The sequence below is a fragment of the Chionomys nivalis genome, chromosome X (assembly GCF_950005125.1).
Source record: "Chionomys nivalis chromosome X, mChiNiv1.1, whole genome shotgun sequence".
Lineage (NCBI taxonomy): Eukaryota > Metazoa > Chordata > Mammalia > Rodentia > Cricetidae > Chionomys > Chionomys nivalis.
Window position 1 is genome coordinate 16,538,994 of NC_080112.1, and position 288,358 is coordinate 16,827,351.

Sequence of the window (288,358 nt, forward strand, 5' to 3'; positions counted from 1 at the left end):
AACCCTTTGACAGAGTCCGATTAATACATTCAACAGTACAAATTCTTTCAGACAATGTCTCAGGGCCCTCTGTCATTGACTGGGTTTTATTTGTCAAATTGGCTGTACTCTTCTCTCCAGAGTGCTGAATTTCCCTTTTAGTTAATCATTATCAGTCTGTAAAGACTGTATCATTCCTTAAAGTACCTCATTTGACTGGGTTTTGTCTGTCATAATTGGTTGTATCCTTCTCCAGAGAGTTGAACTTTCCTTTTATTTGGTCATTATCAGTCTGTCAAGACTGTATCATTTCTAAAAGTGATTCTTGGTCCTATTATCAAACCACGTTTTTAAGGAGAAAATACAAAAGATAAAACTAATCCCCAGAATCAAATAGACAGATGTAGGAGGAAAATCATATAAACCTTGCATAACATTTTATATGGTATTGAACTCCTGGATGGTTAAATTGTCCATAATCTTGCCCTTTTAAATTATAAATTTATAATTTAGATTTTAAATTATAAATCTTACCTGTGGTTGAGTTTGAGCTAGAGTAGGTGCAATAACTGTTACCTGCCAGTAGGTGTTGTGGCGCACTTGTCGCCATGTGGCTGGCTTGAATCTGAATTTTAGTGTTAAATTCTGAAAGATATGCTCAGATTAAAAGCAATTATTTAATATAAATCACAGACTGTGTCCTCCACAGAGGTCCCAGATTGGTCAGCGGCTACAAGAGCGCAAATGCCAAACAGAGACAACCGGGGAAGCCCACATTTTGCATGAGTGTTTGTGAGCACCAGAAAAGTGGACCCAGAAGCCAGGCTAAGGCATTTAATGAGAAAATATCTACCAGCTACTCAGGGCCACTGCATGGGAATTCTATACCCAAATGAATGATGTGGAGCCTAACAGCAGGCTAGAGCTGCTGAAGACCCGAGCCCCACAGTGGGCGCTAACTGTAGAAGTTAACTTGATTTGGGAAATAACCAAGCTAGCTAAAAGATAAACAATTATATTATTATTTATTATAAGGTGAAAACACACAAAACCAGAATGAGAAGTCCAAGCTCAGCTGTGAGGCAAGGGTACGAGAGAGAGAGAGAGAGAGAGAGAGAGAGAGAGAGAGAGAGAGAGAGAGCACCTGGGCCGTGTGCCCATTTTTCTTCGAGTCCCAGAAGGCCACATTCTAACTTGGTCCCACCTCTTAAGGATAATTGGTTAACAAGGCTTCCCCATCACACTAACAGTGAGTTTCTCAGAGTGTTTTCCTGTAACCAAGAGGTTTATGTATTTGCTACACTTATTTTCTTTACTTCCTTGTGGAAGGACACCAGCACTTCCCCCCACATTAGTCCATTCCCATCTAAGCCCATGATGAATGGATATGATCACCACCCATTGTATACATGTATGAAAATTTTGAAGAATAAATGAAAATCATTTAAAATAAAATAATGGATATTAATGAAATACTCACTTTTTGTTGCATTTTTAAAATGTAGATTACAATTTTGTGAGCTACAAAAGAGTGAAGTATTTGATAGGGATGAGGTGGGAGAGAGACAGTTATTGACAAACTCTTTTTGGCCATTTGCTGTGCATCTCCCGAGACTGATTACATTGGCCAAGGTATCTTCATATATTGTGAGATGAGCTCTTTTAAGAATTATTACCCTTGAGGCTTGTAAGATGGCTCAGTCAATGGGTGAAGGGGCTTGTCATCAAGCCAGAAAAGCCAAGTTTGATCCCCAGGACCCAAAGGACAGATAAAGAGAACCTACCTTTTGCAAGTTGTCCTCTGACTTCCACATGAATGTTGTGGTAGACATGCGTGTGTCTGCACATAAATGAATGTAACAAAAATTGTGACATGACATAGTTTAAGTAAAGGCAAACAAGAATGTAATAAATTTTAAGAGTTGTTATTCATCATTTTGGTTTTAAATACTTCATTTCATGAAGTCCTCTCAATAACCATAGATTCCCAAAGATAAATATTTGTGCATGTTGTCTTCTGCCTTGCCTTGTCATCTCTGGGTCTGTGCTTTGAGATTCACTGAGCAAGCAGTCCGTCTGATGGTAGGGGTTGCCATGAGATGGAAAGACACAGCAGCTAAGAGTAAATAGAATCTGAATCTAAGTGCTCATGGAGAAGTGATGCTCTTTTAGTCTCAGCTTCCTGATTTCATGTACCAACACATAAGAAAGAAAGATGTCAAATCCTTCTTTTGTGTGGTTTTCAAGACAGGGTTTCTCTGCATAATAGCGCTGGCTCTTCCCATTTTGTAGACCAGGCTGGCCTCTAATTCTCAGAGATCCACCTGTCTCTGCCTCGAGAGTGCTGGGATTAAAGGCGTGTACCATAATGCTCACCTAATAGAACATTCTTTAGGTGAAAAATGCACCACTTCCATTTTTAAAATCAATCCCATTTTTTTTATCCCAGCACTCGGAGGCAGAGGTAAAGGTAGGCAAATCTCCATGAGTTCAAGGTCAGCCTTGTCTACAGAGAGAGATCTTGAGAAACCAACGAGAGAGAGAGAGAGAGAAAGAGAGAACAAGTTGCAAGTGCTTTTCTTCTCATTTTCTTCCCATACAGAAGATTCTCTGTTTTGAAGATGGGTGTGTAATAGAGAACAGCCCCTTCTTCTATACACATCTAATTTTGCCTTAGTTTTAGAAAGAATTATTATTATAAACTGACTAAAGTTTATTTATCCTAGATAATTTCAGAAATGTCTAAAAACAAAAGCAACTGGAGATGGGTCACCTTTGATAGAGTGCTTTGCCTAGTGTGTTTGAAGACCTGTTTGATGCTCAGCATCTCATAAACTGAGCATAATGGTGCACATCTGTAACACCAGCACTCAGGACTTTGTAGGAGGAGCAGAAGTTCAAGATCATCCTTGGCTATGGAGTAAGGTCAAGGCCAGTATCTTTTCTCTTTTTGTTGTTGTTGTTTGTTTTTTGAGACAGGGTCTTGCTATGTAGCCCAGGTCTTAAACTCATCCCTCAGTCCCACCATGGACCCCAATGTTAGGATTTCAGGTGTACACTCCCTCCCCCCAACTAAGCAAAAGTAAAATTTTGGTGGGCTTCTAACATGTACTTCAATCATTTGATGCTATACATGAAAAGAATTGACTAGCCAATTCCTCCAAAGTACTGCTATTCCCTCTGTCATAAACGGATAGGGAAAGCAAAAGTAATTCTGCAAAGTCTCTCAGATCCTATTAAGTAAGGACGTTTCCTGTGATAACAGATCCGTGGGAATCCACGGGTGCTTTGCAAAGCAGATACTACTGCATCCATGAAAGAGACCAAAGCAACATTTCCCACAGCTATATGACTTGAGATCTCACTACATAAATGGTTCATCAATTCTGTAAACAGTTTTCTATCACTGCCTGTGTAGGTTATTTCCGTTTTTCACTACTGCAAGCAAAACTGCTATAAACATCCTCGTGAAGACATCTGTTCAACATGATTTCCTTCACATAAATACTTAGAGCAGAATAACTAGATCAGCATGCACACTTTCATTTAAGGATCGTGATAATTATTTTCCATATGCCCTCCAGAAAGATTATTCCACCTACTTATTTATTTGTTTGTTTATTTATTTATTTTTCTCTTGACATGAAAGGGAATGTGTGTCTCACTCTTTAGCCCGTGCTGTCCTAGAATTCATTCTGTAAACCACGTTGGTTTTGAACTTATAATCCTATTGTCTCAACATCCCAAGTACTGTAATTACAAATGTGTGTTACCATGCCCAGCTAGGTTATATCAATTTTAACCCATCATTGACAGTAAACAAATGTGTTTATTGTCTCATGATTTCACTTGCAGTAGCTGTTAGATATATGTTTTTCTAGAGACTTAGCCAGAAGTGCTGAACAGAACTCAAATATGCTAGTCTTGGATAATATTTAGATCTGGCTAATTTTGAATTTGATTCTTGGAATAGTCTACTATAGAGAAGGACTGAACTCTTCTTAAATATTAAATAGTTTCTCTGAGGGGCTGAAGAGATGGCTCAGAGGTTAAGAGCATTGCCTGCTCTTCCAAAGGTTCTGAGTTCAATTCCCAGCAACCACATGGTGGCTCACAACCATCTGTAACGGGGACTGGTGCCCTCTTCTGTTCTGCAGGCATATACACAGACAGAATATTGCATACATAATAAATAAATAAATAAATAAATAAATAAATAAATATTAAAAAAAAGTTTCTCTGAGATTATAGTTTGATGAACTCAGTATGTGTCTTAGTTAGGGTTTCTATCATTGCGATGTAGTATCATAACCAGAAGCAACTTGGGGAAGAAGGGGTCGAGTTCAGCTTACAACTCTTAGGTCACACTCCACCACCCAGGGAAGTCAGGGTAGGAACTCAAGGCAGGAAGCTGGAGGCTGGAACTGGAGCAGGGGCTATGGGGGACCACTGGCGGCGACTAGCTCAGACTGCTTTCTTAGACTACCTAGGAAACCCACACTGAGGTGGCAGGAACTCCAGAGGGCTCTGCTCGTCTATAGCAGTCCTTCCCATAGGCTAATCTGGTGGAAGTATTTTCTCAGTGGCTGTTCCCTCTTCTCAAAGGACTCTAGCTTGCATCAAGTTGGCAAAAATCTAAGTAGGATATATGCACAAAGCAAAATATTTTATTTCTCTCAACATGTAAGTAGCTTAAAAAATAAGGCACTGTACATTGGGTGCATCTTATGAATTACAAATACTATTTCAATAAATTGTTAAATAGGTACATGTACTTGTCAAAATATATTTGAGGTTTCTAAGCTTAAAAGTATTTGAAATCAGATACAGTATATACATATTAGCCCATAGCCCATGTATGTGTATATGCTATCAACTCAGATTATCTGTATTTGCAGCCTGCTTCCTGCACTCACCAGCTGTATAGTTGGACAGGTCATTTAATCTCTATGTGGTTGTTTACTCATCTGAAAAATGGGGATAATAACAGTACTTCTTTTATAGTGCTGTGAAAATTAAATAGATTAATCCACACGCAATGCTCTCAAAATAAGCAGTGGCAGTGCTGGAGAGATGGGTTGTTCAGTAGTTAAGAGTGCTTGTTATGAAATCATGAGGTCTTAAGAACAATTAGAGAGCTATTGGTAACTTGCCAAGGTATGTGTGCAATTATTACATCCTTGTTATTGATTGTTGTGGTTCATAGGCATCATAGCTCAATAGGATTCTTTTGTTTTCTTTTTCAAGATATGGCGTCTTTTTTTTGAAACTTGTTGTTTTTATTGCATTATACATTTTTCTCCACTCACTTCCTCCCCTCTCCCCTTCTATCCTCTCCTGTGACCCCCACACTCCCAATTGACTCAGGAGATCTTGTCAAGACAGGGTTTTTGCGTTGTCCTAGAACTCACTCTGTAGACCAGGCTGGCCTCGAACTCACAGAGATCCGCCTGCCTCTGCCTCCCAAGTGCTGGGATTAAAGGTGTGCGCCATCACTGCCTGGTGGGGGTAGGATTCTTAATTGCTCCCCTCCTTTGGAAGCTTGTGTGCTGCCTTCTGGTACCATGAAAGCTGGTCCTCAGGGATGGGACATTCATGTAAATTCCATCTCAGAGGCCTCTGTGCCCTGTGTTTAAAGTACATAGTGTCAGCCGGGCGGTGGCGCACGCCTTTAATCCCAGCACTTGGGAGGCAGAGGCAGGAAGATCTCTGTGAGTTCGAGAACAGCCTGGTCTACAAGAGCTAGTTCCAGGACAGGCTCCAAAACCACAGAGAAACCCTGTCTCGAAAAACCAAAAAAAAAAAAATAATAATAATAATAATAATAATAAATAAAGTACACGGTGTCTTTGGCAAATAAAAATTTACCTTCTGCCTTTGGGAAGCAATGGTAATAGCAATAGCCCATAGCACAGATTCTCAATCTTCTTAATGCCGGGACTCTTTTATATGGTTCCTCACTTTGTGGTGACCCCCAACCATAAGATAATTTTTGTTGCTACTTCATAACTCTTAATTTTGCTACTGTTTTGAATCCTAAAGCAAATATCCATGTTTTCAGATGGTCTTAGGCAAAATCTGTGAAAGGGTTGTTTGACCCCAAAGGAGTCACAACCTACATGTTGAGAACCGCTGGCCTATAGTGTTTTCAGAGTCTCCTTGACAACCCTTATCAACAACTCTGAAGAGCCCTTTCTTAGGGTTGGGGTTGGGGTTTTGTTTTTTGTTTGTTAGATGATGGACTTTGGCTCTTGGAGGTAGCATTGTCATCAGATGGGAAGATTACATTTAAACTGTATATGAGTATTTATACATTGACTTACTTTTAATATAGGTATTTTTAGGTAGATAGTTAATAGTGTGATTCTTTGACTTCCTCAGATATCCTAGCATTTTACCCTCCCCCAACCTTCTATAGTTATCTTTCTCTCCCCTCCCTAAGCAGAGTACCCCCATTTATCCCATTTCCCCAATCAGATTACTTGTACCCTGCTGTTCTCCTGTCTATTGCCCCCCACCCCCCGCCGCCCTCCACCTAAGCAATGGGCCCTTTTTACTTTTCTTGCTTTTGCGCTGAATCCAGGATGTGTACTCATATCTGAAGCTTTGGAGCTAGGAGCCTCTGATGAGGGAGGACATGGGATGTTTGTCTTTCTGGCTCTGGATTACCTCACTCAATATGGTCTTTTCTGGTTCTAGCCATTTACCTTCAGATTCCTGATTTCATTTTTTTTTTTTTTTTTTTTTTTTTTTTGGTTTTTCGAGACAGGGTTTCTCTGTGGTTTTGGAGCCTGTCCTGGAACTAGCTCTTGTAGACCAGGCTGGTCTTGAACTCACAGAGATCTGCCTGCCTCTGCCTCCCGAGTGCTGGGATTAAAGGCGTGCGCCACCACCGCCCGGCTCCTGATTTCATTTTTCAAAAATTATTTATTTATTTATTTATTTATTACAAATACAGTTTTCTGCCTGTATGTATGCTTGGAGGCCAGAAGAAGGCACCAGATCTCATTATGAATGGTTGTGAGCTGCCACCATGTGGTTGCTGGGAATTGAACTAGGGAGCCAGTGCTCTTAACTGCTGAGCCATCTCTCTGGCCCCATGGTTTTCCTGTTTTTCCTCAGCATACTTTCACGTAGTCTCTCTGGGAAGAATTCTAACAGTGGGACTAGAACAGGGATTATCATTCCCATTGCAAGCTGAAGGGAATATACCCATCACAGTTGGAACACATACCATCTGCGCACATGAGAGGGCAACAATTTAAAACAAAAAGGGACCTGAGGCACTGCCCAGCAATTAAGAGCACTAGCTACTCTCCCAGAGGTCCTGGGTTCAATTGCCAGCACTCACATGGCAATTCACAACTGTCTGAAACTCCAGCTCCAAGGGAATCTGACATTCTTACACAGATATACATGCAGGCAAAACACCAATGCACATAAAATAAAAATAAATTAGTTAAAAAATAAAACAAACGAAGAAACAACAACAACAAAAACCCAACAACTTCTTTTGGATCTGAGAGTATGAGAGAAGGAAGAGACAGGGATAAAAGCGACTGAGTTGTTTAAACACAAAAGTATGATGAGTGTCTCTTTCCTTATTCCTCCACTTACAAAAGCTACAAAATACGTAGAATCCTTGATTGTTCAAGAATGAAGAGAAAACCACACCACAGGAGCCTGCAGTATTAGCTGAAGAAGAAAACAGGGTCCACTAGTTTCTTAAATACAGCTCATGTTCGCAAATGCATCCAAGTGTTTAGTCTCCTTATAGCTCTCCGTTTCTTATGGTACTCATTTTTTCTGTTCTCCAGGAGGCCATGGGGAGCAGAGAGAGGAAGACACAAAGGAAAAGGAGATAGTCTTTAATTAAACTGGTAAATCTTTTTCTGTTGAGAAAATATGGTGTCTTGATTTTGCAATTTCAATCTCAGCACAAGCGCCAGAGAGTCAGCCTGCATGCCATGAAAAGCCCTGCTTTCAAGGCTGAGGCAGCATATTAAGTACCTCACAGAGGGCACCTATTTTCCATATATCCTGTTCACAGAAATGCAATAAGGCAGCCACCATTTTGATATCTCTTTGCAGCAACAAAATGGTGGCATAAACGTAAAACTTGGAGGTCTAGCTCATTTCAACAGTCTGTCAGCACCTCTTGCTTCATCCCCACTTTCGTGTTGACATTGGATGTGTTGATACCTAAAATAAGTTTATGGGGATTTCTCCCTCAATTCAGTTCAGTAATATTCTAATGAGATCATGTGATGCTGTTTTATTCAAAACACATTTCATTTTCAGCCCATAGCTATAATTATATTTGTAGGAAGCAATGAAAAAGGCAAATCTTTTTGTTTTTCTTTTCTTTTTCTTTTTTTTTTTTTTTTGAGACAGGGTTTCTCTGTGTAACCTTGGCTACCCTAAAACTCACTCTGTAGACCAGGCTAACCTCGAGCTCACAGAGATCTGCCTGCCTTTGCCTTCCAAGTTTAAAGGTGTGAGCCACCACAGCCTGGAAGGCAAATTTTAAAATGACAAAAAAGAAGAAGAAAACCCCTTTGAAGATATTCTGCAGAGAGCCTTAGGACTAACTCCTTGGGGACTATCTCTATTTTCAGATATCTTCCCCATTTTAGTTACAGGGGCCATGCTTCAAATATAATCTCAAACGAATATTTTCTAATTTTAATTAATGGTCAATTTAAAGCCCAGAATGCAGTGGGGGGTGATACATGTACAGATTTCTGCTAGTTGACGACAAACTCCACGGGCATTGACTATCCCTTCCCAGTGACATTGTTGTATGAAGTGTTTTGCTGGGGAATAGAACATTACTGGTCACCAGAAGTTGCCTTTCTCTGGAGACATCTGAGCACATCCTAGTTAGTCTGGCTTCTAGTTAGCTATCCAGTCCTACAAGGCATTCAGGACTCTTACTTCTCTGGACCCACAAACTCAAATAAACTCTTTTTCTTATTCCTTCCTTTAAAAAAAAAAGAAAGTATCTCTTTCCCAGTGAATTGTGACTTTGTATCAGGCATAGAGACTGCCATTTAGATGGTCCTGCAGCTTTCTAATTTTCCTCATGTGCTTCTTTCTGGTGTGCTTAATCCATAACCTTCTGAGAATAAGGGGCAACCCTAGCTCACAGAGAGCATTTTCCCTCTCTCCTTCTCTCCCTTTCTCCCTCCCTCCTTCCCTCCCTTTTTCTCTCTTTTCTATTCATCAAACACTTAAACCGTTAGCTACAATGCCAAAAAGGAAACCAGTAACCTACAGCCTAGTTTATGTCACCACTGAAATAGTTCTGACCCTTTTCTAGGTAGCAGGTACATTTTCACAGAGTTGCAATCACTGAGCCCATGATTCTAGGTGTCTTGCTTTTCTCAGTTAGGGTTATTTCCTACAGACATTTCTACATACTGAAACAAACCACCTCCTTGATGAAATGCAGAATGGCTATGATTTTCTAGGCTGCCATTCTCCTTACTGTTGGGCATTTGTCTCATTTCCAAGTTTCCCCTATTGTCAACGACCTTGTGATACATAATCTTGCAAAATTACATTTTCTCTTCCGGATTATTTCTATGGATAGAATCCCATAAATGAAGTACCAGGTCTCAGTGTGAGCATGGGATTAGAGCTCTCACACAGACCTCTTACCGAAATCCGGACCATAAGGCTAGTAACAGTTCGGGTTATGTTAAATTGTTTTATATTTGGTTTTCCCCCATATTTCTCACTAAAACATTGTTGTGGCTTGAAAGAATTTCTTTTCACTATGACTATTTCCCCCTTTCTTATCTAGAATTAAAAATACTAATTAGTCAGTGTTAGGGAGATGACCAGATCTTTTGAGAAAAAACACATTAAATACTCATTTGAAAATGAAGGATTTCATTTGCACCCCGTGGCTAGCCAGTGTGAGTCAGCCAATAGCCTCTGGTCACCACACACGGGATAGAGCTCTGCCAGAGCCTCCTGTGGGCTTGTCTGGGACTGTCTGATTTCGTTCCCCTCTTTTGATGTTCAGAAATAAAGTTTCATTGTGTGAAGACTGATTTCTTTGTAAAATCATTCATTCCCTCTGCAAACATTTGTTGTCTAATCCCCATTTGCCCCTCGTTGGGTGCGCCATGTGCCAGGCACCAACAGAGTGGGCCCAGTTTCTCCATGTCGGAGTAAAGACTGCCGGGCCAAACAGTAGCTGTGCTGCACCTTTGGGCACAGCTGGCCAAGTGCAGGCAAGCATAGCCTTTACTCCGAACAGTGCGCCATTTATATCGAATTTTTAAATTGCAGACACAATTATTTACATGCTGAGTCCCATACCTTTGCAAGAGCTCAAGCTGTCAGCATAATATATCTCATTACAACTAACACTGGGCATGGAAAAGATTACTTTCCAAGGCTGTGAGTGCAAAACATCAATTAAGCATAGAAGAGAACAGTTAGCTGGCTTGTGTTTGAGCTTTTGCATCTTTGGGAGGGAGGGAAAATGCAGGCACTTAATCTTTTATAGCTGCATCAAATGAGGAAGGAGAAAACGGTGAGGCTAGCCAATTCCTTAGTCAGTCCAAGGATTCTGTGCCTGCCCTAAGTGCAGATGCACAGGGTGCTGACACCCGAGACAGACAAGCGGGGATCTCTTCAACATGCCTTCAATACCAGTAGAAAGCATAGCCACACTTGGTCAGGAGGCTGCAGAAATCAACAGCAGCCTTCTCCAGCTCTCCAGCTTCAAGGCTGAAGGCTGCATTGGAGAAACCACCACCTTTCCTCGCGTCACTTTTGATTTCTTTCGTCGAACCAGAGAAAGGCCAGATTCAACCAACATTGACCGAGTACCACTCTGTGTGTGGCCCGAGGATGTAGAATCAGAGGGTTGTTCTGTATAAAAATCTTTCCGAGCAGCTCGAATCTAACATTCCTGCTTGCTCCTATACAGGAATGATTAAATCGAGTATAGGAAATTTTTATCTTTTCCATTTCTTTTCTTTTTATTACTATTGGCGTATGTGAGAGATGGTGTGGGGTGGATGTCGTGATACATGTCTGGAGGCTACAGGATTGTGGAGTCAGTTCTCTTTCTCCATCTCTGCATGGCTTCCAGGATCAAATTCAGGCTGCCAGGCTTATATGGGAAATACCTTTACCCAGCAAGCCATCTCAACAGCCCCAGCATTTTGGGTTTTTGAAAAAAAAAAATCTGAGAAAATGTAAAGGTGTCCTGAATATTACATAACGAAAAAGGGTTAGTTCAACTAGCTAGAGTGATGACATTTTGGTCATGTAAAAATGTCTGCCTCTTACCAAGTTTGCCATCCAGCGTCTTCCACTAACGCTCTTCACCTTAGTTTTTGAACTAGGATCTCTTGGAGCCTGGAGCTGATGGAGTCAGGCAGAGTAGCTCACCAGGCAGGTCCTAGGAATCCTCACGTCTCTACTCCCCAGTCCTAGAATTACAGGAATTCATGTCCAGCTTTTAATATGGGTACTGAGGATTCGAACTCAGGTCTTCATGCTTGCACAACAAATACTTTCCTCACTGAGCCATTGCTCCAAGCCCTATCTATATCTTTTTAAGAAGTTTCTGAGCTACCGAGGATGAAATGAAATGACTCTAGTATTTACTATAATGTACCTCAAAGTAGTCTGGATAGACAAGGAGGTCCCCCAAAATTCTAACTGGCGTTCAACTGCAATGATGAGTCAATGAGTGAGGGGATCAAACATTTTCTATGTTTTGTATTTTTTGGAAAGTTTCCCATTGAAATGAGTTTTATGATGAGTACCTTAATTTGAATACAGGTATATTTGTTTATAGATTGATAGCAGTTTAAAGGTAGATCCCGTAGGATGAAGAGACTGTAAAATTAACAAGAGCATTATTTAACGCTATATAAAACTTCTTATTACCGTACATTTCAAGAAACCATTTCACCAGCTGAACACAGATCACTTAAGAAATGCAGCTCTATTATAGACATACAGGTGCAAAAATTGCATAAATCCAACATTGTTATTTCCAGCTTGGTAAGAGTGGAGAACAGGAAATACCAAGTTTCCTGACTGAAGGCTTTCCCCGAGATCAGGTACAGGGGGAAGCGTCTTTGTAGAAGATTGCCTGAGTGTAGTAAGTGCTAAATTACAAGGTCATTTGTCTGAAATCTGCGTTGCACACGTGTGCTTGGAACCAAAGCATGGCAATTTCTCAGGTTGACAAGAAATGGATTCAGGAGTGAGAATTAGTAGTTAGTTGGTAATGTTTAGCTAGGGGACATTTATGGGACCCCTTTGGCTAATTACTCAAAAAGATGTAACTTATTCATGGCATGGAGATTTAATTTGATAGCATACGAAGTTCAGTTGGGCTATTGTCTACCCCATTATACGGTAACTTCATTTAACCTTCTTTTCTCTCTCTCTCTCTGTACATATTTTAGGAAGCTTCTGCAGTAGCATTTCCATATAGCTTTTGCAGAAGGCCTTCAGTGGTACTTCTCCCTCCCCAAATTCCCTCCTTTACCCTCCCCTCCCCCACTTAATCCTCCTATTCTAGATTCACCTTTGTTCTTTGATAACACAATATTCCACTATATTCTATTTCCCCATCCTTGGAAGATTTGCCCTCTCCTCCATGCCAGGTCGCTTACTACCTACCCTACGTCTGTACTTATTCTGAATGAGACACACATGTCTAAAGCTTGAAAGGTAAGAGAGAGGAGAGAATAAGATCAAGACACATTGCATTTGCATGCCAAATTAAAAAAAAGGCTTTTTTAAAACGTGAAAACTTCTGACTCCTCCAAGTGAGGCAGAGAAGTCCTTTCCCAAACCAGATTCTCCTTGGATTTGTGACTGTGTTCTTTGTTATTGTTTGTGGTGTTTCTCTCCCATCCTGTAAGCGACAGTTAGGTTTGATTTCTTCGTTTGTTCAGCTGGGGCTCTCAGGAGACTACAGATGGGGTGTTAGGTGCATTTTTCTGCCACCTGAGTAACTAACTCTGGGTCTTGTGAAAATGTTTTTCTCTGCGATGATCCCTTCCACATCCCCCACCCAATCCAATTTCCCCACAACTGGGAGAGAGCTCCTTGCATAGGGGCTCACCTAACATCAACTGCCCCCACCCCCCAGGTCCCTTCCCTGTTGAAGGGGGAAGGTTGGGGAGATGGACAGTGGGAAGAAAGGAATTGGGGGGGGAGATTTCCATACTGACAGGTGTGTCTTGATTAATAGGCATTTATAAAATAGGCTTGCATACCTGCATATCTAGGAAAAACAGCATCAGCAGGCTAGGACTTGGGAATCAGGCTGTAAACTATTGTCCCAGCTGGTGGCTCTTAACTATCTGATATGGAAGGCTATTCAAATGAAGTCCTTTCATGGCGGAGGGGGAAAATGCAGATCCGTGGAACCATCTGTAATGTTAGGGTCATTGTGAAATCCCACACTGAGAAGCTCTTGAGTTTGATGCAGAATAGAGAATATTCTTCTTAGATGCTTTAAGGAAAGTTTGTATCTCCATTTAAATTTGAATGCAATCTTTGGGCTTTGCAAAAAATCATTGTCACTCTGCCAAGTAACAACAAAAAAAATGATTGATCTGGCATTGACTGTACTGAACAGACATGGCCCCTAGCGGCCTTTGGAGAACGGCCCAAACTGTTGGGACCCAGCCACCTCAGGCACAGATGTACTTGCCTTTCGAGGATGGATGTCTTCCAGAAACATTGGCTCCGATGTCAACATTTGTAAACTAAAGCATATTTCACGCATCAACCTCTGTTCTAAACTTAGAGCTGCTTTCATGACTCTATGGCTACTAAGAAGTGAAATAAATCACATTTCAAAATGTGATAAAACTGGATGTTTTTTGTTTGTTTGTTTTTGTTTTTTTGAAAATGTGACAAAGGTTTCCAAAGTCACATTCTAAGACAAATGCTACTTTCATGTTGAAGGATTAGAAAAACGTCTGATTACATCTGAAGAAAGAGGTGTGCCCTATGTATTTCCTCAGTCTTTAAATGTATTCTCCTGTTCACCTTTCTCTACATAAATATTTCCTTTGAAAACTCAAAGCAATTAGCTGTTCCTCTGTAAGAGGGCTTATCATAGAGGAGATCTCTCAATTGTTTATTTATTTAAGCATCCTGTTTAAGATAACCAGTGCTGGCAATGTTTGTTCAATGCTCTTTTCAGTTCAGACTTAAGAAGAGGCTGTCTTTCTGCTTTGCTGACACATGAGATGCTGACTGAAGGCTAATTCACTCCGTAAGTTGCTATTTCTATGGGTATATTCCACCTGACAAATTGTACTTATACATGGCATCCGCTTGTACTTGGGAAAGAAACATCAGTGACCATTCTGACAAAGTTTTTTTAGTTTTTAAAACACTATTTTAAATTTCTTTTAAGATACATAATAACCACATATATTTATGTGCTCCAGAATGATATTTCCATATGTACTGTGCAGCAATCAAAGGAAGATAGTATAGCATTGCTTCCAACATTGATCAGTTTTTTGTAGGGTGGATGTTCAAAAACTTCTTCTCTGGCTGTTTTGACAAATGTATTTTACCCACCCCTTCCAAGTCTCAGATAACCACCATTACACTTCCAATTTCTACGACATCACTTCTCTTGATTCTACATAGGAATGAGATTGGACAGCTCTCCCCAATCCTCCGTCCCTCTCCCTAACTTAGTCTCTTTCTCTTCCAGTAGCACATATTGCTCTTTCAGAAGTCCTCTGCTCTGCTCTGCCCCCTTTCTGTTCCCTGTCTAAGATTTTGCCCACCCTTTTCATGGTTCCCTTTTTTGGTTCTATAACTTGTAAACCCTATGTATATAATCTAGGAACCTGCATATGAGAACAACCATGCTTATTATGGTTATTTGTCTTCCAGAATCTGGATTAGTTCACTTCGTTTAATTTCTACTTCCATTCATTTTCTTGCAAATTTCATAATTTCATTTTTCTTTATAGTCAAATAAAATCCCATTGGGCACACATATCACCTTTTTCCTTTCCATTGGTTGTTGATGGCCATCTAAGCTGGTTCCACTTTTTTTTTGCTATTATAAATAGAGTGGCAATAAACATGAATGTGCAGGTATTTCTGTGGTCCAGTTTTAAACGCTCTGGGTACACATCCAGGAGCGCCACGTCTGGGTTGCAGCGTAGTTTTTTATTGAGTTTTTGACAACTCTCCATGCTGCTTTCCACAGCAGCTGCACCAGTTTGCACCCCCACCAGCAGCGAATAACGTGGTCCTCTTTCCCCACATCCATGCCAGCATTTGTTGTCATTTATTTTCTTGGTGACAGCTATTCTGGCTGGGGTGAGATGGAATCTCAAACTAGTTTTCATTTGCATTTCCCTGATGGTTCAGGATGTTGCACATCTTTAAAGTGCTTATTAGTCATTTGTATTTTTTCTTTTGTGAGCCGTCTGTTCAGTTCATTACCCTGCTTATTGATTAGAAAATTGAGAGAGATAATTTTTGCAGTTTTTAATACATATTCTAGGTAGTAGACCCATGTCTGAGCTTGGTGTTTTCTTTATTGTTTCTTTTCATTCTTTTCCCATTTTGGGGTTATAACATTAATACTAAGCACATTCATGTAGTTATTTTGGAATAATAAAGGATTTTTAAAGTTTTAGATATGTCTATAAATAATAATAAAAAAACAGTGTTTAAATTACAGCCTGTGAGGTCCCATGGGATGTCCTTCCAGGTTAATTCTCCCACCTGGAAGTTAAAAAGCTGCAGTTTCTCCCTGCTCATTGTATTAGCTTCCCTGATGCTCTGCTCAAAGCGCTTTCCTGTCAGTTTTCAGCGCAGCTGAGAATTGGTGGATAGATATATTATGCTTACATACAATAAATAATAAATATATACTTATCACTATCAATATTATTCATCAAAGTACAAACTGAAAATTACATTGATCATATAATGACAAACAGAAATCACAATAAAGAGTAATTCTTTTGTTTGTTTTGTTCTTTGAGACAAGTCTCACTTTGTATATCTAGCTGTCCTGGAACTGACTATATACATCAGGCTAGCCTCAAACTCACACAAAGATCAGCCTACATCTGCCTCCTGAGTGTTGAGATTAAAGGCATGTGCCTCCATGTTTGGCCTTAAAAATGATTCTTAAAGAAAAATCTTAACAATACAAATAAAAAACCTTTTTATTATTAAAAAAAGTGACATTTTTTTTAAGTCTCAATGTTTCAAAAGCCCGAGAAAAGTATTTATGTCTGTATAATGTTAAGTATTTGCATTAAAATGGAAAAATATATATTTCTTAGGTATGCAACAACCAATATTTACAAATATCCATAGCACTAACTAGTCTGCTCAGTTGAGGGCATGAAGCAAGTGCTAATGTTACATGCACAAATATGCCAAGTGTTCAATAGAACCTTGATTTAATTTCCTCCAAAATTAACATGATATTAATTTGACAGTGTACCTATTGCTGTTTCCAATGAAAACACATATACAAAAGACTCCTGGCTGCATTTTAAATGAAAACCTGCAGGACATTAGAATTAATCATATGTCTAATGTTGATAGATTCATTGTTTTTATTTTATTTCCAAAAATGTAGTTTACTTACAGAATGGTTTTTCCTTGTAAGTCTTCAGGCACATTGTTAACAAATGCTTATGCAGATATGATTATGCAAAGAACAAATGAATATTGATTAAGCTGAATAATGTATTATTTTCTAGGATAAGTCTATTAAATTAATTCTCAATGAACAAACAGCATGATTAAACTACCTACTTTTTTTTTGAAGTGATCAGTAGCTTATTTTGCACTGCTATGAACATTCAAAGCTGAAGTCTGAAACAGCACTTAAACTGAGATTTCTTTTCTTTTCATTAAGATTTTAAATGTTCAGTAAATGGGTTCCTTAAAGAAAAGTAGGAAGATGTGCATAAGAAGAAGAGGAAGGGAAGGAGGAGGTGGGAAGGAAGGAAGAAGAGTGGGAAGAGGGAGGGAGAGAAGAAAACCACTGTAGCCTCATTAATCAAATGCAACCATTTAGTATAGGTGCTTTCTACGTTTGTTGCTGACTGCACTGAGTGTCATCTATCAGTCTTTTTAAATGTTTGTCCATTTCCTACAATATGATAAAAATGTTAAAATTTGGTTTGCTGTTTTTCTATACCTGTTCACGCTTTCTTAGGTTACAGGTAGCTAATACAATACTGAACAAAACCACTTGCATTTAAATAAAAAAAGCCAATCATCTTTTTTTCTTAATTCCAATAATTAACCAAACTAGTGATTTTTGCACGGGTTTATGAGTGTGTGTCAGTGCTGCATGTGTGTGCATGTTTGTATATGTATGAGTGCAGGCACACATGTGAAACTCTGTGATGTGGATGTTAGAGGACAAACTTGGGTTTTGATCTCTTATCTTCGACTTTGTTTGAAATAGAATCTTATTTTGTTCACTGTTGCATATGCCAGGCAGCTGGCCTGTGAGCTTCTGGGGGATTCTACCTGTTTCTATCTCCAAGGAGGTATAAGGGATCTGGGCTAGCTAGTTTTATGTCGAATTAACATAAGCAGGAGTTATTCCAGAAGAGGGAACAACAATTGAGAGATGCCTCCTTTAGATCGGGTTGTAGGCAGATCTGTAAGGCATTTTCTTACTTAGTGATTGGTGTGGGAGGGCCCAGCTCATTGTGGGTGGTATCATTTCTGGGCTAGTGGTCCTGCGTTCTATAACAAAGCAGGTTGAGCAAGCCAATAAGCAGCTCCCCTTCATGGCTCTGCTTCAGTTCCTTCCCTGCTTGAGTTCCTAGCCCTCGTCAATTATGGAGAACTGTAAGCTGAAATAAATCCTCTCCTTCCCAGGCTACTTTGGGTTATGGTATTTATAGAACCTAAGACAGGGTTCAAATTCCAGTCCTCAAGATTGGACGATAAGTTCTTTAGACACTGACCAACTCTCCAAACCTGTTATTCTTGTTCCTTTTAGCTCATTCTCATCTTCCCCACACCCTCCTGTAGTGTGAATTCTAATAGGTCTTAATAATAAAAACCCAGAGTCAGATATTGGGGTAAATGCTGAAGGATCAGAGAAATAAAGGAGCCAGCCACTAGAAAACCTTTTAATCTCTACCGAATCCTTATACTGAAGGGGGCAAGATCCTGTCTCCATGAACCCTCAGACTGAATGGACTGAGCTCCTGTCTTTTCTTGCCTTATATTTCTCTCTCTGCCCAGCCGTATTTCTTCCTGTCTCCACCTCCCTAGTGCTGGGATTAAGGGCATGTGACTTCCAAATCCTGGGATTAAAGGTGCCCGGCTCTGTTTCTTTTTCAGACCGGATCTGTCTCATGTAGGCCAGGGTGGCTTTGAACTCACAGAGATCTGTCTGCCTCTGCTTCCCAAGTACTGTGATTAAAGGTGTGTGCCCCCACTGCCTTGACCTTTATGGCTACCTAGTGGCTAGCTCCACACTCTGATCTTCAGGTAAACTTTATTTATTACAACACAAAGAAAATATCACCATACCCTTCCAAGATTATCAACACACAATAAAATTCAAACCCTGTGCTGGAGTGCTTGCTTGCATTGCTGACTCTCTGAAGCACACCTGTTTCCATGCCCCCTTCACTTTTGTGCCATCTCCCCAGCTGAGTGCAGTCTTGCCTGGGTCATCAGCTTGTTTTCAGCTCAACTCTCTTCTCAAAAACCCTTAACCCTTTCCTTCTTCTTTCTTTTTCTTTTACTCTTTTTTTCTTTCATCACAGGGTTTCTCTGTATAGTCCCTGCTGTCCTGGAGCTCACTCTCTAGAACAGACTGGCCTCGAACTCAAGAGATCTGCCTGCTTTTGCCTGCCATGTACTGGGATTAAAGGCGTGCAACACCATCACTGTGGAGGACCAAAAATGTGAGCCTATTCCACCTTGTCTGAAGGCCAGAGAATTCAAGCATACTTTTACTTCTTCATTTGAAATAGGAGGTTTGACCTAGGGAGCAGTTGCCTTCAGGATACTAGGTCTAGGGTGGGTTCATTGCCTAAACAACAGAATGCTTTCTCAAGAAATAGTGACTTGATGTCTAAAGTACTGGGGCAAGCTAACTGTTCTGGTTGTCCTTTGTATTCTATTAAAGCAGTCTTTTGCCTTCCTCTCCCCTTTTGTATTGGGGTGTGAAAATGTATGGAAAAATAAATGTGGGTGAACTTGGAAGTCAGAACTCAGTATGCAAGAGATTGAGTTGCCCTCCTGTTACCATCCTATATCTTTGTGATTCTGCCTTATCCTTGCTCCTCCTACTTAACAGTTTTAATCCTCACACCCTTCTCTGGAACGTGCAAACCCACCGCGACTAGGATCATGGCAGAAGTCGCCCCAAAAAGGTGGCTCACGACTTATGGCAGCCCTATGTGGTGTTCCCTTGCACGTTTTGCTGTCTTTCTAGTATTTATTTTTATGGGAAATGAAGTTGAAGATGAATTGTTCCTCAGTTTAATGTCCTGGGGTATAAATCCCCAAAGGGCAGGAATCAAGGTGCTTTTCCTGCTTTCCACTGTTACTAACATATGGAATCTCCCTAAAAATGTTTTCTATTTTCCATAGATACTTGTTGACTAGATGAATTGATTTTGAACAAACTGTTTAAGATACTAGAAGGTGAATAATGTGGACTGTGACTTTGAGAGTGTCATTTAACCTCTCTAAATACCATTTTCTCCATCTGGAAAATGGGGGTTATTCATAATTGTTTTGCTTATCACCCTCTGAGCCCCAAAGCTCCTAATCAATCATTCATTGTTTTATCATCTTTGCTTAGTTAAAGATGCTTTAACTTGTAGAGTTATAGCTGAATTCCAATAACCACATGCTCACATCAACCTAACAGCTCCTCCTAACTGCCCATGGCATTTGTAGAACAGCTCATTCTGGGCCAGAATTATGTTGAAATGCCAAGTGACCTTGGACTTATTTTATTCTCATTAAAATGATTTTAAAATTCCAATATCCTGACAGATTTGTTCATGGGAAGAAAATAGCTTATACCTGATCCCTGGAAATCTCCCCTCTTCTCTAAAAAAATGGTATGTATGTCACAGCCCCTTCACAAGCCAGCAGTACTTTAAAAGCTTAGGCCCAGATCTCTTCCATTTATTCGCCACTGAATAAAATTTCTTGCCTACTCCATTCGGTTATTTGTGCATGGTACTGAGTGTGAAATGAGTGCAAATCCAGTGACATTTCCCTTAGAGGTGGAATGGGATTTAAAGCAGACATCAATCCTGATCCTATGCCACACTCACAGACAAGAACAGCAGAGAGGAACTGTCCCTAAACACTGACTCTTAGGAAATTCGTTCCAGAATAAGAGTAGAAGACAAACTGAAGGGCTTGCCCCCCACAAGGGCCCTGGAAAATGCCTCTGTCAATTGCCCTGCAAGCCTGGGCTCTGTTAATATAGTAGTATGTTATTTGTGTTTTAATAAATAAAGCTTGCCTGAAGATCAGAAGGCAAAGCAGCCATAGTAGTCAGCCATACAGGCCAAGGAGTGGTGGCACACACTTTAAGCCCAGGCAGGTGGATCTCTGTGAGTTCAAGGGCACTCTGGGCCACACAAGATTGAGTCTGTCTAAAAGAGAAACAGAGCTCACCCAAAGGTGATCCCGGCACTTAGGATCCCACGCCTTTGATCCCAGCACTAGAGATGGTGTGATATGGCTGGGCAGAGAGAGAAATATAAAGGGGAAGACATAAGAACTCAGTGGAGTGTGGAGTCTTCAGGATTAGTGGAGACAGGATCTCACCATTTTCAGTCTGAGGTAGAAGTAAGAGTCAGGCCGGGCGGTGGTGACGCACGCCTTTAATCCCAGCACTCGGGAGGCAGAGGCAGGCGGATCTCTGTGAGTTCGAGGCCAGCCTGGTCTACAAGAGCTAGTTCCAGGACAGGTTCCAAAGCTACAGAGAAACCCTGTCTCGAAAAACCAAAAAAAAAAAAAAAAAAAAAAAAAAGAAGTAAGAGCCAGTGGCTGGCTGCTTTTCTTTTCTGATCTTCAGGTTGAACCCCAATATCTGTCTCGGGGATTTTATCATTTGTGCTATACTTGCTGATACTTTTCCTGGGTGTCTTTGCTGTCACCTCTATCAGGAAAGGTTCACAAGCTCTCCTAGGCCCTTCCTGTCTGCACAGGGAAGAATGACAACAGGACTAATTAGGCTGGGACTTGCAGTTTGATTTCCAGTGATTGTGCTGTTAATGTCTTGTTTAATCATCCCAAGGACACTTCCCGGTAGGCTCATTCTCTTTTTACTGCAGGTGTTTAAAGAGATTGTCTCACATACACCCAAGGTCACATAGGTCAAAACTAGAAGATTCCATCTACCAGGTTGACCTGTGTGCTACACCCCTGGGTCCTTGGGGATGAAATTCCTGTCAGACTGATAACCCCCTCTCCGGAATTCTTTTGTAACTTGTGACGATAGGGCAGCAGGCAGCTGAGTTCAGGGTTTAGTCTCACAGCGGAACAGCTCTCTGTCACCAGCCACAGACAGTCTGAAGGCCTCAGGAAGTTCAGCTAAGAGCAGGTCCTGGACTGAGACCTGCGGCAACCCACAGCCAGCTCAAGGGAAAGTTCCCTTGGAGCTTTGAAAGCATATTTTGAGTCCAGCAGAGTTAAGTGTGTATTTCTAGTAGTAAATTTCCCCAAACCACCCATTTCATTTTGGTTTGGGCTTTTTGGCCGCCCACCAAAGCCCGAGGCCTAACCTGTAGTTGCCTCTGCAAAGTTGCAAGGGCCTGCACAAACCGTATCAATGGCGATAAGGAAGCTTGGCAAGCAGAGTGTGCATGTGTGTGTGTGTGAGTGTGTGCGCGCGAGCGTGCGTGCGTGCGTGCGTGCGTGTGTGTGTGTGTGTGTGTGTGTGTGTGAGTGCTGTCCACTTTAGAACGTCTTTGAACAATACCGTGAGCTATTTCCTTTGAACTTGCTGTGAGGACGGAATGTAGTGTGGCGATAAGGCAAGGGCACAGCACCCTTCTTTGATCCTTCCAGGGTACTTTTCTACCCTTTCAAGATTGTTACCTACCTGGCCTTTCAGCCCCTACTGTGTTTTTCAAGATTTGACCTCAGAAGCCTGCACGGCCTAGGGGCAACTCGGCCTCCACTTCTTGGTTGACACCCCTTGCCTCTGGGTTTCTTGGATCCAGGAACTCCCCTGGTCCCAGCTCTCACGCTCTTGATAAAGTCCACCTTTCTTTTTATCTGGCTGACTTAAGTGTACAGCTTCAAGGCCTAGTCTTCTAAAATGCCTTTGGAACCTTCTTTGCCCTGTCTAACTTTCATGTAGAATAGGTGACTTGGGGAGCCTGTGTCTCGCAGCAGGAATTGTCACTACTGAGCTGGCACTAGATCGCACCCTGGCCTAGAAAGGGTTGAGTGCTGCTATCTTTCACCTTCTCACTTTTGGTGCTCAAGGCAGATATGACTGTTATGGTTGTTCCCTGAGAGAAATGAGTGACTATTGGAACGCATGCTCATTGTGGAACCCTTGGAAAACAGAGAGTTTTGAGAAGAGCTGGTCATGAGGCATTGTGTTTGTATTTTTTTAGCACTTTCCCAAGCGTGTTTACTACACTAGTGCTACTAATAAAAGAATCTAAATTCTGTGGTAAGGAATTTTATTCACTGTGACATATGCTTGGTACATACCTATAATCTCAGCACCCTGGAAACAGAATTGGGAGTTCAAAGTCATCTGAGTTACAGTTTGAGATCCTGTTTCAGAGAAAAAAAAGCAACAATAGCGACAGCAACAACAATTAAAGAACCATATTTATCTCATTATGCATCATCTGGTGCTTCGTTAAATATTCATGGATAAAAAGAAAGGAAGGAAGGGGTTCTTTCAAGATCCTACTTAGTGAAGTCCCATGTTTCTTGGATTTTGTTCTGACTTTCAACAAAGACTGCCAACTGTACAGTTCTGAGAATCCTCCCTCAAGAGCAAACTTCCAGGAGAGATACTGTTAATTCTGAAAATTGCAAGAAAAAGACCAGTTACATTTTTGAGCCAAATTTGAAATGAGCTTTAATTAAATACTGTCAAGAATGATGGACTCTGTCCAGGACCATTCCTGGGTCCCCAGGAAATGACCATGAGTCATGTTTTGCAGGGGCTTAAAAAGGCAAAACCCACAATTCACTGCATTTCCCATCAGGCCCAATTAGGGGCAAGGATATATCCTGATGTATTTCTTGCCTATATATTTCACACCTACATCCAATCAGGGGCAAGCATACATCTTGACATATTTCCTGCCCGAGTACCTCCTACCCACATGTGGTCAAGCACATCCAATGCCCATGGGTCAAACAAACACACGACAAACAGGAACTTATTCTTAACTGTCTGAACTGCAAACAGACGCCTTAACCTGCGAAGTATGTGCTTCCGGTTTTGGTCTCCCATTAGTGTGCACCACGTATTGCTCTAGTTCCTGGTTTGGTCTCACGATACTTGGGGCAGAGTGGCCTTGTGGAGCTCTGTATGCTCACTGCCCGTGACTCACCCTCAGGGGGCAGGCATACCTTGAACACTGAACTCTGTAACTAAAATTCTTAGGGTTAGATAAATTTAATACTGGGCTTCAGATTTTAGCTGTTTTTCTTTCTATATATTTTGCCACTGAATTCAATCAATGTCTATAAAGTTTGTTAACTTTTCACTTATAAATTAGTTCTACAACCTCTGCTTTTTGTCTTGCCAATGGGTTGGTTCAACCTTAGCCCCTATGCTCAAATCAATAGAACCATGTCCCACAGACAGAGGAGAGGCCAACAGCATGTCTCAGAGAACAACTAAAAATAAGGAGAAAGTGGAAAGTAATCAGTCTGGTCTCAGAGACTTTTGTAGCGGATGAATTGGAGACTGGACTGTTCAAAGTAATAGTGGCACAGTTTAGAAGTCATACAGGCTGTGGTCCTTACTTTATTACTTACTGATGGACGCTAAGATTTGGGGCAAATAAATTACATGTCATGACTTCTTTAGATGAAAATTGCCAATGATGGTAGTACCTACTCCATAGGGTTGGGCTATTGGGAAGTTCAAATAATGCGTGCAAACACCTTGGCACACAATACATTTTAAGTGTTCCATTAAGGCAGCTGTTAGTTAGCTCTAATGAAAACCCATATGTTACAATGAGATACAGTGTCTCTAATGGGTGTCTGTGGGTAGAGAGGTTGACAAGATCTCTGAGAATAGTTTGAGTTTTTGATTGCTGTCTACTCCATAGTCCACTGAAAGGAGATTATGTCGAATATTGCAGAATATCAGAGAAGAAAGACTTGTAAAATCTTGTAGAAACATAGGGGCCAAATTTATATAACTGTCTATCCTTTTGTAAATAAATGGGGAGAAGTAAAAGCAGTTTCTGACATGAAAACCAACTAATAACTGTTTAAGAGATGACTGAATTGGAAAATCACCACTTGGCAACCATCATAGTAATAATTAATTCAGCCAAGAAACACCAATGGCTGCTAAAATTCGTGGGTAAAAGTTTGATGAAAAATGGAGGATTGACATAGTCTTGGGGTATCTCCACACAGAATACCTGCTAATTACAAAGAGAAGAACACTACAGCAGAGGGGCCACCTTAATGAAATGATCAAAGTGATCATTAGATGCATGGGACAAATTGAAATCTTGTGCCACCTGATAGAATGCAAAAGAAGGCAGAGCTGGAAAGTTATTGTGAGAAATCAGCAGACAAATGGAAACCAAGAGACATTCGATGGAGAAGTGGCATGTATTTTTTTAAAAAAAGCCTCAGGGCTGGCTCAGCAGTTACGAGCACGGACTGCTCTGAAAAGGACCCAGGTTCAAGTCCCAGCACCCACACGGCAGCTCACAACTGTCTGTAACTCCAATTCCACAGGACCCAAGACCCATGGTAAAACACGAAGGCACATAAGATAAAAAGAAAGTAAAATTATCTCTTTAAAAAGTGCCAGGCTCACAAAGGCAAGGGAAGACAGAAGAACTGCAAAACATTTAATGTCCCTTGTTCATCCTTGATTGGATTTTCTCACTAGTGTGGACCTTTTGGGAATTTTTGGAAAATCCAGGGTGATGTTTAAGGATTAGATGGTTGCAGCTTATCAATATTGCCATGACAGTTTTATGGCTGTATTGTGGTTATGTAGGAGAATATCTTTCAATACATGCTAAAGCCTTTGAGGCATCAGATTGGCAACTTACCATGCATAATTCACTAAGTAAATAAACAAACAAATATACTACACTGTTTTGGTTTTTGGGACAGGGTCTTATGTTTTCCAGACTGGTCTAGACAAGGATGACTGATTACAGGCCTATATAACCATGCATTGTTACGTGGTGCATGGTTACGTGGTGGTGGTGTGCCCTGTGCTTGTCAGACAAACACTCAACCCACCAAACAGCATGCCCAGCCCTGAGTACCATTCTTAAAACATTTCTGTGACTTTGACAAAAAAAAAAAAAAAAAAAGAAATGGTTTTGAAAGAGTACAGGTGGGAAGACTTTTATCATCAGTTCAGGATTAACAATCTTTAAATTGATAAAAATCAAGTCAATTGCCATGCTAGATGGAAATGAAAGAGTTTGAAGCTTCCCTAGCAGCAGCAGCATGCTAGCCTAGAGCCATTATGTTTTGGAAAAGCTTAAAGCTCTCTGGGGCTTTCCGGTGCCAGCACCTTGCTGCAGAGGAGAAGGAGCAGGCCTGAAACTTCAGATCTCCGGAGCAGCAGACCTTGGAGCCTGGAAGGAGCTGCGGGGATGAATTCCCCTCTACAACCCAGCGTTTTAGAAGCTGAGTCCTTCTGCCTGTGGTCACTAGTCAAGTCCTGGAGGCTGGCTTGAGCCAGTGCCCTGGCCAAGCTGAAGTTTCCAGGGGGACCATTTTCCATCTCCTGAGAACTCCCTGTTCTAGTAAGCTTCTCCAGGTGAACTGGCAGAAGCATCCTAGCTAGGGCCAGCCGGCAGCTAGAGTTGGCCTCCACCATCTTAGAGTCTTCCTCCTCCAAACAGTTCTGCGGCGAAAGTGTGAATTTGAAATTTTTGAATGTTTCTTTTTAATGTAATTTTTAAAGGTGGGCATGATAGTGCATGGCTGCACTTGGGAGGTAGAGGCAGAAGGATTGCCGTGAGTGTGGTTACTAAACTGGTTACATAGTAAGTTTTAGACTAGTCTGGAGTAAGTAATAAGACCATGGTCTGCCCCTCCCCCCGCTTTACTGGCATTTATTCATCGTGCCAGTGATGGGTTTCATAAGGATATTTTCATGCAGGGTATCATGTGCTTTCACAGCATCCATTCCCCACACTGCCATTTCTGCCTCCCATTAGTCCCCTTCCTTCCTTCAGTGACTTTTCTCATGGATGTGTGTAGGAGTTCATGTTCATGTATGTGTATAAAATCTAGGATCCACAATCAAGAGGAATCAAGCAGTATTTGTCTGAGTCTGGGTTGTTTCGCTTCATGTGATTCTCTACAATTTAATCCCTTGTACATTTGGCTTTTCTTTATACCTCAATAAAACTCGATTGTGTGCTTATCCATTTATTGATGGGTACCTAAGGAGAATCCATAATTTGGCAGTTATGAATAAGGCTGCAAGGAACATGGGTGTACAAATAACTGTGGTTTGTTTCTTTAGAGTCTGTTGAGTATACACTGAAGGGGTATAGCTGGGTTATATGGCCATTCTGGTTTTAGTTTTGACTCTTTGAACCTCCATGTTGATTCATACTGATTTCCATAGCGGGATGGACTGCTTTGCATTCCCATCAGCAGTGTCCAGAGATCTCCTTTCCCAGAATTCTTCCTAGTAGGTTTTGTTATATTGAAATGCTAAACAGCTTTTGCCATCAAACCATTCAAATTAAAAGTCCAATGTGACTAAAACAGCATTTAAAAATAAAAATATCAACTCATGAGGCCCAGCATGGATGGCTTGGGCACTAATCCAAGCTTCACAGTCCCTGAGTTTGAAACCTTCACCAAGGTCCTGAACTGCTCTGCAGCGCACCACGGCCGTCTGTGCTCTATGCGCTGCCATACAGTTTGTGAACCAGGCAAGGGGCTGGAGATTGAAACAAACAAAGACTCACAGACAGAGACACGAGTCATCCTTGAAACAGGAATGCCCCAAGAGTGCCCCCCTTATGGTGTACCATAGTCGCTTTTATAGGGATCCTTAACTGATAGCCACGCCCCAGCCAAACCCACCAGAAACCACTCTCCCGCCATCAGGAACTCCTGAGGGTCTCGTGCTCAGAGCAGCTGCAGGCTGTCTCAGAACAGAGGAAAACAAGTTGTTAACAAGAAATTCAGGATCTGGGGGTTCACAGCTCCCAACATTGCTCTGCCTCAGTTTCTTCATGCCTCAAATGAGTTATGAGCTAACGCTGTGGAAACTGCCTAGACAGTTACAGTATAGAATATGTACTATATAGTTATCTGGGAAATCAACACATAATGACAATGCTCAATACTAGAAGACAAAACTATCTAGCCATAGTTCCTTTCCAGAGGAAGACAAATGTTCGTCAGTTATTTGCATGGATTGAAGGAACCCTTGCTTTATTTGCATATGTGCTCCGAAAACGACCCAACCGAGTTGGGATGCTATGACTTCTACACGTAGATGAGTGTTGTGTTTGCCTCCTGAAGCTACTAGAGTTTTGTTTGCGGACTTCCTAAGTTGAGTCAGACAAGAGAGATCGCCCTTTGAAGTGCAGCAGGAGGGGTCAGGATGGATGGCTGCCTGGCAGCTTCTGCTAAGCTTTTTTAGAATACTTGTTTCCTGAAGAATTATGTGTCCAGCAACAGCACTAGAGGAATTAGGCAGACTCCAGAAGGCAAGCTTCAAAGGCAACGTGCCAGAATACACCACAAACAGGTAAGCTCCCTTGAAGCCCCTTGCAGATGTCACACAAATGCAAAACAAAAATCTTGGGAGAGTTTTCTCTTCAGGGTTTACAGCGCTTTCATTAGAATCAAGTGTTCTAGCTATAAAAGAGATAAAGCATCAGTTAATGCCAGCCCTTTGCTAAGACCAACAGCTGGGGACTCGCTGCTGGCAGAGGGGGGTGAATTGTATAATGAAGCAAAGCTTAGAGTCTCACGAGCCTGGCAATATGCAGCTCCACATGCATTTGCTTGTAAGGCCTTAGCTGTGCCGCTCTGGAATACTGACTCTGCTCCACCCGTCCTGAAATCCATTGCCCAGGAAGGCCTGTGGGCCTAGTCTTGTAGGTTATAGCGAAATCTGTCTAGCAATTCACTACCGTGCCAGCAGGAAAGTGCTGTGTTGCACTTCCACTGAATCAGGAAGGCCGAAAGAGAGTTGCGTCACTGCACCTGGATCCCTTAGCCTGTCGTAAGCCTGTCATAAGCCTGTCATAAGCCTGTCATAAGCCTGTCAAGCGTGTTAGTCAGCTTTCTGCCACTCTGACAGAACACCTGGGGTACTCACCCTAAAATGAGGAAAAGGAAAGACTCATCCTATGGCTTCAGAGACTGTGCATGGTTCATTGGCTCTGTTGCTTTGGGGCCTGTAGTGAAACAGCACAGCATGCTGGGAGTATATGGTAGAGCAAAGCTCATCAATTCCTGGAAGCCAGGAAACAAAAAGCAGGGAGAGCCTAGATCTGAAAAGTCCCCTTCTAGAACAAGCTGCAAATCTCTCAACTTCCTTTCATTAGGTTCCACCTCTTAAAGGTTCCACTACCCCCAGTAGTTGAGTCAGGGGACACTGGTGCTTTGGGGGACATACTTATCCAAACTACGCATGAGGTTTACAGTGGTAGCCAAGCATGAAAGGTTATGATTATTGTTCCTTAGCAGATTCTTAACAAGAAACAACCCAATGGGGATCCAAATCCCCAAATATGGAAGAAGTGTCACTTCAGGGGTTGGAGAGATGGCTCAGCAGTTAAGAGCACTAGATGCTCTTCTCAAGGATCCGGTTCAATTCCCAGCACCCACATGGCAGCTCACAACTGTGTGGAACTCCAGTTCCAGGAAGTCTGACTCCCTCAGATACACATGCAGGCAAAGCTGCAATGCACATAAAACGAAAGTCACTTCAAATAGTTCTGAGGCTACAATAAGTCTGTAGAATCTTTATAGCTTTAAATAACATTTAATTGATTTTTGGTCATCTGAAACACAACTTGGAGTAGTAAATATAGATTTCTGTTCTTCCCTTTGCTACCACCATTCTTAAAGTTACCAAGATTTCCTGCGTCCTGCGTACCATTCTGTATGCATACTCACTGTAATTTGTTTCTTGCCCTCATCATTATTTTTCTTTCCTTTTTTGTTTATTTTTTTTTTTCAAAACAGGGTTTCTTTGTGTAATCCTAACTGTTCTGGAACTTGCTCTGGAGACCAGGCTGGACTCAAACTCACAGAGATCGGCAGCCTCTGCCTCCTGAGTGCTGGGATTAAAGGTGTGCGCCACCACTGCCCAGAGTCCCTCAACCTTCTAATGTGGTAAAATGTGGCAGTTATCTACTGCTGTGTAACAAAGTACCCCAACACCAAGTGACTTGAGACAGTATACTCTACTATCTCCAAGTGTCTCCATGACAAGAAAGTAGGTGTGGCATTACTGGATTCTCTAGCTCAGAGGCTTCAGTGAATGTGAACTGGGGTGAATGAGTATTATTGACACAAACATAGCCCTGTCAGGAACCGCAATGCCCTCAGATCCTTGGAAATGCCAAGGCATTCCAGAAATGAGTTTCAGGGGAATGTCAAGGCCTTCGCCTGGCCTGAGTATAGATGTCAACTACGTATGTGGAAGTTGAGCACAGCCTGAGACTGCTCTCCTACAGTGACCCCCACCAATGGTAGCTAATCCGCCTCAGCTGCTAGCTCACAGCCATCCGAGCTCCCAGCTCTTCTGATCCCAGCTTGTCTGTTACACAGACCCTGCTGTTTCTTCATTCCGCATCGCCCCATCATGTCGATGCCAAAGAGGAAGTGCATTCTTTTTAAAACTGTGGACTGGGGTTCCTGTCCTCCTTAAGTTTGGTTGAGGAACTATGTTAATTACACATTTACATAAGACTATATAGACTTTTGTTTTTGTTTCATCAAAGTTGTTATCGGCAAATTATGACTGTTTTGTAATTTATTCCCAACATAGTGAATCAAAGCTGATCATTTTTACATGCAGGAAGCTAATTATCAATAAAACATCAAATTCTACCAAAAAAAAAAAAAGTTTGGTTGAGGAAGGATTTGTTTCCATGCTCAGCTGTGTGGCTGCTGGCAGCATTCAAGGTTTCCTAAGGGGCTGGATTAAAGGTTTCTTTTCTCCTGCTGCTCAGAGAAAGAAGTTGGATTCAGTTATCACCGCTATTGTTTGAGGTTTAAGAGAAGACTTGGATGACGCCTTAGAACTTGATTTCTGCTGTGTTCTCCTTGATTACGTCTAAATTTTGCTTAACAGATAAACAATACATGTGGTCTTCATATGACCTACTGATGTTCACATTATCCTGCTGCAAATACAAATAGATGTATGAGGTAAAACTTTTCATAGGCAAAAGATCTCAGTATTTAGTTCAATAGGCACCAGGTACCGACAGTGGGTAATATAAAAGTAAGATGTAATTCCTCTTTGGGAAGGCTCATTTGGTAAAAGGCAGGGAAGGGAAAATCACACGAGTCAAGATGGCAATAAGAATAATAATAGATGACTTTCTCTCCTCTGGTACCCTAACAGTGCAACTCTTGATTACAGGGCAAAGATTCATTTGCAGAAGTAGTACTGGCAGACAGGCGGTGGTGGCGCACGCCTTTAATCCCAGCACTGGGGAGACAGAGGCAGGTGGATCTCTGTGAGTTTGTGGCCAGCCTCGTCTATGAAGCTAGTCCCAGGACAGCCAAGGCTACACAGAGAAACCCTGTCTTGAAAAACAAGAGCAAAAACCAACACTTCTCTTTTATTTAGACCTACATTCGTTTTGCCTTTGGAGGGCTAGCTTGGGTTAAGGACTTCCATGTCCTATGCTGAATCATTTTAACTCGGGTAGTGACCTTCAGCCTCTCTTTTCCATATCATTTCCTCTCCTGTCAAACAGCACATGGTTTAACAGCATGACTCCGGAGCAGTTGCATTCCATCCCTGATTCCCATCAGCCAGCTGAGCAGACACAGTGAGTGTGAGCATTTCGGGACTAGGCTCTTTGTCTCCAGTGTCTCCTAAGAAGTTATATACAGAGTACACAGCTTCCTTCATAACTAGATCTCTGGGTTATAAAAAAAACTATACTCACTTAATCTGGCTTATTTTGTCCTAATATGATAATCTCCAGTTGCATCCATTTTCCCATCAATGGCATAGTTTCGTTTTTCTTTGTGGCCAGATAAAAGTCCATTGTGTATGCAGCTCATTTTCCTGATCCATTTATCTGTTGCGAGATTCCTAGACTAGTTTCATAGCTTGGCTTTTATGAGTAGTTCTGTTTGCAATAAACAAGTGTGTAAATATCATGTTTTCACTCCTGTGGATGCTAGATTTTTTTCTTACAGATACAGAAAACACATACATATGGTGTGATAGCAGAAGGGAGACTGGGGAGAGGAAAGACACTATTGACAGGAAATAGAGGGGAGGGAGAAGGGGAGGGAAAGAAGAAAGCATGGGGAATGAGTCGGGCCAAAGAACATGGTATATTTGAAAGAAATTATCTTTATGAAATCTAAAAACACTATGTGTAATGAATATACACCAGTAAAAAAATAATAAAAGAAAACCACACTATGCTCAAAACAGAAACACCCCCAAATGCCCTTTCTCCTACATAGTAATATTCACTTTTAAAACAATCACCAGAAAAATGTCAGTAACATCATAAAGGGTCCCAGTCAGCTGGTGTTTCTTTCAGTCTCCTGTCCTATCCTGAATCATTAGTACCTGAAGATTCTCTAGGAAGACCCGTTAGCAGGAAGCCAGCAGATGCAAATAATCAGCCATGAGCCTTTAAAAAACAATTACAAATTCCAGTAACTAATGTTTACCGGGTGCTGTTACATGTTGGGGACTGTGGGTCAGCTCCTTCTAACAGTGAGGGCTGGAGTGATGGCTCAGGGAGAAAAACACGGGACTTGAGTTCGAAACCCCAGAAACTCCATAAAGCCCGGCTCGGGTGTATGCATGTCCTCAGTGCCAGCGCTCCCACGGGGAGATGAGAGGCAGACAAGTGAGAACACATAAAAGCTCAAGTACTAGATAGCCTAAAGTATCTATCAGAATAAAAGCAACCGCCCTACCTTAAACAAGGTAGCGCCTGAGGGCCAACTGGCTTCCCCCTGACTTCCACACACAATGCCACAGGACCGACACACCTGTGTTCACACATACACATGAATGTACAGACAGAAACACACACACAAAGACAAACACCTCAGCCTATTTAAAGTGCCACTGTTACCCAAGGGTAATAGTCATAGGCTAACAAAATGCTCCCATTATAAGGCCACGAAAGCTTTAGTCATTCGGGGCTACAAGGATACTGAGTATGACCATAAAACAAAGCTCTATTCATAACTCTGCAGGAAGAAATGTCTCGACTCGGATCTAGTGAATAACTGAACAGCCAAGTTGAAGGTGCCCCCTACTCATATGCTTTCTGATAGCTGCTTTCCCCCTTCGAGTTCTTAGAGAGGAGACAAGCCCACACTGCTTGGATGAAGCTATCATCCTGTTCTCAGCTGACTGAGCTTGCCTAACTCAAGTTGGTCCAGTGATTCTGTTCCTGAGAAGATGGAAGCAAGGTCCCAAGAACCCACAACCACTAGGGGGAAAAAAACCCTTTGAAAATAGTCTTGATGCTTCTTGTGTAAGGGGTTGGGTAGACTGAGAATACAGCTCTGTAGTGAGACATGGGTAGATTAGTGATGTCATGGAGAGATACTGTGTGACCCTGTGGTGATTTGAATAAGGATGGCCCCCATGAGCTCATATGTTTGGATGCTCAGTCACCAGGAAGTGCCACTATTTGAGATGGATTAGAAGGATTAGGAAGGGTGGCCCTGTTGGAGTAGGTGTGACCTCGCTGGAGGAAGTGTGTCACTGGGGGTGGTTTGTGGGCTTTGAAGTTTCAAAAGCCCACATCGGGGCCCACCATCTCTTTCTGCCCATGAATCAGTACATAGTTCTAACTGACTGCCCCAGTGCCTACATGCATGTCACCATATGTTCTACCACGATGATAATGAACTCAGACTCTGAAACCGCAAGCAAACCCCAGTGAAATGCTTTCTCTCATAGGAGTTGCCTTGGCCATGCCTCTTCACAGCAATAGAACAGTGGCTGAGCAGACCCCATAGAGTGTCAGTTTATGATGGCTTTGCAGCCCCTGTGAGACCGGGTTTACTTTGCTCACTGCTCTTGTGTTGCAGGGCAATCTCTAGCATCATTTATTTCAGTAAACTCACTTTAATTGAGCTGTGTCGAGTGGATGTCTCTTTCTTACAACCAGAAATGCATGGTGATGAAAATGAATTAAACTTTGAGACTCCACCAGGCACCAAACACCTTAGTAACCCTGGAGTATTCTGATCCACTCTGATTGGCTCACTGAAAACTTGTCCACTCTAGAAGTCAATTGCCGACTGCATTCACTCACTCACCTCGTACTGGTTGACTGTTATGTGCACACGGTTCAGAAGACATCTAAAGGTCAGTTTATGATTCCTGCTCCAACAGTCTTATACATCTGTTAGGAAAATCTAAAGTTAAGGCTTCTCCTCCCCCAAATTCTTAGTGTAGCAAAATGGACATGAGAAGAGATTCAAAGGAGGGAGCATTGAGTTTTACTGTAAAGAATAGAGACTATAAAGCTGGAAAGGTAGCTCAGGTAAGGCACTTACTGCTCTTCCACCAGACCTGAATTTGGCTCCCGACACCTACACAGGGTAGCCCACATCCACCTGTAAATCCAGCACTAGCTCCAAAGCCCTGTCTGGACTCTGTGGGTACCTGTACTCACATGTATGCACACACAAGCACACACCACACACACGCAAAATTCAAAAGAAAAATAAACCTTCCAAAAGAGAAGGAGAGAGACTTCAGAAAGATCATGTGAGCTGAAGTTTGAAGCAGAAATGGAATATTCTGGCAAATTGAGAAAGCAGGAAACAAAAGCAAATCAGCCAGCCATTGTATTGCCATTATCATACTGTAAAATGCCTTTAAACAGCAATTGGTTTTTTCTTACTTATCAAACTACAAGTTGTTTAGGGAGCCCCTGGTCTAGCCTGAGTACTTCTGGGCTTGGTGCCAATTTTGCAAGGTATGTGGAGGAGCTGGATGTGGGAGGGAGGGAGAGAGACGGAGAGAACACACAAAAGTGTCAATTTTTCTCGCGCTTGTTATTTTGGCAGTTCTCTAGCACTGAGCTGTGCATCCAGCTCAATTTCCCATGCTCCGAGAAACCTCCAGGCATAAGAACCACTGCCCAAACAAAGCGCCACTCACAGATGTAACCGAAATGGAAGGGGGCAAGTTAAAGCCTGTGAGCCTGTCATCTGCTAATATGCCAAGGTCCAAAGGAAATCACAGAGCCGAGACCAAAGCTGAAGGCTGGATAAGTACATTCAGCCTCCTGTGGAAACACAAAGTCAACCTGGCCAAAGGTGCAGATACAGGGAAGGTGAGCAATTTGGAGCAATTTGCCACAGGAGTTTCAGACAGAGACATCAAACATATGATCAAAGGCATGGCCAGCGGCATGAAAATGTGTGACTGTTGGAAGGGAGGCGATAGAACAAAAATTACATGATATTTTCATTTAAATTTTCAAAAAAATGCATAAGTGCCTAACAAAATAGTGGAGAGCCTTGAATGGTTAGAGTCAGGATCATCTAGCTTTATTCTGCACGTTCCAGGGTGCAGTCAGACTTTTTTTCCTTTGGGCCTCTACCTTACAAAAAAAGCAACATGGAGTCTTGTTAATTATGAAAGCTAGGATTGTGGCTTAGGCTAGTTCTTATAACTTAAATTAATCTATTTTGATTTATCTGTGTGCTGACACGTGGCTCATTGTGGTTATATTTCGTCTGTGCTATAACAAATAAAGCTTGCCTGAGGATCAAAGTGCAGAGCTAACCACTAGTTACCCATAGAGGCCAGGCAGTGGTGGCACACACCTTTAATCACAGCACTCAGGAGCCAGAGGCAGTTCTAGGAGCTCAAGGCCACCCTGGGCTACGGGCTACGTGAGATTGATCCAGTCTAAAAGAGAAACAGAGCCAGGCAGTGGTGGCTCACACTTTTAATTCCAGTACTTGGAATTTACATGCCTTGAATCCCAACACTAGGAAGATGACTGCACAGAGAGAGGAATATAAGGCTGGAGGAGACAGGAGTTCAAGACATTCAGTCTGAGCACTTGTAGAGACAGGATATTCCATTCAGGTTCTTCAGATGACAGGAAGTCAGTGAGCTGGAAACAAATGCAAACCTGAGTTGAGCATCTAGAAGAATTGAGGGATAGGCCCAGACAGAAAGTATACTATTCTCAGCAGCCTTCCAACATGACAGGCCCAAGCCTTCTCTCTGGAGAAAATGGGGCAGGAAAAGAATTGCTTAATGAATTCAGTTAGGATCACAGAGAAGGAAGGGCACTTCCCCACCAAGGCCCCAAACCTCAACTCCAAAGGCTTCCTTCTTCACATAGGACTCTGACTCTGTCAGTGGGGGGTAGGGGACTCTATGCTTGAGGGCCAAAGACAGGCAGAAAAACAGACGGGGTTCATGGGCGCCATGATTACCCAGCACCAGGGCTGTATGACTTAGACACTGGAGTTTTTTTGGAGGTACAGATGCTGATTGCAATCTAGTTAAGATCAAAGTTGGGGACTCTGAGAAAGCAGAACTCAGAAAGACATACAGGAAAGAAAATGAAGTATCCCACAAAATATTCTGCCTAGCACAAGGAAGTATATTGGATGGAAAAGGAAAGCATCACTGTATGGAAAGGTCTAAAGGCAGAGACTGTCTAGCCTTAAACTCCTTCTAGAAATGCTAAGGTGGAAAAGGAGCTGTTCACTTTCCAAGTGATGCTTCTGAAGGCATGTGGGGTTTTGCATTGGAAAGACTGGAGAGTGCAAGTCTAGAAAATTCCTCTGTACAATAGAGAAGAAAACAGTCGGGAAAGAAGCCACAAAAGCAAATAGGAAAAGGAAACACAACCTCTATAAGGCTCTAAATTGAGTTGCCAGTTCCTATTTTACAACTGGAAAATAAAGCTTTATGCATCAAAATTTACCTTTAGATTATAAATGTACACATGTGTATATAATTGTACCTTGTATAAATGAGAAGTAATGAAAGCCATTGTTTTGTATGCTAGCTAAAAATACCTAAGAAAGGAAGAAAATAGAAAATGTTTTAATCTAAAAAATACCAAAAAACACAGGCACAGGCTCTGTTGTTTTCAGACTACTCATTATCTCCTGGAGTGGTAATACAGGGAAGGAGGGAAGTAATGACCTAGCGCTTTTAATTCATTTGGCTTGAAAAACATCTGTTACTCTTACTAAAGAAGGATGCATTAGAGAGGCAGATGTGGCTTAGCAAGACATCTACCAAGACCCTTCTAACCCCATGACAGCCTGGACATATTCTCAGCAATCCTGACAGCTAGAAGGTTATTGTTATCAAGGATTTTGTTTATTTGTTTGTAAGCACTAGTATTTAGGGTTTTGAAAAAAATTGCCGTGAATGTATAACCTGATGTAGTAGGGATGCAAAGAGCACAAAAATCCTTTGGTTTTGGTTTAAAGTTTAAATAAAACTAACACTGTTCAAGAAATCCTCATGAAAAGAATTGAGGACTCTAGGTAAGGACAAGAATATTTTTAGGGACAGAGGGAAGAGGAAAGATTTATATATAGCGATTAGAGCTTAGACTTTGAGTAGAGATCCTTGGTTTATTTTATCTTTTAGTTGGTTAGTTTGGGGTCTGTTTGTGGGAGTCCACAGCAATGGATCCGTTCCACCTTGACCAAAGGTCAGAGAATTCAAGCTTATTCCTGCTCCTTCAAGGATATGACAGGAAGTTTGACCCAGGGAGTGGCTGCCTACAGGATGCTAGGTCTAAGGTGTGGTCACTGCATGTCCTGCCTAAACAACAGAATGCTTAACTCAGGATATAGTTGCTTGATGCTTCAGGTATTGAAGCGGATAATTGCTCTGTTTGCTCTTTGTATCATGTTAAGACAGTCTTTTGCCTTCTCCCCCCACCCCCTTTTGGATGGGGTATATAAGCATATGGAAAACAAATGCAGGCAAATTCAGTATTCACTGGATTGCCCTTCCGGTTCTATCCTGTGTCTCTGTTCTTTTTCTTTTGTATCTCTATTTCTCCCATCTCATATTTCTAATCCTCACACCCCTACTCTGGAATGTGTGAACCCCGTCGAGGTTGGCTTCCTACAGATATGGCCCCAATGTGGAGTCAGACATCTGTTTAAGACAAGGTCTCACTATGGAGCCTTGGCTGGTCTGAAACTATAGAGAAAGCAGTACTAAGGTTGTGGTGATCCCCTTACTTCTGCCTCCTAAGTGTTAGGATTATAGGTATATACCAGTCATGATAGTTAGCTGGCTGTGGCGGCTGTGGTGGCTGTAATGACTGTGGTGTTGTGATGGCTGTGATGGCTGGGGTGGCTGTGGCAGTGGCTGTGGTGGCTGTGGCGGCTGTGGTGGCTGTAATGACTGTGGTGTTGTGATGGCTGTGATGGCTGGGGTGGCTGTGGCAGTGGCTGTGGTGGCTGTGGTGGCTGTGGCAGTGACTGTGATGGCTGTGGTGGCTGTGGTGACTATGATGGCTCTGGTGGGCGGGTGGCTGTGGTGGCTGTGATCGCTATGGTAGCTGTGGTGGCTATGATGGCTGTGGTGGGCGGGTGGCTGTGGTGGCTGTGGTTGCTGTGGCAGTGACTGTGATGGCTGTGGTGGCTGTGGTGGCTTTGGCAGTGGCTATGATGGCTGTGGTGGGTGGGTGGCTGTGGTGACTGCAATGGATGTACAGGTTAAGATGCTATCCTAGTTCCCTACAGCCTTCTGTCTGAAAGCTGAATTCCTTCTCACTACCAGACTGCTTGAAGTAGGTCACTGTTTGGTGTTGTCTTCTTGTTTTCTGGTACTGGTGATGGACATCAGCTCCTCAGGTGTGTTGGACACATGCTCTATGACTCAGCTGCATCTCTGATACCAGCATGCTCAAAGTAAAGGAGAAGTCAGTCCCTACTCACATCAAAACTTACATTATAGTCATTTCAAGGACTGGGAAGGCTATTCATCCATCCATTCATTCATCCACTCATTCAACTATTTATTTATTTATTCCTGCCTCATTTTTTTGTCCCTAGAAACTGGAAAGCAGACAAAGGCAAACATAGATGAATGAATATCCTAGTGCTGTGGAAGAGTAGGAAGCTGGAGCAAACTAAGAACAGGGTGGGAAGATGGGGCTCAGTGGCAGAGTTCTTGCTTAGCATAATAAATGTTCTGGGTTCCAAAGCCACTTCTGAAAATAAAAATATGCTCAGAGTATAATAGACAATGGAAAAGAGGAAAAAGAAAGAGACAACCCAAAGACACTTAAGCAGGGCAGGCTAATGTTTCTAGCTAGCAATGTCAGCTCTGCCCCTACCTGATCACAGGCTCAGAATATGGGCAGATTGTAATGGTCTGCTCTGTCCCTTTAAGAGACAAGCCACACTCCCTCCCTCCCCCATCCACCAATGCAAGCTGATCTTCAGCTTCCAGCCTGAGTCCCTTCTCTTTTGGGTCTCCCAAAGAGGCAGCTTCTGTCTCTCCCCACATCTTCCCTTCCCCCTTCTGTTTCTCTCTCTCTCTCTCTCTCTCTCTCTCTCTCTCTCTCCTCTTCTCCCTTCTTTCCTTACCCCCTCTCCCCTTTCCTTCTATAACTCACTAAATAAATATCCAACCTCACTCTGCTTGGCGTGCCTATCCGCCTTCTGAGACCTACAGAGTGGTCCTGCCAGGGGACCTGCAGCCTGGGGACCTGTGGCATGGTCTTAGGACCTGCTGCCTGCTGCAGCCACTCAAGGATATGCAATATTTTACTTAATCCATTACAGAGATGCCTAGAGTAATGATTTGGCCCAACCTTGTTGCTGTACAGAAGGAAAGGATACCATCCAGAAACAGCTTGCTCAAGGACACACAGGGAGGCATTTGCTAAGCTATTTTTTAAATTAAGACCTTAAATTTCTCAAGTTCTTTTTTTTAAAACCATACTACAGCAGGTGGCCCTCTTAAGAGAAGGGCCATTTCATTATGACTCTGTCTTCCAAAGTCAGTGTATTGTGGTGTGGCAGGGTTTGAGAGGTATTCATTCATTCAAGGGTAAGCACAAACTGGAATTAACACAGTGGCTAAAGGTGCTTGCTACTGAGCCTGAGGACCTGAGTTTGATCTCCAGAGTCTACATGGTGTAAGAAATAAACCAACCCTAGCAAATTGTCTTTTGACCTCTATACATGCACCATGTCATGAACATGCCCATGCCCACACACAGTAAATTAATGCATGCAGAATAAATTTTTTTAAAAAATAGTAAGCTCCTATTTTGTATCAAACACACGCTTAATTCTATAGACTCAAAGTCCAAGGAAACTTTGGTTTTTCTAAGTCTGGGTCTGTTCTAAGGTTAGGCACAGAATATATTATAGCAAATCTTTATCCACTGTCTAGTGCAGGGCTTCCTAGTAAAAATAGAATCTGAGTAACAAACCTGAATTGCCTGTGTAATTTTTATTTATTTTTTGGTAGCTCCAATTAAAAAAAAGGGAAGAGAATAATCTGAAATTAATTTTAATAATATTGTCTTAGTTAGGGTTTCTACTTCTGTGAAGAGACACCATGACCACAGCGACTCTTATAAAGGAAAATATGTAATTGGGGTGGCGGCTTACAGTTCAGAGGTTTAGTCCATTGTCATCGTGGCGGAGAACATAGTGGTGTGCAGGCAGACATGATGTTGGAAAAGTAGCTGGGAGTCCTACATCTTGCAGGCAACAGGAAATCGACTGAAATACTGGACAAAATCAAGAGCATAGGAAGCCTCAAAGGCCACCCCCACAATGACACACTTCCTCCGATAAAGCTTATACCTACTCCAACAAAGCCACACCTTCTAATAGTGCCACTCCCTATGAGATTATGAGGTCAATTACATTCATACTACCACAAATATATTGAATTAATTGAGTAGAACTAAAACATCGTTTCCACATGTAACCAATATAAAAATAGTTAATGAGATATTTAGAACTCTTTTTTGGTTAAAAGTGTTGAATGTAGCCGGGCGATGGTGGCGCACGCCTTTAATCCCAGCATTCGGGAGGCAGAGGCAGGCGGATCTCTGTGAGTTCAAGACCAGCCTGGTCTACAGAGCTAGTTCCAGGACAGGCTCCAAAGCCACAGAGAAACCCTGTCTCGAAAAACCAAAAAAAAAAAAAAAAAGTGTTGAATGTACAGCATACATTTTTCAATTACAGTATACCCCCGTTGGCATCAGCAAGCCACATTTTAAGTGTCTAATAGTCACATGTGGCCAACAATTTTATACCAAATACTATAGGTCCAAGGTAAATGACAATAATTGCCCACAAACATCTAACTTGGTCAAATGCTAGGCTAATCTCTCCACATTCTCCTTATCTATAATCTCACAGTTTACACGCATAATCCTGATATCTCAAGTCACTTTGTGCTGCTATGAGAAAATACCTGAGACTCAGTCATTTATAAAACTAAAATTGTATTCCCTCTCAGTTCTGGAGGCAAAGTCCAAGCAGTTGGAGCCAGGTGTCTCAGCTTCCGAGAAGAAACCTTGAATTCAGCCTACTCTGAAAAGAACCATCTAGGGGGCTTGGGAGTTGCAGCAGAAAAGGCTAGACTGACGCCTAAAAGGCTGTGCAGGGCAGCACCAATTCACTCCACTTCTCAGAAGTCCCCATGTCTCACAAATCATTGCAGTGGGAAGAAGTTTCGTTCATTTTAGATTGATTTATTTTTATTGTGTGTATGGCTGTTTGTCTGGGTGTATACTCAGTGCGTGTGTGGTATCGACTGAGGCCAGAAGGTGTCAGACCCCCTTGGAAATAGAGTTGCAGATGGCTGTGAGCGGGGGTGGGGGGTGGGAAGCAGACCCAGTGGCCAGTGCTCTTTACCACTTAGCCAGCTCTCCGGCCCCTTTCAAACAGTTGAGATACTTTTTCCTTGGTGTATGAAGATGGAGGCTTCCTTGTGACATTTCCATTCATACACATCATTGTGCTTTGTTATTATCCCCTCTCCAGTCTCCCCATCTTCTATTTTTACTGGTCTTCCTCACCTCAAATAGGCCCCCCTTCTGCTTTCATTTCGCAAATATTTCATTACCCTTCAACCATTTAGATTTCTTCCTCCCTTCTCATAGGCCCCTTTTTCTTTTTTTTAATTTAATGTTTTTTATTGTCTGGAATTGTCTAGGAACCACCAAAAATGTTTTTAGGGAGGTTTTTATACTTTATTATTTTTATTTATTGTTTTGTTGTTGTTGTTGTTGTTTTTGAGACAGGGTTTCTCTGTGTAGTCCTGGCTGTCCTGGAACTCATTCTATAGACCATTCTGTCTTCAACCTCACAGAGATCCTCCTGCCTCTACCACCCGAGTGCTGAGACTAAAGATGTACCCCACCACTGCCCATCTGCTCTATTATTTTTATTATGATTTTTCATTTATTTTACATACTGACTACAGTTTCCCCGCTCTCCTCCCACTCTGTCCCCCACCTTCCACCTACCCCCAATCCATTCCTCTTCCCTCTCCATTCAGAAAAGGACAGGCTTCCATTGGGAGTCAACAAAGCCTGGCACATCAGGTTGAGGCAGGACCAAGCTTCTCCCCCTTCATCAAGGCTGGGCAAGGCAACCCAACATAGAGAATAGGTTCCCCAAATTAGGCCCTTTTCTATGCCTTACACACACACACACACACACACACAGAGAGAGAGAGAGAGAGAGACAGAGAGAGAGAGACAGAGAGAGAGATACGCATACACGCATGCACAAATACACGCACGCACGCATGCATGCATGCAAGCAGCCCCCGCCTCCACCCGTCCTTATTTAAACCTTTGCAGCTGTGAAATGAGTTGAATAGGACAGAGATGGGTTGGTTCCAGAGTACAGGATATGTTTTGAAATCTTAAATTAATTGTTAGTGTTGCATGTGAGAGACAGGCATGTGGCTGTGTGCATTCCATGGCACCTGTGTAGAGACCAAGGGGCAACTCTGTGACGTCAGTTCTCCTTCCACCTTTACTTTGGTTCCACGGATTGAGCTCGGTTTGTCAGGCTTGTATCAGAGCTCAGACTTCATGTGCTGAGCCATCTTGCCAGCCCCAGAATCCAGGCTATCTGAAGTCTTCAGGGATGTCATGAGGAATTTCATTATTTGTAACATGTCCCAAGTCACTTGCTCAGTGAGGAAGTCCCGCATCCACAAGGCTTTGCCATTTTCAGGGCTAGATATTCTCTGTCATTAAAGAGGGGAATAACAGAGACAGTGGTGGCTCTGTTCTTCCCGGTAAAGACATCTAGATGGAAGGCAAAAAAGCCCAATTGAAGGATCTGCTTGAGGAGACCAAAGTAGTTGAAATTAGCTCATCAGAGGAAAACCAGGATTGTGATGTAGGTTGGAAATCACCCAGGAACACAAATGCATCAACAATGACAGAAACAGTGGCATTTGTGAATCTGAAGGTTCTCCAGGTCTTCAGTTCTAGCCTGGGAGATGCTGTAGGTATACTAACTTTAATGTTCTGGTCTGACCTCAGACCTTCAATCCCTTTCTGGTGTGAAGAGTGCCTTGGTAGCTGACTTTATTTCCCTCAACTGTTTCTACTTCCAACTTACTTGCTCCCAGTGTTCACTGTGAGAGGATCTTGGCTTCTGTCATTCTTCCCATGCCAGATCAACATCATTTGAAGAAAAGCTGTCAGAAGAGATAATGCAGAACATCACAAAGTGGCCTGCTACCTCCACCCCTTCTTGTATGATAATGATGTTCTTTAAGAACCTATCGTTTTGAGATTTGAAACGAGGAGAATACATTCTAACAATGGGCTCACATTTCATTCTGTTCTCAAAGTTAAAGATAATCTTAGCTCTGTTTTTCTTCCTTTGCCTACTTGCTGACGACAATGAAGAGCTTCTGATGGTGTGCACAGCGCGCCTTGCAGCACCCCCAGCTCTTTCCTGCTTTGAAAGGCTCCAAGTGTTTCGAGGTGTTATGAATAGACAGCAAACCTTAAGTCCTTGATTAAATCGAACATACTTTTGGGGATGGGGAAACTCCATGAGCATAAAACATAACGTGTCTCTACTTTCTTTTTTTATGTCCACTTATTGTCAGATAAATTATTCCATTCATCGGGTCGCATTGGGTCCCCATTCCAATGTGACTATGTCCACTATCCCAATCCTACCTACCCTTGTCACCTCCAAATCTGGAAATAGGGTTTGACAGTGACGAGTGTGCCCTCTGCTGACCGGATGTCTCCTCTGCATCCGCGTTCACAAAATCCACTCCAACTGGCTCTGTCACCTGAGAGACACATTAACCAGAGAGGAGACGTGGACACCAGCTCCTCAGAAATAAGCTACGAACTGCAGAGCAAAGCGTGATCTCTGAACCCCTGATCAGTCCTTATAATGAGAAAACGCCATTGTTTTCTTTCCAGAAGTTTCCAAGGGCTGAATTTCTACCAGTTTTGCCACAAAAGTACATTTCTAGTACTTAGCACTCTCCCACCCGACGCACCAAGTTATAATGTGTAAGCAGCACTTTCCGGGGTGCGCAATAACTCGGTACAATAACAAGCTCTTAAGACGGCTGAAAAAGAACCCCTTTTCTGAGATCATGAGAAGTAATTAGAAATACATTTTGAGTCCTTCCTAGATCCTCAGCTCTCCTGGGGCTTGCTTTAGGATGTGCCACTTTTCTCACGCGCTCCTCCTGCCCTCCCCCCACCAGAGCTGCCTTGGGAGCCTTCAGGCTCATTCTCAAGCCCTTTCAGCTGGAGGCCTCCTGCGCCTTCCCAGCATCTCTTTCTACCAGGGCCTCTCGTTTCTCACTCCTTTTCTTTCTGCCGTTCTTTCTTTACTGTAGCCTGAGAGGAAGAGAGGCACCTCCGAAGTTACATGCAACCCCACAGGAACAGACCTTGGCAGGGTTACTGGAGTATGTTTGCCACCTGTAGAGACATGCAGCCACCGCTGGGGAACAAACACCAACCCGTTTGGAAGCCTTCACTTCGGAGGCAGGCTTGGGTATGAGGTGAGGGGGAAGGGGCTGGGATGCCAGGGCTGTTTTCCCACGTTCTCAAACCATCTTGTGGGCGGGGACAGAACCACAGTTTACCTGGAGGTTCTGACTCTGTGGTAGCTGAACTCTCCCTCCAAACTCAGGCGTTGATGAGAGGTCAGGAAAGCCATCCTGGACAGTGTGGGGCTCAGGGGGTAGCAGAGGCCTCTGTTAAAGCCTCAGAATCAGGCAGGACAAGGACCAGAATAATCATTAGACATATCCAAGAAGAGGAAATAAATTCAGGAACCACATAGAAAGGTCAGTCCCAGAAGGCTCAACAGAACCTCAACACGCTTTGAACCCTAAGACAGGTAAAGCAGGGCTCCCTCTGTCACTGTACCAACTACCAGTTGGCAAGTGGCCACCTCTTTGAATTACTGGCTATGTGGTTTGCAGGTCACTGCTTCTAAACCTAAGAAAGGAGATCTTAGAACCTGGTTAGAAAAGATAATGCCAGAGGTCATGTCAGGAATTCTGAGCATGAACCCAGCTTGGGGACTGGTAGCGAAACGAGAAAATGTTGAATAAATTCTCGACTCCGTGCTAGAGGTCGATTCTGTTCTATGCTTAATTAGAAGGTAGGATAAGGTCTTCTAGAAAAAGGGTAGCATCATTTGCTCTGCTGAAGAAACCTTATGGTAGATTATAGAAAATGGCAGCAGGGAACAGGGAGGTGGGAGGAGTGTTGGTGGCCGGTGCTTAGTTACCAACTAGGACCTCCTTCCATCCTAGGGGCTTGGCAAGGACAGAGGAGAAACCCGACCCCTCTTGCAATTCCAAGGACGGCCTAATAAAGTTAGTGCAGTTGTTCCTTGGTTAGAGGTTTCATGGGTTTGGTGACCACAAGCTGGCAACCCGTGGGGGAGGGGAGGAAGGGGTAAGACGGGAGAGAAGGGCGGAGCGCCAATGTGTGCCACCTGGGGGTGTACACAACTAAGGCGTGGAGTTTATCTTCTTAGTCTGTGGCTCTAGGCATGAATTGTGGCCAAGTATTTTGTGTCGCCCCCATCAGTTTTTAACAGATGTGTCTGAAATGTCCCTGGGGGAATTTCAGGTCCACTTTCTTCACCACAATCCTTAAATGTTTAGAGCTGTGAGATCCGCAGCGCACCCCTCTTCCTTCCTGAGCATGCTTGCGTTTGAGACAGGTTTATTCTGCTGCCGGCTTCCCACCTGCGCCAGATCCGCTCCCTGCCTTTCCCACTCCATCCTGGCCTGGCAGAAGCCAGAGTGGCCCCAGACCTCAACTTGAACCAAAACCCCATCCCCCCCCCCCCCCGCTCCCTCACTACCTGTATTTTTGAGTCCCCAGAATCCTAGGCTGGCCGCTATGAATGTGTTGTGCTGATCACAATGTTGATTTAATACAATGGCACCGTGAACGCGGAAAAATAAATAGAAGGACCGGACATATGACTCTCGGTAGTGAAGCCTTTTCGAATAAATGAGAGGCTGAGTTTTCACTGTTGAATGTAAATTCCTTTGAAGTGGAACTAATCATTTCAAGATAGTTCACGTTGTCCTAACAACGCGGGTGAATGGCAAGGGCCCTTCTTTTTGTTAAAGATATGTTTTCTTTCTTTCAGTCAAAACTGATGATGATACCCCTTTCACGCTCTGTCCTCCAGGATCGTAAATCTCCACTCCCAGCTATCCAAACCGCACTTTCAGAAGCCAAGCCCCCGCGGGTGACCGCTTCTCAGGATCGGCTCGAGTGCCCCAGTTTCGCGTCCACTCGCCTCCCGCCAGCCCCCGTCGGGTCCGGGCACTTGAAGCCCACCACGGTCCACCTCCCGGCCGTAGGGGGCGCTGCGGCCAGGGGAGAGCGGACCAGCCAGACTCCGCTTGCTGCTGCCCGCTGGATGGGGCAAAGTTCTGGGACGCCCAGACTGCAATTTCATACTACTAGGATAGATAATGGTGACCCTCACACCTTCTGAGTCCCTTGCCAATCTTCCTCTTACCTCGGGAATGTGAAAACGTGCACAAAACTGCGTTCCCCAAACCCGCGCTTATCATAAAGCCCTCGGTGCCTACTTACTGGGGAAGAAAAGGTCACTCCAAAACAATCCGGTCCAGTCAAGCTGTTCAGATCTTAACTTTTCTTTCCCAACGGGGGCCTGCTTCAACAATCCCGAAAACCGTTGCGGCCCACACCCCTGGCCTCCCCGCCTCCAGGCCCTGCAGTCCACCCCCTCCTTCAATGTCCTGGGACCTCAAGACCATGGTTTGTTTGCTCCCCAAAGGAGGGGCGGGCTGAATTTCATAGACTAAGAAAGTGTACTTGTGACTAGGGTAGGAAGAAAGTTGCTTCTAGTTCACGAACTACTCAGAGGCGCGGAGATGGCGGGAGAGTGCTCCAGAGGGCCATGTATCCCTTCATGGGCCCGAGAGGTTTGGGGTGGGTGGCTGGCTTCCCCGTGGGTAGTCTTCATTCTTATTCCCTCCTCCCCCAACCCCCCCCAACAACAACAACCCCCTCCCCCCCAAAAAAAAACAAAAACGAGGAAAAGTGAGGTGGTTCAGAGTAACGAATGTAACTAACTGGCCCAGTGACAAGGATAGGCCTGCGCTGGACGGTTCCGGGAGCTTCTCCCAAAGAAAGAAACTGTCAGGGCACTTGGTTCCCAGCTTCAATCAGGGACAGGGTGGGATTCCTGGAGGCCTACCTAGCCCAAGCTGACTTCAGTCCCTTTCCGTCTCTAGCGCAGTGTCCTGTAAAAAATGTTGAAGGGGATTCCTAAGGGCGTATTTATTCCCTTTGCAGAGCGTCTTGCGTCTGAAAAGAACATGACCCTGGTCTGGGTCCTAACGTGTACCTTTTGTATTCGCTTGGGATTTAAACTCTTCTCTGCACCGGTGGGGGTGTGTGTGGGGGTCAGAGCCAATTTATTCGTGGCGGGCGATCTCTTAATATACGCAGTCGGTACAGCCTCCCTAAAGTGAGCAAGCCGGGATGGGAGGGCCATCCCTCGACACCCCCGCCCACTCGCGGTCTAGGTGGCGTCCCACTGCCGGGCCGAGTCAGCAACAACCGCTTTTGCCCGCTGTGCCTTGCCAACGCCGAGGATCCAATTTAGGTGGATCCTCAGGATGCCAGGAGAAGCAAGTTGGAAAGTTCACCAGCTGAGCAACTCCAGTGAACTCGCAGTGGGTCTTTAGCATAGCTTGGGTTTTGATTACTCAATGGAGCCCCTCTTTCTTGGAAACAAAACGAAACAAAGATTCAAAACTCGACCCGAAGACTTTACAAAGCTAACTTGGGGAAATGAGCTGGGCCCTGCAGCTGCTTCTACGCTGTCGTTTTTTGTCCCCTAGACAAAGTTATCCTGTAGACTGTTTGGAGGCTTTCAGGCAAATTAGCGAAGGTTTGTGCGGGCATAGTTTTTCCTCCAGCTTGGTCAATGAGTCAAGGTAGCTAAGGCGTCGCTGCCTGTCCGTCCTGCCTCAGTTTCCGCATCTGTTAGGGACTAAGCGTAACAACTTCCCACTTACTGCTTAGTGAAAGGAAATTCGTGTTTATGAAGTAAGGGTTTGCAGCACACAGTAGGTGTTCAAAAATTCCCCCCCCCCCAAATTCTTATTCTCTCTCTGCATCCTGTAGGCCCTGAGCGCTTAACACACACTTGGTTATTCAAAAAGTGTAAAAACAAAAACAAAACAAAACAAGACAAAACCCCGCGTGAGTGACGAAGGTAGCTTCATTGTCCAAATGCTTGAAAGCAGAATGAGTTAGGGCTCCACGTAGAATCCCTAGTTAGTGTGGTGCTAGTTTAGCTACCGCAGCCTAGGAGTCGGGACTCAAGGGACAGTCGTCAGGGGCCACTCCTCCCCGCTTAGCCTCCCAGCCTCTGGCGTTAAGAAGTGAGAATGGGCTTAGGGGAGTATCCCAGCAGAACAAGACCCTGGGGCAGCGGATTGTAACTCTGTAGGCAGGCAGCGGCGCACGGTCCCTCTCCAGCACACGGTCCCTCTCCGCAGGCCACTCGTTCTGGTCTACCAGGGGGCTGTGCGCTTCAGACGGAGGGGGCCCGGCAGGGAGGCTAGCAGCCCTCGGCTGGGTGGAGCTACCCTAGAGGCTCCTGCCCGCTACAGCTTCCGCTGCAGAGGTAACATCTGTGCCCACACCACACCCCCACACCCGCTTCCACCCTCCACACCACCTCTCTTTCCCCACCCCCCTTTTTTAAAAAAAGAAAGAAAATGAAAAACCAACCTTCCTTTCCCTCCACAATAGACACACCGGGGGGCCCTTTCACTTGGCCAATCTCAAGAGTTTCATATGAACTTCATTAAATCAATTACTCGGTGAACACATCACAATTTATTTGCAATTAGTATCAAAATGTCTTACTTTTCTTAATAGATCGGAGCAGATGTAGCTACAGAAGGGACAACGCGTTTTCGTGAAATCTATCTCTTGCAATATATTAAATCTTCTGGTCAGAAGAGAAGGAGAAATTCAAAGGCAGTTTAGAGGAAGAGTTAAAAACCACGCTGGAGACAAATGTGATCCGTGCAGGTGTTGGAGCCGCTTGCGTTATAATTGTATCTAGCGAAAAGGTTGTCTTTATTATCCGTAATGATCGAACAAAAGTCACCGTAATTAAACGTCTGGTTTTCTGCGATGACTGAGAGGTGCGTCTGAAAGGCGCCGGCTACAGCAAGGGACTTCAGAAATGGTTAACAAGACGCCTCCTTCTTTGAATAGTGGCTTTGTCTTAATGGTTGGGGGTGAGAAGAGAGAAAGAGAGACAGTTATCTAATTTTTATTGCCCCAAACCAGAGATTTATTGATTGCGACAATAGTTTTATTGTACTAGGGGAGGGGGTGGCTGTGGGCTTACAGAAACTGAGTTACTTCCCTTTGGATGTAAATTCATACGCAGCAGCCTCCCTTTGGAAGGTTGGACCTCAGCTCCTGTTAATACCATTAGTGACACAGGATCGAATTTCAAATGAAGCCTGGTGACAATTACAGACGGAAACAGATGCCCTTGGAAATTTAGGTCAAGTGTTCAAGATTCTGGTTTCATGGTCAAGGCTGTCTTGGGGGTAGCCTTGAGGAGACCTTCATAAATCTGTCCTCTCTGAACTGGGGATGAGCCTTGTAGGGGCTGGATGGGCGGGAGGGGGCAAGAAAATTTATTTAGAGGGGGTTCTCCAAAAAAAAAAAAAGGTCACTGAAAAAAAATGAAGACATGCCAAAGTGTTATAAAGTTGAGCAACTGTGGTGCCTGGACAGGGCTCCTGTACTGGCAGAGAGCGACAGCCCACTCCCGGGGGCTCCCTGGAAGAACTGCACTGGTCCCAGCGGGAGAGAACTGGACCCCAGCATCCTACTGAATCCTCAGGCACCGTGACTCCGCCTCAGAGCCTTTTCTTAACTCATCTTCGAAATAGGAATCAAATTCTGGCCTGCTCTTCTGGGAGAGTGGCTCCGGCTCCTAGGATTAGGGTGATAACGAATTCGAAAGTGGCTAGGCTTTCAAATGGACGGCATTATTGTGAAGTTGCAGCCCCTTCCTATGCTTTTTAGTTGCTTGCCCCTCTGCTAAATGAAAAGAACATCCTGCCTCTCGCCTTCTCCAGGCAGGAATCTTCCTTGAGAGTCCTCAGCGTCGGCGTTGGCAGCACCCATGCCTTCCTTCGGGTTATAAAACATCTTTTCACCCGGCTCTCGGTCCCAACCCGCGACTTTGAGCACGGCAATCTTTGGGGTTTACGTCCCTCTGGTGGGTGTTTTCTACTTGACAACTCTTTTAAAGACGCAGAACCATATTTTATTTACTGCCTACTATAAATTATTTACTAGCAGGCTGAGGTAATTCCATTAAAGCCGCACGGTTTGTTTATACTAAATAGTTATCTAGGGACTCCTTGCTCGGTTTGGAGCTGCAAGGCTCCGGGAAAAGTGGGGACGATCACGAGGGCAAGACACCCACGAAATGGAATGAATTCTTTGGAAACGAAAACGTCGTTATTTCTCTTTATGAATCATTAAAAATTAAATGTAATCCAAGCGTCGTTTTTGTTGTGAGTTGTCATTACCGGCCCGGCTTACTTATTTTCCTGCTAGCTCTCTCAGCCTCACCCCTGTTAGGGACAGTGAACCACTTACTAGCAGGATGGCTTCTTTTAAGGAACTAAGTCCACAGTGGCACCAAACAGATTTGGGGGAGAGCCCGGTATTTAGGTAGAAGAAAATGTGTGAGGCCCTACCCGGGATGAGGGGAGGGGGCGGGGAAGGGAGGACGGAGCTCCTAGTTCTGGCTGCTGAGCCAAGAATGCTCCGCAAACTTTGCCTCTGCTCCCTTCCCCCAACCTTGTAACCAGGCAGAAAAGAGGAGGAAAAAACAGCCTGTGGGAAGGCACTAGGCTTTATAGATTAGCCCCCCACACCTCTCTCTCTCTCTCTCTCTCTCTCTCTCTCTCTCTCTCTCTCTCCCACACACACACACACCCGCGTGCGGGGGGCGGCGTGGGGGGGGTTGACGTGTACAGGCACGTGCGTGGTTGTGTGCTTGTGAGCCACAATCTTCTGCCCCCGTCAAGATATTAGTGGTCGCCAGTTGAGATATTTCTATTTTTTCTGACTGTGTGCACGTTGTGTGTTATAAAGCAATTGATTTGTGTCTCTCCACGTTGGGACCTAAGTGGAAACATCAAACAAACCAAGAAACATACAGGCCTTTAGGGGAGTTAGAGGGTGTTGCACAATTGAACCTTAAATGAAATTTTCATCTGAACTCACTGCTTTGGGTTATTTTGGCCTTAGAGGAGGGGCGTGATTTGTGTAGAAGTTTATTTATTTATTTTTTTGAAAGGGCTCTGGAGGAATGTAGCAAAGGAGTGTGAGTTTCACACCTGGTTTTGCACAGGGAGATTTGGTTGGGTTAACTCCCCCCACCCCAACACAGGGAGATGTAACAAAGATCCTAAGACAAAAGGCCAGTTGTCTAAAATCAAATTTAAAAGGTGAGCGAATTTGAAAAGGCACCCATTTCTTAATTTGTTTTCTATTTTGTCTTTGAGTTGAAATAGGGGAGCAAGGCAGGCTAAAACAGTCCCGCGGGTCCCTGTGATGAAGTTCCTACCGTACTTTATTACCAAGTGGATGCGTGGGAGTTAAACAAAGCATTTAGGACATATCTTCTATTTACAGTAGTTAGGTTTCTCAACAACGAAAATCCCAATGACACTTTTACCATTTGGAGGTTCTAGTTTTTATAAAGAGTGTAATTGGCATAACATAAAATTAATCATTTAAAAATAAATAATATGGTGCTATTTAGTACACTCACCATATTCCACAACCTCCTAGTTACAAAACGTATTTATCCATCAAAAGTAGATCTTTCTACTTAGGTGGTTCCTTCTTTGCTTCTGCTTGAGGCAAGCCTTTGATTGGCACTTTTCTTTCTTAAAAACAAGTATTTCTCCGGCCAAATTTCTCTGTTAGTGTTTTCTTAAAACCTATTAGATCACATTCTATTTCATACTTGTTTAGCTACAGATACAAAGAGAAGGGACAAACGACATCATCTTCTGATTTGTATTTGTTCTGGAAGCCAATAGGTTTCTAGATTTGTATTTGCACCACGAGTCTTTTTAATGAGTGGTGGAACCCTGGGCAACACTTACAAATACTTTGCTAGTCATTGTGGGAGGGACGTGAGTTTGAGGCAACAGTTAATCTTGCTGTCATCAATAGAAAGTGGATTAGAGTGGCAATTTCTCTTTTCAAATGTAATTTATAAAGTTTAACAGAGCAATAGTTATATTTAACCTTTTGGAAAAATAAAAAGGGTGCAAAGATGAGTTGGAACAAACCACTTGTTTCTGGTCATACAAACTGTGTCCTGAATTCATAATAATGGGGAAACAGTGTGACTTGGTGTAGAAGAGCCAGGCTCATCTCCTTACTCTTGTCTGTGATAATGCATTCATCTGCTTCACACAGGCTCGCCACAAAGGCAAAAGGAAATATGATTGTGGCTTAAGAACTTTAATTAACACTGAAGCTGCTATTTATGTAATTGGGACCCCAATATCCACGGAATTTGGAGAAGCAATTTCTGTAAGAGAGCAGTGGGAGCTCAAGATTGGCCCAGGGTCACAAGTCCAGGCAGATTTTTGAACTCAATTTACCACTCTGCATTAATGTAGAATTAAGGGGGCAAAGAATAGATTAGTGGGCAAAATCACGGGCGGCCAGTCCTGTCGTTTAACGTTTTGCTTCATTCTGATTAGAGGATGATAATTTTCAGAAGAGCTACCTGACATTGACCCACACCGAACACTACAAAAGCTATACTTTGCCTTGAAGTTTTCGAATGGTCCACCATGAGAGGGAAACATAAAGCGACAGCTCAAGCCAGCCATTCCTTTTGGCACATTCTTTCAATAAAACATATTTCCTTTTGCCTTACACATTTTTTTTTCTGCATCAGAAGTTTTCAGACTTTTCACTAGTGACATTTAGGGCTCTTCTTTTTGTGTGTGAGAAAACTGCCCTATAAATTCCAGGCTATTTATGAACATCTTTTACTTCTTACAAGATAAGAGTGACATCAGGTCTTCAATTATTTGTGGCAAAATTAGACCCAGAAACTGTCAGATATTTTCTCAAAACAAAGAATGCTCCACATTGAGGAATGATTTTTACAGAACAGAGTTATATTTAATTTCGAGATAAAACATCTCTGTGTGGCGGAGCTGGGGGTTTCATACATGCTAGGTAAGCACTCTACCCTGGAGTCACTTTCCTGACCCCAAACTGTTCTCTTGTTGGATGAACTTGGCAAAATGTTAAGTCAGAAAAGCTCATAAAGTTTCATCAATTATCATATAAGGAGGTTGTTAAGATCCTAGACATGAATATAAACCCCACAAGCTCTGTGACTTCAGGCAAGTCATTGGGCCCCTCTGAACCACAGGTTCTCCTCCTGAGAAGAGACTATCCAAAGATCCATGAGAGTTGGGGCTGGAAGAGAAGTTTCATCATATAGCACTTGTTTAGTATGTAAGAGGCCGCTTGGGTTCCATGTCCAACAGTGCAAATGAAAACCAAAACAGAGTCCATGCGGTGATGCCATAAGATGACAGGCACTTGGGGCTTAGGATAGCACACGACACACAATAGGAAAGTAACACACACACCCTATGGCTGATTACTGAGTACCCGTTATATAACAAGTCGTTGCCTTCACTGAACTTCTCCACAGGTGTGACTTACAGTAGGTCTGGTTAGGGCCCAACCTTCCTTATCAAAACAGTCACCAGTGAGCCACGACATTTCTTTTCAGGAGCTCTGCAAGGCTATGGTTGTGTCCTTGATCCTCTGATGTGGGAGTGATTTCTTTCTAATCTGTTGCTTTCATTGGTTAATTAATATAGAAACTGCCTAGGCCCATTTGATAGGCCAACCCTTAGGTGGGTGGAGTAGACAGAACAGAATGCTGGGAGAAAAAAGTCGAGTCAGGCAGTCGCCATGATTCTCCCACTCCAGACAGTTGCAGGTTAAGATCTTTCCTGGTAAGCCAGCTCGTGGTGCTACACAAAGTAATAGAAATGGGTTAGATCAATATGTAAGTGCTAGCCAATAAGAGGCTGGAACTAATGGGCCAGGCAGTGTTCAAAAGAATACAGTTTGCGTGTAATTATTTTGGGTAAAGCTAGCCAGGTGGTGGGACACAGCACCGCCGCTCCACACTACAATCCTCTGAGTTTAATTGTTGTTACTGGGGGCCATCCGTTAGGTTCCCAATACCACACTCTTGTTCTTTTCTAGTTCCTGTGACACAGGGGCAGCTAATATATATATATATATATATATATATATATATATATATATATATATATATCCCTAGCCTTGCCCTTAGCACAACTGGGGAAACCTGACATTTCCTGAAGAGAACTTTAGTAATTGAAACAAAAAGGAGAGGAGAATAAGAATAGTGTTCTAAAATATAGACTTCTGACTCCTAGCCTAGTAAATGTCATAAAGAGCCTTTCAGGCTCCATGTCTCATTTTAACTGAAATCTAGTGTGGTAACTAGTTCCTAAGAAAACAAGTAGTTATTCAGTTTACAAATTGTGATGATTGTCATGAAGGTAATAAAATCAGGTGTTCTAATAAAGATGACTGGATGGGGTGAGGAAGTTCTTAGGTGCTTTTTTTTTTTTAAAAAAAAGATAGGGTTTCTCTGTGTAGCTCTGGCTGTCCTAGAACTCACTCTGTAGACCAGGATGGCCCCAAACTCAGAGATCTGCCTGCCTCTGCCTCCTGAGTGCTGGGATTAAAGGTATGCGTCATCACCACCTGGCTTCTTGGGTGCTTTTGTGATGATGGCAATTGTACTGCAGTTTTGAGACTGAGAAGGTGCTGCCTAATTATGATCTGATGTAAGAACATTCTAGACAAAAGGAGCAACAAATTTAAATCCTGGAAGCACGGCTTGACCAGCCTCACATTATAGTAAGTCTCCTCACTGTAGTCTTTCATCCAAAAACACATCCAGTTCTCTGTTAGGAAAGTTATCACCCACGAAATGGATACCATTTTTTAATTTTACAGATGTGGATTATTGAGGTACAAAACACCTAAGTCAGTTGTCTAATTTACCAAGTTGCTACATGGTTAAGACTAAGCAATCGGAGTACAGAATTCTGTAGGTAACAACCACACCATCCCGTTCATTGTGGCATGGCATAGGCAGGAAGTCTAGTTTTGGGAGAAAGCAGGAGTCACAGCCACTTCACCATCCGTGTGGGAAATGTGTTTGGGAGGAATTGGTCTTTGTCTGTTGAGTCAAGGAGAGACACAATCTGGTGTACACCCTCCACAACACCACTCTCTTTTCTTTCTGAGAACAGACTGTCGGGAACAAGAATGAAGAAGGCAAGAGCACTCAGTGGTGTCACTTTTATACAGATGGGGGATGAAGAGGACCCTGAGCAGGACAATCACAAAGGAGAGAAATGGAGGGATTTGGCAAATACTCTGGAGATAGAGCTGATTCGGCCTCCTGGTAAGGCAGATGAGGAGGAAGGGTAGGGGATGACTAATCATGGGTTTGAATTTGAGCAGCAAGGTAGGTAGATGGTGGTTCTAAACATCTTTCTTCTTTAAGCATGTAGACAGTAGAAGCCATCTTGCTCTCTTGACCTCTGGGGACTGCTCATCCACTGAATCTTTGCTCCTTTCCCAAGATAAATGCCAACACTATTTCTGCCATCTCCTAGAATACTCAGAATTCCTAAATTCCACCCACTCACTTCCAATGTTCAGTTTGAACAAACACCTATTTTAGAGCTAGTTTGCACAGCAAATATCAACAGTAAAAAACTCTGAGGTGGTGTTCAGTTCATGCTTAAAGCATCCTAGGAGACTTTAGACGATACCCCTTCCCATGTGTATGCATTAAGGCACAAAGAAAGAAAGGCCTTAGATTCTGAAATAAGGTACATTTAAATCTCCCACCCACCATTATTGTTTACACCACTTAAAGCAAAATCCCAAACCAAAATAATGGTGAAAACAACAAAGCCCTCACCTCTGAAAGCTTCACCTTTCTTACCTGCTGGATGGATCTAATTGTTTTCATTGTCAAATAAAAGGACACGTGTAGAGGACTCATTAAATGCCTAGTTCACCAAATCTGTGGAAGATGATCATCATTTTCACCTGTCGTTTACTTCTTGCTGTTAGTCAAAGCAGCATTTTGTATACTGAAAAGAGTCTTTGTTTTTAGATCTGGGATGCTCAGATCTGGGATTGCTCTTCATCTTTACCTTCTTAAGAATGTTTCCTTCCCCACTGTGCTGCTGACCCAGGGCATAAGGCTAGTGTCCATTGAGCATTTAAAAGAAGATTATTTGATTTATAAGCTGCTGCATAGACTTTTCTAACTCAGCAATTAGGCATGAAATGACTAACCTTAGAATGAGAAACTAGATTGTTCCAGATATCATGGGAGGATGTCCCAGGGAAAGTCACTAAAATTCTGATCCAGTTTCCTTGTGTGTAAAATGTGGTATCTGCTACCATTAACATTAACATTACCAAGAACATTGCCAAGTGTAAGTGACTACCAACACAGAAACACTCAGAGAAATGAGAAGATTGAAATATATCTTTCCGTCCTGAAAACTGGAAAATACAATTATGACACAGTGCAGTTAGTAATCGAATTTGCGCATGAATGATTGATGAAGTTTAAGTGACAAAAACTTCTAAAGAAAATTTAAAAACTCTAAAGTATGCCATTTAGTCTTATTAAAAAACTGGAAATTCATTGTGAGCAAAGGCAATGGCATTGCAGGGAACCAACTCAAATGTGAGGCTAGTTGCCAGGTTGCGTGTGCTGTGGTTTCAAATGTTTACTACCTAATCTGCACTTCATCTTTGACATGCAGAGTAGAAATGTCACATGCAAGTCAAGATTTGCAAATCTAAGTCCCCCCTATAAAACAGAAAAAAAAATAGAAAACCAAATGAGAAGTTTTTTCCTGGTTTCTGTGATAAATCACATATTTATTTTTAAAAATTGAAAATAAATATGAATCATGAATAAAATAGTACTATTTGTATGCTATACTTAGGAATATAATTTATTAATAAAGTTGCAGCAACAATAAAAAGTGTTGCTCTGTAAAAATTATTTACGCTATTTGCAAATGTTGAACTGCTGTTTCAATTACATTTTGCATCAATGGTCAGACCATTCAGATGTGCCAGATCTCATCAATTGCACTTTTTGCAGACTACTTGAAGTTATAAATTGGAGGAAGCGTACCAGTCTCTAATAAAGGCTCCTGAAGTCTCAGAAATGCATGATGCTTGACTTCCTCAGAAGTGAGAAAACACCCTTGCTGCCGTCTACTCCAAGCTTCAGCATGGTTCGTGTTGTTGGCGGAGGCCCAAGAGAACTGGTTTTCAGACGCTGAGGATCACATCCAGAGTCTGGCATATGCTTCGTGAGCACTATAGCACCGAGATCCACCATTTTAAATTATTTAATAACCGTGTAAAATCCGTGAGGCTAAGTATTAACAATGGATAAACCTAGATAAATGCTATTTATGTTTAAATTCTTCGTAGCTTTAAAAAAGCTAGAGAAATGTAAAATAATTATAAAGTTCAAAGGAGTTATAAAAATTTTAGTGCCTATTAAAACAATAAAATTTCATATATAAATAAATGTGAATTGGCAAAAATAAATTGGTAAATTCAATTTAGTTTAAAACATGGATTTATGATTGACCTAAAATAATATTCGGAAGAGTAGATTTTGGTTTTTATTAAACTACCTTTTTATTGCTTTTGAAAATACTTGATATTCTCCCATTTCTGTAGTCAGCCCTTCTACAGATATTTATTGAGCACGGCTACCATGGCTAGCAATTATTTAGATGCTGGGTGAGATACAAGGATCTATAAGACACGGCCTGTGCCCTCAAGGAATTTACAAGCGAGAAGCAGTATCATATTCTTCAAAAAGAATTCTTTGACTGTGTAAACAGAAACTATAAGCTTATAAAAGAAAGCCAGTAAATCTACTCCAGAAGGCCGTTTGCAATATCTCCACCTCTGATTCCGCATCGACCCCCTCTTTAAAGCAGAGACAAATAGCTGTCGAGCGCCCAATGCCACTGTCTGTCCTGTGGTTCTCTTCTGGTTTCCCCTTTCTCACTACTTCCTATCCTTCATTTTTTACTATGTCACATTTTCATTCACATGTTTATAATGCCTGACAGCATCTTTTGGTATTTATATCATTTATTGTTTTATGCCTTTTAATGGTAGAAAAGAGAGAACACTGGTTCTCAACCTTCCTAATGCTGTGACCCCGTAATACAGTTCCTCATATTGTGGTGACCCCCCCCAACCATAACATTAATTTGTTGCTATTTCATAACTGTAAATTTGCTACTCTTGTGAATCACGATGTAAATATTTGATATGCAGGATATCTGATATGTGACTCTTCTGAAAGGGTCATTTGACAGCCAAAGGGGTCACGACCCTCAGATGAAGAACCAATGAGACAGACGGATTAATTGGAGTTGTCATATGCACATTTTGAAAATGAAAATTTAAAATAATTAGCCTTTCTTATTATTATTTTATTTTTCTTATTATTCTTATTTTTCACATAAAGTGTCTCACTGTGGCTTGACTGACTAGGAACTCGCTATATAGACTAGGTGGGCCTCAAACTTACAGAGAGCAGCCTGCCTCTGCTTCCCGAGTGCGGTAATGAAAAACATGTGCCATCCTGTCCCAGTCTGATATTTTTCTTAAAATATATTATGTCTGGTAACTAGTACAGATTTTTACAGCTGTTGTCTAATTGTTGCCACTGTTTTTATGGTATTCATGTTTGCATCTTCTTCCATTCAACCTTTTAGTGTTGTTGAATTTAAAACGTATTTCTGTAAACAGAACATAATCATAACATATAATCTTCAGAACCAATTCGTAAACCCCTTATAATAGGAGCATATGATCAACCAACAATGTGTTGATTAGTATAATTAGTGGTAAGGTCAGGTTTCCATCTCCCATTTGCTATTAGCTTTCCGTACGTTTTGCATTTCTTGCTCTTTTATGATTTTTTATGTTATGTGCTTTCTTTTGCACAATTTTAATGCACATGCAAATTCCTTTATGGTATTTTTTTAAAGAACCTATTTTCTTAGTGGTTGCTCTGGAATTGAAATTAACACCTTGTTGTAATAATCTAGTTCATAGCAACAAAATTCCAATTGCACATTAAAACACTCTTAAATGCCTCCTTGCTGTCCCACCTCTGCAATGTTACTGTCATACAAATTACAACTTCATTCATTGTGTATCCATCAAAACACAGTCATAATTAATGCATTATGCAATTGTCTTTCAAACATGCAACCTTCTAAAGTGTACATGGAAGGTTCTGTAATATTGAACATTATTAGGTTAAATAATGTTAGGTAAACCAATTTCAGAATCAACAAATAAACTACTATTTGTCCATAAAATCATAAAGCATATTGTATGCCCACAGCGTGATAAAATTAAAAATAAGCTATTGGAAAATTCAAACACACATAGAAATTAAAGAATATACATCTTTAAAGATGTTGTCATACAAAGTAATGAGTTTCATTATATATCTTTGTGTGTGTGTTTAAAGAACACACTTCTAAATCAACAAATCCAAATAAAAGTTATAAAATGCTTGCATACAAAACAAAATAAAGCCTAATGTATCAAACTTTATTAGCTGTAGTAATAGCCATGCAAAGAGTGGGGACTTAGAGCCTTTACACATGTATTTGAAGAAAGAATCTTGAGGCTACAGAAGTACCTAACTTATAGAGTACCTATTAGCTTGCACAAAACTTTGAGGTCGATTCTTACCACCACAAAAATTTTAGGAAGCAAATATAAATAAGAACTTTAAAACAATAATTTAACCAGTAACCTAATCACTAAACAAGTGTAGAAGCGCTAACCAAAATGTCAACCTTACGAAACCAAAAAAGAAAACAAGGCAAAAGTGATATGAACAGAAGAAATAGAGAGTAGAACTATAGGAAAGAAAAAGGAGAATATTCAGAAAACTCAATGAAAGTAAAAACTGTTTCCTTGAAAAGAGAAAAATGAATAAACCTTGAGCCACGGGAACCAAGGTGGGGGGGTAGACTAAAAAGTTCCTAGAGCGAGGGGAACAGATACAGTAACTCCTTACAAAATAAATCTTGTAAAGGAACACTGTGATTGGCTTATATGGCAACACATTCGATAACTTACCATATGACCTAGAAATGTTAGGGTCATGTAAATACTCAAGAGAGCTGAACTACAAGAGGCTACATCACAAAATCCACCTAACTGCTGAGTAGAAAACGGATCATAATATCTACATTCAGTGAATTGGTATTTATTCACAGAATTGAAATGCTGGTATATTCCACAACACGAGTGAATCCTGAAAACACTACACTAGGAAAGACACCAGCTAAGAAAGGTCAGATAGTGCATGATTTCCTCTACATTAACTGTCCAGGAAGGGCAAATGGATAGCCAGAAAACAGATTACTCATCAATGCATTGGGCGGTAGGGCACAGTGCAGCGTGATAGCTGATAGAAATGGTGTTTCGTTCAGAGGGCATTAAATATTTTGAAACTAGTGGAGGCGCTGGTAAAAGTCTGTAAATATGCCCAAACTCACTGAATTATTATACATGGCAAATGTACAGAAGCTACAATCCATACATTATATTTGCCCGTCTGCCTGCCTAGAGAAATCTGCCTGCACAGAAAGATGCCTGCACACTCACATTTACTGAGGCGCTATTCACGAAAGCCAAGCTATAGTCAGTCTAGACGCCTATCAACACATGAATGCATAAATGAAATACCATGTGTGCGTGTGCACACACACACACACAATAGAGTTTTCTAGAGAAGAACCAAATGCAAATTATGTCACGTGCAGGGAATAGATGGAACTGCAGACTGTCATGTTAAACAAAGTAAGCCAGGCGCAGGCAGAAATGTATCACATGCTTTCTTTCATATGTAGAATCTAGACTTTGTTTAAAAAAAAAACATATGAAAGTAGAAACGGGCCTACGTGGAAAGAGGATGGAGACCGGGGGAGAAGCAGGGCAAGAGAAAGGAAGAATAGGTAAATATAATAAAGGGTATATTATATGTATGCAAAAGAAAATCTCATAATGAGACCCAATATTTTGTCCAATTAATATACACTGATTCAAAACATGGCAAAAGAGTTAGCACAATGGATCCAATAAATGAGTATAGTTGTTACATATTGAAATGAAAATTTTTAAAAAAATAATGAGAAAAAAATCATATACGTAATGACAAATAGAACTAACCTTCCTGGATTTAAATTTGCCTATTGATAGTGACAATCACATAGCTAGCTATTGTGGCATATTCAATAATGAGTTCCAATTCTTCATTATTTCAATACTTTAAGTATGTATCCACACCATTGTTGTTGCACTGTGGTGAATGGCTTATGTTTTCCTCCTTCTGGACTTCAGACATAGCTTGCCTTCTCTAATATAAGAGGTTATGATACCAATGTTCTTTAGAATACACTTAGACAGTTGGGTGTGCCCTCTTGCAATCCTGTCATTGTATGCTGTGTTATGAGACCACGACACTGATGCTGACATTGCTGGCTTTCCATCCTGTACTGTGTGATGGTGTGTGTGGGGGGAGGCTTAGTTCGGCTGTGGACCTGCCAACTCGAAAGCAAGAAATAAATGTTTGTTGCCACATGCCACTGAAATCTGGTGGCTGTTTGTAACCCTGCCAATAATGACAGATGCATGATCAAATAACCCAGGCATTTCTGTGGTTTATGGGACAAAAGTTTAGTGCTCAATCGTGCTGTGCATCTTCTCTGGGTTGACTTCAGCTCATTTTATCAATATGCATTCTAGGATCTTATCTGAAGAAACATTCCCTTCTCTAACACTGTTGGCCTTGTAGATGAAGGAGAAAAGAACATAGTGAAACCTCAGACAGTTATTTGGACTTTTATTCAGAGCATTTTCTTTCTGTTCATATGTCACAGGACAACATCAACCACAAGGCTAAGGGGGATACACACGTGGAAGAAAAAGATAAGGCATCACCAGTCACAAAGCCAAGGCTAATGTCAGCACAACAGGAATACATCATCTTCCCACGGGAAGGAACGATAGCATTTAAAAAATGATACTTTATTCATCCGTTCCCACCCAACTTTGAGTTTTCTTTTTTCCTCATTGAATCTACTTTGTATTGCCCAACTCGTATTAAAAGTGGGGGCTTCCCTGGATTGTGGTTGACCTATCAGGGGGCAGGAGCATCGGAAGGAAGTGGACTCTCCCTCTTCTAGCAGCTATCAAATGGCAAAAGCAGCTCAGTTAGTGGTGGGGTTTCCTGCCCACTTTTCCTCTTCTATGTACGAATTTTGGCTGGCTGGAGCTTGCAGAGGTCTTAGGCACATTCGCCGTGACTTCATATGTTCAACTCCCCTGGACATATGCTTTTAAAAGCCATAACATGATACATTTCAGGGAACTTGGTGTTATCTGAGCTCTCTGTGCCTCGCTTTTCTCATCTCTAAGACAGGAATGACAATAGAACCTGTCTCATAAAGTTATTATGAGAAATAAAAGAGATGATAGCTGGCATATTTAAAATAGTGCCTTGCCCATAATGACTGCTACACGCGCATTTGCGAATATGAATAAATGTGCACCCGGCACACGAGTGTTTCCTTTTGCCACGGGAGAAAAAAAAAGATACCTTATTTACAGGCATCAAAACAAAACAATTCTGTTTTTTAAAGTCTGTGTGATTTAAAAAATCAAACCTTCAAAGATTGGGTGATTGCTTAAACCCCTTCAAAGCCACCGTATCGTGGGCTTTGCAGTCTGGTCATTTCTCTGTGGAAAAGGGAAGAAGTTTCTGTGTGGTCGGAACAGGACAGCAGGTGGTGGTAGTATAAAACAGAAGAGAAGCTTCAAGGCTGGGAAAGGACGGCCGCCGAGGGCTGGGAAAAGCGGCTCATAGCGGTGATGCAATCAGGAACCCAGGTGTGGGAGCTGGTGTTGGAGCTGCCGCCACTGCCACACAAACACCGTGTTAGCTGTACTGTGCCTCTTTCTCTACCCTGATTTAGTCTAACTGCGTGGTTGTGTATTTTGAAAAATACTCTCCTCACTCAGCAGGTTTGTTAACGCCTCGGGCAGCATTCAGCATCCACTTGGGATTTATACAAGTGCCGAAAGTCTCCCCTCACCTCACTCAGTTGCTTCGCTTTTTGAGTTTAAAGGGGCAACAACTGATTCACACTTGAAAACAAATAAAAAAAATTGTATTATACACAAACCCAGCTGGCTCATCACCTCTTCTGGTCCCTTCCAAGGTCATTACTGTGTGAAGATGGAGAAGAAAGACGTCTGATTGTTTTCTTATAAGCCCTGCCTTTTACAAAATCAGTTTAACCAGTACCTGCGATATTGCTCTTGCCATTAGTTGTATCTTGACGATGCACACCTTAAGATCTTTAATGTGCCTCCCAGCTCTGGAGATTCTGTACTGGATGTAAACATTTTATAATGTCTCATTGTGGGAATGGGTTGTTAGATGTCTTTAAGCATCTGTGTGTATGCACAGTCTTGCATTACAAAGAACAGAGCCATTTTATAAATGGCTTAATGTATTTCCAAAAATGTCTGCAGATCTGCTTTACCTGCTGTGGAGGCTACTGATTTTGCCAGTTTTCAAAGTTGACAGCAAGGCTTTAATAACTACTATGGATGGCATTCACTTTTGTCATATGCTAAGCACACATACTATTTCACCTAACTTTATGATTAGAGTTATCTATGCATCACCTTCATTTTGCAAATGAAGATATGGCTGGGTGGTAGAGGGCTCGCCTACCATCAACAGGGTCGTTAGATTCATAGCATCATACACACACACACACACACACACACACACACTACATAAATGAAAGAAAGACATGGAATCCTTGAAAGATAACATAAAAGTTTCAAGGGTTATTAAGTGGATTTGGAAATAAGACTTCGTGTTTTTAACTTGGACTTCATTGAACTTTAATGGAAATAGTGCTAAGGCAATTGGAAATCCATGGACAAAAAAGGAACCTTTACTTATCTCACTCTAAGTCCAAACAGCATCGTGAAGTAGACTATAGGCTTAAATGTAAAATACAAAACTATGGGTCAAGCATAGTGGCACATGCCTTGATACCAGCACTTGGGAGGCAGAGGCAGGTGGACCTCTGTGAAATCAAGGTCCTCCTGGTCTACATATCTTGTTCCAAGACAGTCAAGGCTACCTAGGAGACCTTGTCTAAAAACAAAACAAAACAAAACTGGTTTAGTTAAGGTTACTATTGCTGTGATGAAACACTATGATCCAAAGCAACTTGAAAAGGAAAGGGCTTATTTGGCTTACACTTCCGAATCACTGTTCATCACTGAAGGAAGTCAGGACAGGAGCTCAGACAGGACAGGAACCTGAGGCAGGAGTTGATGCAGAATCCATGGAGGAGTGCAATTTATAGGCTTGTTTCTCATAGCTTGCTCAACCTACTCTTTTACAGAATCGCAGACCACCAGTTTGGGGATGACACTATCCACAAAGGACTGGGCCCTCCCCCATCAATTACTAATTAAGAAAGCGTCCTACAGTCTGGTGCCAGATCTTATGGAGGCATTTTCTCAACTGGTATTTCCTCCTCAGATGACTACAGTTTGTGTCAAGTTAACATAAAACTAGTTAGCACAAACAAGACACAGAACTATAACATTTATCTTAAAAATAGGAGAACATAATTAGGTCCTAGAGCTAGGTGAGCAATTTTGTGCTTGATATGAAAATTATGAAGCTGGGAAGTAATGGCTCATGCCTTTAATCCCAATGCTCAGGAGGCAAAGGGAGGCAGCTCTCTGAGTTCTAGGACAGCAAGGGCTACACAGGGAAACTGTGTCTCAAAAGAAAAAAAGAAAATTATGATATGAAAACAGGAAAATGCAAATTAAAACAGTTTAATATTTCATTCATACTGGCTATGATCAAGAAAATAGCTGACAATGAATGTTGGCAAAGATTTGGGAAAAGGGCAACTCTATCACCATGGGTGGATTGCAGATTTGTACAGCACTCTGGAAATCTGCATGAGAAGTCTTCAATGCTAAAATTAAATCTACCACATGACCCAGCTACCCACTTTTGGGCATATATCCAAAGGTCCCAACATCCTACTCCACAGATACTTGCTCATTCAATTTCATTCTGTTTAAAATAAGTAGGAAATGGAAAAAACTTAAATATCCTTCATCTGATGAATGACTCATGGAACGTTATTCAGATGTAAGGAAAAATGAAATCATACAATTTGCAGGGAGATGGACAGAACTAGAAAATATTATACTGAGTGAGGTAACCCAGACCCAAAAAGGCAGACACTAACTGTCCTCGCATTTGTGGTTACTAGCTCCAAATTCTCAAATGCCAGTCTGTAATCCGGAGTACACAAAGCTAGAAAAGTAAAAAGGGACCATTGGGCACGGTGGGTGTGGGGAGGACAATACAGAGGGAGAAGAAGGCATAAAATATACTAAGAATGTTTGGGAAAGCTACAGGGAAATATTGCTTTATGATTACTTGAAAATGCACAAATACAGTTTGAATAAAATTGTACCCCAAGAACTACAGACTATCTAACAGATGAGACTTCCCTTTGAGTTTGTTGGTCAGGGGTGTAAAAACACCCCTCAAATAATATAGACTATTGCTGTTGCCCCCCAGAACTTAAAGATAAGACCCTATTGCTGAAGATACAGGACCATTTAGACCAGTGGTTTTTAACATGTGGGTCATGAGTATCCTATACTGATGAATATCTTGCATATCACCTTAGAACCTTCATCTGGCGATGGATCGAGGTAGAGACAGAGTCTCAATTTGGAGCAATGGTCTGAGCTCTTAAGGTCCAAATGAGGAGCAGAAGGAGGGAGAACATGAGCAAGGAAATCAGGACCACGAGGCGTGCACCCACCCACAGTGACAGTGGAACTGATCTATTGGGAGCTCTCCAAGGCCAGCTGGACTGAGACTGAATAAGCAAGGGTTGAAACCGGACTCTCTGAACATGGCGGACAATGAAGGCTGATGAGAAGCCAAGGACAATGGCACTAGGTTTTGACCCTAATACATGAACTGGCTTTGTGGGAGCTTAGCCTGTTTAGACGCTCACCTTCCTGGACGTAGATAGAAGACCTTGGTCTTCCCGCAGGGCAGGGAATTTGGACTGCTCTTCAGTATCGAGAGGGAGGGGGAATGGACTGGGGGGAGGAGAAGAGGAGTGGGGATAGGGGGAGGGGACAATATTTGGGAGGAGGGGAGGGAAATGGGAAACGGGGAACAGGTGGAAATTTTAATTAAAAAAGAATAAAAAAAACAAAACAAAACAAAACAAAACAAAAAAACATGTGGGTCATGAACTCTTTGGGGAACAAACAATCCTTTCACAGGGTCGCCTAAGATCTTCGCAAAACGCTGACATTTACAATTCATAACAGTAGCAAAGTTACAGTTCTAAAGTAGTAAGGAAAAGAATTTTACGGCTGGGGTTCAGCACAATGAGGAACTGTATTAAAGGTTGTCCCTCCACTGCCACAACTTCCACTCTGACATTAAGACCTTTTTGACATTTCCGGCTTCTGCATTTGCTCCAGGATGCATACTCAGTCTGAAGATGTGGAGGGGGAGCCTCTGATGAGAGAGAACATGGGCTATTTGTCTTTCCAGGGCTAGGTTACCTCACTCAATCTGATCTTTTCTGGTTCCATCCATTTCCACCCAGATTTTCTGACTCCTTTTTTTTTTTTTGTAGCTGAATAATATTCCACATTGTATATGTACACATTTCCTCTCTTTGTCAGCTAAAGGACATTCAGGGTGCCTCCATTTCCTTGCCACTGTATACAGAGCATAATGAACATGGCTGAGCTAGTATCTGTGAGTAGGACGTTGAGTTCTTTGGGAATACGGGACATGTGGTAGATGCATTTTTAGCTTTTTGACCTTTCTTCCCAATGCTTTCCTGGGTCAGTGTGATGACTGGATCAGTGTGCAACCCTATCAACATTGGATGGACCTCATCCCTGCTAGCATTTGTTGTCCATTGGTTATTTTACTTGTCTTTGCTCTTCTGACTGGGGTCCCATGAAATTTCAAAGTTATTTTGATGTGCATTTTCCTAATTGCTAGAGACATTGAACATTTTTTTTTTTTAGATATTTCTTAGCTATTTTTTTCTTCTTTTGGGACTTCTCTGTTCAGGCAGGTCTCCAGCCCATTTTTGGATGAGCATTTTTTTTTTGTTTGTTCTTTTGATACTTTGTTTTTTGGGGTTCTTTATATATTATGGATATTAATCCCCTGTCATATACATAGCTGGCAAAGATTCACTCTCAGTTTCTGGAGTTCCTCTATACCTGATTTTTAAAGTCTGTATAGAATCATTTTAATTTTATGAAATCTAGCTTTGTTTATAATAACACAAAACCATACCTGATAAAATTACACAGCAGCAGAATAAATAGTTAAATGAAATATGTCATGGGAAATAAAGAGACAGATCACTGAAGGAACACTACACTTCAATGAGATCTATTGGAATGTGAAGCCTCCCACCCAATAGTAGAATACATATTAAGGTCATGTGGGGCACTGTCCAAGGTACAGCATGAGTTAGGCTGCATAAGAAGCCTCAAGTCATTTGAAGAGACTGAAGCCATACAAAGCATCCTTCCCAGCCACAGCAGAAGGAGACAGTAAACCAATAACAGAGGGAATCTAGAGCCTCCATCAGTATGCTGAACAAAAGAGCATCCTCTTCACAAGCAAATGGGCAAAGAAGGAATCACAAAAGATCAGAAAGAGCTGAGTGACAAAAGAAACCCTATGGGAGTAAGTGACATCAGTGCTCAGAGGAGCTCTAGGAACAAATAGCACCATGTGCAACACAGGATGTCAGGTAAGTCACCTGATTTCATACCTTAAAAAAGAAGTCCACATAAAACACAAAAATAGCAGAAGGGAAGGGATAATTAATACCACCCTTGAGGTAATACAAATTTGGTGGAGAAAAGGAAGGTGGTTCTATGGAAAGCTTAACATACTTGACAAACTGTCAGATATGACAAAGACAAAAAAGATATAGCATACTAAAAATTGGAAACAAAAGAGGGGGCCAGGGCTTGTGGCTCATACCTCTAATCCCAGCTACTGAGGAGACTGAAGCAGGAGGATCACAAAGTGAAGATCTGCCTGACTTACAGAGCGAATTCAAAGTCATTTGATTGAACTCTATGTGAGTCTGTCTCAGAATAAAAGATAAAAAAGGCTAAGTATGTGTGTGACTCAGTGTTAGTATACTTGCCTAGCATGCATGAGGTCCTGGGTTCAATTCCCAGCAGTGCATAAAGGGAAGGGAGGGAAACGCATTGAGGCAGGAGTGGACTCTGATAAGCTGTAGACCATCATGGGATACATAGTGAGTTCCAAACAAGCTTGGGCTACACAATGAGGTCTTGTTTTAAATCCTCCAACAAACCAAAAAATTAAGAAAAGAAAGAGACCCTGTTAAGGATTAGGGACATTGGAACCCTTGTGCATTGCTGGTGGGAGTGAAATAGAGTCATTACGGAAACTGGCTTGTTAGTTTCTCAAAAATCTAAACATAGAGTACCACACGACTTGGTAATTCCAATTCTTGATAGAAACCCAAACTGAGAACAGGACTCAAGGAGGTATTGATTTGTGCATATCCACCAGAGTACTTTTCGTGCTAGTCAATAGGAACAGCAAAAGCGCCCATTGACATATGAAAGGAAGAAACAATGTTATATACATAGAGCAGAATATTCTTCAGCCCAAATAACAGGAAGCAAAGTTGTGGCACAACACAGATGAGCCTCAAACTCTTACTTATGTGATATAAACCAACCAGAAGAAGATAAATTATTCTAGAATGCTCCATATGTAGCAGTAAGTAAACTTATAAAGATGGCAAATAGCTTGAAAATGGTAAGAGGTTTGGGAAGGGTACTGGGAGCCATAACTCGAGGCTTACAGAGTCTCTGTCAGAAGTGATGGGATATCAGCATTTTCTGATTTTTAAATTATGAGTGACAACATGCAGTGTTTAAGAGCCTGCATCTTGGCCATCTGAACATTGCAGCTCTACAGAACTAATTGTATTTTTAATGTTGCACAATGTTGATATAGTAGAAATAGAGAGAAAATAGGGGTCACCAGAGGCCGCCAGTGGTATGGGACAGGTAGTATAGAGAAAGGATGACAAAAACATAGAGAGGAGAATCAAGGTTTCATGTTCTGCGCCACAGTAGAGAGATGGCAAAGATTTATTGTATAGAATTAAAATTTTTCCCAACAAAAGGAGATGACAAGTGGTTCAAGCAATATATATTGTAATAAACCTGATTCTGTCAATAGCACATTGTACGCATGTGTCAAAATAGCGCACTGTTCCCCACAGGGATTGTATAATCGTTACATGCCAATTAGAATTTTTAGAATGGTTAAAATGCAAATTATTAATAACATTATATCAAAATTTAAAACCGTGAAGAATGAAAGTATTATGCACCAGTGAAGAGAAACAAATCACATTTCTCTTTATCAAAATGACATAACAAAAGATGGATAGGCAAGCAAATGGCAAAAGAATGTGCATATTATCGGTTCATTTCCTTGAATTTTAAACTCAGGCAAATGTCATTCACATTAAGGATGTAGGTATCGGTTCAAAACTCTAAAAGAAAGCGAGGCCGTGGTTAGTGCAGAAACTAGGGGAGTGGCTAGCTGCAAGACTGTGCTGCTGGGGGGTCTTCGCACCTCCTCTTGATGTGGATGGCAGTATGTGCCTGATGTACACTTGTTTTAATCCTTACCGCTAGAGGTGTTGACACCACTCGGAAGCCTGTTAGATGGGCAGTGTCAAGCTTCATCAAAACCTTGAGTTCCAAGGATCCTCAGGTGATTCCTGTGCATATAGTTTATTGTTGTGATAAGAGCGGCAGGGCTGCGTCCCCGGCACCCGGCCGCCCACATGGCTTATGCCCCAAAATAATTACACAGAAACTGTATTCTTTTAATCACTGCCTGGCCCATTAGTTCCGGCCTCTTATTGGCTAGCTCTTACATATTGATCTAACCCATTTCTAATATTCTGTGTAGTACCACGAGCTGGCTTACCAGGAAAGATCTTAACCTGCGTCTGTCTGGAGTGGGAGAATCATGGCGACTCCTCACTCGGCTTCTTTCTCCCAGCATTCTGTTCTGTTTACTCCACCCACCTAAGGGCTGGCCTATAAATGGGCCAAGGCAGTTTCTTTATTAAATGAAAGTAACTCGTCCATCATTTCCCCTTTTTTTGTTTAAACAAAAAAGGAAGGCTTTCACTTTAACATAGTAAGATTACATATAGCAAAACAGTTATCAAGCAAGAATTACAGTTATAATATTTATATCTATTTTATCTTTTATCATAACTAAGGAAAACTATAACTATAACTAACCATTCTTCAACTCCATCAAAGACTCCAGAAGGATATAATATTACCTAAGCAAACAAGAGATCCAAAACTCTAGAAATGACAGAGACATCTCACTGCCTGGACAGTCACCCAAAGTTCTTTTGTACTGTTGGGGCATCCATCTTCAGCCTTCAGGCCCATATTATCCAGCAGACATTTTCATCAAGCAGGAAATTCCAAAGACAGTTCAGTCACTTTTTGCTGTGTCCTGCAGAATGTCTCGCAGACTCTTTTATGAGTCAGGAACCCCGAAAAACCATCTCACCTTTAGGCAAGTTCAGTAGTCCTCTCTCTGCGGGTTCTCTGTGTCATTTATGCATCAGTCCAGGCAAGAGCAGTTTCTTGCCCAAATGTCTATCAAACTCCATAAGGAGCCTCTTCGATGCCCATCTTCCTCTTGAAGTAGATTGGTGCTGTCAGGAGCAGATGTGTCTCATTTTCATAAAAAGTCCTAAGTTATTAAAACACTTAAATGCCATATTCTGCAGTCTTTGAAAGATATGAAGAATGCCTATCTACCTGAAATATATCTCTATATATCTAGAAAATCTAACTAACATGACTACAAGCTTGACTATTATTGATGATTGTCCATTAACAACCTATATACATTACATTTTTAAATGAACTATACAATCACAATACCTTAATCAAGATTAGAAATATGCATATACATATAACAAAATTGACCTTCAAATCCACACCAATACAAATTATTCATATCTATATCATATCCCCCTTTAAATGTAAAAGAACATTTATAAACCATATTTGGGAACATGGGCGCAGTTTTTTCTCTCCAAACTGCTTCCTGCTGTATGGGGGCGCTGTTATTCAGGTCTTTTATGGGATAACCTGTGTGCCAGGGTCATCTCAGTCGGCAGTTGAGTGAAGTAATTTTTTGAGGGTGTTCACAGTAACCTTTCAGGAGGGCGTGGTCTATCATACCATATTGGGATAGAAGAAATCCACAGGGTCGCATCCTCTGTGAAAACAAAAGAAGACCCTCTCCAAAGCATCATATCCTTAGACCCATATTCTGAAATCATAATACCCTTATATCCATTCTGGTTTAGCTTGGCAGCCCATATAATGAAATGTCTCTCTGCACTTAGCTCCTTTACAGTCAAAAATTTTAAAGAAAACACAATAATACAAAGAATCCAGGCTCTCTGTGAATTTTCCATTTTTACGTGGCTTATTTTTCTTTATTTCTTTTAATCTATAACTATCTGTACTCTGTCTCTTTAAAGACTTTATCCTTTTTTTTAAGACATTAACTTTATTCTTTATATATATATTTTTCTCTCTCTCAAGCCTACGTACATTCATCCAACAGTGTCTGAATCCGTTCTATTGTGAATCTGTAATTTTTTTACTATCCAGGAGCATTTCTTAAAATGTTAAGCACTTCTCAAAAACTTAAGTTGCACCATGTAGGGGTAATATGGTACCGCCTGTGTCCTGCCCAGTCGAAACCTTAACCCTAAGTGCGTTGTTATTACAGTAATTACGGTAGTTCATGCGCCTGAGACCAGCACAGTTTAGCATGGCGGAGTTGAGCCACTCCTGCCTCAGAGCCATTTGGTGCCCCTGAGCCACACACAGTTTCAGGCACACAGCAGGCCACATTGCCATCAAGCAAGCCGTAGCACTTTACTCCAAATGCTCCATTCAAAAGCTCTGTCTCCTGCAGGAGCCAGAGATCGCAATGGCGGCACAGCCCAGAAAGCCGGCATTTTAAAACAGCCAGTTTTTTCCTGTTGCTGAGTCAGGACAATTTCTTTGCCGCACGCAACCCACAAACAGCAAAAATCTGTCTTAAATTCTCTCTGTATCCTTTTTAAGCCCTCTCAGGTTTTACATGGAGTTCATTAGCACGTTGGGTGCCACTCTGTTGTAATATGAGCGGCAGGGCTGCGTCCCCGGCACCCGGCCGCCCACATGGCTTATGCCCCAAAATAATTACACGGAAACTGTATTCTTTTAATCACTGCCTGGCCCATTAGTTCCGGCCTCTTATTGGCTAGCTCTTACATATTGATCTAACCCATTTCTAATATTCTGTGTAGTACCACGAGCTGGCTTACCAGGAAAGATCTTAACCTGCGTCTGTCTGGAGTGGGAGAATCATGGCGACTCCTCACTCGGCTTCTTTCTCCCAGCATTCTGTTCTGTTTACTCCACCCACCTAAGGGCTGGCCTATAAATGGGCCAAGGCAGTTTCTTTATTAAATGAAAGTAACTCGTCCATCATTTCCCCTTTTTTTGTTTAAACAAAAAAGGAAGGCTTTCACTTTAACATAGTAAGATTACATATAGCAAAACAGTTATCAAGCAAGAATTACAGTTATAATATTTATATCTATTTTATCTTTTATCATAACTAAGGAAAACTATAACTATAACTAACCATTCTTCAACTCCATCAAAGACTCCAGAAGGATATAATATTACCTAAGCAAACAAGAGATCCAAAACTCTAGAAATGACAGAGACATCTCACTGCCTGGACAGTCACCCAAAGTTCTTTTGTACTGTTGGGGCATCCATCTTCAGCCTTCAGGCCCATATTATCCAGCAGACATTTTCATCAAGCAGGAAATTCCAAAGACAGTTCAGTCACTTTTTGCTGTGTCCTGCAGAATGTCTCGCAGACTCTTTTATGAGTCAGGAACCCCGAAAAACCATCTCACCTTTAGGCAAGTTCAGTAGTCCTCTCTCTGCGGGTTCTCTGTGTCATTTATGCATCAGTCCAGGCAAGAGCAGTTTCTTGCCCAAATGTCTATCAAACTCCATAAGGAGCCTCTTCGATGCCCATCTTCCTCTTGAAGTAGATTGGTGCTGTCAGGAGCAGATGTGTCTCATTTTCATAAAAAGTCCTAAGTTATTAAAACACTTAAATGCCATATTCTGCAGTCTTTGAAAGATATGAAGAATGCCTATCTACCTGAAATATATCTCTATATATCTAGAAAATCTAACTAACATGACTACAAGCTTGACTATTATTGATGATTGTCCATTAACAACCTATATACATTACATTTTTAAATGAACTATACAATCACAATACCTTAATCAAGATTAGAAATATGCATATACATATAACAAAATTGACCTTCAAATCCACACCAATACAAATTATTCATATCTATATCATATCCCCCTTTAAATGTAAAAGAACATTTATAAACCATATTTGGGAACATGGGCGCAGTTTTTTCTCTCCAAACTGCTTCCTGCTGTATGGGGGCGCTGTTATTCAGGTCTTTTATGGGATAACCTGTGTGCCAGGGTCATCTCAGTCGGCAGTTGAGTGAAGTAATTTTTTGAGGGTGTTCACAGTAACCTTTCAGGAGGGCGTGGTCTATCATACCATATTGGGATAGAAGAAATCCACAGGGTCGCATCCTCTGTGAAAACAAAAGAAGACCCTCTCCAAAGCATCATATCCTTAGACCCATATTCTGAAATCATAATACCCTTATATCCATTCTGGTTTAGCTTGGCAGCCCATATAATGAAATGTCTCTCTGCACTTAGCTCCTTTACAGTCAAAAATTTTAAAGAAAACACAATAATACAAAGAATCCAGGCTCTCTGTGAATTTTCCATTTTTACGTGGCTTATTTTTCTTTATTTCTTTTAATCTATAACTATCTGTACTCTGTCTCTTTAAAGACTTTATCCTTTTTTTTAAGACATTAACTTTATTCTTTATATATATATTTTTCTCTCTCTCAAGCCTACGTACATTCATCCAACAGTGTCTGAATCCGTTCTATTGTGAATCTGTAATTTTTTTACTATCCAGGAGCATTTCTTAAAATGTTAAGCACTTCTCAAAAACTTAAGTTGCACCATGTAGGGGTAATATGGTACCGCCTGTGTCCTGCCCAGTCGAAACCTTAACCCTAAGTGCGTTGTTATTACAGTAATTACGGTAGTTCATGCGCCTGAGACCAGCACAGTTTAGCATGGCGGAGTTGAGCCACTCCTGCCTCAGAGCCATTTGGTGCCCCTGAGCCACACACAGTTTCAGGCACACAGCAGGCCACATTGCCATCAAGCAAGCCGTAGCACTTTACTCCAAATGCTCCATTCAAAAGCTCTGTCTCCTGCAGGAGCCAGAGATCGCAATGGCGGCACAGCCCAGAAAGCCGGCATTTTAAAACAGCCAGTTTTTTCCTGTTGCTGAGTCAGGACAATTTCTTTGCCGCACGCAACCCACAAACAGCAAAAATCTGTCTTAAATTCTCTCTGTATCCTTTTTAAGCCCTCTCAGGTTTTACATGGAGTTCATTAGCACGTTGGGTGCCACTCTGTTGTAATATGAGCGGCAGGGCTGCGTCCCCGGCACCCGGCCGCCCACATGGCTTATGCCCCAAAATAATTACACGGAAACTGTATTCTTTTAATCACTGCCTGGCCCATTAGTTCCGGCCTCTTATTGGCTAGCTCTTACATATTGATCTAACCCATTTCTAATATTCTGTGTAGTACCACGAGCTGGCTTACCAGGAAAGATCTTAACCTGCGTCTGTCTGGAGTGGGAGAATCATGGCGACTCCTCACTCGGCTTCTTTCTCCCAGCATTCTGTTCTGTTTACTCCACCCACCTAAGGGCTGGCCTATAAATGGGCCAAGGCAGTTTCTTTATTAAATGAAAGTAACTCGTCCATCAGTTTATAGTTTGTAAACCTATGACACGTATATTACACATTTTTTTCTGAAGGCTACATATGCATTGGAGTCAAAGTTATGTTAAATTTGCTTTAGTTTCTATTGGGATATCAGTTTCCCATGCGTTCCAGGTACAGCAATAAATACGCAGGCTAATGATAGTTCTAGGTGCCGGAGGTGATGTTTCAGCAACCCCCAAAGCAACAACCAGTATTGTCACTATATCACGACCAAAGCAATGGAGATGCTGAACAAGATCAACTGACATATCCGGAATGTACCACACTTCTATTAAACTACAAAACCCTCACGCGGAATCTTCGAATGAGGATGAGGGAGGCATGGAGTTACTGGAGCAGGAAGTGGGGCTGTGGGCAGCTGTGCTTGTCACAGGGGCCGTGAGTGTCACGCCACGATGGCGCCGTTGAACCTGCCACTCAAGTGTGTCTTCTAGGCCACACCATCATCCTTACCACTTTGCAGGCCCAGTCCACGGCCCTCTTTGGGCTGCAAGGCTTGGGAGTGGCTCTTGCTATTCCTGATTTACTGAGGACTTGGCCTGTCACTCCATCCTGCCCTTCCAAAGCAGTCGGGACATAGAGCCAGACAAAGAGGTAAAAGCTCTAGTGTTGTTGCCTCAAGTTCCTAGCCTTGTCCACAGGCCTGCCCAGGGAACAATCTGCTGGAGGGCCCTTGCTTTTCAAAGGGACAATGAAGGAGCTGGTGACAGGCATGAGCCTCTGCAGGGCAGCTGGGCACAGGCCGAGAGCCCCTTGGGGGGTTCCACTCATCACAGAGCCCAGGCTCATCGCTTCCAGTGCCTCCGCTTCGCTGTTATCTCGTTTGGGGAACTTCCTGGGCTCCATTACTCCTTAATTGACAGCGAATTTTGTGCTTAATTTTCCCTCACCGCCCGTAAATAGCTGTGATTTTCTGATATTCCCTTCCCCCAACATCGTTCGGTGCAAATTCAATGTGAGTCACGGTGCCGGTAAATAAATGTCTTTGGCTTTTAATGACGTCTTGAATCTCACCTAGGGCTTTCACTTAATGCCCTTGGTTAACTGACAATATATAGCTGGATTTTTAAAATGTAAACTTAATCGGTGGTGAGAGGGTAATGAGAAAATATTGTTCTTGAGGAAAAGCCTGAAGTGCAAAATGCACTTGAAAAATCAATACTGTACATGGTAACTTACTACAGGAAGCGGTATTATTTTTTTTTAGTGATTCATTATTCATTACAGCTACAATGAAAGATGCATGATATTAGGACTTTAAGCTTTATAAATCCAGCTGTTTGTTTTCCATATTTGTATATACTTATTAGTTTTAATTACACTAATAATTTCCCTGGGTTCTTAAATTTACATTAGCTCTTAAAGTATAGAGAAAACATTCCTCATATAATTTAATCATTTGTGCAAATGGCAGACAGGAAGTTATTGGTTCATATTGTAATTATTGCAGTCCATGTTTTGAGCTCATTTGTGCAATTGCTAAATTAATAATTATCATTTACGTAAGCAGATTAGGTCATCTGCACTCATTTACAATTATAATTCAGAAATGATTGGGTGTTCTTCAAATTTTCCAATTTCTTTAATACCCTTATTAAAATGGTACATTAAAGAATTTTCCAATTAAGTCTATTATCATAAGTAAATTTGGCTTACTACATATAATTACTCCCATGCTATTGCATATAAATTTTCAATTAATCTATCTCTTTTCTAAAATGCATGGCAAAACAAGTTGATTGTCATAATGTTGTTTGCAGCACTTGCTTAGAAGCCAGCCTTGTTAAAATTCCCATTGCCAAGCCATTATGAGTAGTATCAAGCAGTATATGAAAATATTCTATAAAATAGGCAACACACTGGGAATAACTCATTGCTTTGTATTCTTTACTGTGATATATACTATGTAATAAACAGACTTTTGACTTAACTGCAAAACGTTTTCAATTTTACATAATGCCAAAGATTACTTAAAATATTTAAAACTCACATATAGCTTTAAAATGTCAAAATTTTTAATGCTAAATATAGCAGAGCACATACCTGTGAGATGGCTTTTGGCAAATACATACGTGTAAGAGGAAGGAAAAGAGATCATACCTAATTTCACCAAGTAGAGCTAATCTGTTTGTCTCTATCCATCATCAATCATGTGTGCCTTCAATACGCAGTCACAAAATGGAGGTTGTGTTGTAGTTAAGACCTCAGTGGAAAAAATCTGCTGCTGTTTTCCAGCCTGCCTTTGCCGCATCACTTACAATATTTCTTATAAAAGTGCCATACTTGGAAGAAATTCTCTGTAGGTGATGACATTTCATTTTCAACCTTTCACACTTGCCCACTGGGTGTTCTTGGACAAGATACTTAATCACTCTGGGCTTCAGCCTTCTCACTAAGAAAATAGGGATATTGATGCTCTGAGTACTTAATAGAGTTACTGAGAGGACTAAGTGGACCAACTTCACAGGAAGCTCACAGAACAGCTGTGCAGTAAGTACTGTCTCTTCTCTATTATTTTGCTAACTTTCTGTGGATTAGAAAATTAATTCGCTCCCAAGTCTCAGAGGTTTTATGTTATGGGGGACCATTTAAGCAGTATAGAAAGAGAAAGGATTAAAGGGTACATTTTTATTTCAACAGATATTAACAATGGGATGTTCAGGGTGCTAGACTGATTTTTGGTGGTTTTTTTTTCTTTGAGACAGGATTTCTCTGTGTAACATTCCTGGCTGTCCTGGAACATGCTTTGTAGACCAGGCTGTACTTGAACTCACTGAGATTTGCCTGCCTCTGCCTCCCAAGTGCTGGGCTTAAAGATGTGTGTCCCCACCGCTGAGCTAATCACAAAGAAAGAGTAGATACTTAAGCTTTTGTTTTGGCAAATGTTTTAAAATTATTTTTAGTGTCAAATTGATGGACATAGACAACAGAAAGATTTTACTGGTTAGTTTAAAAAAAGCTAAAAAATGAAATGGAAAAAATAACTTCAAGGTGGTATAATTTGCACACAATACACAAATTGAATTTCAAGATACAATTTTGAGTTTTAATAGTTATTCACTAGTGTAACCACCATCAAAACTAAACTTTTTCTCACTTGTTTAGTTTGCATCCTCTATAATAGAATTCTACAGAGATGATCCTCAATTTACCATGACATTTACAGACGATGGCATTGTACGTTGAAGATGCCATAAACCAACAATGCATTTGATATACTTTACTAAACATCCTAACTCCACAATCCAGTTTACTAGAGCATATTAGTTTCTTTTCCTGGCACTGTAATATGACTGACTGGGAGGTGTCAATATCTGCCACTGTCTGGTATTAAAAGAAAGAATCATATCATACCACATGGTAATATTTTTGGACAACATAAATATCTAAATTTCCAAATGTGATTTCTAGCGAATGCATATCATTTTTGTGAGATACACACACACACACACACACATATATATATAACACACATATATAATATACACACACACACACACATATATATATATTATGTGTGTGTGTTTGTATCTGTGTGTGGTATGTGCATGCTAACACAAGTGTTCACTGAGGCCAGAAGAAGCAGTAAGATTCCCTGGAGCTGGCCAATGTGGGCGCTGGGAATCGACCCTCTACAAGAGCAGTACCACCCTTAACTGTTAAGCTGTCTCTACAACTCCATGAGGCCATCTTTTAGTTTTAAGCATTTTAGTGGCAGTGTAGTAGTAGCTTGGTGTAGTTTTAATTTGCCTTGCTGTGATGAACAAGATGATACTTTTACATGTGCTTATTGGCAATCCCCATGTGATATGGAATGTCTTTCTGTACACTGTGAAGATATGTTGCACTCATTGGTTGATAAATAAATCTGCTTTGGCCTGTGGCAAGGCAGGATAGAGCAAGGTAGGAAACCCAGGCAGAGATACATGGAGAAAGAAGGAAAGGTTGAGAGAGACACCAGCAACCGCTGGAGGAGTGGATGCCAGAGCATGACAGGTAATGGCACAAAGCCATGTGACGATGCACAGATTATTAGAAATGGGTTAATTTATATGTAAGAACTAGCTAGTAATAAGCCTGAGCCATTAGCCAATAATTAACATTAAGCCTCTGGATTGTTATTTTGTAAGTGACTATGGGGCCCAGTGTGCGTGAGAGAAACTGGTCCAGCTGGACTGGGCAGCACAGAGAAAACTATCCGGCTACAAATGGGGTACCAAGGTGAGACTCTCAAATTTCCATAGGGCCTGAGAAACCTTAAAAAGGGTTATAGAACACATAAATAGAGCCCGAACCAGCTTCATAGCTCATGTCTTTCATTGTAGTCCTCAATATAGAACCACGTCCCCTGGCCACAGCATGGCGGACTCCCATGGTCTCTCATGGCCACAGTACAAAGACTCACAAAGACAAAATAGATTATAGAGTATTTTCTTTAATTTTTCCAAATACAAGTAGACTAAATATTGTGACTGTAATTCTTGCTTGATACTATTTTGTTATATGTAATTTTACAGTGTTAAAGTTAAAGCCTTCATTTAACTACACAGAAAAGTGGAAATGACGTGGGATTTCCTACTGTATGCTGCAAATATGTGTTGCCTTTATTGGTTGATGAATAAAGCTGTTTTGGCCTATGAAAGAATATAGTTAGGTGGAAAATCCAAACAGAGATACAGAAAGAAAAAAAGGCAGGGTTGAAAACAGCTATGGGAGGAGTAAGATGTCTGAGAATTGCAGGTAACACCATGAATCCACATGGTGATACACAGATTATTAAAAATGAGTTAATTTTTTTTTTTTTTTGGTTTTTTCGAGACAGGGTTTCTCTGTGGTTTTGGAGCCTGTCCTGGAACTAGCTCTTGTAGACCAGGCTGGTCTCGAACTCACAGAGATCCGCCTGCCTCTGCCTCCCAAGTGCTGGGATTAAAGGCGTGCGCCACCACCGCCCGGCAAAAATGAGTTAATTTATATGTCAGAACTAATCAGTAATAAGTCTGTGACATTGACTAAGCAACTATAATTGATATTAAGCCTCTGAATGATTATGATTATTTTATAAGCAGCTGTGGGCACCAGCAGGCAGGAGAGAAACTGGTCCAGTGGGACTGGATGGCACAGAGAAAAGTATCTGGGTACACCCATGCTAATTTCAACATTGAGCTTCTATTCATGCTTTTGACCATTTGGTGGTGGAAGAGTATTTGTTTTCTTCTTACTGAATGGTGAGTCTTCTTTATACATTCCTTTCTTTTTTTTTATTAATTAATTTATTATACATTCCTTTCGATTTAAAATTTGTACTTGTTACTCCTGGATGAGGGAGGCATATGCACATCATGGCACATGTGTGGAGGGCAGAGGACAACTTTTCAGAGCCCATTCTCTGTTTTTACCTTTCTGTAGCTTTGTGGAGATTAAACTGAGGTGACCAGACTTGTACAGCAAATGCTTTATCTGATGAACTATCTCAGGCTCTTCTTCACATGTTCTTGATCTGTATTTCATATCATACTTCTAGTATATTTCTAGTATTTTCCTCTAGCCAGTGGCTGGACTTTGTTTTAATTATGAGTATATGAATCTGGGTATGTGCAGTTTGAGTGGCAAGTGAATGTTAGTAAATTGGTGGGGTCACCAGGAGCCCAGTTTTGTCCTAAGGAAGAGTACCAAGTACTCCTAACTGCTGAGTCATCTCTGTAGTTTTCTTTTCATTTTTAAATGATTGTTATAAAGTCTGCATTCTACCAAATTTTCTTTTTTTATTTAAAGTAGATTTTTTCATACAATATATTCTGATTATAATTTCTCTTCCCTCACCTTCTCCCATAACCACCTCCCCCCAAATTTTATTTTATATTTACTTATTTTGTTTAAGTCAAAGGGGCAAGTTTTCACATTGTAGCCAAGGCTAGCCTGTAACTCACTATGTAGCTTAGTCTGGCCTCAAACTCATGGTCATCTTCTTGCCTCAGCCTTGTAAATGCTGGGATTAATACACAGCTCAAGGTCATATATTTTGATGTTTTCTTCTGGAGTTTTTAATCATTTTGGATATTATGTTTAGAGATGTGATCTGTTATATATTATTTGAGATATGCATTGATGTCAATTCTTTCTACTTATAGATATCTACCAGTTCTAAAATTATTGCTTTCTTTTAGACACATCAGGGAAGAAACATACATGAAGTCTAAACATGGCTGCCTAAACAAGAACCAAAGAAGGATAATACCAATGGACATGCTAACATAGCAGGGGAAATCCCATGGGGCCTCAATTCTAGATAAAAGACATAGGCAACTAAGAAATGCTGAGAGCAAGAGAAATAGTTTCCTTCAAGGAAGTCTTCCCCAAACTGGTTGTTCAATACTCTCTTAGGGTTTCTATTACTGTGAAGAGACAGCACGATCCTGTCAACTCTTATAAAGGAAAACATTTAATCATATATATATATATATATATATATATATATATATATATGTAACATTATATAAATTCAACAGATTGTATTTATTAGTAGTTATTCAACAACAATTAAAGATAAAGAGGCTAGAGACCATGGTTTTGAGAGAGAGCAAAGGGGAGGTCTATGGGAAAGGTGAAATGATGTCATTATATTCTAATTTAATTTTTTTAAATTATCATCTTTACCTTTCCTAAATTTCTAAGACAGTTTTGTTGGAAACCAGTTAACTTTGTGTATGTGGGTTTATTTCTTGACTCTACTACTGCATTCACCTATATGGCTAGTTTTTCTTAAAGCCTAGAGCTTTGCACATTCTAATCAGGTATTCTGCCTCTGAACTAAATCTCTATTTGCCAACCACTGACTTAAGTGTCCTTACAGTAAGTTTTGAAATGAGATAATTTAAATCTTTTAACTCCATTCTGTTTTGCTTGCCATCATATTTCCAGGTCCAATGACTCTAAACTTTGACTGTTTCAATCACTATTCCATATCGGTATTCAAATTCTAAATACTCTCCAAACCCTGTTTCATCTCTTACGGGCAAAAAGAAAATCTATTTAGCTATATTGCCACTATTCTGACTCAAACTATTTTTGTCTCTTCTAATCCACCCAGTGATTATTGCCAGTCACTGCTATTATTTTTCCTGACAACATCTCATCATGTCTCTACTAAAAAATAATTTGTTTTTAAAAATTATTATTATTGTGTGTGACATGGTACTCATGTGGAGGTCAGAAGATAAGCTTCTTTAGCAGTTGGTTCTCTTCTTCCACTTTGAGTTCTGTGGGTCAAAATCAGCTCCTCAGGCTTGAACAAAAATATTTAGCTGCTGAGCCATTTTGCTGGCTCTAATCTCCTCTTCTTTTTAGAAGGGACTTGTTACTTTATTTGTGTGCAGTTGTGTCTATGTGTGCATGAGCTCTATGTTTGAGTGCAGTGCTAGCGAGACTGGAGCAAGCGTTCCAGGCAGCTGGGTGCTGGGAATACAATGGGGGTCCTGTGCAAGAGCAATGGGTGTTCTTAAGTGCTGAGCTTTCCAGTCCCTAATCTGTTTTTCTTAATTCAGAATTTGATTTACATTTTTTGGGGGGGAGTATATTTAAATCATACACTGGCTAATGTCGCTATCCAGGTCACAAAATAGTTCAGCTCATTAATAATGACTTCCTGTTGTTCTCAGACTAAAAAACAGACTCTTCCCATGGTCATCCAAGACCTAAAAGGTATGAACATCCTCTTGATGTGTCCTTATTCTGAGCCACTCTTCCCATTGCTTTTTACTCAGCAGACACATAACCAGATGATTCTTAGAATGTTCCCGAGCTCTTTCCCACTTGCAGACCCTTGTGTCTGCTTTCAACCCCACCTCCAAGTCTTTGTCTGCCTACTCTTCTTCCAGGTATCAGCTCACACCCCACTGAAGCAGAAAGGCTCTGTGGTCTCCAGCTCAGTTACCCACTAGAGTTAGTCTTTTCCACAGAATCCTCCTCTTTCCATTCAAGCACTTAGCAGGGTTTATGGCTATGCCTTTCTTGTGACATGAAAAATGTCTATGTTACTCAATGGACCATAAGATTAGGAAAGCAGAGACTATACGTCTCTTCCATATCAGAGTCCTTAATGGCACAGATATGGTCACCTTGTAGGCACTTGAAACAAAAATTTACTGAAGGGGAGATTTTGAGCTGTAACAGGAAGTTTCTTATTTGCTATCCCCTTAATGAAAATGGAATTCTACTTAGCTTAAGCCTTGAGATCCCCAAGCTCTCTGTGTGCTAGAGACTAATCTTATTAAGTTGTTTTGACTGCAGGACTAACTGACACCTGCCCCTGGCTTTATTAGGTGAGATTATAAGCAGTTCCTTGTATTAATTTCCTATAGTGTTCTTGAGAATTTCTACTGGAAATAGCTTTATGCTTTCTGCTAATGTACTTACTGGCTTATCCTCACTGTGTTCCATTCTCTGAGCTCTACCTCCCACAACCCTGACGATGTCATCTCCACAACTAGGTGGATACTTACTGTAGTCAAGGAAAACCATGGATATCACATGGGAAGCCTTCTGGAAGGCACTGAATGTTTTAGAGCCGACCATTAAAGTCCACTTATATAGTATGGGCCTCTCTGCCAAAGAAGGTTCTGATGTACGCTGTAGGCATCTGAAATGAGACCTGTGGGAAGGAGATTATCTCTACAAAAATCTTCTAAGTCCCCATATCAAGGGAGCTATGACTGTGGGCCTTGCGCCTATTCACAACAGAGTTCAGAGAAGGCAATTCTCCGGCTTTATTATGATTGCTGAGTTCAGGACCAAGCCCTTCCTCACTTGCCTTGACCAAGTAAGTTTGCACCTCTTTACCCAGTCATTTGAGGATGCAGATTCCCCAAGTAGCTAAGACCCTGGACTCCAAAGCCAAACTGACAGGACTTGAACCCTTCAGCAGCTATTAGCTATGTGACCTTGGGTAAGCTACTTAACCTGACTCTGTACCGGTTTCCTCATACATTAAATTAGCATAATGCTATTACCTCCCTTACAGTTAGAACAGAAAACATGGAGCTTCTGTTTGCACTGCTTGCAGCAAGGCTGGGCAATGAAAAGTATGCTACTAATTTATATTTGTTTATTTTCATTTTAAACGAAAGCCTTTAATTTAAAAGTGGAGCATGCAAAACAATTTGTTTTACCTTTTTTACACTGAGTTTTTTTTGTTTTTTTTTTTGTTCTTTTTTTATTAAAAATTTCCGCCTCCTCCCGCCTCCCTTTTCCCTCCCTCTCCAGTCTGAAGAGCAGTCAGGGTTCCCTGCCCTGCGGGCAGTACAAGGTCCTCCCCACTCCATCCAGGTCTGGGAAGGTGAGCATCCAAACAGGCTAGACTCCCACAAAACCAGTACATGCAGTAGGATCAAAACCCAGTGCAATAAGAAGGTGAACCCAAAGAAAAACATATGGTTATCCTCCTGGATATTAGAAATAGACAAGATTGCTGGGCAAAAATTGGGAACTGGGGGGTGGGGTGGGATGGGGGAAAGGGGAGATGGGGAGAGAAAAGTGAGAAGGGGAAGATGGGGAGAGCTTAGGGGAATGGGATGGTTGGGATAAAGGAAGGGTGGATATGGGAGCAGGGAAGTATATATCTTAATTAAGGGAGCCATTTTAGGGTTGGCAAGAGCCTTGACTCTAGAGGGGTTCCCAGGGGTCCAGAGAGATGTCCCCAACTGGGTCCTTGGGCAGCTGAGGAGAGAGAGCCTGAAATAGCCCAATCCTATAGCCACACTGATGAATATCTTGCATATCACCATAGAACCTTCATCTGGCGATGGATGGAGATAGAGACAGAGACCCACACTGAGTATTTTTTATATGGATAGAAAGCATGAGAATAACTTCAGAGAGACACAATATCACTACCACCATAGTCCAACCATTTCTCTTATTTTTCCACAGATAAACACATCCACATCCTCTTTCCTAACAACTGGTCTTGTGTGTAGGATTAAATAAAAGAGCTACTGACCACCAGAGCCCAAGCATGTGTGCTGCGCACACCAAGTCACCCACCTGTCTATGGCTCATGTGGATCCAGGTCAATAGGCCCAGTTGGGAAAACTATGCTGTTAAGAATGTGGTAGCATCTTCTTGTAGCCCAAGATGTTCCCAGGTTCAGAACAGAAACTCCTGTATCTCCACCCCACCACCCCAAACCCCTCAGTTCTGGGCAGACTAAGAAAGTTGACCAGCCTGTTTGTCACTGGCTTGTTCTTGCCTAGGCAGATCTCTTGTGCTTGCTTCTGTGACACAAAGCTATTGATTATACCTATGATTGAGGTGACAGTTAAGCTCAACTTCAGTATGTGTCATTTCATGCCACTTTCTGGAAACACACTGTCCCTCCCAGAACTAGAACTCAGACTGGCCCTTTTATTTTCTTGGTTTACAAATTGGTAAAATTCTGACCTCAATAAAAATATGGGAGACAATGACATGTTATTGAGATAGAATTATTTTAAAAAGTAAAGTGGGCCAGGTGTAGTACCATATACTTAGAATCCTAATTTGGGATGCTGAAACAAGATCATTAGTTCAGGCCAGCCTGGGCTGCATAGTGGGACAATGCCTCAAAAATATAAGGAAAGATCGCTCACTCGTGAAATTGCTCACTATGCAGCCACGAGGACCTGAATTCAGTGCCCAGTACTTGCACAAAAGCAGAACATTGTGGTATGGATTTGTGATCTCAGTTCTGAGGGGGCAGAGGCAGGCAGATTCCTTGAGTTTGCAGGCCATCTGGTCTAGTCTACATGGAGAGCTACAGGTCAGAGAGAGACCCTGTTTCAAAAATCAGAGTTGATGGCTTCTAAAAGGCAGTCCTTCAAGTTGTTCTCTGGTCTCGACATGCACATGCACACATCTGTCTGCCTACTCGTATACATACCAACATACATACACATCTGCACATACACACGAATACAAAAAACAGTAAGTAAAAATTTCAAGGGCTTTAGTATATTCCATCACAGCTACCTGATTTTACAATATTTTCATAACGCTAAGGAAAAAAAACCTTTTTTTTTACAACAATCCTAATCAGAATATTTTTTTACTCCAGGCTCTGGAAGTCACTTTCCCATTTCCTTCTCTGTGAAATGTGGTCTTTTATATGTGGTGTATTTCACATTTTCGTGCTTCATCTCAGCTGTAACATTGATTGCTCATTACTCATTTGACTAATTAAGAGTCAGATACTATTATACCGTATGGGTATGCTGTGTTCGTTTAGTCCTAGGCTGATGGGCCTTTGGTTCATTTCCATCTTGGAATTATTACAAATGGCACCATCATACGCGTCCGTGTACATGTTTTTAAGTGAAGCTGTGTTTTCATTTCTCGATTTCTGACATTTATTTTCCAAAGTGACTGTCCTATTTTATATTCCCATCAGTCGTGCATGAGGGTTTGAATTTCTCCTGCTTTTGATATTATCATCTCTCCCCTTTTCAGCGCTAGGGATGAACATATGCTAGTCAAACACTGTGGCTCTGATCTATACTCTGCAGCCCGTATCTTCTTTTTGATAATTGTATTCTAGTAGGCATAAAGCAGAATTTAATCCTATTTTGATTTTCACTTCTCTCATGGTTGTATTTCATCTTTGTAGAAATTTCTCTTGGAATCCTTTGCCTATTCATTAATATTAGCTTGTTTTTGTTGTTGTTGCTATTATAGTATGGTGGGGGTTTTCTTTTTAAAGAGAGGCTTTACTATAGCCTAGGCTGGCTTGAAACTCAAGGATAGTCATAAACTTTACTTTACTGTAGCCTAGGCTGGCTTGAAATGCAAGGATAGTCATAAACATGTGAGCCTCCTTCCTTCACGTTTCAGTTGCTGGAATTACAGGCATTCAAGGCCTTGTCTGACTCATGTGGTGCGAGAGATTGAAGCCAGAGCCTCATGCCTATCAGGCAAGTACTTTACCAACTCAGCTACGTTTCCAGCCCTCTTTATTGAGTTGGAGCAATTTTTATTTTAGCGATATTCTTTTTTTTTTTTTTTTTTGGTTTTTCGAGACAGGGTTTCTCTGTGGTTTTGGAGCCTGTCCTGGAACTAGCTCTTGTAGTTTTAGCGATATTCTTGCTGCAAGTCTTATGAGAGGTACATTCTTTTCGAAAGCCTATGCAATTTTGAATTGGCCTTTAGTTTTTAAAAAGTATCCTTTGAAGTATAATCGTTTTAGTTTTAATAAAGTCTCATTCATATATCTTTCCTTTTTTTGTCAAATTCGTGACCAGGAGGATTTAGTTCTGCTGGTTTGGGTATGATTTTATACAGGTGAAGAGCACTGAGGTCTTAGATCCACTTCTGAGCTAATTGTAATGTGTGATGTGGAGGTAAAAGGCAGCTTCACTTGGTTTTGCACGAGCCCATCAAGCTGTCCTAGGACCATCCCTGGGAAGACTATTCTTCCCTCACCGAAGGACAGTGCTGAAATCAATTGATGGATGTGTGTGTTTCTCCCAGTCCTGTTCTACAAACCTATGTTCACACCTGCTACACTGTCTGATGGTTGCTGTGCTGTAACGGTAAGTGCGAATCTTCCAAGATACGTTTTGTTTTTTTTGGAGGCACTCGAATTTCCACATGAATCTTTGGTTTGTTTCGAGTCAGGGTTTCTCATTGTAGTTCATGCTGTCCTGGGACTCACTTTGTAGACCAGGCTGACCTTGAATTTACAGAGATCATCCTGCCTCTGCCTCCTGAGTGCTGGGATTAAGGGCGTTTTTCACCACAGTTCAGCTTCCATGTGAATTTTAGGAGTAGGTTGTCAGTTTTTCAAAAGAAGCCAACAGTTATTCTAATTGATAGGGCTGCTTGGATCTATAAATTAATTTGGACACTTTTGTCATTAACAATATTAATTTTAACTAATGAACATGGGTTATCTTTTCACTTATTTAAATGTATATATTTCAATTTTCTCTGGTAACTTTTAGGGTGTATATCTAGTAATTCTTGGGTTAAATATCATCTTATTCCATTTGTGCCACTATAAGAAAATACCTAGTTCTGAGTAACTTTTACACTTTATTTATTTATTAGGGGTTTATTCAGTAATTCTTATTAAAATCTTAACAGTTCAGATTGACACCATTTTTATTGCTATAAACACTAATTGGCACCATTTTATTGTGCATATTATGTATGCATATATCACATGTAATTTCTGGCATATGCAAGATTCTTTTAAATAAGACAGGGTAGAGAAGTGACAGAAATATATTTATAATTTTATGTTTTATATTTAGTGATGCAGTTAGCTATGCCAATGCATTTTGCTTATACATAGACAGTCAAGTTATTGTCCTTTCATTTTAGCCCAAAGAGAACGCTTTTCTTCCTTCTTTCCTTCCTTCCTTCCTTCCTTCCTTCCTTCCTTCCTTCCTTCCTTCCTTCCTTCCTTCTTTCCTTCCTTCCTCCCATCCCTTCCCTCCTCCTCCTCCCCTTCCTTCCTTCCTTCCTTCCTTCCTTCCTTCCTTCCTTCCTTCCTTCCTTCCTTCCTTCCATCTTTCGGTCTTTCTTTCCTTGTCTTTTCTTTTTGAGATAGGCTCCACTATGTAAACAGGCTGGCCTTAAATACGTGCTGGGATCACAGGCACACACCACCCCCGGCTACAGTATTGCTTATAGAGCAGGTTTGCTTTCTGATAATTTTTATTTACTTGGAAGTGTCTTAATTTGGCACTCATTTTTGAAGAAGTGTTTTTCTTTTGTTTCCTTGTTTTGAAAATTTATTTTATGTGTATGGATGTTTTGCCTGCATGTATGTCTGTGCCTCTGTTTCCTGAGTGCTAGGGCACCACCACCACCCAGAACAGGTGCTCTTAACCTCTGAGTCACCTCTCCAGCTGCTGAATAGTTTTCTTGATATAGAATTTTCACAGGACTCTTACAACTTTAGCTATGCCATCTTACTGAGTTTGATTCCATGGTTTCTTATAAGAACTCAGCTCATGCTATTATTGGAATTCCTTTTACGTGATAAGTAGTTCTTTGTTTTACTGCTTTCAAGATTCTAGTTTTACATTTGGTTATCATGGGTCTCTATCTGCTGTTCTTTAGGTTGACTGAAATCCTTGGATATGCAAATTATTGTTTCTGTCAATTTGGGAAATTTTTTTTTATCCATTCTTTCTGTAAATCTTTGTGCTTTTCTCATTCACTTCAATGTGGAGCTTCCATGTAAAATACCTAGTGTTGCCTCCCAAGTTTCTGAAGTTCTACTTATTTTTATTCATGGATCTTTTCCCTCCCGTTCTTTACATTTGATAATCTTAGTTGTGTATCTTCATGTCTACTGATGCTTCTCTTGTTTAGATATGCTTAAGACTCCTCTAATGGACTATTTTGTTTCAATGCTGAGATTTTTGATTTGTTTCCTTTTCTTAATGCCAATATCATTATTGATGTTTTTATTTGATTAAGGATGTTAAAAAGTGTTTGTTTAGGAAATCACAAGTCTTATCTTCTTCAGGATATTTTTTGTTAACTAATCCTTCCCAGATGTATGATACTTTCTATGTTTTTGTACTTTTTGTTAAAAATTGGACATTTTTAGGCATCACCTAGTGTAGGCTAAGCCTGGGTGTCTGATTATTTCCCTGTCAAGATTTCTTATTGTTGTTCTCATCTGTTCTTTTCTTTTATTGATTTTATTGAGCTATACATTTTTCTCTGCTCCCCTCCCTTTTTCCCCCTCCCCTTCAACCCTCTCCTGTGGTCCCCATGCTCCCAATTTACTCAGGAGATCTTGTCTTTTTCTATGTCCCATGTACATTAGATCCATGTATGTCTCTCTTAGGGTCCTCATTGTTGTCTAGGTTCTCTAGGATTTGTAGGCTGGTTTTCTTTGCTTTATGTCTCAAAACCACTTATGATTGAATAGATATGATATTTGTCTTTCTGAGTCTGGGTTACCTCTCTCAACATGATGTTTTCTAGATCCATCTATTTGCCTGCAAATTTCAAGATGGCATTACTTTTCTCTACTGTGTAATACTCCATCTCATCTGTTCTTGGTCACATTTTGGGATCATTTTTTTAAAGCTTGTGTATTTTGTGTGTCCTCTGGAGTCACTACTTTTTTATAATGTAGTAGTCAACTGACAGCTAGATATGATTAGGATCCTACCTTGACATAGTGCCCAATGTGTTCTTAAAGGAAAGTCTTCAACAGTTCCAGGCAGATGTAGATAACCTGGCTGAGGAGCCTGGCTCAAGCACAAAATCTCACAAACACAAGAGAAAAATAGCAACATATGTATTATTATTATTTTCTCATTTAGCTTATTTCCTTGACCTGAAACACAACAAAAGGTAAAAATGGATTCACCAGATGTCTAAAATATTGAAACATCATAATAGAGCACCATGGAACAATCTTTGTACACTGTAAATGTGTATTACTCCCATTGGTTAATAAAAGAACTGACTGGCCGATAGTTGACAGGTAGAGGTTAGGTTAGGTTGCATAAAAATGAAAAGAGAATGTGAAGAAGAAGGGAGGAGGAGTCTCAGGGGCGTGAAGAGATGTGGAGAGAAGCAAGAACTTGCTGTGTTGTAACAAGTACTGCCACATGGTAGAGTGTAGGTAAGAAATTGGATTATTTTAAAATGTGAGAGCTAGTCAGTAACAAGCTTGAACTATCAGCTGAGCATTTATAATGAATAATAAGTCTCTGTGTGGTTATTTGGGAACTGACTGGCAGGACAGAAAAGTCCACTTATAACAGCGTTTTCATGCATTTTATGAAATGAAAAGTAATGCAAACCATGTCAAAACCAACTTGTCGTTGTCCATTAAACTATTATCAATTATAAAATTCTTTTTTTTTTTTTACTGCAACTGCAGATGGATCCTGGGGTCTCCCACATGCTAAGCATGTATTCTATTGCTGTGCCGCCATACACTCAGCCCTGACATAACTTTATGAAACGTCTTAGAAATGTAAGATAACAAAAGGTCACTTTCATTTTTTACTCACCATTTGATTTATAAATTCTTTCATTTACTTTTATTAAATATCAAGCAAATTCTGAAAAACCTGCCTACTTTAAATTTTTACTGGATTTAGTAATAAAGAAGGAAATTTTATGAGGCAAGCAAAACAGTTTGATAGTTAAAACATTTTTGCAGTAAAACTTTCCATGGCTCAAACCTGAGAAGTCACTCAGCTAGCCTAGGACATAAATTAGTATGTTCGAATTAATGAAGGAAGATGTGTCTGAGAGATCAGCAGCTGGGATTGTAGGACAAGGAAAAGTGGTAAAGTACAAAGGAAGGATTACTGAACTTAGTAGTCCTTAAAGATCGATGTTCCACATCTTACAAATTTTCCAAACTGCATTTTGCCAGTTAAAATGGCCTGTAGAACAAGAATTGGTTTCACCAGAGCAGAGTCTCTAACTGAAGAGAAAGGTGTGTAGGGAGGGGATAGGAAAAAAGCAAGTATACCTATTTTAAAACACCTCATTGGAACAGGACACGACACACAGTAGGCACACAATAAACACTTGCTGAATTGATTGCATGGATCACACTGAAATTCTTATGAGAAGAACATACGTAGCTGGTTTTCGATTGCACATGAGGAAAGGGATTTTTCTAAGTAAGCATTCATCCTTAATACAAAGAGTTGCTTACTGTATTGAGTCTATAAACTGGGTCCGGGCATAAAGTAAGTATGTGTGTGTATCTCCAGAATTTGGGTATGTAGGAATAAATTTTTGCAGAAAACTTGGGATCTCAGAGTAAGAGCTAGCTTCAATAAGGTGGTTTGGTAAGGCGATGTACAAAACTAGCTACCAATAATACTCCAGGGGCATTTCTCTGACTTTGGAGGTGTATGTTTACATTTCAAGGCAAATGAAGCTAGGGAGTCTACAGATGTTTCAAAGTGGAGGAAATTGAAGGCTCATTTGGTCCTTAGAAATATCTGTCTGTCTGTCTGTCTGTCTGTCTGTCTGTCTGTCTGTCTATAGGCTAGAGTAAGAACCTGTCTTTAGAGAGAAAACAAGGAAGCGGCTGCCTCTCTCTCTTACACATAGAGAAAATTCTACTTTTCTCTGTTCCATACAGTATGCGGAAGATATCTGACTGCCTTCACGGTGTCACCTCAGGGGCAAGAATGGAGGTGTGGGGAACTGAGGCCATTATTTGCTTCATAACTGAATCACAATAATCTCTCTTTGACCCAGAACACCTCGTGTGCATTTGGAATAAAGTTAATGAAGATGAGTATTAAAAAGCCAAGGCAAATGACTGTTTTCCAGAGCTGTTGTCACAGATGCCTTTGCATTCAACCAAGAGTATGTGATGTGTAAAGCACTTACAGGATTCTCCAGTATAATACTTGAAAATAATGACATCACAACTTACAAAAAAAATAAATAAAATGAAAAGAAAAAAGAGAAAAACCAAATCTCCTTAAGTCTGAGTTCTCCCCCAGGCTGGCTAGCCCTCTGGTTAATAGAGCCAATATGGGGGCACGATAAAAATTGAAGCTCATATAAAATGTATTTCTCTAAAGAGACAACAAGCCCTTTACTTTGAAAATATGACAGTGTAAAAATCTTGAAGGTTTTTTATTTTGTGGTTATTAGGATGATTCCATTGGTTGGTAACTTACAAATGAACTACTATAGCAATAGGCAGACAGGCCATGCCAGAAGACACCAATACAAATATTATTTCATTTCCTGTCCCTAAACATTTGAAATGGCTTAGAAAACTTCCACAATATTTTTCAATTTCTGATAAATGAAGAAGAAAAAGACCTCCTATGCTAGGGTTTTGTGTTTTGCTTTACTGGTTCTAACTGAGACACAGGAATCACATAGGGAGAGTCAAGAGTTAGTAGAGAATTATAGACTGTCAGGAGCCAGCTTCCTACCTCTGGCCTATACATCCCCACATTTCTGGGCACTGTCTATGATGATATGACCAGCACCATACTTCCTGCTTCATCGCTTCCCTTGATCTATGGTCATGGTAGAATTTACATTGCTTCTGCAGTAATGTAAATGGGCCCTATGATATCTTTATGCATTTGACCACAATGGCCCTCTCATTTAAAAGTCTTATGGCCATTTGGCCTTCTCCACCTTACCTCTTTGACAAGAACCAAACCATCCTTTTGGATTATTCTTTGTAGTGACTTTCTATTCCATCATCTCCTTTTAGATTATACTTGTCCACAATTTCTGTTACTCTAACTGTTCATCTGTCTGTTTCTGCCTTTTTATCTTTTTGTTTATTTTTGTTGTTTTTCTGAGACAGGGTTTCTCTGTTTAACTGTCCTGGCTGTCCTGGAGTTTGTTCTGTAGACCAGGCTGACTTTGAACTCACAGAGATCTGCCTGCCTCTGCCTCCTGAGTGCTGGGATTAAAGGCTTGCATAAATCACTCTTTACTTGAGCTGTCTGTGTTTATCTTGCTAACTTATACTTTGGACTCTTATATTCCTTTATTTAGGACAACACCTGGGATATAGCAGCTGGCCATTCAATTCATGCTTATTGGATAAATTAATGGATGACTAGTGGGTGCATGGACAACTGGAAACACAATGATTTTATGTTCCTGTTCTTGGCTAGCATTCTAGAGAACACAGTTAAAACTATCAAAAGGATGCCTTTGGAATTAGAGCACCAGAGGCTGGCAACACTGACAACGACATAGCCAACTCTAACATCCCAAGGACTCCAGAAAGAAGTTTCTGCTTCTTGAATGAACTTTACTACTGGGTAGTTTTTATTTCTCTAGAGTTTATTTGTTCTGCTCATCTGAAATGTGCTTTCTTACGATGGCCACCCATTTGTTTTCACTGTCTCTTCCATTTCCCAACTTGTAAAGAGTCAATACTTTGGGGTTCAGTTTGCTTCTTCCCTGGCCAAACATATAGTTACTTTACCATTTTATTTTGTTACACAGTCCCAACATCTCTCCGCAACCTGGTTACCTCCTTGGTACATTTCCCTCCTCTCACTCCTAAATGTAATATCTATATTTTAACATGATGTTCTAGATCTGTTCTGAGCCCTGTCCAGTAAGGTTATTACTTACTGCTTATGTGCTTTCATCTTGGGACACCAACGTTGATGACACCACCCAGACTATCTTATCCCGTTGCTCCTACCACTCATTCTCATTTCTGCAGTTCACTAACTCTCTTGAAAGGAGTTGGAATTCTTCTTTCATATTGAGAGGGTGTTCTGCCACGGTTATAAGCTCGGCATGGCGAATATGGAAGATAGGTTCGTGAGCAAAAGATGTATCACAAAAGAAACAATAAACAAACCAATGCTGGAAGATCAGGACAGCATTACTTTAATGCACAAATTGGATCTTCTAAGGCAGGCTGGCAATTTCCTCCCATACTGTCACTAGTTTGGTACACATAATAGAAAATGGAGATGGGATAACAAGGCAAAGCTTTTAGCAATGTTGTTACACGAACACTCGGTCTAAAGACACAGTCTCACCTCACACACCTCCACATACTGACATGCAGAATGACCGTTGCAGTCGCTTTTGCCAGAGTGTGCTGCCAGATGAGGCAATCCTGCTATAGAGCTCCCACGACAGCCAAGAAGCAGGTATATTAAAATTGGATCCAGCCTTCCTGTCCTCGGGAGCATTGACAAGAGCTAAAGACTCTTTGTCAACAGATGAGACGACAATTATCTCACGGCTTGCTCTCTCGGGAGTCACTGATTAAATAGCACCTACCTACGTGGCACCAGCTTTGGATCCCTGTCTTTTCATGTCAGGCACTTACGCAGCTTTAGTGACTATTTGTTCTCTCGTTCTGCTGACAAGAAAAGGATATTAAAAATTTTGTGCAGAGGAAGATTGAGATTGCTGTTCTATAAACTTATAATGCACTAAATGGTCATTGGGATGAAGCAGTACTTATTACATTTGTACATGCGCTGATTTGTAAAGATCTATGTGGGAAAGCTACCTTGTATAAGACACATACATCCAGGCTGAGTATTTTAAGGAAACCATCCTGGGTGTGTGCTGAGGGTTTTTAACCATTTGGGTGTCAGGAAGCTAGCTCCACAGACTTCCCCCTGTCTGTTAATCTTTTCTTCTCGTGTGGGCATGTGCATGTGAATGCCTCTCAGATCACACATTATTCCCTGAATACTGATGGAGCAGAGCTACACTTCAAAGGGAATTTCTACATTCTTACATTTAGGGACATAACAGAAAAGTCATTGGGTTCCCAACAAATGCAGCAAATCCTTTACCTTTTTCTTTCATATGGGCCAAAGTACAAGCTAATGGGAGAATCAGCGATCTCTGCCTTCTGGCCTTTCTTCTGTAGACATGCAGCATCACGTGGTCACTTCGTTATTCTCTGAGCTCTAAGAAACAGCATTTTCTGAAACAGTTCTACAACATGAAAGGAATTACATTATCCGAACTTTCTTGTTGATCAGTTTGGGCCAGTTATTTAATATACCTTTGTAAGGTCCTAAATGTAGTAGTTAGTGATGAAAAAAATAACTTAAATGATATATATTTACCGATCCTAAAGATGAATCAAATCATTGAAGTAGAAGACCAAGAATCAGTGTGAGTTCTTGATTACAGTGTGGCAGCCCTGCCACTGTGCAATATTCATCTGTGTTCTTTTATTTCTTTTATTTAAACCTCATCAAAACAGAAGGGGACAGATACTGCTGCCGTCTTCCGTTTTCAGGTTATCAACTGAGTGCCAAGGAAGTGAATTGGCTTTCATAAATCTCCTCAAGGGCTAACTGTAAGAGGTTTTTCTTAAGTTCTGTCCTGCCTCCCTCATTGCAGACAGGGGAGAACTGAAGGCCAGAGAAAAGAAGTTACTTTTTTAAAGAAGTCATACCTCCGTTAATGGTGAGTCAAGGTTATAGTCCCAACTTTGACTCCAAATTCAATGTTCCTTTTACGACTTCCAGCATTGAAGTTTTTCAGGGAAATGGAGTGCGTTCTGGCCCAGGAAATCAATGTTCCCTCTTCAACAAGACCCAGAAACAAAAGCCAAGCAGGAAGTCATCCTGGTTTTGTCTTGCAAAGCTTATTCATTAAACAGAAAAGGAAGAAAGAAAATCTTCTGTCCTTTAAACCTTTTTGGATGTGTTGTCACATAATAGCATACTCAGGCAAATGGACTTGGATCGATAAGGAGGCACAGAACAGTCTTCGCTACACCAAAATGGTTCAATAGATTTGAGCTAGCCGGCTGCTTTAGGCACTGGGTGCGTGGTACATCCATTACCAGGGAAAAGCTAAGGACAGTATGAAAATACTTCTCAATAACAAAGAAAGCTATCTTTCAAAAGCAAGAAAATATGTTTTGCTTCCTGTTCTTTGTCTTGGCTGGTACGTGGGTAAAGTGAGGGGGGTGTGACATTGGACTATTCAAATCTGCTTCCTCTGTGTCTGAAGGCAGCAGATCAGTTGCTGGCCTGGTCCAAGGTGGGTGCAAGTCACAGATGAAAGTCAATGAGTTTGGTTGGAGCTGCAATAACCCATGGTTGCATGCTGCTTCAGAATGCCGTCCTATGTGTCCCCTGAACATTGCTTTGTAGTCTCCTGGTGTGCCAAGCACAGCATATGGTAGGTGCTACATAATTGTTAGCTCAGTCAGTAACTGATGGGTTGATTTGGCTCAGATCACCAAGGCTCAAAGCAGTGAACCCTGCCTTTTGGAAGGACTTAGGAAGCATAAAAGAGGACATAAAAGAGCAATTTATGAGGCTTTTGTCAATGAAGCAAAATGTCTGTCAGGATCAGGTATTTGCTGTTGCTAGTATTCCCCTTCACACACGGGGCATTTACTGCTCCATGTAGACCTGGAGCGAGTATTCTGGCCTGGGCTCCAGACATGAAATCTGGATGTCATTGCTACTGGGATGATCACTTGCCCTACGCCAGGGCAAGGTGTGTGGTATGCCATCTCACAATAGCACAGATTAACACACACAACCCTCTGCAGAGGCAATGAGACCAGAGGAAGGCTTAGGAAAAGAAGGAAGCCTCTTCCAACCATAGTCAGTCTGCTTGCACCAAAGAACAGAGAAAGGTGGGCAAAGCCCAGAAGGAAACAGCCCCTGAACTTTCTGGCATCGCCCAGTCTTCACCTACAGGTCCCTTTGGCTTGGTTTTTCATAGGCTATGTTCTGACAGCTCATGTCTAAATTAGAAGAGGAAGCAGTTGATCAGGGCAGAGGAGAGACAATCAATCACACCCAAATCCCTACCTGCCACTGGCCATTTCTTAGAGAAGAAATGTCACCGACGAAAACGGAAGACTGATTAATGATTACACTGCCTCCAAAGAGTTCACAGATAGAATACCACACATTTGACAGCTTAGGAGCATAAAAACATTCTTAGAGAAAAAAATGATAACAGAAAGCCCAAGGCTGGCAGATGTTGCTAGCCTGCACCTCTTCGTGGCACTCCCCTCCCAACCTGTTCCAGCATTAACTTAGCGAGGCATGCTTTGAGGCTCTTCCATTCCTACATGGTATCAGGACTGAGGGAATCCAGGGGATCCGGGGATGTTCTAGAGATGAAGGGACTGCTTTTAACATAGAGTAAGTAAAGTAGACTCTGTGTGTGTGTGTGTGTGTGCGCGCGCGCGCACACGCATGTGTGCATCGGGGAGAGAGCAAGCAAGAGAGAGACAGAGTGAGAATCCACCCTGACTCTGGCCCTTTCCATTTGTCTGCCCTTCTGGTGGGTCAGCTGCCCTGTCTGGGTCCCCGTGTCTTTGCCTTTAGAGGAAGGGCCTTGAGAGAGATCCTTCCTCTCAGCGGCCCTTCGGTGTGGGTGTGTCGGTGTGTCATCTGCTCCTGACTCATCACCGTTTGTAATCTTCTCTGACGATGGTACAGGAAAAGCAAATAAAAATAGTTTCATTTGTATCAAGATAACCAATTTCCAGAGAGTTGGCTATGAACCAGGACTATCATAAATTTCTCAGAGAAAAGCAGAAGCTGTTTGTTTGCCTTTAGAACTGCAAAAGCATGGGCTAATCAAAATGTCATTTCCTCTCAGTAATTACAGCCCCAGCAAGAAATTCAAATGCAGCCAACATTTCTTGGCATTAATGTGTGTGAGACGAAGTAGTGGGAAGAGCTAGGTTACAGTTTGGAGTCCAGAATGCAAATTATGCCTCAACCTCTGATTAACTCTATGGCTTAGGGGAAGGTGTTTCTTCTCTCTAAGCTTCTTACTCTTCCACCCTCCATTCCTGGTCTCCCTTCCCTTCCTTCTTTTTCTTTTTTTAAGGTAGATTCTCACTATGTAGCCCGGTCTGGCCACAAACTTTCCTGCCTCAGTTTCCCTAGTACTAGGGCTGTGGTCATGTGTTTCCACACCCTCCACTTTTTTATATGTGGACTACTGTCTGTTTCTTCAGATTTTTTTCTTTTTAGTCAAGATTAATATGTGTAATTGATCTCAACTCCCCAGTAAGTAGCAGATGATCAATAAATTATTTCCTTTCCCTTTCATGGCCACCCTGCCAAGGTAATACTCAGAAAATTCAATCTCTTTTTGTAAGTAACGTATAATCTAGTGAATCGAAACGGCAAGAGTACAAAAGTAAGCCACCGTGTTACCCATCAGGTAAAGACCCAACGTGCTGTAAAATAGGTATGTATAGTCACAGAAATTTCATATAGGAAGACCATATATGCATCTTTGTATCTGAACACACACACACACACACACGCATGCACGCATCATGGACATGGACAGAGAAAGGTCAGGAAAAGCATAGCTGAGACAGAAGGAAACAGCCACTGAGATTTTTGCATCACCCAGTTTTCACCAACACGTCCCTTCGGCTTGGTATTTCAGAAAGCTGTTTCCGGAGAGATCACGTCTAAACTAGGAAAGGAAGCAGTTGATTAGGCCAGTTTCTCACTTCTTTTCGGAACTTCAATCAAACCTGAAACACAACCGCTGAAAGCGGAGCAGAGGAAATAAGCCCAGTGTAGAGAAGTGACTTTCTTGGGGTCACACAGGTTAAGATTCTAACAGGATCTTGGACTCAGGGGCTAGCTTTTAAAGCAAGACAGGCTGAGTCTGGATGGGTAAGGGATGGGTAAAGGATGAGGCGGGAGGTGTGGCAGGCAGGAAAAGACACTGGTGTGGACAGATCAGACACCAGAGAACAGACTCATTTTTTTTTTGTCAGTGTCTTCTACTCAACCAGATACAAGAACTTGTTGCTGTAGTCAGTGTTTTCCTTGCCCCCCCCCCAAAAAAAAACCCTAGGCGAACTCACCTTCCCTTTCTAAGGGCTTTGCCCTTATAATTTTCCTATTTCCCACTTTTCATCATCACTTTGCTCCTATCCATAGGTTTCCATGGACATTCAGTTCTTTTGTTTTAAACGTTTATTCTTTTCTCATGCATTACATCCCAACCACAGCTTCCCTTCCCTCCATTCCTGCTAGTCCCGGTCCTCACCTTCTCCTCTTCTCCAGATCAACTCTTCCTCTTCTGTTCCCTTTAGAAATAAAAGAGCAGGCTTCCCAGGATTAGCTACCAAACATGGCCTAACTAGATACAATAAGCTACTTTGCTGAAAGTGTTTATCAGCTGTGGGAGTTCCCTGGTAGAATTTGTTGGATCACTTACGTATACTATCATATTATATGCAAATAGCGTAAATATGACTTCTTCCTTTCCAATTCGTATCCTTTAGATCTCCTTTTGTTGTCTTATTGCCTGAGTACTATACTGAATAGATGATCATGTGGGGATTTTTTGCTTTCAGTTTGTTTATGTGGTGGATCACAATGACAGATTTTCAAATGGTGACTCATCCCGGCATCTCAGGGATGAAGCCCACTTGATCTTTTGGGTATGTTTCTGGATTTGGTTTGTGATTTTTTTTATTAAATTTTTTAAAATTTATTTTTCATACCAACCACAGTTTTCCCTCCCTCTTCTGCTCCCATTTCCTCCCCACGTCCTTTCTATGCCCCCCATCCTCTCCTCTTAAAGGGTGAGGCCTCTTATGGGAGTCAACAAAGCCTGGCATATCAAGCTGAGACAGGACCAAGTCCTTCCCCCTGCATCAAGGCTGAACAAGACATCCCACAATAGGAAATGGGCTCCAAAGAGCCAGCTCGTGCCCCAGGGACATTTGTATCAATGTTCATAAGAGAAATTGGTCTATAATTCTCTTTCTTTGTTGAGTCTTTGTGTGGTTTGGGTTTCAGGGTGACTGTGACCTCATAAAATGAATTTGGGAATGTACATTGCGTTTCTATTTTGTGGAATAACTTGAGGAGTATTGATATCAGCTCTTCTTTGAAAGTCTGGTAGAATTATGTATTTTTGGGGAGAGGGTTGGGAGACCTTAATGATTATTTCTATTTCCTTAGTGGTAATAGGTCTATTTAAATTTTTGATTTGATTTTGATTTAACTTTGATAAATGGTGTCTATCAAGAACATTGTCCATTTCTTTTAGATTTTCCAATTTTGTAGAGTACAGGTTTTTGAAGTATGACCTAATGATTCTTTGTATTCCCTAGGTGTCTGTTGTTATGTCCCTATTTTTGTTTGTGATTTTGTTAATTTGGATAGTGTCTCTCTGCCTTTTAGTTAGTTTGGATAAGGGTTTGTCTATCTTGTCCATTTTATCAAAGAACCAACTCTTTGTTTCTTTGATTCTTTGTATTATTTTCTTTGTTTCTATTTTTATTGATTTCAGCCCTCAGTTTGATACCTCCTGTCATCTACTCCTCTTGTATGTTTGTTTCTTTTTCTTCTAGAATTTTCAGGTGTGTTATTAAGTTGTTAGTATGAGATTTCTGCAATTTCTTTATGAAGCACTTAGTGTTATGAACTTTCTTGTGAATAGAATAGATTCCAAAGGAGGGCTGGAGTTGGGTGAGGGTGGGAACAGGAGGAATTAATTTTGTGTGTGGAAGGCTAGAAAATACTGGGAGAAATGACTGGGAATTGGGGACATTTTACAGGTGAGGTGGAAACCTAGGGTAATGGAGAATCCATAGACTCTGAGAATGACCCTAGCAGATGCCTAGTAGTGGAGGACACAAAGCCTGAACCAGTCATTGTCTGTAACCAGGCAAGGCCTCAAGTGGAGGGATTGGGACACCAACCCAGCCACAAAACCTTTGACTTACAGTTTGTCCTGCCTGTAAGAGTGTTCTGGGACAAGAGCCTAACATACCCATCATCAGAGAGACCAGACCCTAGCATAACCGTCATCAGAGAGACTTCATCCAGGAACTGATGTGAGCTTATGTAGAGTCACACAGCCAAACATAAGGTAGAGCACAGGGAGGCCTGCAGAGGAGGGGGAGGAGGGATCAGGAAGAGCCAAGGGTCAGGGATACCATGAGAACATGACCCACAGAATCAATTGACCAGGACTCACAGGGGTTCGCAGAGATCAGGGAGCCTGTAGGGGTCTGACCGAGGTTCTCTGCCTATATGTTATGGCTCAGTAGCTTGGTGTTCATGTAGGATTCCTAACAGTTAGTTCTTGGGAAGTTGCTGATTCTTTTGCCTACTTGTGAGACCCTATTCATCCTACTGGGTTGACTCATTCAGTCTTGATGTGATGGTGTGTGCTCAGTCTTATTGTAGCATATCATGCTGTTTTTAATTGATGTCCCTGCGAGACTTGCTCTTTTCTGAAAGGAGATGGACAAGCATGGATCTGGAGGAGAGGAGAGGTGAAGGGAAAGACTATGGGGAGGGGAGTTGTAAGAGGGAGACTAAGGGAAGGGTGGGGAACTGAGATCTGGATGTAATATATAAGAGAAAATTTAAAAATGATGTAAAAAATTCAGTAAGACTGGACACAAACCCTTATATCATGCTGGATATGGCAACCCAGTAGGAGGAAAAGGGTCTCAAGTGCAGGCAAAAGGGTCTGAGACACCCCCATTCCTGTTATTGCAAGTACCACAAGAACATTCTGCTACACAGCCATAAGGTACATGCAGAAGACCCAGCTTAGACACATACAGGGTCTGTGTTTGTCACTTCAGTCTCTGTGAGCCTGTATGAGTCCTTCTTAGTTGATTCTGTGGGCCATATTCTCCTGGGGGACACTACATTCTTATCTGTATTCCTTTCTTACAGTATTGGTCATAGCTGACCACTGCTCATTTCTGAAACTTCTTGCTTCTTTAGGATTCCAAACACTCTTTTCTCTTAGGTTTTTTATTTGGCCACTTCTACTCTACTTTTCCCGTTGATGCCTCTTTGCTGACTTCTAAATGATGTAGGAACAAGACTCAATTATTGGATTCCATTATGGGACTATTTGTGCCTTGAGAATTCTTCTCCTTTAGGTAGGGGCGATAGAATCCAAGGCTACATCCTCAGCTCCACCCTTCCGAATTCTCAACCCTGAGTCCCTCATTGTGACTGTACACAAGAATGGGGCCTTTAAGGTAGCTAGTGGAAGAACACAGAACACTTAGGGTGGATTCCAACCTAACCTAATGGTGTTCCTCCAAGAGAAAATGTGGACACAGAGAGATGCATGGGTCATGTCTACAGGTGCGGGAAGAAAGCAGATGCCTGCAAGGTAAGGGGAGGGGCCGACAAATGAATCAGACCCTGCCAGCATCTTGATCTTCGGAACTGTGTGAAAAAAATATTTCTTTGGTTTATGTTCTTAAGCCTGTGATGTTCTGTTGTGGCTACCTCTGTACACTAATACAGAGCTTACATCTGTTTTCAGTGGTGATAACCATGGTCATTCTGATTTTTATGCAGTCCTTTGGCTTGAAATGCCATGTATTTGCTGAGACATCCTAAATTTATCTGTCCATTTTATATAGCCAACCACATACTCTATCTGGTTGGAGGCCTAATAGGCAAAATGAGAATGTCCTAAGACTCATGCCTTTAAGCCATGTATTAGATTAGAGCTATGTTCTTGCATCTTTCTACTAATGTGGGCTGTGACTATGCTATTAGATTTCCTTTGGTCTATTAGTTGTTCTCATCAAAATCCTGGTGACTCACACTGTCCTTGAGAGATTTGTCACTTTGCGTGCCATCAGGACAAATATTCCTCATTACATACTTTGGCAATTGACATTTTCAAAATCTAAATTTAGTTCTTTAATATTATTTTATGTCAATTTCCATCTTTTTGGTTTTTACCTATGATTATAACACATCAAGATCTTATTATGACTTAGTTATGTCAGCCATTACATTTATTTTCTTGCCTATGTTTGGTTAACTTATGACTTTGACAGGTATGAGTTGATTTTTTTATACACAGTTTCATGTATCCAAGGCTGACATTAAATTCACTATGCAGCCAAGGATGACCTTGCGTTTCTGATCCTATGAGCGCAGGGCTTATAGAAATTGCCACTGCATACAGATTATGTATCGGGTACAGAACTCAGGATAGAGAATGCTTTCAAAGGAAGAGTGAAAACCTACTGAGTTGCCTTGCATATGAAATTTTATTTTCAGAATCTCTTGAATTTGTTCTTAGAGATTCCATTGCTCATAAATTGCATAAGCTATTGGTTTGAACACTTAGAAAATAAAGTCACATGAAGGGTTTTAAAAGGTTTATATGTTCCTATTGTGACCATTTTCCAATGGATTGCCCAGCTCACATTCTAAGTAGAACTTAAATGCTCCAAATGTTACAAGTTGGATTTCTTTCCTTTTTTGAGTAGGTTTTAAGACAGGGGTCTCATGTATCCCAGGCTAGCCTTAAACTTGCTATATGACAGAGACTTGTCTCGAACTCCTAATCTTCCTGTTTCTGCATCTCAACTGCTGGAATTACAGGCATATACCAACACACATAGTCCATAAGATGATACTGTACTGGAGATCAGGGTTTAAAATACAGTAGATAAACACTCTACCAGCTGAGATATACTCTTAGCCCAAAGGTTTTTATTTATAGCTCTCAGGTAACAAGAACTCGATAATGTTTGAAATCTAAGTATAGAATCTAGTGGTAAAGACTCACACACAGACCAAGCTATTCAAATTTTTCAAATGCCAGCTACAAAGCTCTGTCCACTCACCAATTGGTTTCAGTCCTACCATTCACGTATCTTCAGTTTTCCTGCTAGATACACACAAGGCAACAAAGACGTGTACCTTAATATCCAATGCCCTTACACTGTATTTCTTATAAATATGGCTTTAACTGTGAAAGCATTGTATTTTCCATATTTAAACAAATAAAGAGGGCCATTGTTACAAACAATGTGTATTGGGAGAAACCAAAATTCTCCTTAAGCAAGCTCTACATTTACTTATAAAGTAGTAAGTAATCAGGGCTAAAAGACTGCTGTGATACTAAGAAATGTAATCATAGACTATACTTTGTATCCGAAGTGTTTTGACATGAGGCAACATCTTTTCCATCATGGGTTGTAGTTTAAAATATTTCATTAAAGGCTGGTAAGATGGTTCCGCAGGTAAAGATATTTGCTGCCACACCTCATAACCTAAGTATTCCCTGGAATGCGCATGGTGGAAAGACAGAAGCAACTCCCATAAATTTCCCCCCGCTTTCCACAGGCACACCTTTGCACCCGTGTATGCGCTTGTGCACACACACCCACACATTAATTATGTGTAATAAAATAGTTAATTAAGACTGCACAATTTTGATTCAAATGTAAATTAACGGAAGATCTTGTGTGGTAACTTCTAAAAGATTTTTGTAACATGGGAAATGACAATTGCCTCATTTTGAGAAGCAAGAGATTTCAAGGATATATTATAATTCTCAAATGAAAACATAAATTATTTCCTTTTGTATTTGAAGCCATCCTGATTCTTTTAATCTTTATTTTTACATGTTCTCTAACCTATTGCATTAATTAAATCTTTCATAGAATTCTTTGTTTTCACGTACAGTCAGTTCTTGATTATCACAATTCAACAGTACAATTGAACAAATATTTATTGAGCACTTGCTAATGGCGTAGCTAATCTAAACTAGCAGACCATCTTAAAAATAATTCATACTTGGCTTTGTAATAAATTATGATTTTATTATAAAAATACCTTGATTTGTATAGCACTTTCTAATTTTCAGAGTCCTTTCTCATATATTATCTCATTTTGATTTTATGCAGATTCACTTCCCTACTCCGGAGAGGCTGATTTGGCTGAGGCTGATTGATATTAATATTAATTTGAATTCACTAAGCACACACTGGCTGAACAGCAGGAGCAGGCGGCTGCTGGAGTGTGTTGAGGAGCAGAGGGAGCTTCTCTGCGATTACAGCTCTGGGGTGGACAATAGAACTGATGCACATAATAGATCAGTGATGACCACACACACACACACATACACACACACACACGCCATACACATGCACATACACATGAACACACAGCATTTATTTCCTATTGCTATTAACCACAGAAACAGGTATTTTGAAGGTTTAAAATGCTTTGCTAATTATGATGACCAAATAGGATGGCATAATAACTGTGTTTGGATAAGTCACTTACTCCAGATCTGGTAGCTGAAGAAATCTTTGGGACTATCAGTATTTACAGTGGAAAACAAATTGAAATGGAAAGGAACAAAGCAAGCACAAAGAAGGCTTCAGTAGCACCTCTGAAAGTGGAGGCAAAGGGCAGCCAGTCCACCAATGGAGGAGTGTTATATACCAGTGGCCGTGGTCTTTCTGGAAGCACATTTATACTATGCCTGCATTAGGAAGGCAGTTAGAGGACTATGGACAATGTAATGTAAGCACTAGTGTTGGCGATTGGGCTGGAATTTCAGAGATGAGCATGCTGACAACTCCCAAGGTTTCAAAAAAGCACATACATAAAACTCTTGACACAGTACCTGGCACATGCTCAGCACTCAATATATGGTAGCTAAATACTGCTATAGGTTTCTTTTTAATCCTTCAAGCCACTCACGCGTACTCCTGGACTAGAGGCAGCTACTCAGAAACAGAGTGACTGCAGTAGCATACAGTTGCTCTGGGAAGCATATTTAGTGTACAAAGGCAGAGAGAGAGAGAGAGAGAGAGAGAGAGAGAGAGAGAGAGAGAGAGAGAGAGAGAGAAAGAGAGAGAGAGAGAGAGAGAGAGAGAGAGGAAGGAGGAGGAGGAAGAAGAAGAAGAAGGAAGAAGAAGAAGAAGAAGAAGAAGAAGAAGAAGAAGAAGAAGAAGAAGAAGAAGACCACATTGTTTTCCCTTACCTGGAAAAGGAACATATGATTGGAAGGAATTTAATCAGAATGGCCTGCTGTAGCATTGAGAAAGATGCATTTTCCATTATTAGGTAGTGGATCACAAAGAAGCTAGTAGACATGACTGATCTCCCTATATCACCTCCAGCTTCCAGAGGTGGACCTTGGTTCTGCAACTCCAGCATCCCTGGAGCAGCAGAAGACCAGAGGGCATCTAGGCAGGGAAAAAAAGAAGACTCACACTGATTCAAGTCAGGCAAATGTGATGAGCAAGTCCTCTCTCAGAAGAATGCAAACAGAAAGAGAAAGAAATGATGCTCTCAGAAGGCCTGGAAGGAACTATGGAATGGTTTATGCAATGGTCCTTTCTGATGAAGGCAATACAATCGAAACAAGGAAACACAAATGCTTACAGCAAGTTTTGTAGACAGGGACATTCCTGTGAGTCCCTGGAGCTGTGACCACTTATAAAAATCCAGTGAAAGCAGCATGCTGTCTGGGCAAAGCAGATATAGACCTCCCCACAAAAGTTGCCTACAATGGTAATGGATTTGTGTATCCCCTCAAACTTGCTTTACGAACCTACGCTATCCTTGGTGGAAGTTATATTGGAATTGATACAAAAAAGCTAACCAAGCAGTCAAACAACAACAAACAACACCAGCGGGAAGCAGTAAACCACAGGAGACACTCCAAGAGCTGCCCAGCTTATTTCAGAGCGTTTGAGGTATTATTGGTAAATACTGAGTGAAATAGGAAGAAGGTAGTAAATGTGAAAGTTTTTTACATGGGCTCTGCCAAGTACAGGCAACTGTTCATGAACCAACAATCCCTAGTGCCCACCAAAGTAAACCCCAAGCAACCTCTTGGTTCCACCATGAACGAATTCCTTCTGACTCCACAAGGCTGGTCTATTAAGAAAAACAAAGAATGAAGGAAATTCTACAAACATCTTCTGCCCTGGTGAGCAAGACACTAACTCAAAACTTCTGCATATAATGTTCCAACCTTTTCACATACCTCAACACTCTGCACTAAGACAGCATTGGCCAGAGCGACTATGTATTTAATGTACTAGTGCTTTCTCTCAGCCTTACCAGGAGCACAGACAAGCTGGAAAGATGGAAGAGTAAGTAAGTTTAAGTACCTAAATGGCCACGGATCAAGTCACCATAATAAATAATGGAATATTTCTTGTTTGGACATTTTCAAGTTCCACAACTCCAGAAATAGCAATTTAAATGACTTAATTTTCTTCTCCATTGATTTTAATGAAGATCTTCTTAAATCCAGTCATCCGGCAAAGCCAAAGCCCTCAACTACTGCTGCAAATGTTTGACTTGGGTCAGAAATGTCTGAGAAATGGAATCTGTTTTCGCAACAGAGATATGAACTTGGATTAAATGGTCTTATGACAAAGACATAAAAGGTTAGGTGCTCATCTTAAAAGTTACCCCACTCTAGCTTGACTGTAGGGGACTTTCAAACAGCAAAGCTGACAGACCTCGAACTGTAGACAGTTAGGCTTCTTTTTATTTTATTCTCCCCCCCCCCGACACATTTGGCATCCAGCTATCAGACTGGAGCAATTGGACATAGGCTGTTTTCCTTTTTGCCTGCTGAAGGCCAAGCAAAACAAATGCGTGTCCGATGCAGTAGCTTACATCTGTAATGCGGCCACTGTGCATGGGGAGTGGTAGTGTTCAAGGCCAGCCAGGGCTAGGTAGATAGCTTCTTTCTCAACAGCAAAACACACAGTCCTTAGTGAGTCCTTGTTGGTTTGTATATCTAAGTGCCAGCCCTGAATGGTCTTCTAGGATTCCTCCTAACCCAAAGGCCTCATACTGGGCGAGAAACACGTAAGCACAGAGATGCAGGCGTGGACAATGCTGCTTTGAAGTTGGACACAAAAGGGTAAGACTAAAATGAGGGAGGATAAAGATGACAGCATGTGGCCCACAGTATGAGAATGCAGAAATTCTCAAGCAGAATGGCAGCCTAATTTTGGGTTTAAGATTAGGAAGCAGTGTGTGTGTGTGTGTGTGTGTGTGTGTGTGAGAGAGAGAGAGAGAGAGAGAGAGAGAGAGAGAGAGAGAGAGAGAGAGGGAGAGAGAGAGAGAGAGAGAGAGAGAGAGAGAGAGAGAGAGAGAGAGGAAGGGAGAGAGAAAGAGAAAGAGAGAGAGAGAGGAAGGGAGAGAGAAAGAGAGAGAGAGATTAAGCTCAGTAGCTGAAAAGTGACATCAATGGGAATGGCCCTTGTTATAAGCACCCTCTTCGGGACAGTTCTTGTGTTTTAGACAATAGCCTTCAGATGACACTCGCAAAAGTGAATTGTATATTCATCGAGATGTGATCAGAATATTAAGTTAAGAATCCTTAGATATTTGTTTTGATTTTGCTTTTGAGACAGGGTCTCTCTTTATAGTCCTAGCTGGCCTCAAACCCGCAGAGATCCATCTGCCTTCTACTCACTAGGGCTGGGGGAAGGTCATGCCACTACAGATTAGTAATTTTTACGTGGATTGCCATTTAGTCATAAGTTTGTATTGATGCCCAATTAGTACTCATTGTTCCCTGAGAATGCCGTTCATCTACAGGTATTTGACATTACATCATCAGTTTACAAACATTAATTTCTCTAAGTGGTGTCAAGTGAAGTAATATAATTGTCAGTCTGGTCTCTTACATCCTTACTCTGTGTTGTTGAGACTGAGCTCCAAGATCCCATGCATACCTTGGGAGGAAGTTAATTGTTGAGAACAGCGTGAGCAAACAGGTGAGACCAAAACCACATTCTGGGGAGCTGGAGAGATGGCTCAGTGGTTAAGAGCATTGCCTGCTCTTCCAAAGGTCCTGAGTTCAATTCCCAGCAACCACATGGTGGCTCACAACCATCTGTAAAGAGGTCTGGTGCCCTCTTCTGGCCTTCAGGCATACACAGACAGAATATTGTATACATAATAAATAAATAAATATTTAAAAAAAAGACAAAACCACATTCTGTACCTTCAGTCTCTAAATGACTTCCCTGAACTGACCCTGATGATCTGACGCCCTAAGTTGGCTGACTTTTGATGAGGCAATGTTTAGTTTACTCTCCAATTCTCACTCAAGTGACACAGACTATGTTTGCTTTTAGAAGTGATGAGAAGACTGAAGACGGTGCAGACTAACTCATATTTCTTTAGGTCTTTCAATGGGGTAGGCACCATTCCACACACATTCCCCATACATCACAAAAATTGAGAACAGTAACAGACGTCAAGACTGTCACCTGTCAATGGTTATGCATCTAATAAGGGGCAGATTAGAGATGGGAATATGCATCCAGCCAAATCCAAAGTGAACGGGGCAGATCCTTCCAATTCCCAAAACAGGATTTTATACAGAATTGTAGCTTTGGCTGGTGGTAAGTGAAAGAACTCAGGAAAGGGAAGACAAAGAACACATTTTCATATTTTTATTGAAGCTTAAGTGTTGAGCTCATAGAAGTAGAGAATAGAACTGGGTCAGTGAAGACTGGGAAGGGCATGGGAGAAAGGTAGTGGGGTTAAAGACAGTCTACAAGAGCTAGTTCCAGGACAGGCTCCAAGGCCACAGAGAAAACCTGTCTCGAAAATCCAAAAAAAAAAAAAAGACAGTTAATGAGAATGGGAATGCAGTTGAATAGGATGGGTAGCATGGTAGGTAGCATAACTATGGTGAATGACAATCAATGATGTATTTAAAAATAGATAGCAGAAAGTTTCCAACATAAACAAATCAAAAATGTTCAGGGTAATTGCTACACCAATTGCCGTGATCTGATTGATCATAAAACATCACACACACACACGCACACACACACATATATATGTGTGTGTATATATGAGTGCCATACCTTACTCTATAAATACTTGTAAATATTACATTAATTTAAAATAAAGAGTTAAAATTGTAAAGTGTGAGGTTGATAGATCAGCTCTTGAGATTCTGGAGCATCAACATGTAGGGTTACGGGACTGAACATAAAGTAAACCTAAATGTCTGTGCTGATCCTTGTTTGACACCAGCTACTTTGTTGTCTTTATCTATATATCCTTCTCCTGTGGGCTTTGATTTATATAATATATATAATTTAGAGTATGGAAAACTCAGTTTGTCAGTCCTGAGTTTTTCTTTTATTATGAATAGGACAGTTTAGCTTCTGGGGCATTGTGGGCAGAAGAAAGGGATAAAAGGCTCCAGTGTTTTGAAGAGTTCATGTTTGGTCTGATCAGTATTCAAAGAAAGCACAATGGATTATGTGCAACCACCAGCATTGTTTTACAGTCTGCAGAGGCAGAGTATGGGGAAAGCACTTTGAAATAGACGTGGCTGTGGACTGAGAATCCCAAGGAGAGTGCACAGTCACCCAGTGGATCCAAAAGATCACTCCCAGACTGTTTTGGATATAAGATTTTGCATTCTCCTGGTCTTCACAATTAGACTGTTGAAACTTCCTAAAGTTGCAAAATAGATCTTTGGCTAATTGTGATAGTTTAAATATGGAGAAAGGCTGCTGCTAAGAAAAATGGCTACCTTTGAAACTTGGTTGCACGTCAAATGTTGCCACAAAATGTCTGTAGTTAATCAGAGAAATTCAAGTACAGCCTTGCTGATTGATAGGCATGACCAAGCAATTCCCACACTGTATAAAGCAGCCTCCCTGCAACCACCCACATATTTGCCGATACCTGGGTGAAGCACAATATAGTTCCGGCTCTGGGGGAAATGAGGGAAAGCTCTGGAAAGGCTGTTTCTTTTTTCCACCCTAGAAATAATGTATTGCGCATGGCCATCATTTCTCAGTCTCCGTAAAGAAGGAGCCTTCAAAGATTTAAATAACTACAAGGGGATTTAGAAAGTCAGACCCGAAAGAGCCACAGGCAAAGATTAGTGTCAGGAAGGCTGACAGGTAAATTGTCATTGTGGTGTGCTAGGTGGAGAGAAATGTGTGCAGCCCGTCACTAATTTCCCTCACTAATTTCCCCTAACAATGGGGTGGCCCAACCCACACCATCCAAGTTCACAGATTAGGAAGAAAGCAAAAATAATAATAATGAGTATAAATCAAGCTTACTGCATCAGCAAACATATTATTATTATTTAACACTTAATGAGCACCCACGGTATGCTGGAAGCTGGTTCATCTCAACACTAGCAGCTTCTTGTTATTCATAACACTTCATGGAAAGTGAGTAGCATAATATAGTAGTTCAAGTTCACTTCAGGCTTCCAGTTCCTCAGCAGTGGGGAATAACATTATTGGAACCAGGCCAGATCTATAAACCCAAGCAGAAATTCTTCCTTTTGGTTGCTGTTTGCTTTGTTAGGTCCGAACAATGAAAGAAAAAAGGGGAAAAAAAGAAGGAAAAGAAACAAGTCCATTACAGAGAGAGGCAGATTGGAGGGTGGAGCAGGGAGTTTACATGTAAGAACAGAGAAGGGGAGAACCTGGTTGAAAAGGGGGGGGGGGGGGGCTCTACCTGTTGAAAACCAAGTGAATGCTGAGCTGCTGTGTAGATGAATGCTCATCTAGCAATTATGACTGTGCCCTGGGACACATTTCAGAACAAGTGTCAAATCTTTACCTGGATGTAACAGTTCAGGCCTCTGACTCTCATGAGGCCTAGCTGGAAGAGGGATCTCAGGGAACTGGTGTCTATAATGTCTCTTCCCACTGTAAGCAGTTCCAAAAATGTGTGCAAAATCTAAAAACAGACAACAGTATTGGGTTTGGACTCTGGTTTTAGTAGAGTAGAAAGGAGAGGCTAGATAGACATCCTGATGTGGAAAGGCAACCTTACACTAAAGCCACCAACAATCTATCTATCTATCTATCTATCTATCTATCTATCTATCTATCTATCATCTATCTGTTTTGTTTTTCAAAACAGGTTTTCTCTGCATAGTCCTGGCTGTCCTGGAACTTCCTCTGTAGACCAGGCTGGCCTCAAACTCACAGAGATTTGCCTGCCTCTCCTTCCTAAGTGCTGGGATTTAAGGGCATGTTCCACTATTGCCCAGTTTGTTTGTTTGTTTGTTGTTTGAGTAACTATTCTTTCATCTCCTTTATATTAGACTACACCTCCACTTCTGATAGTCTATCGACTTTATCTTTCCCCACCTGTCCCTTTCTAGTGAGTCAGAGAGCAGGTTGGTGGTCACTAGGAGCAAGAAGCTGTGGAAGAAGGCATTGGTCAAAGCATACAAAATTTCAGATTTGTAGGATGAATAAGTTCCAGGGTGCTAATGCACATAAGGGAGTCCATGGTAATTCTGTATTAGATATTTAAAGTATGCTATGTGAATACATCTTGACTATCCCAACACACATCCAATGCTAACTATTTTGAGGCAATGAATATGGTAATTACTTTGATTGTGGCAATCATTTCACATGTGTATCAAAAAACACCAAACTTCTACACTAAGTATATGTGAGTCTCAAATGTCAATGATATTTCAAGCTGTTTTAAAAAAGAAAAATAGCAGTTGAAGAGCACCTTACAGAGCTTCTATAATCTTCAGTAGGAAATAGCCAGAAAGATTGTGGTGATTATGATCATAACTGGAAATATTTTCCAAAGCTGAACAGTTACTAAATAACAAAGCTATAATTTGAGCCTAAGTTGGGCCAGGTTCAAAGATGGATGCTTCTAAGAGGAACCAAGACCTGTTTAGGAAAGAAACTTTTGAAAGTACACAGTAACCTATCAGTCTCCATGAGGAGAGAAGTGCTGATATGGAAGAGCCTGGAAAGCTGGGATGCCTCTGTTTACTCCTTAGATAGGAACTTGTTTACTGAAGCAGGCTCTGGAGGAATAAAGCTACTAGGCAGAAAAAAGGAAACAGACATTTCAGATAGAACAATAATATGAACAAGTGTTTCTCTGGAGCATAATTGAGGCAGCTGTGGCAGGGATGAGCAAAACTGTGTATAGTGTCATTAGGAAGCTTCTGGTCTGAAGAGGAAGACACATTTTTGTCAAGCAGTCACACCTATGCAGTAACGGACTGGGATAGGTGCTCCAACCAGAGAGAACACATGATTTTGCGAGGACTCATTGAGGCCAGGGGTTCAGGGAAAGAGGCCTTCTCTAACAGAGATGCTTGAGCTGAGCTCTGAGAACAGAGGCTACAAGCTTGCAACTGGAGAGGTGAAGGGCATTTAAGACAAAGGGATCCTGTATAAGGGCTCTGTGGTCAGAGAGAGCCCAGTTCAGTTGAAGAATGAGAGACCCATGACATAGTGCAGAGCAACCACAAGAGAGACACAAGATGAATTTGGAGAGGAAGGAGCCAGAGCAGCAGAGAAGAGGATACGCAAACATTACCTATTGATCTCTATGTTTTCAATGTGTTAGACACGAGAACATTGCCAAATTGAATAAATCCCTTGGCTATGGCAGCTATGAACACTGAGCAGAAATTCTCATTATCTCCTAAAGGGTCCATAGGTCATTGAGAAAATCAGCCTAGATGGAAACTTAATTATATTTTCAGCTGTCCTTGAAGCCCTTGAGCAACACCTGTTGTCAAAGGCCACAAAACAAGAACCTGAGGTTTTGCCAAGTTAGATATGAATGTGATCCAACACAGAATTTGATGTGGGAAGTCCTTCTGTATATGTGTTGCTTTTATTGGTTAATGAATAAAGAACTGCTTTGGCCTGTGATAGGGCAGAATAGAGCTAGGTGGGAAAACTAAACTGAGTGCTGGGAGAAAGTCAGTGAGATGCTATGTAGCCACCTGCCAGAGACAGATGCCAGAACTTTTCCCTGTAAGCCACGACCATGTGGCAATACACTGATTAATAGAAATGGGTTAATTTAAGATGTAACAGCTAGCTAGCAACACACTTAAGTGATTAGCCAAGCAGTGATTTAATTGATAAAGTTTCTGAATGATTATTTCGGGTCTGGACAGCTGGCAAAAGTACATGCAGCCTCCAACAAGAATGACAAACTTATATGAAACATTATTAGTATTATTATTATTTGCAATATTTTGGTAACTATATTGGATGGGTCTACAGCATGAACTTTGTAGATAACAACTTTGTGTCATGGTCATGGGTAGCCTTAATTCTATTTCATGCTTTTGTTTCATTTGTGTTCATAATGACCACATTCTCTGCCTACCTTTTTTTTATCACTAATCATGGTAAGATACACACATCCATAAGCCTCCAATTCAGCAGTATTTTTTCCAGTTTTCCCATCATCATTAATTGAAATGATTCTTTCCTTATTGAGTGGTCTTTGCACTCTTCTTTTTTATTGTTTTTATTGTTTTTATTGTATTTATTATTTTATTGAGCTACATATTTTTCTCTTTTCCCTTCCCTTTCTCCCTCCTCCCCTTCTAGCCTCTCCCATGATCCCCATGCTCCCAATTTACTTAGGATATCTTGTCTTTTTCTACTTCCCATGTAGATTAGATACATGTATGTCTTTCTTAGGGTCTTCTTTGTTGTCTAGGTTATCTGGGATTGTGAATTGTAGGCTTGTTTTTCTTTGTTTTATGTCTAAAAGCTACTTATGAGTGAATACATATGATATTTGTCTTTGTCTGGGTTACCTTACTCAATATGATGTTTTCTAGATCCATCCATTTGCCCACAAATTTCAAGATGTCATTTTTTCTGTTGTGTAGGACTCCATTGTAAAAATGTACCACATCTTCTTTATCCATTCTTCAGTCTAGGGGGATGTAGGTTATTTCCTGGGTCTGACTATGACAAATTATCCTGCTATGAATGTAGTTGAGTACATGTCCTTGTGGTATGGTTGATTATCCTTTGGGTATGTACTCAAAAGTGGTATTGCTGGGTCTTGAGTCAGGTTTTTTTCTAATTTTCTGAGAAATCACCATACTGATATCCAAAGGGGTTGTACCAGCTGGCATTCTCACCAGCAATGCAGAAGTGTTCCCTTTACCCCACATCCTCTTCAGCCTAGGTTGTTATCAGTGTTTTTGATCTTGGCCATTCTTACAGGTGTAAGATGGAATCTCAGAATTATTTTGATTTATATTTCTTTTTTATTTTTTTAAAGATTTATTTATTTATTATGTATACAGTATTCTGCCTACATATATTCTATAGACCAGGTGAGGAAACCAGATCTTATTACAGATGGTTGTGAGCCACCATGTGGTTGCTGGGAATTGAACTCAGGACCTCTGGAAGAGCAGCCAGTGCTTTTAACCTGAGCCACCTCGATAGCCCCTTGATTTATATTTCTCTGATGACTAAGGATGTTGAATATTTCTTAAATGTCTTTCAGCCATTTTAGATTACCCTGTTAAGAGTTTTCTGTTTAAGTCTGCACCCCATTTTTTTAGTGGATTATTTGTTCTTTTGATGTCAAGTTTCTTGATTTTTTTTTTTTGTGTGTGTATATTTTGGAGATGAGCCTTCTATCCAGTGTGGGATTGGTGAAGATCTTTTCCCATTGTTTAGGCTGCCATTTTGTCTTGTTGACTGTCCTTTGCTTTACAGAAACTTCTCAGTTTCAGGAGGTCCCATTTATTAATTGTTTCTCTCAGTGTCTGTGCTATTGGTGTTATATTTAGGAAGTGGTCTCCTGTGTTAATGCTTTCAAATGTACTTCTCACTTTCTCTTCTCTGAGGTTTAGCACGGTTGGTTTTATGTTGAGGTCTTTGATCCATTTGGACTTGAGTTTTGTGCATGGCGATAGATATGGCTCTATTTTCATTCTTCTCCATGTTGATGACCAGTTATGCCAGCACCATTTGTTCAATGTCATCTTTTTCCTTTTTTTTTTTTTTTTTTTTTTTTTTTTTTTTTTTTTTTTAAGATTCTTTGCTTCTTTGTCAAAAATCAGGCGTTCATAGGTGTGTGGATTGGTATCCGGGTCTTCAATTCCGTTCAATTGGTCCTTCTGTTTTTTTTTTTTTGAAAAATAAAATTCTGCTTCCTCCCCACCTCCCATTTCCCTCCCCCTCCTCCCGCCCCTCTCCCCTCCCCCCACTGGTCCTTCTGTTTCTATGCCAATATCAGGCTGTTTTCATTAATGTAGCTCTGTAGTAGAGTTTGAAGTCAGGGATTGTGTTGACTCCAGAAGTTCCTTTATTGTACAGGATTATTTTGGTTATCCTGGGTTTTTTGTTATTTCATATGAAGTTGAGTACCATTCTTTCAAGGTCTGTGAAGAATTTTGCTGGGCATTGCATTGAATTCGTAGATTGCTTTTGGTGAGATTGCCAGTTTTATTATGTCAATTCTACCTACCCAAGAGCATGGAAAATCTTTCCAGCTTCTAGTGCCTTCTTCAATTTCCAAGATATTTTGTGTTATTTGTGGCTATTGTGAAGAGTGATGTTTCTCTTATTTCTTTCTCAGTCTATTTATCATCTGTATAAAGGAAGGCTACTGTTTTTTTTTTTTTTTTTTTTTTTAGTTAATCTTATACCCTCCTACATTAATGAAGGTTTTTATGAGTTGTAGAAGTTCCTTTGTAGAATTTTTGGGGTCACTTATGTAAACTATAATACTCAGCAAATAGTGAGAGTTTGACTTCTTCTTTTCTGATTTATATCTCCATTGATCTCCTATTGGTGTCTTATTGCTCTAGCTAAAATCTCAAGTACTATATTGACTATATATGGAGAGATTGGACAACATTGTCTTGTTCCTGATTTCAGTGACATCACTTTGAATTTCTCTCCATATAGTTTGATGTTAGCTGTTTGCATGTTGTATATTGCCTTTATTATGTTTAAGTATGTTCCTTGTATCCCTGCTCTCTCCAAGACCTTTATCATGAAAGGATGTTGTTTTTTGTTGAAGGCTTTTCAGTATCTACTGAGATGATCATGTGTTTTTTTTCAATTTGTTTATATAATTGATTACATTGACAGATTTTTGTATGTTGAACCATCCCTGCATCTCTAAGGTGAAGCCTACCTGGGCATGGTGGGTGATTTTTCTGATGTGTTCTTGCATTTGGTTTGTCAGTATTTTATTGAGTACTTTTGCATCAATGTTCATGAGTGAGATTGGTCTGTAATTCTCTTTCTTAGTCTTGTCATTGTGTGGTTTGGGTATCAAGGTAATTGTAGCCTTGTAAAAAGAGTTTGGCAATGTTCCTTCTGTTTTTATTATTTGAAACAATTTGAGCAGTATTGGTATTAGTTCTTCTTTGAAATTCTTGTAGAATTTTATGCTGAAACCATCTGTTCTGGGCTTTGTTTGGTTGGGAGATTTTTGATGACTGTTTCTATTTTTTATAGAACTTATAGGTCTATTTAATTTGCTTACCTGGTCTTGATTTAATTTTTGTAAATGATATTTATCCAGGAAATTGTCAATTTCCTTTAAGTTTTCCAATTTTATGGAGTACAGGTTTTTGAAGTATGACTTGATGATTCTCTGGATTTCCTCCATGTCTGTTGTCATATTCCATTTTTTATTTCTGACTTTGTCAATTTGGATATTCTCTCTCTGCTTTTTGGGTAGTTTGGGTAAAGGCATGTCTATTTTGCTGATTTTCTCGAAGAACCAACTCTTTGTCTCATTGGTTTTTGTTTGTTTGTTTCTATTTTGTTGATTTCAGCTCTCAATTTGACTATTTCTTGCCATCTACTCCTCCTGGGTCAGTTTGTTTCCTTTTTTTTTCTAGAGTTTTCAAGTGTTCTGTTAATTCATTAGTGTGAGATTTTTCCAGCGTCTTCATTTAGTCATTTAGTGCTATGAACTTTCCTCTTAACACTGCTTTCATTGAACCCCATAAATTTGGGTGTGTTGTGTGGTCATTTTCATTGAGTTTTAGAAAGTCTTTAATTTCTTCCTTTATTTCTTCTTTGACCCATTGGTGATTCAGGAGAGCATTGTTTAATTTCTATGTACTTGTGGGCATTCTGAAATTAGTGTTGCTGTTGAATTTTAATTTTAAGCCTTGGTGATCTGACAATATATATGGGGTTATTCCATTTTTTGTATCTTTTGAGGTTTGCTTTATTACCTAGTATGTGGTAAATTTTTGAGAAGGTTCCATAAGGTGTGAAGAAGAAGGTATATTCTTTTACGTTTGGATGGAATGTTCTATAGATGTCTGCGAAGTCCATTTGAGTCATAACATCTGTTAGTTCCCTTATTTCTCTGTCAAGTTTCTGTATGACAGACCTGTCCAGCGGTGAGAGTCGGATGTTGAAGTCTCCTATGATTAGTGTGTGGGGTTTAATGTGTGATTTATTAACCTTTACTAGTGTTTCTTTTACGTATTAGGGTGCTCTTGTATTTGAGTCCTAGATGTTCAAGATTGAGATTTTTCTCTTAATGGATTTTTTTTCCTGTGACAAATATGAAATGTCTCTTTTGATTGATTTTAGTTTGAAGCCTATTTTGTTAGATATTAGGATAGCTATACCAGCTTGTTTTTAGATCCATTTGACTGGAAAATTTTTTCTCAACCCTTTACTCTGAGGTGATGTCTGTCTTTGAGGTTGAGCAGCAGAAGGATGGATTCTGTTTTCATATCCAATCTGTAGCTGTGTCTTTTTATAGGTGATTTGAATTCATTTATATTAAGGGATATTACTGACCAGTTTTTGTTAGTTCCTGTTATTTTAGTTCTCAATGTTGGTGGAGTTATTTTGTGTGTTTTTTCCTTTCTTTGGTATTTGTTGCTGTGAGATCGTCTATTATCTGTGTTTTTGTGGATGTAACTAACTTCCTTGGGTTGGAGTTTTCCTTCTAGTACTTTGTGTAGGGCTGGGTTTATGGCTAGGTATTGATTAAATCTGGTTTTGTTATGGAAAGCCTTGTTTCATCTGTCTATGGTGATTTAAAGTTTTTTGGGTATAGTAGTCTGGGTTAGCATCTGTGGTCTCTTAATGTCTGCATATTGCTTGAAAGGAATGTTCTATAGATATCTGCTAAGTCCATTTGAGTCATAACATCTGTTAGTTCCCTCATTTCTCTGTCAAGTTCAAGGCCAGCCTGAACTTCTGGCTTTCACTGTTTCTATTGAGAAAACAGGTGTGATTCTGATAGGTCTGCCTTTATATGTTACTTGGCCTTTTTCTTTGCAGCTCTTAATATTCTTTCTTTATTCTATATATTTTGTGTTTTGATTATTATGTGGCAAGGGGCCTTTTTTTATCCAGTCTATTTGTTGTTCTGTATGCTTCTTGTAACTTCATAGGCATATCTTTCTTTAGGTTGGGAAAGTTTTCTTCTATGTTTTTTGTTGAATATATTTTCTGTGCTTTCGAGTTGGACTTTTCTTTCTATCTCTGTTATTCTTAGGTTTGGTCTTTCCATGGTGTCCCATATTTCCTGGATATTTTGTGCTAAGCTTTTGTTAGATTTAATGTTTCATTTGACCAATGAGTCTATCTCCTCTATTTTATCTTCAGTGCTTGAGATTCTCTTCCATCTCTTGCATTCTGCTGTTTATGCTTGCATTTGTGGTTCCCGATCATTTTATCATATTTTCCATTTCCAGAATTCCCTTGATTTTGTTTTCTTTATTGTCTCTATTTCAGTATTCAGTCTTGAATCATTTTTATCATCTGTTTTGATTGGTTTTTGTTTGGTTTTCTATAAGGGTTTTGTTGATTTCTTTCATTTTTTGTCTTTTCCTCCATTTCTTTTGAGAGAATTTTTCATTTCCTCTTTAAGGGTCTCAAACATTCTCCCAAAGTTATTTTTTACATCATTTTCTTCTGCTTCATCTATATTGGGTTGTTAAAGTTTTGGTGTTGTAGAGACACTAGTTTTTGTTGATGTTATGTTGCTCTTTGTGATGTTGAGTGTGTTCTTACCTTGTCTACCCATCTTTTTCTCTGATTGGTGTTGTTTGTGCTGTATCTCTGGTGATGAATTTTCCCATTGCCAGTGGATCCAAAGTTCAGATGGCTGCTCCTCGTGGTGTAGTCAGGGCCAGATCCCAGTCACCCTGGAGGTCACCCGGTGTTCCTGGAGGTCGCTTGGTGCTCCCAGGAGTTGTTGTCCAATCCTGGAAGTCATTTGGACCTGATCCCAGGAAGATCACTTGCTTGGGCCTGCTTCTGCTGAGGTTGCTGGCTCAGACCTGGTTTCACAGAGGTTGCTGGCTCTGGCCTCCTCTTGTGGAGCTTGCTGGCTTGAGCCTGCTCCTGTGGAGGTCCCTGACTTGGACCCGCCCCACAGAGGTCTCTGGATTGGGCCTGCTCCCTTGGGTATCACTTGTTCATTCATAGCTGCTTCTGCAGAGGTCTCTGGCTTGGCCCTGTTCCACCAATTCAGCAGTATTATATGCATTCACTATGTTGTATAAAGCACTCTCTCCTATAGTTCTATACCTATAAAACAAAAACTCACATTTTGCCTCCTCACGATCCCAGCTAGTGTCCATTTTTTTACAGGTACCTCATAAATATGGAATTGCATAATATTCACTTAGAATATTGTTATTTTCATTTTGTGTTCATTGTAAACACTGTGCATGTGTGTTTTTATGTATGTGGGTATCATATGTGTATGCATGTATAATGAGACCAGAGGTTGTTTTCTGGTGTTCTCCATCATCTTCTACCTTGTATACTGAGGGAGGGGCTCTCACTTGAACCTAGAGCCTAGCAATTTGAATCAGCAGGCTGAGTCAACTTCTCAGAATCTGCTGACTTCATCTCCTGAGCATTGTGATTATAGTCCTACTGTTATGCCCACCCAACACTCACATGGAAACTGGGATCCAAAAATCCTCATGCTGTTATGATAAGTACTTTACCCACTGAGCAATCTCCCCAGACCCATGTGTTATATTAAAGGTCCATGCAAGTCTAGCATGTATCATTTTGTTATTTTTGTTGTTGTTGTTCATACAGGGTCTCATTGTGTATCTCTGGCTGTACTGGAACTCACTATGTAGACCAGGCTGGCCTTGAACTTAGAGATCCACCTGCCTCTGTCTCCCAAGTGCTGGGATTAAAGTCACGCACAATTTTATTCTTTTTATGGCTGAATAATATTTTATTGTATGGACATACCAATTTTACCTACACATTTGTTTGTTGGTAGACACTGGGTCATGTCCCATCTGTTAGCCACTGTGTGTAATGTTGCTGTGAATATTAGTATACAAGTACCCATTCAACTGCTGGATTTGAAATAAGTTTCAAAGAGTAGACTGCTGAGTCATGCAGTATTTTTATAGTTAACCATTTGAGAAATCATCCAACCTCTTAATATAATGGCTATATCATCTGACCTTTCTACCAGCAATGCACAAAGGCTGCAGCTTAACCAAGTCTTCATTGATGTGTTATTTTCTGTGACTTTTATTACATAAATCATGGTGGATATATAGTTGTATCTCACCATGCTTTTGATCTGTATTTCCTTAAAAACTAATGATGCCAAGCATATTTTTAATGTACGCACCAGCCATTTGTGTGTGAGTGTGGGTATGTGAAAGAGAGAGAGACAGAGAGCGAGAAAGAGAGAAAGGAGAAAGAGAGAGAGTCTCTTCAAGTACTTTATTCAGTTTTGAAGCGGTGTGTTGTCTTGTTTGCAGTTTGCTTTCTGTTGCTGCGATAAAACACTGACACAGAGCAAATTTTGGGGGGGGGGAGAGGTTCATTTTGGCTTAAACACACAGTCTGTCATCCAGGGAAGTCAGGGCAGGAGCTCCAGCAGAAACCTGGAGGCAGAAAATGGAGCAGAGACCACAAAGGAGGCTGGCTGCCTTGTTCTCTAGAGTGTGCTCAGCTTGCTTTCCCGTACAACCCAGGACCGTTTGTCCAGATGCGGTACCACCCACAGTGGGCTAGATTTTCAATGTAATCATTTAATAACTTAAATCATTAATAAAAAAGGCCACACAGATTTGCCCACCGGCCAATCTAATGGAAAAATTTTCTCAATTGGGATCCCTTCTTCCCAAGTGACTTAAGTTTATATCAAGTTGACCAAACCTGACCAATACAAGCACCCAACTGTCTTTTATGTAGCCAAATGTATGTGCAACTGTCTCACTCTCCTTATTCGTTTTTTTCTTCTGTTTTGAAAAATATGGGATCTTTTAAAAACACAAAATATTTTGTGTATCATTTTTACTACCGTGGACCACTATTGTAAAGAAAATCATAAATATGTTACTAACATTGAATTTTATCAACTACATTCCCTTGGAATTCTTTTAACTCTTTATTTACCATAAATCTTTACATGTTTTTGTCTGAGTATTCCTTTTATTATAAAAGATTGATGTATTTTTTTATTTTATGAGATATATACAACATTCACATGTACTTTGATCATATTTACCTCCACTTCTGTCTCTAACCTCTCCCAGATACTCTGCCAACCTCCTTACCCTCCATTTCAAAGAGCCCATATACTCATGAGTGTGAAAGCACCCACTTGACTGGAGCAGGTCAATATAAGAGGAGGTTCACTCTCAGAGAAAATTGATATCTGTTTCCCAGAAGCTATTACTGTAAAACACTACACTGTGAGGGGCATGTCAGGGAGGCGAGTGCCCACATCTGTGCAGGTCTTGTGTAGACAGCCATAGGTGCTGTGCATTCATGAGGACAATGGTCCTTGCATGTCCATGGGATAGTGTTTTGCTCCAGTGCTCCTCGATCTCTGGCTCTTACAATCTTTCTGCCCCCTTCCGCAATGATTCTTGAACCTCCATGCTGAGGGTGTGGTACAGGTGCCCGTTCCCCAGATTAGTTTTGGAAAAAAAGGTCTCTCAGTGAGCCTGAAGTTTGCCAGTTTAGCTAGACTCGCTGATAAGTGAGTCCCAGGAATTCTTCTTCTGTGTCTGCCTCCCCAGGACTAGGATTCCAATAGTGTGCCGCTATGTCAGACTTTTTACACCAGTACCGGCATGCGCTTTACCAAATGAGCTACCACCCCTATCTTTTTGTTCTTTCCTTTTTTGATGTTTACTAAGCATGAGTATGAGTAAAAGCATGAGTAAAAGGACTCTTGGGATTGAGACATAAACAGGGCCATGGTAGATGTACTCTGCCACCTCTTCATGCTACTTTCAGACCAACTTGGAGGCTAGAGGAAAAAACCAGCTAAGACAATGTACTGAGACAGAGAGATGACTAGCAGCTTGGACAGCTAGGAGAAGGTACCTACACCCACCTGGAGCATTGTCAGGGTCAAGACAGGTCAGGAGGGTTAGAAGGAATCCGAGTTACATAAAGCCGCCAGTGATCCCCACTTTCAAAAGAGCAGAAGACCTTCCCATTTCTCTACAGAATTACAAGTGATGAAGGACAGGAAGCTTCACCATGATTGTCACTTGAGGCAGAGGAATGGTTTCAGGACATACACATCAGCCCAGTCTTGTTCAGGCTTTCTCGCCATGTTTAACACTTGAAAAGACTTGTCCCTAAGTTTCCCCATGCATTAAGAGTAGGCAGGTGTTCTGGTTAGTTTTTGTCAACTTCAGGCAAAGTAGAACCACCTGGGAAAAGAGAACCTCAGCTGAAAAAATACCTCTATCAGACTGGCCGGTGGACGTGTCTGTGGGGCAATTGATTGATGCTAGAGGACAGATTCAGTCCAATGAGCATGGTACCAGCTCCAGGAAGGTGGTCTTGTCTTCTATAAGAAAGCAAGAATGTAGAGCAAGCCAATAAGAAGAATTCCTCTGTGGTCTCTGTCTCACCTCCTGCCTCGGCTTTCTTTCTTTAGCTGCTGCCTTGGCTTCCATCAATGATAATAGTCTTTAATCTCTAAGATGAATTAAATCTTTTCCTCTTCAAATATTCTGTGGCCATGATGTTTATCATGGCAGCAGGAAGCAAAGTACTAGAGTGCTCATATCTGCTTCTGCATTGGAACTACAACTTGGGTGTTTGAAACGTAGGCTATGAAGGAAAGTAGCTGCACTCAAACACTGAGTTGAAATGGGAGGAAAAGCCCTTTAAGGAGGCTCAGGACACAGTGGTTCCCACCCGGAGAAGCCACCCTTTGAGAGCCACTGCCCTAAGTTCTCCTTGATGTCTGCAAAAACTTCTATTAAAACTATACCTATGCCAAAGAAACACACATCCAAAAAGCTGCCAGGGCCCGTCAGAAGTAAGCCATTGCCGAACTGGCAGAGCCTCTCAGAGCTAGCCTTGGCTGGAAGAAAAGCTCCCTGTGAACCGAAGCAGTACAGGAAGCCAGGAGCCTTGAATGCCACGATGCAGAATGGCATAATTTAAGGATTGGCATGTAGGTACACAATGCCACTCAAGAGTGGGTGACACACTAAATTCCCTAAGTGCCCAGCTGGGAAGGGCCTTCGTAAGGAGTCTTATTTTTGTCTTAGAATTTGAGAATGGCAGGGCCAATTAAACACCTACTCCAGTGTTCCCAGCTAATCCATTTTGTTTCCATTCAACCATTATTATTATTAAAGATAATTGTAGGTCGAGGAGCTGAGTCCAAAAATGTCCCCTGACACCCTCACACCTCTTTTAGAGCAAACACAGGCGTACATTGTGACAAGGACAAAACCTTGCTGAGTTCTGGGTCTTTGGGAAATAAATTGGCTACGTGGAATATGTTCACTTATGAGTTGGCAAATTAGAATTACTGACCCCTGGGGAGGCTAGAGGAATTCTTTTCCAGCACTGGTTACAAAGGAACACTGAATCGGCTAAACAAGACAATTTTGTGCCTGGATTAAACTCATATTTTTGAAGGGTAAAGGGCAGGGTGGGTGATGAAAACCTGAACTTCCTGCAAGCTCATGTTTGAGGGGAGTTTAAGACTTCACGCCTTCACTCTCAAACCTGGAAAAGTAAAAATCCTTCATTTGCTGTGGAATCATTGTCTGATGACTGGGGTGGGTTTTGAAAGAGTAAGCCAGGAAGTAGAAGCTGAGAAACTACATCACTTCAGAATGTGTGTGCAGCGTTCATTCTGCAAACCGACCAATGGGACCAGAAGAGGCCCAAGTGTAAGAGAGCTTTGGAACAGGGGAAGATGCTGCCCAGCCAGATCCTAGAGGAATGGAGAGCCATCTGTGGGATTGAGCTGGGCTTAGCACTAGCTGCCTCTCGTGTGCCACAGTGCCTGTTTCCTCTTTTGGCAACATCCTGTCTCTTGTTCATGTCATCTCCAGGAATACCTGCTGGCTTGCCGAGACCCAGAGAAGGAAAACAAAGTGAAGTAAATTGCATGTTCTTCCCTCTTCTGCCAGGGCTCTGTGCAGACAATGCAGGGAAATTACAAAACCTGGACGGGGTTCAACTGTGCAAATGTGCATGTCCCCGCCCCCTGCCCCTTCTTATTGCCTCTTATTCACTATCAAGCAGATATGCACACATAGACACATACACATGTGTGTGTTGGGCTTCCACACCAGGTGCTGTGCAAAGTTATTTTGGAAGGTGGCAAAATTAGATAGTCGGGGGAAACATGAGCTCGACGAAGACAATTTTGTGGTGAGACAAAATTTCATGTTTGATCTAAGCATCTGCAATTTGGAAGCTCACAGTTACTCCTGTGTAAGATTTTATGGTGAGAGAAATAGGCAAACTCTTTAGAGTTATGTGCACAATGAGGAAGCAGTCTTCGGAATGAGGACTATGGCATTCTGGCGACTGCTGATCTATTCTGTCACAATTCTGCTGCTCCAAGTACCACAACAAACGTGGTACTTGGATATGTCCTCCCCAGTCTCTCCGAATATATTTGTGTGTATGTGTGTGTGTGTGTTGTATGTGTGTACGTGAGTAAATAAATTACATACATATTTTTAATGTCTGTGTCCTCTCTATATATACATATTATATATCTCCCAAAGTCTCTCCAAATATGTATGTGTATATGTGTATGCATATATCACATATATAGATATATTACTGTCTTCCCTATATATACACATATATTATATGACCATATTACACACACACACACACACACAGTTTTGGTTTTCACTGTCACTTGGTTTCACTGTCACTTAGAGACATTTATACTTCAGTGGCAGAGACCTTGGCAAAGAGAAGCGATTATCCCACTCACCTGTCTACTTCTATTCTTGAGTTTTGGGCATCTTAGCTACATTTACCTTCTGCGATCTTCCCCTCCTCCACCACCCCCGGGTTCCTTGGAGGTTGGTGTCCTGCTCTGTGAACTGCTCTGTGAACAGCTTCTCTTTACCTGTTTTCCAACTCAGTCATCCTCCGGCAGTTAAATTGCTGAACCAGACCCTTTGTTAAGGGCTGCTCTTTACAATACTATTGTCTCAGTAGCTCATCCTAACTTTGTCTCTACTATGGCAGAGACTAAAAATTCAAACTGGTTTCCTCAGTAAGTAATAATATTTGCAGGCAAATAAAATAATTACTGGAAAAAGTAGGATGTTTAGAAACTGCATAGTATATTAATTTTGGAATCTTCCAAACCTCCAAGTAACTACATGGACATTTGCTTAGAGTGTGATCTCCAGGATATTGGTTAAGCTTCTTCATGCCTCCTTATTATAAAGCATATGCTGCATTATTATAAAATGGAAGAAACAGCAGCTCCTGCCTCCCAGAGTTGGTGAGAGCACAGAATAAAATGTGTTCCATGCCAAGCAGGTAATAAATAATTACTGAAAAAGATGTTAGATTTCTCCCCCCTAAGATTTGTCTTCAATGACTCTCTTGATATACATTTTCCTTCATATGGAAGCAGTGTTCCTGGTTTCTATGATTCCTCACCATGTAAAATGAGCCAGCCTGCCTATATAAAGATAAGTTCAGGATACACAAAGCCTGAACATTTCCCAGTTACCACGTTCAACTTAGTAAAAAGTACCCACCACAAGAAACAACTAAAAATATGATTTTAAAATGTCTCTTTTTAACTTCAAGAACAGCAATACACACATAACTTGCCATATCCATCTTATACTAACAGAAATTCCTTAAGGCCAAAAGTTCCTTTTGTGCTGTCTGTATATTACCACCTGGAGAGATGCTTGGAGGTCCAGAGACTTCTTTCTGTATGCAACTTACTTGCCTCAAATGGAGAGGGAAGCAGGTAGGTAATCTTTAGACCTCCTTTCCCCAACCTTTTCTCCTAAGTCAATCTCCCAGTTTCATCTCCAGGTCTGCATCAGACCACTGGCCTCACCACGCCTTTCTCTCTGTCCCCATTTCTAATTGATTACACAGATGTCCTATAGTCTCCCTCACCCGTCCCAGTTTTTCCTTTGGTCTCAGCTGTCAACTCCCACAGGTATTCTCTAGGAACCCACTGACCACACCAGTCAGGGAAGCAGATAAGCAATTTTCAGATCTTCACTCTCCCTCTCCTCCAAACCCAATCCCAGTCTCATTCCCAGGTATGCAGCAGACTACCGGCAGTAGCCTCACATCCTTTTCTGTCCCCATTCAGGGACTAAGAAGATCTGGGTAGAACATCCTGCTTTCCGCCTTCCTGTGGACCTCCTCTGCTCCCACTTCTAGTCCATGTGCATCCCTAAGTATCTGTTTCACCAACAGAACACAAAAGATTGAAGACATACTCTCAGACATTGAAGATACAATAGAAGAAATGGATATATTGGTCAAAGAAAATATTAAATCCCCAAATCTCCTGACATAAAACATTCAGAAAATCAGAGATACAGTGAAAAGACCAAATTTATGAATAACAGGAATAGAGGATGGAGATGAAATGCAGGTCAAAGCCAGAAAATATTTTCAACAAAATCATAGAGAAAAATTTCCCAAACCTAAAGAAGGAGATGCCTATCAAGGTACAAGCATAGGACACCAAATAGAATGGACCAGAAAAGAAATTCCCCACATCATATAATAATCAAAACACTAAAAGTATAGCACAAGGAAAGAATATTAAAAGCTGCAAAGGAAAAAAGACCAAATAAGATATAAAGTCAGAAAAAATGATATAAACTCAGACCTATTAGAATAATGCCTGACTTCTAAATGGAGACTCTAAAAGCCAGAAGGGCCTGAAGAAATGTTCTATGAACTCTAAGAGGCTGCAGATGCCAGTTCACACAATATACCCAGCAAAACTTTCAATCTCAATAGATGCAGAAAGAAAGACATTACATGATTCAAGCAAATTTAAACACTATCTACAAATTCAGCCCTATAGCAGGTGTTAGAAGGAAATCTTCAACCCAAAGAGGCTAACTACACCCAAGAAAACACAAAAAACAAATAATATCAGACCAGCAAATCAAAAGAATGGGGAAAACCTTCATACCATAATAACAAAATAACAGGGACCAACAAACATTGTAACTTTCAACATCTACAGTTTCAATTATCGAATAGGAAAGTCACAGAATAACAGAATGGGTGTGAAAACAGTATCATTTCTTTTGCATCAAAGGAAAATATTTCAATATCAAGGATGTGCATGACTTCAGAGTAAAAGGATGGAAAAAGGTATTCTAAGGAAATGGACTTAAGAAGCAAGCTGGTACAGTCATTTTAATATCTTACAAAATAGACTTCAAGCCAAAACTAACTGAAAGAGATAGGGAAAGTCACAACATACTTAATAAAGCAAAAATCCACCAAAAAGATATTGTAAGTCTTAACAACTATGTATGAAGCACAAGGGCCCTAAGATCATAAAAGAAACACCACTGTAGCTTACCTTATATAATGACCATTACACAGTGATAGAGATGACTTCAATACCCCACTCTTGCCAACAGACAGGTCAGACAGACAAAAATTAAATGGAGTTAACTGGAGTCATAAACCAAATGAATTTAATTGATATATACAGAACATTTCACCCAAACACAGAAGAATATTCCTTCTTTTTGGTAACCCATGACACTTTCTACAAAATTGACCACATACTCAAATATATTGCATTAAAAATTTCAATTAGAACAGATACTTTTGTCATATGATAGGGCATCTCTTGGGTATATTCCCAAAAGTGGTATTACTGGATCTTGGGGTAGGTTGATCCCAAATTTCCTGAGAAATCGCCACACTGATTTTCAAAGTGGTTGCACAAATTTGCATTCCCACCAGCAATGGATGAGTGTGCCCCTTACTCCACAACCTCTCCAGCAAAGGCTATCATTGGTGTTTTTGATTTTAGCCATTCTGACAGGTGTAAGATGGTATCTCAAAATTGTTTTAATTTGCATTTCCCTTATCGCTAAGGAGGTTGAGCATGACCTTAAGTGTCTTTTGGCCATTTGAATTTCTTCTGTTGAGAATTCTCTGTCCAGTTCAGTGCCCCATTTTTTAATTGGGTTAATTAGCATTTTAAAGTCTAGTTTCTTGAGTTCTTTATATATTTTGGAGATCAGACCTTTGTCTGTTGCAGGGTTGGTGAAGATCTTCTCCCAGTCAGTGGCTGTTCAACTATGTTCATAGCAGCATTGCTTGTAATAGCCAGAACCTGGAAACAACCTAGATGCCCTTCAATGGAGGAATGGATGAAGAAAGTGTGGAATATATACATATTAGAGTACTACTCAGCGGTAAAAAACAATGACTTCTCGAATTTTGCATGCAAATGGATGGAAATAAAAAACACTATCCTGAGTAAGGTATCCCAGACCCAAAAAGAGGAACATGGGATGTACTCACTCATAATCGGTTTCTAGCCATAAATAAAGGACATTGAGCATATAATTTGTGATCCTAGAGAAGCTAAATAAGAAAGTGAACCCAAAGAAAAATGTATAGTCATCCGCCTGGATAGGGGAAGTAGACAAGATTGCCGGGCAAAAACTGGGAACTTGTGGGTGAGGTGGCATGGGGCTAAGGGGAAATGGGGTGAGAAACGTGAGAAGGGGAGGATGGGAGGAGCTTGGGGGAATGGGCTGGTTGGGATATAGGAAGGGTGGATACGGGAGCAGTGAAGTATATATCCTAACTAAGGGAGCCATCTTAGGGTTGGCAAGAGACTTGACTCTAGAGGGGCTCGCAGGTGTCCAGGGAGATGTCCCCAGCTGGTACCTTGGGCAACTGAGGAGAGGGAACCTGAAATGACCCTATCCTATACTGATGAATATCTTGCATATCACCTTAGAACCTTCATTTGGCAATGGATCGAGATAGAGACAGAGACCCAATTTGGAGCAACGGTCTGAGCTCTTAAGGTCCAAATGAGGAGCAGAAGGAGGGAGAACATGAGCAAGGAAGTCAGGACCACGAGGGGTGCACCCACCCACTGTGACAGTGGAATTGATTTATTGGGAGCCCACCAAGGCCAGCTGGACTGGGACTGAATAAGCATGGATTGAAACTGGACTCTCTGAACATGGCGGACAATGAAGACTGATGAGAAGCCAAGGACAATGGCACTAGGTTTTGATCCTAATACATGAACTGGCTTTGTGGGAGCTTTGTCTGTTTGGATGCTCACCTTCCTGGACCTAGATAGAAGTGTTGAGATATCATCTTACACCTGTCAGAATGGCTAAAATAAAAAACACCAAGGATAGCCTTTGCTGGAGAGGTTGTGGAGAAAGGGGTACCCTCATCCATTGCTGGTGGGACTGCAAACTTGTGCAACCACTTTGGAAATCAGTGTGGCGGTTTCTCAGAAAAATTGGGATCAACCTACCCCTGGACACAGCAATACCACTCTTGGGAATATACCCAAGAGATGCCCTATCATATGACAAAAGCATTTGTTCAACTATGTTCATAGCAGCATTATTTGTAATAGCCAGAACCTGGAAGCAACCCAGATGTCCTTCAATGAAAGAATGGATGAAGAAAGTGTGGAATATATACATATTAGAGTACTACTCTGCGGTAAAAAACAATGACTTCTCGAATTTTGCATGCAAATGGATGGAAATAGAAAATACTGTCCTGAGTGAGGTAACCCAGACCCAAAAAGAAGATCATGGGATGTACTCACTCATAGTTGGTTTCTAGCCATGGATAGGGGCCACTGAGTCTATAATTTGTGATCCTAAAGAAGCTAAACAAGAGGGTAAACCCAAGGAAAAACATATAGTTATCCTCCTGGCAATGGGAAATAGACAAGATTGCCGGGCAAAAAATTGGAATCTTGGGGGTGGGGTGGGATGGGGGTGAGGGGAGATGGGGAGAGAAAAGTGTGAAGGAGAGGATGAGGGGAACTGGGGGAAACGGGATGATTGGGGATAAAGGAAGGTTGGATAGGGGAGCAGGGAAACTCATATCTTAGTTAAGGGAGCCACCTAAGGGTTGGCAAGAGACTTGAACTTGGAGTGGCTACCAGGTGCCCAGGGCAATGTCCCCAGTTAGTTCCTTGGGCACCTGAGGATAGGGAACCTGAAATGAACCTATCCTATGGCCATACTGATCAATATCTTGCATATCGCCATAGAACCTTCATCTAGCGATGGATGGAGATAGAGACAGAGACCCACGCTGGAGCACCGGACTGAGCTCCCAAGGTCCTAATGAGGAGCAGAAGGAGGGAGAACATGAACAACGAAGTCAGGACCACGAGGGGTGCACCCACCCACTGAGACAGTGGGGCCGATCTATTGGGAGCTCACCAAGGCCAGCTGGACTGTGACTGAAAAAGCATGGGATAAAACCGGACTCTCTGAACATGGCGGACAATGAGAGCTGACGAGAGGCCAAGGACAATGGCATGGGGTTTTGATCCTACTTCATGTTCTGGCTTTGTGGGAGCCTAGACAGTTTGGATGTTCACCTTCCTAGACCTGGATGGAGGGGGGTGGACCTTGGACTTTCCACAGGGCAGGGAACCCTGACTGCTCTTGGGACTGGAGAGGGAGGAGAAGAGGAGTGGGGGGGAGGGGGAGAGGGGCGGGAGGAGGGGGAGGGAAATGGGAGGTGGGGAGGAGGCGGAAATTTTTTTTTTCAATAAGAAAAAAAGAAGAAGTGGGAGGACCTTGGTCTTCCCGCAGGGCAGGGAATTTGGACTGCTCTTCGGTATCGAGAGGGAGGGGGAATGGAGTGGGGGGAGGAGAAGAGGAGTGGGGATAGGGGAAAGGAAGTGGGGGAGGGGGCAATATGTGGGAGGAGGGGGAGGGAAATGGGAAACGTGGAGCAGGTGGAAATTTTAATTAAAAAAGAATAAAAAAAAGAAAAGAAAAGGAACTTTTAAAAAAAATTCAATTAGAAAGAGAGAGAGAGAGAAAGAAGTTCCCCAAAAGAATATCAACTAGACGAACTTACTATCTTACTTGCACAGCATGCTATTAAGTCCTCCAATGTGTTACAAGATGAGAAGAGTTGGAGAAAGAAGCAAGATGGTGAAGTCAAAGGTCACTCAACAAATCTTCACAGGGTCTTTTCCGGATTTGGCATTATAAGAAGGCTGCCAAAGTTATCGTAACAGTAAATAGCCAAATTCGTGTGATCATTTTAAAATTACGTATCTACTGGCCACTTTCTATATTCTCTTTATCTTGTGAGGAGCAACACCTGCCTTATCTTTGTAACCCTGGTTTGTTTCAGTCTGTGCCCTTTTCAAGACCCAAAGGAATTCCTTTGAAAAATAATATGGAACACAGCCGGCTTGGAGCCTTCTGCTAGTTTCCTAGCTGTTGGGCTATGAGCTGAGGAGCCAGTATTTGACACTGTTCTTTGCAGTGGGCCTGGGTTGAGAGGGAGACTCGGGTTCAGTTTGCTGTTGGAGTAAGAGGTTAACAAGAAGTGATTAATGACAAAAAAAAAAATGACTTGGCTCAAGAGTCCTCAGGAGAATTTGGTTTCAGTTGGGACTGTGTAGCTGCCCAGAAACATCTAATAGAACAATTTGAATACCTTGGTAAGGCCAAGTATCTAGGGTGATAGGAAGTAAGGGAAGCAACCTTCTGAAAGTGCTAGAAGAAGAGTAAGGTGGCTGAGGAGACTGAAAGGGAGAAGGATGTCTGAGGACATCTTCTGGACACCAGCTTTCTTTTTCATCATCTACCCACAATGTATTAGCTCAGCTGTCTCCTAATCCTCGATTCTCAGTGAAGCTGATGTTATAGAATAATGGCTCAAGCTAAAACTCAGGTTATCTCAATGTACAGTAAGAGTCACTTACTGTATCAAGGAGGTCAGCCAACAGATAATGTCCACATTTAATAAACTTGATGCCTAAAGCATTCGCTACATCTGTGAAGGGATTTATTTTAAAGATAACTCAGATGATTTGGGCAGTCATAAGCATGTCACTGACTGTATTACTCATAAAACCCTGCTAGTTCTTTTATCTCCAATAGACAAAAGCCAAGAAAGGAAGGCAACTGATAGAATCTCTATTACTTACTGCTTTAGGGACTGAAGGAAGACAGCTGTGTTCAACTAATCCTTAAATTTCTTTATGTATTATTTATTTGAAATTAATTATCATTTGACTTGTATGTATGTATATATGGGATGCAGTATGATACTTTAATGTGTGTATATAATACCTTAATGTATGTATATAAGCATATTATCTTTATTTAGTACACTTCTCAAAAAACATAAAAGATTTCTGTAAAAAAGTGATGCATGCTAGCAGAGTAGTGTTTCCAGAAAGTGCCACGCCAAAGAATAATTGTTTATTCCTTAAAACATATGTTTTCATTGTAAACATGACTATATTGGACATCTTTTCTTTAAGGGGGAGTTAAGAGTACTTCAGTCAAAAGGGTATACCTGTAATTCAATAGGTCTGTTGTACAAAGATGCAATGACACCAGAGACCTCACTTTCTTTCCAGGAAGGCACGCGCAAAGGAAAGGCCAGAGGAGAAACCAGAGAGCAGAGAAGGCTATCTGCAAGCCAGAAAGACAGCTGTCACCTGACGCTGATCATACTGGCATTTGCACCTTAGACTTCTGCCTCCAGATGTAGTAGGGAGCTGTGGGCCTCTTCCCACAGCCCGGCTCATGGCTGCCTGGCTAGCTTATGCCCCAAAATAACGACACACAAACGGTATTCTTTTAAACACTGCCTGGCCCGTTTCTATTCATGTGTGTAGCACCCCAAGGTGCGCTTACCAGGAAGATTCTAGCCTACGTCCATCCTGGGTCGGAGCTTCATCGCATCTGCTGGGGAGAGGCAAGCATGGCGTCTGCTCCAGAGAGCAGAGCTGTCGAGTCTGAGCTCACTTCCTCTTCCTCCCAGCATTCTATTCTGTTTACTCCACCCACCTATGTTTTAACCTATGAGGGCCAAGCAGTTTCTTTATTACTTAACCAATGAAATCAACAGATTGATATGACACTCCCACATCATCCAGACTGTGAGAAAGTAAATACTGTTGAAGCTACTCAGTCTATGACATTCTGTGATGGCCGTTTGAGACCCTAAAGAACATTGGTTCTATGATGTCAAACTGTAGAAGGTCCTTGTGGGTTTTCTAAGATCAAACCTGCTCAGTAGGGCACTCAAAGTTTTGTAAACTTTTCATCAAACTATATTTTAATCCCATTCCCCCAAACTATGTTTTTATTTCAAGGTTTGTTCAATCTACTCTCTCATTCCAGTAGTGACTACTGCCATAACCTTGCTTGTGCCTTTGTCACCTTATAATTGGGGATACTGGAAGAGTCTTTCCTTTATCCCCAGTTTCTCCTATCTTTCAAACCACAAAGAAACCTAATGATTGAAAATCCTAGTTTCATGTATACTGAGCATTGGGTTGGCAGCACAACAATTGTAAGTTCATTATTGGACATTCAGAGCAGAAGGTTTGGGGCCCTTTTGATATTTTTTTCCCTATGTCTTCTGCCAAGAACAGTTAACACTTTGTACATTATATATAAGGTAAGGATTAAAAACTGAAACAAAACCCTTAGCAATGAACTCTGAACCAAGAAACAGCACATTGGGGTGGTAATTAGTTTTCCTTTTGTTATAATTATTAAAACTGCGTGATATATATGCTGGCAACCTCAACATGACAGTAAACACTGGTAATAAGTGTTCCAAGAAGAACTAACACAAATCAAAGTTCTAGGAAAAGATAAACTAGCAAGGCAGAAGATATTTTTCGGGTAATAACCACTCTACATTCTACACCTGGAAAGCACAAAAATCCAGTTAGACCTTCATGAGGGTAAAAGCCATGTGGAGAAATTTGACGTTCATGTTTATATGGCAGCCAACATCACTGTTCAGTGGAAACGAGGACACTAATCATCATCTTCATGACCCATTCTCTCAGAAAACAATTAAAACATGAAAGGTATTTTTTATAAGGACCCAAATGAAATTTCTGTAAAGCTAAAATACTTCGTGTGAGATGAAAAATCCACTGAGCATCACTAATGCCAGAATGGTTTTCATCAAAGAGAGGATTTATAAACTGGTAGCACAGCCATAGAAAATATTCCAAGCAAAACATGGAGAGAAAAATATTACTGAGAAGAGAACCAGTAAGCTATGGGCCAACTTCAAGTAAGCAAATATGTGTAGAGCCCCTGGTAGAAGAGAGCAACTGAAAGTACATCCGAGGGTAGTCAACTGTGGTCAAGTGGGCTTCATCCTGGAGATGCAGGGATGGTTCATATGGAAATCAACAAATGTAATCCACCATTTAAACAGAATGAAAGACAACAACCACATGGCCATCTCATTAGTATAAAAACCAGCCGTTGGTAAAACCTACAAAAGTTAGAAAACAGAAAAGGACATCCGCTCTTTCTATTCTTATTCAATATTCAAGCTTGAAATCATAGCTTGTGCAATGAGACAGTTGAAGGAGATCAAAGGGATACCAATAGGAAAGGGAAAAGTCAAAGCATCTGTATTTGTAGATGATATGATTTTATATATAAAAGACAGCAAAAACTCCACCAAAAACCTCTACAGATGGCCTGGTGGTTTGAATCTGAGTGACTCCCATTGATTCATATATTTTAATGCTTGATTAGCAGTTGGTGGAAGTATTTGAGAAGGGTTAGGAGGTGTGGCCTTTTTGAAGGAAGTGTGTCACTGGGGGTGTCTTTGAATTTTTGAAATCCCATGCCAGGCTCAGTCTCTCTTTTTCTGCCATATGCTTATGGTCCATCTAGATGTGAGCTCTCAGCTACTGCTCCAGCACACGCTTGCCTATCCGCTGTCATGCTACCTGTCATGATGGTTATGAACTAACCTGAAACTATAAGAAAGTCCCCCAATTAAAAGTTTCCTTTGATAAATTGTCTTGGTTATGGTATCTCTTTACAGCAACAGAATAGTAATCAAGAGAGCTGGTAAACATTTTCAGCAAGGCATCAGGATACAAAATTAACACAGAAAAAAATTAGTAACCTTCCTATATATAAATGATAGACTAAGGAAAAAAATCAGGGAAACAGTACTTTTCATAATAGTCTCAAAAATAGCTTGGAATAACTTTAATCAAGAAAGTTAAAGCCTTGTATAATAAAACTTATAACATTGAAGAAAAAATTTAAGAATACACCAGAAGAGGAAAAGATCTCCCATGGTCAGGGATCAGTTGGATTAATATTGTGAAAATGGTCATCCTATCAAAAGTTCTAAATCAAACCTTAGACATCAAGACAATAAATAACTCAAATAAAAATGGGATACACACTATACAGAGAGTTCTCGAACGGTGAAGCACAAATGGCTGAGAAACAAAGAACATTCCAACATTGTTCACCACCAGGGAAATGCGAATTTAAACTAAAATATCTTAAGATTTCATCGTATCCCAGTCAGAATGGTCAAGATAAATAAAAGAAATGGCATCACATGCTAGTGAGTACTTGGAGAAAGGAGAGCACTTACCTACTGCTGATGGGAGTACAAACTTGTACAGCCACTGTGTTTAACTACAGAGATACTTTCTCAACCATGCTCATTGCTACTTTATTCAAAATAGCCAGAAATTGGAAACATCCTAGATTGGACACAGCTGCTGAATGTATAATGAAAATGTAGTACATTTATATAGGGAATATTATTAAGCTGTTCAGAAAAATTAAATTAGGAAATTTGTAGGTAAATATATGGAGTTGGGAAAAGTTATTCTGAGTTAGCCCAGATGTGAAAAGATAAATATTGTGGGTTTTCTCTTTTAAGTGGATATTGCCTTTCAAGCCTTTGCTATGAGTCAAACAATCTGAATAACCCCAGAGATTAGGTATCTAGTAAGGAACTAAGGTTGTGGGTGGAGAAGAGGAACTTCCAAAGAAGGGGAAATAGAGTTTTTTTGTTATGGAGGAAAAAGGGGAAACTAGAATAGGAAGATCAAATAGGGAAGAGGAACAAAGAGAAGGGATAAGTAGGAAATATGAGGAAACTAACACTAAAGACAATTTGAAAAACTATATAAAAACCTACTACTGTAGACACTACAAAAGCAATCTAAATGGATTCATCAAATAAGAAGAAAGACAATGCTCTCATTAGACAACTGATGCCACCAAGTAAAACCTCCAGAGCCAGGAATGGGGTATGTCTTGTTGAGTCGTTGGCTTAAGGGGTCCCTTGGAAACTACCAAATATCACAGGCTATTGCCATGTCTCCTTGCTCTCTACATCCTGATAATAAGCCCCTATTGTTGAAGACAACACTTATATATGTCATCAAACATGGGGAAGTTGAGCTGATGACTAACTAGAAACTTCACCCCTGACTAGAACTCATGTTTCTCTAATGTACTCCGTATCCGACTAGAGGAGAAAGGTAATCACCAATATCTTTCAACTTGAAACCCTGATGGTGTGGGACAGTGGTCTGTATTCTGTCAATTATATTTTAAATAAACACTGATTGGCCCATAACTTAGGCAGGAAGTATAAGTGGGACAACCAGACAGGAAGTAGAGGCAGGTCAAAGAGAACAAGAGAATTCTGGGAAGAGTAAAGCCCATATTCTCCTGGAGTCCTGGCCCAGATGCAGAATAAGCAAGATGGGACTGCCTCGCTGAACAAGGTACCAAGCCACATGGCTAGCAAAGACAAGAATAATGAGCTAATATAAGTTATAAGAATTAATAAGAAGCCTGAGCGTATGGGCCAATCAGTTTATAATTAATGTAGACCTCTGTGTGATTTCCTTGGGACTCAACGACTGTGGGAGCTGGGCAGGACAGAAAACTCAGACAACACCCTGAGACTTACAATAGTGACATGCCTGCAAGATGTACTGGTGAATAGTGGCACAAATGTTATGTTAGTAACCAATCACTTTCTCGTACTTAAGGACCACTCCATGAGATGGAATCCATGACTGACATCACTAAAGTGGCCAAGAGTCTGAGACTAGGTAGGCATAGGGGTAAACCTAATATTATTATTCTGTGAAAGGAACACAGCAATAAAATGGCTCAGCCCACAGCCGAGAAGTTTCTTGCAGTACTTGGGAAGTAACACAGAGACAATGTGAGGAGAGTGAGAGACTTTGGAACATTGAGTTCTAAATGGGATATCTTAATCGAAGCCCTCACATCAGGGCTCAGGCATCTATGCAAAAGAGAAAGCAGAAAGGTTGTAAGAGCTGGAGGTGGTGAATGACTCCAAGGAAACAGTGTCTTCTAGACACAACAGAACTGATAGTAGAATGCACAGGGCCGGCACAGGTTCAAACCAGATAAGGTCCCAGGGCTGGAAGTGGGAAAATGATATGGGTTCCCACCTCTAGTCAAGAAACTATGTGTAACTGATACCTGCCGGAAAGAAAAAACAAACAAACAAACAAACAAACAAACAAAAAAAAAAACCCAGGTTTTCAAATAGGGTCTTACTGGGTATGTTAATCACACTTCAGTCCAGGCTCAATTCTCCAAGGATAGTCAGGCAACACAAAAGGAATTCAATGATAATTTTTAGACTTTTTGTCTCATTTTGGTTTGTTTGGGCATTTTTATCTTATTTGTATTTTGCTTGTTTATTTTTATTTTCATTTTATGTGTTTTTGTGCAGGTTTTAATGCGTGTTTCTTAGACTTTGCTGCTGTTTTGTCTTTGTTTTTATCTGTCATTTTAATTTTTTTTATTTTTTATATTTATTTATTAAAATTTGCACCTCCTCCCCTCCTCCCATTTCCTTCCCACTTCCCTCCCTCCCCCTCCCTCTCCAGTTCTAAGAGCAGTCAGGGTTTCCTCTGTCATTTTTTTTTAATGAGAGAGAGAGAGATAAAGAAAGTACAATTGGGTGGGTCTGGAGGTGTGGACAATCTGGAAGGAATTGAGGAAGAGGAAAAACATAATCAAAATACATTGTGCAAAATTATTTTTTTTGATAGAAAATAATCCAACATAAAATTAAGAAAACCCACATAATTTAATAACCTTTCAATTCCAATTTGTGTTGTCCATAGACTTATTGGCATTGGGCCATCCACTGGTGTATGATCAACCTACCAGAAATCCCACTCTTAAAGAAAAACAATTATCTTTTGACAGTATCAAAAGAATCACATACTTAGCAACATGTTTTGCAAAACAAATGCAGATCATATATATACCAAACACTGTAACACATTCTGAGAGAAAATGAAGAAATATGTAAAGAAATGGAGACAACTATTTTGTTCATTGATTGAAGGACAACACTCATAATATGTAAATTCTTCCCAAATGACTTACTGAGTTTCCAGATTCAGTGCTACCCCAGTGAAAGCTACAGCAGGGTTTTAATTTTTTATGCTGACAATTAGAATCTACATTTAACATAGAAGTACAAAAATCCCAGAATTGTCAAAAAGAAACTTTGAAAAAAAATGACAAAATGAAGGATTTAAAGGTATCAGTAATGAACTCAGTGTGGTATTAACATCAAAAAGGGGTAAACAGAGAGTTAGACATAGACCCATACAAAGATGAACAATAAATTTTGAAAAAGGTACAAATTAAATTCACTTAGAAATGAAAACTCTATCAACTAATAACACAAGAATAATTGGATCTCCACAGACAAAGTCACCTCCAACAGTGTCTTGTACCACCCACATAAATCAACCCAAAATAGATCATAGACCTTAATGTAAAACTTCAAAAGAATGTAAGAAAAAAGGTATTCTAACCTTGGGTTAATGAAGAATTTGTAGATATGTTACCAAAGCATTATCTTTTAACGACAATAATTAATAAGTTTTGCTGAATTGTGGCTCAACCCTTTAGCTCTTCAAAATGCATACATATGAAAATCGGAATGCAACCCATAGACTATGGGCAAATATTTTCAAGTACATCCTTGATAAAGAACTCGGGTCCTGAATAATTAACCCTGACAACACAATAATATGGAAAGCTCCTTTAAAAATGGGCACAATATTGCCTCAATAGGTGACTTACCAAGCTAGATACAAAGATAGCAATTAATTCTATGAAAAGATGCTCAACATCATTAGTCAACAGTGAAATGCAAATTAACCCACAAAAATTAGAAGAACTAAAATTGCAGTGGCTGACCTTTTCATATGTTGACCGCAGTGCAGAAAAACAGGGACTTTCTATGATCCCTGAAGGAATAAAAAACTATTTTGGAGTTTCTTAAAAATTTAGAGACATGCCTTCCACGAAAAAGGAAGAATATGTCTGTATAATGGTTGGCACATGAATATAAATAGCAGTTTTGTTTGAAAGAGCTACCACCTAGAAACAACCCAAATGCCTAACCACAAAGGCATATAGAAATAAATTATAATATATGGATTAATAAATTATTGATCAGCAATAAAAATAGTGAACTCTTGATACATGGAACTGCATCAATAAAACCCAGGATATTTTTCTGACGTGAAGAAGCTAGAAAATAAAGAGCACATACTGTATGATTCTGTTTCTAAAATATATGAAGTACAAATTAACCTCTAATGACAGAAACATAGCCATGGTTTACTGCTTGGGAAGAGGGAGAACCAAAGTGAGGAGGAAAGATTTAGAAGGAAAATTCTACAGTCACAGTGTATTCATTATCTTGATTACACTGGTGGTTTCATATATATGTGTGTGTGTGTGTGTGTATCAACATTATTAAAGCATATACCTTTAAATAAATTCAGTTAAGTGAGTATCAGTAAAGGAAGGGAGACAGAGAGATCCCTTCATCTTGAAAGTACAGGCACAGACTTGGTTAGGTTTAGGATCACACTGGAAATTTATTTCCCACTCAGTTTACGAGCAGATTCCAGTTGCACCCTTTTGCCAAGCCCTGTTTACTTTCCCCTTCACTTATATCCATGGGAATTAGAGACCTTTTGCAGGGAACTGCTCTGGGGGAAAACAGAGGCAAGTCTGTAAATTTTCCTTACACCGAAGCTGGCTGGACGAATGAATTCTTATAGATTTGCAACTGAAATCTCAGGGTGAAAGCAACTTGGACAACCAGTCTTGTCTGTCCATGGCCTGCACACTCAGGTTATAGCCTCCCCCACTAGTACAGAAATGTAAGGGTTGGAGTCCTCTGTTCTTGTCCTTCATAGATTCATTCCAGAAAACTCTTTTAGGATGTCGAGACAAGTACTGTCTCCCTCCTCCTTTCTCATATTACTGTGTTTTCAGAGTTAACTATTCTTGAAAACAAGTTCTTTCCAAAGACTGTGCTTGGGAAATGTTTATTCTTATTCCCTTTGACCCATCGGAAGTACATGCTCTAGCATTTCCCAATAATCTCCCTAGAGCCCAGATTCCCTTTAATAGTGAGTCTCAGTTCCCTTCATTCTTAAATTCTACTTGGTGAAGGAAGCTTCTGATCCTTCCTGGTACCTGGCACACATGTAAATGAAGTCAATGATAAAAGTGCCCCTTTCCCTTGTGTAGTAGGAGCTGCGGGCCTGCTTTTCATCCTGCCTGGCTCCTGCACGGCTAGCTTTACACCAGAAATAACAACACACGAACTGTATTCTTTTAAACACTGCTTGGCCCATTAGCTCTAGCCCTTACTGGCTAATTTTCATATCCCAATCAACCCATCTCTAATAATCTGTGTAGCATCAGTCTTACCAGGAAAGATTCAGCATGTCTGACCTGCTGGCTTGCTTCATCGCTTCTGGCTCTGAGAGGAGCTGCCCTGCATCTGAGCTCACTTCCTCTTCCTCCCAGCATTCTATTCTGTTTACTCCACCCACCTAAAGACTGGCCAATCAAATGGGCCAAGGCAGTTTCTTTATTAGCCAATGACCTTCCTCCATCACCCTTGCTCCTTGCCCTATCCAATTTATTGTTTCGGAGATGCACAGAAAGGTAGAGAACTCTTTCCCCACACATTTTTCATTTGATTGTTGGAAGAACCTTCCAGGGAAACAACTGATTGTCCTGTTTTACAGATGGAATCTAAGACTTGAAGGACCTAAAATTCCTTGACGAAATGAAAAGAGCTAGTGAGTGATACAGCCTCAACTCACGTTTGCAGTGACAATTCCATCGAAGTATTTTGCAAACTAAATTGGGCAGTGTTCGCTAAGTGCACAGCACAGGGTCTGCTTCAGCCCTGCCTCTCGCATTTCTTTCTTCCAAACCCATGCTTTATCTACAATGCCTCCCTCTTAATAAAGAAAGTGGGGAAAACTCATTATTCTTTGCTTGTCTCATCGCTCTTAGTCCTGAACTGGTTTCCAACTCTCATCTTTGATTTTTCTTACTTTATTGAGATGAAATCTTGACTATTTCGTTGAGGCTGCCTGAAACTTGTGATATTTCCCTCTCAGTAGCCTAGAGTGTTGAGTTTTATGGGCATGGGACACAATGTCCAACTCATCTTTTATTTAACTGCTCCAAGCCCCATATATTCTAATGAGAAATAAGACCTTTGATTCATAGGCACCCTCAAATCTTTCAATAAAAAAAGCTCTGGTTAGGTTGTATATAGCCACTACCACTTATCAGAGTATTTTAAAACTTTATCTTGTGGTTGGAACTTCCTATTTGATTCTGATAGCTGATATCAATTTTTCTAACAGAAAAATACTCAACATTTCTACTCAAAACAACATCCTTCATTTTGACAAGAATATTAACAGGAACAAAAATACAGATAAATCACTTGTGGTTAGTTGGATGTGGGAATGATTCATGCTTGAATTATTGTTGGGTTTGGGCCTTGGGAAGGCAGTGTTGAACAGGTAGACTGAGAATGGCGCTGAACAGGTCAAGGAAGTTGGGAAGCAAAGCAGAATTTTGGGCAGGGAAAGTGATCTTATTTGCCCATAATTATAGGTGGGCAAGAAAAAGAGGGGGCACTGGAGCTGGATGTGTCAATACTGGTGGTGGTAAAGGTCCTGAAGGCATTGGGAGAAAAGGAGACTGCTGGAAAACTAGCCAACAGCAATGCTAAAGAAAGGTTTCCTTCTTGTTTTTGTGGGGAGGAGAGCTAGCAAGGTTCATCAGTTTTCTAAAAATACTTTCATATAGTGATTCTATTATTGGTGATGGGGATTATCACACACATATCTAGTGTACTCCATCACCACATACCTTTATTTTTACTTGGGAGCACAGTATGTATCTTTCACTTAAGGAACTACAGATCCACTGTTTCTCCAAAAACCAAGTTCATGGCGTGTTAAGCCTCTTCAAGGTTGACTGTACATAGTGATCAAACAAGCTACAATTTCAGAACAGATGAGGGAGGGGCTTAGTCTCTCCCCAAAGCTGAAGAGCTATTTGCAGTTGGTGGCTAGCTGGGGGAGAAGTGCCAGTTTACTTCAGAGATGTGGTCTCTGGTATGCTGTCCAGACCCCAGTGATGTTCCTACATGCACACATAAAACCGGTGACACCAAATAGACTCATGGTAATGAGAATGAGGGCATGAAGTTGGGAGGGAGGTGTGGTGGGGCACCTAGAAGGAGTTGGCAAGGAAAGAGTTGTGGTTGAATTTGATCAAAACACACCGTATGTATGAAATTCTCAGAGAATCCATTAAAAATACATTTAAAAAGAAGTCTATTGAAAGATGCCTTGCCAGAAAGATATTGAAAATAGAGTAGATTTTTCCATCTGTACTTTTGCTTGTATGATCTCCCCATAGCTGAAGGTTTTGCACTTGGGATGATAGACTAGATGAGACGGGTACAAGGTAGAGTCCTTAGGCAGTGTGTGCTTGCTTCCCACTCAACATTGTGACCCAGATGCCTTTCTTGCCTTCTCCAGCTCCTTCACTCAGCTTCACTGTACTCGGTTAGGTTCAGATATTCTTTGCACAGCCTTCCACAAGCTGGCAGTATATTTCTACTTCAGAAATAGATTTTGCATTTTGAATCAATGTCAGAAGGCAGGAAAGTGATGGCAGTCATTGTCTCTGGATGGGGAGATTACAGATGATTCCTTATTTCCTTCTTCGTGCTTATCTGGACTTTCTGGATTTGCTGCAGTGAATATATATTGCCAGTGAATGGAGCCATAATCAAAGCAGCCTTAAAGAAAATTCAATTTCATTTTAATGTCAAAGTAAATAAGCTTGGCTAGAAAAGTGTAGGAACAGCAAGGTCTTTGCCTGATGAAACAAAGAACTTATTAGTCGAGCTGACTTGAAGAATGTATGAAGGAAATATGTCAAAATATTCCTAGTTGCCTAGGGAATAAGGATCCTGCACGCAGGGTCCAGGCTAAGGATGAGAAAGGGAGGCAAGCCACTAAGTGCTCACAATGTAAACTGCATCTCAGTGGCAAAGCACTTGTCTAACAAGTATAAAGTCCTAGGTTTGATCCTAAGCACTACAGAAAATGAAGTAGGAGCTGCAGATGAAAGGCTACATAGACTTTTGAAGCCTGGGGGTACATGCAGAGGAGGATCGTGAGTTCAAGGTTGTTCTCTGCTACATAGCAAGTTCAAAGCCAGGCTTGGCTACAAGAGACCCTGTTCATGAGGCCCACATTATCAGAGTCATTCAAGCACAGTGCAGGCTTGTGAGAGTGACCCCCGCTTGTGTGCTCTGTGTGTGTTTGTGTGTGTTTGTGTGATGTGTATGTGTGGGTATATTATACAGCAAAGTGAATGAGAGGAGGTCATACAACTTTATGGTCTTGATTCTTTTCCACATTTATGAGGGTTCAAGGAATTGAACTCAGGTAGCCAGGCTTGCACAGCATGCACCATTAGCTGCCCAGACAGCTTTCTGGTCTCCACCATCCTGTTTTTGAAGGACTATTTGATTGTTTACTTGTTAAGGAGAAATTCAGTGTTTCAACCATTTCCCCTGAGCCTATCAACAGTTAGCTTGTGTTGTGGTATCTCAGTCCAGTCAGGTTCTCAAGTCTGCTCACTTTCAACTCTTCTTTTACCAATCCTCTGAACGTATTTGACCTTTTGTAGCTCCGATATGGAGTAAGCCAACAAACCGCTTTTTCTAATCCTGTATAAAGACAACTTTTAACATCAGCTGAGAACTTGTTTTAAGTGTTCCAGACAATCTTGCACGTCCCTTGTCAGTTCCGTGTTCCTTTGCCCAGAGACATGATTTCAAACCCTTCCCACTGTCCTTAATCTATTCCATTACATCATGTCCTATTGACAAAAGATTCTGTCCTGCCTGGTCCCACAGCTGTTCATCCCAAAGAAATACACAGAGGTCTACTACATTCATTATAAACTGGCTGGCCTATTAGCTCAGGCTTCTTATTAATTAATTCTTACATCTTACTTTGGCCCGTTATTCTTGTCTATATTTAGCCATGTGGCTTGGTACCTTTATCAGCGAGGCATTCTCATCTTGCTTCCTCTGCATCTGGATGACGACTGCAGACTGAGCCTCTGCTCTTCCCAGAATTCTCCTGTCCTGGTTGCCCTGCCTATACTTCCTGCCTGGCTAATAGCCAATCAGTGTTTTATTAAAATACATGTGACAAATCTTTACAAAGTAGAAGACCATTGTCCCACAGCAATTTTCCTCCTTCTCAGTTAATGATCTTGCCTGCCTTACCCACCTGGGTCTTGTCAGGAACCAAATGCTCCTTCCACAATGGATCACTGAAATGGAGTTAATGGAAGGATTATAAAGGTGAAGGCAGAACTGCAGGAAACTAGCGTGAGTGTTGACCTTGGTACCAGCAACAGGAGCATTCTAACTTCATCATCTTGGCAGATCCAGAAAAGCAAGTGGTCATGAGAAACTGCTGCCTCATAAGGTTGTGGTTTTTCATGGAGAGAAATCGCTCTAAAATAACCCAGGAAAGGAGGAGGTATGGGGTAATTACCTAGGCCTCCTTTTCTTCACCATTATCTACTTCCTGTTGATAGACTCATTCCCATTGTCTATCAGGTTTGAAGCTCCATATAGATCAGCATCGTATGTACCATGTACTGAGCAGGGTGGAGAAAGGTTATGGCAGATCTGAATTAAGGCAAAGACAAGCTAATGCAGGGAAGGGACCACTGGGAAGAATTTCCTCCATTTCTGCAATTCTTTCTGGATCCTTCTACAGTGTTCTTTATATCTTTTCCACATCAGTGGAAGTGGTGACTCTCATTCTCTAGGTTATATGCTAGGTTATCACGCATCCTGACTTTCCTGTGACCGTCACTCATATCAGTCTTATCTTTAAGTACTCTTTCTTTACAGGTTCTGTCTTAGCGTTCATAGTGCTGAAATAGAACACCATGACCAAAAGCAACTTGGGAAGGAAAGAGTTTATGCCACTCTTCAGCTTATAGTCTATCACAGAGGGAAATCAGGGCAGGAACTTAAAGCAGGAACCTGGAGCCAGGAAATGAAACAGGAACCACAGAGGAACTCTGCTTACTTGCTTGTTCCTCCATGTTCAACTAACTCTAGTATACAATCCAGGACCACCTGCCCAGGGGTGGCATCACCCACAGTGGGCTGGACCCTCTAATATTAATCATTAACCAAGAAAATGTCCCAAGGCTTGCCTATAGGCATTATGGGAAACATCTTCTTAGTTAATGTACCGTCTCTCAAAAAACTGGCTTATATCAACTTGACCAAAACCCAAGCAGTGCAGGTTCCTTACGACTTATTTATCAACCTGTGTAGGCATCTCTCATATTGAAAATAAGCAACAAAACAAAAATAGAATATGTTTTCTCATAGTTTGAAGGACTCTGCCATTGTACTTGCCCTCCTCTTCACAGACAAGGTCCTGATAAAGACAACTACTCCTGAAAACCTTCTCTTACCTCCTCACCGCCAGTCACTCACTGATCAATTGAGTACTGGCTCCTGACAAATCTAAAGGACACACATCTTTGTCTTTTCTCTATGTAGACCCTGAAGCATCTGATTACAGCAAATCCCTCCTTCTGCAAAGCCTTGGTTTCCAACAGAAGGGAAGATGGTTCTAGGTACCAGTACTAGGTACTAATTTGTCTTTTAGAGTGGGAACAGAGTCATCCCAGAGCTGTGATGTGCAGAAGATTACTTTAAATTTTGGGTTATCACTTTCCTTAAGTTTGAAACTGAAGTAGTAATATTACCAACCCTAAAGGTTGACCAGGAAGGTGATGGTAAGTACGAGTCACGGCGCTCTCTGTGTTCCAAGAATTGTTTTAAAAAAAAACTATTTTCTGTCATTTGTCCATACTGCATGGTAAACTCAGTGAAAACTGTTTTAACTATCATTTCTATGCTGTTAACTTCTACTGTCTACTATCCATCTAGTCCTCTTTCCTATGCTAAAACTGCTGAATTTATGTAATGTCCCACTGTCATGGCAAATTCCAAGTGTAAAACCACACTCAGGTTCTTCTCCCTCCCTCCCTCCCTCCCTCCCTCTCTCCCTCCCTCCCTCCCTCCCTCCCTCCCTCCCTCCCTTCCTCCCTCCCTCCTTCTCTCCCTCTCTCTCCTTCCTTCTTTCCCTCTTCCCTTTCTTCATTTTTTTTTGAGATAGGGTTTCTGTGTATGTCTTTGGTTGGCCTGGAACTCTGTCTGTAGACCAGGTTGGCCTCATATGCAGAGATCCACTTGCTTCTGCCTCCCGAGTGCTGAGATTAAAGGTGTGTACCACCACCACCTGGCTCCAGTGTCTTCTTTTCAACTGTTCCTTGATGTTCCTTATCTCAAAGAATAGCATCAAAAGCTCTCAGCTGCCCCACCCAGAATCAGGAGCTCCTATGGCCTACACACTGTTCTTCTGGCCTGCCCTCTCTCAATGTACTATTTCTTTAATTTTTTGTAAATTTATTTATTTTATATGAGTGTTTTGACTGTATGTATACCACATGTATGCCTGGTTCCCATGGAGATCAGAAGAAGGCATCAGATCCCCAGCTACGAAAGTAGGGAGAGTTGTGAACTGTTATGTAGTTGCTAGGAGTCAAACTTGGGTTTTTTTGAGGAGCAGAAAGTGCTCTTAACCACAGGGCATCTCTCCAGCTTCTTGTTTTATTTCTTTGCATATTTTCCAGGCCTAAATATCTCATTATCAATGTCCATAGTCTCATTACTTTTTATTTCATTTCCATCTCTTAACGGTTACTACATCACCCTCCCCAAACCGATCTTCCTCTGTCTCAGTGCTCTTTTGGAAAACGGGATTCAGTGATGCCACGGCTCCCCATGGGCTTCAAGATAAAACTTAGAACCCATAACACAACATATAAAGGTTGCTATGGTCTGGCTCCTGCATTTTTGTTCTTATCTGTCCAGGTAACTCTATTACCTCTCTCCTAATACCTACTGCGTACTTGAGCCACACCAACTATTTTTAGGCCCATAAACTCTCCATATTCACTTAATAGCTATTGATGCCACTGTTTTTCTCCTTGAAAGATTTTCTTTCCATTCACCCCCTACCTTGTCTTACTTTTACTGACCAGCTTGTACACATGCTTCAAGGTTCAGCACTAATATCACCATTTTCTGAATGTTCTTCTTTACCCAATTTTACATTACCTAAACCGAACTGTATGTAATCTCTGATGTTCTTTCCTAAACTCTGTTTAGGAGTTGGGAAGCTATAGCCTACCTTCTGCTTTTCTTTCTTTCTTTTCTTTCTTTCTTTCTTTCTTTCTTTCTTTCTTTCTTTCTTTCTTTCTTTCTAAATAAAGTTGTGGTGCAGTACAGCCACTTTCCCTTCCTTGTATGTTCCCTGTTGCTTTTGAATTTCAATCAACGTTGGCAGCTGTAACAGAAAATGCATGGCCTACAAATTCTAAAATATTTCCTCTCTGGCTCCTTACAGGGAATGTTTCTCAACCCCTGCTCTCAATCAGGGGTTTCAAACTCTGGCTTCATAATTAAACTACTCAGAAATATCCTGATATCTAGGTTGGCATGTCTCCCACCAAGAAATTCTGATTTTATTGCTATAGATGCAGTATTGAGAGTTTTAAAAGTCTTTTAGGTGACTTTGGCACATAAAATTGACAGCCACTGCTATGGACTATAAATTCCATCAGTCCTACAACTGTGACTTTGCATTTCATCTTTTGAACTCTTGGTTTTAGCAAAAAACAGACCTAATGGTAGGTGGTTAATAAATGAAGGCTATGTGAGTAACAGTAAATAAAACAAGAGAATATTTCCTAAGTATTTACTAAACTCATATACACTACATATTCTGTTTTGGTATAAATTTGCAAAATATTACTATCCCAATTTTATATGTGAGAAAACTGATATTCAAAGAGTTTGAGTCACTTATTCAAGATCAAACAGCTACTAGGGAACAGAAAGTCAGAACCTGTCTTTTTGTTTTTCCTCGCTATGGTGCCCATAGCATTATCCATGCTAGATAAGAGCTCTACCACTGATCTATACCCCCAGCTCAGAACCTGCGTTTATTTGTAAAATCAGACTGCATTTTATTTATTCTGTATGCTTGTATATGTGTGCAAGCACACATGCCATAAAGGGCAGGTGGAGGTCAGAGGAAAACTTGTGGGAATCACTTTTCTCCTCCTACCATGTGGGTCCCAGCAATTGAACTCAAATCTTCAGTCTTAGTGACATGCATGTTTCCATACTGAGCCATCTCACCAGCCCCAGAACCTTCATTCTTTCTTATTTTAAAACAATCTTTTCTCATTTTACACACCAATCCTAGTTCCCCCTCCCTCCCCTCCTCCTACTTTCCTTTCTCCCCCTACTCCCATCCACTACTCAGAGAGGGTAAGGCTTCCAATGAAGAGTCAAAAAAATGTCTGACCTATCACTTTGAGGCAGATCCAAGGCCCTCCCCCGTGTTTCTAGGCTGAGCAAGGTATCCTTCCATAGGGAATGGGCTCCAAAAAGCACTAAGGTCCCATTGCCAGTGGTGCCACAGACTGCCCAGCCACACAATTTTCTCCCACATTCCAGAGGACCTAGTTTGGACCTATGCAGGCTCCCCCACTATCAGTCTGTAGTCAGTGAGTTCCCACTAGCTCAGGTCAGCTGTTTCTATAGGTTACCCATCACTGTCTTGGCCCCTTTGCTCATATTATCACTCCTCCCTCTCTTTGACTGGACTCTGGGAGCTCAGCCCATTGCTTAGCTATGGATTTCTGCATCTACTTCCATCAACTGAATGAAGGTATTATGATGACAATTAAGGTAGTCATCAATCTGATTACAGGAGAAGGCCAGTTCGGGCACCTTCTCCACTATTGTTTAGGGTCTTAGTTAGGGTCATCCTTGTGGATTCCTGGGAATTTCCCTAACACCAGGTTTCTTGCTAGCTTTGTAATGGCTCTCTCAATCAAGATATCTCTTTCTTTGTTCTCACTCTCTGTCCTTCCCCCATCTTAGCCAACCCATTCCCTCATGTTCTCCTTTCTCCTCTCCTTCTCTCCTCCCCTTCTTCCCTCCCTTCTCTCCCCCCTCCATTCCCAATTTTCTCAGGAGATCTTGTCTATTTTCCCTTCCCATGGGGATCCATGTATGTGTTTTTTAGGGTTCTCTGTGTTACCTAGATTTTCTGGGGCCATGGACTATAGGTTCAGAACCGGCATTCTTAATCAAACCATCTACTGTATCACTTTGAGAGTAGCCAGCAATTTTTTAATGGAAGACATTACCTGGTGGTTGAGAGATGTTATTCTATGGAAATGGAATGTTTTTAAAAGTCAGGGACGCGAGAAGATTTTAGCAATATACACAAGTAATGATGATAGCACGTTTCATCTCTTGAGCATTTGAGTACAAGATGGCAGATGTGATGGGTGTTGATAGTGATTGCAGATTTGACAAGATCTAGAATCGCCTAGGATAAAAGCCTCTGAGCCCGTCTTTGAGGTATTATTTAAGTTATATTAGTTTATGGGAATGCCTATGGACCATTACCTAGATTGCTATTTGACATGAGAAGACCTACCCTGAATGTGGGTTTCACTGTTTGTGGTCCCATAATACCCCAAGAGGAGGAAAGTGCAAGCATTCATTTCCTTTGCTTCCCGATAGTGGGTACGACAAGCTGTTTTAAGATCCAGCTGCAGGACCTCCCTGCCATGATGGGCTCCAGCCCTGAGACTGTAGAAGCCAAGTAGCTCCTTCCTTTCTCAGCTTGCTTTTGTCAGGGCATTTTGCCACATCAACAAGACAAGTAACTGATACAGAAAATAATCATCTTAAATCCCATTGCTTCATTACAATCTGGCAAGAGCCTTTCTACAGAGCTTCCAGGCTTAGGGTGGATAATATGCTGATGAATTTCAAACCAGCAATAAAATAAAAGCAATTCTGCAGGACTTAGGATTTCAGATAGCAGGAGATGGTCAAGACATTGAAGACAAATATTGTCCAACTTGTAGTGTTTACAGGGGCTAGATTTGCCTACATAACAAAAATAGCTACTATTATCACCGATTATAATGAGTTCATATTTTATATCAAACTAAGGGTATATATTATCTCAATTTCTCTTACAATGCCTGTGCAATTAGCATTATATTTAATTCTATACAGATAAAATTACCATGAGACTTAGGGAGATAGGAGAGCATCTCCAATACTGTAAGTCTGAAGAGGAGTATAATCGGAATTCAAGGTTAAGTCTCATTAAGTCCAATATGGAGGTCCTAGTCATACTATACACGAATACATCAGTTATATGGCACAGGGTACAATGGAAAAATTTATCCCAACTTCAGCTGTTAAGGAGGCTTAAAACTTGAACATTCATGATGATTCCTTCTCCAACATTAAGGGTATAAATAAGGAAGACATGAACCAACCCAAAGAGTAAAACTACAGCTTTAAAGCACCCATGCAAACCTGAAAGCACTGATGCTGCATTATCACCGTACCATCAGTAGAGTAAGGACATCTTGCCCCATTACATGTCTTCACTATTATTTTTTTGACCACTGAAGAAGTCAAGGGTCATGGTAAGCTAGGCATAGGAAAAGAATGGAAGTGAAAGGTGTAGAACCTGACAATTGGATGAGCAACACCTCACTTTTCCTCTTCAGGTTCAACTTGGGGGAATGGAGGAGTGTTAGCTTGAAATGAAGACACAGGGTTTTGATTTCAAAGTAGGATTGAACTACTTCACTGCAAAAGGTCTGTATTATATGATTTGAGTGGCCAGAAAAGTCAGTCAGAAGACCTGGTTTTATTCCAGGGAAGAGATAAAACCATAGGTCCCTCAGAGTAGGTTTGCCTGGCTAGTGAAGGAGTCCCACTTATCCAATGGGTCAGACACATATTCTGAGTATAGAAACATTCCATTAATAGGCAGAGCATGAGAATCGTCCAGGCCTTAGCAACCAATAGCTATAATTTCAGCTGACAACTCAGTGTCGTAGCACCTCCATTTCCTTATCTGAAAGCTAAGGAGTCTTGGCGTCACAGAGCTGTGGGGAGGATACAATGAGATAAAAAATATAAAGTGTGGCTGCACACACAGAAGATATTACTGTCATAAATATGCACAAAGTTAAGAGGGAAAAAGATCACAGAACTTAGGGAGAAAGTGGCTAAGGCTTATTTTAGTGTGTGTGTGTGTGTGTTTGTGTGTACATGCTAGAAGTGATTGAAGCATAAATCAGTAAACCAATAACCCACTTGTAAAACAGTTCATAAGAAAACTCTATTTGTTTTTGTTGTTTAGTTTTTCAAAATTCAATTTTTTTTTTGGCTTTTACGTAACTAGGCAGGCTATCTCCATGGCTTCTGGATTCGTCATGCTGTTTGTTAGCGTTCTATAAACAATTCTGGTGCCTCTTTCATAGTGATGTAAATAGGGGAGCTATTCAAACAGCATTCTCTTTCCTTCTCCCTCCCCTCCTCCCCTCGATGTGTGTGTGTGTGTGTGTGTGTGTGTGTGTGTGTGTGTGAAAGAGAGAGAGAGAGAGAGAGAGAGAGAGAGAGAGAGAGAGAGAGAAGAGGGAGAGAAGGAACAAGGGAGGGAGAGAGGGAGGGAGAGATAGGGCTAGCTAGAAAGGGACGATGAGAAGGAGCATTGTTATTGGGCTGGACATCACCAGGAGCTTGTCAGAGCTTCTGACATTTTGCCATTTGTCGCATGAACTCTGATATTCTAATATTACTACAAGAAACCATTTTTTTTCAGGTTCTCAACAAGAAATGCTTAACTTTTGACCTTTGGAACTAATGAGTTTTTCATTTCCTCCAGAGTTATTTTCCTTTCAAAGCTGAATTTCTTTCACAGTTACAGAAAAACTCCTGTCTTAGTTACCTTTCTATTGCTCAGATAAGACACCATGACGAGACACCCTATAGAAGAAAGAATTTATTTGGGGCTTACAGTTTCATAGGGTTAGAGCCCATGACCTTCGTAACTCATAGCACGGAGCCTGACAACAGGCAGGCAGGCAGGCAGGCATGATGCTGGAGCAGTAGCTGAGAGTTCACATTTTGAGATACAACCATAAAGCAAAGAGGACACCGGGCTTGGCATGGGTTTTTGAAACCTCAAAGTCCACCTCCCCAGTGACATACCTCCTCCATCAAGGCCACACCTAGTTCTACTGAAGTATCCAAACATATGAGCCTATGGGGTCCATTCCCATTCAAACCACCACAATTCCCATCTACCCCTACATTGTATTTCAGATATAAGTTGTAACAGTATTAAGAGTATGACCTCTTAGTACTAAAGACAAAGATGGTTGCAACACAATAATGTAAGGCACAGAAAATAACCATCTTAGTAATATTCACAATATTGGTGAATGTTAGATGGATAATTGAGCTAATAATTATCTGCCAGTTAGCCTAGCCGTGCCTCATAAACAATTATCAATATGTGCACATAAATCAATTTAATTTCAAGATGCTTGAGGCGATATCAAAAAAACCCAAATTATGATTTTTTCTGTAACCCAGTTGAAACATGGGCACATATTAGGTGTGCTGTCTGGTTTTATAGGGGTGGGGGATAATTAGCATGCCATCCACACAGGAGTTTCTTTATTGACCACAAGTATGAACTAGTATCATGTGTGGTCATGCAATTACAGTTTTGTTTTGTAGGCACAGCTGAAAGCATCATTTAAGCTTCTTAGTACATGAAATTTCATAGCCATATATGTGTAAGTAAGATCTACATCAGAAATTTTGGGGCGGTTGGTGATCAGGATAAAGTAGAGTATTGATGTCTTTGTTAATTTCCTAGAAAAAAGCCACATGAAGAGTAGAAGACGATAGGTTTGCTGGTTCAGTGATTCGCTTTTAAGAGTCAAGATCTGAAACCTGCACAATTAGTACCTTGGCTATGTCTACCATGTGAATTGACTCACCAGTAAGGTGAGCCTGAGGAGTGTCAGCAGAGAGCTCCATAGTGCTTTCTGTGGATCAAGGACACACCGTGTGAGGCAGTCAATCCTTCCCACCACTGTATGGGGCAGGTTTGAGTACCACTCCATTTTACATAGCAGGAGACAGACAGAGGTCAAGACTTGAAGGAAAGAGTTATTCAGGAGTGAACTTCTAATGTTCTCTGACATTTTGTGACTTAAAGACAGACAGGGAAGGGCCACATCACAGGCAGATACAAAAGTGACATCTTTTCCTGAACTCTCTTATATCTTACCTGTGCCTCTTGCAGTCTTTTACTGAATTTGTCCCTAAGGTGGCAGTTACTTTTACATATCTTTCATCCAGTCTCCCAGTTAAGACAAAATCACTGTCTGATCCATCTCTCTAACCAAAAGCATTTAGTACAGTGCCTGGATATTGTATCTAAATGAACCCTTTACAGAGACTAACACTGAGCTGCACAGAAATGATAGCTGTACCCCAATAACAGGATAAATAGATAAATACGGTGCATCTTAGGAGTGCAGTTCTGCTGAGAATATTTCTTTTCATCAGTAAAGCATTCTCATGTGAATTAATCATGAGGGCATTATGGTATTACAGCAAGTGAGATACTATAACACTCTCGTTAAAAGACAATTCTACTTATATAAATAGCCAGCTGTTACTACTGTACCTGCAAACTGTGCTGAGAGCTTTATGTAAAATCTTCTGCTAATTCTTGATCTTGACTCTTGAATGAGGTCTGTCTTTAACTCTACTTGCCAGATTAAGAAAGTGGGGCTCGAAACAGCTTAAGAACTTGTTGCTCAAGTCACACAGTGGAACTGGAGTCTGTAGCACCTGACCACTTTGTTGTAGGAGTCCTTTGACATAAATTATCTGAAAAAGACCATTTTCCTTTCCTACCATGGAAAAGAAAAACAACCTGTTTTTAATCCTCCCGCTGAGTGAATATGAACACACACACACACACACACACATACACACGCGCGCCAGAAGGAGGAAGGAAGTTGCTGACTTCCTAGGTACTCCATTAGCACTTAATGATAAATTCCCAGAATATGTGGGCTTTTAATAATCCCTTTATCCTTCTACTTAATATAACTTAGCACAAGTTATTGGGAGAAGATTGTAGAATCACTTTACTCCAATTATTCATAAATCATGTAAAATTTGTGAAGAACATTCAGGAAATGGGGAAATTAGTGCTTAACCTTGAAGCCCGTGTACAAGCTGGTCAGTAAAAGCAGAACAAGGCAGCGGGTGAATGGAAATAAAATCTTCCAAGGAGAAAAATTGTCGCATTTCTTGTTGACAGCTTGAAAAAAATGGTTTCTTGCAGTAATATTAGAGCACCAGAGTTCATGAGACAAATGGCAAAATGTCAGGCAGTTCCTGTGCTCCTGGTGTCTTGGTCCTGCTTCCTTGTTTAAGGATTATTATGAATTACTAAATACCAAAGAAGGTCAATTAGAGCATGTCATATCTATATTTAATCTATGGTTCTCAAACAATATATAGTCAAGGAGCTGTATTTTACGTAGTGCTCTGTTCTGTAATTTTTAGACGGCAAGCACTGTGCTTTGCTTCATCTCTCCCATTCCCAAAGCAAGCAAGACAATGAACTTCCCCAGACTTATAGGTTTCTGACATATTATTCCCTCAAATCCCTAGATTTGGAAAAGATTCATTTATGATCCCCTTCTCTGCTTCTCTGTTTATGAATTAATTTCTAGCTACTCTAATCTGTCTGCCACTCCCACTAGTTCATTTGGTTTGAACTGGATTCAAATAGCAGGATTACTCCTTGTGATGGTGAAATTTTTTGTCGACTCGACTAGGTTAAAGAATCCCAGATAGCTGCTGAAACATTAGTTCTTGGTCTGACTGTGAGGGTACTTTTACAAGAGATTATCGTTTCAATCAATAGTGTAAGGAGAAAAGACTGGCCTCATCAGTGTATGTGGGCATCATCCAATATTTTGAGAGTCCGAATAGAAGAAAAATAAGACAGAGAGGGAAGGAGAATTTGTGCTTACATCCTGAACTGAAACATCCATGTCCTTTGGTCCTCAAGTAATAGGACCCCTGGTTCTAAGACCTTTGGAAACTACAGACCTCTTGGTCTCCATAACAATATGAGTCAATTTCTATAGCAAATCCTCTGTTAACCATCTCTCTCTCTCTCTCTCTCTCTCTCTCTCTCTCTCTCTCTCTCTCTCTCACACACACACACACACACACACACACACACTATTAATTATGGTTCTAGTCATGTGCATGTGTTTTACCCTGGTATTTTTATAAACCATCAGCAGATATGCCCCCAGTTCTTATTGAGAATTGGGTGTCCACATCACTCATATTTACTTGCACAGTGTTTGGCATGTAATAGAAAACCCACCAACATTTATAAATGGTAGGGATGATGAATTGATTTATCTCTTCTCTTAAATTGTATGCTCAGTGAGGACAAATAATTTCTCTTCCTCCTAGGTCTCTACATGGTTCTCCTTTCCAAAGGCAGTATTAATTCCATCATGACAATTTTCATGGTATAAAAAGTATTTGATAATGGATAATTGCTTTCTTCTTTCAAATCCTCAAACTTAGATGAAATCTTAGGGAAGGCTGAACCTGACCATCTCTGTAAGATTGGTTCTTCAATGTTTATGAAAAAAGGAAAATGAAGAGAATATAGCAAACTAGAGTAGAACTAGCTTTGAACCAATGACAAGAACACAAATATCTACTTTCCCCAAGCTCTCTCAGAGGCAGCTATTCATTAATTCCTTTCGTTGGAAGTATCTGTTTAACTTCACATATTTGCTCCATTCATCTTTCTAGAGATTTAGTTTCATAACAATTCTATCTTATACATGGCCTACAATGGCCTCCCTGGTCCTGAATCTCCCTGATGACTTTCCACAGTTTCTGTTCCCTATTTGAAACTTCTGATGACATAAGTCTATTTGTTTATGTGTGTTTTATTTTCAAATTGGGATATCCATATCACACAGGTCCCTGACAAGAGTTTATGGGAACCAGTGCTGGGCCCATCCTTGATCACACAACATACATCCAAGAGGGTGGGTCACATAATTCACTGATCAATTGAGCAAAGATGTGGGACAGGTTCTTTGAGGCTTCTTTTGCTGTGAGAATAATATATAGCATGTCACTCAGTCTCTAGTTAAGCCTCCTTTGGTTATCTCTTTCTGTATTCCAGAACTTACAAGGCTAGAAAGTACATTTCCAGTCTCCCCTGTTGCTAAGTTCTTGACATAAAATATATTCCTGCTATCAGATGCATTAATCATATTATTGGAGGTAGATGCAAAATGTGGAACAATTCTTTACCCTTTTAATTATTTCCTGAAGGCAATCAGAATTCATGTCCCATTTTCCACGTCTTAGTTAGGGTTTCTTTTGCTGCCATGAAACGCTAAAGCAACTTGGGGAGGAAAGGGTTTATTGGGCTTACACTTTCACACTGTAGTCCATCACTGAAGGAAGTCAGGACAAGAACTCAAACAAGGCAAGAACCTGGAGGCAGGAGCTGATGCTGAGGCCAGGAGATGATGCTGAGGCCATGGAAGGGTGTTGATTATTGTCTTACTCATTATGGCTTACCCAACCTACTTTTAAAAAAAAAAATAGAACTCAGGAGCTGGTGCCCAGAGTTGTGTCTCCTTATAATGATCTGGGCCTATTCTCATCAATCACTAATTAAGAAAATGCCCTACAGCTGGATCTTATTGAGGTTTTCCTTTTGTGATAACTCTAGCTTGTGTCAAGCTGACATAAAACTAGCCAGCTCACCAGACATCTTCCCTTTGGAGGCTAAGAGGCAAATAGGGTAGGAGCAATGCTAGCTTCCTGAATCCAGAACCACCAAAACATAGTATGGTCTTGGATTTGGTAGTCAAATTGGTGACTTTAGAAACTGCAGTTCTCCAGATGGGTCATTTCAATTATATTCTAGAGGTCATATGATGTCCAGGTCCAGCTTAGGGTCCACTCAATTATCCTTTTAAATAATTTTAAGTATAATTTCAAGGAGACTTCAATAGTGTTTGTTTATCACCCCAAACAGTGAGGGATATCTCAACATACAGAATAGTTAGTAGAGGAAACTCAAGCCCAAAGTACACTCATCAACCAAGCCTGATATATAAAGTTCGGGTAAAAGTTTGTAACTAGAAGATGCCGATGTATTATTCCCCCCACCCTTATTTAACTCCAAAATATAAGCAGTTTCATTAATCACCTAAGGGACTTTGTCAAAAAGCATGCTGCAGCAAATTTCAAAATTCTAACGCAGTTGATTTTAGATTCAACCCAGCAAACAGTGATTGAGTGCCTCCTCTTTGCCAGGAATTACACTAAGGCGGGATGATGCAGAGATAAGTAAAAATTGGTGTCTGTTCCCTGACAGTGTTCTGCCTTTGCATTTCACAGAATAACTTTAATATAAAGCAATTCATGATAAATATCTAAGAAGAGTTCCAGACAAAAGCGCAATGGAGAACAGAGGATAAAGAAAGAGATAAAAATCTGCCTGGGGTGGGACAGAGAATGAGTCCTAGAGGGGGTGTCAAATAAGATGGGTCTTCAAAGATGAATAGAGTTTTGTAAGGATAAAAAATACAGTCCTTCTAGGAAACCTGCTAAACCCAGCTACCACCTTTAAAAAAGTATTCAATGTGAAGGTGTTTTTCACTATATAATCTTTTCTCACCTCTTCTACGCAAAGTGTATGTGAACTGCATCTACATCTCAGAGCCAAGAGGGAGTGGAACTATTACGGAAAGGAGCTGCACTAGGAAATGTGTATTGAGTGGGCTCTGGCAATCCACGATGGGGTGGCAACTATTAGAGCTAAGCACTTGCTGAAATTACTTTCTATCAGTGAGACAAGATGTAATCAAATTAAAGAATAAAGGCCTTGGGCAAAATAACAGAGGATGAACCCATGTGTGAAAATTATTTTCTAGGGGCCTCACAAGAAATCAGAAGAAAGTTGAAGAGGAGGAGGAGGAGGAGGACACAGTTGAAAGAGCATGGCTCAAAGGCCCAGGGAACTCAAAGGCTGCTCTCTTCTCTGACATTCATGGCGGCTGTGATCTCAGAGCCACATTCTTTTTGCTAACACTTAATGATTTATTTATTTGCATTTGGATGACAAAATAGAGACAAACTGCGGCCAGCAAACACTGGGCTAGATTCCAGTTCCTAAGAACTGAGAAATGAAATAGGCCCTGAAGTGAAATTCCGGCAGTCCCAATGCTCAGCACTGCTACCTTTGCTAAAATAGTTGGAACCAAGCAAGTCATACTATGAAATCTTCACTGAAACCCCAATCCAGAGAAACTAGGATGCAGATTGTTTCCAGTTCAAACCTTTTTGTCTGGATAACCATGTCAAACTCCTCACAGTACCATATCTTCAGTGAGTAAATGGCCACTGAAACATGGGCCTGAGAGATGACATTGCAGGTGGGTAAGGAGAGCACAAGGGGACTCGATGACCTCTCTAAACTCAAGTGGCTGGCAAGTGTCAAGGATGCTTCTAAAACCCAAAGTCAAAGTTCTCACTTACTTACTATCCTAAACAAGACTGAGAAGGCCAGCCTTCTGAATCTCTGTAACTGCATTCCCATTTAAAAAAAAATTGTGGCTCACGAGTTTTAGATTTGAATGTTATTGATTTATCAAAATAGCCATAATTTAGTAGCATAAAACAGTTGCTAATTATAACTCCTTCGGGGCCTAACCCTAAATTGTACCTTTACTGAAGCCTTGTAAACCTCTGAGTGGAAAACTCGGCTAAAATGGCTTAAGGTTGGGAACAAGTGCACTTGGTTGCAAGCAGGATTCAATGTCCTGTGTCAGTGGAACTTACAACATGGAGGGCCTGCTTGTGGGGTTTTTGTCCTGCCCTGTTCCCACAGCCAGCAAGCCTGAAAGAAAATCACACAGAGATCTCCATAAGTTATAAAACCGATTGGTCCATTAGCTCAGGCTACTTATTAGCTCTTGTAGCTTATATTAACCCATTATTCTTATCTATATTAGTCACATGGCTTGGTACCTTTCACAGCAGGGCAGGTCACATGTTGCTTCTTCGGTGATCTGGGCTGGACTGCCAAGAGAGCTTCCTGTTTCCTAGAATTCTCCTATTCTTATTAATCCACCTCTACTTCCTGTCTTGTTTTCCCACCTATACTTCCTGCCTGGAATCAGCATTTATTTAAAACATGATTGACAGAATACAGACAATTACCCGAATGAAGAACTCATGGCAGTGTCTGCTTCAAGGCTCACAGAAATGTTCCCTGTCATGAAGTTGTATCTAGCTTTTCAATGTGGTGTGGGACAATTCTGTATTCTGTCAATTATGTTTTAGATAAATGTTGATTGGCCAGTAGCCAAGTAGGAAGTATAGGTGGGACAGCCAGACAGGAAGTAGAGGCTGGGCAATGAGAACAGGAGTTTTCTGGGAAGAAGGAAGCTCTTTCCGCATTCCTGTCCAGACACCGAAGAAGCAAGATGTGACCTACCCTGCTGAAAAAGGTACCAAGCCATGTGGCTAACATATACTAGAATAATGGGCTAATATAAGTTATAAGAGTTAATAAGAAGACTGAGATAATGGGTCAATCAGTTTATAACTTATATAGACCTCTGTGTGATTTTCTTTGGGCCTTACCAGATGTGGGAACTGGGTGGGACAGAAACCCCAACAAGTAGGCCCTCATGTTACACCAATGGAAGTTTTCCATTACTGTGAGAAATTTAACAAGCACTAAAACAATGATTTTGTTTTGTTACCTTTTGGCACTTTAGGACACCAAGTTACAGAAAGAAGTTCTGACAGAAATCCTACCTGTCTTGCAGGATTGTTTAGAGGATTATGTTAGGACATACAAGTTAGTAAATATTTGTATTCTGTAGCACAGAGGGTTAACTAATCCTACAATAACCTATTATGTACTGGAACTGGAAGCAAAGAGCTTAAAGGTTCTAATTATAAAGAAATGCTGAAGAGAAGGATATGCTAATTAGTCCATTTGGCTCATTCTGCAAGGCATACACGTGTTATATCACACCAGATCCTGTAATATGTACAAAGTGGATGTTTATTTTAAAATATTGAATTTTATAGGATATGTGGAGACATAGTATCACACACAAAGTAGATTTTGAATGCATAGTAGTCATGAAAAGGAAGAGGGCCCCTCCTGGAGATGCTAGAGATCTCCTCAGCCTCTGGGAAGATCCTCCACACAAGTCTCCATCTCCAAGCAAGTTTCATTGGAAAACTCAACAAGAACTGTGTAGGGTGAGTTCATGGGCCATTTGAGAATGGATAGCAAAAGCTCTAAAACTTTATTGCAAAACGCTAAAAGGTAAGTAGAAAATAATATGTCAGCTCATAGAAGACAAGCTGTAAGACATGTTAGTTCATTCTATCACACTACTTGAAGGTTAAAATGCATGTTTTTGTTCCTTAGTTACAAGTTTATACTCTTTAAAAGTGATCAAGGTAGATAATAAGGTCTCTTTTGCTTACATAATTAAAGTTATCGTATGTGTGTTTGTCTGTGTGTGTGCTGTGTTGATGGGATAACCTTCAGAGCATTACTTATTCTTATATATTCTCCATTTTATTATTTCATTTCTTATATGTTTCTTCTCTTGTATGGGCATCATCACGTCCCAGTCCTGCAGTAATTGACTTTTCCAAAACAGGTGTGCACAAATCAGTGCAGGTAAATGTCTTAACTAACAAAAAGTGATCTTAGAAGAAGGCATAACCAGGGTTTGTTTGTTTGGGTGTGTGTGTATGTATGATGTGTTAAGTCATTGTAACTATAGAAGAAACAAAGCGAAAATCTGATAGAGGGTTACTCTATGAACAAACCCAGTAAGCATTACTTTACTATTACATACATAAATGTTAACTAAGTAAAATAATCTCAGAAGTTTTAAATATTTTTGGTTGACTAAAGCCAAAACCTGATGAATCATTATCTTAAAAGCAATTTTTGTATAATACAATACAGAGTTGGATTTTAGCATATCACATTAGGTACTTATGGTATTTCAGCATGTCACATTAGGCACTGACAATTTTCTTTAGTCATGGCTTGTACCAGCTCTTGTAACACCCTGACTTCTACTATTCAGAGCAATGACCTGACCCAAATACTCACAGCTTTTTTAAGTGGCCAATTCTATTATATAGAAGTGCTACATGTTCTCTTAGCTTAACCTGGCATGCCTGATGACTAGATGAACTTGACACAAGCTCAGCCAGTCCTCAGATAGAGTATTCCATGGTACAAAGTAGTATGAGAGTTACTGATTCCATCAATGTACAGAGGTATCAATTTTAATTACTTAGATAATATACTATTTATTCACTTTGGGGATCCAATTATTTCTTATAGTTTTAATTTTTTTCATTAGTGTATATTCATTGTACACTCATTATATATCCATCATGAGGGCTGAGTTATTTGGTCATTAAAAAGTGTAGCTCAAGTGGTGTGGGAAGTCCTTTTGTATATTTGTTGCTTTTGTTGGTTAGTGAAGAAAGAATTCTGCCTGTGATAAGGCAGAATAGAGCTAGGTGGGAAAACTAAACTGAACGCTGGCCTGACCTTATGAAGAAAAATTGAGTAAAAAGGGTTGTTGATAAAATTACCTTAACATTACACAGTTTCCATCCATCCTAAAAAAGCAACAACACACTATCCATAGGAAACTGAACATAGACTTTCACACAGAATCAAGTGAATGGCTCCCATGAAATCCCCATAGATATTCTTTTTTCATGATCAGTTTAAAGAAGATTTAGTTTAAAATTAAAAATAAAATTCATTTAAATTAAAATTACTCTTAATTTAACCAAAGTGGAAAGATGCTGCATTTCAAAGGGAATTTGAGTCTACACAGTACACACAAAGGTTTTAGGTGCTCTCCAAGGTCATCTGCAAAATCTCCTACTTTTATAATTACACACATTCTCATCATCCTCACCAGAATAACTGCTCCTAGACTGGGAAGGCCTTGAGGGAAGATATGCTTACTTCATCTTTGGGCTCCCACAATGACACACAGAGGGGACTCAAGACATTTATAAAATAAAGGGTTCATTGGTCACCCAAGCCCCTTAAACTACATCCTGCTCTTGGAGTTTTAAAAAACTCCCCGCTAGTGGAAGATGGATGGCTTAAGAAAATAGAAGGACAGTTAGAGATCAAGTCACAGATGGCTTTGCATACCAAAGAGCTTGGATTCTGTTCTTGTGAGAAAGGGAAGCTATTAGAGGGCTTAAAGTTTCAATGACCAGATTTATGTCTTACCAAGTTCAGACTGGTCTCTGAGCTGAAATGGACTCTAGGAAGCATGGGGACATTAGGAGGGTACTTCAGCCAGACACAGGGAGCTACTCATAGCCTGAACTAAGGCGTGTTGTACCGAAAGGACAGGAAAATAGAAAGGGAAGAGAGTGGAAGGACAGAGGCCAGGCCCTATAGGGCTAGGCCATGGGAAAGACTTGGGATTTTATATGTAGTATAATATGAAGCCTGGAAAATTGGGAACAAGAAGCAATCATGAATTGCCCAGGCTAGCCAAATGGTTTCCATCTGCCTGGCCTTCATGCTCACAGCCCAGGTCCAGTTTATGTTTTAACAAGGCTTTTAATAGGTTTTTACTTTTCGTAGAAAATGGACTATAAGGAGGCAAGAGTAGATTTAAGTGAGAAGAAGAGATTATGAAGTGAGAGTTACTAACTTGAAAAACGGTGCTAAAATACTACCCTCTCTTTTGATATATGGATATATTGCAAGGCATATTTTCTCAATTGATTAGACATAGTATTTTATCAGTTTCAAAGATATGTTTAAATGTATCAAAGTTGCCTGACCATGAAAAATGATACTTGAGTATGTTGCTATGAACTTATGAAAAAGAAATTTCAGAAAACCATGGTAAAATACTATCACATAGAAATTTAGATTAAGAATTCTTTGTCCATCTTCTCAGCCCAATTTTATTAGATTATTTGTTTTCCTTATTTATTTTTTAAAATTTTTTCTTTCAACCTCAGACTACTGAAATAATGGATCACTCCCAAAGAATTGAAATTTCCCCAAGAATTTCATGCTGAAGCAAGAGAAAGGCTGAAGTCTAGTGCCAGAGGAAGACCTTGCCTTCCAGGAAGAGACTGCATGCACTCCTGACAGCTTATGTCAGTTAGATTAACCTAAGCTTATTTCCTGGCTTTTCTTTCATCTTTGCTATAAAATTATAATACCAGTATGAAAAAGGTTGAGAAATGAACAGGAGTCTTTCCTCCCCTGGTTTGGTCAAATTATGAATAAGTGTATTTTTTTTAACCAATTTCCCTTTCCTAGTTTTTAAAAAGATATTAGAAAATCATATTGTGAGTTTTTAAATCTATGTGACCAGCCAACAGTGGATTGGATGGAGCCTTATGTGACCAGCTAACAGTGGATTGGATGAAGCCTACCCCAGAAAGAACAATCCACTTTACTAAGATTTACTCCTTGGTCAACACCTTCTCTCTCACACATACCTAATGGCGGGGAGGGAGGGAGGGAGGGAGGGAGGGAGGGAGGGAGGGAGGAGGGGAGGGAGGGAGGGAGGAGGAGGAGGAGGAGGAGGAGGAGGAGGAGGAGGAGGAGGAGGAGGAGGAGGAGGAGGAGGAGGAGAGAAAGAGAGAGAGAGACCTAAGTAAATGTTTGGGCATCCTGTAATCCAGTCAAGTTGACACAAAAATCAATTCTCACAGGGGCATTTGCAGCCAGACTATCTTGTGCCTTTGGGTTGCTCAGCTAAGTAGAACTGAAGGTTGATAAAGCATAAAGCAAGCCTGGCTTCAAGCATCTCCAAATTTATTCAGTCCCCACAATGCGAGGCAGGGTGACATCGTTATTTGCCCATTTTACAGATAGAGTCAGGATGGTGTTAAATGATTTCCAAACAGTCGTCCAACCAGTAGGTGGCAGACCTAGGACTCAAAGCCGTGTTTGACTGACAAGTGGTCCCAGTGATCGTCAGTAAAACTTCCTTCTTGTTTGCAAGTGTCTAGGATGGACTGCATGGCTGCCATAGGAATGACATCATCTGTTCTTTTACTTCTGGGGAAATAGAAGCTGTATGTCATGGTTCCTCTAAATTTGTATGTTGAAACTGAATCCATAATGCATCATTAAAAGGTAAGGCCTTGCCTAAATAAGACCTGAACAAAGACAATACCATCAGACATGTCAACCTGGAAGGGGAAACATCTCATGAGCTCATCCCTACTCAAAGAATTATAGACAACTAAGGGATACTGCAAAAGGGAGAATTAGGCCTCCCTTGGGGAGAAGGCCCCAACAAGCAATGATGAACAGATTCATCAGGCTGTATTTATATAGGTATGCATGTATCTATAACTATAGCATTTAAAGAGGAAGAGAAGGAGTGGGCAGATGTGGGAGAAATTGAAAAACGAAAAGGGAATAGAGGTAAATGATGCAATGTATTTTCATAAAAAAAGCTGGAGTCTTTTCGAGGTAGTGGGTCTTAAATGGCACTCGCATCTTCAGAAAAAAGGAATGTGACAGTGCTCTTTTGACCTTCTTGTCACGTAGAGACACTGAGCAAGGCTCATTTATGAAGGAGATATTAAGTTCTTAACTGATAACTAGTTTGACAGTACCTTTATATTAGGTTTTCAGCCTCTAAAACTATGTGCAATAAAATTTCCACTGAGGGTAACTGAACTGGTTGAAGGTGAACTGTGAAAGGCCCTGAGACCAAAAGAATGCCCAGAGCAGAAAAGCTTGCAGGGGAGGGAAAACCGAAGCATCTGGAAGGGATTTCTGCAGGGGAGCTAGAAGTGGCTCAAAAAGTTGGGTTACAGAGCCAGGAAACAAGCTACCATACATATTAGCTGGGGGGGGGGGGGCTCACAGAAATAGGGGGAGAAAGGTTCTTAAGGCCTGTCTCTTTCTGGTGCGTTCCTATGGCATTGTTTGTAAAGTGCTCACACTTTGCCAAGCAGAACCCAGTGGCTTCCCAGAATCACCCCCATTTTGCCCACCAGCAGCTCTAAAAGGCAATTAGATCACCCTGCACTTTTCTTTCTAAGGGTAAACTGAGGCTCTAAGTGATTCAATGAGTCAGACAAGGCCTCACAGTCAAGGAGTGCTAGATATGGAAAACTGGCCAGATCTGGCTTTCTCCAGAGGCCAAGCTTTCCTGGGTAAAACTTCCTGATCCATGTTTGACAAATATGTAACACTGGTGAGTGGTCACCTGAAGGCCACAAGGCCAAATGACCTCCATCTTTTCAACCCCGCGAAGCCAGGATCTGTTTCTGGTACTATCTGAGACCGACAATTAGGATCCTTCTGCCTCTTGCCAACTTTTCTCCAGGCAATTAAATTCTGTCTCCCAAGGGGGGAAAATGATTTCTAATTCTAATTTATAGTCGAGTCGAACTTTCAGAAGACTCTATAGAGTTTGGTTCTAATTTTGCATAAGTGGATAAGTATAGCCTGCAGTAATACCACAGAGATTTTATTCATTTATCTCCCATATTAACTCATTTATGGCCTGTGGGAAGTATAATTAAAAATGAAGTGGCACAAAAAATTAATTAAAAGAATTAAACAATGTTAGAGAGATTTTACTTTTCAAACCCACTGACAATGGAAGAAAGGAAATGGCCACAAGTTCCAAGAACGAACAGTGGGTACCAAGCAGCTGGCATAGGACTAGATGCATCACTAGTCTAGGGAGCTTAGAGGATCAAGGAAAGTCTAAAAGGACAAGGCCAGATTCATTGAAAAGTCCTATTTATCAGCTTTCCACTGATCCTACCAGATGGCCTTGGAACACTCATCAGGCTGAATGTGCTCCACATGTCCCTCAGGTTCCCTACACCCCTCTGCATCTTCTTATATGTCTGAGATGCTAACCTATGCTAGCAATCCAACACCTGGGCTCCTTAATACTCGGTTTTCCAGTCAGAAAGATTACTGAGAAGCTGGAAAAATCAAAAGCTGGTTTTGATCAGCTTTTTCTAAGTATTCCTTCTATGCACTCCCTTTCAATTGCTCCTTTCCTGCTGACGCCATGATAGATAGATGCATAACCTCTGTGGGGCTCAACATTTCTGCTTAGGAAATGATATTTTGTTTTCCATCTTTCCTGGGGCATTCTGCAATTCAGCTAATATTTCTGGAACGCTTATAAATGTCAGGTGCCCAGAGTAGAAATAAGAAAGGTAATGGTGTCTTATTGTTCTATTAATAAGAGGAGAAGAGGGGACAGGGTGGCATTCTACTCTGCTGTATCTAGCAGGGAGGTTAGAGCTATACCTAGGAGGCTGGACTGCCTCACCAGGGAATACCTGCCCTCCGAATGAAGGCTTCCTTCCTAAGGAAGGCTTCTGGCTTAGCAGGTACACTGTGGGATGTAGACTGTGGAAGCCCAGAAGGCTGTAAACAAGCTTCTCTTGTGGTAATTATGTGACAATTATAATCATGTTTAAATGTAAAAACACCCAGAAAACTTGAGCTTTAGGCCCAGCTGCTTACATGGAGAAATGTATCAAAAGACCTGAGTACACAGTCTGGCACATACTGAATACGCTGGTAGTGATAACAGTAGTGGCTGTGACAACAATAGCTACTACTTAAAAGGGGATTATAACATGAAAGGCACTGTTTGAAAGGCCTTTGCATATACTAATTAACTCACAACAAGCCTATGAAGTGAGCTTTATCATTACTGCTATTTTCTAGTCGAGGAAAGGTAGACATGGAGGTTATGTATTTCCTATGGCTGTTACAACAAATTACCACAGTTTGGTTGGCTAAAAATGAGCAAAAAAATTCTCTCATATTTCTGGACTTTAAAAGTTAAAAATCAGTACCACTAAATGGAAAATTCTAGAAGCAAATCCCTTACTTGGTACTTCCAGGTTTGATGGTACCCAGAATTACTCAGCTTGAGGCCACACCCTTCAACCTGTGATCACTTCCTGATGCTGTTGCCATCTCCTCTACTGTTCATGTCTGGAACACTCAGAATAACTTCCCTACTTCCACATCCTTAATATAATCATATCTACAAAGTCTCTTTTTCACATGCAGTAACTTATAGGCTAGTTGACTATGGTCTATGGAAGCCTATATTAAAAAGATGTAAAGGGCCAGGTGGTGGTGGCACACAGCCTTAATCCCAGCACATGGGAAGCAAAGGCAGGCAGATCTCTCCGAGTTTGAGGCCAGCCTGGTCTATAGAGCAAGTTCCAGGACAGCCAGGACTACACAGAGAAAGTCTGTCTCACAAAACAAAACAAAACAAAACAAACAAACAAAAAGGTATAAACTATGAATAGAACAGAGTTCAGACTTGTTCCTCGTACAAGGTGGCCTTTTAAAACAATTACATAAAGTAAGGTAAATATACTTAAAAACAAAAGCATTTAAAAATACCCTGTAAGAAAGACAGAGCCTAAAACCCATTCTTGGCTCTTTTCATATGAACTGAAACTTAAGACATAACAGCATCTGTGTTCCATCACCATACTTGTGTTTACCTAAGCAAACTATAGACGCCACCTCATGCTTTGCTTGCTTTAATAATAGGGATAAAAAAATTTGTTTTCACTACTCTAGAGCACAAATTCCCTGGTACCCTCCACAAATCTTTGACATATCCTTTGATTCACAAAACTTTAGCCTCACTGGCCATTGAGCAGGTTGACAGTGGCCTAAATATTTCAGGGGCCATTAATGAACCCACCACGAACATATTACGTATCTCATCCATGTCGACACAGAAACTATGTACTTTACTTGCTGTGATGACCAAAATATCTACCAGCAAAAACTTAAGGGAGGAAAGGGTCATTTTGGCTAGTGTTTTCAGAGGGACTTTGGTTCATCATGGCAAGAAGTCTATCAGTCTATGAGGAGAAAGTGAGGTAGATGCTTGTTTACATGATAGCAAAACAGGAAGCCAGCATAACTTTCAAAGGTCTGCCACTGGTAACCCATGTCTGCCCGTCAGACAATACCTCCTACAAGCTCTACAGTCTTGAAAATAACACTCAAAACATAAGACTGTGGGGGACATTTTAGATTCAAACCATAACCTATTATTAATTCTGCCTTACTACATGATTTGAGACAAATTACTTAACTTTATCTGTGACATATTAGTGAGACTATCCTCCCTCTGGATGCACACAAGAAAATTATTAAAATCACCAAGGAGATTGTCCACATCTCCGTCTTCCCACCTTTCTGTCTGTCCCAGCCCGTAATAAACATTAAGAACAAATGCGTAGGAACAAATACATTCATTAATGATAATAGCACAATACGTTCTACTAACCTCAGAGTGAAAGGACCTCCATATCTACTATTTTATTTGCACTTTCAATAGGCTTGTGAAATTGATAGCATTGGCTCCATTAACCCAATTTTTATCCAAGTGAAGCAGGCTCAAGAAGGTTAATAAGCATAACCTGAGCTGACAGTATTGCACGCCCGGTGCTCTATTAACCTAGTTCAAGTTTATATAGTGCTACAGAGAGCAGGTTTTGTGAGGTAAACAAGAAAGCCAAATGGATCTTCTAAACTGGTTTCTTGGTGTTCATATCTGAAACTATGCAGGGATGACTAAAGGCTCTGGGTATTTTGTTTGAAAATGTCTAAAAAGCCCTAGGCTTGGGAAGGCCAAGCCATGTGTCTGCTTTTGGGTGGAGTCACATTCTCTGTGTCCTGGCAGCTCCAGAATATCCACTCAGAGACTTAGTAATTGCAAATGCTCAACCCATAGCTCAGGCTTGCTATTACCTAACTCTTACATTTTAAATTAACCCGTTTTTATCATCTACCCTCCACCACGTGGTAACACCTTCTTTTAATATGGCACATTCATCTTGCTTCTCTCTGTGTCTCTCTCAGCTACTGAAACTCTAATCTTTTTCTTCCCAGCATCTTCTCTGCCCTGAAAATCCTGCCTAGCTATCAATCAATAAGCTTTTTTGATGTGGGATTTTCCTTTGTATACTGTGATTACCATTAATGAATAAAGAACTGCTTTGGGCTTATAGAAGAGCTATAGGGGAACAAAGCTAGGTGGGAAAAACTAAACGGAATGCTGGGAGAGAGAAGGCAGAGTCAGAGAGAGAAGCCATGTAGCCCCACTGGAGCCAGATGGAACCTTAGCTGGTAAGCCACAGCCACGTGGCAATACACAGATTAACAGAAATGGGTTAAATTAACATGTAAGAGTTAGCCAATAAGAAGCTAGAGCTAATGGACAAGCAGTAATTTAATTCTACAGTTTTATTAACAATGAGAGGAACACATTTTCACAGCGTACAGAAGGATTATTCCACAGCACATCAGTTTGAAAGTATATTTCATTGTTTGACAAAACTACCTCAGCTCTTTTGTTCTAACTTGCTTTCTGCTGCTATGATAAAACACTGACCAAAAACAACTTGGGGAGGAAAACGTATGCATGTGTGTATTTGGTGAATTTTATTTTATTTTATTTTTGAGACAGGATCTCATTAGTTCAGAATGGTCTAAAACTTGCTACATAGCCAAAGATAACTTTGAACTCTTGATCTTCCTCTCTCCACTTTCTGAGACTGGGACTGTAGATGTGTGTTACCACATTCAGATTCTCAGTGTATTTTTAAAAAATTATTTACAAAGGAAACCCAGTTCACCAGATACAGGTACTCCATCCTGTGAGACACTTGGGCTCTTTCTAGTCACCTTTACTCAGACTTTTCATGAAACTTTCCCCTCTAAGTCAAGCCTATGACTTCCAGTCATGTAATATGGACTTGCATAAGGGTATAATTTACAGAATAGGACAGTTAGCCCAATTCTTGCTCAAGATTCTGCCATGAGCACAGTTAGTCCTTGTATTTGCTGAGTTCTCAGAGGTTTTACAAGTGAAGGGTTAACCTATGGTACTTTAGCAAGTATGTAACTAAACTTCTGGTTTGACTCATGTATTATGTGGGTGTGAGTAACACATGAATCAATAAGGATGCTATGAATTTTACAGTATAGTAGAGAAGGCAAGCAATGAAATAAAAAAATTAAAATGTACAAATTAGTACAGATTGCACAAAACTAACAAGTGGAGAATTATAGGAGAGTAAAAGAGGGTACCCTACTGTCAATCGTGTGTTCAGGGAAGCCCTTCTCCAAAAAGAATCTATAAACCTGACTAACTAGAAAATAAACCAAATGCAGGAAAAATGAAGAGAACAATACTGTATGTGAGGTTGCAGTGTATGCATGGAGTAGGGTGGCGAGCTGGACTGGTCTACCTGGAACTGATGAATAGCTGAGATGTGGGGATTTTTTTAACTTATGAAAGAAAGAGTTTGTTGAGAGTTTGATTACAGTTTCAGAGGGTTTGTCTATGGCCATCATGGCAGGGAACATGGCAGCAGGCAGGCAGGCATGGCATGGATGCAGTTGCTGAGAGCTTACGTCTGATCTACAAGCATGAGGCAGAGAGAGAAAGAGAATGTTAACTGAGAATGGTATGGGCTTTTGAAATCTCAGAGCCCACCTGCAGTGACACACCACCTCCAGCAACGAGAGATGTGGGAATTTTAATGCTACCAGTGGCGAAAATCTGAGAACCCAGGCAGGAGGTAGTCACCATAGAAGAAATCAATAAAATTACTAATTTAGGATCCAATTGGGGGGAGGGCATGAATTGAAGTCAAAGGTCAGGCAGGAGCCACATCACATAGAACCTAGGATGCCATAGGAGGAAAGGGGAATTTTCTCCAAAAGAAAGGTGCTAGGCAATTTAACCAGTAGTAAAATATTAATTGGATGTCTTTTGATGCTGTTTGGATAAATTCTAGGAGAACAAGAATGAAATCAAGGTAAAACAGGAGGTTATTACAATAATCAGGAAGAAAGACAGTGGCACGTTATCTCAGAGCAGTCTTGTTCCCATAAGCATTTGACAAAAACAGTCACCAGCAGTGAATGATCGATCAAATAGTTTCAAGGCATACAGTAGGCTAACCAGATATCAAATGTCCTCCTGAGGCCTTTAAGTGGCTCAACAGACACGTGGGAATCCAGAACGCTACCCACATGTAAAAGGTAATGCAGAGACTTAGGAAAGTCCCCGCCCACTCAACCCCACTCTCACTCCTCCTATCCCCCCTTACCTTTACCTCCCTATGGACTTTTAGCAAGCAGGAAGAGAGAGCCAAAGCCGAGGGAATGCGTGCTTGCTGGAGTGTGGAAGGAAGGCCCCAACACTGATATGGAGCCCATCAGCTAATACTGATAGACTCGCTTTCTGAGACATTTAAAGAAATATCTGTCCATCTATAAACTGACTACCAAAATCAGATTTCAATGGCTCCAAGATAAAGAACAAAGTCTTTACATAGTTTGTTCAGAAAAGAAACTAGACAAATGGCAGCAATAAAGAGGAGCCCCAACAAATCCTGGCAGCGGGGGGGGGGGGGTCTAGAAAGCTCCCATGTTATGGGAAATGAGGAAATAAAAATATTTCCACAAAAAGGCAACAGTCAGTTATGCTGCCACCATTAAATCATGGGAGCTGAGGATGGAGACATAATCCTTGGATTTTTAAGACATCAGGGTAATTGGCGACATTGCTAAGAGCAATTTTAGTCTGAGCGTGGGATCTGAAACCTAATTAGTATCAACTGAAAGAGAAGTAGAATGTACAGAAAGTGACTTCCTGATTCCATCTATCTATCTAGTTATCTATCACCTATTTTTCTTTCTTAATTTAATTCTTATTTTATTTACAGATAATTTGAAGTTAGAATTTTTTTTGGCTTTTTAAAATTAAAATATAATTACATCATTTCCGCTTCCTTTAAATGAAACTATGAAATTTGCAGGTAAACGGATAGAAACAGAAATATTGTATTGAGTGATGCAACCGAGACTCAAAAAGACAAATGCCACATGTTCTCTCTCATCTATGATTCCCATCTCCAAATTATCCAGTTGTGAGTATATAACCTGGAGTAATCACAGAAGCCATAACAGTAAGAAGGGAACACGCATGAGCAATATAGAGGGGAATAGACTTGTTATTTTCTCCTTTTCAACAAAAACCATTAAGTCATACGAACTGGGGTTGATGAATAGCACAAAAAGACCATTGGGGATCTTCAAAGCTCTGACAATCTTCAAAGTCTCTATTCTGCTTCCTGCTTCTGACTCAGAGAGAACTTGTTAGCAGGAGGTGTTTGGTCCATATCCATGTTTCTTTAATAATTTATGAAATTATGGCTTAGATCTAGGTTAATATCATCCAAAGTCAATGTCATGGCACATTAATTGCAACATTTGTTTGATGAACACTAAGAATTTTGTGGGGACATATGATTAGAAATTACATGGCTAACCTAAGTTAGATAATTATATTTTTGCAGGCCTTCTCAGAAGCTTTGAGGGTCTGAAGTCAATTTCATGTTCTAAAGAGCGGGCTATATGCAGCATGCCATTATGATTGAACAAAGATCCTTTGTTTCTTGTCTGCCTTAAAGACGGATGGACAGCACAGTGTTCCAAGAAACGTGCTTTGAGGAACACTAGATCTCTAAGGTCTCTTCTGGAGATGGCTTTCTTTGACACCCGCACTAAAGCAGCTATAACACATTCACTGATGGATGCTCAAGTCAATCCAGAATATCAAAAGATTTGCACGAGCAACGGCCATGGCTGTAACTGTGTGGTCAGTGTGGATAAGATCATGTGCAAAGTGTTTCACGTGCAGCAGTTAAAAGACCACTCACCTTCCCTTTGTGGGATGACACCTTGCCTACAACTTAACAAAGCGGCTCTAGTAGGACAGCTACATGCCCCAGTCAGACCCTGGCTTAGCTCCAAATAAAGCCAAGGCCGAGGGAGCAGGGCTGGAGAGGGTCAGTCTGCTATGTACCAGAAAGCTGGAAAACCTGGTTCCTTGGTGAGACCGAGGGAGCACTGCAAACAGTGAGTGACATGGGAGAGCTTCCAAGGGAATTGGAGTGACAGTCTCAGTGGTAAGCTGTTCACTTTTCTACAACTCTCCCAAGCCCTCAATAAGGTTTTCTACACAGCCAGGCTTTGTGAACTATGGCTTTCCAAGTTCCTATCTGAAGGGTGTAGAAATAAAGGGTGGGGACTTTGTGTTCAGAGATTTTGTGCCAACTGGTTCTATTATGAATCCCAGGAATATATGAACAGGAAAAGCCAGGAACAAAGGTAGCATACACTTGCCAACTTCCACCTCAAAAACTCAGAGCAGTCTTGTGGAGGATGAATAGAAGTTTGAGCAAATATAATTGTGTCTTAAAAGTTCTTTGGAGCTAGGGGTAGAGTTTAGTTGGTTGAACAGTCACCTAGCATGCTCAAAGCCCTGGGTTCGATCCTCAGTATCACATAAACTGAACATGGTGTGCTGTCTATAATCCTAAGACCTGGAAGGAATTAGTTGGAGGGGAAGAAATTCAGGGCCATCCTCAGCTACCCAGACATGTTCAAGGCCAGACTGGGATACAACAGACTCTGTTTAAAAAAATGTACTTCACTTCACAACATCTATTGTAAAGCAAGGTCTCACCAATCCTGCTAAAAGTCTTATGGGGTAGGTACATATGTCCTTCTTTAGATCTAAGGAAACAGAGCCAACAGGAGCTCAGAGAGGTCAAGCGACTAATCCAAAGTCATCCAGCTTATCATTCAGCCTTAGCAACAGTACAGTTATGATTGCAGATAAGGTCAGTTTGACTTAAAGATTCATGTCTGTAGATACTTTCTAAACTGCCCCCTACAAAGGATTGCCAGTAGAGGAATAATGAGCTTGAGGCAAGATTCAGTTTCTATTTTCAGATTTTTGTTCGGTGGCCAAGCTACAGATCCTAGATAGCCCATGAAAACAGCAGTGTCAGAATGTCCAGGCTTCTTATGGAATCATTGTGGGTACCACAGGGCTCTCTATACACTGACACCAAGGCTGCATACCCCAGAGCTCTCTACATACTATGATCTGCTGCTCTTCGGAAAAGAAGTGTCTTCATCGTGAATGTCTAATTCTTATTCAATCATTAAACTTATATTTCTTATCCAGTCTTTGTTCCAGAAAGCATAGCCTCAACCACGTGTCATTGCCTCCTCCTAAGTGCGACATTCTGTGAATAAAAACAGCCAGTGGGGATCTCCCGGATCACCAGTGTGTGGTAAGCATAGGGCTCGGCAGATGTGGGCTAAATGCAGTTGCGGATGATTCTGGGCAGAAAAGGTGCCCGCCCCTGCTCTGGGGCTCGGGGACTTCTGAGAATCAGAGCAGAAGCCAGTGAAACCCATCCACATCGTTTTCTACCCACATTCTTCTTCCTCTTGTGGGGACCACAAGGGAGGTGGTGATGGAGGGCAGACTGGTTTTATTTTGTTTTTTTATACTGCATGGACCTCATTCTCTGAAATCATCTCTTCAGCCTGAAAGGACAAAGCTACCTTAAATAGAAAGTCAGCCTGGTATAGTCATGTGTCATTATATTAATATGCAAAGCTACCAGTCAGCTAATCTCCACAAACCATTTGTTTCCTTAATTGCCCTCTTAGGGCAAAAGTGAAAAAAAAAAAGATAGGGAAGATGAATAACAATTGTATATAATTCACCCTTCCCGTTCTCCCCAGTTCCACTTACTGAAGCAGTTATGAAGCTGGCAATTTTCAGCTTAAACCGTCTAACCACTCCTCATTCACTCAGTTCCCACCCCAGCTGCCTTCACTCAATCAGACTTAGTCTCTCGGGATCGCTGAGTCCTGTCCACTGACCCCACTTGGAGCAGTATCTTGGGCTCTGACTCTCAAAAACCATCTCCAAGGTGCAATAACAAAGAGGCAGCAAGGTACCTGGTTCTAGCCTGCCTTCCCCAGGAAGAGGAAGCACATCTGTTTCTGAGCACTGGCTCTAAAGAGGCAGGATGTATTGTAACCCTTTCTCTACTGATTACTAGGTCTGTGGCTTCCGAGAGGTAATTTGACTTCTCCTTAGGAAAGCTGGGGCAAAGTAAATGCAGGCGTGTATTAGCAACTGCTGCATAGGGCTGTGAGGGGTGGATTAGGTCCTGCCTCAGCTGGTCAGGACATGGAAGATTGGGCTGTTCAATGACTTTAGCTGCTGCTGCCAATGAGGTAGTTAGAAATATAATTCCCTTTTCCTATTCACTGCCCCAACCAAACTGCAGGAAGCAGAAGAGATGGAGGAGACCAAAAGAGAGAGAGAGAGAGAGAGAGAGAGAGAGAGAGAGAGAGAGAGAGAGAGAGAAAGAGAGAGAGAAGGCATGAACAAACAGATGTGGTGATTTCCATGAACTGTCAGTTTAAGCCCCTTGTATTCCTCATCTCCAGTTTCAGAACTTCTCTCTCTCTCTAATCAGTCCTGACCCCTCAGTGACCAGAAGCTTCTAAAAGCTGTTTGTATCCCACAGTATCAAAGTGTGTTACAACAAAATAGCTAAAGAAACATCCTCTCGGGCTGGAGAGATGGCTCAGTGGTTAAGAGCATTGCCTGCTCTTCCAAAGGTCCTGAGTTCAATTCCCAGCAACCACATGGTGGCTCACAACCATCTGTAATGAGGTCTGATGCCCTCTTCTGGCCTGCAGACATACGCACAGACAGAATATTGTATAAATAACAAATAAATAAATATTAAAAAAAAAGAAACATCCTCTCCACCTCACTTGGTAACCTCCAGTGCAGACTTGGAGGGGTGCTGTGTCTAGGAAATGGAGCTTCAGACATGATAACATATTCCAAGTATTAGAAGCAACATCCTCAAACTTCAGAACTTGACACCATGAAAGGTGAGTAGAAACCAGTCTGTGGCAGTCTATGTATTCCCAAGAAGGACTGACAAATTCTGCTTCTTTTTAAAGATTTATTTATTTATTCATTTATTATTTTTAGGAATATGTGTGTTTACTTTTATCACATGTGTGCAGGAGCTTTCAAAGGCCACACGGTGTCAAAAACCCGAGTTACGGGCTTTTATAAGCTATTTTCAGGGGCTGGGAATCAAACCCAGGTTCTCTGCAAGAGCAAATAGTGCCCTTCACCACAGAGTCATCATTTCAACCTCAAAAATTCTGTTTCAAAGGCCAGAAGACTTTCACAGCTAAAGAAAGACCGCCCCTAGGACAGCAGTCATCGATAGACTCTAGAGTGTCTCCAGTCGAAGGGGGTGGTGTTAGTACCAACCTCACTAGGGGCGTGATGAGGATAAAACATTCATTCTTTTCTCAGAACAGGTGAATTTCCTACATTTCTCCCAACTCTTTCTCTAGGAAGATCTTGAGGGAAGTCCCTACTTGGAATCAGCAGTGAGCGGAATAACGCAGGTGGATGACTTAACCTTGGGGAGTTCCAGCTTCCCCATCTGTAAATGCAGACGGGTTACCAACAGTTACCGCACATGGTTGGGAGACTACGGGGGTCTCAGTGGACTGTTGGAGTGTGCAAACACTCCATGAACATCGACATACAGTAGGCGTTGTGATTTACTTGTATACTCTTTGGAAATTGTTTTAGGGATCTTCAAGCATATTTGCATTTCCTTTCAGTAGCATCCTGGGGGTTTTCTGTCATTGCTTTTATCTGCTATTGCGAACACTCTAACTCATGGACAGAAACAGCTGAATTCCACTGTCTCTGGGCCACCTGGTCCCTCCTGCTTTGAAGGTCATGGTCAACACTGGTGCTTTGCCTGCCATTGCAAATGATACCACAGATTTCTTGATAATGTGCCGTTGCAACCTTGCTCTCCAGCAAACAACTGCACTGGGCTTCATTATTGATGTTCAGGGAGTCGGCTTAATTACGATTTTTAATGGTGCACATGTCCACACAACTTCTGTATTAGCTGCCATCTCCTTGAGTGCTCTTTAGTATGTAATAAACATTATCCTTCACCGAAGCTGAGATCTGATTTCTCATCTTCAACGTATTACGATCATTTGCAAACCTCTGATTCTACTGACATAAAAAGGCTCATCTGAGACCTTGAGATTGCGGACAGAATATTCTGGACTCTGGTTCCAAGGTGTAAGAGGAGGATATCTTCAGGCCCATAAACTCCAAAGTGAATAGCAAAGTGACTTTTTTGGCAGGGACACCTGCAGGCACCGGATGTTGCTCGTGCATGAATGGGGTGGCGCTTTTGCTCTGGTCCTCCCAGGCTTCTGTGATGGTGGGTCTGGTGGAGCTCCTTGGTCACTTCGCGGGGAGCTTATTCTGGTCTGGAGAAGTCTGTACTGTCCTTCCTGTGCATGGAGAAGTAGCGCTAAGTTCTGTCCTTGATCAAAGATACCTCCTGACAGGAAATTTGGGTCATAAAACAAAATCTTCCAAGTTTATTAACCAATATGAAAATCCACAGAAGCATGTGGTCCTTGCTATAGACTACCAGAGTCTTTGATGCTTTGCAAAAGGACTACTGAGTGATTTTAAATTCATGCAACATAGAATTAATTATTAATTAATTATTTTAAACTGCTCAGTTTAGTATTTCCCATATTTAGAGTTTTGTACAATCATCATTTATACCTAGCCCTCAAACACTTCATCATCCTAAACGGGGACCTTATATGTGGCAAATACTCTATGTTCTCCTTTCATCTTTACTCCAAGTCCCTGGTAAATAGTATGTTTTCCACACTATAGAACTATATAATTTGGACAGCACATTTAAATACAATAACATAAGGTGTGACCCATGGGTACCTGTCTTTGTTTTTTTTTTTTAAATAATTCTTAAGGATCATCCATGATCTAACATATCTCATTATTTCATTTTTTGTACTACCTAACTATAGTTCATTACAGGGGTATAATACATTGTATCTGTTCAACAGTTAGTGTCTATCTATATTGCTTTCAACTTCTGGTCACTGTGATTACAGCCCCTGTGAACATGTGTAGTGTCTGTTCTAAGTGCCCTGGGGTGTATACCTCACAGTGGAGTTAGTGGAAATGTAGCAAATCTAACATTTTGTGGAAATAACAAGCTGTATTATGTCAACATTCCCAACAGCAATATTAGATGCATTCCAGTTTTTCCACATCTTCACAAGTTCTTTAACGTACAAACACTTTAGTTACATTAGTGATTTTGGAGTGACATTTCACCATTGGTTGTGTAAGCTTGTTTTTCCTCCATGGAAGAGTCTTGACATACTATTTAAAAAACAACTGATGATAGGTGTATAGCATGGGTTTATTTCTGGACTTTCCATTTTATTTCACTGATTTACTTGTCTGTGCTTAAGCCAGCCCCCCTTCTCTCTCCTTCCCTTCCTCCTCCTCCTTCCTCTCTCTCTCTCTCTCTCTCTCTCTCTCTCTCTCTCTCTCTCTCTCCTCTTCTCCTTCTTCTTCCTCATCCTTTTTTTGAGACAAGGTCCCTACACATAGCCCTGGCTGTCCTGAAAATCACTATGTAATACTATGTAAACCAGGCTGGCCTCAAACAAGTCCACCTCCCTCTGCCTTCTAAGTTCTAGGATTAAAGGCATGTCCATACTTCTTTTAGTAGTACACTCTTGTAGTGTCTTTTGCAGCTCAGATCCTCCAGTTTTTACAATGATATTATTTATTCATTTATTTGTTCTTCTTGGTACTCAGAGTTCCTAGAAATTTCATGTTAATTTTAGGACAATCCTTTCCATTTCTTCAAAAAAGGCTATTGTGATTTTCACAGGTATTGCACCAAATCTGGTGATCACCTTGAGTAGTAGTCCAACTATGCAACATTAAGTCTTCCAGTCTCTGAACACAGGACAGCTCTCTGCATATTCAGGTATTTAAAAAATTGAGGGGAAGGATTTTGAGGCTGCACCAAGACAAGTCAAAGCAATCTGCTGAAGCAGGTGCTATCTTGGGTCACCACAGGTTGAGTTAAGCACACGTTGCTGATAAGAGTAAATTAACTCTTTTCAGACAGAGCAAAGGAAATCCAGAATAAAAGGGAAGGGAGTCTCAAAAGACTTAGTTTGGCATTCAGTGAATGACACTGCAAAGGCTCCCAGTCTTGTCCAGTAAGGTCCATCTCTGGTAAGATCCATGGTAAGAACATCAATGCGGCTCTACATGGAAGGTGTGGAAAACTTCCTAATTGCTGTTTTAGTTACCAAATTGGATGTTGGTCCCCGAAGATTTAATGAAGGGTGTAACACTTCCCTCTGTTGATCAATTCCTGTGAGGCACTGTGTGCAACAAGTGGATTTGGGTGTGGAAGCAATTTTGTCTCCAGGATCTTTTGGTCCACCAACATGTGCCAGAAGGAGCATCTTCTGAACTAGACATTCAAACACCCAGGTTTGAATCCCAGACCTGCTACTCAACTTATCCTATGACTTTGGGGAAATCATTGACATTCTTCAAGATTGTACATTCATCTGTAAAATGAGCATTTTTAAAATATCTGCTGAATTCGTAGGGACATTGCTGTGTCAAGAGGCATAAAGAAGGACTTAGGAAACAGAATCATTACTGTCTCTACTAAGGGTCTCAACATTTGGGGTAGGTCTTCATGATTCAGGAGCAGGAGTCTGCTAAGGAATGTGTCGGTGTATACACAGAGTTCAGATTACAGGGCTCCTGGTCAAAGAAATTTAAAAAAGGAAGAAAGTCTGGCTCTCTCTGATCCTTAAGGGGATGGGAATTATTGTATAAAAGAATGAAAAGACAATTGGATTTCCTTATTTATCCATAAGTAAGGAAAAAGTCAAAGTCAGAAAAGGGCCAATATTTTGTGATTAAGAGAACCAAAATCCAGGAAGCAAACGTGTATACTGAGTGTCTGTTGCAGGTCATGTACCACCTGGAACTCTGGGAATTGTCTTCATGGCTATATTATAGGATAAAGGTCTGATTAGACTGGTTTCAAAGCCAAAGGCTACTTAAGGTGACACAAGATAACTATGACTTACCAAATGTCTTTTAGAAACTTCAATACTAAGGTCGTGTAAGTCCACATTCACAATTATAGCAAGATAACAAAATCGCATTTTAAAAGTCATCTTGAACTCATCTCATGGAAGAACTCGGGAACAGAATAAACCTAAGAGCTGTTCAGAAAGTATTTGTATAGAGAAATAAGCACTCCAGACTCACTGTGTTCTCATTATAAAAGACAGGTCAGAGAGACATTTGGAACATGACATTTCTTTTTTAGTCCATTGAAGCCACCTGCCAAGGTAGGGCACAAAGTTTGTTGACCTTTCTGTAAGGGAGACTATGATTTCATCTTCACAGAGCTGACAACTTTGCTATCTCTCCCTACTGTGTACCCAGGCTTGCAGAGGGCTTGAGGATAGGACTGCCTATTATTCACCCTGAGTCTTCCTACACGAACAAGGTGCAATAGAAAAATGATGGTCTCTTTTATTCACTGTTTCTGTGCTACTAGTTGATGAAACAACCTGTTGAATCCTCAGTTATTTCTACAGAATGAGGACCAAAACATTTAGTATTTAAGTGCAGTGGTTGTGAAGAGTCAGCATAGTCACGGTCTATAAGAGTTGTCCAGTAAATGTGGTATCTCTTATTTAGTTAGTTTTATTTAGTTTCAGACATTTAGTTTTAGGACAGCCGGATTGCTAGCATCATCCTGGAATCATGGGGAAACCTGTTTTCATTGATAAACTGCCCTGTTATTTTGATGATTTCCTAACAGAGCAGGAGATTGGTACCAAGCAAAATTTGGTTTGGCCTTTAATCAACCCTTCAGGGTTTTTATGATCAAAAGAAGTGAAATTCACAGGACTCAAGGGCCAGTCTTTTCTGTGGGTTTTAATGCATTATAGAATGATAGAGAAAAAGGAAGAAAACATAGGAGCATCTCCAATCAAAATTACAAGTTACCATTAGTATTTCTATTGGAGAGCCTTGCAATTAGAAACAGAATATTTCTATTTCCATATGACTTCTGGGATCACGCCATAACACAGTATGGTGGAGGGATTGAGGTTTTCCCACTTGCATGCATCATACCAAGCAGAGGCCCCTTGGAAGGCTTTATGTTATGCCTTGGAAGTTTCATTCATTCAGTCAATACTTACTAAGGAAACAATAGGTAGAGAGTACGGCTTGGACGTCCCAGTGGCAGGCTGGGATGGGCAGAGACAGAACAATAAACTGAGAACATATAGGTATACAATGATGGGGGTAGTGCTGCTGTAAAGAACAGGCATGGTATGGGGAATGTGCCATGCTAATGGGAAAGGCTGATTTGATTTAGGATGTTCAGGGGTGGTCCAGCTATTGGGACGGCATTTCACTGAGCAAGGTGACTCACAGAGTATGCAGAACTTTCTGTAAATTGCTCTTGTTTATTTGATCTCTTCTTGGGTTTATTCAACATCTGATTTTATCTTTCTCATTTCCTCTTCCCCATTGCTCCTTCTATCAAATGTTAGGTTATATTTATCTTGATCCCCTATACGTAATTCGCATGCACACTCCTGCTAGTATACCTCCTCCCACTCTGGTACCCCTCTACCCCTTGCTTCACCTCTACCCAACCACAGAGATGTAATTATCTAATTTCCTCACTTCAGTGGCATCCCCTTCTCACACATAGGAGGTAAGACAGTTGTGCTTATTTGGTTCATTGAACTACTAAGTGAATGAAAGAGGTAGCCAAGACCATAGGGATGGTTAGCCCGACCAGAATTCAGAATCAGAATGCTTGTTTTTTCCTTCCTTCCTTCCTTCCTTCCTTCCTTCCTTCCTTCCTTCCTTCCTTCCTTCCTTCCTCCCTCTCTTCCTTTTTAATTAAATTCTTAAGTCATCGTATAAACAATGAATTTTGCTATGGCATTTTCAAAAGTATGTGCATGCATGCGCGCATGTATGCATGTGTGTGAGAGAAAATACTTTTACTAATTCATTTTTGTATGCCACTACCCTCCTCTCTTTTCATTTCTTCTTCTCAAACAGTGTCCCTTTCTACTTTCACGTCACAAGTGTTCCATACCCTCTCTTTTTTTGCCTCCCTTAAGATCTCTTACCCTAAGGTGGAAAGGTTGTAAGAACCAGAGGTATTGGGTGACTGTACAATAAGCTGTGTTTTAGAGACACGACAGGGCTGATGTACATCTAAATTCACCGAGACTGACAGCATGCCCTAGACCTCCACAATTTCAAGCCAGACAAAATCCCAGGACTAAGAAGAGGAAGTGAACACAAAGCCCCAACCCTAACCAAGAAGTTATTTGCAATTGATACCTGCTAGACAAGGGGAAAATCACTTCTCTTGAATGGAGTAATACTGGATATATTAGCCACACTCCAGGGCAGACCCATGCCCATGACTATTTGGCCAATAAACTCCATGTTTTTTTTTTTTTGTGAGTTTTACGTTAGTTTTTTTCTTATCTTGTCCTATTGGATCTTTGCTTGACTGTTTTGATTTTCATTTTGTTTTTATTTCTTTTTGACACAAAAGAACATAAAGTTGGAGGGAGAGGGAGACGAGGAAGACCTTGAAGGAGCTGCAGGAGGGGAAGGAATATGATCAAACTATATTATATAAAAATTATTTTTAATTTTAGCCATTCTGACAGGTGTAAGATGGTATCTCAAAGTTGTTTTAATTTGCATTTCCCTTATTGATAAGGAGGTTGAGCATGACCGTAAGTGTCTTTTGGCCATTTGAATTTCTTCTGAAACACCAATGATAGCCTTTGCTGGAGAGGTTGTGGAGAAAGGGGCACACTCATCCATTGCTGGTGGGAATGCAAACTTGTGCAACCACTTTTGAAATCAGTGTGGCGATTTCTCAGGAAATTTGGGATCAACCTACCCCAAGATCCAGTAATACCACTCTTAGGAATATACCCAAGAGATGCCCTATCATATGACAAAAGTATCTGTTCAACTATGTTCATAGCAGCATTGTTTGTAATAGCCAGAACCTGGAAACAACCTAGATGCCCTTCAATGGAGGAATGGATGAAGAAAGTGTGGAATATATACATATTAGAGTACTACTCAGCGGTAAAAAACAATGACTTCTCGAATTTTGCGTGCAAATGGATGGAAATAGAAAACACTATCCTGAGTGAGGTATCCCAGACCCCAAAAGAGGAACATGGGATGTACTCACTCATAATCGGTTTCTAGCCATAAATAAAGGACATTGAGCATATAATTTGTGATCCTAGAGAAGCTAAATAAGAAAGTGAACCCAAAGAAAATCATATAGTCAGCCGCCTGGATAGGGGAAGTAGACAAGATTGCAGGGCAAAAACTGGGAACTTGTGGGTGAGGTGGCATGGGGCAAAGGGGAAATGGGATGAGAAACGTGAGAAGGGGAGGATGGGAGGAGCTTGGGGGATTGGGCTGGTTGGGATATAGGAAGGGTGGATACGGGAGCAGCGAAGTATATATCCTAACTAAGGGAGCCATCTTAGGGTTGGCAAGAGACTTGACTCTAGAGGGGCTCGCAGGTGTCCAGGGAGATGTCCCCAGCTGGCACCTTGGGCAACTGAGGAGAGGGAACCTGAAATGACCCTATCCTATACTGATGAATATCTTACATATCACCTTAGAACCTTCATCTGGCGATGGATCGAGGTAGAGACAGAGACTCAATTTGGAGCAACGGTCTGAGCTCTTAAGGTCCAAATGAGGAGCAGAAGGAGGGAGAACATGAGCAAGGAAATCAGGACCACGAGGGGTGCACCCACCCACTGTGACAGTGGAACTGATTTATTGGGAGCCCACCAAGGCCAGCTGGTCTGGGACTGAATAAGCATGGGTTGAAACTGGACTCTCTGAGCATGGCGGACAAGGAAGGCTGATGAGAAGCCAAGGACAATGGCACTAGGTTTTGATCCTAATACATGAACTGGCTTTGTGGGAGCTTAGCCTGTTTAGACGCTCACCTTCCTGGACGTAGATAGAAGACCTTCGTCTTCCCGCAGGGCAGGGAATTTGGACTGCTCTTCAGTATCGAGAGGGAGGGGGAATGGTGTGGGGGGAGGAGAAGAGGAGTGGGGATAGGGGGAGGGGAGTGGGGGGAGGGGGCAATATTTGGGAGGAGGGGGAGGGAAATGGGAAACGGGGATCAGGTGGAAAGTTTAATTAAAAAAGAATAAAAATAAAAATAAAAAAAATATTTTTAAAGTAAAAGCCAGGAAAGATCTTTTCCTCTAGAGAGGGGCAACATTTCAAAATAGTACAGTAACATCATGCTACAGGAGGCTTGATTCCTGATTTATAAATACTTACAATTGATAGGAATGAAAGGCAGAGTTAAATATAGGCATGGTGTAGACAAGTAACAGGCTGGCTGCTTGTACCTGCTCGTAATATAAAAGGCCTCCGAGAAGAGAAAACAATTATTACCTTCCATTACTGAGGTGAGACATAACACATCATTGTTCTGGTCTTGATGGGAGGCAAGTTGGTGGAGTACATGGGGGGGGTGTTAACAACCAGACATTCTTACAACCGATACTTATTGAGTGCCCGGGCCTAGTTACTAACCATGGAAGGAGGCCCTCAGAATAAAAAGTCCTTCTTTTTTAGTGATTTCGGAAGAGTCACTGGAATCTACTGGATAATCTGAGCTAATTCTGTGTAAAAAAGTAAATACATAATGTAAGAGTAAGTTAGAAGAGTCAGAATATGATGAGAAAACATTCAGAAGTATCCAAAAGCTGAGTCTGACTAGCCAGGAACACTGTTTTAGCTAGCGAGATAGGGAAGGGCTCGCTACTGTAGAACTTTGACAACGAGAGCTAAGCAATGTAAGGGAAAGAGCCATTCTGCTGATGGAAGGAAGAACTTGCCAGCAGAGAGAAGACTAGTGAGTACAATGATCAGGAGGCGGGAACAGATCTTGCCTGGTCAAGGAGAGGGAAGGCCAATGGACTGAGCACTAGTTTTCAATGAGACACCAACATCGCCTTGGAGGCATTTTCAAACTTTTGAGTGACTACTTTTTTTTTGTTTAACTCTTCAAATGGTAGGAAAAGCCTGTTTAGAGGAGGAGAAGTGGTGGCAGGAAATAACATATTTGGTTCTGTTTAGAACATCATCAGGGACAGTTCATCAGTCCAGAGTGCAGAAAAAGGAAATTCTTGTATGTTATTGGTGGGAAAGTAAATTGCATCACCATTAGGGGAACCAGTAGAGAGATTCCTCAACATGCTGAAAATAGAGCTAATGTTGATTCATTGTTCCACGAATGCCATTTCTTGATATATATCTGAAGGAACTGAAGTCAGCATGCCAAAGAGACATCCTCACTTCCATATTTACGACAGACGCAGTCAACATAGGTAAAGCACGCATATGCGCCTGTGGCTTACAGTGGAAAACCAGGGCTGTAAATATTAACAGTGGTTACTACCAGTTGCCAGGTTTGGGGATCTGTTTTGGGTCTGTATAGTATGCCATGCTTCCAAAAATGCCTTCTGTTTTATATACGAAGTTAGAAATAAAGATTTAATTCTATGCAGAGCAAACTGGTTTGCTGTCTAGGCCACGCCAGCACTGGTCTGATGATTCTGTCCTTCTTGCAATTACCTCCAATGAGCTCTTTGCTGGGTGTTGGTGGCCAACCTGGGAATGATGGTTTCTTTGACTGCTCCTTGATTTCAGGTCGCTGCTGACTGCCTTGCCCTGGCTGGTTAATGGAATCCTCTCCTGGGAGTCCCTCTGCAGCTCCACATGCTACATCCATCATCCTGTCATCTTGCCTGTCTTCTTCTATTTTCTGAGCCCCAATTTCTTTCAACAGCTCTATTTTTCTTCCCTCCCTCTAGAATTGCCATCAGATCCCACCAGCAGGCTTGTCATGGAGATTGCCTGCAAAGTAATTCTTGAATGCCACAAACATTATTAAAGTCTATTTTCCATCATGAGCACTTCCAGCCCAGAGGAAGAATGCTGCTCTCAAGACCATCCATAAATAATTTTCAAAGATTCTCCTTCACAGTCCAGGGAACACTAAGAATATTTGCTCATCTCCTCGTTACCTCCTCCTCTTACTAGCTCATTTCCAAGGCAATAACACATTTGAAATCTTCCTCTTAAGTCTGTGGGATGCCTAGCTCTAGACAGGAGTAAAACTAACCCTAAGTCTGGTGGAGTAGTACAGGAGAAACAGATGGTGGGCTCTCTCTCCTCCTGTCCCTTTTGCAGGCCAGGAAAACCCACATCCAGCCATGCTATTTCTATGATTTCGAGGACATCAGAGTGTCTGGGAAAGTTGCCTGGAACCTGGAGGGAGTAGGTAGCAGAGAGGTGGAGGCAGCAACCTCGCTTTCACTGGCACACCTCTCTCCATATGCCCACTCTTTGGTGCCAGTCCCCAGGGCTTTCCCAGCCCCATGTTTGACAGCCGCACAGCTGCTAAGCAATTAGAATTCATCAACTCATAGAATTTGCAAAGGGGCACAATGAACAACTCTCTCCTCCTACTCAGGCCATGGTAGAAAGAGGGGATGGCATCTTTTGACAGAAAACCAGAGGCGAGAATGGATAGAATATTAAGTGGGTTCTTCTAGAAGCAGCTTTCAGGAAGTTTATCACAGAATCAGAGTTTTGAGTTTGGAAAGGACTTTCATAAATATTCTTAGCGTGACTTATGAAGTTAATTTACTGTCTCTGAGAGATAGGAACAGAGTTACGGTCTGTTTGGTCCTCGCTTGATGAATAGAGGTGTTTATTCCCTTGCCTTCTGGCTAGGCAGTGGGACGCAGCATCAGAGGCCACATGATGGATAGCCCATAGTGCTACAAGCACAACGAACCACAGCTAAACCAGGCAAGGCACTGCTGCTTACACCCCCTTCAGCAGGTCAGCTGGGAGACACATCATCAGTAGCCTTCAAACCAGCTGACCCCTCTTATTTTCCTAGGGATGCCCTCACACTGTTGGCTTTTACATGGTCTAAATCCCCTCTTCTGTTCAATAATCCTTAGTGGGGACATGGAAAAGAAATTGATGGGCAAAGATTATTTCCTACACACATTAGACTTCTCTCTCTTTCTCCTAAAGCTTCTTAACTTTAAAGCAAAGTCAAATAATGTTTTGGTTTGCATTCAGAGGTGAAGCTTTGATTTCTTCCATGAAACAGGGCATCTGCCTTGAACATGTGCCTAATGTTAACTGATACCTCTTAGAGTAGTAATAATGAAAGAAATTCTGCAGCACCTTCAGCCGAAGAGCTTCAAAGCTTCCAAATACTGCTCAAGTCACCTATCAGATGCACTGTAACATACTTAAAGTGTGTAAAGTTGGATTGAAGGATGGGCCCTTAAGGGTGCTGTTTCCTAATGTTAGACTAGCTTGCCTTTAGACTGGCAACCTCTTCTGGGGCTGGGGGCATGAATAGTGAACATATCTGAATTCCTAAAGAAGGGGGCAGAGGTCCCTGTCCCTCTTTGGAAAAGGTGGTTGCTGCCTCTTCTCTCCCCACTCTCCCCCCTCACCCTCCCTTTCCCTTCCATAACCCACCAAATAAACTCTATACTCAAACTCTCTAAAAGAAAAACAGAAGGGGACAGATGTAATCTGTGCATTGAGATAATACTCCTACCACTTAAAAATGTCAACTATCAAATGTCCAGCTCGAAAGACCTTTTCTGATTATGAAGAAAGCACAGAATGGTCAGTAAAACATAACATATAGGGAGACTGAAGGAGAAAAGACAGGGAGCATTGCTGAGACCAGAGTGATGTCCTGGACACAACAATCAGGATGGTGAATACTGAGATGTCAATCCAAGTCCATTCGTTCCACTAGGACTACTCTCCCAGATGTAGCCCTGTTTTTTTTCATTGCAGACCACAAGTAAAGCGAACATCCAAGTTACAGAGAGCAGCTAGAACCACTGCTAGACCATACTGCCCTTGAGAACAAAGCCAGTGTTTGTGCACAACTTTATTGTCAATGGCTAGAACTCTGCCTGATACAGCATCTCTTCCCCGTGAATAAATGCTTCTAATACAAATAGTGAAAAATGAGCAAGAAATAGTATAGATATGTGGTTAATTTCTTGACATACCACATTTCCTCTTTCTCCGCTCAGTAAAATAATGTATTTGAAGAACAATGGAAAACATGGCACAAAAAATGTAAACCTCTTTACTTGATCTGCCCAAATAGTAGAAGTTTAGGTCCAATTTCATCTGAATGCAGTTCCTTGCACAGTAGTCATACATTAGGCATCAAATAAACGCATCTTGCATGAACAAATACAGATGCGACTTCAGAGGACATTTATGCTAAGTTCAACACAATGTAGCAGGTTAAGACAAAGCAAGTTGGTTGAAAATAACACCAACCCACTCTAACAAAAAAAGGTGGAGTGTGTACTTTATGCTCCTGCGAAGCCGCATATGCTCGTTCCCCCTCCAATCCATCTGTGATCCATCGAGCAAAACTGGAAAATCATTCCAGGAACCAAAGCACATCTGAAGGGTCAGTGGGGAAAAATTAGCTGCTTTGGCCGAAAGGGAAACATCAGTGTCTCTTTGTAGTCTCATGAACAGTAATACTGTGCTCTCAGTATGAAGTCCAGTTTACTCTACTTTTGTTATCGGGCCAAACAGACTTTTAAAGGAATAATCAAGTGAAAGATGATTTGGTTTTTTTTTTTTTCCAATGCAGGTATTTACATACCGCCATTTGCTCAGTCTGAAGAGCGTCCTCGTTTCTCCTCTGTACTGTGGGGCCATCTCAGAGACGGTTTGCATAAGTAATGCATTTATTTACTAATCTTCAAAGAGTCTCTATTTTTCCTGCCTTCCCACTGTAGTCATTAGGGGTCACAACCCTGCAGGAAATATGGGCTGCCATGGTAACACAAAATGTCTGCTGCTGGGCTTAGCGTAATTCCTCCCTAATAGAAAAACAAGGAGCAGTAAATCCCATCTTTGATAAACTGGCTTATTGTTATATGGAGCCTCTACCTGGGAGGTGGCGATCCCCCAGAGCAGTTTAAAATGATACAAATGCAATTTGTATCTGGATTGATTTCTCATTTTGCATGAGGAACTGGGTAAAATTGTGCTAGGTCAAGTGAAATTCCTTGTCACATTTAAAAATCATTGGCACTGCCCTCAGTCACTCATCTGCTGGGCACATTTCTCAGATGCTATGTGTTGCTGTGTTCAGGACTGGAATAAAGCGAATCATTTCCCCCAAATCATTTTTAATCCCCATAGAGAACTAGGAATAAAACGCATGAGCTCTGTCATTTCGAACTATTTAGTGATGATAACTATTTTTTTTTTGTTTACAGTCTTTGTACATTGAAAGTGTGGAGGAAGCCTGCGTAGGTTTAAGAGACCAGTCAGGAGAGAAAGGCATTTAATATTAACCTAAAAAGGAAATCAAAACAACAATCAAAATAAAAAGCTCTCTTGCTTCTATTTAGGAACAAAAGAAATGTAACACAAGGAAAGAAGAGTCTCCACCCAATTATTTTGTTCTGGAAGGAGAATGTTCAGAAAATAACAACCTGAAACTAATAATAAGTACTTAAATTACACTGCAGCTGAGACAAAACACGATTCTTGTCAAAAAAAAGTACATATTTGTCAGCATGTATCCCTTCGAGGATCAGTCACATGGCCAGCTGACAGGAACATTCACTGTGGAGATGATGGCTCTTTTCCCTCACAAACCTACTCTCTCTTAGGTCCTTAAGGTAGTCTTGGCTCTGTTGTCCTGTCCGGCAGCTTCCCATCACACCACTAACAATACTTAGGTTCTACTCCATCCAGGCTGCTGACCGCACTATTGGCCAATAGACTGGATGTTTTCTACCTCAGTATACGCAATAGCCCTCATCTGGTATGCCTTTCTCTTCCCATCACACCAAGGCTCCCCATCCGAGTCCTATGACGCCTCCCTAGCTTGTACCATACAGTTGGGCTCTCACTTGTATTCTCTCAACATATACTGCTTGCCAATCGCCTCCTATGTACAGATGAAACTTTGACAAAAAGGACCACAGTAGAGCAGCAGAGAACAAGCACCAAGGGTCTCCTATTGCTTCGTTGGCTGTCACACTTTTATGAAGAAGGTAGAGTGATGGGCAAGTACATGGAGCAAGAAATTGATAGTACCCATCAGCCACCAGCCAGTAGGGAACGCTTGGTCCAATAACTCTCCAGGAACTGAATTCTGCCAATGATCACATAAGCTTGGAAGCAGATTCTCCCCAACTATATCCTTCAAATTTGATCCTAACCTTCATAGCAGATTGGGACAGGCCCTGAGACAGAAGACCCAGGCAAGCCATTCCTGACCCAGAGCCTGTGACTCAGTAAATATGTTTTTATATAAGTGGCCAAAGTTTTTTTGAGTAATTTGGTATGCAATATTAGGTTACTAGTAGTCTGAATCTAGTTATGAGACTCCTAGAAGAGAATTCTTAAATACTGTGGAATCAGACCTTTGCAAGACAGAATTACATTTTTGGTATATTCTCCCATGCCGTAAATGTTTGGGAAACTAGAATCACATTTCTTAGATGAGGATCGGGCCCCTTAGGTGATTATCTGAGCTAGCTGTTCAATTCAGGTCATAGGGCTAAAAGCAGGGCTTCCATGGTTCCATTACCTCTTCCCTGTGTTCATGAGATGCCAAAGTGTGTCAAGTTCTCTCTGGAATCTCTTACTCCTGTCTACCTGAGTTTGCCAGTCTCTGCTTTAGGTAGGTTGCTTCTTACCAGCCTAACTGAATCCAATTCCTCGACCTGTTGTTTGAGTCCTTTCATGGGTGGACCTGAACTCCCTCCCTAGCTTCATCTCTCCCTCCATTTGCCATCTCAGCTAGCCCTACCAGCAACCAGACTTAACGCACAAATGTAAACACATCTTTCTCACACGTAAAGCCCCCCCCCATAGGTTTCTGTTGCTCTGTGGAAAACAGCTCACACCCGTGCTGTCATAGCGTACTCTCCCCTAACCCAGTGCTCTCTTCTCTAACCACAGTGACCTGCTTTCTGTACCTTGGACTAAGTTCTGTCTTCTCTCAGATCCTTCAGCCTTGCCCTCACCATTCACCTGGCTAGTTCCCTGTGTCCTTCGTCTCTCATCCCAGCATCAGAGAGGCATTTGGTGATCTTCCTGACCTAGTCAAGCCTTGCTTTGCACATCATTCTCCCTTTGCATCATTCCCTCCCCGTTGTGGGTCTTAGAGATACTTCTGTGACTTCACCGCGCTAGTCTTTGTCAGTCAGATCTATAAGGCTAAGCCTTTCCCTCTTCGTTCACTATTGTAGCCTCAGCACCTGGTACATAGTAGGTATTCAACATACGTATTGATATATTTTATGCATAATATAAATATATTACAATAGTATTTATATTTTATGCATTTTAATAATACATAATGCAAACTATTTTTAATAGATAAAGTTATATGTATTTATCATGTACGTATCATGATATTTTGATGTGTATGTACACATTATGAAATCTATCTATTTGAACATATAGATGACCAGACATCAATTTTATTGTGAGAAAACGGCATCTTTCAAGAAAGGAATGTGGTATATCCTGTTTTCAATATTAACTATAGGATTTTGAACTTTCTCCTCTTTTCTAATTGGAAGTTTGTGAATTTTGAAAACATTTACCAATCCCTCCTTGAACATCCCAGTACCTGATAACCACAGTTGCATTCCTACTGTAAATCAACTTTTGTCCTTTGGGTTGTTGGCCTTTAACAGCTGATCCATCTCCCGAACCCTATGAACCAACTTGTTAAGATTTCACACAGGAGTGAGCTGGTACAGTGATTTTCTTTCTGTGAATGGCAGTTTTCACTTTATTCAATGTCTCCAGGTTCATCTAAATTGCCTCAAATGACAGGATCCCTCATCCCATAGCTGAATAGCATTCTACTGTTTATGAATATGTATTTTAAATAACTCTTCTTTAAATCTCTGGTGTGCCCATCTATCTAGTGAGAGAAGGCTGTCCTCCCTCCTACTATTGAGTCGTTTGTGATTCTGGGTTGGATGTTATTCCCCACCTTACACTCCCAATCTCCTAAGACAGCAACCTTTCTGGGCCACTGCATTCCATTCACTGAGACTCCTAAAATGAAAGACAGAACCCCCGTCCACTTCTCTAGTTCCGGTCACTAAATATCAGCATTCAGGAAAAAAAAAAAAAAAAAAAAAACCATCAGAGTGAAAACTTTTTTATTTCCGTCAAAAACATCCAAAGCATTAAAAACTACCCAAGGGCTGGGCGTGCAGCTCATTGCCAGGACATTTTCTTTGCACGTCAGTGCCTGTGTTCCGCTCTCAGCACTTAAAAGTTTCAAAATTAATCAAAGTGTATGAGTCATGTGCTTGGTTATTTAAATATGATTAGGCCAGCTCTACATCGTTCCTGGCTAAAGTGCTATTTCAGGTGCAGCTTCATATTCCGGTGGCTTCAGCTCAGTGAGTCCTCGGTGATGACATTTTTGCAGGCATCACGCACACCACACAATAAAGCTGAAAGGGAGAGCTCATCCCCGGCAGCTCATGCAACCACATTCCAATCCGTCCTAGTCCAAGCTCTTCACTTGGCAAATAGGGAAACTGAGGACCAGAGAAGGAAGCTTAGTTCACCTGCACTCTGCCAAGATAAATAAACAAGCCCCCGAGTGAAGAGCTCAGACTGAAAGTCATGATTGTCTCGGAGTTTTTCACTTTCTGTCACCTCTCATCCCCCTGTCATAAAATTCCAGTCATTTTTTTACTGACTCTATTTCCATCCCCCAAAGGTATTTAGCTGTATGCCTTACAGCTAGGAAAGTCTTAAGGAAATAAAAAACAAATAGTTGAAAACTAAATCTATGACGAGGAAATTGAAGTACAATGGACCCTTGAAATTCAGGAAGGGCATCCAGAAAACTTGATCTCCAGTCTCTCTCCAATTCACAAATCCTGCTATTATGTAATTGGCATATATAATTTCCTCCATAAAACTTCTATTTTTCTCCTAAGAACCATCACGTTCTTATGAAATCAATCTCTCTATCATACTAGCTCTGAAGTGTGTGCAATTCAAATTTATGCCTCAGTAAAATTACAAATTACTATGCGTCGTGGGCCTTTAAAACTCACTCATAAGTCGTTAAAGGTACAAATGTTCTATCAAAAACTGCCCTGGGTCTACTGGTTCCTTAAAGTAACAACCTTGCAAAGCCCGTATAAGCATTTGAGTTAATGATCCTCATTCAAAGGAGGTACTACATTATGTCAGTGTAAAATTTGCAAAGTACTAGCTCAAGTGTTACCTGTAAGTGTATAGAATACACCAGAATAAGGACAACCAAACCCATCCTGATCATGGAAGTGCCATCTCCCTCTGTTCACTCTGATTGCCGAATTCTGTTTAGTTTGAAGGTATGAACTGAGTGTTTCTATCCAGCTCCACAAAGATTGGCAAATAAATATCTAAATTATGTCTCTGAATTTCAGTCCTAGAAATTGTACCTGAAAATGGATAGATATCAAGGCAAGGGAAGAGAGACTATTTTTCAACATTTACTGGGAAACATAGCACGGAAGGTCCGTAAGCAGAAATAGAATTGCAAAAGTCTGGGGAAGAACCACCGTAACTGTCCAGGGGAGACACAAGCCCCTGGACAGTTTTGTTATTTGATCTCTTCGGAAGGACTAAGATTTCCTAATTTCACCCAATTATATAATTCGGATGGAGTTTATACATAGTGAGGTCTAACAGACTCCTTTGGGTGAAATTTTATTTCAGTATAACATGTAGAAAGAAGAACATACAGACATAAGAACAAAAGAAAAGTGTTCATGTCTATGGAATTTCAAAACTTAGTCATGCTCTTATAACCTACATACATACCACAAAAGAAATTATTCCCAGCTCCTTCCAAAATCCGTCTAGCTCCTCCTCCCAATAACTGCCCCCTAAAGTCTAATAAGACTGACTTTAGCCGGTTTTGAACTACACATAAATGAATTTATATTATGGCATTATGCCATCTTTCTCCTTTTAAACAGTCTCTTTTCCCTTAACAAAATATTTGAGAGATTCTTCCACCATTATTGTGTGTAGCTGTATAGATAGGCCATTTGGGGACTAATGCTGCCGTTTCTTGGTGGCTGCATGTAGTTACTGCACATCAGGAACACATGAAATCATCCACTTACTGTTTCTAGGAATAATCAAATGAAATAAATGTCCACTGGTGAAGGACGAGGAAGGAGGAATCAATAAGGCTCTACAGCCGGGTCCTCAAGGAAAATTGGCAATTAGGTGAAAGGTGAAGGGGATAAGAGGCCTGAGTGGCAGACCTGATTGAGATTAACATGATCCATTAAGTTAGCCCAGAGACAAATAGGAGTGGCACTTGAAATTTACATAAATGCTATACCGAGGCGCAATCAAGTTCCTGTAGGAAGAAGAAAATTGACGAAAGAAACCTTGTAACTTGAATGGTGGCCTGAAATTGCCTTTGTCTGGCAGGAAAACTGAGTCTAGCAGACAGATGCTAGAAAAGATTGCGGTTTCATTGTTGGCATTGTTTGTTTAGCTTTTTCTAAGTTGCCACTGAAGTCCATAATGAATGGCGAGGCTTAATGATCCCCCCCAACTCCTTTGGGGGGGAATGAAAAATATACAAGCCCTCCTAGTAGACTCTCTTTCTTTTCTGAGCCAGGAGCACTGTATGTTTCTTGTGTTTGTGCCAAGCACTGGATAGTTCTGAACAAATTGAATCCGTCTTCATGGAACTCGCATTCTGTGCGAAGAGATGGCCAGTCATACCTAACACTGCATCATCGTGTTCAGCTAGGAACCACCCAGAACCCTCAGGAAGATCCCTTCACTAAAATGCAAAGCTCCCCCTGCCATCTGTACTCCATTGTGAAGCAGAAAATCAGTTCACATCCTTTGGTGGACATTCTCCATACTTTCCACCTTTCTGTGTTACCTGTGACTAAGCCATGACTAAAGAGAAAGAATGGACTAGGTTTCAGGACCTGTAGAAGGCCTGCAAGACCAGTACTGTACAGTTAGGCCAGCTCTATTTCTGGAAATCTTTTGTGTGTGTGTGTGTGTGTGTGTGTGTGTATGTGTGTGTGCATATGTGTGTGTGCATATGTGTGTATGTGTGTGTATATATATCGGGGGGATTACTTCCATTCCAGAGAGAGAGAATAAAGAGATAAAGAGACAGAGAGAGGGGGAGAGAGAGAGAGAGAGAGAGAAAGAGAGAGAGAGAGAAAGAGAGAGAGAGAGAAAGAAGGAGGGAGGAAGGGGGAAGAAGAGAGAGAGAGGGAGGGAGGGAGAGAAGGAGGGAGATTGGAAGGGAGGGAGGGATAGAGAGCTACCTCTTTTAGGGTTACTTTAAATACCTTTTCCCATCACTCTGCTTCATATGCCCATATTTTGGGGCCCCAGACTCTTAGTCTCTCTCTTGCCTCTCCCTACCAGTGATGCTATAACTGGGCCTTAAGACCATGGCTCTCTATCTTGGCAAAAAAGCTGAAGCATATTACTTGGGACTTCACGTGCAGAGTCCTGACCACTGTACTATATTGGCTTCTTGGTACTTCAAATCTAACTCTCATCAGGCGATGAAAGGAGACAGAGACAGAGACCCACATTGGAGGACCGTACTGAAATCCCAAGGCCCAAATGAGGAGCAGAAGGAGAGAGAGCACGAGCAAGGAACTCAGGACCGCGAAGGGTGCACCTACACACTGAGACAATGGGGATGGTCTATCGGGAACTCACCAAGGCCAGCTGGCCCGGGTCTGAAAAAACATGGGATAAAACCGGACTCGCTGAACATAGTGGACAATGAGGGCTGCTGAGAAGTCAAAAACAATGGCACTGGGTTTTGATCCTACTGCACGTACTGGCTTTGTGGGAGCCTATCCTGTTTGGATGCTCACCTTACTAGACCTGGAAGGAGGTGGGAGGTCCTTGGACTTCCCACAGGGCAGGGAACCCTGACTGCTCTTTGGGCTGCTGAGGGAAGGGGAGTTGATTGGGGGAGGGGGAGGGAAATGGGAGGTGGTGGTGGGGAGGAGGCAGAAATTTATAATAAATAAATTAATTAATTAATTAATTTAAAAAACTAAATGTTACTAAAAACGCAATGCAGAAAGACATGTTAGAAAAAAATGAAAATATGGCAGTCAGGTAGACACCTTCCCATGCTGAAATTAATTTTCCTTCTGTTTTGGGGATTATAATCACAACGTTTCTCCATTCCCTTTCCTTCCTCTAAACCTCCCATCTACCTCTCCCTGCTCTTTTTCAAATTCATGGCCTATTTTTTACTTTTATTTTTAAAGGGCTTGACAATATATTTAATCTGTTAAATCCAAACTATTATTATTTTCTCATGTAATTAACGTATTAAACATTTTCCATTCATTTCAAAAAAAAATCTAAGCTAGACCTCTGTTTGAGGAGTTCTCAGAAACAGTGCAGGCTGGAACTATGTCAGAAAGTAAGCGGGACTTGTGCCCAATGTAAGAGGAATAAGAACTGCCATTTTATGTGTCTTGAATACATTGAATAAAAGAAAAATAATGGAACACTTACTGTGGGAGAAGCTCTATCTAAAGATACTAATCGGATTAGTCCACTTAGTCCTCCCAGAAGCAACTATATGAAGCTGATGTGTAGCAAAATTTCATTTGTATTTTAATAAATAAAGCTTGCCTGAAGATCAGAGAGTAAAATAGTCCCATTGGTCAGCCTTATAGACCAGGCAGTGGTGACACACACCTTTAATCCCAGAAGATACACTAGTTTGCCATAGAAACCAGGAGGTGGTGGCACATGTCTTTAATCCCAGTTCTAGGAAGAAATAAAACAGGAGGAGACAGTACTCAGACAGTCTCATTCTGAGAATTCTTGGAGGCAGGATCACCATTTCAGACTGAGGTAGAAATAAGAGCCTATATTATTAAAACATCTTAAATGCCGTATTCTGTAGGTCTCTGAAGTGTTTGAAGATAACCTGTCTATCCAAAATATATCTTTGTTTGACCTTGAAAACATACCTAATGTGACTATAAGTTTGATTATAATAGGTGACTAATTACTAACCTGCATTGATGCTATTCCCTCTCATTTTGTAGTTGAGGTAAATTGCTTCAGCTCACACAACTGGCAGCTTATAGAAGTTGCAGTTCAAACTCCAAGTGCTAGGTGCTATAGATTGAATCCTTAGTAGCATACCACACATGGTCTTCTGCAGTGTTTATTTGAAACTTTTTCTTACCAATCTTATGAGATGGTAGTAACTTCTATTACACAATGAGGCTATGAGTCAGAAAAACTTGGGTTCCCATTAACAGTAGGTAGCAAGGCAAAGATTGAAGCTAAATCTCATAAAAGCAATAGAATGAGTCACATAATAACTCAGAGATTCAGAGATTAGGAGGGATTGTTGCTTGGCTTGAACTGAGTAAGTCACTACCTTTTCTCTTCTTTATTCTACCCAAAAAGTGGGGTCAGAGTCCTCAGAGACAAAGATGAGAGATTGAAACTAAATAGATTCCATAAAGGGTCCGGAAAGGAGCCTCATTATTTAAAGATATCAAAAGAAAGACCATGGCACAGTGATTCAGCAGTGCACGAGCACAAGAGCACACCTAGCTTGGACTTGAATTTCCATTTTGATTATTTCTCAACCATGCAGGCCTTAGAAAAGTTTTTTAACTTCTCTGAGCCTGTGTTTCCTTGCTGGTAAAAGGAAGCTAATAGATTTTTTGCATGTTTTTTTGTTTGCTTGCAAAATACAGGATTTTTTTTTACAAGACTTAGAGAATTTAAAAAAAAAGATAGAAGGAAAGATAAACAGCCAAAGGCAAGGCTGCAGATACAGCTCACTGGTAGACTGCTTACCTAGCTATGAGAATCCTGGGGTTTGACCTTCTCCCCAGAACTACAGAAGTCAGACATGGAGTCATGGGTCAAGTGTTGTAATGGTTGTCTGTAAACCAAGCCAGAGGTAGAGACATGAGGATCAGAATTTCAAGATTGTCTTTGGATACATAGTAAGTTCCAGGCCACCCTGGGTTATCGGAATCCCTGTCTCAAAAGTGGGGGGGAATATGACCACAAAAAGAATGAATGAAATCTGAGCTCATGCTTATTACCCCAGCAGTAGAAACTTGTTGTGAATTTGAGGCCAGCATTGGTAGCATAGTAAGTTCCAGACCAGCGTGAACTAAAACAAGAGACCATATATTAACAAAACAAAAGCAAAATATTTTTAAAATCCCTAAGTGAATGAAACTTAATCCAGTTTAAACCTGGATTAAGATGAATGCTAGGCAATGGCTGTTGGTGGGTGCTGTAGTTCTCCTTGCCACCTGCCCCATTCCCTTCCTAAGCATGGGCTACACCTGGTGCTTTAGAGCTACTCCTGGCGAGGACAGGAAGGCACACTGCCACATGCCCCAAAGCCACATCCAATAGTCAATATGCACTTTCCAAGTCTAAAAATCACTCTCACAGTGATTGGTCGGAAAGTAAAGGTTTGAAAAAAAATCAAGAACCTCGAAAAAGCTGCTGAAGCGTTTTGCTGTCCCAAGAGCAAACTATTGCTCTGGTCTTCAAAAGCGCTTAACAGAAGGATAAGTGACCACACATAGAACTGGCCCAAGGACAGGACTGTCTTTTAGGTGTGCACAATAATCTCATTCCCAGAAGAAAAAAACTCTGTCAAATGCTTGCTGGCCTCATGGTACAGGATGCCTACTGTTGTTTGCCAGACAACTATCTAGCTGAAGTGAGAGTATGGGCCGACCACTGCAGTTAGTTTCAGGAGCTGGGGGCTGGAGCTACTCAGGGTTATTTTACCACATTCCAAAGTCTGCTCATCTCATGCCATCCCCCAGGACAGAGGGCAGAGTTTTGAACTGACTGTACCAACCAGAGAAGCCACTTCCTGCTCTCCTGGCTCTCTTGAGTCAGAGCTGCAAACACCACTTAGGACTGGACTAGGACTCAAATATTACTATTGCTAATACCTTCAAATGCTTTTTATTGTGCTGTACTTTGGTTGAAGCACTTCAACTGCATTAGTTCATTAAATGTTCAACAACTCTCTAGGTTCAGGTCCTATTCCAAACACTCATTTAATAGATGTGGACACAGGCCTTGAGAGGCTGAGTAACTTCTGGGCTCGCATTAACCGAAAGTGCAGAGCTACAGATGAAAACTCAATTTATTCAGACTAAAAGTAGGATGTTGCTTCCTTCAGAAAGGAAAAAACAAGAATTTTCTAGATCCTGATGATTGCTATCATTTTCGATGTTAAATAATTGTGAGCGTATCATAGCACCAAACTGTCATTTTCAGCATCTCTCAGCAGTTACTGGAGAGGAAAACTACCGATGATGGAGAATAAAAACAAATAGCTTTTGAGATACTTGTTAATATCATGTGTACATGTCTTGTTCATGTTATCCTAGTACTAAATTCCCAAAAAATACCTCCCAATAACAAATTGTTTTAAGTATAAGACCAGAGAGTATATTCTTGATGGTTACAGAAACATAAAAGTGTTCCTATGTAATAGACATTTTAAATGAATTTCAATGGAAAGAGAAAAAAAGAAAAAATAGAGCACCGAATGCTTTTATTGGAAATGAGCTCTTCTTGAAGAGTTACTTTGTGAGCCCTGAATTTCAAGTTCTAATAGCTGTCAGACAGCATTGTCATATTGTGGAGGGAAATGTGCTCACTTTCTGAAGATGTGCCTATTTCTGGCACTTAGTAGCTGAAAAAAAAATCACTAAAGAATTAGGTAAAGGATAATACAAAAGGCCCAGGGGCTCGACAAGTACTTTCCGTTGGATTTTGTTAAATCTAATGAGTAGGATCGGTTTGGAACCTTCAAATCTGTGCAGAGTAGTTTTGTTTTATTTATTTATTTATTTATTTATTTATTTATTTATTTATTTAAGAAACACCTATCGGTTCAAAAATAAGAGGGAAAAACATCCATAATATTTTCTATATCTCCACCAAAGCTTCTAAAAATAAAATGAAGTCCTTTTCATAACCATTTTACCTGACATCAAGTATTTGAACTGTATTCTTCTGAAAAACCTAGTGTACAGCCATGCTGGAACGCTCTTGTTTTGAATGATAGACTAACAAGGTAATCGTAACGGCCTTTGTATTACATATCACAAGTCACTGTGGAACTGACATGGATTCTAGTACTTAAAATGGCTAAGCAGCTACTACATGCAAGACTCACTATACTAGGTGCTGGGTTGAGTAAAAAGTAGTAAACCCCAGTCTTGTCCCAAAGGATCTTTTTTTTTTTTTTTTTTTTTTTTTGGTTTTTCGAGACAGGGTTTCTCTGTGGTTTTGGAGCCTGTTCTGGAACTAGCTCTTGTAGACCAGGCTGGTCTCGAACTCACAGAGATCCGCCTGCCTCTGCCTCCCAAGTGCTGGGATTAAAGGCGTGCGCCACCCAAAGGATCTTGTCATTGAGTAACAATGCAGGGACCTTACAAGCCGTAGATCAAACTCCATGTGCAAGTCTCTCAGGACTTCTGTTTTGCACCCATAGTGTGACATAAGATAATAGCTCAGTTAAACAGTATTCCAGTTCTGGGAATGTGAATATTCAAAGAGCAATGTGAACCATAAGAAAACGTAGCTGGGCAGTGGTAGCACACGCCTTTAATCTCAACACTCAGGAGGCAGAGGCAGGCAGACCTCTGAATTAAAGGCCAGTCTGTTCAATACAGTGAGCTCCAGGACAGTTAAGGCTACACAGAGAAACCCTATCTCAAAAAAAAAAAAAAAAAAGTAGAAAAAAAGCTGAAAAGTTCAGAAGAAGGAAGAGGTCACTGGAGGTTAACATATTCTCTCTAACACTCTCCAGGACATGTTCATGGCCTTGTACTGATGGGTATTTCTCAGAACAACAACATGGGACATGGAAAACGGAGCCTTTGAAGGTCATGAGCACAAGAAAGCAAGCTTTCCGTGATCTGCCCGGGGTTTCAGTAGTCAGTCCATGGAAGCTGAGTTTATACAACTAGGAACGCACACACACACACACACACACACACACACACTGAAGCTGTTTGGAATTCTGTAGATATGGCCTCCACATCAAACGAGAAAAGGTGCAATTTAAAAAATACCTTTCAAATAGGAGTTAACAGGATAGCAAATCAACTCCATTTACAGAACATTTCTGCAGCTCATCACTGGGATGGCTAGAGAGGTAAAATGCCTATCATGCCCTCCCCACCCTAGGGATTTCCTGGTGGCACACTGTGCGCTAGGCATTGTGCCGTGGTTTGGGGAGGCTCCAAAGATGAGCGGCACTGCCTATTCGGCCCTGCATAATTCTTTCTTTGTTGGCAGGGAAGACAGAGCTATACAAGAGGGCAGCACATTTTTGCTTTGATTTTCAGTTTTAAACTAAACCTCTGATTCAAGAAAGCATGCTAATCATTGGTCTCATGTAGATGCTTTTAAGTTAAAATGCCCAGAGGAGAAAGCAAGCAAGAAGGCAGACAGGTAGGTATAAGCTGCAATCACTGGTCATGGATCCTGTTGGAAATCATGATGGGCAGTCAGAGTCTTCACTCTTCCATAAAAACCAGTCATCTTGATTAAAAGAAAAGTTTCTTTCAATGGTTATTATCATCAGCTAATCTAATTTTTTTTTTTTAAAAAAGTAATTACTATACTGGGCTAAACCAGAATTATCTTTAAGTCCACTGTAGAGGGCTTCAGGAAGCCACCAGCAGTGTAATGAATTTCTGCCACAAGCTGACCATTTGACGTGGTGAAAGCCTTTTAACTTCCTGGGCCTTGACCTCCTCCAGAGAAAAATGTGGGTGTGCAGCGACGTTCTCCGACTACGATAAGGAGTCTAATCTGCTGAGATGTGGTTAAGAACTGCCTGGGTTTGAGAGTACAAAGAGTTGGAACCCCGAGCCACTGGCTTCAGTTGCTTTGTCTGAGCCGCTCATTTGAAATCAGAATAACAGCGCTGATGCTTTCAAAACAAGACTCCAATTTTTCCATGGTGTCGTAAGGTGAAGCAAAGCATTTTGATATAGGTGAACCTCATTAGAAATGCACCCAGCCAGTCCTACACTCTATAAACACTGTGTTCATGGGTTTGGGGCCAATAATAAACTATATTCATGTGCATCTGATTTGGCAATTATTTAGAATCATATTAGGCCCAGTCTGACGCACGGGGTGTAATTGGCCTTTCTCAGTACTGCAGATTAGCACCTTTGTTCTCGCTATTCAAGCACAGAGGACTGAATTTCATAAATAGAGAGATTGGTATTGTCTCCACATCTGTTCAGGGAAATGTTTTAAATTGCCAAGTTTGGAACACCTCTTTAATTTAATTCTGGTCATCCCAGCTCCTAATCACATCACCAAGCAACACTGGTGAGCAAGATTGCGATTTCTAATCAACAACTGCATTAAAGCCAGTTAAGCTGTAAAATCCATTGTGAATTTAGAGATTCCTGCTGAATATAACAAGTCAAACCAGCCATCAAGTTTTATATAAAGTATTTAGTTGCCTGCTTGGGATGGGGGCTGCAAAAAAAATGGAGTTTTTTTTTTTATATAATTTTTCTAGAATCCGGCTCTGCTTTGGTTTTAGTTTAATTGCCCCAATACAAAAATCAAGCTTTCAGAAGCTTTGCATATTTTCATGATTACTATTGTCTTTCAATCCCTGAAATTCTCTCTCTTTCTCTCTCTCTCTCTCCTCTCTCTCTCTCTCTCTCTCTCTCTCTCTCTCTCTCATGCGTGTGTAGAGTGTTTGTTTTTAGAATCTTGTAGACTTTCCTTTAAAAAGAAAGTTTTGCTTCACTCCACCAGGTTTTCTATACTTCTTGCCTGTGTCTTTTTAATGAGAGACCAACTTGCCCCTTTGATACTTCAGGCAGAGATCAAGCTAGATTTTGGAGGGAAAAAAATTAGTAAAACTTGGGATGAAAACTCCCACAAACTCTGCCCAGGAGAGGCAAATCAGTCTGTAATAATTAAATGCCATATCTAATGTGAATCCCCTCTGTCGAGTTTTCAAAGAACACATCATGCCAGGACACAGGGGCCCTTGCAGCTGGGATTTCCAAGACCCCCTTCAATCCAGAGCTCGAGTCCCTGAAGGAGAAAAAAACCCTTGGAGAGCTTTCTGTGTTTCTGGTTGTTCCATAGGCTCTCTCTAGTCACTCATTTGCTTCTGTGGAGAGGGGACTTGGAAATCCCACAAAAATAAGGCATTAAGCATAAGGATGGGGCAGATTTTTAGGCATTAGCGAATGGAATTTGGGAGGAAAAATTAAAGGCAGAAAAGAACTTTGTGACCTACTGATAAGTAATCTTATAAGAAAGGCCAGGCAAAGGAGCTAAAAAGCATAGCTCAGAACCTGGCCCGTTTCTTACTTTGTTTCTTGTGCTCATCTCATACAAACACTGACTTGTGCACGTTTCCTCAAACTGGGACAATATTCGAAACCCAAAGCACAGTCCCCAAAAGCACAGCCTGGAGATCACAGCAAAACCCTGGTCACCAACATCGTGATAATTGCATTTTCAGATCATGGACATTTGGACTTGCTGTTATTCCAAAAATGTACAACACCTGAATTAATCAGCCAGACTGACCTTTTGTCAAAGTGGCAGGACCTGAAAAGCACACAGAGAAATGCAAGGTCTACATGAATATCTACATATCTGAAGAATATTTTCCACGCACATAATTTACAAAGCACCACTCTGAAAAAGTATGCTGTTCTTTTTCAAGGATACTAAGGAACTGTAATACTTCAAAGAAGAAACAATGTAATGAAATTATTAAAAATAAATTCTATGTCCTTTAAAATTAAAACTACAGCTTTGAAAGTGCCTGGCTAGCCAGAAGAATGTTTCTTGGTCACATTGCAACTATTCCACAACCAAGGCCAAGACCCTAGCATTCTTTATGATGTACGTGAGGGGAGAATCCCAACAAACAAAAAGCAACAGTCAGCTTGCGTGCTCTGCCTTTATGCGGACATTTCAGCACATGGTCATCACTACAGGGCTGAGAATATCAGGGAAGGCACGAAATCCAAGAATCCCATTCTAGTTTCATTTCAAACGAACAACAGAGCCATAAAAACTTCTAGATACTGCCATATTTTGAAATAAAATTACAGCTCTCTTTTAGCACTCCGCAGAACAATTTATTGTACTTGAATAATTACTCCAGCTGAATAAAGTCCATATGTTTCAAATAAACCTGAGAGATGCTTGTTTTTCTCATCTATTCTCCCAGTTAAACAATATACTAATTAGTCACATAATTCATAAAAGTTACAGGGATGTAATAGCAGCTTGTAAATTGCCAGACATTACATAATATATGATTTCATCAATCATCACAAAGCACAAAACAATGGGTAAAAATTAAACTATAAAACATGCCCTGAACTAAATGTATCATTTTGTCTTTTTAAAAGAACAGTGACAGCCAGACATACAAAATTCAAAAAGCGAAAATGCTTTTTATGAAGAGACAGGCCATTTTGTTTAGATTGCGGCCATCTTTGCAAACGTTCCAGACCCACAGAGAAAACATGATCACACAGCCGCTGATTTCCATTTTTAAGAGGAATTATTAGCTAAGCAACCAGTTGAGATTTGATTACATATCAAACGCCTCTATTTCATGTGGAGGAGGGAAAGAGCGCAGGATCAGGGTGATGAGAAAAACCACATAAATAGCACTATTCAAGCACTAACAAAATTAGTCATTGAACTGGTTTTTTCTCTCCTTAAGTGACATTAAAGCAAAAGAGGCATCCACTTGCACTGCATACACTCACAGCTCCATTATAGACTACATTGCATCTCCTTTCTTTCACCAAATTCCCTTTAACCAAAGTCACAGAAATTATATGGCATTAATCAAACATGTACAATTTGAAAATCTCTCCCAGAAAATGACTTCTGTTCTCTCTATTAAGTCTAAATTCTGGATGCTATGGTACACAATTTCCAAATTAGCTACTATTTGCCATAACTCACAGATTTCCACATCCACCACAGTCTCTCATAATAACCAGTACTGAAGGCTGATTCCTTCCACCTAGAAACACACACACAATATTCTCTTACTTGCTGATTTTTCTTTATACAATAAAAAATTCCATTTTAAGACAGAATAGTAAAAAAGCACACTTATAAAATATGAATATTAATTTCAAACTCTAAGGATCCAGAAGAAGGTATTTTTATATCATTTTTCTAAGATAAAATATAGGGTTTTCCTGGGACTTATTTCATTAGACTCCAATGCTATAAGACCCCACATCAATAAGAAATTCCATTCAGTTATCAAAATTCGGTTTTATCAAAATACTTGGAATCACTCAGTCGACTTTTCAAATAGCAATTCTAAAAACCATGCACATAAAATTATGCTCAAAACCTCTTCAAACTTCACTTAATTTCATTTCGAGACTCCGAAAATCTCCTAACTTCTTTAATACCCTGGTGCCCCCTTTTGGTGTAGCTAGAACAAGGTTTCCAGCTTAAAAACATCATATCCACTGTACGTATTCACTCACAACACCCAGTGTTTAACTTGGGAAATGTCGCTCCACATTGCAGATGGCTCACGGTTATTAGAGCTTTTGTTCTGCCTTTACTATCACCAGTTGTTGATCTAAAACATGTGCAAACAAACGAAGCTAACTCTTTTGAGTGGGAAAGGAAAAGCGTCCTTTCCCTTAGACAATTGGCATCGCACCGCTTAGATTCCTTGAGTTCTTGTCCCACTCTTCATGGTAAATAAGTGACCCGTTACCTTTGCTACAGGACATTCAATGGCTTGCTGCCGGCTGTATTCAGAAGATATTTTGGTTTTTTGTCCTCGATACATTTATGCTGTATGTCTGTCTATCATCCTGAGGAAAGAAAGGCCAGTGAGCATGTATAGATCCTAACAACTATTGACAAACAGCAAGCTCAGGCTAGCAACAAACTTTGCCAAAGGGGAAAGGAAAAGTTAGCAGTTTAAAGAGTTGACCAACATTTAAGAAAAGGAAAAGAAATTGAAATATCCTTACGACTTCTCATATGTTAGAGCCGGTAATTATGCTTCAGAAATAAGTTCTTTCCACGTTCAACGGCACTGTGTGAAGAAGACGAGCTGATTTCCAGCAGGGATATTGAATCCTTCCATCTGAAGGACCAATCAAGTGTGAAGTACAGTATAGTTTTAGATTCAATTGAAAGGAAAAAGCTTGACTACTAGTTCATAGCATGACAACTTTCATGGATTAGTTCAGACCCCATTCTCCTCCCTGAAAGGGTATCACAGCATGAAGACAGTTTTCAATGCACTAAACTTTAATAGCTGAGTGGGGGAGCCGAAGCTTGCCTTTGGTCTCTATAGAAACAGTATAGCCAAAATTTGAGGCAAAATTAAGGTTTTTGGTCTTAGGTGCCGTATCTCCCTTCCGAGGTTTCTTTTCACAAACAGACTTTGGCCCTCATCAAATGTACACTTTTACAGTAAAAGAGAAGAGGCAAAACCTACTTCATTATTTCTGCCTCTGAACTCCACACAGGCGGCCGTTTCAATGACATACCAGCAAGCCAGATGTGTAGCAGCTGGTGTCAGAGGCAGGTGGAAACAGCCTTGGAGGAAAGACTTTTCTTGGCGTCATTGTGATGCTGTGATGGGTGGAGGTCTTGACAGACAGCCCTAGCTGCTTATCTGTGAGTGACCACTGCACTGTGCCCACAGCAGCACTCAGGCCCCGGAAGCCCCCTCCCATCCCTCCCACCCCCCTGCCTTCCTCAGTTAGCTGGGCCTTGGAGAATTTCCCACAGAGGCTACCACAGCGTTCCCTGACTAGTTCCTGATACCCACCCCTGCATCTGAACTGAACACACTGCTGGAGGAAAGAGGTGTTTCAATAGCTGGGGTGGGGGTGGAGGGAAAGGCAGTAGAAGACAGACTCCTTGAAAAAACTATGTATGTATGTATTTATTTATTTATTTTACATCCCGACTGCATTTTTCTCTCTCTCCTCTCCTCTCATACCCTCCCCCCACTTTCCCTCCGCCCCCCCCCCACTCAATTCACTCCTCCACGGTTTCTGTGCAGAAAGGGGCAGGCCTCCCATGGGTATCAACAAAAGCATGGCATATCAAGTTGCAGTAAGACTAAACTCCTCCCCTTGCATTAAGGCTGGGCAAGGCAATATAGTATGAGGAGTAGGTTCCCAAGAGCCAGCCAAAGCGCTAGGGACAGCCCCTGCTCCCATTGTCAGGAGTCCCCAAACAGACTGAGTTACACAACTGTCACATATTTGTAGAGGGCCTAGGTCGGCTCCATGCAGACTCCTTGGTTGTTGGTTCAGACTCTGTGAGTTCCCATGAGCCGGGTTAGTTATTTCTGTGGGTTTTCTTGTGTCTTTGACCCCTCTAGTTCCTACGATTCTCTCTCCAGCAGGATTTCTCAAGTTCAGCCTAATGCTATAGATCTCTGCACCTTTTCTTCACCAATTACTAGATAAAGGCTGATGACAATTAGGGTAATCACCACTCAGATCCCAGGAGAAAATCAGTTCAGGCTACATATCCATGATTGTTAGGAGTCGTAACTGGGTCATCCCTGGGAGTTTCCCTTGTATCAGGTTTCTACCTGATCTCCAAATGCTCACCATATCAAGACATCTTTTTCAGTATTCTCCCCCCTAACCACTCCCAACCTGAGCACTCAAGTTCCTATCCCAACTCTCCCCTAGTCCACCCAAGAGAACTCTTCTATTTCCTCTTCTCAGGGAGATCCACGCATCCCCCTTAAGCCCTTCTTGTTATCTCTCCCCTCTACCGCTTCCCACACAGTTTACCCAGGACATCTCATTAATTTCCCCTTCCCAAAGTGACCCATGTGTCCCTCTTAGGCTTCTCCTTCTTACCTAGTATCTCTGGGTCTATGGATTGTAGCTTATGTATCCTTTGTTTTACATCTAATATGACATATGAGTGAGTACAAACACTGTTTGTCTTTCTGAGTCTGAGTTACCCCATTTGGGATTATTTTTTCTTGTTCCTTCCATTTGCCTGAAAATTTCATGATGTCACTGTTTTTAACAGTTATGTAAATTGTGTAAATGTACCACATTTCCTTACCCATACTTCAGTTAAAGAATATCCAGGTTGTTTCTGTTTCTGGCTATTAAGAATAAAGTTGCTATGAACATAGTTGAACAAGTATCTTTGTGGTAAGATTGAGCATCCTTTGGGTATATGCCCCAAAGTGATATAGCTGAGTATTGTGGTAGATTGATTCTCAGTTTTCTGAGAAACTGCCACACTGACTTCAAAAGTGGCTGTACAATTTTGCACTCCTGCCAGCAATGAAGGGGTGTTCCCCTTGCTCCACGTTCTCTCCAGCATATGCTGTCACTTGTGTTTTTGATCTTACCTATTCTGACAGGTGTAAGATGGAATCTCAGCAGGGATACAAGGAACATACCTAAACATAATAAAGGCAATATACAGAAAGCCAACAGTCAACATCAAACTAAATGGAGAGAAACTTCCAGCGATTCCACTGAAATCAGGAACAAGACAAGGCTGTCCACTCTCTCCATATCTATTCAATATAGTTCTTGAGGTCCTAGCTAGAGCAATAAGACACCAAAGGGAGATCAAGGAGATACAAATTGGAAAAGAAGAAGTCAAACTCTCACTGTTTGCTGATGATATGATGGTTTACATAAGTGATCCCAAAAATTCTACCAAGGAACTTCTATAACTCATAAACACTTTCAGCAGTGTATCAGGATACAAGATTAACTAAAAAAATCAGTAGCCCTCCTGTACAACAACGAAATGTCTCTGTCATTTCTAAAGTTTTGGATTTCTTGTTTACTTAGGTAATATTATATCCTTCTGGAGTCTTTGATGAAGTTAAAAAATGGTTAGTTATAGTTATAGTTTTCCTTAGTTATGATAAAAAATAAAATAGATATAAATATTATAACTGTAATTCTTGCTTGATAACCATTTTGTTATATGCAATTTTACTATGTTAAAGTTAAAGCCTTTCTTTTTGTTTAAACAAAAAAAGGGGAAATGATGGAGGAGTTATTTTCATTTAATAAAGAAACTGCCTTGGCCCATTTATAGGCCAGCCCTTAGGTGGGTGGAGTAAACAAACAGAATGCTGGGAGAAAGAAGCCGAGTGAGGGAGTCGCCATAATTCTCCCACTCCAGACAGACGCAGGTTAAGATCTCCCTGATAAGCCAGCTCATGGTACTACACAAAATATTAAAAATGGGTTAGATCAATATGTAAGAGCTAGCCAATAAGAGGCTAAAACCAATGGGCCAGGCAGTGATTAAAAAAATACAGTTTCCATGTAATTATTTCAGGTAAAGCTAGCCGGGTGGCAATGAAAAGCAGCCCTGCTGCTCATATTTCAACACAAAGATGATAAAAGGGCTGGGGAAGAAATCAGAGAAATAACACCCTTCACAATAGCCACAAATAGCATAAAATATCTCAGAGTAACTCTAACCAAACAAGTGGAAGACTTGTATGACAAGAACTTTAAATCTTTGAAGAAAGAAATTGAAGAAGACACCAGAAAGTGGAAAGATCTCTCATGCTCTTGGGTAGGCAGAATTAACATAGTAAAAATGGCAATTTTACCAAAAGCAATCTACAGATTCAACACAATGCCCATTAAAATCCCAGCAAAATTCTTCAAAGACCTTGAAAGAAGCAAAAAAACTCAGGATAGCCAAAACAATCCTGTTCAATAAAAGAACTTCTGGAGGCATCACAATCCCTGACTTCAAAGTCTACTACAGAGCTACAGTACTGAAAACAGCCTGGTATTGGCATAAGAACAGACAGGAGGACCAATGGAACCAAATAGAAGACCCAGATATCAATCCACACATCTTCGATCACCTGATCTTTGTCACAGAAGCAAAAAATATCAAATGGAAAAAAGAAAGCATATTTAACAAGTGGTGTTGGCATAACTGGATATCAACATGTAGAAGAATAAAAATAGACCCATATCTATCACCATGCACAAAAGTCAAATCCAAATGGATCAAAGACCTCAACATAAAGCCAACCACACTGAACCTTATAGAAGAGAAAGAGGGAAATACACTTAAACACATTGGCACTGGAGGCCACTTCCTAATTATAACCCCAGCAGCACAGACACTGAGAGAAACAATTGATAAATGGGACCTCCTGAAACTGAAATCTTCTGTAAAACAAAGGACACTGTCAACAAGACAAAAAGATAGCCTATAGAATGGGAAAATGTCTTCACTAACCCCACATCAGACAGAAGTCTGATCTCCAAAATATACAAAGGTCTCAAGAAATTGGTCACCAAAACAACACATAATCCAATAAAAAAATTGAGTACAAACCTAAACAGAGAACTCTCAACAGAGGAATCTAAAATGGTAGAAAGACACTTAAGGAAATATTCAACATCCTTAGTCATCAGAGAAATGCAAATCAAAACAATTCTGATATTCCATCTTATACCTGTAAGAATGGCCAAGATCAAAAACACTGATGACAACTTATGCTGGAGAGGTTGTGGAGAAAAGGGAACACTTCTGCATTGCTGGTGGGACCGCAAGCTGGTAAAACCCCTTTGGATGTCAGTGTGGCAATTTTTCAGAAAATTAGGAAGCAACCTTCCTCAAGACCCAGTAACACCACTTTAGGGTATATATCCAAAGGATGCTCAATTGTGCCACAAGGACACATGCTCAACTATGTTCATAGCAGCTTTGTTTCTCATAGCCAGAACCTGGAAACAACCTAAATGCCCCTCGACTGAAGAATGGATAAAGAAAATGTGTTACATTTACACAATGGAGTACTACACAGCAGAAAAAAATAATGACATCTTGAATTTTGCAGGAAAGTGGATGTAGCGAGAAAACATTATTTTGAGTGAGGTAACTCAGACACAGAAAGACAATTATCACATGTACTCACTCATAGGTGGTTTTTAAAAATAAACCAAAGAAAACCAGCCTGTAAACCACAATGCCAGATAATTTAGACAACAATGAGGACACTAAGAGAGACTTACATGGGAAGTAGAAAGTGGAAAAAGACAAGAGCTCCTGAGTAAATTGGGAGCATGGGGACCTTGGGGCAGGGTTGAAGGGGGGAGGGGAGAGGCAGGGAGGGGAGCAGAGAAAAATGTAGAGCTCAATTAAAAAAAACAATATTAAGCAAGGAAAAAAAGATGGAATCTCAAAGTTGTTTTGTCTTGTATTTCCCTCATGGCCAAGGATGTTAAACTTTTAAAAAGTGTTTCTCAGGCATTTGAGATTACTCTTTTGAGAATTCTTTGTTTAGAGTTGTACCCCATTTTTAATTTGATTATTTGGTTTCTTGATGTCTAGTTTCTTGAGTTCTTTATGTATTTTGAGGCAGGCAGATTATAATAGGGACTTTTTATGAATATTGAGGTCATACATTTAATTAATTTTTTGGCTTACCACTCAGCTTCTAGAGATGTTTCCTAAGGCATCAGGTAAAGATGTGCATAATATAAATCACAAAGCTTTCATTATTATACATATTAATAAAGGAGAAGATTAATCTGAATAAGGATCTTGAGTGCATTGAGCTATTCATCTAATGGACTATGAAGTAGCTATAGAAATTACTTTTGAGAACAATATTAACATAAAAACACACCAAGAAAATACTGAGTTAAAAAATAACAAGTCTAAAATCATCATTAATGGTAAAGGTCAAAGTTATCTGTATTCATACTGTATTCATAGCCACTCAAACTAAACAAAACCAAAGAGAGTTGAAAGCAAAAAAAAAAATCCACTGCAAGATGAGAAATAAACGCCTCTTAAGTTTGGTACACATACTCCCAGGCTTATTGGTTTTGCATATACAAAAAATAATCAGTAAGTTGAACACAAGTCACAAAAACAGCACCCTAACCACCTTCCCATTGTCTCCCATCATTTCTGTGGATAAGGCGCAAGATAGATTTAAGTGGCTATTTAGAATTCTTTTCCTTTTCAATAAGCAAGGCTTTCAAGCTAAAGTTCATGGTAGCATCTGCTAGAGGTGAAGGACCTACAACCAGTAAACAAGCCATGTTTTTTGCCTCTTTTCCACATTTAGACCTCCAATCCTTTTCATATATCTCTAAATATAGTTTGCGACCCTATGTCCAGCTGCAGCAATAATGGAGGATGCCCAGTTAAACTGAAATCTGAGATAAACAATGAATCCTTTCAGCATAAAACACACCCGGCATGCAACATTATGCTAAATGTAAATGCTGTAAGAGGTATTCACTGGTAATTTTCCTTTTCAATTTAACTGACCCTCCTGCATTTTGATTTGTTGTATGGGTACGCCCTAGTTCAGAAATACAGAGGGAGCAGGGAAAGAGGGGAGGGTTGACCGCGGAGTTCTTTCTGGACTGATCCTGCTGTAATTTGGCTTTTCACAATCCAGGTCAAACAGATGTTCAAAGATATCGCTTTCATAGATGCTTTTGTGATTTCCTCTGAAACCCCCACATTACAGAAGACCCCTAACCTGAAGACCCCTCTTGCATGTGCAGTTCTTGTCTGATCCTTGGGGTTTACTGCACACTGCTCACTCTCCCAGCTTTTGGAGCCCTGGGAAGCCTTTTACATTTACCAGCTGAGAGTCACATGCTGTCTCACAATGTCTGCCCAGCCCTGGTGGATAAACATCAAAGTTTCTTAAGTGCCCCTTGAAATTCCTCTCTCCCACACTGATGTAGAAGAAACCTCTCACGCCCACCCCCAAACATCATAGGCATCTTCAAAGAAATCTTTCTTATAATTTTTTTTTCTTCTAGTGGTCAAGAACCAGACCCATTTTAAGCCTTGATGTAAGTGAAGAACGTAAGAGTTTGGGATTCTGGTTTTGGTTCTCTACCACACAAGGAGCCGCTCTCATTTCTCACTTGATTATCTCAGATTCTATTCTACCTTGATGGCTCCACAAAAGGTTTAATAGAAGTCTTGCTGCTCTAACACTTGCTGTGCCTCCTCCAGTCAATTCTTGCACATGTTCAGTTGCACACCTTCTTGATCATCCACATACATTGTCCTCCTCATCAATACTTGTAGTTCTCACAATAAACAATACTTGGAAAATCTAGTGGAGTCCCTGGGCCAATGAGGCAATAGCACCATCCAGGAGCTGGTTAGAAATATACCTTCCTGGGGCATCTTCCTCTGCGCTGAGTTGGAGTCCTTGAGCTGGGGGCAACCACTCTGCTTCAGCAGACCCACTAGGGGTATAACCAACTTTCTTTTGGACCATCAACCAGCTCCCAAATCTAGCTCTTACACCTTAAATTGACCTGTTTCTCCTCGTCTATATTTTGTTCGGTACTTTTTACCTTTTTTCCTTTCTGTATGTCCTACTCTATGTCTGTTGTTCTGGCAACCGGACCTGAGCATCTCCCTCTCTTCCTCTCTCATTCTCTCCCTCCTTTGAGCCTAGATTTCTTCTCCTACTTATTCTTCCTGCCTGCCAGACCTTCTTATTCCACCTCTGCCTCGCTATTGGCTATTTAGTTTGCTATCAAGCCAATAAGGCACTTTAGGCAGGTAAGGTAAAGCACATACAACACATCTTTATATACTTAAGCAAATGTAACATATTTTTGTCTAGTTAAAGTAATATTATGCAACGTAAACAAATGTAACACATCTTTACATAGTTAAAGAAATATTCCACAACACAGGGGCTTCTGATGGATGTTCAAACTTGAGACTCTAGGAATGTTCTATCTTCCTTCTTTGCAGAGTTACATCATTCTGTTCATACCCTGCTGTCCAGTCAGAAAATGAACTCACTCCCAAGTTTACAAAAAAATGGCAAGTTTCAGATGGAAATCCCTTAGCCTTCTTGCTCCCAAGTCAACAGACATCCCTGTAGCTCTGCTCTAGTCTTTTCTACAGACTAGAAAAGATACCCCTTCCCACACAGAGCCTTGACACCCAAGCTCTGGGTCAGCCTCTCTACCTGGCTGGGAATGTAATTGTATACTTTTCTCAGTAGAATGCACAATCTCCATAGGGTTTCAGTGATGTGGGAGTCCCCTCTGTATGCTGTGATTATCATTAATGAATAAAAAAACTGCTTTGGACCTATAGCAGAGCAGGACTTAGCAAGTAAGGAAAAACTAAGCTGAATGCTGGGAGAAGGGAGGGGGAGTCAGAGAGAAGCCATGTAGCACCACGGGACGCAGATGCTGGAACTTTATCTGGTAGGCCCCAGCCTCGTGGTGATACACGATACTAGTAATGGGTTAAATTAAGATATAAGAGTTAGCCAATAAGAACCTAGAACTAATGGGACAAGGAGTGACTTAAATAATATTGTTTCTGTGTGGTTATTTTGGGTCTGAGCTGCTGGGCAGCTGGAACGAATAAGCAGCCTCCTCCAACATTTCAGGACTCTATGCCCAAAATATATCACTTTTCATCATTCAGGCTTGATCTGGTTTCCAGTTCACCATCAAAGTTCTTGAAGAAGCCTTAAAACTATTACTTCAATTTCTGTATCTTCATTAATGTTACACTCTGAATTTTCTCCTCCCCAAAATATTAAGATGATCTTCACATCACTAAGAACCAATGGACACTTTATGGTTCTTATCTCACTTCATGTTTAGCCTAATGTCTAAATGCCAAAGAACATGTTTCTTTCCCTCTAACACAGATGATGATGATTCTTTTTGATGATGATGATTTTTAATTAAAAAAATAGAGAACCAGTGCCCATAGTGACTGTGAAGTCTGCCCACAGTATCTAGGAATAGCAAAAGTCAATTCTTAAACTGGGTCTTAAATGGGCTGTATCACTTTGTCTACCCTAAATTGCAAATTGATAGCTCCATTTAGCAGTAATAAGCAGAATTCTTCCTCCAGATTGTGTAGGTGGCTGTAAAATTATCATCTGCGGTTGAAAGTCTTTGGAAAGCCATTATTTTGGAGGGGATGATGACCATTATGCTGTGCTTCATGCATGAGACTCTAACATCTCAATAGCCACCAAAGAAAAGACTGTTATAAAACTTTATGAACTTGGAGGGATACATACTTTTAAAAAAATGGCATGTGTGGAAGAGGTCACAGAATTCTGGTTTCTATGCTTTGTTTCTTACACAGGGTCTTTCTATGTAGCGTTGTCTGCTCTGGAACTCACAGTATATAAACCAGGCTTGCCTTGAGTTCATAGAGCTCCATCTGCCTCAAGCTCCTCATTGATGGTATTAAAGGTGTGCACCACCTCATCTAGCTAGGAGGGATACTTTTTAGACCAGCCCTGGCATATCAGCTGTAATACTGAACAGTAGGTGCTAATGGTAATGGAAGATAGAACAACTTCATCAAAAATAATTACATTTACAATCAGACTTCTCTAGTCTCAAATATTGAACATTTCTTTAGAGTTATTTTCTACTTAACCCCAAATAGAATTCTTGCGTCCCACACTGCACAAATCTTATTCCATCTCCAGTCTTCCCCATCTCAGAAGACAGAATTCTCATCTATCCTCTAAAGTCTAACCACCAGGAGAACTGATTCTTCTACTTCAGAGCTCCAAGTACGCGTGATGGTAATTAGCATCAAATTCCTACCTTTAGTTGAAAGGAAACTTAGTCATAACATTTCACACCACTCTGGAAATATTGGAGAGTGTGATTTCTGAGTCATGGGGGAATTTCCTGTTTAGCTTCTTGATAAACTGTCAGACCAGTTCCTACATCAGCTAAACTCTTTTACATTCCCTTCAATAATGTACCAGAGCTTTGGTGTCTCCGTGTCCTTTCTAACACCATTGTCTCCTTGTGAACAATCCAAGAGTGTATAGTGTGCCATTGTGGTTTTGATTTACATTTCTTTGATGTGAAGTGGCTGGGAATTTTTTCATGTGTTTATTGTCTATTTGTACATATATCTTAAAAGCATTTTTACTCATGAAAAAAAGGTGCAAAGATAATATAGAGTGTTCCAGTAAACTCTCCAAGGTTCCATTGAAATGCCTTTCACTCTCCGTGGCACATTCATCCAAACAAGTGGGCTATCCCAAGTGGTATCAAACTATTAGGTGAACAACAGGGTTTTATTTGGGTCTAGATGGAGTTTTCCATTGAAATCTTTTTTTTTCTCTTCCAAGATTCAGCACAAGCTAGTCCGCTGCACTTACCTGTCATGTCTCCATATCTTCCCATAGTCCATGATAGTTTCTTTGATTTCAGGACCTCAACAGTCTAGAAGACTATAAGTCACACATATGGGGGGCACCAATTTGAGTTCATCTGGAGTTTTCTAATGATGATACTGATATTACAGAGGTTTTGAAGCCTACCACTGATATGAATGATTTTCTCATCTCATGTCAAGAAGTGCCTGTTATTGCTCTTGATTACTTAGTGAATTTTCCAGTACAGAGTTCTACTTTCTTCACGTCTACAGTTATTCATTAGGCATAAATTACCAAGTTCAGTCTATACTCAAGGGGATTAGGATTAAACTATATTTGGAGAAGGGAGAAATTTTATATATTATTTGAAATTATCCTCTCTCTTTTTAAACAATTTTACTTATTTATGATGTGTGGGGGTGTGCATGTATGTGTAGAGTTATGCAGGTCACATGGCAACTTTTGTGAGTCAATTGTCTCTTCTTCATGTGTCCCAAGAATCAAACTCCCACTGTCCCATCTCACTGGCCTGAGGATGTTAAATATCTTTTTTGAGATTATAATTATAACATTTCTCCGTTTCCTCTTCCTTCCTCAAAACCCTCCTTTTTTACCTTTCCTTCTCCCCTTCAATTTCATGTAGTCTTTTTTCCCACCAATTGTTATTCTCTCAAGAAAATGTGTCACGTCTACACTATTCGTTCATGTAATCATTTCCATCAGTGGACTCATGGGTAGCATCATTTGTTTTGCTGAGTAACATGTTCAACTTTGGCCACAGGGAACTCTTTTAGGCTGACTTCTCTTGTTCCATATTCCTCCCTTGCTTCCCATCTCTCTGTTCTTATTTTTAGCTCTTTGTAGCACTATCTGATGCCCCAGTTCCATCTTATATTTTCCTACCTTAGCTTGACCACTGGCCATTTCTCCAAGGGATCCTTTTACTGGAGAACACTATTTAGAAAAGAAAATTTAGACACCATGGATGCAAATGGTTCTTGGACTTTCAACTTCTAAGCTGTCTCAGTGGTTAAAACAAGGGTGCATTTGTGTGTACAGCAAAGTAAATATCATACATATCTATATGTCTGTATTTGTCCTTCTGTATAAATGTATGCATACATATAAATATGAGTTTATAATGCTTGTAACTCCAATAAAGCATGGATAAATTTATTTTAGCATGTCTTCTCTGTTTATCTATAGCTTCCTCTGATAGTGAGAAGCATGATTTTATTTATATTTACATTCTTATATACATCACATATTTAATCTCTAAATATATGTAATGTCATTTCAGAATTGTTAGTATGAGTCTCAATGAGAAACAAATTTCATCAGTAAAAACAATGTTTATGTGCAGCCTGGTGGATTCAGCTTTTCAATACTCAAGAACGCACTGTTTTCTGATAGATGTCAGCTCCTTTTCCCCCCTATCCTTTGAGATTATTTCACATGCTTGTCATTACAAATATGTTTTTTGTACCATTGTGAAGTCCACATTCTGGGGTCCTCTGACATTTAAGAGAATTTTAAAAGAATTAATTTCTTGAGCAATTTGAAGTTCACAGCAAAATGAACAGACCATATAGACTTTCCCCTGTGTGCCTGCCTGCTATGTGATTCGTCCCCTCCAGTTCTTCATATTGCCACTAGTGTGCTAGACTCACTGCAACTGACACGTTTACCCCAACACATGCTTTCTTATTATTTGTACTGGAATTTATTTTTTATATTTTTTTTGTTTTGTTTTGTTTTTCGAGATAGGGTTTCTCTAGCTTTGGTGCCTGTCCTGGAACTAGCTCTTTTAGACCAGGCTGGCCTCGAACTCACAGAGATCTACCTGCCTCTGCCTACTGAGTTCTGGGATTAAAGGCGTGCGCCACCACCGCCCGGCTCTAGAATTTATTTTTGCCTTTGTAAACTGCATGGTTTGAAGAAATGTGTAGCATATCCACCACTGTCATAAAACAGTAGTTTCAGTCCTAAAAACTTCTATTTTCTACTTATCTATTCTCTGCACTTCAGCATTAGATAACTACTGATTCTTTTATCATTTCTACAGTTTCTACTTTTCTGTAGATTATGTTCTCAGAATTGCATAGAATGCAGTCCTGTCATATTGATTTACTTTGTTTAGTTTTATAAAAGCCTACCTCAGAAAGAAAGGAAAGAAAAGGAAAAGAAAGGAAAGGGAAGGGAAGGGAAGGGAAGGGAAGGGAAGGGAAGGGAAGGGAAGGGAAGGAAAGGGAAGGGAAGAATATAGGGCACATGACATTGATAGGAAAATGAATGATACTGCAAACCATTATGTAAATCAAATAAGGCAGACTCAGAAAGACAAATGCTGCATGTTTTTCTCATATGTAGAAGCTAGATTTATTTAAAAGAGAGAGAAATAGTGTGTGTGTGTGTGTGTGTGTGTGTGTGTGTGTGTGTGGATTAGGATAAGGGAGGAATAAATCTCAATGGAGGGGGGACTTCTTTTTCCTCTGAGAAATTGTGCTTTTCCTTTTAAAATCTTATTAGATGACGCTCACCTTGTTTCCAAAGGTGAATAGTCTATATTCAGTTGATCATAGGTTAATCACATCTACCAAAAAATCTTCACTGAGCCAACCGATAATGGTACAATTATGTAATTGCATACTATAGTCAAATCAAGTTGCCATATAATTTATTTTTGTCAGTCATCTTAAAAATAGCTTTTAGCCAGTTTGCTTGTTACTTTGCTTGAAACATCACCTGTATCTCAGGCTGGCCTTGAATACACTGTGCAACCACAGATGACCTTGGCAATCTATTCTATCTCTGCCTCCCAAGTGTTAGGATTACACACCACAGTTGGTTTCTGGCATACTGGAGATCATTCACTGAGATTGATGCATGCTGGATATCACTCTACCAACTAAGCTACATTTCCTGAAGATACTCTGTTAGAGTAGATCTCTCATAGAATACATTAGGTAAATAACCGTAGTATGATGCAGTCACATTGTGGCATGCTCTAGCAGCAATAAAAATTGACTTCAGTTCTCACAAATCTCATAGGTGATTACCATACAAAAATCCCCATATGAATAATTCTTAGTGACTGATTCCACAAGACTATACTTATTTATGCAACATCTGCATTTATGCAAAAAGCAGACAACAGTTCCCCCCAGAAGGGCATTGGTTGGAAGGAGGCAAGAGGATAGAGATTCTGCTACTGGACGTGCATTCTGCTATGGTCTCCATCACTGTTATGCATGGGTACGACACAGCAATAAAAAGTTCAGAAATTTTGGAGGCTGAGGTTTACTGGAATTCAAGACTAGCCTGGGCTTCATAGTAAAAGCTTGTCTCAAAGAAAACGAAAGTCCCTTGAGAGCCAGAAGACCTGGATTCGTATCTTAGCATCATTTTTACTTATCGTTTTACCTATGTGATGTCAACAAAAGCACCTAATCCTCTCCAGTGCTAGCTTTCCAGTCTCTAAAATCACAGGTTTTACAAAAGCCCTGGATTGATCTCTAGCACATCAGAAACCAATTGGGGAGCACACCAGTAATCCCAGCACTTAGTAGAGGCGGGAGGAATAGGTGGTCAAGGTCATTCTCAGCTACACAGTGAATTCAACGGCAGCTTGAAATACATGTGAAACTGTCTCAAGCAAACAAACAAGCAACATTCTTCTCAAGGGTGTTCTGAGGATTGATTATATGTGTGAGAAAAAGAGATGTTAATTCATAAAAGCATATAATATAGGTATATTATATCTATATATATGAGAAAAATGGGGGAGACAGGAATTCACACATATATATATATCACCTCTCCCCCCATTCTTTTCTTTGAGGTTATCTCACATGTTCACCTCTACACAAGGTATAAAGGTTTAAAAACATTACATTCTAGCCCATGAAGGTATCTTTTATGATTTGAGGTGTAAGTCTTATAAAAAGTCGGGCATACAGTGAGAGTGGTGTGGGGTCTTGACAGAATGCAGCAAAAGAAAAGATTTTTTATTTCTTTCTTGAGAGTCTTGGCACAAGGACAAAGACAACACCCAGAAAATAACATGACACGTGATTACAGTATCTAGGGGGTATAATTAATAAAAAAGAATACAAATTAAATGCAAGTGGCTGTGACAAAAGCGTAATTTGATACAGGCCATTCTCTAGCAGCTAGCGTGCTGGAGTGTGCTTGTCTGTTCCTTAGCCAGATGTTGCTGCTACTGCTGCTGCTGTTCCCCCTTCTCCCCGTTTACTTCCCTCTTCTGCCTGCCTTTCCCCATTTCTTTTTGAGCCAGGGTTTCACTCTGTAGCCCAGCTGTTCTGCTGCTCACCAGGGAGCCAAGGCTGGCCCCCAAATCACGGCAGTTTCCCTGCTTGACTTATGAAAGTACTGACTTTTAGTCAGATGTTTTCTTCCCTATATGCAGACCTATCATAAAGTTTACTGTCTTAATCAAGCATGGTAAAAATTAATAACAATAAGTAATAATATATCAGAACAATGATAATAACATATTGTGGTAAAGCTGCTAGCATGTAGTCCTTTCCAAAGCCTCCTTTCCAACTTCCCTAATTATGTGAGACACTTAGCATTCTTGCAGTGAATTCCTTTTCATATTAGGCAGAACTGGTTGTTGCCACTTGTAACGAAAGACAGCTAGATGTCGTAATAGATACTCTCCAAAATCAAATGGAGTTGTAAACAAAGGGGGAAAAAACAGGTAAATGAGAAAAACCTAAAGATTGGCGAGTTTATTGAAAATAGTTAAAACTTGTACACCTTAAAATATTGGGAACTATGGGAGCTAGGGAGATGGCTCAGTGGGAAAAGGGCTTATTGTGCAAGCATGAGGACCCGAGTTCAGATGCAGAGCAGCCAACTAAAAGGCCAGATGCAGCAGCTCAGCTATAATTCCAGAGCTGGGGAAGTGGAGTCAGAAGAGGATCTTGGACTTACTGGCCCAGCAGTCTAGCCGAATTGGTACGCTTCGGGTTTTCTGAGAGATTGGTTTCAAAGAAAAGGGTAGAAAGTGATAGAGGAGGCTATGCCTATGTCAATTACCTGCCTCCACATGCAAATGTTACCCCCTCACACACACACACATACAGAGAGAGAGAGAGAGAGAGAGAGAGAGAGAGAGAGAGAGAGAGAGAACAAAAATATTGGGAAATAAACTAAGATACCTTTCGTTTTCAGATATGAATCTACTAGTTTCTCCAAAAGGCAACTTATTAGTCCCAGGACAATTCTAGAGTGTGTTCTTCCAAACACATACAAATTTAAAACATCTTCTTATGCTTTTTCCATATTTCTTTTTCTAGGCTTAAAATGTTCCAAAATCCCCGGTATTACTAGAAGAGGCAACATCTGATTTTTCTCGTATTCTTGCAAAGAACAAGCACCAATGAAACACCATCCACATCTGTAAGGACCAGAAGCATTTGGCTCAGTCAAAACTCTTTCCATAGAAAGGGGTTATTCAAGTCTAAGCTCATTTCCCAAATGTTCCAAGATATACACCTGAAATGAAGCTGAAGATCACAAAAGGAAACAGCTAATACTGGGGGCCATAAATAGAGCACAATTACTAATGATACTGGCTACTAGTTGAGTAACTATTGAGTGCAGAACACATTCTTGTATTTGTTGTTGTTGTTTGTTTGTGAGACAAGGTCTCAGTATGTAGCCCAGACTGGCCTTTTGATCCTTTTGTATCAGCCTCCAGGGTATCAGGATCACAGGTGTGTGCCACCAAGTATGGCTACACCTTAAAAAAAAAAAAAAAAAAACCTCTTCTGACAGCATTCTAAAATAGAATTTTGTTTGAAGTGAAATCTGTGGCGTGGCTTCCAGAAAAACTTTCCTCATTCCTTACAGAGAAACAGATAAGAATCACCTGAGGGTTCCAATAGCAGAAAAATGAATAAAGAAAGTATGATGTACAGATGGAATGAAATATATTCAGAGAGAGAGAGAGAGAATACAACTCTGTCGTTTGCAACAAAATGAAATGGAACTAGAAGCCATCATGTTACATAAAATAAGCCAGGCATGAAAAGACAAATAGAGCAGGCTCTCGGTTTTCTGTAAAAGCTGTGTGAAAGCAGAAAATGCAATGGTGATTCCTGTTACAAATGACAGGAGGAAAGACTGTCGATGGAGGCTTGATAGGGAATACCCCAAACACGTTTCAATATAAAGAATACTTTCTAGTGCTCTACAGCACACTTAGGTGACTACAGCTCATATTAACTTACTAGATAACGTAGGAAGAGAGAGGTTTTAGGTTCCAAATACAAGGATATTATAAACATGTGAAGAGGTGGAAAGAGGAATTAACCTGATTTGATCATTTTACACTATATACCTGCATCAAATTATCACAGCATAGCCCATAATATGTATACGTCCTCTGCGTCAATTACAATAATGGTTTTTAGTGCTCATGATCCAACACAGAGTTTTATGCAGTGCTAGGCCACTGAGATATATCTCTAGACCCCCAAAAGAAGTAAAAATGGGTCTGAAACGGGCTCAGCTGATAAAGGTACTTCCGTCAAACCTGTGGACCTGACTTCAATTCCCAAGACACACCTGGTGAACAGAGGGGACCAACTTCCCCAACTTGTCCTCTGACACCCACTGGTGTGCTGTGTGTCTCTCTTCCTCCATCATAAAATAAATAAAACATATTTTAAAAATTGATATCAATATTTAATTTTTATTTAAAGTATAGCAATCAAATAAAAGCACAATCTTTCCTATCTGTTTTTGATGTTACATTTGGTGTTGTTGCAATCATCTTTCTAGTAAACTCAGGAAAACCCAGCGCCAAAGCAATTGAATTAAACCTTGGCCCTAACTCTGGTTTTCTTGTCGTCTGAGGTAATATAATTCAGTGGAAACAGATAAGGATGAAACAAAAACAAAACAAAGAGAAAGATGTATGGGGGACAGTGAAATGGGAAAGAATACAAAAAAAAATCTGGAAGTTTGCATGGATCTAGCTGCTGAGAGTCTTTCAAATGAGGAAGAACTGATGAGTGAATAAGGATAGTGATTTGTGTCCATGTCAACACAGAAACAAGACAGAAGAGGCAGGAAGAGCCCACTAGTGAATAAGGATAGTGATTTGTGTTCCAGTCAATGAAGAAACAAGACAGAAGGGGCAGGAAGAGCCCACTAGTGAATAAGGATAGTGATTTGTGTCCCAGTCAATGCAGAAACAAGACAGAAGGGGCAGGAAGAGCCCACTAGTGAATAAGGATAGTGATTTGTGTCCCAGTCAATGCAGAAACAAGACAGAAGGGGCAGGAAGAGCCCACTAGTGAATAAGGATAGTGATTTGTGTCCAAGTCAATGCAGAAACAAGACAGAAGGGGCAGGAAGAGCCCACTGGTCCTCTCAGTTTGGAGAGGTATTCCCATCATACTAGCGGCTAAGACATCTTTAAATATTGCTTAGAGCTGCTTACTTCATTCATTCCAAAGACAAGAGTTCAATTGTGTTTGATTGTTGACATGAGGGGCAAAATCCAGAGTCACTTTACAGGCAGCAGAAATCTTGCAACCAGGACAGTTGGTTATGGAGATGCTCGTCCAATGCTAGAACAGTGACTGGGTACCAAGGCTCCGGATTTATTAATGTCACCAAATGAGTTTACATTAAGATTTTCCATTCTAACCCTTTGCTCTACTTAATTCTTGATACAACTGTCATTATTTTTTTCTAACTTCATTAATTTATACTAGCTTGTCTCGTTATTAATATGGCTGCCAGAAATGTGTCTATTTTCCTAGTGAAAGAAACTTCTGTTTTTAAATCATAACCATTGAATCATTAAATGTTTTCTTCTGTTATCACAACACATAAGACTTTTCATGTGTTCTTACTCTGTATTTTTTTTTTTGGTTCTTATTCTAACTTCTTGGTCTTATTGTTCTCTTTTTTTCTTTATTTAGAGGCAGGATACCACTATGCAGATCGAGCTGTCATCAAACTCTCTCATAGCCAAGCTGGGTTTGAACTCATAACCCTAATGTCTCAGCCTCCTGAGTTTTAGGATTATAGGTACAAGTCACTAATTTCCCTAAACTATATTTTCAGCTCATGAATCTTTTAATCATTTCCATTTTACTTAAACATTTATGGTTATAAATTTTTCTTCAAAGTATCATATTAACTACATCCATAACTTTTTGTATATTATTTCCACTGTGAACCATCTATTTTCTTTACTTTATTCTTTAATGCTACCAGGATGTCATCATATCTAGTACTTTTCAAGAGAAATGAATCATATTGTCTCACCATATTCTCAATTCATACTTACAGTTACAGAGCTGTGAGTCAATCAACTTAATTATATACTTTTCTTACCTCGAAGATCTTGGGTTCTAATGACACTAGCTCATTAACATATTTTAAAGCTTTCAAGTAACAACACTATTATTACTGCCAACAAATTGATCACTCACCGAAGTCTAATGTTTATTTCTGCTTTTTTTGGTATCGTGGAAAATGTTCCTCTTTCAATGTATAAACAAGAATATATTTCAATGTCACACAGAATAATTCTTTCCCCTGTATGTTTATACTAAACAGTTAGAAGTCCCTTCAATATGAATAGTCAAAATTGACAGAATGAAATCTACCTCTGTTAAGCCCCTCTTTTCTCTTTGTGAAAGAAGACTTTGAAAACATTTTAATCCTTATCAATTCCCCAAACTAGCAATTATTAACATTTTGTTAATTCAAAGGGATCACTGACTACATATGCATTACTGTTTCATCTTCTCAGAAGAAGGAAAACATCCTGGCAATTAAACCATGACAATACCAGCATATATGTCATATCCCAATTTTAGAAATGTTACAAAGATCTTAAAGTGCATTTATAATCAATTGGATAGACTATTATTTGATGTGGGAAGTCATTCTGTATATGTGTTGCTTTTATTGGTTAATAAAGAAACTGTTTTCAGCCAATGGCTTAACAGAATATAGCCAGGCTGAAAGAGATCTATATATAGAGAGAGTAGGCAGAGTCAGTGAGACAACCATGAGCCATCAGAGGGGAAAGATGCGAGCTGTCATTTGGAACCTTGCCGGTAGGCCACAAGCCTCATAATAAAATATAAAATAATATAAATGAGCCAATCAAAGATATAAGAGCTAGCTACCAATATGCTTAAGTAATAGGCCAAGCAGTGATTTCATTAATACAGTTTCTGTCTGGTTATTTTAAGTCTGGGCAGCCGAGAATGAACAAGCAGCCTCTGCCTACAATTATTATTGCTATTTGCTGTAGTCATTCTTTCTTTACTTTTAACATGTTTTTCATATTCTTTGTTCTCAGCTAATAACCCTCATCCTTTACTTTGAGTTAAATTTCCTTTTAATACAAATTCGTCAGTTCTTATGAGAGTCTATTAATAGTAAAAACTCATTACCTGGACTTGCACATAGTTTAAATCTTGGTTGAAATTTTATTTTAATTTAAATTTTACTGGAAAGTCTAAATATTTATTGTAGTGGCATTTTATTTGTACTTTAATAAATAAAGCTTTCCTGAAGATCAGAAAGGTAAACAGCCACACTGGCCAGCCTTATAGATCAGGCAGCAATGACACACACCTTTAATCCCAGTACCCACATTAGCTTGCTATAGAAACCAGGTGGTAGTGGTGCATGCCCTTAATCCCAGAACTAGAGAGGATTATAAAACAGGAGGAGACAGCTCTCAGCCTCAGTCTCGTTCTGAAATTCCTGGAGGCAGGAGTACCATTTTTGTATTGAGGTAGAGGTAAGAGTCAGTGGTTGGCTGTTTTGCTTTTCAGACCTTCGGGTTGAATCCCCATTTCTGTCTCTGAACTTTTATTAATAGTGTTTCAATTTATCATGTGTATATTGTTTTAGTAGCATCTGCATATTTCTTGTGCTTTTACTTTGTTTTTTTCTGTTTGTTTGCTTTGCCCTATTCTTATTTTTTTGTTTTATTTTACTTTATTTAATATTGTTATTTAGATGCCTGTTTGTATTCTAATGAGAGAGAGGGAGAGGGAGAGGGAGGGGGGAGAAAGAGAGAGAGTGTGAACTTTGGGTAGGTGGGGAAGTGGGAAGGATCTAGGAGGAAGGCAGGGAGAGTAAACCATAATCAGAATATATTATATGAAAAAAGAGTCTAATTTCAGCTCATTGAGTGTGGTGGGAACTTTTGGGGATTCAGGTGGCCTTGTTGCCAGCACAGCTGGGCCTACATGTAAGCAGCTATGTATAAGAGAACAGCAGCTGGCACTGATTTGGGTGCTGCCTTTGACTGTATGGGTGGCTTCCAGCAAGGAAAGGTGTAAAGAATTGCCAAACAGGACAACTGAACCTCACCAAGATATGTTGCTTTTACTGACTCAGAACAATTAATTGGGGATGCTGTGAATGAGGCTGCAAGGGAGCCCACCAAGACAGTTTTTGATGCCAAACATCTGTCTGGTGTAGATTTGACCATGCTGTTGTTCAGTGTGATATGAAACACGGTGATGAATGTGCCTGCAGGACCAAGGTCTAAGTAGAAAAAAAGGAGAGACAAAAAGTTTCTCCCCAGAGGAGGTATCTTCTATGGTTCCAAAAAAGATGAATAAAATTTCTGGAGAAGTCTGTCTTGGGAAGAATGCTACCAATGACTGTCAGCAGTATGTAACAAAAGATGCTGGAACTATTGGGGGTCTCAATGTACTTAATTATCAGAGAACCTGATGCTGCTTTGACTTATAGCTTAGAGAAGAAGGTTGGAGGTGAAAGAAATGTGTCAGATCTATTTATTTGGGAGGTGGTACTTTTGATGTTGTCAATCCTTGAGAATGGAACTCTTTAGGTCAAATCTATAGCTGGAGATACCCACTTGGGTAGAGAAGACTCATAATCTAGTGGTCTACCATTTTATTGTTGAGCTTAAATCCAGTTACGAGAAGGACTTCAGTGAGAACAAGAGAGCAGTCCTACATCTGTAATGCATATAAATGGGCTAAATGTACCCTCTCCTCCAGCACCCAGGCCAGTGCTGAGTTTGATTTTCTTTTATGAGGAAATCATCTTCTATACCTCTATTACCTGCCCTCAATTTGAAGACTTGAATGTTACCTGTTCCGTGGCACACTGAACCCTGTAGAATAGCCCTTTTGAGATGTCAAACTAGACACGTCACAGATTCATGATGTTGTCCCGGTGGGTGGTTCTCTCAGGATCCCCAAGATTCAGGAGTTTCTGAAAGACTTCTTCAGTGGAAAAGAACTGAAGACTAGCATTAACTCTGATGAAACTATTGCATATGAAGCAGCTGTCCAAGAGGTCATTCTGCCTGGAGACAAGTCTGAGAATGATTTGCTGCTCTTGGACGTCACTCCTCTTCCTTTTGGTATTGAAGCTGTTGTTGGGGGAGTCATGACTGTCTTCACCCAACACAATACTGTAATTCCTACCTAACACACTTATCTTTACTACCTACCCTGACAACTATCTGGTGTGCTCCTTCAGGTGTTTGAAGGTAAAAAGGCCATAACTAAGGATAACCACCCGCTTGAAAGGTTTGAACTCATGGGCATATCTCCAGCACCCCACAGCATTCCTCAGAATGACGTCACTTTGATATTGATGCCGATTGACCCTCCCGATGTTTCTGCTGTGGATAAAAGCACAGGAAAGGAGAACTAGATCACCACCACTGATGACAAGGGCCCTTTGAGCAAGTAAGATAATAAGTGCATGGTCTAGGAAGCTGAGAAGTACAAAACCAAAGATGAGAAGCAGAGATAAGGTACCACCCAAGAGTTCACTGGAGTCCTATGCATTCGGCATGAGAGCGACAGCTAAAGATGAGAACCTTCAAGGCAAGATCAATGATGAGGACAAACAAAAGATTTAGACAAGTATGATGGAATCATCAGTTGCCTGGATAAGAATCAGACTGCAGAAAAGGAAAGAGCTGAACACTGGCAGAAAGAATTGGAAAAAGTCAACAACCCCATTATTGCCCCATCATTACCAAGCTCTACCAGAGGACTGGTGGTATGCTGGGAAGAATACTTGGGGGGCTTCACTGATGATGTCCCTCTTTCTGGTGGAACTTCTTTAGGACCTACCATCAAAGAGATCGATTAAGTCAGTCCTAGAAGAGATGTAGCATTGTTCCACAGGGAAACAGTTGAAGGGCCCAAATTTACCAAGTTTGTGGCAGCCTTAATGTTAAGCTGCTACTATAAATTACGCGACACTCTTCAGTACTTGAACTTGAAACATGGGCATAGGGAGAGGAAATAGAACATTGCACGTCATAAGCACTGTATCCTAAGAGGAAAATGCAATATATAAAATAAAACTATTTAACATTGACTTTAAAACATATTTTCAGTTAAAAAAACAAAAAGCAATCCAGCAATCCAACGAATGTGAATGTAGAAAATTTTAAATCATGTTAGTAAGGTGTATTTCACACAGTAAAACTGAATAAGTGTTAAGTGCACACGCTGGAGAACATTTAAGCATGGATGAGCCATTATCGCTATCATCTGGTATCTGAAAATGTTTGCAAATGGCATTAAAGATCAGTTTGAAGCTATTCTCCCCTCTGGAGGTGATGATGTTTTCCCACTGTCACAGGCTTTCAGTTGTTGCTAAGTCTACTCTTCCCATCATTTCTATTTCCTGGGAGGTAACTTGCCTTCTTGGTTTTTAATTTTTTTTTTAACATTTTGTCTCTGGTATCCTGGATTTTACAAACGTATGTCCAGATGTGGATTGCTTTGATTTTCCCTGAAAATATTCTGATATTCCTAAATATTCCTGAATCTGAATATTAATATACTAAATCTTATTTGTAACATACTCAGCCACAATCTCCTGAAGTCTCTAGATTTTCTTTAGTTCTTTATATTCTATCCCTTTGAATTTCCCATTGGATTATATACTTGGCTTATTATTACTTATTATTAATATTCCATTTCCTTCTAGAAATAAAATTATTATTATATAATTAACATAGTTAAAGTACACCTATTCAAAGTGTATACTTTCATGAATTATACCTAATATTTATACTAGTATAATTATCATTGTGCTCAACATATAGACAGTTTCTGTCATCCTCAGAGGTCCCCTTGTGCCTTTCTGGATAAAGTATTTAGCCCTAGGTGATCAATATGTTTAATATCATTGTTTATTTTGACTAGCCTAGAATTTCATAGACATGGAATCACATGGATTAAACTCTTTATGTCACTTCTTTTGCGCAACAGATGATGTTTGAGGTTTGTTCCTGTTTGAAGAAATATCAGTTGTCTATTTCCTTTCATTGCTGAGTAGAGTGTTATGCAGATAGAGCATGCTTTATTTATTCATGGATATTTATGTTGTTTCTGATTCTAAGCCACTATATGTAAAGACGCTTCATATAGCTAATAAATGTTTGCTTCTAATTTTAAACTTCTGTGAAGCCTCATACAGCAAGTATATCTCACCTGGGCTTTTTTTTCCGGGCCATCTGACTTTCACTCATACTCATTTGATAACAAGACTGCACAGAGTACTTTGAAATCAGGTAGCTTAAGTGCTCCTGCCTTATTGTTTTAATGTTCAAGATTATTCCAACTATTCTAGCATATGTGCCTTGTCACACACCTTTTAGAATTGGAGTACCAGTTCTTCAGAATGCTATGTGGAGAGCCTGAGATGAGTTGAATGGAGCTAGACCAACTAGCAAAGAAGTCAAGTCCCAACAACACCCATGCATCTTCCAGCCTATGTATTTACAGCATGAATTCCCTTTGATAGCATTTTGCACTATCTGGTATAAAAGTCTTTTACACATTTGTTAAAATTGTCCATAATTATGTCACAGTTTTGGATGTTAATGAAAAATGTTTTATTCAAATTTTATTTTTCAATGATTCATAAGTAGTATGTCAAAATTTACACGTGGATACTGTAACATCTGAATGTACTAACCTCACCCACCAAATCTGGTATGTTTTACAAAGTGTTCTAAGGGTTTTATGTTTACAGCTATGTCATTGGCAATGGAAATGTTTTTTTTATTTCTTCTAGTCTCTATGCCATCTTTCTCCGTTGCCTGGTTTCACTGTCAAGCCCTTCCAATATAATGGTGAACAAAGAGAAGGAAAGCAGACAAATTGGCCTCGTTCTTGCTCTCTGGAAGAAAACATCTAGTTATTCACGTGTTTATAGCAGACACCTGTTATCAGCTAGAGGAAGCTCCTTTCTATTCTTACTTTCCTAAATGCACCCTCCAATCCCCTGGTATGGTTGCTATGTTACCCAGGCTGGTCTTGAACTCAAGTGGGCTCCAATGATGCTCCTGCCTTAGTCTTTGAATAGCTGAGGTTAGGCACAGATCACCCCATGACTGGCTTCAAGGGCTTTTTAAAAGATTGCCTTTGATTTTACTCCTTTATGCTTTTAATAACAGAAGGGTCAATGTAAATGAATATTGAGAATAAACTCATTGATTTGATGGCAAAAGCCTCTAGAAACCTTGGAAAGAATGCTGCTTATGCCACAAAGGGATTTGAAAGCCGAGATCAAAGGGTGAGACATAGCAAGTAAAAGAAGCATTCAAGTTAAAAATATATCTGCATGTTAAGAAAATTTACCTGGAAACATGAATATAAAAATAACATTAAAAGACCGTAGAGAAAAACAATGAAAATAAGGGAGGGAAAGCAAATGCCTGTGTGCCTTGAAGCCATGTTAAGGAGCCAGTAAAGATCTGATGGTTGAGAAAGAACTAGAGAGCACAGGGGGAGAGGGGAGAGGAGGAGAGGGAGAGCCAGAGACAAGGCTGAGTTTTGGCAAGCTCACTTAAGCTAAGGGCTAGCTTCTTCAGATTTGGCTCTGACATCAGGGCTTTTATTTATTTATTTATTTATTTATTTATTTATTTATTTATTTATTTTTTCGAGACAGGGTTTCTCCTTAGCTTTTGGTTCCTGTCCTGGAACTAGCTCTTGTAGACCAGGCTGGCCTTGAACTCAGAGAGATCCGCCTGCCTCTGCCTCCCGAGTGCTGGGATTAAAGGCGTGCGCCACCACCGCCCGGCTAGACATCAGGGCTTTTTAAGGCCACCTAGTTACCTCACCCCACAGTCTACAACCTGCCCCCAGATAAAACTGTCTCTTTACCACCTTTCCACCTACAGAACCCTGTGTTATCTTAGCTCATCTTCTTTCTTTTTTCTTTTTCCTCTCTCTCTCTCTCTCTCTCTCTCTCTCTCTCTCTCTCTCTCTCTCGTTTGTTAGTTTTGGGGGAGTTTTGGCTTTTAGAGTCAGGATTTCTATGTGTAGCTTTGGAGCCTGCCCTGGAACTAGCTCTTGTAGACCAGGCTGGCCTCGAACTCACAGAGATCCGCCTGCCTCTGCCTCCCAAGTGCTGGGATTAAAGGTATGAAGGTGTGCACAGCCACCACCTGGCCTTGGCTTATCTTACATTTCCTCTGCGGAGTAGCTCCAAAAAATTCCTTGCTTTTACACCAAACTGACTCTTCTCTCTAGTTCTTTTCCTGAAGCCTGCCATGACTATCTCATTATATTCCATTCCTCCTCTGACCTACTTCAGTACTCGTCTGAACTCCTCTTCAGGTTTATGTGCTACCTTTTATTGTTATTTATCTTGTAGTATATCTTCTTACTTTCCAAGTGGATTCTAAGCCCCTCATGTGTCTTATTCATCTTCGTATTTGCCATAATAAGCACACAGAATCTTCACTAACTGGCTATTGTTGATGATGATTACATCAAATTGAATTGAGAATAATGTCATCAGGCTATGGCAGTCTGGTGACTCATCTTTATCACTGTAGAGACAGACTTATCTAGGAAATAGAAGCACTCATATTAGTCTGATAGGGCATTCTTCCCAGGGTGATATTGGAGTCATAGTACTTTCCCCTCCTTGATGCTGGTGATCCCATTTAGCTGTCTGGATAAATGACATACAACTTTTGCAATATGCTCTGCCATCTAAAGTTTCAAGTCCTCACTTTGTATATTTTGTTGTGAAATTATGCCTGTGGCTCTGGCAGTTCATTTTCTGCTTTTCTTTCTCTTACCTTCCCAGAAATTCTTTAGATAGTGTAGTACACGCCCCTTATCCATATATTTTGATTTCTTTTTTTTAATGATCAGCAAAGTCAGGAATCATAAAATTCAATCCCTGCATATTTTTTCAGTTGTTGATGTCTTACTGATTTGTTTTCTCTCTCTCATATGTACATATATACATATAGAGTTTTGAAAAGTTTGTCTATCTTCCATCTATCATACGCCAGTTATATAAAAGCAACTTGTGGAGATCACACGATTTTATCTCTGAATATTTCAGCACATTGTTCCTAAGAGCAGGGTCAACCTCTTTCACAATCACAACACCATTATCAGATCTGAGCAATATAATCATCATTGTATAAATTCATCAAATCACAGGGTTCCGGCAAAATGCCTTTTGTGCTTTAATTGATGCTTTCCCGCTCCAGTCAGGTTTTCTACAGCCCATTTAAAGTGCATCTCTTTAGTCAGTGTCTTTACCTCTATGACAATGCTGTTCCCATTTGGAGTGGCTCTTTTGAGAAAGATTCCTATTCTATAGTTCAGGTTGGCTTGAAACTTAACCATGTAGCCCACAGTAGACTTTGGCTTACAGCAATCCTCCTGCTCCACCCTCCCCAGCCCTGGGATTACAAGAATGAGCCACCATACCTGTCTTTTGTTTTCAAGAGTTCCGGCTAGTAGCCTTATAGAATGGTCTACACTGCGTCTTTGAATACTCACGATTAGGTTAAGGGTAAAAACTCTTGGCAGAGTGAATACTGTGCTTTGGTTTGTTGTGATTCAAACAGGGTCTCCTGTAGCCCAGGCTGATCTTCACAGTAGTTACATATCCAAGGATCACCAGGCCTCTACCTCCTAAGCACTGGTACACAATACCACAGCCAACTGAAATATTTTATATGTAATATTCTGTGGTTGTTGTTTCATTTCATTGGGAGGATTGTAGTATAATACTGGCAATGCTAAAACTGATCACTTTATTAAAACAAAGGATATCAGAGTTCCCCCATTATAAACCTACATAATTCTCTTTGAATTTGGTAAGTAATTTTGTGGGATGATATTTGACACCATTTGAATATTCTGTCACACTGACTTTCACCCAATGGTTTTAGCACCCATTAGTGATCATTTGAAGCCGCAAAACAATCCCACACCAGTTAAGAATTAGGGATGATAAAAAGGGTTGTTTATTTGAGGGGGAAAACTTACAGATCACGGTCCCAAACAACAGTCCTCTTGTCGCAAAGAGGAAACAGAGAGTCTAGTCGCCAAAAAGGGATCAGGAAGCAAGAGAGAGATAGCCTGGTTCCAGCTGCTTTTTTAAGTATAAGGGACCACGCCCCAGTGGGCTGGTATCTTAAAGGCTATTGGCTGAAGGAGCGGAAGGAGCTCCCGCAGCAATCATTGATAGATTAATATTACATTTCAGATTGAAAAACAATGAGATTCAACTTATGTCATTCTTCCCACATTTGATTTTGTATTACTCTTGAAAAAGTTTTCATTCCTCCCTTAGGTAACTCCCCATACAACATATAAGACTTTCGCCTCTTCTGTTCAAACTCACTGATGATTTTAATTCAGTGTAATATACAGCATCAAGATAGTTAAATTTGTAATATTAATTTGTAATAGATTTGACCATTTGAAACCCTTTAACGAATCCATGTCATCTGAATTGACATCATTAGTATTTAAGTATTCACACTCTTTTTGACAAGACAAAATATCCCAGGCTCAACTTGTACCTTCTCTCCCTTTGGAATCAGTTATTTTCCTAAGGGGCTCTATTTTAGTGAGAATGGTATTAGAAAGTAAAACTTGAGGCTAGGTGTTGCATAACATGTTCCTAATATCAGCAGAAGCAGAATTGCCAGGAGTTTGAAAACACCTTCACCTACAGTAATGGTTTTCTTTCAACTTTTATGTATTTATTTGTGTGAATGCATGTCTCTCTCTCTCTCTCTCTCTCTCTCTCTCTCTCTGTGTGTGTGTGTGTGTGTGTGTGCGTGCGTGTGTGTGTGTGTGTGTGTGTGTGAATGTGGGCACACAGGTGCAACAGTACATGAGAAAACAGAGAACAACGTTTGGGAATCAGTTCTCTTTTCCTACGATGTGTTTCAGGGATCAAACAGGCTGCTGGGTTTGTGAAGCAAGTGTTTTTACCTGCTAAACCATCCTTTTAGTTCTAAAGTAATGCCTTTGATCTTTTGATGCCTTCCAGGGATATAGTGCAAGAAGCTGTCTCCGAAAAGAAAAGGAAAGAGACATAATTGAAAGAAAGGAAGAAAACAGAGGTGAGGAGGAAGGAAGCTAGGAAGCAAGAAAGGAAGGAAAATAATATGAAATTCTAGGTGGGGCCTAGACATTGGGAATAAAATGGGCCATTGTTGCTAAGTCCTTTAGGTGACTAGAGATGGGGCAAAATAAAATATATCTTCCTTAAAAATTAAATTTTAGGGCCAACACTAAAACCTAGCAGGTAAAGGCACCTGCTGCCAAGACTGGCAACCTCAGTGCCATCCCTGGGACCTACATGGTGGAGGGAAATGACTCTTCCTCATAACCTTCTGGCTTCCAAGCATGCCCCTTGTCTCTACATTCACACACAAAATAAATAAATATGTAATAAGTTAAAATTAAAATTTTGATTTTACATATCTTCTTATTGAAGTGTTTTAATATTTAAAAGATACATGTTTTAAAAGTTGATATTTTCAAAAGGACTATGAGATGATTCAGTCTTCTATCCCTGTCCTCACTTCTTTCTGTATTAGTTTTGGTAGGAGCACACAGACATGCACACACACTTAATTTTTCTTATCTCTTATATACAAAGCAACATGCTGTATTTGAACTGTTTTCATGAATATGAATACACTATATAAGAGTATAACATATGCTTTGTTCTTTTATGTAACTTTTTCTACTACATGCTTAAAAATTCTTTATCTATTTCACAATACTTAGCATCAAGCTAGGTTGGTAATATGATAAATTGCAAATATTTTAGGATTAGCTAAACAAAATAATAATGGTGTGCCAGTAATGTTGCATGATAAAAATCATCATACAAAAATCAATACCATTTTATGCATCAGTAATGAGTTTGAAGAGAAGAAATTTAAAAAGCAATTTCATTCACACTGGCTAGTGAATGCCTAGAAATAAATTTGACTGAAGAAGTCAATAGTGATGAAGGTTATAAATCATTAATGAAAGAAATTCAATGTGATACACAAACTAATGAAAAGGCAGTTCATGTTTTTGTGTTGGAAGAGTTAATATTACTTTAAAATAGCCATTCTACAAATTTATTGCAATTCTCATCAATATGCTAATGACATTCGTCATAGAACTACAAAAAATGTAGACTTGTAGACAGTGATGGAACAAAAAAATCTTCATAATATATCTTGGTGGACAACATACAACCTCTGTTTCATTAAACCAGCATAACCTCTAATTACACTCCAAATATTTGTCCTGATACCCACATGTAAGTGCAGGCCTCACTCCCTATCAAAGAAACTTTCCTTTGTAATAGACAGAGACCATTACAGAAATACACAACCAATCAAAATACAGAGCTGTGGAGCCCAGTCCCAACTAATATATTCACACAGCAGAGTTCAAGGAACACTGCAAAAAAGGGAGTAGAAAGATTGTAAGAGCCAAAGGATCAGAGAACGAACTTGCTGCAACAACAATTAATGAAAAAAGTGGTCACAAATTTGGAAGTGAGCAAGGAGAGGTATAAGGGACAGTTTGGAGGGAGGAAGTGGGAGAGGGAAGCTATAAAATTACATTATAATCTCAAAAATAAAAGAAAAATATTAGGAAAAAACAAAAACAACTTAGAATGACCTTGAATATTAAAAGTAACTCCATGAAAAAAGAAAAGCTAGATTAATCAGGATTAATTTTTTCGTGACTAATGATTAATTAATCATAATGAATTAATCATTAATGGCTAATTTGAAAACAAACCACAAAACTACAGTAACCAAGAGAGCATGCTATTGACATGCGAATAAATCCATAGATGAAAAGAATAGTGTAGAGAACCAAGAAATACATCTACCAAAACAACAACAACAAACCTACTTTGGAGAAAGAAGAAAAATGTTTTCAATAAATGATGGTTGGAAAACTGAATTTTTGCATTCACATAAGTACAATGAAATGGAACCTTAATCTTTCACTGTATAAGAAAAAAAATACAAAATCAATTAGAGATGTAAAGACAAGACCAGAAATCCTGAACCAATTAAGAATAAAACTTAAAAACGAATGTCCAGAACATTGATCTATGATGAAATTTTTGTTGGGATATGTCCAGAAAAAGATGGGGAGTACCATCTGGGAAGAAAGAATAGTTCAGATGAAGGGGAGGACCAGCTAAGAAGAAGGAATAGTTCAGAGGAAGAGGAAACAGGAGTAAATGGAAATTAAATCACAATGCATTGTATTTACATATGAAATTGTCAAATACAATTGAGTAACCCCCACCCTGTGCACATACAATCCCTTAGACGGGTAGCAGACAAACTTTCCTTAAAGGTTTTAGGAGTTAAAAGGAGAAAACAGCAGTCTAGACTAAGGTTTATTGCTAGTCCAGCGTCTACTCAGACAGACTTCAGCACTAAGGAAGTTTTAAAAGCTGAAAAAAATTAAAATAACTGCTATGCCGATATTAAAAGCCATTTTTTAAAATGTCATTATGGAGCTAAAATATTCACCCAGCTGAGAACCCTTTCTTCACAGCAACACTACCAAGATGTGATTTAATAGTAAATTTCCTTAACATTTCAAAATCCTGTAATGATAGGTCATTTGTTGAGCTCCAATCTCTCCACCACCCCCAGTTGTGAACATCAGCTCAAATTGCCTGTAGTTATCAATGAAATTATTTTTTTTAATGTAGAAAAGCATGTGCGTGCGCCGGCAGGTGCTTCTGCTGAATGTTGAAAGAGGCTAGTTAACATGGAGAACTTAATAGATACTTTCATGTTACTATGCCCTTTAACTGCCCTCAAGAACTTTGTTCAGCTTTCTATACCTTGATCAGAGTATTTGACTCTAACAAACTAGTATTGGCGTATGGCAATTTGCTTTTCCCAGAAGGAGTGAAAAAGTCTGGTCTGTGAGTGGGACTCCAGTAGCATTGTCATCCTGTGGTAATTCATTAGCAATGCAGAACCTCAGGCATCACCTGGCCCCCTGTAGAATCAGAATCTGTGGTTCAATGTAGGGCACATTACAGTTTGATATGCATCATAAGACATTGTGTAGGGGAGAATCGAGCAGGCAAACAGGAGTATCCTCACTGCCACAGAAGGGAGAGGGAAGCATGGAGGAAGAAGAGGAGACACAGATGACATGGTAGAGGGTTTAGGGAGTCATTCAGGAAATCTTAGACTCATTCCTGCTGGAGGTGCAATCAGGGGGCAAAAAGGGTTCTGATGAGGCCCCCACTAAGAGCAATAAGCAGAGACCAGTGCACAGTTCTTAGGCTTCTGCGTTCTCCCAGAGCTGAATCCTTCCTTTCCTTGCCACCTTCTGAAGCCCAGTACACACTTGCTGATAATGATACACGAAACTGTTCTCACCGACATACAGTCTACCAATTCCCAATGAACTGTCTTCAACAACAACGCCAAATGAGTAGTTCATGGTTGCATGAGTGTGTGAGGTGAGGTACGTAGGGGGCAGGCAACTGAATACCTATCCTTGCAGATCTGACAGGAAAAATGTACCAGTGAAGAGGGTAAGATGTTCCCCCAAATTACAACAGAGATAATTGTAATGTCAAGTGTCAAAAGGCACCATTGGAATCCCCTAACACTCACGTTATATGTCTCCATTGACTTTTCGCTTAAAAAACTGAAGATACCCAAAGCAGAGACGATGAATCTAAATTCTTTGTAAGTTTTATTCATGATCTACAAGGTGGAAGTTACCTAGAAGAAGGGAGAGAGGGAGGAGGAGAAAGTTGGGGAAAGGTTGCAAGATTAGATAACACTAGGAAATTTAGCACTTCCTGAAATAGACCCTCACAGATTCTATTCTCCCTTTTAGTCTAGCTGAGAACAGATTTATTTTGTTCCAAATTTGCAATAATCTATATTATTGGAACCTTTTCCTCACTCTCCTCCCCTGTGCTCCCTTTCAATATTTGTTTAGAATCACAAGAAGAGAGGAAAATGCCTTTCACCTGAATTTGCAATAACCCTACCGAGGAATAAGAAGCCCAGAAGAAATATGAAGACCACCGTTTGTGTGCATGAAATACCATGGGGTGTAGCCACTTACTTCTTTTAATAAAGAAACAAGTAAATTAGTTTCACAGAGGAATACTAAAATTGGTTTCCTCCCTGCACAAAACCATGAAGATATTTATATATAATTTATCTTTCTAAGTTGTCATGTGGCAAAAGACCACTCACTGTGCAGCAGGCTTCTCTTGCTACTTAGAGAGAATTACGTGATTAAATAGAGACCTGAAAAGTTTTGAACAAGCACTGAAGGAGAAAAGGTTTCCTCTTCAAGCCTTAATGAAGTGAGCTCATTCCTCCTCCAACATCAACTTAGCCTTGTGTAGTTTGTTTTCTCGCGGGTTAATCACTGACCGGAGCCACAGTGCGGACCACCAGTTTCCAATAAACCATAAAAGGCCGATCAGCAGTCATTGTGTTCTTCTGTAGGGCTTAGCAGACAGCAGCTGAATAAACCTGTTCAAAGTCAGAACAGTCAAGCAGGAGCGCAGAGGCCCAACTGGTGCCTCTGGTGAATCCTGAAAGCAAATTAATTTATTAGGACGTAATTGATGGCATGTGCAAATACACTAGCCAAAGACTCCCCTGTGCTAATTTTGGCATAATTAAATATGGGGCAGTTAATGAATGGTGTGCCAGGAAAGCAACATTCTGATAAATATCCAATTATTACTTAGTGTATTCCGTACATGGCATGTTAGATGCAAGCCAATGCTTCTACTTTTGGACTTCAGAGAAAGTCCAAAGGGAAAGAACAGAGTTGACTCACCATGATTCCTCTGAATTGTGCATTAAATAAAGACAGTTGCAAGTGAAACACACCCCGATAGAGACTTACTGGCATATGCAGGGAAGAGAAGACAGGAAATGTATTGATTTTATTTCCATAGAAACACTCATGTTCATTCTTCTTTGGAGAGTCCCATAACTTGTGAGTCTACTAAAGATACCGGTGTAATGTTGTCTGCACAGGACGTCCCTTTAAGGGAAATTCACCTCCCAAGGGAAGGATGGTGCTGGGAGCCTCAGCCTGCTAGGATATGACAGGACAAACCTAAGCCACCTGCTAATGTGCTTGCTGATGGATGGGTGGGAACCACTAACTCCAGTTCCACTAACTCCACGTTGCTTCAGAGAAGCCTGGTCCCCAAAAGTGCAGCCCAGGATCTAAGGATTCAGTAATCACTCTAGATTCACAACACTGTAACAACTGATGTTGCCTTGGCTACTGACTCTACCAGTGAGGGTAACAGAACAAAGAGGTGTTCCTTGTTTAAACAAATGTGACCTCCTCAGCTTGAGAAATGGGACTTATGGAGTTGCAGCATCAGTATGCATGGGGAATGGCAAATGTCCAAACTGCCATTTTTCTCCAAAGGGTCTACAAAGTGACATTTAGAGGTAGAAGAAATGGTTCCCCCAAAGCTTGTAAACAAAGGTGGCTTCTCCCAGCACAACATCATCATCTGCTGAACCCTGAACCTGATCAGTGAAGGCCAAAGACATGAATGCTTTCATTTCTTCTGTTCATGACGGAGATTCTCTTTCAAGAATTCTGGTTTGTGAAGGGTTCCTGGTTCCTTGTTTCTTGTCATGGCTATGTGGTTATGTTTGTCTTTCCAAACAGGGGCCCCTTTTAGTATATCTTAACTGTTTTCACCCTTAAAGGGTCAGGGCATTTCAGATTACTTGCTGCTTAGTCCAAAACATGACACAGGAGGCAGAGGAAATGGGAGGCTTGCTTTATCTGCCCTGGTCAGTTTCTTTCGTTCCCCCAGCTGGCGACAGTCTCGTTTCCATTCTCTGCATTCTTGGAGTCTCTGACAGTAAAAGCTGTCAGATAAATGATCGTCCTACACATCTCTGAGAGGAACAATGTATCATAGAAATCAACCAATATCAGAGGGAGCTTAAGAAGCATCTTAAAAACTGGGATATTGGAGTTCATGTGTGTGCATCCTCTATCTATATGTTCGGGTCCTGCCAGGTGTGCAGTCAATTTGACTTTTACTACAACTTGGTGCAGCAGGTGACTTTAGAAAAACAAAGTTGATATTTTCAAAGTCTGAGGAATTACCTTGTGGAAGAAACTTGACTCTGCCATTTAGCCATCCGAAGCCAGAGTACTATGAGAGATATCTTTCCAAATAAAAAGGACACTATGGAAAATCCAAAGCAGAATTTTACTCTAACTGGTAGCGAATTGATTTACATTTCCAAAGTTATCAAGGTCAAAGAGCCTAAGGACACTTCAAAGGAGAAAACCTATGTACCAAATGATGTTCTCTCTTTCAAAAGAGCCCTGCTCCATGGGGACACTTTCCGATGGACAACATAGACCTGCTGATCTGGGAGAGAGAGAAGCATCCTCTTGGGCAGAAAGAGACTGGATCGTAAAAGGAGTGTGTACAACTCACCTGCCTCCAGCAACTTGATAGAAGTCCCTATAGTGTGCCAGTGCAAAGAGGAAAAACTGTGAGCCATTTGTCTGTGTCATGTTATCAGATATCTTCCCAGGGGCTGCTTTATCCTGAGGAGTCCTGTAAAGCAGATGCCTTAAACTCGGGTTTTGCACATAATTCGCTCTTTTTTTTTTTTTTTTTTTGAGCAGTTTATGTCTCTCACCTGCACACCCCATGGGGACTCACTGATTGCTCGAATTCTAACATTTGGAGTGGAACCCATTCATGAAACTTTCTGGCTGTGTGATTCAAACGAAGGCTTCTCTTTCCTCTTTTTGTTCTCACAAGAAAATCAATTCACTTGAAGAGCCTCTTAATCCCATTTTTGCAATCAACAATTGCCACTTGTATATCGCTCTAATAGATTAAGAAGTGGGACGATGCGGTTGTCTGGTCTAATTCAACCCTATTCAGGTAGCTGCAGCTCAAGGCACTTTGTAGTGCCAAGTGCAGAGCTCGACAGGAAGACTTTTGCTATCATAATTTCCTGTGGAGCTATGCACTGCCCCCACTGTGGAGCCTGAATTACTTTGAATTAGGCCCGACAACCACAGAGAGTCGAAATCCAGCAAGCAACAATAACCAACTCTTTGAGCATGACTTGCATGGGTTATTTTTTTCTTTGCTAATGCAAAGAAAGGAGGAATTTCAGAATGCACATCTATTTAAATGACAGCAACCTGCCATAAATCAAGTGCGAAACAAAAGAGGAAAGAGTTGAAGTGAGAGAGAAGTTGGGGTGAAGAAAAAAAATTAATCAAAACAGTTTTCAAAAACTTCATAGTTTGAGCCTGTGAAAACAGTCAGGCCTACACTATCACCATGACAACCCGTAGCAAGCCCATGTCGGATAACCAGACCAGAAAGGATCTGTTTTGTAAGGAGGAAGGCCTCACATATTCACCCGAAGTTCAAGTTTCACTTTTGAATGCCTACATGTTTTTTTTTCTTTTGCAAAAGTAAGAATGTAGACAAAATCTTTCCTTTGGTGTAGATGTAGGCAAATCTTCTTGTAGAATCTTAAAGTTATCTTACCAGGAAGTTCGTTGGCAACGCCAGGCACGCATCACCTCAGGTAGGAAGCATTTGTATGCTAAAGCAAGTGCTACAAAGGCTCAGTCCCGAGTGTGAAGCAAACAGCTCTCCATTAAATCACCAAGCAGTTCCCCCGGAATCCCGGCTACTGGAAGCATATGGTTAAAATGCATTCTTGCCGGAGACACCAGGTCAGCAAAAATGTTGTAGGTAAGGAAACTGGGCTCTGTTCCCTCCAACTCCTCAACTCTTCCTGCCATGGCCCCCAAATGAATGAAATCTAAATAAATAGAGGTTTCTCTCCTTAAGAGTCCCAATCCCTCTTTCTCCTCTTTTACCTTTCGGTGTTCAGAAAATAAAGAGAACAAAGAAGGAGTCCCACTGGTTGGAAACTAGCAGAACAGCCAGACAACAGGGCACAACTGTTCTCTCATGCATGACTGGGGCGAGGATAAAAGCAGAGAAAGACTTCTGAGAAAAAGCAGGCAACAAAGGGAACAGGGGTGCTGACAAAACTTCTTTTTCTTTCTATTGAGGCAAAGGAGAGGGGGAGAAAAGAGGGCTGCTTTAAAAAAGACAGAAGAAGAGAGATTAACAAACAGAAGGAAGGGCTTTCACCTCCTCTTTTACTTTTAGCCCAATCTGGTCAGAGAAACAAAACCTAGAAGTAAGGTAGATGATAACCTAAGACACTTGGGCAATTTTCGCACTCAGAAAAGGAAGCTGGTGGCTACGAGCCCTGGTTTTATTTTATCAGTTCATTTCTTGCTCAGATATCCAGGATGTGGGACAATGTCTCCTAACTAGAATTTTCCCCTGCACGGTTAGAACAGGATACATGTGAATTCGCCCGTTCTTCCCCAGAGGGAATCCCAGGGAAGGCAGGAGAGCTTTTGCGTTTGGAAACCACATTCACAAATTAAACTTAATTGTTTAAAAAAAAGAAAAAGAATGACCCTGAGGTCGACGCCACCAGTGTGGCATCACTGGACGGCTGGAGGGAGGGATTCAAAGCACGGGCAACTGCAAACTTTGATTCAGGGCTCCTCACAAAGGCTTTCAGACCAGTCATATTCTGTAGTGACTCCCCCAAGCCTGCTCTGCTAGCATTCCCCCCCCAGTAGACACTAATGATTAGAGGGCTAAGTAAGGAGAGCACCAGTTTTCCTAAGTTTTCAGCCTACGTCTCAAAAATCCTTACCACACCTTAAAATAGGAATTTGATTCACACTGTACCACTAGGTATAAATAATCAGCCCAGGACCTTGAACTTGGGTATGTCTATTGCAGGAGTAAAATCTTGATCTCTCCAAACACATTTCAACCATAAAAGAGCCAATAAGCATAATGCTTGCTTTTCAATTTAATTTAATCCCGCCTTCAATGAACCACTTTCAGACAACCTGAGAAGTGCACAGAAGAGTTGATATTTAATCAGAAGCTTCTATTGCCAGGAGAAAATGGCTTTTATGTACATGACAAGACAGTCGAGCAAATATTGTGATAACACGAAATTACTTTTAGATGCCTAATATGATATTTTCTTGCATGTTTACTGTCTGATACACCCACAAACTGTTTCTGCACATCTATGAATAGTTTAGGTGCATCATTCAATATCTACCTAGCATGAATTGTATGCTGGGCATGTATTTACAGCCTTGTACAAACCTTCACAATAACACAATTGCATCCACGTCCATTACTCCACTAGAATTCTGCTTTACTTTAGCTGTGAGTTAGTAAGTATCCTATTCTAGGTAGTGGAAGTCACAAAGGATAAAATAGCAATGTAAACACCATGTCTGTCATCTCTCTCATTTTAGACCTTACTGTCCCATTAGGTAAAGGAATACTGAACCAATGGTGGCACAAATAACAGTTCAGCTACAGCTGAAACATTGTGAACGAAAGACAATCAGGGTATGGTGAGAGCTGAGCAGAGCTGGTCCAGGGTGAAGAAGCAAGGCGAGAGAAAAGGAGTGGCTTTAGAATCTAGGAGGAGAGGAGGAAAAATGTAAAGAGATGGGAGGTTGGTGCATTTGAGGAGCCACAACTCTTCAGAGAGGTTGGCAGTTGGTTACGGAGTCCATGAGTGTCTGATGACAAAATGCATCATGCAAGATCATGCGGGGGCCAGTCAACTTTTTTTCTTGAATTTAAGGCAAAGATTTGTTTCAAGCAGATAGGGACACGGTGAGTTTGCGGTTGTTTACTCTGACTGTTATGTGAAGAACGGAATGGAACCAAGTAAGCAAGGATGCAAGGACAGTTGTACCGGCTGCTCGTGTACAAGGAGGGTTTCCTGATGGTCAAATGGAGGCTGTAATCCAAACTGAGCAAAATTCTTGTCAAGCCACAAGCCCAAGAAATTGGATGTGTATATTTAAAAGGCGAGAAGGATAGCTCAGTTGTTAAGACAACATGGCTCTCTTCCAGAGGATTCTGGTGGGATTCTCAACACTCACATAGTGGCTCACAACTATCTGTATCTCCATTTCCAGGGAATTTGATGCCATCTTTTGATCTCTGTGGGCACCAGACACACTTATGGTGCGCAGATTTATCTGTAGGCAAGCTACTCATACATATAAACTAAGCTAAATACATCCTTAAGAAGGGGTAGGATTCTTCTCATGAATCCAAGGGTTGTCGTGGCTCCAAGACGAAGAACAAAAGGAAGATGACTCAATACTGATGAAGTGGGGAAGCTGATAATTAAACATTTTATTCTGTTCAAATCCATGAAAATTGCACTAATATAAAAGATTGAAATATTGATTGAGACCTAGATATTAGCCCAGTACCAAAGTACTGCCCTGTAGTTTCCTTCTTGCAAGGTAGAAGTATCCCTGAGACGATTATGATACTCCCCCACCCCCATTGTGTGTATCTGTTAGACTTCATGATGGGGTACAGTATGAGCATACAAAATTTTACCTATGGACTATATATGGTTTGCTAGTGCTGTTGTAACAAAATACTACAGACTGGATAACTATAACAGCCAAAATGTATTTTCTCACTATTCTGAGACAGGAAGTTGAAAATCATAAGTTTGGTTGGGCTGGCATCTTCTTGGGCCTTGCTTCTGAGTTTATTCATCTCTCACATGGTCTTTCCTCTGTATTTGCATGTAGTGATATTTCATTTGTATTTTAATAAATAAAGCTTGCCTGATGATCACTGAGTAAAACAACCTCACTGGTTAGCCTTACAGACCAGGCAGTGGTGGTACACACCTTTAATCCCAGTAGCCACACTAGTTTGTCATAGAAACTGGGCAGTAGTGGTGCATGCTTTTAATCCCAGCACTAGAGAGGAATATAAGATGGGAGGAGACAGCTCTCAGACACAGTCTCATTCTGAGATTCCTGGAGGCAGGATCGCCATTTCAGACTGAGGTAGAGGTAAGAGTCAGTGGTTGGCTGTTTTGCTTTTCTGACCTTCAGGTTGAACCTCAGTATCTGTCTCTGCTTTATTCTTAATCATGCTACACTTGCAAATCTGGTGGTTTCTTGTGTCTGAGCTGAAATAAGCTGACCTGGACTAGAGCTCATCCCAATAACTAACTACATTTCACTTTTTAAAAATTATTTTTATTTATTTTTTCTAGTCTATTTATTTATATTTTGTGTATAAGTATTTTGCCTGTATGCATGTCTGCGTACCATATGCATTCTGAGTACCTGCAGAAGCCGGAGGACATCAGATCCCCTGAAACTGGAGCTAGAGAAAGTTGTGAGCCACTTTTGGGGGGCTTGGAAGTGGACCCGGGTCCTTTGGAAGAACAGCAATTCATCTTAACCACAGATTCATCTCTGTATCCTAACTCTCCATAACTAAACCACCTTCTTGAAGATCCTAGCTCCAAATACAGTCAAAATTCAAGATACCATGTGTTTGAGATTTCAACATATGATATTTGAGAAAAAACAATTCAATCCAAAAATAAGGTTTGCTGCCTAAAGGTTTTGACCTGAATACAGTCAAGGCTCATTAAATTTAACTTCCAGTTTTCAAAAGATGTTGAGGTTAGAAAAACAAGTTAAGCAGTTTCATAGTGTACCATCCATAAGAGGAGGGAAACATTCTATAGGAAAACATGTATCTCATTCAGAATCCAATGTTTAAAAAAAAATTGGGAGTAAGCAGAATCTGGTGGCTCGGGTCCATAATTCCTGTCTTTGGGAGGTGGAGGCGGGAACATGAGGAAGTTAAGACTGAGATGTATCTGCAATCCTGACAACAGGAGTAGAGAGAAGCGGGTGAATTGAAGTGATTAACTCAATGAAAAAAAATGGGCAGATGCTAGTGACTTAAGTGGATGTGGAGAATGAGAGAATAGCATGTTCCCTAGAAAAGATAGGGCCACCTTTTTCTGAAATGGGTGAAACAGAGGAAGGAGAGACCTCAGGTTGAAGATAAGTTGTGTTGAACTTACATTCAATTCAATTAGTTTTTGAGCTGTGTGGTAGTTTGAATGCCGTTGGTCCCCATAAGCTCATTGCAGAGTGGCACTGTCAGGAGGTGTGGCTTTGTTGGAGGAAGTATGTCACTGTGGAGGCAGGCTTTCGGGTTTCATATATGTTCAAGTCACGCCCAGTTATGTCAGTTCACTTCCTGTTGCCTATCGATTAAGATGTAGGACTCTCAGCTCCTTCTCCAGCACCACCTCTGCCTGCATGGCACCATGCTCCTCACCATGATGATAATGGACTGAACCCCTGAACTCTAAGTGAGCCAACACAATTAAATGTTCTCCTTTCTAAGAGTTTCTGTGGTCATGGTGTCTTTTCCAGCAATAGAATCCCTAAGACAGGCTGCAAGTAGATGAGTTCATTCAAGTCAGAGGAGATGCTGGATCCAGACAGAAATCTAAAGACAATCACCACAGAGAAGAAAATAATCAGAGATGAGTGGGCCAGGAGCGCCTTAAGAAAGGGATATAGAATGAATACAAAAACAAGCATTGCTAATACAAAAATGGAGATTTCTAGTATGACTTAAGTAGAGAAACTTGTGGTCAGTTTGACACATATTGATTTGTAACATATTATACTATAGGTTTATAAAAGTGAGTAAAATACTCCCTGCGTGCCTAAGAAACTTAATATGACCAACAATATAAGAACACAGTGAATATGCTAAGGACTCACAGGACATAATTAATATTGCAGAATGAATCAGTAATGGTACTCAAAATAGAGTTAGGCTGAAGGAATACATTCCGGTGTTCGGCAGCACAGAGGATAACTAGAGTTCAGAATATCCTAGGACATGTTTTATGAAAATGCAGACAAGAGGAATTTGAAAGCTCCCAAAGATCTGATGAGGAAAGGGAAATGCTGATTACTTTGATTTGATCAGTGCATGCTGTGAGCATGTGTTCAAATATCACAGTTTACCCCATTAACATGTACAATTAATTCATGCTAATCAAAATTTAAGTAAAATAACAAACAAACTAGACAGTCCCAATCAAAAGTATATTCTACCTAGTTATTTCAAATCACTGTGTTTGGGGTGGTTTTTAATAAATGGACTCTTTGCATGCTATTAAAATACTTTTGCTAAACTAGGCATAAGTGGAGTTTTCATTCTTACTACTGTAACTCATTAGAAAGTATAGACTAACAAGAGAATGAATCAATTACTAAGACAGGTAAAAGAACACAAGGTAGGTAAGCTTGATTGTCGTATAGGAAACATTCCAAGTCAGTATAAAGTAGCACTACTGGAGTAAAAGTTACATGCCATCACTCTGATGGCTCCCTGACCACACATTGTCTCACTGAATTCTCTAAACAATACACTAGTTTACAATCCTGACCTTTTACAGTTCTGTCAGAGAGATGGTTCCATGGTTAAGAGCACTGGCTGCTCTTCCAGTTCCTAGCACCCACATGGCAGCTCACAACCACCTGTGACTCCACTTTCAGATAATTCAATGTCCTCTTCTGCTGTCTGAGATTTCAATGTCTTCTTCTGGTGTCTGAGAATTCAATGTCCTCTTTTGGTGTCTGAGAATTCAATGTCTTCTTCTGGTGTCTGAGAAGTCAATGTCCTCTTCTGGTGTCTGAGAATTCAATGTCTTCTTCTGGCCTTGGTGGGACTCTGCATGCATTGGCCCATATAAATACATTCAAGTGAAAACTCATGAAAATAAAATAAAAATGAATTTATAAAAAGAAAGAAGAAAAGGAAGGAAGGAAGGAGGAGGGAGGGAGGAAAGAAGAAAGGAAGGAAGGAAGGAAGGAAGGAAGAAAAAGAAAGAAAGAAAGAAAGAAAGAAAGAAAGAAAGAAAGAAAGAAAGAAAGAAAGAAAGAAAGGAGGCTTTATAGTTCAATTGTATGACAAAATGTGCTTGGTCCTGAGTTTGATCCCCAGGACCAAAAAGGAAAAGGTAAAAGGTACCCCAGGATAAATCTTTTTAAAGGGAAAATAACTTATTTTGACGTTTATCACACCCCAAGCTCCCCATTTTGTAAAGTTTGGGTTTTGTGGTAGCAGGTTTCTTTTAAGAAACAGTCACATCTATTTTAGAAGCCTTTCCGGAAGGAAATGGTCCCTGGTGATTGCCCCTGACTACTAAAGCTAGGTGATTAAATAACCCTAACACAACTCCTGTTCTTGGACAATGGCAGTGCCAGCAGTGCACAGATTACACATTCAGTAAATGTACTTTAAATTTCCCCCTCATTTTCTAAAATAATTAGATGCTGTGTTATGATTTGAGAAATATTGACCTTTAAAAAGTATATATAGCTACCTCTTAGGTTACATCTACACTTTAAAAGGGCACCATTTTAATGCCCTCATGAATTCATAACACCACTAACTCCTCTGACCTTTTAAGAATGGCCATTAGTAACAAGTTTCAAGGACCGAGCTATTTTCTTTTCTTTAAGCCATCAAATAGCAGTCAAAAGTAGAGGCACAGTTGGTAAAGTACTCGCTGTGCAAGCATGAGAACCCTCATTCAGTCTCGAGAACTCGTGTATAAAGCTAGGCACACTGGCACACACCTGTAACCCCAGGACTGGGGAAGCAGATGCAAGGAAACCCCTGGCGTTTGTTGGCTAGCCAATCCAGCAGAGTCAGTAAGCCCAAGGTTCACCAAGAGATCACTTGTCTCAAAGTACACGACAGAGAATGATTGAAGAAGATACTGGATGTGGACCTCTTGCCTCCGTGGGCAGGCATGCTTGTGTGTACACGTACAAGCATCCATACACGCAAAATGTGAGGCCATAGCAACAGCAGCACTAAAGGATGATACCGTGTGGATTATAGCCGGTCTCAGCGATGCCTGATTTCTTCAGTGTCTGTCTTTCTCCATAACTCATCATAAAGAAACAGAAAGGCCTGGGAAACAAAAACATGTAGCAGAACTGATCAGAACTGCCCAAGAACAGAGTTCAACTTGCTTTTAACAGTGTCCAAAATTTAGTACTTCATTGTTTCTTCAGACAAGGTGGGGTTCATTTATAAAGCACTAAATCAGGGGTTCTCAACCTTCCTGATGCTGTGACCCTTGAACACAGTTCCTCAGGTGGTGGTGACCCCCACCCATGCAATTATTTTTGTTGCTACTTCATAACTATAATTTTGCTACTGTTATGATTGTCAATGGATTTTGGAGATAGGTTTGTCAAAGGGGTAGCGACCCGCAGATTGAGAACCTCTGCACTAAACCCCTCCATCGCCATCCTCTGGCAATGCGCAAGCATTGTTTGGACTTGTAGAAAGAGTTTTAAGACTAGCCACTATCCTCATGTTCACACGGGCACATATTCATAAAACCTATGACGTTGTCTTTACACTTAGTTTCATTTTCCTCAACGAGAGGCATCTTTCCTGTGACTCCGCCACATCGCTCTGGCAAGTCTGCGAGGCTAGAATGGAGAGGCGAGGAGGGGAAATACGTAACTACTCAGCTTCTGGGTTTCTCGGTTTCTGGCCCTCTTTTCAGAAAGGAATTCGAGTAATTCATGCGGTGAAGTCTGACTCTGATATGAGATCAAATGGCGACAAGCTCTCTCTCTGCCTGCCTTTCTTACCACCAGCCGTTAGGAGAAGGCAAGGGAGGCTCTGAGACTTAGTCTTGGATATTCTGACACAAATTGTGACAGGAGTTTCCTGTTTTGCCACAACTTGTCACTTTGCACCCCACATACCTAGACACGTACAGGCAGACAAAAACTCAAAATTAAAATATTAATTTTGGGCCAACAATATGAAATCCCTCATGAACAAAATTCAATACTTAGCTTTGTCTGCAGAAAGCACAAAGCATTGAAAGAAATGAGGGACTGGTTATTCAGGTATTGATTGATTAGGTATCTCTATAGCAATAAATGTTTTCTCTGCATACACACAAGCACACATGCACACAATAACCCTCCCCAGCTGTCTAGAGTTACAACTTTCCCAAAAGTGAGAACTTGTTCTACCCTGAGGATTCACAGAACGCCCCTGTTCAACTCAGCACCAAAGACCAGCATATTCCGACTATCTGGACCTTCTGGGATTGTCAAGATCCTTCCACTGCTTGGCTAAACTCAGTGTTTCCTATATTTGTTCTTATGTAGTGTAAAATAGAAAATAAACTAACAACAGAAAAAATATTAAATAAGCTTTAACAGCCATACTCTAGGACTGAAACATGGCAGAACATCCAATTTCACAGCTTTACCTATAAAACCTTTTCAAAACCGGTCTCGCTGAACATAATGGACAATGAGGACTACTGAGAACTGAAGAACAATGGCAATGGGTTCTTGATCCTATTGCACGTAAGGGCTTTGTGGGAGCCCAGGTAGTTTGGATGCTCACCTTAATAGACCTGGATGGAGGTGGGTGGTCCTTGGACCTCCCACAGGGCAGAGAAACCTGCTTGCTCTTTGGGCTGAGGAGGGAGGAAGACTTGATTGGGGGAGGGGGAGGGAATGGGAGGTGGTGGCGGGGAAGAGGCAGAAATCTTTAATAATTAAATAAATTAATTAATTAAAAAAAAAGAAAAACAAAAAACAAACAAACAAAAAAAGAAACCTTTTCTATCAGAGGTGGCACAAAAACATTTTTTTTAATAAGCAGCAAAGAAACAGACAAACGGTCAGTCAGCTATACAGACCATCTGATCCTACAACTGACTGCTTTTCAAACTTTACAATAGCACACGAGAGATGCACATTCAGTAGAAACTTCCCTTGACTTTATATTGTTGTGATGCTGGGCCCCCCCACTAGTCAGCCTCACATATGAGGGGAACTAACACTGTACAGCACAGCATATTAAACCAGAGCATCATGACTGAAGGGGAGGGTCCTGAAACAGTTGGCAGGCGCAACAGTCTCTAATTCAAAATCAGCTGTATAAGGACTGGTAGTGCTGGCCCATATGCATTGTGCCACCCTGGTGTGGACTATACAATGTGCCTTCTTTACACCGAGCATGCTTTCGTGCCCTGTAATGCCAGTGAACACTGTCTGAAGGGCCTCAGTCAGATTCAAGATGATCATAGCTTATGAATTGCAGTGTTCTTAATATATATATAAAATTTTCTGCTCTGATAGTAAGATAATGGTTTATTTATGGAAAACAAAAAACCTTTAATATTTTCCCGCTGTCACTCCTCAGAGTGTATCAAATTAGTCTATCTTTGGATTATACTGTATTAGAATGTTTGAATTTAAACATTACTATTTGATATGCTCACTTGATTTTTATGGGGAGAAGTCCTTACATTTTTGGTTAAGATTAGGACAAAATTTCCAATAATTTCTGAAATGGCCCTAAACATACTTCTGCAATTTTTCTAACACATATTTATGCAAAGCCACATTCTCAGCACTGACCATTATAAAAATGACTCTGATTTCTCCTCCAGGACTCCAACCATGATATTTCTTGAAGTATCTTAAAATGCCACTACTACATAAATAATAGCACAGGGAATTGCTTTAAATGTACTCTGTAAAAGCAACAAATTCTTCCTGGCACTAGATCCACAGCCAGTGCTCCCTGTGTCCTGTGCAAGGTACTAAATTTCTGTCATTAAGTTTCGAGTATTGGAGCCGGAAAGATGGCCCAGTGGTTAAGACACTGCCTTTTCTTCCAGAGGACCTGGTTCAGTTCCCAGAAGCTTACAATTATCTGTAAGCTTACAATTATCAGGGGATCAGACATCCTTAAACAGACATATAGGCAAAACACCAATGCACATAAAATACAAATAAATCAATTACTAAAAAGTTTCTGGTATTCACAGACAAAATTATTATGGGGTTCTGTTAGTTGGGGATCAATAGTAACTCCAGGGGAAGACAGAGAATCATATGTATGCTGTCTTCTTGTGTAGTTCAGAAAGTTCTAGTTAAACAATTCTGTGACTTACATTTGACCAAGAATTTATGGCATCGACAATATTTCTAGGTAGAACCGGTATGTTGACCTTTAGATAATATCTTTATTCAGAGAAGACTTACTGACCCCAAACTTTACAAAGAAGGTATACTCCCAACAACTCATGCTACCTACTTGCTAAGGCTGGACAGACATAGTTGTGAATGACTCTAGAGGACAGTGGGAGCAGAGAAGAAAGGGACCTAATGTAGTCTCAGATCGCTAACAAGGAAGGATATCTGAACTTGAGGTTGGAAAAATTCAGGAAGAGTCACCAGGAAAAGGAAGGGAAAAGATTAGAGGAAGATGGGTTGCTTAAAGGAGAGGGACAGTGGACTAGACAGAGAAATGGAAAAGTAACTTAAGAAGACACGTTTTCTCCTGAGGGCACTGGGGAGTACTTAGACTCTCTCATCGGGGAAAGGTACATTTAATTTGCTCTTCAGAAATACCTTCTAGCTGCCACTAAGACAGACTGAGAACAGAATGGAGACAGAGGCATCAGCCGGGGGGATATGCAGACCAAACTAGAAGAGTAATAATGGAAGATATAGAGAGGTATACCAACTGAAGAGACTGCCATGCTCCGTTGAGGCTATTGGGACAAAAATGACTTAAACGGAGTAATTTAAAACTAACAGAAAGCTGTTTAATTTTTCCCAGTCATGGAGGCTTGGCAGTTCAAGAGCAATGAGCCAGCAGGTTCAGAGACTGACGGGGACTTTTTTCCTTGGGTACAAGTGGCGCCCTCTCATTCTGTTCACTCATGGTCAAAGAAAGGCAGCTCTCCAAGGCCTCTGTGCCAGCTTTCTCCTCACAACCTCATTGCCTCTCAAAGCCATGCCTCTCAGCATTTCCTTGGAAAGTGGGTTTTAACACAGAAATTCTTGGAAACCTAGGCATTCAGACCATAGCATAGAGATGAAGCAGTTATTCTCAACCTGTGGGTCGCAGCCCTTGGAGGTAGCACGATTTTTTCACAGGGGTCGCCTAAGACCATCCCCAAAACACAGACATTTATATCATGATTCACAAAATTATCAAAATTACAGTTATGAAGAAGCAATGAAATAATTTTATGGTGTGTGTGTGGGGGGGGGGGGTCACCACTACATGAGGAACTGTATTAAAGGGTCACGGCATTAGGAAGGTTGAGAACCACTGGTCTAAAGGATGAAATTGATAATAGTAACATGTTTTTAATTTCACACGTTGTGGGAGTACTTTACTCAGGGTACCTCAATCCACAGGATAAAATTACGAGGTGGTCACTGAAAGGGAAACTGAGGCTCAAATAAATGAAGTAAATTACTCAAGTTCCATCAACTAGTCACAAGTAGCATCTCTTCCTCACTGTGTTGGTCTACTTCACAGAAAACGATAAGCATTTTTTGCAGGCATGATGGCACACCTCCATGATCCCAAGACTTGGGAGGCAGAGACAGGAGGATAGACAGTGAATATAGGCTAGCTAGGTTACACACCAATACCCTGTCTCAAAATACAACAAAAAATATAAATGGCCACCAACAAAAAAAAAAATACCCAAAATATCTTTTCTTCACTTATCTTCAGTTTTTATAATGAAATACAAATTAGGAAGGGAAAATAAAATTGAGTTCTTTATGAAGAGCAGTGGAGTTTTATATGGAAATGAAGGCCCAAAGAAAGGCTCAAGTTACATATTTTTATGCTGGATTGGATGACTATATGGATAGCCACAGAGACAAAAGATTGGGCAAAGGAATTACAATCCTACTGCTTCAGGGAAAGGCTGGAAAATTCTTTCTCTGGGTTACAATGACCTGTTTAGGGGAAGAGAAGTGAGAGAAGACCAAGGATTTCTTGCTGGTCAAGCATTCTTGTCCTGTGTTTTGTCCCTTGCTCTGAGAACAAGTTGTTTGTTTTGTTTTATTTTTGGCTGGGAAGCCAAGAACATACAGTTTTCTTAAATTAATTCATTTTCTTTGAGGTAGGAAGTAGGGTCATAGGCCCGGTAAGAGGGCAGGAATATTGGTAGAATGTTTAAGACTAATGAAAAGCATTTCAAACAGAATCTGTAAGAAAATGTAAGAAATTAAAAGAAAACTGAGCTGGGTGTAATGGTGCATGCCTTTAATTACCAGCATTTGGGAGACAGAGGCAGAAGGATATGTGTGAGTTCAAGGCTGAGCTGGTCTACTGAGTGAGTTCTAGGACAGTTTGAGTTATATAGTGAGATCCTGTCTTAAAAACAAACAAACAAACAAAAATTTTAAGAATTTGAACCAATAACTAGGATTTAAGACTGTTTGGAAACCTTAAAACTGGTGTGCCTATTTTGAACTTCTGTGATTTTCTCTACCAGCTCACAGAATCAAGCTCAAAAAAGTCAAGGACTCTGAGTAGTTGTTCTAGAGCTTCAACTTTCCTGGTTGCTAGGAGTTAGATCAGGCCAGATAAATTGTTGAAGTGATCAACCATGAGATCAAGTTGGAAGATAAAGGAATAGGTTTACTCCAGAGACTGAGGAAGGGACAAGAAAACCAAACACTGGAGAGAAAGAAGGTCATGTAGAGTAGGAAATCTGGACACATAAGCAATTTGATCTTATTACTTAAATTGGGTAGCTCTGGGCAGCAAGACGAGTGGCACGAACATGGGAAACGGTGGCTGAAGTGAGCTAGTGGTAAAAGTCATTGAAATTTTAGAAGTAAAAGAACTAAGAAACCAGAGCAGTGATTAGATCATCTTTGTTAATTCTGGCAAACCTTGAGGAGGACAGCGGATCAAAGGATGGAAAAGAAATCTTTAAACTCTCGGGTAAATGAAAGGAACAAGAATTTGTGAGCATCAGCCACAGAGTAAAGTACATCTTTCTCTTTCTTCTCTTTTTATTTCCAGAAAGGATTTAATATAGCTAAAAAAAAATTATAGCCCTGTAACTGGTATAGTTACAATGACTAATCCTCAAATCTCAGTCACTTAACACAAAGTTTAGTGTTAAGCGAATTCTCTGTGTCTGATGATCTTTCATAAATCCTGTACACATATAGCACTTCTCCTTTATCTATACTTCCATTGTTATTTGCAATGAACTGACGTTTCAGCTCAACAACTTTCCTTTATTATTTAGGAAGAGGATAGCAGTCTGACACTGTGACAGTCATCTCAGATCATCACTGCCTGTGTCATGTCACATCATCAAGGAAAAAGGAACCTATATGATAATATAGTGAAAGACCATACTCACTTAACACTAATTACGATGTGTTCCACTTGGATATGAGTTATTGATAGTCTTATCTCCACTACACTTAGTGTGCAAATTAAACTTTATTATAAGGTTGTGTGTTGAAGATGATCATGGGGGCTTGATAATATTAGCAACTTCCAGCATACATTGCTAGTCTTAGACTGTGATCCTTGCAGATGGACATCTGAATTACTTCATTTGTTCCTCACAATAACCTTAGGAGAGAGTCACCAGTATCACTGCCCTCATCTTATAGATGAGAGAAATGAGTGACAGTGAGGATAAACAGTTTTTTTTTAATTATTCAGCTTGTATATGGCAAAACTAGTACTTAAACCCAAGCTCTCTGACTCTAGCCTGTACTGGTGATCATGAAAACAATATGGGAGTTATAGTTTATAGGATATTGTCTTATATACCAGATACCTTACCGTGTGTGTTATACCCATCATCTATCCCATTCACCCATGGCAGGAGTACCGGACAGGTACTACTAGTCTGTCTATTTACAAATAAGAAAGCATTAACAAATTATTCTGCTATAGTACCTCCAACAAACATGTTTTCTAGAGAAAAACTACCTTTGATTCTCGCATTTCAGTGTATATCCCATAGTTCAGGAACACCACACTCATCCAAATCAAGTGTTTGGGTATTTACATCTGCAATGTAGATCCTTCTAATTTGCCTTTCAAACCTTGATCTTTAAATGGCTGATCCATAAAGAAAATTATGATACCGAGTAAAAGAGTAGAAAAGGAGGAAATGGCCTTTATTGGCAGAACAATAGCTAATGGTGTTAAAGCCATATAGAACTTTAATGTCTCACCAGCAGCCTCAGCAAAGACGATTCTATTTGATCCTCCCCAAAGAAGAGTTTCCTGAAAATGAAAGTTCTAAGAACCCTTAACACAATGCCTAAGGGAAACCACCCCTCAGAGGCATGCGGTTGTTGTTATTTCATATAAAGAACAAAGGGCTATCATGTCTAAGAGAGTAAAAACCAGGTCCCTCTGTGAGGAGAGGGTGGGCCCAGTCTAGGGTAAGTTATTTGATGTCTGAAATCTTGTGAGAATGTTGAATGTATGGCCCTATTCTAAGTCATGGGTTCATAAAGTTTTGAGCAACTGGGCCTTCACTTTTCACCCCTAACCACCTTAGTCCTAAAGGTTGTGTGGGATATATTTTTCTTTTAAAAAATAGTCTATTTAGAATATTTTATTTTTTATTTATTTAATTATTAAAGATTTCTGCCTCTTCCCCGCCACCCATTTCCCCCCCTCCCCCAATCAAGTCTTCCTCCCTCCTTAAGTTCATAACCAATTACCAGAGGTGTCTAATCTGTCATAAAATAGTACTCATACTAAAACCTAAGTCCTATATCTAACAGTATTGCTAAGTGTTAATTGTGAAGAAAGACAAATTAAAGAAGCGGGGACAAAAACGAATGTATTCAAAGATACATTTGCCAAGTACCCATTGTTCACAAGTCATTGTGCTAAGTATTGAAATTCTCATAGCTTGCTACATTAATCAGGATAGCCTTATTGTTATGGTTACAATGAATACTCCTCAAATCTCAGTGATTTAACACAAAGTTTGGAGTTCCCTTGTGCAAAGTCCGGCTCCTGGTAGCTCTCTTAAGCAGGTTTCCTTCAAATGGGACTTGGGGATTCAGGCTCCTCAGACCTATTGGTTTTATCATCCTTGAGAAGTTTAGAGTCCTACTGGATAAGATGCACCTGGTTGGTAGTAAAGGAAGGGAGGGTGAAAAAGGAACTCAAAGTACTTTTTTGAAGCCAAACCAGGAGGTAACAATGAATACCTGTACACATAATCCACAAACTAGAAATCTGTCTCATAGTGTGGGAGCCTGGAAACCACAGTCCTCATAAGTGTCCAAGGAAAGGAAATGGACTTGTTGAATATCCAGGAAGTCTTGGCCTCAGTGGCTCTCATACTTCAGATACAGAATGGCCCTTACATACTCATGTGCTGGTGGCTGGGCTCCAGCTGGTTGTGCTACTGACAGACAGGTCAGTGGACCTCGAGGCTTCTAACTTCATCAATGGAGTTATCCTTCAGTGAGTTCATAGCTGCATAGACCATTAGGACGTAGGGCCTACTTGGAAGAGGTAAGTCAGAAAGCATGTACCTGTGAAGGCTATAACTTATCCTTAATCTGTTTATCATGCCTTCAAAGCAAGAATTGCTTCTCAGGAAAACCACACACTCCCAGATGCAGAGACAAAGGCATGCAGTTGTAAGGGAGAAAGATGCCGGCACAAGGAATTGAACGCGAGTGTTTATCTGCTGCATTTCCTCTGTTTCTGAGCTTTGGTTTCTGGCCTTACTCATCTTTCCTCCAAAGGAAGGCAAATCCAGGAAGGCCCTTGCTGATAGCCCCAGCTGCTCAAAGGACAATGAAAAAGTAGTGATTCTGTGCTTCCAGCCTCCACAGGAAGAGAAAAGAGAGAAATGCAAGCCTGCCAACTGGGCAGAGGTAAATGAGTGAATACTAACTAGGCCTCTCCTGCCCAGCCTGTGGCAAGTCACCAGCTGTGCCTTTAATTTGGCCCTTTGTCTTCCCTAGAAAGGCCAAGGCCATTGTGCTTGTGAAACAGGCTCCTCCAGCAAGCTGTTCAAAAGAGATTGAAATCTCAGAGGACAGGAAAGATATTTATTAAAGGAAAATAATATTCTTAAAATGAAATGAAAGGACACTTATTTGAGAAGAAAAAATAAATTGGGTCAGTTTGTTGCATTTTATGTAAAGAATAAGAACTCAGCTCAGAGGGCCATCGGTTGTTTTTAAGGTTAGAATCTTGCTTTCTTTTTGACAACAATACCAACCATGGAGATGGCTTGATGGGAGATAAAATCACCAGATCTGAAGGGAAGACCCCAAGAGTTAAACCCTAAAAGGAGCCATCATTGAGTGTTTTGTTGAGATTTCCCTAGTTCCTCTTGTTAGAAGAGAGAGAGAGAGAGAGAGAGAGAGAGAGAGAGAGCGAGCAGGAGGGGGGGTGTTGATTTTTTACTTACAGTTTCTTTCATGAAGAAGACACAGTTGTAGTTGGAGAGTTTTATTTGAGGTGCTGAAGGGAACCCAGAACTTGTACATACGCTCTCTGAATGAATGCTTAGTACACAAATGAAGACATGCACTTGAGCTAAATCAAGTTTAGGTGGTGTGCTTGTGGAGATGAGGGAGAATGTGTAAGTGGGAAAGATACTAGGATGTGGCCCTGAAAGTTGATGCCTTCCCAGTTTTCCAGCACCTTGATCTTAGATTTCCCAGTCTGTAATATCTGTAATATTGTCAGGGACTTTCTTTCTCTTTCTGTCTGTTTCTTCCTCTTTGTGTGTGTATGTGCGGTGGTGGTGGTGGTGGTGGTATGTGTGTGTGTGAGAGGAAGAGAGAGAGAGAGAGAGAGAGAGAGAGAGAGAGAGAGAGAGAGAGAGAGAGAGAGAGAGAGAGATCTACATTTCTTGCATTCTTGAGATTCTACTCTGTCCTTACTTACCTTTGGTTCAAGAGTAAGCAAGCAAACAAGTACTCCATCATGACTGTAGCCCAAGAAACAGATGTAAACATGGGACATGAACACATGTTCCTTAACTTGGGCTTTGAAATAACACATGATCAATAAAAGCTGACTACTCTATTAAAACATTATCCCTAATAATATACAAAAAGAGCCGAAGACTCTGGCTTTAGATACAATCAAAGAAACAACTACTGGGCTGCAAAGAAGTGATATATCACAACTATAGGATGGCTCTTCTACTGTCTATGTGACACTGGGGACTCAGTTTTGTGAAAGCTAGAGGGGGAGAGAGAATAGTAACATTTGAGGATCATTCAAAGTCATGGATCCCATTTAAAAAATCAACGAATTAGGCATATTGGTTTGTAGTCTTCCTCACTTTGGGCATTCCAAATGCTGCTATCTGCAAGTCAGTCCTGGAAGGAGAGCAGACACAAAACCATCTGCACTCCAAACAGCAGCAATGGAAACAACACTAATGAAGCCTGAAGCACGTGGCTAATAGACCTGAGATTTCCTTTCTCCATAGAAAATGGGCTTGTGTTGTAGTAATAGGAGCGGTTTGCTACGTTCCCGCCCAGCTCCGCACGGCTATCTTTACCCTAAATAATTACACGGAAACTGTATTCATTTAAACACTGCCTGGCCCATTAGTTATAACCTCTTATTGGCTAGCTCTTACATATTGATCTAACCCATTTCTAGTATCCGTATTGCCACTTGAGTGTGGCTTACCAGGACGAGTCCAACAGGCATCCATCTCAGAGAGGAGAATCATGGCGACTGTCTGACTCGGCTTCTTTCTCCCAGCATTCTGTTCTGTCTACTCTGCCCACCTAAGGGTTGGCCTATCAAATGGGCCAAGGCAGTTTCTTTATTAATTAACCAATGAAAGCAACAGATTAGAAAGAAATCACTCCCGCATAATTGTGTGGATAGAGGGTTTACACGCTTAAAAGATTCAGACATTCTGGCATCTAACATTTTGTTCTTCATGTTGTTTGCCAGTTGATACTACGTAGACAGTTCTTGGGTATTCCAGACAAAAACAGGACATGCTGTGGTCCTGCCCTGGCTCTGACCCTAATTTGTAAGCCCGATCTTGGCCATGTTACTAAGGGTCTCTGTAACAGTGTCCTGCTTGACATACGGAGCTCACAGCTCTTCTGCCAGGCTCAGAAAGAGGTTGAGACTGAAAGGAAGCAGCATATGAGACCGCTTGACATAACAGCTGTTCCCAGATGTATCCCCTTTCCTGGAAAGTCAGGGAGCTTCCCAAAACGAAGTTACTCATTATTCCTGACACAGCATTTGCTGGACACCATTGCTTTCCCTTCACCACTGAAAATCAAGAAATCACATAAGCATTCAATCATTTCTTTTTTTAAAAAAAAAATTTTATAGCTCAAGGGTTAAAGCAAGATCATCTTCATTATAAGAAAACTCATTTATATCCCTGTTTAAAAGCTGCTTTTAGAAAAATCATAAAAAGGAAAAGCAATATTGATTTCAAAAGAAACCAGATGTTTGGTACAAACTAAAGTCCCACAAGTAGTTCAAACATAATGGTAAGCAACTTAGAACATTTTGTATTTTATGATAAACTTGGGATGAAATTAAAGGTATTGAAAGTCTGCTATGTACCAGACTCATGGGGATCCAACCATAAGAAGCAAACCGTAGCATATCTACTAACTAGGATGATCCCAAAGCTGTGTGGGAAACTTGGGAGGTAACACTGAAACTCAGACCCCCAGGAAAGGTGGAGAGTCCTCAGGACGCCAGGGAATCAGATTTGGGATTGGAGAGGGAGAGAGAGAGAGAGAGAGAGAGAGAGAGAGAGAGAGAGAGAGAGAGAGAGAGAGAGAGACTAGCAGAGTTTTGGTGCCTCCTAATCAGGACCCCGCTGCCTTTTGACAGGCTGGGTGGCAGGTGGTAGCCTTTTGTTTTGCCTCGGAAATTCCTTATGTCCATAATGACAATATTCCAGAAGGAAAGAAACATGAAAATGAGTTACTGTATGAGATTATGGGTTTTTTTATTCCAAAGTGGAAAACTACAGATTGTATCCACTAAAGGTTGGGCAAAGAGATTTCGAGAACATAAGCAGGTAAGAACTTGATTTATTCGATTTGTTTCCAATCATTGATTCTTAACTGGCAAATGGCAATTGTCCATAGGGAGGGCTGAAAAGACAACCCGGTATAAGAGTACTTGGTGAACAATCAATCACAAGGACCACAGTTTGGAACCCAGCACCCACATAGCAAGCTGAGCATCCCACAAACACGTGTACCTCCAGCTCTGAGGGATCAACATCCTTTTCTGGATTCCATATGTGCTCACAAGCACACACCTTATCCGACACTCACATACACTCACACAATCAATCAATCAATCAATGAATTTAAAAATTGTCTGAGTGGCGCAATATGATGTTTTAACCTTACGTGTACATTATAGAGAGATACAGTCAAGCTAATTAATATGTATATCACCTTGCTAACTTTTGTGGTGAGAACATTACCAAACATTACCATTAACCCTTTTAGTAATTTTAAAATTACATTATATTACTATTGAGTGTGGTTGCTATGTGGTATATTAGATGATCACAATTTATCCCTTCTGTCTGAGACTTTGTGCCCTGTGGCTTATATGTCTCTTTGCTCATCTCTCAACCCCTATTCTTCACGCCATCATTGTTCTGCTCTCTGCTCTGTGGGACAATTCGACCCAGAAGAAAAATATTACAGGATTTACCCTTTGTGCCTAGTTTATTTAATCTAGCATACCATTATTAATGTCCTCAAAAATTAAACAGCTAGTAACCACATGATCCAACAATCCCAGTGCCACGAATGGACCCAAAGAAGAAGAAATGAGAAATTTGAAGAGCTGTCTTCCCTGGCACCACATTCACTGTCATATTAGTCAAAACAGCTGAGATATGGAGGCAACTTGAGGCCAATCAATTGATGAATGGATAAGAAAATGCAATTATATACTCAGTGAAACATAATGCACCCTTTTAAAGGAAATAGTTTCTCTCATTCACAGTAAAATAGAACCAGAGGACTAGAACATTATAAAGTATAAAGCTGCGCACAGTTTAACTAATATGGACAAAAGTCCATGGCTGGTTAAATGGACATGGTGCCAAACTGTCTTTTAATTATGTATAGATCAATGCTGCTCTCGAGAAGTTTCTTTTTAAAGGAGAAAACAGTTAATGCAGACACTCATAACAGGACAAAGTACTGAGAATAAGTGATCATCCGTAATTGGACACTTATATTAAACCCAGAAAGGTTCAGAGAACCTGATATGGAAGAGGAAGCTGAAAGAATGTAAGAAACAGAAGATGGGGAAGAGAGCTGGGAACATTCATGAACTCACAGCAGTCATGGTTACCTACACAAGACTAGGACCATAGCCTCATGAATAAGAGAGGGGCCCATGAGGTTCCACATCTCCTTAAAGACTTATTTGCTGTGAGTGGTTACTAGGTGGAGAAAAAAATCATATTTCTTAATAGTGTAACCACTGGTAGACAGCCCTTGCTCAAATAAATAATCCTCTATGCAAATATGAACAATCCCAGTTAAAGGCAGTAGAGCATAAAATAAACACTTGAAGGTTGGAATGGAACTTGTAGGAAAAGAGAAAGCTGTTAAAATTGATCTCATTCCAGTGGATGGTCCCATACCCAGAAATATATGGATAGAACAAATTGAAATTGATGGTTTATTATTTTTTGGAAAAGAGGACACCAAGTTGTATGGGTAAGGAAAAAGGGAATGCGTCTTGGAGGAGCTGTGGGGAGGGAGAGTGAATGTGATCAGAGGATGTTATATGAGACTCAAAGAATCAAGACAAGGAAATTTATTTTAAAAGAATTCCTCAAAAAATTCATTGATATACATAGAATGTTCTTATTTAGTAAAGACAAAAGAAATTTGCACATCAACAAAAAGAGGCCACAAAGTTTTGTAGGGATGGGTAAGGGAGTGGATCTGGCATAAGATATGGGGAGGAGTTGGGGTGAACGGTGCATGACCAAAATACATTGTATGAAATTCTCAAAGAGATTTTTTTTTTAAAATCAAGCCAGCCTTGATTTGAAAAATCCTAGCATAGAGAATGGAGTTGGTCTCCAGGCCCCACCACACTAAGGAGCTAATGGCAGTGGATGATTGCTGGGAGAGGAAAGATCATTCTTTAAATAGGATATGGACACTAGTATGTTTCCTTGATCCATTAGATGGCCCCTCTCCAGGCGTATATGGGCTTTATTAACAGGTTTTAGATGCTTATTAAAAAAATAAAAAGACATGAATTTGGGAGGAGGCATGTTGGGAAGATTACAGGGATAGTTGGAGCAGGAGAAAGGGGCAGATATGATCATATTTAGTTGTATTCATGTATGAAATTCTCAAAAATAAGAAAATGATTAGTAAGATAAAATTTAAATACTAAACAAAAATTATTAGTTATATTTATTATAAAAAGTGGTAGGTTTCATAATGACATTTTCATTTAAGTATCACATACTGTGGCCACATTCACTTTTATTATTCATCTTCCCTCTCCTGTCCCCTATCCTTTTCCCCCAAGCCCCCCTCCTAGTCCTACTCTTCAGGTTATATGCAGTATGAATGTTTTGTAAATACAGGCTCAACATAGGAGGGTAAACATGAAATATTTAAGTTTGTTTTATTTCCCTTGTTATGATGGTGTTCAGTTCCAGGAATTTGCCTGAAAAATGATAGAACCTTGATAAGCTATTTCTTTTAACAGGTGAAAATTGCTTCTTGCTCATATATATATATATATATATCACTACTCTTCTCTCCATTGAATATCCAAATTATGGCAGGGATACAATGTGGCACTTTGTCATATTTTTATATTAAAACATTAAGTTTTATTGAGAAGTGATAACTTGGTTCTGGGATCACATACATGCACTTGGCATTTCTGATAAGCAGACAAAGTGTTACTGTTGTCTGAGGTTTCTGTCCTGCCAGGTTTCTGCAGTTGTTAAGTCCCAAAGAAATCACACAGAGGTCTACATTAGTTATAAACTGATTGGCCCGTTAGCTCAGGCTTCTATTTAACTCTTTTTTTTTAAATATTTATTTATTTATTATGTATACAATATTCTGTCTGTGTGATACCTGCAGGTCAGAAGAGGGCACAAGACCTCATTACAGATGGTTGTGAGCCACCATGTGGTTGCTGGGAATTGAACTCAGGACCTTTGGAAGAGCAGGCAATGCTCTTAACCTCTGAGCCATCTCTCCAGCCCCTATTTAACTCTTAAAACTGATATTAGTCCATTATTCTTGTCTAAGTTTGCCACATGGCTCGGTACCTTATTCGGCGAGGTAGTCACATCTTGCTTCTTCTGTGGCTAGGCCACAACTGCAGACTAGGACTTTCTTCTTCCCAGAATTCTCCTGTTCTCATTGACCTGCCTCTACTTCCTATCTGGTTGTCCCACCTATACTTCCTGCCTGGCTACTGGCCAATCAGCATTTATTAAAACACAATTGACAGGGTACAGACCACTGTCCCACAGCATGTCACACTTAAAGAAATAAAGAATTTCTGCCCTATGTATCTAAATAAATTAAGGATCCATTGGGATCCATACACTGTATGGAAATGCATGCTCTGGTGGCTAAATGTCATTTACTCTGACAACACTGGAGGCAACTACAAGAATCATGTGAGACCTAGAATAACCACCTTGAGTCTTGCCTGCCCTCTGATCATGGTGATCTCTCCTGAACTGTCTTACGTCTAGTACTGGACAAATACTGTATGCCTTCCCTTTATCTAGAGCGAGTTTCTAGTAATCAAAAAGACCCATTTACTCACTTTTCTGTGTGTTTGTCTCATTTTCTTGCTTTTCCATGCACCTCTTAGACAGGTAGTTCTCAATCCAGGCTACGTAACAGAACCACCTGAAAGAGCTTACTAAAAATGCCAGTGTCTTAGAATATAAAAGTAGCAACCCAGAATCACCACAGTTTTCGGTCCTAACAAGTCTTCCAGACTCTTCTGAGTCTTCTAGGATAAACCCAGTCTTGCCAAAGGCTCCTGTCTTCCAATTAGAGATCACCTTTCTCTGCAGCAGGAATTTAAGAGATTGTGCAAGATGCCTGGCTTCTGGAGCCACCTGGCAACAACTCACATGCTCCCTGCCTTTCTGTTCTGATTTGGTAACAGTTTGGTTTGTGATCCTGAGGAAAAAAATGGGAGTTTTACATATGATGGAACATTCCTATCATCTCAGTAACTGGAAGGTAGAGATGGGGGACCAGGAGTTCAAGGTCATCCTCAATTATACAGAGAATTTGATGTCAATCTGGGTAACATAAGACTCTGTCTTGAAAAACAGAAAGAAAGGAAGGGAGGGAAAGAGGGACAGAATGGGAAGGAAGAAAAAGAGAGGGGGAAAGGGAAGGAAAGGAGGGAAGGAGGGAAAGAGAGAGAGAAGAGGGAAAGAGGAAGGAAGGAAAGAAGGAAGGAAGGAAGGAAGGAAGGAAGGAAGGAAGGAAGGAAGGAAGGAAGGAAGGAGAAACCTTCAGAAGCAGCCCCAAATATTTCACAGATCCTCAGGCACTTACCTGGTGCGGACCGGAAGGAGGGCAAAAGAAGTGAACAAAACAAGTGAGGACCCGACCTCAGAGTGCATAGAGGAGAAGGAACACATGCATGAGAGTTTCAAATAATCCAACGTGCTTTGAAGGGAATACAATTGAGTCACAGGGAAAAGTCTAGAGCAGGGATGGTTGCTAAGAGATAGAAGGCTAGGGGTAGCCTTCCTTGCAGGAAGGGTTAGGGGTGGGTGGCTTCCCTTACATGAAGGATGGTATGTGAGGGACACTTGAAGATTTTTAAATGGGGCAGCCATATAACATGGATCACATTTCTAAAATAATCATTTTGAGATAATTTTACCCTTACAGAAAAGTTTCAAGGATAATGCAGAATATTTCTGGACACCTTTGCCCAGTTGGTCCCAATTTGTGGGGCTTTTGTCTGTTTTGTTGTTGTTGTGGCTGTGTGTTTTACAACAAGATCTTGCTTGTAGCCCAGGCTGATCTTGAACTCCTGATTCTCCTGCCTAAACCTACTGAGTGATAAGATGATTGGCATATGCCACCACACTGGCTTAGCATCTCCTATTTTAACATCTTAAAAATATGCACAGTACATGAATATATTTCATTCATTTTTTTTATCCCCACCTCTTTTTTGTTTTAGAGTTAAACTTAGGAGTTCACATTGTATTTAGTTACAGTATCTCCATAGTGTTTCTGGTATATGATATTTATCTTGTTTCCAGAACTAAGGATTTTGAAGAGTTCTAATAATATATCCTGTTGTCAGCAACTGTCCTCTGAGTCCTGTGGAGTTCAGCTACACCTCCCTTACAAAAGAATCCTTGCAGCTGGGTTTGTTAACAGTTTCCACCTTCCCCATGGAGGGGTGGGGAGACCCTCACTTGGGCATCTAGCCTTCCTATCACTAGTATGCAGCTCTGCCTTAATTGTCCATCATCTCAGTATACAGGTGGAGGGAGATTGGAGGAGGGTGCTCCATCGTTATGGCTTTGGCAGGACCCTTATCCCTATTGAGTAAAGGATTTCCAGGTATGGCCTGTTGTGGGGAGGAACATCCAAACCCCTGTATGTAACCCCTCCCTTATGCTCAGTAAAGAGGCCCAATAAAGTAATTGGTTCCCTAACACAATCTTTGGTGGAATTGTGTCCCAGTTTATTATTGGGACCTTAGGAGAAAGAGTAAATCCTGCTTATGTCTCTCCTGAGAAGGAATTTTAGCAGCAACCTTGTAAAATATCCCCGTCTTGATTTGTTCACTAATGCCCCCCACTACTAGACTCATGCTGTGGGGTTTTGCTATATGCTCATCTATATGTTTCCTTTCCCAGTCCTAGAATCAGCTGTTTCTCCGAGGAGCTTGAGTTCCTTTTCCTAGATGTAGGTTTTAGAAGCCGAGATCTATGCACTATCTGTTCTCTTTGCTTACACCATTGGCCTGACATAGCCAGAAAATACATGATATGTACTAATCCACGTGTGTATACGTAAGGGCTCAATGCGTTTATTCATCTGTATCGGTATTCAACTAAACCTGACATCATATTGATGTCTTCAACTCTAATACAGTTTCATAAGATTAACTGAGTCAGAGTTTCAAAAGGTCACTTCTGAAATATTGGTGATATACCAACTAGGGTGACAGTCTGCTGCAAGAATACGAGCTTTGGTGTCACCTAGACAAGAGATGGTGCAGAACCGAACTAAGAAAAGTGACTCCAGATTTTGTAGATGAAGTCGGCAGGGATCGATGAAGGCTTGAGTAAGGACTGGGGAATAAAGGAATGAGGAAATAGAAAGATACATGGTGTCTCCCCAACCTTGTTTCTGAGAAACAGTGGTGCTGTGTGCTGAGATGGAGAGGACCAGGGAAGGAACAGCATTAGCAGGGGGGTTGGATTTTGCTAAGTTTGAGGGGGTTCTCTTACTAGCCCACACTGAGCTGTTAGGAGAGTGTGGAACTCATACAAGGGTCCTGAGCCAGAGATGGACGTGTGGGTGTTATCAGGTTGTGGATGGAACCTGAAGTCAATGTCTGGATGAGAAGAATCAGAGAAGAGACCAGGTGCTGACAGAGGAAGGGCCAGCTCTATGTCCCAAGCAATTAGAGATGGCAGGAGGAAGGGTCAGACCCAGCAACTGGTCTTCAGGAGAGCTCAAGATTTGCCGTGCTGTTGCTCTCTGAGGTCCGTATTATCCATTTCCTCCATGCCTTTCCACTGACAAGGGCAGGAATTTCCATGTTTATTTTTAATTTTCTTTGTAACTGCTTTGAGGAGGCAGGTGGAGATGATTCACCTTCTATTCAATCAACTCTTCGGGAGTGCTGGGGGTTGGCTGCTTGTTAGGCAGACTTCTCTTGTAATGATTACCGTTCTGCTTTGTTTTCTAGAAGGTCCAGTTGACTAGTCCTCTGTCCTCATCTCCCTCACTATGCCACGGAATAATTTCATCAAGAGGCAAGCAGGGAGTGAGGGCTAGTCTTTGGGTGAGCATTGGTTGAGTGTTAGAGTACCTTGTACTACTAGCTGATGATGAGCACGGCTTCCCTTTTCTCCGTGTAATAATGGTGAACCATGTCTCAAGCAAACATTCCAAATTTCCAAGGCTCATGCATTTCTTGGACCAGTGTGCAATTCTACTTGTACCCGCAGCCAAGCTTCTCCTCTCCCTGTAAGGTTAAAGAGAGCATCATGTCTGGCCTCTGACCATGGGGCCTGTGACTAAACATTCCCTGCACCTCTTAGTAGCTGTATCAATTTAGACAAGTTGTTTAACTTTCTTATGCCATACTTTCTTTTCTTATAGAGTGAGCCTAATAATCATGTCACATTCTGAGTGGCATCTTGAGTATTGAATTCATACTAAATACTGCATAAGTATTAACTATTTTTACTGCAACTGACCAGCATGCCCATTGACAAGCCTCCAGTCTTCATGGGCATTGTGCTAAGTGACAGCTTCTTCTTTCATTATTTGCCTGGTTCTTTGATTCTTTGTGAAGTCAGCTACCATGAGTCAGGCACTGTTCCAAATGCTGAGGATATGACCCAAAACAAGATGTACAAGGTCAGTCTCTAATTCCCTGGAACAACTTCTGATCAGGACGAGACAGCAGACAATAAGCCACCTAATTTAGGGGTAACCATGCACCTGCCTCTGTAGTGCAGTGAGGAAGATAAAGGAATCAGTGTGACCGGATGGGACTGTCCCTATACACGATTTAAAAAAAAAAAAAAAAAAAAGCCTTTCAAAGGCAATGATTTCTCATCAGCTAGGTAAGATTTTTTTTCTACAAGAGGCACAGATGAAGTCATTGCAAAGACCCGGAAAACAAGAACTGTGACATGTTGAGAAAGCTGTCAGGCCCGTGAGATGGACTATAGTGGCCAGAGGAACAGGCAGCAGAGGCGCTGAGTGTTCACCATCCCCCACCTTCCTCTCTTCTTATACATCATACAGTCAGTCTCCACAATAAGCATTGTCTTTACGTGGGGTCATAAGACTGAGCTATGTAATATCCACTTCTAAACGAATATGTACCATGTTTGTATTTCTGGGTCTGGGTTACATCACTCGGGATAAGATTTTACTAGTTCCATCCATTTTCGTGCACATTTCATGATGGCATTTTTTATAACAGCTGAGTAATTCTCCATTGTGCAAATGTACCACATTTTCTTTATCCATCATTGGTTGAGGGATATCTAGGCTATTGATAATAATAGCCAGTTTCTGGCTATTGCTAATGAAACTGTGAAAGATAAAAAAAAAAAGACTGAGCTATGGCTAATGAAATGTAAGCAGAGATGACATACATGCATACATACATACATATGTATGTATATATGGATACTTTCCAACATGCATTCTGAATCCTTTTTTACATACTTGCTGTATATAAAGTAATCAGTGGGTTATCCCTAAGGGCCTTGAAGATCTCGAAGCCATAAGGAATGCACCTGGCAGTTAAGAGTTCGGGAGCTGGGGATCACACAGTATATGAGATTACTCGTCTCACTGCTGTGAAGTGGTACAAGATGAGGTCAGAAACAAAGTACCAAATGTTCCCGTCTCAGTTAGGGTTACTATTGCTGTGATGAAACACCATAACCAAAGCAACATTGGGAGGAAAGGGGTCAGTTCGCTCACAGTTCCATATAGCAGTCCATCATCAAAAGCAGCGAGGGCAGGAACTCAAACAGGACAAGAACCTGGAGACAAGAGCTGATGCAGAGACCATGAAGAGGTGTGACTTACTGGCTTGTTCCTTGCATCTTGCTCAGCCTGCCTTCTTTTAGAATCCAGCACCACCAGTCCAGGGATGGCACCACCCATAATGGAATGTACCCCCTCGTCAACCACTAATTAAGAAAATGCCCTACAGGCTTGCCCACAGCCCTATATGGAGCCCACCAAGGCAAGCTGGACTGGGACTGAATAAGCATGGGTTGAAACTGGACTCTCTGAACATGGCGGACAATGAAGGCTGATGAGAAGCCAAGGACAATGGCACTAGGTTTTAATCCTAATACATGAACTGGCTTTGTGGGAGCTTAGCCTGTTTGGACGCTCACCTTCCTGGACCTAGATAGAAGTGGGAGGACCTTGGTCTTCCCGCAGGGCAGAGAATTTGGACTGCTCTTCAGTATCGAGAGGGAGGGGCAATGGAGTGGGGGAAGGAGAAGAGGAGTGGGGATAGGGAAAGGGGAGTGGGGGAGGGGGCAATATGTGGGAGGAGGGGGAGGGAAATGGGAAACGGGGAGCAGGTGGAAATTTTAATTAAAAATGAATTTAAAAAAAGAATTTTTTAACACAACCTTTTCTCATTTTACATAGCTATCCCCGTTCCCACTCCCTCCCCACCTCCCACCCCTCCCTCTCCCCACCATTCCAGGCTTGGGCAATCTGTGTGGCCATTGGCAATGGGACCAGGATTTATCCCTAGTGCTTGAGCTGGCATCTTGGAGCCCATTCCCTTTGGAAGGATACCTGGCTCAGTCTAGATATGGAGGGGCGAGGGACTTGGTCTTGCCTTGAAGTGAAATGTCAGACTTTGTTGACTCTCATGGGAAGCCTTCCCCTTTCCGGGGACATTTTCTCAATTGAGGTTTCCTCCTCTCAGATGACTTCAGCTTGTGTCAAGTTGACATAAAATGATCCAGCACAGTTTCTAAAACAGAATTTTCATCACCCATCTGCTTCCCTGTAGGCCAGACTCATTAAGCCCTATCTATGAGGCTTGTCTTGTTATCCTCACACTGTGATTGCTCCTTGATCCAGCTCTTGGGTTATAGTTAGACAGTATTATCACTGTTCATCCCTTCCTTTTTATTTAGCTAACCCTGTTGGTTTCCACTATTTCCAGCCACTACATTCTCTGAATGCCATTGACTCCTGAGCTTTTTGCTTCAGCGTTCATAGGTGGGTTCGCCTGTGGTAGTTTAGCCGCTTTTCGGGCTTGGTCTCAGCTTCTTATGGATCCTTTGCAGTACTCCATCAAATGTTCAGCTCCTAGACAGCATTCCAGCCTCCCTGGAAACGTGGAGCTCATTGGAAAGAACTTCTCAGCAGCCCCACTTTTCCATATACCTGTCTGTTTTAAGAGGCACACTTAGGCGACTGTGCAGCCTGCATAGGAGAGTCACGCCAAATATTCCTTCCATGGCATTGTCATCCTCCCACAAGAAGTATTTACTTAGTAAGTTCTCCCTAGAAGCTTCAAGTTGGAGCCTCCAGCATTACCATGACAACTGGTCTCCAGCTCATTTTTCCAACAAACCTCAGACAATGGGTACTACAGACCCTCACATCTGAGACATCAGAAATCAAGCTGCCGTGACTTCCAGTTCTGTATCTGATACAGCACCAACTCTCCCTAAGGTCTATCTTGTTTGAGATCCCACTTACCCAAACCAAATCCGACGACTTGGGTACTGAGTCTTTAAGCTAAATTGGATATTTTTCTCCAACTCAGTTTGCTGCTAACCCCGTCCTTTTCCTGGTATACTCAGAGGCTAATCAGGCCTAAACAGCTGAAACATGGCTCACAGAGATGAGCAAGGCTGGTTTGGAGGCAGCCGCACCCTCATAATTTTCATATGACTGATTAAGAAGGCATCTGAAAAGATATCAATTTAGACTGATTTCCCTTCCAAGGCAAGTGGCCCTCAGTTCCAGGAAGAGAGAGCATTTGGAGCTAGCATTCATTAAGGCTAGGGGAGGAATGGGCTAGAGAGACACGTTTCACCTGCCTTTTTCTTTAACCCTGCCATTAACCTTGTTCTCGGAGGGACGGCTGCAGCGGCGGCTGGGGCTGCTGCTCTCAATCAGCACGGTTCTCCCAGATGGTGCCGGCAGTGTGAAGACTGTGGACTCTGGTAATCACAGCTGAGGGGTGACTCTCTCCCAGGAAGACATGTCGCACTCTGCTTTTTGAGGCCAGGATGAAATTATTTGCATCTCTTTTCTGCCGCGCGGCCCGTTCCCCTCTGTTCCTCCCATATGTTGGCTTTTTCTGCCTACTTGCTGTGTGCTTGGATCTTCCCCAGCACATTCACCCCTCACAGCCAGGGCTAAGCTTTTTCACAAGAAAGAGTCAGCACCCACTAAGTCTCAGCTTGACTTTGCGGAGCCCTTTGAAGTGTACTTGATAGATGTGTGCATACGTGCACGTATACACACATTTATATGAATATATGTGTATAATGTATGCATGTATGTATATATATATGTGTGTGTGTGTATGTATTCTCCTTTATTCTTCCACACCAACTCTATGAGGAAGTTATGCTTGCTTTCACCATCAGGAAACTTGGGGTCAGACAAAAGAAAACCCTGGTTTGGGATCAAAAGGTAGCTATGGGTTACACATCCAGATCTGCTTGGTTTCAAAGGTTTTTTTTTTTTTTTTTTTTTTTTTGCGGTATGTGTGCAATTATCCCAACATGTTCCCGAAGACATTGCATGTAAACAGTCGTGTTGTTGAAAGCATGCCATTTCCAGGGCTTCTATCAACACAGAGAGCAGGAATTATCTACACATTGTACCTGTATAATCCCCTCCTAGGGAATAAGACAGCAAATGCTATGTTCAGCTAAGACCCAGGCTCAGCAAAATGATCCCAGAATATTACTCTGCAGAGTCAACTGAGATTTCTGTTGCCAGAGAAACAGATGGAGGCCAGGAACAAGGCATTCAGAAGGACTGAGTGGTGGCTTGCGCTGGCCAAGCGCAGGAGCCAGCTGTCCGTCTTCTCAACACCCGGGCCACTCAGCAGCTAGGCAAGCTTGGGCAAGGTCAGAGCTAGAAGTCCAAGCACTCTCATCTATGGAAACGATTTGGAGAGCCTGCTGTGTACGATTACTGCGCGCATGAGCTTCACAGAGAAGACGCCCACTGCTATTCCCATTTTATATAGCAGAAAACTAAGGCCTGGAAAATGCGTTACATAGGCTGCTTCACATGTGGTTGATTCTGCCTGTGCTTCTCACTGTCTTTGCAGGAATACTAGTGACACCTCAGTCATATGCTCACTATGAATGTGAGTCCAACTGCTGTGTTTCAAGATGACCGGTTCTTCCTCTTCTCAAAGAAAGTGAGAGTGTTGGATTTGAGAGGAGTAAGTCACTTTGAACGCATTCATTTGGATAGTACTCTGGGTTTGGACAAAAGGCACAGTGAGCCTTGTGAAAAATCCGATCACAGGAATCGCCCTTGTCACTCTGATCGTATTTCCACACCCCCACCAGAACCTGACCGTTTATTTTCCTGCTCTCCCTCTTAAGATGGCTACGCGCATCGTATTTCTATTTTCTGGAGTGCAGAATGCACCAGTGCTTGCTTTTGTTCCGAAGGAAAAGCGAGTAGAAGGAGCAAGGGCACTCAGAACTCTCTGTCCTCTCCCCTTCTAAACCAGACTCTGAAAACCTTGAGGGCAAGAGCCACACCCCCTTTCTCATAACTGTAACTGCAGCTCCTGGCGCAGAACCCGGTAAGCAATGTGCGTTCAGTGAGCGTTCCTGAAATGGTTAAAGCATGACACTTGTGCTCAGGGGTTACAGGTCACGTGAACTTGCACTTCTCAAGGTCTGCAGTTCCCAGGTGTTGCCAAAAGGTGGCAGAGAGACTCTGTAAACACTCCCGCCCAGGAAGTTGATGGTGAAAATGACTCAGCCTGGAAACTGGGGAGCTTGTCAGAAACGGGAAATTTCTGGAATGATTTCTAAAGGCCCCATGTTGTGCGGCTAAGCCACTGAAAATCGTTATGTTCTGCCAGAGTATTTGTTGAGAAAGAGAACTGTTCTTTCAACAAGCAGTTTGATTCAATTTTCACTTTTCAAGAAGAGACTTTAAGCAAATGTTTATTGAGTGCCTACTACGTAGGCATGGGAAGGGACAAAGATGAACGAGGCAGAACCCGTTTCTCCCCTTTGAGCTCATGTCTAGCAGGGAGGAGATGGCAAATGAGACAAATACAAAATGCTGTGAGGAGGGCACCCTGTTCTGCTTCAGGAAAATCAGGAGCACCTTTTGGAGATGTCATTAAAGCGAAGGAGTAATTATATATTTATACATCTACGTGAGTCACCGCCACTTTAAATAAGAAATTAATTTCTCGGTTACATAAACCATTTCAAAGCAGAGTGAATATCAAACAGAGAAGTTTAGGGAATGTCACCATTGGCCTTCTTTTTTTCTTTACATTCACAAGCTAGACAAAACATCTTCCCAGAAGATACGTGTTGTTGAAGAACAAAGACAAATGCAGGTGGATTCCCAATATGCACACGGACTTCCCTGGTTTCTCCACTTAGTGGGGATTTCTTTGCATTGCTTTCATTTGATTTTGTTGTTTTTCATGAACTTCTATGTGGATCAAGGGCTTTTCATTTCCTCCAACGAGGGAGAAAGAGAGGGAGGCACCCAGAACGAAAGAGAAAGAGAGGGAGGTGCCCTGGGCTAGCTGAGCAGGTAGACAGACATAAAGCAGAAGTAAGACATACAGAATGAAAGGTAAAAAGCCCTAAAGCAAACCATAGATAAAGAGAAACAGTTTCAAATAAGTTATAAGAGCTAGCAAGAAATGAACACTAGGTCAAACATTCATAACTAATAATGAGTCTCCATGTCATGATTTGGGAGCTGATTGGGGGCCAAAAAGAAAGTCTGTTACTAGTCTGTAACAACCAATCATCATAGGTATTCCTCAGCATATGCTCATAAAGAAGCCAAAGACTTTTCTTGCACCGCCACAACAGAATGATCAAAAATGTCTCTTTATTCTTTGAGAATGCCATACTTGTTTACAATGAAGTATGATCCTCAACGCCTCATTTCCTCCTTCTAACCCCTCTCAGGCCTTTCACCTCCCAACTTCATTTTCTCTTCTTTCCTTCCCCGGGGTAGCTATGGGTGGCGGAATAGCTACTGGGGGAGAGAGAGTTGCTGTACTTTGGGAGTACGGCCCATGATAGGTTGCCCCAACCCAGAAGATGACCCCATACCTATATGCACACATAGACAGGTGCTAAATGGACTTAATGGGTTATTAAAAAACATTAATAGCAATAAAATACTGTTGCCTGACATATTTTCCAAAATAAATATGAAATTTTAGCAATCATTTCAATCAAGTCCATTATAGCATTTTCTTCGCCGTCTAGGATCCCACATTGTATTTCATTATCCGAGCTTTTTAACCTCCTTCAACCACTCATTAGCTTATTTTTTCCATCCTTGTTCTCAGAGATTAGGGATTGAACCACGGTTCTCACATATTCTAGACTCTACCTTTCATGGTCCTTTATTTTATTATTTTTTATTTTTTTGTTTTAGACAATCTCCTTTTGGTGCCCATGTTGACACTGAGCTATGCCTGTAGCCCAGACAGGCACTGAACTTGTGGTCCCTCTTGCCTCAGCATTTCTACTGACTGAGAACACGGGCAGTGCTACCAAGCCTGACTCATGACATTCCTTTTAAAGAGGACAAATCAATTCCATTACCAAATGGCTGTCAGCTTGGCTTATTTAATTTATTAAGCTTCCTGCTCCCCCCAACTCTAGGTTTTAGTATCAATTTAGGCTTATGAGTCTAATTTGTTCGAGTCTCTTTATTTAGTCTGTTGGTTTCTGGATTTTAATGGCAAAGTGGCTCGGAACTGGAATGTAGGAGCCTTTCTAGCTGTCTCTTATGACCATGCTCGATCACTGCCGTTCACTTGGCACAACACGATGTTACCTGTTTACTTCAAACTTCCTTTGCTCCAATCCCAGAATCTTCTCTTCCTTCTTTTGCTGAAAAAATCATCCTAGAGAACAAAATCTTGGCAAGATCTATGCTCACTGCTAGGGCGCGTTCCTAGCTGTAGACGCCTCCGTAGAGCAGCCTTGACAATGATGAGTTCATACCAATGTCTCTAATTTCAATCCAACACCACGGGCTTCTTCCTTTTCTTCTCCCATTCCAAAGATGTGTCCTTCCTCTCTCACTGTGAGAACCCTGGCTCCCACATTAATCTAATCACTCATTTGCTCAGTCTCACAAGCACACACAAAATAGTTTCAAAATTGCTAAGCCATCACTGTTACAAGCAGCAAAGCTACCAGGAAAGAGTTAAGGTTCATGAATAATTCCTTTTCTCTTTGGGGTTGAGGGGGAGGGGGAGATGGTCAAAGGTTACTCCCATTAGGTGTTGTTTTCTTCTGAGTTGGCTATGTGATCAATTTGGTAAATATGTCTTTCCACCTCAATTTGTGGTCAGTTTTAAGGATGTTGTCATTCTTACTGATTTCGTTTCCCTTTCAGGCAGTGTAAAATGTCAACATGATTTTAAAGGGCAAAACTATGATGAAAACATATACTACGGCCTCTGAAAATGTTTCTCTTCTCAACTTTCGAGTTTTCTGCTAGACTCTCTTCCTTAATCCAAAGGTTGCTTGCATGGGCCTCTTTTTTCTTATCCTTAATTAGACTTCTGTTTTTGAAAAATTGAATTATATTATCATTTACTCCTCAGTATTTTTTACTGCTATTCTCCTCGCTCATTTAATTGGATACTCACTCAAACACTGTCAAGATTCCCTCCTTCACGAACACACAAGCTTCTATTTTTCTAGGCTGTTTTAGCCACTCCCAAGGATTTGGTTATGTGATTTCCTTCACTTTCATTCAATTCCAAACAGTATTTGCCTTGGGTTTTTCCAAATCTTAATTACCAAACTATCATTGTCATTTTCCTTTAATTATATGTAACTTTTAAACTGCTCATGCTACATTTTAAAACACAATCTAAAAGTAACAGTGAAATTTAATTTATCAACAATTATTGAAATTATCTTATATTCGTTATTGTGCGTTTTATGTATTTTTCTCCCTTTTTTGCTGTTGTTCAGATATGATACATAACTTTTGGTTGAGAAACAAAATATTTTTCACTAGTCTAGAACAACAACTGAGCTTAGCTATTTCATCTAGAACACTGATTCTCTGACAAAATCAAACCCAATGGCTACATAATCCACATTCAATTCCCACTGCAGGATTTCTCTCGTGGAGATCCTTCTGCTTCAGCTGCCAAGTCCTGGCAGCTCAGCCTCTACCACTGCTACCTCTGGCAAACAGGACGCATCCACGACTAGCTTTGGTACGTGTCTGCATGGTGCACCCTCTCCTTGCCAGTGTGATGCAGGTGTATCTGACTAAATCCAAGCCTCATGCCCTTGTCCGCATGTGAGAGAGACTTGGGAGACAATTCTCTGGCTTCTACATCGAAAAGGCCCAGACATTTCAGAGGTGATGGAGGAAGGTCATTGGTTAACTAATAAAGAAACTGCCTTGGCCCATTTATAGGCCAGCCCTTAGGTGGATGGAGTAAACACACAGAATGCTGGGAGAAAGAAGCCGAGTAGTGAGTCGCCATGATTCTCCCACTCCAGACAGACGCAGGTTAAGATCTTTCCTGGTAAGCCAGCTCGTGGTGCTACACAGAATATTAGAAATGGGTTAGATCAATATGTAAGAGCTAGCCAATAAGAGACTGGAACTAATGGGCCAGGCAGTGATTAAAAGAATACAGTTTCCGTGTAATTATTTCGGGGCATAAGCTAGCCATGCGGGCGGCCAGGTGCCGGGGACGCAGCCCTGCCGCTCATATTACAACACAGAGGCCAAGAAAGATCAGAAACACTGGCCGTGGTGTCCTATGTACTGGGAGAATACACTGACAATGAATTCTCTGAGAGGTGAATTTAGTCTTTTAGGTTTTGGGGGGTCTTTGTCTTACAGAGATTTTACACATGGGGTTTGTAAGGGAGGAGATAACTGTTGGTTCTCTCAAGACCTCTGGAACAGTCCATGTGGCATAGTATGTCAGTACTGTATTTGCAGAGACCACTGCACGTAAAGATTTGTGTATAAACACATTTTTGTTTGAGGGCAGGTTGAGGAAGAAATGAAAATAAAATACATAATTCTAATAGCTTTGTGCATATAGTTCTAGTAGCATTATGCATAATACTCTAAAATGCTTAATGTTTTGAAAAGTACTTGCTGCACTCATTGCTTTTGTATATTCATTGTTTGTCCTTTGGTGACTTGGATGCCAGGCGTCTAATTTCTATTTTACTACTAGTCACCTTAAAATCTTAACCACTTGTGTGTAGTAGCATGAATAATAGAAACTCAGAAACAGATATTGGGGTTCAACTTGAAGATCAAAAAAGTAAGGCAGCCAAATCACTCTTACCTCTGTGAAATCTTCAGACTGAAAGAGAGTGAGTTCCCGTCTCATCCCATTTTATAATCCTCTCTGGTGCTGGGATTAAAGGTGTGCACCACAACCGCCTCTATGGCTAACTAGTGTGACTGCTGGGATTTAAAGGTGCATGCCACCACTGCCTGGCCTGTATGGCTGACTAATGTGGCTGCTTTGCGTTCTTGTCTCCAGGCAAGCTTTATTAAATTACAAATAAAATATCACTATACTTGTGCGTACATTATTTCACAATAGCCAGAATGAATAAACTTCCATAGTTAATCCAAACCAAATAAGCAAGCGATCACTCTTATGGTTACACTAAGATCCCAGGCTCGGGTGTTTGCGTACCTGGTCTTGAGCTATTTGTGCTGATTTGACGGCTTGCAGAAACCCTGGGCACTGTGGCCTAGCTTGGAGAACGGACGGATTACAGCCTGGCACCCACTTCCTGTCCTATGGTTTGTATTTCACTGAGGTGTGAGACAATGAAGATAGCAGGGGTCCATGGAGTAGCTGCCACCGTGCTGTCCCTGCTACGGGATAGCAGCCCCTCAAATTATGAGCTAATCACTCCTTCCTTCCTGAAGTTGCTTCTTGTCAAGCATTTGGAGCCAGGTATGAAGAAAGTAATTAATTCCAATCTGGCCTCTCCAACCCCTCTTGTCCTCGCTTGGGCGAACATGTCAGTTTTTTTTTCTTTTCTTTTCCTTTTATCATTTTTGAGTAACATTTTCATTTATTCTTTGGAAATTTTATTCATGTATGCAATGAATTTTCAGCACAGCCACACCCATTAACTCCCTCCAACTCCCTTCAATATTTCCCCAACTCAGCTTCATGCCCTCTTTTATTTCTATTACTATCATTCTTATCAACATTATTATCATTAATAGGCCTCCTGAGTCCAATTAGTGCTGACCTTAGACACATAGATATGCAGCCATTCACTGGGGCTTGGGCAACTCATCAGAGATGTTTATCTCCAGATTCTCAGTCCCTGTATTTGCTGTGGGCTTTAGCAGTTATTTAGACCTAGCGGAAGGTTGTGCCTTACGTTTTAAATGTCCATCATTGTTTCCTGCAGGGCTGTACCACAGTCAGGTCACACCAGCTCACAGAGCCAAATGTTAGTATTTCTTTCTAGCGCCGTTCAGTGCTATACTCTCAGTAGCTTCAGGCCTGCCAGGGGGGAGCAAGCTCTGTGATACAAATCAACCCCTCCCCTGGGGAGCCACCTGTGAAATGTTTACCAGCACACCACTGGATTCTCATATGTCATGCCATTTTCTTTATTATATTACTTTAAATTTTAGTATACCCTTAATATTTCAAAGGGCTCATGAATAATAAAATCTATTGCTTTGTGTTTGGTCTTTTTTTTTTTTTTTTTTTTTTTTTTTTTTGGTTTTTCGAGACAGGGTTTCTCTGTGGTTTTGGAGCCTGTCCTGGAACTAGCTCTTGTAGACCAGGCTGGTCTCGAACTCACAGAGATCCACCTGCCTCTGTCTCCCGAGTGCTGGGATTAAAGGCGTGCGCCACCACTGCCCGGCTTTGTGTTTGGTCTTATTCTTGAATTCTGTCCCAAACCAAGGATCATTGCAAAGCCTGCTAATTGCATGAGCTAAGTCTACTTTACCATTTCCCTCTGCGAGAAAACTTCAAATATTAGCAGAGTATTCAATGGAGTGTCACTGAGTATATCAACTATACTCCAGAGAAGGTCCCATGCCCAGGAACAGGCCAATACAAAACTGACTCCATTGTGTGTGTATGTGTATGTGTTTGTGTGTATACACCTTTTATTTTGGTTTGGAATGTTTTGTTTTATCGGGTTCTTATTTATTTTTATTTTTCTTCTTTTTTTTTTGAGAGAGAAAGAACATGAAGTTGGGTCAGTAGGGAGGTGGGGAGAATCCTGAAGGAGTTGGGAGAGGGGAAGTATATTATCAAAATATATTATATGAAAACAATTTAAGCAAATCTACTAGCAGAGTATCCTGATGCCAGGAGTAAGCACCGTATTCTTTCGTCATTTTTAATTTAATTATCTACCTATTCAAGTTTTGGCTGTGACTTTAAAATAAATACCACATGAGGCTTTTAGAAAGCCTCCTGAAATAGAACTGACAAATTTGGGAGGGCCTTTTCCCCTTATTTTTCCTTTTACTTCCTCTATTTCTCTGTGAGGATCGTGGACAGGATGGCTGTAGCCCCACAAGCTAATATGGATTGTGATGTTTATTAAGGATAGAAATTGTATCTTGAAAACCATGTCAACAGTTGGATAAAAGGAGCCTGAGAGCCGATGTCATGGAGCTGGGTTGATCACATTTGTCTCGGTTTTCCTCTGGTCATTTTCATCTCTTTCTATTGGGTTTATAATATGGAAGGATTCTTTGATTAGAGTTCTAAATAACCAGAGCCTTCTGTGGATATACCTTTTCTATTATCCAATCATTCTACTGAGGTTTTACTCCGGTAGTCAGATTTTTAATATCTAAAAACACTTTCCTGATTCTGATTATAGATTCAATCATTGTAATACATTTGGGGGTAAGGAGACAGGGTCCCAGGTAGACTATGTTGGCCTCTAACTTGGTACATATTCGTGGATAACAATGAAAACCCAGTCCTCCTGCTTCCTCTTTTTGATTGCTGGAATTTCAGATATACCCCAGCATACCCAGATTATGTGATGCTGAGATCTGAGCAGGGGTTTGGGGCATGCTAGGCAAGCGCTCGCACAGCTGTGCTGAATCCATTAGTCCAATGGATTCAGTACTATGACAAGACCCCTTTCTCTCTTGCTATGCTCTTTTCCAGACAGATACTCGACACTCATGTTATTGTATACAACCTCAGATCAGAAGTTCCAGCAATGTCTTGAATTTTGAATCGCATCTTCCAAGTTGCTCTCTGTGCCTCTTTGAGCTCCTTGGAGATAGAGACAATATGTGTTGTTAACATTTGTGCTTAAATTTGCTAGTAAAATTTTTACATGTACCCTATTCTTAGTATGAGGGGGTTCTTTGGTAGCATGTGATATCCAGTTGTATGCTTCCTTCCTTATGGAATATTAAAGAATAAATTCTTTGAAAAGACATTCATCTTCAAATCACTTCAAACTCTGAATTTAATTAACAATGTTAATTGATAAAGTTGCCATCTATTATAAAAATAAACAGTATCACTTCAGCACTAAAACTGAAAAAATTTGCTTTTGTTTTGCTTTGTTTTGTAAAAGGGAAGATAGGAAACTCTCTGGTTCGGTGGGCTGCAGGGTCTCTGTCACCATGACTGTCAGGATAGTACAAAAGCATCCACAGACTGTACACAGAAGGAACAGAAGCTTTGTTTTAACAAAAATTACTAACATTGAATGTAGCTTTCAAATTTAATGAAATCTTCTTCCTTTTATTTGTACCAACTTCCTGAAAATGCAATAAAATCATCCCATCTTGTTGACCATAGGAGTTAAATTGACAAGTTGCATTTGTGCTGGGCACTATAGTTTGAGGACACCTCTTTGAACCATCTCCAATTTGAGTTCAACAAGGCCAGTGGCCTTTATATCTCTCCTCTTCTCATACAAATTGCATGACTATGTCATAGGCATTTAGAAGAAAAATCAGAGGAGTTTTCTTTCTGTTATTTGTCTTCTGCTCAGCCTCATTTTGGCCCCAGCATTATTGCTTTAATTTAATTGTTTTTCCTCATAATTTCATTATGTTTGTATTTTTAATCACTGAGGTGTCTTTCTAGGCTCATGCTTATATTTTAGTATGTATTTATTTTAATTAAAAGAAAATAATTTTTGTTTTTGAGATAGAATCTCACCCAGTTACCCATGTTGGTCTGGGATGCACTGTGTAGTCCAGACTAGCTTCTATCTCACGGAAATTCTACTCTTCCATGGATAGGAAGATATGAATTACCCTAACTAGATATGATTGAATTTTTAATCCAACAATAATGCAAACTACACATACAGAAGAGAAAGAAAGACAAGCGATAGAGAAAGGGAGGGAGGGAGAGAGAGGGGGAGGGAGGGAGAGAGAGAGGGGGAGGGAGGGAGAGAGAGAGGGCGAGGGAGGGAGGGAGAGAGAGAGAGAGAGAGAGAGAGAGAGAGAGGAAGGAGAGTGGGGATGAAAAGAAGAGGAGGAGGAGGAGAAAAGAAAAAGTTGAAATGATCCTCTTTCCCATATGGTATGAAAAAACACTGAGATGACTGCATTTGCTAACTTTTCTTTGGTCCTTCAAACAACTAATAAAATAGCTGCTTCACAGGGGAGGAAGCCAACATGACCTCATCATAGTACTGGGGATTTTAGAATAAAAGGAGACAAATATTCATTTCTGCAGAACACAGTGCTTAGTGGAGCCTTGCTGTTCCTTATACTTCAATCAAGAACTATTCTTACAAATGTCTCAAAGCATTTAGGAAAGAGAATTCCAGTTCATCACTGTACTGATTCTCTTAGCCACCGGGAATTATTATTCTGAAATGAAGTCAACCAAGATCCCTTAATGACCTATGCTGGGTTCTTCAACAAACAAGGGACATATCTATGCACTTCACCAAAGTATATTGCTCCATTGCTCCTTGTATCATATCTGCATAAATATGATAACCTGATATCAACTATTAGCACATATCAATCTGTAGTCAACAGATTTTCACTGTCTAAACAAGGCATAATAATGATTGAGCTGCATTCTGTTCTGGTTTTAGAAGAGAATTAAGGTAAATCTGTGGGAAAGCAGACATCACCGCTTCAGGTTCGTCACATCACTGGGGTCATCATGAATGCCACTGTCTGGTTTTCAGGCTAAGAAATTCAGAAACTTGATTTGTATGGCATTAACACAGAAGTGATCAGGCATCAGGGGACTGACTCACACTAAGCAAATTTGCAGGGGCTAACTGATTCAATGGGAAGCCAATTGATGGATTTACCCCAAGAAAAGGAACTGCCAGCCAGCCAACACATCTCTGTCAGAAGAAACCAAGCTGTGTCCATCTCCTGAGTCCAGCTTCTCTGAGGCAAGGACAGACTTTCCTTTCTAATTCTACAACCTATTGTGACTGATAGGAGACCCTCATCTTACAACCACTATTGGAGACAGCTCATCTTCTCTAAATCTCTCCTCTTGGCTCTAACAAAAGAATACCCTAGGGAGCATAACCCAGAAAACACAGAAACAATAAGCTGCTGCCATCACCCAGGGAACCTATATTTTATTTTTATTTTTTTTATTTTATTGATTTTATTGAGCTACACACTTTTCTCGGCTCCCCTCCCTTCCTCTGCCCTCCTCTTCAATCCTCTTCCATGGTCCCCATGCTCTCAATCTACTCAGGAGATCTTGTCTTTTACTACTTCCCATGTAGATTTGATCCATGTATGTCTCTTTTAGGGTCCTCTTTGTTGTCTAGGTTCTTTGGAATTGTGATTTGTAGGCTGATTTCCTTTATTTTATGAATAAAAGCCACTTATGAGTGAGCGCATATGATATTTGTTTTGCGGGGTCTAGGTTACCTCATTCAATATGATGTTTTCTAGATCCATCCATTTACCTGTAAATTTCAAGTTGTCATTATTTCTTTTTCTGCTGTGTAGTACTCCATTGTGTAAATGTACCACATTTTCCTTATCTGTTCTCAGTCGAGGGGCATTAACGTTGTTTCCGGGTTCTGGCTATGGCAAGCAATGCTGCTATGAACATAGTTGAGCACATGTTCTTGTGGTACAATTGAGCGTCCTTTGGGTATATCCAAAAGTGTTATTGCTGGGTCTTGAGGAAGGTTGTTTCCTAATTTTCTGAGAAATCGCCACACTGATATCCAAAGGGCCTGTACCAGCTTGCATTCCCACCAGCAATGTAGGAGTGTTTCTTTTACCCCACATCCTCTCCAGGATAAGTTGTCATCAGTGCTTTTGATCTTGGACATTCTTACAGGTATAAGATGGACTCTCAGAGTTGTTTTGATTTGCATTTCTATGATGGCTAAGGATGTTGAGCATTTTCTTAAGTGTCTTTCAGCCACTTTAGATTCCTCTGCTGAGAGTTCTCTGTTTAGGTCTGTATCCCATTTTTTTTATTGAATTATTTGTTCTTTTGATGAACAATTTCTTGAGTTCTTTGTATATTTTGGAGATGAGACCTCTTTCTGATGTGGGGTTAGTGAAGATCTTTTCCCATTCTGTGGGCTGCCGTTTTATCTTGTTGACCATGTCCTTTGCTCTACAGAAGCTTTTTCAGTTTCAGGAGGTTGTATCATTTATTAATTGTTGCTCTTAGCACCTGTGTTACTGGGGTTATATTTAGGAAGTGGTCTCCTGTGCCAATGCTTTAAATGTACTTCCCACTTTCTCTTCTATAAAGTTCAGTGTGGCTGGCTTTATGTTGAGGTCTTTGATCCTTTGGACTTGAGTTTTGTGCATGGTGATAAATATGGATATATTTTCATTCTTCTGCATGTTGATCTCCAGTTATGCCAGGACTATTTGTTAAATATGCTTTCATTTTTCCATTTGTATTTTTTGCTTCTTTTTCAAAAATCAGGTGTTCATAGGTGGGGAATCTACTTTTTTGATATCAGCATCCATGTTTAGTTCCACTCTATAATCTTATTTTTTTCTGAAGTATTCCTTCCTTTTTGCTCTGACTAAACCCATTATTGAGAACATCTTCTCCCTTGTTTCCTTTTTAAATGGCGACACTTCCCTTTTAGGATTTATCTCTTTACACCACGAATTCTGGGTCCTCCTTGGTTTTCATTGCCATCTCCATACCAGTCTCCTTCCATCTTCCAGGAGAGCCTTCCATTTGTCTCGGGATGTCAATCCAAACCACTTACTACCTCTTCCTTGAAGCTGCCCAACAACTCCAGGTCTTCAATACACAGGACACACGTCCACTCTCTGCTGTACTTCGTCTACCTTAATTTGGGATGGTTTCAAAAACACATGTGGATAATCCTTCCTGCATCCCAGATTACCTCAGTTCAATCATTCATTTCCAAAATCACACTCCAGACCTGGTTACTACCAGTAGCTCCATGTCCCCTCCCCTCCGAAAGGTAATGAAACCACACCCTTTCCTAACACCTCCTCTCTTGCTATTCTAGTAAAAAACCACTGCTCTATTCTCTTTCCAAGGTTACCACAATAGCTTCTTACCTGGGTTTCCCTGGAACACCCGCCCCATTGTGATTACTTTTCAACATGGCATCCAGAATTGATCTTGCTAAACTGAGAGATCAGATTAAGTCACGTGTCTATTCTAAACTTTCCTGTAGCTTTTTTATCTCAAAGTCAAAGTCCAAGTTTTTTTCAGAGATGCTCTGTGTAATAGACCTGCATTTCATTACCGTTCGGCCTTATTTACTG

The 288,358-nt window shown here is 40.8% G+C and overlaps 1 pseudogene; it reads left to right on the forward strand.

Moving 5' to 3' along the window:
- The first annotated feature begins 228,757 nt into the window (after nucleotides 1-228,757).
- On the forward strand, nucleotides 228,758-230,581 carry LOC130867501 (heat shock cognate 71 kDa protein-like; annotated as a pseudogene).
- The last annotated feature ends 57,777 nt before the right edge of the window (nucleotides 230,582-288,358 follow it).